Below are 288,358 nucleotides of genomic sequence, written 5' to 3'. Positions count from 1 at the left end.
AATAAACTGTGTAGGAGTTCATGATTGCAATAGAATAAAATCGACCAAGCCTGAAGTCAGCAGCCCCTTCAATGAATGCAGCAGTGTGACAGCCAACAATCAAAAGTTACAAAATATCGAGGTACGTTTCATGACGACCACGACTATTTTGGCAAAAACGTATCGCTATCGACTAAGGAAAATAAATTATATATTTTATTTACAGGAAATGCAGAAGGCAAAAAACTGCGTAGGAGATCATTAATACAAAAGTATTATATAAACCAAACCTGATGTTGCCAGCTCCTTCAATGAATGCAGCAGTGTGACAGCCAACAATCAAAAGTAACAAGATATCGAGGTACGTTACATGACGACCACAACTATTTTTGCAAAAACGTATTGCTATCGACTAAGAAAAATAAATTACATATAATATTTAATTATATGTTTTATTTACAGGAAATGCAGAAGGCAAAAAACTGCGTAGGAGATCATTAATACAATAGTATTATATAAACCAAGCCTGATGTTGGCCGCTCATTCAAAGAATGCAGCAGTGTGACAGCCAGCAATCAAAAGTAACAAGATGTCGAGGTACGTTACATGACGATCACGACTACTTTGGCATAAACGTATCGCTATAGACTAAGGATAAAAATGTAATATTTATATTTTATTCACAGGAAATGCAGAGTGTAATAAACTGTGTAGGAGATTATGATTGCAATAGAATAAAATCGACCAAGCCTGAAGTCCTTCAATGCACGCAGCAGTGTGACAGCCAGCAATCAAAAGTTACAAAATATCGAAGTACGTTACATGACGACCACGACCACTTTGGCAAAAACGTATCGCTATCGACTAAGAAAAGGATATTATACCTATACGTTATTATAAATAAATTAATATTATTTTATTTTTAACAGGAAATACAGAAGGCAAAGAAGCAGATGTCATCAAAGAAGATCTTTGTTCCTGCAATGTTTCCGCAGACGATACATCCAACAGAGCGAAGTGGAAGGAAAAGACTCGGAATAAAGACCCCACCACCATATGGGAACAATGCAAGGGAGAGAGAGAGAGAATATAATGTTATATTTTTATTTTTTGATAACATAAAATAAACCAACAATATCCTACACATTTTTTTTATTTCTTTTTGTGTCTGTCTTAATAGTTATTACAAATCTGTGATGCGAAACAAACTATACGAAAACGTCAATCCACGTACAACGCCCGCGAAGCTGCTTTAGCAGCGAGCGCACTTAGCACCATCTAGTTATATTATATATAGCTACAAACCCACTGACTGACTCACTCACTGACATAATTGTTCTCCCAGAAGGAGCGTCGGGGGGTCAAAATGATGTATGGGGGGTGTGATCAAGACCTCCCGGTGAGTATGGGAAAAATCTCAAATCTTGGAAAACTGCTCCGCATCAGGGAGACACCCTACGGCCTGGCAAAACTATCGCACCTGGAACGATTATTTTTTCACGAAACCTATTTATTTCTTGGTCAAATCCTATCGCCGGTGAAAAAAAAACAAAATGGCGGAAAAACAAGATGGCCGCCATACAAATTTTTGTTTTTCCAGAAAATGTCTCGGAGGCAAAAACAATGTATTGGGGTGCAATCGGAATGTCATGTTGAGTATGGAAGTATTTCTCGATTTTCGAAAACTGCTCCGCATCAGGGAGACACCCTACGGCCTGGCGCAACTATTATACCTGGATAAGATTTTTTTTCACGAACCCTATTTAAATCTTGGTCAAATTCAATCACCGGTGAAAAAAAACCAAAATGGCGGAAAAACAAGATGGCCGCCATACAAAATTTTCGTTTTTCCTGAAAATGCCTCGGGGGTAAAAATTTTGTATGGAGATGTAATCGGAAAGTCTTGTTGAGTATGGATATACTTTTCGATCTTCGAAAGCTGCTCCGCATCAGGGCGGCACCCTATGGCCTGGCATAGCTATCGTACCTAAACCAATTTTTCTTTCACAAAATCTATTTAAATCTTGGTCAAATTCTATTGTGGGTGAAAAAAAATCAAAATGGCGGAAAAACAAGATGGCCGCCATACAAAATTTTGTTTTTCCAGAAAATGTCTCGGAGGTAAAAACTGTGTATGGGGTTGTAATCGGAACGTCTTGTTGAGTATAAAAATACTTCTTAATCTTGAAAAACTGCTCCGCATCAGGGAGACACCCTACGGCCTGGCGAAACTATCGCACCTGGAACGGTTCTTTTTTCACAGAACCTATTTAAATCTTGGTCAAATTCTATTGTAGGTGAAAAAAAAAGAAAATTGCGGAAAAACAAGATGGCCGCCATACAAAATTTTGTTTTTCCGGAAAATGTCTCAGGGGTAAAAATTGTGTATGGGGATGTCATTGGAACGTCAATTTTATAATAGAATAACTTCTAGATCTTTGAAATCTGCTCCGCATCAGGGAGACACCCTACGGCCTGGCAAAACTATAAAACCAGGAGCAATTTTTCTTTCGCGAAACATATTCAAATCTTGGTCAAATCCAATCTCTGGTGAAAAAAAACCAAAATGGCGGAAAAACAAGATGGCCGACATACAAAATTTTCGTTTTTCCTGAAAATGACTCGAGGGTAAAAATGATGTATAGGGATGTGATCGGATCGTCATGTTGAGTATTTTAGTACTGCTCGATCTTGAAAAACTGCTCCGCATCAGGGAGACACCCTACGGTCTGGCAAAACTATAAAACCTAGAGCAATTTTTTTTTCACGAAACCTATTTAAATCTTGGTCAAATTCAATCCCCGGTGAAAAAAAACCAAAATGGCGGAAAAACAAGATGGCCGCCATACGAAATTTTCGTTTTTCCCGAAAATGCCTCGGGGGTAAAAATGATGTATGAGGAATATGATCGAAACATCATGTTGAGTATGGAAATACTTTTCGATCTTCGAAAGCTGCTCCGCATCAGGGAGACACCCTACAGCCTGGCGAAACTATCGCACCTGGAACTTTTTTGTTTTCACGAAGCCTATTAAAGTCTTGGTCAAATTTTATCGCCAGTGAAAAAAAACAAAATGGCCGAAAAACAAGATGGCCGCCATACAAATTTTTGTTTTTCCAGAAAATGTCTCACGAGGTAAAAATGATGTATTGGGGTGTGATCGGAACGTCATCAGATAATTTGGCAGATGACTTCGAATACTTACAAGTTTTTCTAAGCTCCCAAATGCTTATAGCTGGGACCTTCATTAAGTGAAAATAAAAATGTCATTGAGTATTGAACACACGTATCAGATCTTTATAAATACGTATGGGTTTTGACTTATCTCGCGTTTCCACTCCGCTTGGCTAAATCGAATCCATGCGCTGAATGAATTTGTTAAACGCTTCAGCCCATTTATTTTATTAGGTAGGCGATTCGATTTTTACTGGATTTCCATTTCATTTCCGTCTTATAACATAAAGGCGGGTAGACTTGTGGAATTATCGCAATAAAATGGAAACAATTCGTTTTTTATCGAAATACAACCAAGTGAACATTTCGAGTGTTTTGTTCTAAAGGGGCTATGTTAACAAGTGTTCGATATGTTCTGACTCCTACATCGACTAAAGTATCCCCTATAGACGGTAAAGGTACACAATAGTCGAGAAATCGAAGGCCTCGCGTCGCCGCCGCACGCAACAGTTGAGCCGCGTTGAGTCACGTATACCGAAGGCACCTTACTTACCCAAACCCTGGTAAAATCCCATCAAATCCTACCTTATTGACACTTTCCTTAGAAACCTATAAAAGACTTTACTGTAAGCCACATAGCGGTAACATTAAACGCCTACTTTATCTTACCGCAAAATGCTTAGTTCAAGTCTTGCTAATTACGATCGTTGATTGGTTTTGCAAATCGACTATTCATGTTTATGTAATTATACAATCTGTTTGCGTAAAATCATATTATAATATGTAGCTGTAATAATTTTGCTCACAGCATTTTAAAACGTAGATCAAGACAGGTAATAGAACGCGGCTTGCATTTTTAATTTTGATGTGGGATGTAAGTACTTGTGTTACTAAGAACTTAAGTATAGCTTAATACGTATACTTACTTGAATATTGTTGCGTTACCGACTACGGTAACGCAACAAAATTCAACGACACATAGGCAAATACAGGTGTGAGTTTTTGCACATTATGACAAAGAAGACCCAAAAAAATAAGTAAGTTCAGCGAAGCCAAAAGTCGTCACGTGGCTCCTGGCCGCACCCTTACACCGAGCCGGGATAGGGCCCGATACGCAATTCGGCATTACCGTTTCCTTTTGAAACGTCACCTAAGCTCCATTAGCATTTTTATAGGGTTCTGATGCCGTTATCTGAACAAGACGGTGCGTGCTGAAAGCCCCAGACCTTTATTTCTGACGGATATTGTTTGAGATCGCGACAATTGCATATTTACATAAAATTTAGATGTGATACACACGTACAATGTGTGTGTAGTTTCTTAGCCAAATGGTTCGTCTTTTGTTTCGTAGTGAGAATACGCAATAAGGCGACTTTATATACCTTGTTTTAAAATGAATTCCAATTTGGGATAAACGTTTTGAATGATAACTATTCAGTGTTGGGCTGACAGTTATTTTAATGCCAGACATGTCCCAGATGATATATTGGCTGATTATGAACGAGACCTGGGTGTCATGTCACTTTTTATATTTACTAATCATGATTGTCCATTTAACGAATGAAATCGACGGCAACGTAACCAGACAAATAGTCTTTTAACGAATCTAAGCTTTGCCTATTCCAAGAGAAATTACGGACATGAAATATAAGTAAATTGAAAAGACCTGAAGTGCCTGAAGGGAGTGTACAAAGCGTACGACAACTACTCGAGCCGAGCTCCAGTCCTCAGTCCCCGGATCTAAACAAACTGCCCTCTCTAGTTGTAGAGGATTCCTCTTCCTCGCGTATTTAATATTCCCACCCCAGGGATCAAAGTGCAAGCGCAAACGTTCGTTGCGATGGACGCGTTTGGATTAAAAAATACATTTTTAAATTGAGCGGTAAGAGGATTACGAATCTCTCGGGAAATCTGATATCTGCGTACTATCGCTAGGATGAATATAGTTTTGCATTTTATCAAATCTGAAGGCTAGTCCTCTCCAGCAGGATATCTATAGCTATATATGGGCATGATATAAGTTAGTATTACCTACATGGAACGTAAACATAGCTGGCGAAAGTACGATACACTTCTGCCTACCCCTTCGGGGATACAGACTGTGTTATGTTGTTATAAGTAAGAATACCTATGATTGATAGGCTGATAACCATTAAGAGAAAACATAAAGTCGATTTTTCACTCACCCCATTTGTTTGATTTATCGACTCATCTAAAACATAAAATGTGAAAGTTCGTAACAAATAAGAAATTAGATCTGTTTGGATACCAATCCACTGCTGGTGTATCACCCACCAGTTTGCTTCGTGAACTACATTGACACAATACCGTGTGTTTGATCAGGTTGTCAACAAGTGCAGCTGCACTTGTTTCTTCTAATCACTTCTCTCTCTCTCTCTTTCTCTCTCTGTCTATTTATTTGTCTGTGTATCCAATCTGTTAAGTCTGCGGTGCTATCGAAGTTTGCTAGCGGAACGACTTTACAAGACTTCATTACCTCCGGTCGTGACTTTCCGTAGTCCGGATTAACTTAATGCTCCAGGCAAATGTGCAGTTTGATAGTTTAACTTGAAGTTTTGGTTTCTACTTGTAGTTCTCTTAATTCAAATAAGCATAATAGCTTTACTATACTTTTCTATGTTATCGCTGTACGAGCTTGAATATACACCAAGCGATAGTCCTATAAGAATAACTCTTTATTTTTTAAAACAGTTTCCGTACTTTTCAAATCCATCAACTGTGGTGTCCTTGTGAATACAGTTGCTAAGACAAACCAACTCTCATACATAAATAATAGAATCCATCAAAACATGCAATACAAAACCACCGCTTCACTTCCGATCTCGAATATGAACGCATTTCGTCCATTTTTCCAAGTTCCATATTGACAGAGTTTCCTATTACAATAATGGTGATATTCGCACGAGATGTTATTTGCTAGTCGTGACTGTGACACTATCCTGCTCCCTAAGGCGAAGACTCAAGGTCCTATTAATAATATCAATTTGCTCTCCACATCTCTCCGAACGTTATTTTTAGATAAGGAAATGGTTTGGTGAAAGGCGTTTTTTTATATTTCATACTTAATACGAAGTTTTAGAGATATAAACTAAACATTCAGGATTATGAAACTTAGTGCATAAGGCTTTAACAAAAGCGTTCCAATTAGGGATTTTTGTAATATTCGTGTTTGCGTGCACCTGTTCACATGGAAAACTGCCGCGATGCATACAAACTCCCATTTCTGTGTGCATCAGGTTTTAAAACCACCGATTACATACAAACTGGATTTAAAAAAGAAAGAAAGGAAAACATGAAACAGTAGGACTAAGGCCCTGTGCTGGGAGGTTTTCTGGACACGTCTTTAGTTTTAGACCTAGTTACATTGCATGTAATTTAATTTTTGACGTTCAAAAAGCGCTGACTATGTATTGTAAGCCAATTTTGAAAAGTAAATATTTTTTGAATTTTTTTAAACCGATAACGTCGCCAAACAATTTATAATGAAATGGCTTCGATGCCAAATCGTCGCCAAATGAGCGAAATGCCATACATTTCAGTGTGAATTGTTTGGCGATGGTCGCCGGCGACGTGACCATGGCGTCTCGATGCGTTTTATGATTATCTAAATAAAGATGAACACAGGCTTTACAAAGATGGTGATAAGATTTCAACGATTTAAAGCCACCGTGTATGGTTTATATCGGTATTTGGTATATTCTAAATATAGTCATTAGAATATATTAAGGCACAAATGTCTAAAGTGCTTGCGGGTATGTATTACGATTTGTGGTTCTGACTGTCCCAAACATTTATGTAGATATACATATTTGTATTATGCATAAGATGCCATAACATTACGTAAAGGATTTATATTTTTACTAGTATACATTAAGTAATAGTCATATGATCAAAAATGTATATAAGGATTTTTTGTTTTTATAGCACAAGACATAAATAGAGCCACCAATAGCTAGTTTCCGTTTCCAACTAGTCACATCAATTACTTTTTACTAAACGTCAAAACACAAAATTACTATGGAATTTGAAAAAGCACGTTGTTACATCATAAATTAACGTGATAAAATGTCTGACTTATTAAGGTTTCCTTGATTATAAATCATAAATAAGTAGAATAGAAAAAAGAAAATATATTTCGTTAGTTTTAGAACTCTCTTTATTTATTTCATAATTTATTTTAAATCTAGTACACGACCCAATTGCCATGTGCCTAAATAAGTCTACGTGCATCCTTGTTTTGGTGCAATAAAGTATATATTTTAATAAAATAGAGTAAACAAATACAACCTGTAATACACAGCATCGTAAAATAGTATACCCCATCATCCCAAACCCTTTTCCTTTGTGTGCGTCAAGCTAGCGGCCTCAAAAAAAAAATGGGCACGAAAAAATAATTTGACCATACCAAAAAATAGTACTCTTATTGAAAAAAATAGTACCTGTTGTAAAAAAATTAGTACCATCACGGTTCTGGATTTATAGCCATGTTTTATTGCACTTGCTAGCTTGACGGTGAGCGAAATTTGGCGAGAGTTAACGACAAGGTCTTTCGCTTTGATTTAAACGCCAAAAAATAGTACCGAAATAGTACTTACCCCCTGCAAAATACCGAAATGAGTACTTCAACGGTTCCAAAGTTATAAAGACAGTTCTTTGATCCCGCTGGCTTGACGTTTTGAAAATACCTATTATCTAGGGAACGCTTGCATACTTCAGTATGTAACTAATTTCAATAAACTCGTATGAAATAGTACTTCCTACCATCATAATTTTGATCCGATTCTCTTTCTAGAAATATGTTAAAAAATCATCATAACCTATGCCATACATTTGTTGTTGATACAGTCACGTAGACAATTACATAACCTCACAATTTATTCGTAAGTATTGCCATCGCCAGTATTGCCATTTTGGAGGTCTACCCTACCATTTCTTTGCACTTCAGAGTGTTGCTATTACAAAAAATTGCTATTGCATACACCCATATGCAATAATTTTAATAGAAAATGGCTGCATGGGTCTAGTTCTTATTGAAAACAATCTGTGATTTTAATACATTTTTAATCTGCTGTTTTATTTTATAATTTATACCTTCATGTTCAATTTGTTACGGATCGAAGTGTTTGTTAATAAACAATTTGCAGTATTTGTAGAATAACTCAAAGAGTTTCAACAATGATATTACTTTCATCTGACAACCCTGGCACTTCACCAATTTTTACCCAAAAATGGGGAAAAAATACTAAAATCTGACAACATTCTTCTTGAGCATGTGTAATAATTTTGTTCGCGACTGTACCTGTCTTGATAAATGTATGACATAGGTTATAATGACTTTTTGACATATTTCTACAAAGAGAATCAGGTCCAAATTATGATGGTAGGGAGTACTATTTCATACGAGTTTATTGACATTAGTTACAAACTGAAGTATGCAAGCGTTCCCTAGATAATAGGTATTTTCAAAACGTCAAGCCAGCGGGATCAAAGAACTGCCTTTATAACTTTGGAACCGTTGAAGTACTCATTTCGGTATTTTGCAGGGGGTAAGTACTATTTCGGTACTATTTTTTGGCGTTTAAATCAAAGCGAAAGACCTTGTCGTTAACTCTCGCCAAATTTCGCTCACCGTCAAGCTAGCAAGTGCAATAAAACATGGCTATAAATCCAGAACCGTGAAGGTACTAATTTTTTTACAACAGGTACTATTTTTTTCAATAAGAGTACTATTTTTTGGTATGGTCAAATTATTTTTTCGTGCCCATTTTTTTTTTGAGGCCGCTAGCTTGACGCACACTTTCCTTTGATGATGGGAGGTTTTCCTTTGGTTCAATACCCCAAAGTGAGATATATAATACAGAAAGCTTTTGGTAAAACAGGCAAACTAATAAATGGATATAATGTTGAAGAACTTTATAATAGTACACTTTGTTATCTATATCTATTTTGTTAACTAAAATGAGCGTAGAATTTTGTCTATACATTTTAGTGGATCATTGATGTTGTTGAAATAGTATACTATGATTTCAACCTAAAGGCCTGGTAGCCTAAACAATTCTCCGCATTGTAGACGTCTACAAAAATCTAATAAGTTAACGAGCCAGTCCCACTAGGACAGAGACCAGGTATTTCGTTATCCAGTCGGTATTTTTTCCTATTTTGTCCGTGTCCATCCTTTTACCCGCATTATCCACGCTCCGTCTAGCTGGGATCCTAAAACAAGATTCCTTTTGCACGGACTAGCTATCTATACCTGATAGAAAAACTTCCATGTGTTCTTTTTTCTTGCGATGCATGTACCTCTGGTTAACTGAATATTGGGAAATGAACAAAATATGTTAAATACCTATTTTGTTATGTTATGTTTTGTATTTTGTTATGTTAAATACCTATTTTGTTCATTTCTAAGTCGATTTTTGTATTATTAATATGGATGTAACATGATTATTAACTGAATATTTTACAAAATGGTACAGTGCTTCTTTCTCTCCTAGTTTCCTAGGTCAAAGATAAATTATGCAATTCTGACAGATGAATAAAGACAGATCTAAAGGTGATAAAAAATGTTTTCTTTTTCCTATTTAACTTATTTATGAATTTTAATAAAGAAAAATGTAATAATAAGTGCGACATTTTGTCACGTTTTTCTATGACGTCACAGGTTGCTTTTCATACAAATTCCATAGTCATTTCATGCTTGCCGTTTCGTGAAACTACCCTGTTATAAGGCCGTATTAAGTTTTTCATGTGATTTGAGTTCGGCAATAGTTAATATCATCTGAGGCAATGATTTGACGGTTGATGCAACTAAGAAGAATAGACGATCCAGAGTAGATTCTAGTGCAAAGATAATTACGTCCATCTTCCGGACACCTGGGCAAGTTCCGAAGTAATAACAGGAGCCTTCCAACTGACTTCCGATACGACCCTGGAGAGTCGCAATAATAGCCAACCAATAAGTTGGCCAACTTGCGCTAAGCTCTCTTCCGTAATCGGTGATGTGCCGTTCCCGCTTTAGGAATATTCCCGGCAGAAAAAAGACGCTAAAGTTCTGTAAAAATAGCTTTATTGCTGTAGGCAGATAGGATCAGAGTACAAGAAGGAACAATGAGGAACTTTCCAATCGACTTTCCCCAAACACGCGATAGATGGCGTTGTTCACTTTTAACGTGATATTTACCTATTTTCTATTTAAATGTGATGTAGCAGAATCATATATAAAACAATTAGTTGCTTGATATTTGACTCGCATTATGTATAGAATGATATTGCTGCCTATATTGCTTCTCTTTATTTTGATCAGAATAATTTAATACTGGATGGATTTGTAATTGTACCTTGGTGTAATCAAAAGGTATTATAACTTTCTGGTTAATTTCACCTTTCCACGGTTTTTTTGGCTAACCTTATTAAGTATATTTACTTTTAAGCTAACAGGTTGAGATAAACCTAGCTCAGACGCTGGTCGGGAGCGGAGTGTTGCCGTTCTATATGTAGTATTATCTCTTATTCTATGCTTCATCATCATCATCAGCCCATTAACGTCCCCACTGCTGGGGCACGGGCCTTCCCTATGAATAGATAGGGAGATCGGGCCTTAAACCATCACGCGGGCCCAGTGCGGATGGTTATTAACGACTGCTAATGCAGTCGGGACCAACGGCTTAACGTGCCTTCCGAAGCACGGAGGAGCTCGAGATGAAAACTATTTTTTTTTTGTGGTCACCCATCCTATGACCGGCCTTTGCCGAAATCGCAGACCGAACGCATTAACCGCTGCGCCACCGAGCTCCTCAATTCTATGCTTATACTGATCTTAATATCCAAAAAAACATTGTTCTAGCCCATTAGTCTTTGTTGATCCCCACGCAGTTCCGAGATTGCGACAAAGATAAGTGGTCTCTTAAAACGGTCACCCATAACTCCCACCGTGCCCTCCACTGCTCTTTTGATAACGTAACGAAAATGTGCTTTAAGGTAAAAAACTCGCCAACGTTATCCCAAAGTGTGCCATAATTCAGCAACACAAGGGTTTCACGGCGCACCGACAGCGAAATAAGTAATGTGCGATACGCACTCTCGCGACGTTTTTTTAATAAAGGAAACGCGTAATTAATTATCCCCTAGCCCGCATAATTTTGCATCGCATCATGAGTTCATAATCATAATGTGTTTTCAGCATGGGGTCGCAAAAACATAAGCGCGTGACCTTTATGTGTTTAAACGTGTCAGCAAAATTTATGGCTTTCGGTATATTTCCTGACTCGAGGTGTTTACATAGCTGAAAAAAAAAACGATAGGATAAACAAGAAATTATCGGGGAAAATAAGGAAAGCGGAAAATGTGAGAAGCGTGCAGTCGTGCTTTGATGAAACGCTTGTGTTTGTACGAACAATAGCAAATAAAAAGGCACTAACGCAAACGGCCTATGTGATCCAGTGGTTGAGCGTTGGACTTACGATCCGGAGGCCCTGGGTTCGAATCCCGGTGGGGACATATCACAAAAATCACTTTGTGATCCTTAGTTTGCTTAGGACATTACAGGCTAATCACCAGATGGTCTGAAAGTAAGATGATCCGTGCTTCGGAAGGCACGTTAAGCCGTTGATCCCGGTTACTATTTACTGATGTAAGTGAGTAATCGTTACATGAGCCATGTCAGGGGCCTTTGGCGGCTCAACCATAACCTTGTCACCAGGGTTGATGAGGTTGGTATTCCACCTCACTACCCACACGATAAGAAGAGAAGAATAACGCAAACATATACGACACTATACGGTGCTCATAAACAACACGCAACCGTACACAGCGAATGATCGCATTAGCTTTATTTAAGCCGCGGTACCCCGCAGCACTCCTTTATGTTCCCTGTTACATTTTCGTAGAATTTCACAATTACACCCATTTGTTATATGACAAAAGCCGTCAGATTGCGGCAGATACCTCTAAGTCTCCTCCTGAAAAGCTACACAAATGTTGGTCATTTCAGGTTGGAGTTGCTTTTGTGGAAACATTTTTATTTTGTGCACACGAAGTAAGTGCACTTCAACTTGCGTTATATACTAGCGCTCATACAACTTTACAATGGCACAAGATACATTTTGTAATAGTTGAGATGCTGCCTAACCTTGAACAATAGAAACACGGACATGTCGTGTGCTTTTGCTATTCCGTCTCTAGACTTCAGTAATCAACTCGCAGCCTGTCGCACACAGATATTGATGTGCTCTGCCTGGTGTGTAGAAGATGGTAAAGAATACGGCGACTAAGTTGATATATTTTTAATAGAAGGACACAAAAAATACATGTTACTTGCAGCCAATCGTAGAAGAAGAAGAGAGAGAAACTATTGCCATTTTATACATTAAAAATAAAATTTGTTGGATGTTGACAACACAGCCGCTCTTGATATTGGGGGCCTAACTTCGAATTTCAGAACTGTAAGTGTGTCAAAAGTTACCAGGTCTACTTAGGTCTCATTAATCTATCAAATTAAAGAGGACGTAACCGTTTAATAGGCTTCCACATTCTCATTATCTCTGCGTAAATATTCTGTCTCTGTAGAATTCAAGTCTACATATATCCTCCTTATTTAATAAAACGTAGCAAGGGGAGCGTTAAATACGTAATTTAACAAATTCACGCTAATTTGACAGTGTTCGCGATAAGAGTTTATGTGAAAACACGCTGGGAATTTCAGGAGGTACCTTCATTGTCGTTTTCAAGGACTGACGTGATGCCTTTCACACATGCAGCCACTACTACATTCTCTCGATGATGGGAGAATTCGACAAGATTTCGTCTGCTGCTTTAAAAAGTCATACATAAAGTAGACAGCCCATATACGTCCTACTGTTGGGCACAGGCCTGCCCTCAATCAATCTCTAGGTACTTCAATCAATAGGTACTCCACCACGCTGCTCCACTGCGGGTTGATGGAGGTATTTGGGCTAGTAGCCGGGACCAACGGCTTAGCGAGCGTACTTAAAGTCATCAATTAGGATTATTACAAATACAAATAAATCCGCTTCGATTCTTGAAGACCTTGCAAGACGGTCTGAAAAACTTAAAATGCTAAATTCTTTTCTTGCCGCGCACAGAGCCGAAGGATTTCGTATGACACCACAAACAAAATTCCCTAAAAACCCTGTCTCACTAGGACACCAGGGAGACATCAACAAAATCAGACTACACAATGCACATTCATAGAATTCGAATTATAATATATAATTTGTATATATTACTACATTTACTTACTATTTATACCTCCATTAATAACTATTATTATTCTAACACTAAGTTTTTTGTATACATTTTTGTGTTTATATTTGTTAATTTAATTCTATTTAAGTAATTTGGTATTATTATCTGTGTACACTTTTAACGAATATATTTTACGGAACACGATGTTAGTGCCTCACCCAGAAGGATCCACAAAAATACCAGCGTCGTGGCTCACGCCGCGACTTGTCCTGAGTGAGGCCCTTTTATCCCAGGACGTCCACTACCACCTTATGATAATTTCGTCGAAAATCCAATTTGATTTTGTGAACATTTTAAATGACGCTATTGTCGTGTTTTTGTATTGGTGTCCTTTTATAAGAAACAATATATATTCTATTCTAAAATGATTGCAGTTAAGATGTGGTGTCTGGGTTTCTTGCGCAACCAAATAACAGTCATTATATGGGAGTGCTACGTAGGTATTACTAGGGGAAACAAAGGGTGTCCATTCGCCCCAGTTATCCGCATCGATAATTCATTTCAAACCTCACAAATGTCCATAGCATAGTGCGTTCGATATTGGAAATGTAATTTTACAATCAATCGATTTTAACCAATTTTTTCAAGTTTAGATCACCTACACTAAGCTTTTTGAAAAGCTCTGTAATTCAAAAGAGGAACAATTGTTACACAATATTAAAAACATTTCGTCCTCCTACAGTTAACGGCTGAACAACCCATAATTGAATTCATGTAGGCATAACAGTTCAGAGTGCACGACAAAATGTAATAAAATCTATTAAAAATCAGCGCTATTGAGCCTACTCCACCACGCTGCTCCATTGCAAGTAAAACTAGAATAATACTCAGTGAGTCATCTACAACATTTTTGAAGACATTCATACATACCTAATACGCAAAATACTAAAAAATATGAAAATAATTGCCAATTTCTCCTCTGCTCAGGAAAAACTAATAGGTACCTATCCACTAATTTTCAAAGATTGGTAAACATCATAAGTATAACTATGACAAGAAAATACATAAATATTATAGGTATCTATATTAGATCAAAATCTTATCACGGTTCGTCGTTTATTCAACCCCATCTTTCATCTGCTCAGCCCACTTCGCTTAGCCCGCTAAGTATTCCCGCAGTGGTTCATTACCTAAGTAGGTATGCTTATTTTGTCCCCAGGCGCTAAGGACCGTCCTAATGAGAGACCTATCCCCAGTCTTGTCATCTAATTAGGAAAGAAAAGCAATCTAATTTGCTCTTCAGCTTTTATTTAGCGTTCTTTCTATTCGTTAACAAACAATTTCGGCAATTTATTCCTTAGATTTCATGGTGGGCTTTTTAGAAAATACGTTTAATTTTTTTACACGCCTACTTAGTAGGTATTTAAGTTTTGTATCACATTAGTCAACGTAATAATAAAATTAAGAAAAAATCTAATAGCTGCAAATATAAATCAAGGAACGTTATCAAATAGTTAGTACTTAAAACACAATAAGATCAAAATTTAACATACTTACAGAGTTTTAATTATTATCAGCGCAGTTTACAGAGTGCAGTAAAATAACACAAACCCGCATCACTTGGGCACAAACAGAACACGTCGTTTCATGGTCACCTTTACGAGTGTACGCGGGAAATGGGTTTACGGAGACGTGGTTTACGGGAAAGTGTGGGGATGCGAGCGCGGCATGTCGCGAAGGCCGGCGAGTCGCGGGGTGTCTGGGGCCGCACTGCCCGTCCGTAGGCCCACGGTGCCCGAGCCCGGGAGCGGCGCCAGCCGCCCGCGCGGGCGCCGCGGTACCCGCCTAGCGCCACGCGGCCCCGCTACCCGCTACATTACGCGCTACACTAGCAACTTGAAACCTGGCGCTAACTTCAAAGTCTAACTACAATTATCAACAATTACTGGCAATCATACAAATTGCACATGTACCTCAGCATCCCAAAATAGGTTAAATTTCCCAAGTAATTCATCAACATCCTTTTTTTTGTATAGAATAAAATTGCTAACTTTCATTACTATGTGCAATGCCCCAACACTACACTGCATGTGCATGAACTGTATATTATAAACTATACACTAATTGAGTATAAATAACCAACAACGAAGAGAAATATTAATAATAATAACCAAATCTAACAACCTAGCTATAAAACTTTCGTCTGAATAAACTCTTTATTTATTCACACGAGTATTGAATTCGTCGATCACTAGGATCGAACTCACCTAACTTCCTATCATGTCAGAGTATTCAAGTGGAAAACTTTACTTAACACGAACTTCTACAGAGCTTTCTTGAACCAGACCCTTTCTGCCCCTTTTTCCCAAGACATTTACTAAGAATCCATCTCAATCCGTGAGACGTCCAGTCACCATTCTATGAACAAATTGCGAAGATTTTCTCTCTCGTAGTGTCAAAATACTCGCAAAGTTGTGTCCGGATTTGTCGGTTCGACGCGTACTGAAGGGAAATATGGTGCGGAAACCTGCATGCATGACCGAGGGGAAATCCTAAAAATGTCCACAGCGGTGAGGATTAATCGTTAGGCCTTTGCTTTTTGAGTGAAAATATGTGTTGGATAGTTCGTTTTCATGCGCCGGTTTATACGGAACCGGAAGCTGTGGTAAGCGTCCCGTAGTCGCTTTAATAAAGCTTTTGACGGTACACTTTGGTATGCCCCAATTCACGCAGACTTACAACGCTTTGGTTTCAATTTCCGGGTTCATGCTCCATAGTTTAGTGTGCCCTCTCACTCAATTGCTTGGGCTATAGGCAGTGATTTATAAATCATGTTACATTTCTCAAGAAATAACTAACGGGGTAGTCGTATTTCTTGAAATACATAATTCATATCTACGATAATAAATTGCTACGTGTATCCTGTTTGTGAGAAACAAGATACAAAATATATTTCCAGGAAAATTATCGAGGCTTCAAGCGCGGATTTTTCATACATACAGTTCCTTTGTTTCAATGATTTTCTGTTTATTGTTCACTTATCTTCGGAGAATAAGAGTAGACAATACAATAAGGTTATAATGTTATATATGTATACCAAACCATGTCTTACGAAAAATGATGTCGAGAGTCGAGGTTGTGGTTGGTATTGCAGCCATCATGAAATCGACGTTGAGTTAATTATAAATTCCTTTTGTATCCGACATTTCAATAAAAGCGGAGCTCCAACAATACCAATTATTTCTGTACCACTTTATGAAACAACTCCCGAACTTAAGGCAGCCTATACATAAAGTAAGCAAATAATGAAATTAAGAGAGACTTTTTATGTTGCTCCACACTTCAGAGGACAGGGATCTTGCGAACTTTAATGTAACAGTCATAAAACAAACATAATCAGAAACAAGAACAGTAATACCAAAAAAGTCATGACCTCACGGTGCGCTCCCAATGATACCTCGGAGCAAACCAACTGCGAGCCGAAACTTTTTTAATTATTTCGTCTTGGCCCTATATTTCCATCGGTTTAACTTTAACTCCTTCTTTGACAGGAATTAGAGATTTTTGGGAAGCGTCGGTATCGCAACAAGAATTGGTTTCCCAACTTTTGGCCCAGTAATTACGCAAAGATTAATAAGAGTATTAAGCTATGAGCATACCTACAAAATCAACTTCTGACATTTATACTGATGTAAGCTGATAAAGCTTTACTTACTCGGATTAACAACGTAGCTACGCATGAATATGTATAAGTAACTAAACAAAGACATAACATAGGTACTTCATCGCGGTGCAGTAACCTAATGTTCCCGAGGAAATAGAACTTAGGACACACTAAATAGCATTCTAATTGCAAAACTAGAATGCTCATATCAGATTAAGTGCAATAGGCTAAATGACTGAGTCAAAGATAAATGATACAATGCTAATCTAGAAATCCCTCCTGACTCGTGGTCACACCAGGTTGTCACACCAGTATGACAAACAGGAATTTTTTTTCTTGTTTGTCACACCGCTAACAATACAACACCTTTTATCCTGACTTGTCATTATAAGTAGTGCTGTGTTTATCGGCGTATAAATTAAAATTGATTTTATTTACGAAATTATGCGCTATTAAACATAAATAATCTCTTTGCACAAATATGTCTTATGGCAAATATCGATATATTTTTTATCATAGGGATATTCTCCGCACTAACAATGGTGTGATAAAAGGTGTTGTATATTGTTAGCGGTGTGACAAACAAGAATAAAATTCCTGTTTGTCATACTGGTGTGACAACCTGGTGTGACCACGAGTCCTGAGGGCTAGAAATAGAAGCCAGTCTAAGATAATTAAAAATCATTCTCAGTATTCTTGTTTACTGATTTATATATTCTAATAACCTATATTACAATATAGTACATGGGACGCGTTTAACCATGTTTGTTGATGACATCATAGACGTGATGTTTCGTATAATGTATCTCTTTTTAAACCCCGACGCAAAAACGACGTGTCTGTGTGTGTGTGTATGTAAATGTCTATATACACATTCATCACAGACATATGTCTGTGTGTGGCGTCGTAGCTCCCTGAGGATGATCAGATTTTATTTATTGCTTATTATAGGGTTTAGCATTTTTAACCTTTTGTCATAATAATTGAGTACATTTCTTTGGTCGGGGTTTTTTTAAATTTTAATTTAATTTTTAACTGGGTTGTCCTCTTGCCTATTACCGATGTAGGTAATTATTACACCTTAGCAAGTTTAAAAACCTTAAAGCGATATGTAGCGCACCTTCAATTGCAAATCGAAACTGCAATCAGAGGAATCATTACGCAGAAAACTATGAATATGCTAATTGATACTAACAGCTAATCACACGCAGCGTACAATGCGTCACACAAATGCGTTTCCAATTTCATGATAACTACAAAATTTTAATGGCTTACCTTTTAAGAGGACTGTATTCGTCTGGTGCGTGAGGAGCCAGTGTAATATATGCGTAAATATTATTAACGCATTTACATCTGGCCTATAGATATTAGCCCATTAGTCTTATAATCCAACGTTGATGTGCAAATTAAGAAGCAACAAGGCATGGCGACTGGAAGCTACAAACTAAGGTCGAATTATTCTCGCGCAAATCCCGTTTTATAGCACATATGTTACCCAGGTAACAGAGAGAATACGAATCTGCGCTGTGGAATAGCCACTTGGAAATAGTGTATCTTTAGAAGTATTTGTGTATTGTGTTGCTTTATATACTCCTACTTATCATGGTTTTTGGCGTTGACATCGATTCCCGCTACGGTGAGTCTCAATTGATAGTGAGTCCATATTAAGGTGAGCGGCTTGACGTCGCGTTTGCCAACGATGCGTTCGCAGTCCCAGGCAACGCGTAATAGGCAACTGAAAGCCTATGTTTTTAGTATACAGATATATGTATAATATGTTAATATAGACTAAGAGGATCACATCCTGCCCAATGTAACTCAATAGGTCGTAACTTGTCACTACAATTTAATGACTGTAGCAACCTGACTCAATTACAACCAGCTTACATAACCTAACGTAAATAGCCGATCCACTGCTGAGCACAAAATTCTTCTCGATCGACCGCGAATATGAAGCATACTCCACGCTGCTTCACCGCAAGTTGGAGGTGTTTGGGCCTATTATCTTCCGAAGCATAGAATCATCTTACTTTCCCTGAGAATCTGGTGATTCAAGAAATATCGTAGCCAAGCATAGGACTGTCTCACAAAGTGATTTCGACAATGTCCTATCAGGAATCGACTCCAGACTTTCAGGTCGTGAGCCCAACGCTCTAACCACTAGACTAGGCAAACTGTTTACAACCAGGTTACTATTCCTAAATAAGCAACAACACTTATTAGAAGATAGATCATTTCTACCACCACAATGAATAATAGATTGAGTTTCGTACGTTTTACAGATTAAGTTGGTGTTGAGAGCACAATAACTGTAGCTATAACATTTACCTTATGTATGTATTAGTCCGAGACTAGCTGGAACAGAGACCGTTTCTTAATTAACATCATACGAAACTGTTTTCCTTGTCGCTTAAGTAAATGATATTATTACGTGAGTGAGTGAAGTAGGTAACTACTACTTTACCTACATATTTACGGTCTTCAGCTGTACATACATACATACATAAACTCACGCCCGTAATCCCTAATGGGGTGGGCAACTGTAAGCTGTCTTCAGCTGTAAGTATATATGTATTTATATGATATGATAAGTATACGAGAAGATTAGATTCTTCCATTCACCTTTCATGGTATCTACCTTGAAGAAAAGTCGCTTTCCTTCCATAATAAGTCACTCAAGGGACTTAATATTATTTTCAGTATATTTTTCTTACGCATCAAAGAGATGGCAGTTAACTTCCAAACAGCCTTAGATTGCGTTAACGTTTCGTTGCTACATTTTACAATACTCTTAGATCCCAACTCGCTCGCTTGACAAAGCAATTATAGAGTGAATTACAATTCAGTGGCATTCTTTGTGAAAGACCGTTGGTTATAATGTATTAAGTTAGTGTGACCATGATGTGCGCATATTTTAGGATACTGTACCAAATTGGTAAAATGTTTTATTGGCGTTTTGTCTATCTGTCCCAGCTGGTCATATTAACTTTCTAAATAAAAAATCGAAAACTTATATTCCTGAATGAAAATGCAATAAATTATCTCTAGCTTTAGAAAGTGTTTCGTTGTAATGAAATAAAATTACAAAATCGCTTCTCCACTCGGAGATATAAGAAATAGGGCAATTGAATGGCATTTTATCTGTCGGCTCCATTAATCCTAATGCCCCCGATCGGTGCCGATAGCAATTGAGGTTTTTTTCTTTTCTTTAAAGACCTATTCGTATTTCTAAGCTGTATAGAAATTCAATGGAAATAACGTCCTTTTAGAAGAGCTGAGAATAAGTTCTGAAAATTTATTCAAACTACTTACGTGTTTATATTTCAGGTGCAATATCAATAATTTCTAATAGTATGTACCATAAATCTTCCAATATACCGTCAACGATACTTACCTATACGTGTTAAACTGTAGCAGTACCTATATGTGTATGTTTGTTACAAGAGTATGACAAATAATTCAGTAAGTACCTAATAGATATGATGATTTTCCAAAACAGACTGTGTCATTTATTGTTTATCATTTACGTCTACATAATAAACAAAACAAACGGCCTCCGTGGTCCAGTGGTTGAGCGTTGGGTTCACGATCCGGAGTTCCTGGCTTCGAATCCCGGTGGGGACATATCACAAAAATCACTTTGTGATCCCTAGTTTGGTTAGGACATTACAGGCTGATCACCTGATTGTCCGAAAGTAAGACGATCCGTGCTTCGAAAGGCACGTTAAGCCGTTGGTCCCGGTTACTACTTACTGATGTAAGTGAGTAGTTGTTACATTAGTCATGTCAGGGGCCTTTGGCAGGTCAATAGTAACCCTGACACCAGGGTTGATGAAGTTGGTAATCCACCTCACTACCCACACGATAGAAGAAGAATAAACAAATAACTCAAATCAAAATATTCAAATAAACTGCTTCCAATTCTCAAGTAGCCCTGTGTTGTGTAATTCAGACGTTCGCGCGACGTTGTCCACTTTAAGAAGCTCTTTGAAATGGATAGAAAATGTAAATTACTCTGTAATCATAATACTGTGTAGATCGTACGGACAGACCAAAGTATAGTCGTTATTCCGGCTACCAGCGATGCAAATCACATTAAATAAATAGAGTTCTGACGGGATCTGTAGCTCTATCAATTACATAGAGTGGCCGTTCGTCATTATGGTGCGTCGGGCTATTTGTAAAACACTCATGATGCACTCGTGACATATCCGGGTCGGTTGGGAAGTCTACACACTAGGGCAGTCTAATTAACCATGTAAGGCTGCGATCAGAGGTACTGCACTGCAGCAACCGCGTACAGTCGCTATCTTCAACTGGATGAAACGAAATGAAAAAAAAAAATGAAAAATATTTATTATAATTATACAAAATTGCAATAATTGGGATCTCCTAGTAGGCAAATAAATTTACTTGTGTCAGGAGTATCCGCCTCTTACATATGTCAATTATATTTCAACTGGTAATTTGGGTTCCAATACAGCAAAAAAGAACAGAAAAATAATAAGAAAATAAATTAATAAGAATCAGTCGTGACTTCAACCCAGTTAATATCGACTGCACACCAACCGACTGCGTGAAGTTGAAGTCAAGACGGATTCACCCGCGTAGTCAGCTAATTAATGAAGAAAAAGTTATCACCCGAAGTGTACCCCGAAATCCTTACTGAGATTATCTTGTTCCGACAGATGTCAATAATCACTACAGAATAGACGTGCTTAACAAAGTACTTACGAAATCCACTTAGAATAGTAGTCGATGGAGCTAACGGCTTAAATTTTATACTGGTTGAAAGAGCCCATAGCATTAAGTAACAGCTTTCTGATGGGTTCTGTAACTCTATTAATTACACAGAGTGGCCGTTTGTCATTATGGTCTATTTGTGAAACACTCGTGATGCATCCGCGGCGTGTCGGGTTGAGATGCATAGGTACTTACTAATTTAATTAGATAATAAAACTTGCCACCAAGTGGTTGTTACGACTGTACAAAATGAATATAAAACTATGCAACAAACTACCTATTTAAGTACTGTATCAGAAAAAAATGGTCAGTATTTAAACAGATGAATAGTCGTAATTAAAAGTAAACAGCGCTGTACTGCGTGGCTGTCCCATTAATTAGACAGAAAAGTGCGTCATTATGTCAGTGGGTAGGTACCCACTATTGAATTGAATGGAAGAGAAAATGTACATTTGGGTTACTGGACACGATGACACGTGACATAGGCAGATGTTCTACAAATTCTTCTTTTGCGTGAAACATACATAACTGCATATCTAAGTCACATAGGCAACCGCACATATAAATCAACCGGAACGACGTGCCTATACCTTGTATGTCTGTTGGCAAAGAACTTATAAATAATTTTTCGTTACTTCGTATCAACAGTGGCTGCAAGTTGTCTTTGATTACTTGTGGCTCTGCCCACCCCATTAGGGATTACGGGCGTGAGTTTATGTATGTGTATGTATGTATGTTTTCGTTACTTAACTTTATTTTTCAAGATCTAACTGGAATGTTGTTGAGCCTATAGGAATCCCAATGTTAAATTGGTTTGGACACATAGAGCGGATGAAGGATAATAGGATTACGAAAGCAATATATAAAGCGAAGGTTGATGGTAGGGCTGGTTAGAGGAAGGTCTAGAAGGATGTACATAGACCAAATTAGAGATGTTTTTAGAAAAGGTTCAGAAGTCTGAACCTGCGTGCGTATATGAAACGATTGATGAATGTGGAGGAAGCAAGATTAGTATATATCACGATCGAAGCAAATGGAACTCCATAGTATCTGCTTACCCCGGTGGGAAATAGGCGTGAGTTTATGTATGTATGTGTAAAGGAACTCAAAGGTAAGAGAACGAAATGAGAACAAAAGGAACAGAGGTAGCTGTTACCCGCTTTTCGTTGGCGTGAAATCACTTAGCAAATCAGAAAACTTCGCGGGCGTGCCAAAATTTCATCGCAATCGGATTAATAAGGAGGTTCCTATAGCCGATCAGACGATAACCATGAAGCAGCTTATTATGCTGTCTAATTCTTACAAGATGTTTCTGTATTGTTGTGATCGTCTCGTGTGCTATTCTGAAAAAAACGATTAGGTAATTTAGGAGCTACGGAACATGCATAGACTGCTAGCTAAAACTATAAACTTTCGGCTTTGCTGTAATATACCTTCAGGTTGATCTATGGAGATGGTGATATCTATGCACAGAAAATATCATAAGCATAAAAGTATTCAAACACAAAGGTACACTTTATAATGAAACAGCGTTGTACTGGGCTGTCCCATCAATGTAATAGAGTGGCCCGTAATTGTGCCCGTCTGTTTGTTGTACACTCGAGCGCGCTCGCGATGTATGCCAGCTGTTAATACGGGCAATAGCCGGTAATAAAATGACACACGTCACTTATGTTTGTACTCTACAAGGTACGACCCCTAGTAAAAGTACCCATGTACACTTATTTTACTTGGTACATTATCTGTACTATGATGCTTATTTTTCATCGGACCGGAAAGTCAGAAGTTGAGATTAGATATCAGTCTCGTGTATACTTCAATCCCCCCTTTCAATAAAAGAAGTGATGGCACGGAACCGCCTACCACTGATTCCTTCTGCAAAGAGTGCGTTAGACCTTGCTCTTAGGTTTATAGCTATAAGAAAAAGTGCTTGGAGTGGACACTGTATAAATCATTTAGAAGCCTAATAACCCTGACACCAGGGTTGATGAGGTTGATATTCCACCTCAAAACCCACATGTCAAGAAGAAGAATCTAGAAGAAAAGATGGATGATGTCTGTGATGACAGCCACACAATACATACGAAAAATAAAAACATAATAATACGAAAAATAATTTGCTTATTTTTAGCTTCGCTGTAAACATAAAAGTAATAGAAATTATTAACTGAGATAGAATTCTATGAAGTTTCCATTTCCATTTACTAAAACCTGCCAGTAGGCATACCTATTCCAATGGTCCCTTTTGTTTTGTTCAGTTTGTGGTATGCGCTGGGCCTAGTGAATCAACCGATGCTATCCGTCGGTTTATACCTAGCTCTGAATCTAGGGCGTTTAATATTTCAATATCTAAGGATCGGATGAATTTATGGGAGTTGGTTCCAAAGTTCGTGAATTATGGTACGTAAATATTCACACAATATCGCCTCATAATGAAAATCACGTAAGCGCCTTTTAGAACAATCGTATTCGGATGTGATTTTTGTTAAAATAATAATTATGCTGTAAGGTCAATTCTAAACGAGTAAAATATTTTAGAAAGTTGTCAACACGGGCCAGATAAAAAAAAAATAAGTTGAAAAAAGAAAAAGGATGTTCGGAGATTGCTTCGAAAATAGAAAGACAAACATTTTAGCGGTCTATGTTGCTTATTTGAATTATAATCTTCAATTCAATTCAATTCAATTCGTTTATTCAATTTAATAACCTGACAACACATGCGCCTTTTTTGACCTGACTTATTATAGATTTGCCGGAAATGGCATTGACTACTTGGCTGGACAAATGAAGAGCGCTGAGCGCTCTCACCTAGTAACAGCACATACACCAAATCGTTATAAAACAATTCAATATTATTATTATAAGTAATTCTCATATAATATAATAATAATAATAATTTGTATTGTTTGCAGTAAATATATTCTAGAACATACTTATACTTAGTTTGATTTTTACTGTTTCTGAGGAGAAAATATATGTAGTTGAGGTGAGTTTTATAATACTGCAATAGACAAGCTAGGTTCAATCCAGGTAAAAAATTGTGGTGTAAATTTTATTTGGAAATAGAAAGAAATGGGTGAATATCAAAATGTCAAGTTTGGTGGCGAACTTTCATATTATTATTATTTATTTATTATTATTATTTTTATTATTTGTGTTAATAAATAAATAAGTATTATTTTTTCGTGGAAAATTTCAGGATCCTTTTTCATGTCGGAACCCAATTTTTCACGAAAAAATAATATGAAAGTTCGCCACCAAACCTGGCACATTTTGATATTCACCCAAATAGAGGTGTATATAACCTCGACCTATATGAATATGAACCTTGTATGACCTTGTACTTTATAAAGTTTCACAATGAATTAATCTTATTCTTAATCTTATGGTTTTTCAAAAAGATGGTTGGTTTTAAGTAAATATAATAAGTAAATTCGACAGATCTAAAGTAGTTTACTCTGGCATAATAGATCATTTCACAAAGCCACTGAAGATCTTTTCAATATTCTCAGGTATGCTTCATAACAATGTTTTCCTCCGTGTTAAACCCTTTAGTAATTTTGATTTACAGCTTTGTGGTTATTACAGGGGCGCCAAAGGTTCCTTATAAATAATTCATGTAATCCACTTTTATTGCGCTAGCTGAACATTTTAAAGGTGATTTTTCTGAGCAAGAACGTATTGTAAATTTGATTTACAGTTTTACAAGCCTGTAGTTTCTCGAAGCGTCTGCTTAAATTAGTTAACCGCAAGATTTATGGTTCAAAATAAAAGAGAGTACAAACCGGTATGGTACGTTGCTGATGTTCTTTTAATTTGAAACACCAGTTTTTACATTTGAAAGTAGTTTCTAGACTTGAAGTTCATAATGATGTACCTCTGACTACCGCAATCGGGATATAGCTGTGAGCTCATGTTATGTTGTTGTTGAATAGTAAGAACATCACTAGCTGACACCGTTAGGCAGGTCTAATCCTGTTACAATATGTAGACATGCGAGAAAAGTAAGATAGAGGCAGTACCTATTGGATTCCCGTAATGGTTACGTAGTCGCAGCTATTGTTTCAGTGACAATGCGTGCATCCGCACTACAGGGTGGTAGGCAGGTGGCAGGGGACGGTGTAGTGGATTGCTAACTGCTGTCGGACCACCCTGAGCCGCTATGAGGATAATTCTACAAAGGCACTCAGAAGTGTAACACACTACCTCGCCAGCTAATAGGGAGCGAGCATATGCTCTGCGGAATGGCTATTGACTTCAAATTCATAAAATCGGATACAAAGGCTGAGCCGGAATTCGAACCCGTGACACAACGATGCAAATCACGCGTTCTCTGAACAGGGTTGTCACGGACAAAGAAAGGCACCTCCATATGTAGTATTCGTAGATACTAAGAATTTTACCATTAACTTTATTAAGAACCTATTTCTAACTTTGGGAGACCTTTTTTTCTAACTTTGGGAGACCTTTTTATATGCGAGCTACATACCTGTGTACAGTGAAAAAAAAAACACGATTTTCATTTCCTCGAAGGCAAATACCAACAAACTTTCCCACTTTATAATTATTATTACTTCCTCGGTGGCTCGTTATATCTTTAATCGGCTCTGAATTCATTACCGTGCATCAGGGTTGCGATTACCTTCTTGCTTAACATTAAATAAATGCTGATTACTAATTTATTTAATTTTCTTGTTAACCAGGGAATTAAATATAACTAAGTAAATATATAAGTACCCCAATAAAAATATATAATAAGCCACTATTTGTATTCCTAGTAACAGGCTGAATACAGTGATCGAATAATTTTATGTAACATCCTTTCGTACACCTGTATTCACAAATAAAGATTTTGATTTGATTTGATATATATTTGCTTTTAAGTCTTCTAAATACTTGTAGTTCCGTCTATCGCAACGATGATAACATCTTTAGAATATCTCCGTGTATATGAACGATTGTTTATAATTTTATATCAATACTTACTCTATATTATAGCTATAGTGATGTGGGAATTTCAGTGGACAGAGTGTGGCGAACTAACTGCCTCCCCACACACCTGATCCGACCATTGCGTGGGTAATACCGAGATACCGGCCGGCCATGCAGACATCTACCACATGTACCACATATGCATAAATCTATCGTGATATTGAGGTGGCTATCTACTAGTAACTGCTAACTACCATATTACCTAAAGGTAACGAATCCTACTTTGGGCTTTATTTAGACACAGTAGGATTTCCTATTGTGTGAATATTATAATTTATATTTTTTCGGTACTTAATAAGTTTACACTACACGATCCAATTAATAAGGGAATGCCAAATTCGGATAAATTCTGAAATTACGTAAGTAACTACGACTCGTAGACGTCTACGAGTGACTTAAAATTTTGATGATAGAAGTATCTAAGTTGAAAAAACACAAATCTTCAAGAACAGCTTTTATTTAACATAATACTTAATTATATAATAATATATTATAAAAAATAATTATAGAAATCTTATCTTTTAAAATCATTAAAATCAGCGTAGGTACGGTACATCGCGGGGTAACGAACGAATATAGGACCAAATTTCCATTTGCATTTCATAAATATGGAATACAGATGAACATTTATTTACATTTTTAAATGAAATACGGACACTTTTTACTACAGACGTCGTATTTCAGGGAGATAAGTTTCATCAAAGATAAACTTTTATATTTTTTGCACAATCTAACCAGCGTCGCGTCGTTTCAAAACATTTTCTTGTTCAAAGTCATTATCTCCTTCTTTAACTCAGTCTTCGTAAATTAATCTACTCACCCCTTTATTTTCTTCTGGGTGATTTAAGAATCCCTCGTATGATCTTGAGGGAAAATAAACTCTTATGTAAAATGCGAAAGAAAGTGATTCTGGTTCATATTTTTGCATCCACATAACACATATTCACGAAGGAATCCTGTAAGTCTTAACAATCGCGAGTCTGATAAGTTTTAGCGGCACTTTCCAGTAATAGAACTGATTAGGTACTACATATATCTTCTTGCGGTCGAGTTTTCCAGATACAATAGCTAAACAATGGAATTTGGATTTTAAAAGAACATTCGGTCTTACAGTGCACAACGCATATTTACCAAGTATTATGAGTGAGTACCTAAAGGACATTTGAGTGATTTATTTGTTGCCTTTGGTTTTGACAAGACCATTAACCCGACCCCAGAGAGGACAGAGTCATCTTCTCTGGAAGAATTCCTGTTCGGCGCGTGCTTGCAGCCTACGGGGTACAACGTAGAACCCTTGCTCAGGATATGGGTGAAGACCTCAATGGTCACAAAGGCGGAGATGGGAACTATCGGTACGGCAATGCAGGACGGAAGGGACAAATCACAGGACTGGAATCTGACAAAGCAGCAGTAACTGTCAGTACTATTCTGAGGCGAGGGACAGGAGTCCTAGTACGGCTTTGAAATATACTACTGGGCGCCATCCCACTCGCGTCAGACACAGTTCTGCGGGGCGGTAGGCAAGAGGGAAACCACCGCCCTATTTTTCCCCAAAAAGTAAAATGGAAAATGCTACATCGATAAAAGCTTAAATTAGTGATGGTGAAGATTTGTTAATGAAACCATGCATAAGCCAAACATAACATAAACAGTTTATATACGTCCCACTGCTGGGCACAGATATCCCCTCGATCAACCGTGGAGGTGACGCGACGTAAGGCAATGGTTCAAAAAAAACATTGCTTCATAATTATTTACTTCAAGAACTACAAAATGTCATACATATAAATGGATAGTCACAAGTTGTGTATTTCTGTCTGCTAAACCCACTTCAGCGAGGATTACAAGCGTAATGAATGTAATCTTTTCACTGAAAATATAAATGAAACTACATTTCCCAACATTCGCCGAGTAGGTACAGTATATAAAGTCATTATTTTCCGCTGTCATTTCATAGATAAACAAGCTCAAGGAATACAATGAAACTGAAAATGATTTTTCTTTCTAAAGCCTGGATTAATTCAGCATTATTTACTTACGGTCAACGTAAAATACGTACAGGGTGACATCGTAACCAATGGTGACATCGTAACCAATACTTAGAGGGGATGATTCAGCTCATTATTCTGAGTTAATATCAAGTGGAATTTCGTGTCGGAAAATTCATGAAAATTTCTGTTTTTTTTATTCTCAGTTTACTTTTGCGACGAAAAATTCCACTTGATAACTACTCTGAATCATGGTCTGAATCATCTCTCCAAGTTTTCTTTACGATGTCACTAACACCCTGTATACATACCAAGATAAAACAAAAGCAGCAAAAATAAAATGTACTTTTAGCAAATTTGTAAATGAGTTATTTTGTATAGTAGGTAGTAGAAACTATATACCCATGTAGTTACGTAGTTTGAACGTACCGTACGTGTATACGTCATAGAGCATAATATTAATCAGAACGGTACAATAAGGTAACACCTACAATAATATAACACGTACCGTACGTGTATATGTCATAGAGCATAATATTAATCAGAACGGTACAATAAGGTAACACAACACCTACAATAATATAACACGTACCGTACGTGTATACGTCATAGAGCATAATATTAATCAGAACGGTGCAATAAGGTAACACCTACAATAATATAACACGTACCGTACGTGTATACGTCATAGAGCATAATATTAATCAGGGCGGTGCAATAAGGTAACACCTACAATAATATAACACGTACCATACGTGTATACATCATAGAGCATAATATTAATCAGAACGGTGCAATAAGGTAACACCTACAATAATATAACACGTACCGTACGTGTATACGTCATAGAGCATAATATTAATCAGGGCGGTGCAATAAGGTAACACCTACAATAATATAACACGTACCGTACGTGTATATGTCATAGAGCATAATATTAATCAGAACGGTACAATAAGGTAACACAACACCTACAATAATATAACACGTACCGTACGTGTATACGTCATAGAGCATAATATTAATCAGAACGGTGCAATAAGGTAACACCTACAATAATATAACACGTACCGTACGTGTATATGTCATAGAGCATAATATTAATCAGAACGGTACAATAAGGTAACACAACACCTACAATAATATAACACGTACCGTACGTGTATACGTCATAGAGCATAATATTAATCAGAACGGTGCAATAAGGTAACACCTACAATAATATAACACGTACCGTACGTGTATACGTCATAGAGCATAATATTAATCAGGGCGGTGCAATAAGGTAACACCTACAATAATATAACACGTACCATACGTGTATACATCATAGAGCATAATATTAATCAGAACGGTGCAATAAGGTAACACCTACAATAATATAACACGTACCGTAGGTGTCATACGTCATAGAGCATAATATTAACCAGAACGGTGCAATAAGGTAACACCTACAATAACATAACACGTACCGTACGTGTATACGTCATAGAGCATAATATTAATCAGAACGGTGCAATAAGGTAACATCTACAATAAAATAACACATACCTACATAAGTACCTACTACAACATACTGTACACAAACAAACTACCTAGCTGTATGTTCAGTAATATGTAACCACGTACGTACACTCAGTACCCTGCAAGCACTTGCAGTAACAGGGCCCTAATTTGCCTATTGTATACGTATGTTAATGCACTGCCTGTACACATATAATTTACTTTTTCTACTCCTCTACTTTAATCTGGCATTTAAATAACCAAAAAGTCTAATATAAGTACATACATAATTAAACTCTTTGAAAAAGTGTACGCTCTATGGCCTATAAAAGCATTGTTTACAAAGTGTAACTGTACTATAATGTCGCCAAAAAAGCATTGTTGTTGTTTTTTTTTTTTTTTTGACCTGGAAACTGGCACCTTTACTTTGTTTGGTGCCATAGATATACTATAAATAAAAGTATACATTTGCCGCCATTGTCCCGCGCGTTGGAAAATAAATTGGAAAATTTTTGTTTCATTTAAAATTACGTCGTCGTAGAAAAAGTATTGTATGCAACGTTGTATAACTAGGTCAAAAAATGCTCGTGGCGTCTCTTATTGCGATGTTCGCCAAGGCTGACATCGCAACTCACGCCACTCGCATTTTTTGACCCTTCTTATACAACTGTTGCATAAAATACTATTACCTTATTAAAATCGAAGACCCTTATTTTACAGAAGCCAACTTATAGGTGCACTATATTGCAAACTATTTACTGATAGGTTAGCATCTCATCCCTTGGGACATAGTGGGGGTTAAAAGGGCCACATCGAAGCAATTCATCTAAAAAAGCAATATTGCAATTTGACATTTGCGTATATAAAAGTAAGGGAGATAGGGCCCTTATAATTAAACGTTTCGCTAGTATAAAAACCCCTTGACGCAGTGTGTAGTTATTCCACATGGGTCGTAATTTATCGTCTGAACAAAACATCTCTGTGGAATATTATTTTAGGTCGTAGTTTATGTAAGTACTTACGTATGTATGTACGCACGAGTAGATCTAATTTTGTTCGCAATGCAAATAGTACCTGAATCGTTAATTATACGATTAAACATTACTAAATCGGTCACAATAGCACTAGCGTAACTCACTGTGATTATACCACAAAACCACGAGCTGTAGTTCGAGGTATAATTACAAATGTTTACTGGCAATAAATCAACACCATCATGGTTTACGGCTAAATAGTTTCAGCAAATATATAACACATTTGATTGGCAATACTTACCAATTGAAGCTTACATACATAAGGATACTTTGGGATAAAACAGTGGCCCGGTTTACGTACATGGAACAAAAATACTGGAAATTTATACTTTTAGATAAATAATTCGACAATTCTGATAAATTATAATCATCCATTTCATGTAGGATTTACGTTCACGCCGAACAATCCAGACTATCCAATGTTTTTTTTTTATCCCAAATTTGTTTTCAAATAATAATTTGTTTTCATAATAATATTGTAATACAATATTGGTGCTTGCTTACATAATGTATACGTATTATGCCACTTTAATAAAGATAGTTCAATACACTGAAACAACGTATTAATTATTCTAATGGTCTTTTCACGACTTCACAGCTTAGCCAATTCTCAATAGCTATTTGAGCTATTGTAGCTATTCAAGCTGCTATTACAGCTATCCGGGCTATTGTCTCGAGTCGTGCGTGCCCTATCGGCACGTCTTTACTTCACATCATGTAAGAGGACGACCAATATGGATCGCTTCGACAAGAAAGATCTTTATGGCTGACTTAAATAATGGAACGTGTTACAGTTATCTTCTTTATGTCTATACAAGGTAGTCTGTTGTGCCTAAACGGATAAGCAGAGACGTATGTCCGAAGACATTATGTAGTCACTGTGTTTTCTTCTTTATTTGGTATGTTTTTCTACTTATCTATGTGTACTGGCCCTACCGTGTCTTTAGTGTAGTGTGTGTTCTTGTGTGTATGTTGTGTATGCGGGTGGAGCAAATCTCTCACCAGCCGGTATGTGTCTTGTGACATACAATTGGGTATACATTGTTTTAGGTTTACGCGGTTATTATCATAATTAAAACACATAATAACGGGTTCTTACCGCCTTTAAATCAGGGATATGAGACTCCGGGACTCCCCTAACGCAACGAACGCGGAATGCGGAACGGAGCGGAGCGGGGAACGCGGTAAAAACAAATAATAACGGGTTCTTATCGCGTTTAAATCATGGATATGAGACTCCGGGACTCCGGGGTGCGGTAAGAATACGTTATTATTTGTTTTAAAGACAATTGAGTATTCGACTGGTCTAAAGATAAATTATAAAATGCTAATACAGAAATAGAAGTCAGTCTAAGATTAACAAAAATCAATCTCATTTTACTTTTCGACTTATTTTCGATTTTATTTATGAATTAAGTAACAATGAGTACGTCGTATGACCTCTTTTATTGATGACGTCACAGGACAGTATTTCCATACAAACTCCAAAGAAAACTTTCGTTTTGACAGTTCGTAAAAAGTATCTCATTTGACTAGGTTGTCAAGTAGCCTATTTAACAAGACAGCCCGTCTTCTGCTCATCAGCATCAGTACACGCGTTAATCCCGTTAGCAACAAAGAAATTGTTGAGCAACGCCACCTGAACTTTCCACACACCACTTTTATAGTCAAACGTCGGCACACTCCCGAAAATGGACATCTTGTAAAAAGTAAGTAAAAGTAAAAAAGTAAAAATTCATTTATTTATAAAAGAGATTTGCACAAAACTAAACAATTACAAACTTCAATTTTATAGTAATTTATACTCTAGATTAGTATTTGCTAAAACTAATTTTTAGACTCCAATCTCCAAACTAGGCAAAGCCTGTATTTTGGAAATTGTACTCGCCCCATTTGCTTGTAGGTATTGATCTATTATCAAAATGAGTCCTCGTTGCTACTGTTATGTCCAAAAAACAGGGAGCACCCGTTCGGTAGTTGGCGATTTTAAAGAAAGAAAGAAACATTTATTACTCCCGGACGCCACAGACACAGACATACAGGTACATTATATTCAACACAGGACAGAAACCACACGGGAATCAATACACAAAAAAAGAACAGCAAGATCAAAAATCATAAAAAAACAAACCAAAATCTTAAAAAAATATAATAATAACAGTATCATCTGCGGTGGTTTTCACTCGGACAAAACTTACAACTACCTACATAACGCTGTAGGTAGATATAGGTACTACAGTTTAGTGGTAAATTTCAGTTATAGTAATAGTAACCGCCAGTTAATGGCAATTCTTGAAGAGTGAGTGAGAGATCTATAGATTGATGATTATAAGCTTTCGTTTCTCCTTCCCCGCTGATAATGGGCCATTCTGGCCGCCCCCCATTCCCAATAACGAATGCTTCGTCACTCCACTCGACACGAACACAACTCTAATATTCATTTTACGATTACATTTTACTTTGGCGTATACGACTCCATTACCGGAAAACTAATATTATTCGAATTTTACTTTTCGGAAACATTCAACTGATAATTTTTAGCAATTGTCAATCCTTGTATTCACGTCAGAGATAACTAAAAACATGATTTTATTTCGAAGTAATAGTCACCTAACACCTAACACATGGACAGAAAGACATACTATAACGTCATAGTACTTACCTATGCTATGGATAGTACATGTTTCTGTCCAAGTACTAGAGGAGATTAACAAATATAGTTCGCCAATATTCGCCTCATGAAATATCAAAAGCTTTCACAAACAACCCACACGCTACCTCGCTGTTTCCTCAAGGAATATCCCGGATGCGTATACCAATACATTATGGTAGTGAGAACTCATTCGCTAGCCCATTAACCAGGGTAGGGCTATCATTGTAGCCATTCTCTAGCTCGTTGCCCAATCAGACACTTGCCCCGCTAGTAGCGGGAAGCGAGGAGCGAATTTTTCTACACCATCTTATTTAGACCAAATACTCGCAAGTAACTTTGTTAAGACGGGAAGCCTCTACGAGTCATAGGAGCTAGGTAAAGATACCTAGGTACATGCTTATTTGTGCAAAAATCACATTACATTGTAAAGTACTGTTATAGATGTCAAGATTATTTTAAAAGTGAATCTTTAAATGAATGCCCTAAGGCACCGTGAGCCTAGCGTAATGTTGATTCTGTATATTTTATATGTATTTCTCATTGAACCATTCTGTTTATGTTTTAATAAGAAAGTAAATAATAAAGTCGATAAACTGCTTCCACCTGTTCGTTATTTGTACAGTACATCCCGCTACAATGGTGGACGCAGTTTATCGAGTCATATAAAGATTGTCTTTCAAAATAACGCGCCTGTCAGCTGGATGATGAACCCAGAAGAGGTCACATTATCACTGTACCTACGCATCAAGTTATATTTGACTTCACTACAAAGTTGAGACAAGTTCTTTATCGGAGAAATTGCCTTAATTACGCTGGATAAAAATGTTGCTATCCCAGAGCGTTCTAGCACCGATGACGCAGCTACCCATCAGCTGATAATATTACTTGCTTCTAGTAGTTTGTACAAGACCATATCGCTCTTACAATATCTAAGACAAAAGTTGATACCTTTCTTCGTAAATTAGCCCTCTTGTCAGTAGGTTTCACCATCGACTCTACTTCTGAACTTCTTGTATTTTAGTAGTAGAATTTCGCCACTATTGGAACAACCACTTTCGTAGGGTAACAAAATTTGAGCATATGCCCTCTTACATTTGCAATGAACACTAAGATAACAGTAAAGAATCCAGAAACCATTGTCACGTAATTTTATGTGCACTTATAGTCGCCATGTTGTTTGGTTGATGATCTACATCGGAACAATTTTGCGTACCGGTAATGATATTACATATTGACTTACCGGTTTTTAGTTAGACCTTTTACAGAATTTTCAACACATGCTCATTGTTTGACACACTGTCAACACTTTTCGCATTCTACGTCCTAACTTCAGTCTACCATCTTCCGGCCAAGTCGATAATGCCTTATGCATAGAGCAACACGGACCTTCGCATGTGTCAAATACGGTAAATATACAATAAGTCGCGTCAAAAAAGGTATTTATGTTAAATCAGGAAGTAAAGATGTCTTGTTTCATCGCGTCAAAAATAAAAAGTTTTCTTACACGACCTCTGTATAACCCAATCACTCAAGTATTAAAAAGCAGTTTATTAAGTTACTTTAAAACAGGCGAATATGAAAGCGACAACGAGAGTATTATACAGACTAAGTATCTTTTCACTGCTAATATTGAATGACACCATGAACTGTTCTGTCAGTTATATCTACTACCCGAGCACAAAGTACATTTATTTATAGTATGGTAGAAGTCAGATATCTCTCCATAGAACTACTATTTGCTATCACATTTAGTTTACTGAATTCCACTCATCCATAAGTTTATTGGTAGAACTTCCCGGTGCTGCGAGTAGAATCGCCAACTATTTTATTGTAGAAGCGAGATAGCTGTAACTAGATAATAAACTTTCCATTCTGCAACAAAAGCTAGCAAATTACATGGTACTTTTAGTCATGCATTACTTATCCAAATAATGTTCAACTGCGAACTAAATCTAGCAGAGAGTAGTGGAATGCGTCCGGCGCGGCGCTCGTGAGATATACGACATTGTATAAAATATTAATAATGAAAATTACACACATGTGCGCCCGTAGTTTATTCACGAGCCCAGCTCCACACGGGAGAAAATTAACACGTACGAATTCTATTTTACCAGCCATCCTTTTATTTTCATACTGCCTATTTAACGCTGTAATTTAACCCTTAAGCAGGCCGCGGACATATGTGTCCCACATTGATTTTTCGATGCTGTAGCCAGGTTTTGGCAATAAAGAGTCCACAATCTGTCAAAATTTAATCGTAAATATATATTCTATGGTTCCGAATTTTCAAACTTTGTGTATCCGAACGTAAGTGACACTGACAGCCATTCGAGTTTCGTCTGTCCGTTAGAGACGTGTTTTTGAGTGACTGTGGTGGTTTTATACAGATTATGGCGAAACAAAGAAAGGTAAGTCGTGCAATTTTTTGATATGTTAGAGATTTTGAATTTTCCTAACAGGATTTGCATTATTTCTAGTTGATTTCTTGCTAAATTGTCTAAAACAAGGCAAATAATAATGTGGGGAACATGTGACCAAAGCCTGTTGAGTCGAACTTATTTGTGGGAGATATATATCCTTTGCCTGTTCAAATCACCAATTTTTTTATACTAGCCTTTGCACCCGACGTTACTTGTGTTTTTTTTAAACATATTTGTTTTACTAAAAACTACGCATCATTTCGATTACACACAAATTTATTATGATTATGTTATAAATATAAAAAATTAATACAATTATTTTTAAATTAAATTATTTATAAATAAATAATTAAATAAGTAATAGCAATTACAATTTAAAATAATAATGATCTAGTAATCAAACACTAGAATTATGAACAGACAAACATTCGACATTTATATATAGCTATCACATAAAGGATAGTCTCTATCCAGGCAATGGGATTATGTTTTCCCACATTTTTTTTCAGGACTTTCAGTGTTTTTTTTCTGAATGTGTTGATAAGGAATCATACAGGCCGCTATTCAAAGCCTAAATCCATATATAACACTTTATTTCTTACAGCAGTTCTTCGGGGCCTGTTTAAGGGTTAAAATACGTAAGTACTGATTTATTTACCAGCCGCTCGTGTAAATCTTTCAATTAGTATTATTGCGTATGGCAGACACAAAAATAAAATGGTGGATCATATAAATCTTTTAATTAAATTACAGACAATAAACCTGCAATTGAAGCTGATAATTTTATTCGTCTCACGTTTCTGATTACGCAACACAACGACGTTAATTACGTTATTTAATTATGTAGATCTACATTATGTAAATATGGCGTAGATGTTTATATACACGTCTTCACGAAAGAGTAATAAATTCTTGGTAAAAGGCTCATTATCACACAATACTTAGAAAGGGCCGCAGCCTTCCCGTATGTAGGCAATATTATGCGGAAGTAAACATCAGTCGACCGCGTTCCTATTAATCCTGTAACGAAAGTCCTTCACGCACAAAAAAGTCAATTTAAACCCTAATTTATAACGCCAGTTACGGTTATACTCGCGCTAGCCGAAACGCTACGTAGCAGATATAAAAAATAAATGCGCCCCCCTGAGAAACCGTAAAAGGAAGGATTCTTCCATAAATATTTAACTTAAGGATATTACATTAGTTATATGATCGCGGTATAACCTTTGATCCCAGCAATATAAAATTTGAATTGAAGGGGCTGTTTGATAAATAACCTTTTAGTATCACAGGTCACATATTTATACTAAAATATAAGGAGAAACCGACCTCGGTGGTCGTAAATGAATGCATTTAAATGAAGAAAGTGAGTAGGTACCTGCACTTCACGAAGAGTTCGACAGCAAAATTTTAAAGACTTTCGGAAATAAAATAAACAAAATTAAAACTTTTAAGGAGAACAACTTCCTGCATGAGTATCCGCATTGGTCTAAACTGTGTTAAAGTTTCTCAACTCGTGTACCTGAGAGGCTGCCAATCACGCTATAAGTAATGAACCACTTGTGAACGTTTGTAGTCCCTGAAGTCTAGCCAACTGGATAAGAAACCGTGAACTTTTCACAGCAACGACGCGGCAAGCTGCGATAAACGAGTTGCTCAGTGTTTTAGTTTAGGCTAGACATCCAACCGCGGAATTTCGCGAGCTCATAATATCTTCCCAACAACTTAAATAACGGCAGCAGTTTACTTTTCTGCTTTAATTCAACTTTCGTTACCCGCACCTTAAGTGTTTTTTGCCCGGAAAAATGGAAAGCGAAAAATCAGGAGCACAATTCGCTAAGTTGGGTCGCTTGCGAAAGTTTTCCATCGCTAGGAGTGACTCGGAAAATAAGTCCGCACCTGCGGGGATGGCTTCCAACTTCCGCCTAAAATTAAAGCGCTCTGGGGCTTAATTTGTCTTGACTGAATGTGATTATTGGATAAGTTGCGACGTCAAATAACTTCCAGAAAGCAAGCAACAAATTTTAACAAGATAACATTAAAGTCACCACCGGCACACTTCCTCTAAAACACCGTTAGTCGCAACCAATACAACCGTATTATTTGTTGATATAATACATCTTCATATATTTCTCATCCATTTTATGGATTTGAAGTACGTTATAGGCGATCTGCGTTCAAGTTAGCGGCATTAGGATTAGGACTGGGTACAGTCCTAATCCATCACGTGACAAGTGAAGCCAGTGGACCTCAAGACGTCGGGAATCTAGTCGTAAACGGGTTACCCAACTACGCTTGGATGAAGTAGTTCTCAGTCGGGCGTGAATTTTAGATTACGTCGTGAGATGAAGTGTGGCGGTTCTCTATTACCGAGGCACGAACTTCTGAAGTGGTGGTTTCCGTGGGACCCTCTCTAAACGTCTATCGTCCAAGCTCGTAAATTCTTACATCGCCTCTCGCTTTACAACCCCCAACATTAGCGAAAGCTCTGATAACCGCTCGTAAAACACAATCCATCAATGAAGTACGAAACGTAGTCATAAATTGCACCGAAATTTCCGAGATTAAATTGATAATTCCAATTTAAATATGGATATCAGTTGTCTGATACTCCTCCGGACATAATGGAAGCGGTCGTATACATTTTATGGCACTTTAAATTTCACGTTTAAAGACATTATACGCAATTTGAGCGTGATTTTTATTACAGACGTAAATCATAATATGTGGAGGAGAAAGTAACACAGTGACTACATTACTTTCATAAATTGTATTTATATTATTTATATTATCCTGGAAGGAAGCAAACGTAATTCCAATCCACAAAAAAGGAGCTAAAAATATAGTTGATAACTACAGACCAGTTTCAATCCTAAGTCACTTTTCTAAGATCTTTGAATGCATCATATGCAATGAGTTAACAAATTACTGCCAAAATATTATAACAGATAAACAACATGGTTTTTGCAAGAATAAGTCTACAGTTACCAACTTAGTTGACTATACAACTGATCTTTGTAAAAGTGTTGATGCTGGCATTCAGGTGGACTGTATTTATACTGACTTCAGCAAGGCGTTTGATAAAGTTGACCATTTGATCTTACTTGCTAAATTAAAACTTTACGGCATTCACGGTACATTATTACTTTGGTTCGAATCATATCTTAAACAACGCAAACAGAACGTCATTGTAAAAGGTTTTCGATCTAATACTTATGTGGCGTACTCTGGAGTACCACAGGGTTCTCACCTGGGTCCTATTCTTTTCTTGCTATTTATTAACGACATAGTCAACCGCATTCAATATAGTAATTGTTCCATATTCGCTGATGATTTAAAATTATATCGGAAAATACATACTGCACACGATGTACGTCTTCTTCAATGCGATTTAGATAAAATTCAGTTATGGTGTAGGGAAAACAATATGCTTATAAATGCCAGTAAATGCGTACATATTAAATTTACAAGAAAAAAGAACACAATTAACTCTATATACAAGATAGATGATGTTATATTAAAAGAAGTAACAGAAATAAGAGACTTAGGTGTTACCGTCGATAGTAAGTTATCTTTTACAAATCATCTTGACAACACAATGAAAAGAGCCTGGCAAATGTTAGGATTTCTTAAACGCACTTGCAAATCTTTTAGAAACGTGAACGCAATAATAGCAGTTTTCAATTCATTAATCCGTAGTACTCTGGAATACGCTACCACCGTTTGGAATCCTATATACGAGATACACAGAACAAGACTGGAGCGTATTCAGCGCAGTTTCACAAAATTCCTCGCATACAAAGACAGGCATTGCCCATACCGCGCCGATTATGATGCTCGCTTGGCTCATTTCTATATTGAAAAACTACATTCACGACGAAAAAAACATGACCTGGTATTCCTTTTCAAAGTTTTGAATGGATTAGTTAACGCGCCTAATATTTTGTCTCGGATTGGCTTAGCGGTGCCTAGAAAGCCTCCACGGTTCCCTATTCGCAACAGTTTGCACATCCCCCGATATCGTACTAATGTTGGCAAATACTCTCCATTAAACCGTTGTATGCTAACGTATAACGAAGCATGTAAAAATAACGTCGACATCTTCCACGAAACCCTCACCAACTTTAAATATAAAATTACAAATATTGTTTAAATTCACTCAATTTCCTATAATTTTACTTTATATACTTTTTATCCAATTTTTTTTTCTCTATCTTCTAGCTTTAAGTTAACTCAAACACGTGTGCGTGTTGTTTTATTATTTGTTTAAAACTAACTTGAATGTTGTATACGCCTGTAATGGTATAACATACGGTCATTGTCCGTTGAATTTTATTCATGTAATTTTTATGTATATACCGATGGTGTATCTTAAATAAATAAATAAATAAATAAATAAATAAATCGTGTCACATACCTACTTCAAAAACAATAAAATAAGCTATCAAAGTTTAGAATCTACTTTGTGGGCTCTCAACAATGTCATTGGATATGTATGGATAGCCTCATTCTTTTGAAGTGTGGGGATTGCATCAATATAGCCGATATAAACGATTGGGACATCAAAGGGTGGAAAATAAAATAGATCGGGCCTGTGTGGCGGTGAGCGGTGATCCGGCAGCCTAATATTCGACACCCTTTGATGGGTACAGTTTTTTACGCCGTGTTTGCATAGCTGTGAGTGCTGTGACTAGGGAAGTGATCAGAAAAGTTAATTGGTCATGTTCTTTACCGTATTGTGAACTTTAAAGAAACTGATATGTTCAGAGCTTGACTACGTACTACTTATATAAATAGGTAGGTACGTATAAAGTAATGATATTGGACGAAAACATTAGTAAGTAAGTATGGGCCAAGTTTAGTCTCATAGTATAGGTAAAGCAAGTTCGCTCGAAGCTCGTATGGATGCGGGCGGAGAGTATTTCTGTACGTAATTGACAATCATATTACAAAATAGTAAGTACCTAGTTAACTACGCCCAACTGTGCAATAATTCATTAATTTGATACTTTACCTATTCCAATATTAGTTATAATCAACCGTGATTTTGTAACAAGATGATTAAACAAAACATAAAAAGTACATAGTTAGACTACTCGAGTGGCCCTTTGTGTGTCGTGTGTGAAAACCATTCATGTAATTAAAACATATAATAACGGGATAGGTTCAAATCAGAGATATGAGACTCATGTATGTCGTGATAATAACCGCATAAACCTCTAACATTGATATTATGTCAATGCTGAAGACACACAATAAGTACTTGTGATATAAACTTTCAAGAAATATACTTCAAAGAGAATGGATACGTTCATATGTTCGCTTTATTCCTCCATTTGTCTTGGTGACTAACTGTTTCTGGAAACCATACATAAAAGCATGACCTGACAAAAGGCAGTAGTGGGTGCAATACATTGTGACTATCACCACCTATGACTTATGAGTCCACAGCAGTATATTATTTCCAATAAGACGCAAATGGAAGTGTTATAAACCCCATACCTGGTAAATCCCTGTGGATGACGTCTGAGATAAATTTCCTTTAGAGATGTGAATAAGTATTTGAAACTGATAGGTTGGAAGAGTCGACACTTGTTTTAAAGGTTGGGGATTTACAAATCTTACAGTACTGTCAATTAGTTTGTATTACTACTACATACACGTAGCTAAAATATTTTTAAGTGCTTACTAAATTACAAAGTCAAAGTCATCGTAAAAACAAATGTAGAATACATAATATGTAATTTTGTCTTCATTTATCTGTAAAACTCCAATTAGAGTGGTAAAATATCGAGGAAGTAACTTAGTATGTTTAAATTGAGATATTTAAAGGAGTAATAAATTGCTGCTGAGAAAAGATCAAAAAAAGTTGTTTCGCGATTCCTAGAAAGATCGTCACGATATTTCTCTGCCTTCAATTTTAGTTTTTACATCGAACGAATCGAATCCGAATTTTCCAAGCGAATGTTTATTTTCCTCGTCGACGACTCTCTGAGAAATCAATTTCGGATATCGTGTCAAAGGGGAGTCGCCTATTGAAGGAACGTTTTCTTTATAATTAGAAATTTCCTCGAAACAAACTACGGGGGAAGAGGAAGTAATTCGATCACAGTGTGGGAGGGACTAGGCGAGTATAACACGCGCCTTACATTTCAAGATCATAGATTCGAATCTGGCGAAACTTGTCATTCGTTTTATTTTAGGTTTTTAATTTCATAAAGTCTTAGATTCATAAAGTCATCATCTCGTCATCTTCAACAGAGGGGCAAATCCAAGGCAGCCACACGTGATATAAATCCTATGATGAATATTACGGAGAACAGCCTCCGTGGTCTAGTGGTTTGAGCGTTAGGCTCACGATCTGGAAGTCTGGGTTCGATTCCCGATGGGGACATGTCGAAATCACTTTAAGAGACTGTCCTTTGTTTGGTAAGGACTTTTCAGGCTCGAATCACCTGATTGTTCGAAAAAGTAAGATGATTCCGTGCTTCGGAGGACACGTTAAGCCGTTGGTCCCGACTGTTAGCCGTAAAAACACCTCCCCCAACCCGCATTGGAGCAGCGTGGTGGAGTATACTCCATACCCCCTCCGGTTGATAGAGGGGAGGCCTGTGCCCAGGAGTGGGACGTATGTAGGCTTTATGTTATGTTATGTTATGATGAATATTATGGTGATAGGTCAATCCTTACTCTTGGTAAAGATTAAAATATAATGTGAGGTGTCTCATTAGCATGACGAAGAAAATTTGCACGATTTTCCTTACATTTTCTTCATTCTGACGTTCGACGTTTAAATTGTAATTTTATTTAAGAAACATACACAGCTGCAAACATAATATACAAAAATACCAAATGTACGTATATGTATTTCTAAAGTTCAATACTGATCAATATTCGTGAAGCATAGGTACGTTGCGAACTCACGAGACCGTAGCTAACGTAGGCAAACACAGGTAGTACCTACATTCAGTACCTACATTCCATTACTGTGACCTTCGTTTATATGCAAGAAATATTTACAAACGGCATAACCTCCAAAAATCTATACAATGTAACACACTGGACAAGGAATGCAAAATTTTCAAGTAATAGATAGAATGGACAGTTATTTAAACTTTTTTTGTCGTGATATGAAAATAAATAATTAACTGAACAAATGAAGAGCACTGAGGGGTCTCAATGATACAAGTATTTGACAAATGTTAAAATTTACTACTTACCTAAGTACTATACAATAAGGCCGCCTTCTGTATATTTTGTCGTTATCTTTTTATTTTGTGTCCATTGTGCTCAATAAACAATTTTATCTATCTATCTATACAAGTATTTTTAAATCATGAAGAGTTTATCATCATAAACCCTTGACGATTTAAAAATACTTTAATTACATACTTACATAAGATCACGCCTGTTTCGCGGTAGGGTAGGCAGAGGCCACGGCATTCCACTTACTACGATCCTGATCACTTTTGCTTCTTCCACTCTCATCAAAGACTTACACGCACACACACAATAACACACACTCACAACACTAACACACACCTACCACTAACACTTACTTTTTACTTTTAATACCTAACCCAGTTCACGCAATAGTGTCCTGAACGTGCCAATATCGGCCTCGGGTCGTATTCGCCACTAGGACTCATTGTGTTTTTAATTCCGCGGCGCTTGGTCCGGAAATATTGCAATTTGAAGTGTAAAACACCGTGAAATGGCTTTTCATCTGCTGAAACAGGCTCCAGAATGGACTTCTGTTAACGGAAAATTTTTTTTATTTATTTATTTATTTCAAAAATTAAGTACAAACAGTGATTAAACTAACTAGCATCGTTAAACCATGGTTTGTGTCGATGCTAGGTATCTACGATGTCCGTCTTACATTATACATAGATAAGTAGGTAACAAAAACTTGTGGGTAAGCAAAAGGTAAACAAACATTTTGTGCAGTTCGTGTCTCGGCTACGCATCGCAGAGCGCAAGCAAGTGATATGATAACTACAGTTATAATTTTACCTATAAAACTTATGCCTACTGGCCGATGTGCATAGCAACACGGCAGTGGTGATGGTTGCGCTCACTGCTAAGCCGGACCCTCCCGCCTTCACCTCAGCCGCCGCGTACTCAGAACCGATATACAGATACAGGGAGGCACAGATAATGTTAACTAGATATGTACCTACTTATTTTAAATTATGTGGATATTTTAATTTTATTATTAATTATTTATTATTATTTAACCTGAAAAAACTATATTTTTATTTATTCTAGTAATATTGTTTACATTTTGTAGCAATTATGTAATTTATTTATTTATCTTTTTGTATTTTGTTGGTATAATATGTATTATTTATATAAGTTATTATTTTGATACTCTAGTTGTTTTAACAGTTCATTTTTTAATGTATTAGATAAGTTGTTTTTGTTTATTTTTAATTTAGCATGATTAGGTAGTTTATTTATTAGGTCTGGTAAGATATATTCGGATGTTCTTCTGCCATAATAATTGTTATAACGGGGCTTAGTTAGTATTTTATTTGTGACTTGTCTTGTTATCTTAGTATGTGTTGTTGGATGCTGTATTTCTGTTCTAAAGTACTGTTCGGTAAGCATATTCAATTTAAATTTGTCATGAACTGGTAAATTTTTATTGTACATAAAGATCTCATTATAGCTTTTTAATTGATTTTTGATGTTATGTGGTGTAATTAATTTTAGGATTCTTACCTGTAGCCTATATATTTGGTCAAGGTAAGATTTAAAAGTCCGTCCGTAGCTGCTGAGGCCATATGATATGATGCTTTCAGCCAAAGCTTTGTACATAGTCAGCATTAGTGTGTAGGGTATTCTATTTTTGATTATGTAGAATTTTGCCAGTATTGCCCGTAACTTACTACATACATAAAACTAAATTCTATTTCCACTTGCTGCTAAACTGCCGAACTATTTGCCAGACATTCTGTACTGTTCCATCAAACACTTGTCAGAAAGTATATTTTACAGCTCTCACTTGTGCTTAGGGAAACTCACAAAGAGAAAATTAAAACGAAAAAGTCTCCTCAGATGGGATTTGAACCCGCACCTCTTGTTGTGCGCGTGAGAACCCTGTGTTGTCCCTAATGGTTAACATGTTCATCGGGGCTGATAATTTAAGAGCTTCAAGTCCCGTCCGAGTCAGACGTCTGCGATTGAATTTTCTCTTTATTACTTGTCAGAAAGTTGTGAAACCCTTGAGAGGCCTTGAAGAACGTTGAATATTGTTCTAAATCATTATTTTTTGTAAGTTGTTTTTTAATTGACCTCATATTTTTTATTGATGGCTGAAATTTTCGAATTAATCATCCGACTTACCAGGAACTGGAGAAGAGAACAGGTATTTCATTTTTTTTTTCCACGCTGTTCTGCAGGTTGTAAGTGAAATGGTCATAACGAACAGGTTCCACTGACTGTGAAACAGTAATTTAGATATTTCAACTAGTTTAATTACAACCTATAAATGTAATCTAAAATGTACCTATAGATTTATTTAGCAACCAAATGACTCTAGTATTAGACATTGCGTATACTTAGTTGAAACAATGAACGAAATAATGAAAGCATTTCCATCTTGATAAGAAAGACTGCTAATTTATTTTTCTGAAGTTTCTCTCCGACCGCAATGAACAGAAGATTTTCAGTTGGGAGACTGCGCTGGAATGAAGCATAATATTTTAAATTTATTCAGAACAGATTCAGAAGAAATTGCTTTAATTTGTTACTATAGAAACTAGGATTTTTATTGTCTTTGCCCCGGTAATCCCAATACGGACTTATTAGAAGGAGTGGATGGTGTAAAAATCGTTTATTTACCTTAATTTTTCGGATGGGAACATAATATTTCAAAAACAAAACTGTTATTTTTTTACATAACAAAACAAATTTTACAGCTAAAATAACAATTTTACAAATAATATAAAAAATAATAATATATAATATTTTATACATGGAGTGGATTGGAATATTGGTGTTTATAAGTTGTCGTGTTTTTCGGGTTGGCAAGTAAGAGTTTTTAAGAGTGTCTTTAAATGTAAAGTGATTAGAAAAAAAAACACAATTGAACTTAAGTACGTTAAGTTTATTTTATTCTTATTCTTATTCTTATTCTTAAGTCTAAAAAAAGAAAGTTGATTTTTATTGCTGGAAATTAAGCTAAGCTGATTAATACTAATTGTTTCTAAATACTTTCGCAATTATTTTAATTCCTAGTCACAATAATTACACCTTGGTGGATTATAATTGGTCTACGATTAATAATAATCTACCAAGGAGGCTCCGTAAGAAATTGATACAGGCATAATTTAAACTTGTTACGGTTGGCACATTTTAGTCGATGGTTTTATAAAAACAGGAGTAGATTCTCTGTTGTTATTTTTTCTGGCGGCAATTGTGAAAAGGTGTTAAACTAGTAATAGCGCAATGATATACCATAAAAACTATTCCGTATTTAAGTCCGCGTCCCCTTTTACAATGATTAATAGAAAAAGATTCAGGTGAACAGATGATGCAAAGAAGTAAAGAATAGGTATCTGCATTCCATATATAAGCAAATAGCCCTATGGCTTAAATAGGCTACTTGACAACCGAGTATAATAAGATATTTTTTACGAAACTTCAAAACCAAAGTTACTGTCCTGTGACATCATCAATAAATGCGGTCAAAAGTCATACTCATTGTTACTTAATTCGTAAATAACATTCGAAAATAAGTCGAAAAGTAATTTGATCATCTTAGCCTGGCTTCTATTTCTAGATTAGTATTTTGTAATTTATCCTTAAACTTGTCAAATTTCCTATTCAGAGCCGAAAGGTGGGAGTAAGTACAAGATGAACAAATTAATAAATGATGAATGTAAATAAACAGATAAAAACAATGAATAGTGATTGATCAAACAATGAATGTATTACTAAATGAATGTATTACTAAACACATTTGGTATTGATTTTACGATTACTGCTTGTACGAATCCATTTTGTAAGTTTCCGTCTGCTTCAACTTACCGTTTGTTATTTTTTATGGAAGTAGATAAAAAGCGAAGCAATATTTACAATAAGTACATCTCTTTCGATTGAGCTTGTACTAGCTGCACTTAGTTAATGGGAAGCGATCGTAGCAGTTATGTGGATGGATTCCAAGCTATTTCCTTTTAATAGCTTTAGTGTCGTACTCGTCCTAGCTCCGAAATACTGGTAAAACTGTATGTGTTCGCTCTTGACGTGGCTATTCTAGTAATCGACTTTATTTGTTCTGTGATTCTAGTGAACTTCTCCTTGAGGACATTAAATAGGAATACACAGCAGCTTTAGGTAAAAAAAAAACAATAAAATCAAAAGACAATCAAATAACATTATAGGTTGTGTGTATGTGTGTACGCGTGTGTGTGTTTGTTCTACATAAGCATGAATAGCATCACATTTAAAAAGCAATACGATTGGATAAAATGCTTTTCCATGAGTCAGGAACGGAGCACTTGAGATGGTAAGACGCGACCCGCCCGACGGCAGACGGAAGCCTTTTAGATTGATGCGATAAAAAGGTTTCTCATTGTTCCACTGATGAGGTTTTCCAATTTCCATTGTAAGGACCAACCACGTTACCCACTATTCGCTGAGAGGTTCCTTTTATATTGTTCTATTTAAGTACGTGATAAACTTAAATTACGACATTAAGGAAATAATAAAAGAACGGTTGATTATTTTCTTTACTAAAGTAACGTCTTGTTTTTACATGTGAATTGACATGTATACCTTGATCATGTGAATACATCGTATATACAACGTAAGTGAAGTCGATCTTACTATTTGGACAATCAGATGATCAGCCTGTAATGTCCTAACCAAACATGGGAACACAAAGTGATTTTTGTGATTTTGTCTCCACCGGGATTCGAACCCGGGACCTCCAGATCCCTGCTTCGGAAGGCACGTTAAGCCGTTGGTCCCGGTTACTACTTATTGATTTAAGTACGTAGTCGTCAGGGGCCTATGGCGGCTCATTAATAACGCTGACACCAGGGTTGATGGGTTTGGTAATCCACCTCACAACCCACACGATAGAAGAAGTGAAGTCGATGGTAAAGAAACTGATTTGACTAGTTGGAAACTACCTTATTTTAACAACTAGAACTATTAGTTATACATACCTGCATTAACATGACTGCATTGACTTTGAAAATAAACAGAAAGTTGCTTACAGATTATAAAAGCCACTCAATATTATGTAATTGATTTAAAACACAAATTCTCAATGCATTGGCATTGATGCGAGGCAACAAAACCATGAATATATTTGTTAAATTGCTACCAGCTATCTAACAGTCTTTATACAGAGACATATATCACTCAAAAATCGTCATCCAATTAAATATAGATCAACTTTGATACACTTTATGGGTACAAGAGTCACAACTAGTCCTATTTAGGAACTCGTTAAACTTTAAAAAACAAATTATAATTTTATTGAGCTAATCAGGCCTTTGATACATATTTTTTTAATAAAAATAGGACATCCTAGATCAAATTATTATAATGTCCTTGAGTTTAAAGTCGTAACTTTTTAATATTTTTTATTAAAATCGGAACAATTTAATATTATTATTTAATACGTATTCCTTATTTTTCAATTCATATTTTTCATCTTAGAAGAAAAAATATTCAGGAGTGACTTGGCTGCACAAAAACTTAAGTATAGAACATATACAAACGAATAAAGTGAGCACGATAGGCGGCTTTATTGCTAAACACCAATTTCTGCCGGGCAACCGGGTTTAACTTCATGTATTGGATGGTGCAATACAAAAAAAAACAAATATATAATCCTACTTACGTAAATAAAATATACCATAAGTAAATATTATTTAATATAAAATTGCAAGAAAGAGAAGAAGGGGTAGACCTAGGAGAACATTTATGTAACGTATAAAAGAGAAGTCGTGTCGTATCAGGAGGTGAAGGATTTGGCGGGAAGAAGAGAGGAATGGTGATTACTCCACCGGCAAGAGCGCAGCTCTGAAATAAAGAGAAAGAGAGATATATAATGTATGTATGAATACAAACACACATACATACATTATTATTTTTTTTTATTATTTGAAAGTTGTGAGGGCCGGACCGAATGCAGCCCGCGAGGTCACTGCGACCTTGACAGATCTATTGTGACCTTAAATCCCTACATTTAAATATCCTCCTCTAGACCGATCCGTTCGAATAGATCCAACGTCTTTTTGGGAGAAAGCTCCATGACTTCCTGGGGGTCCATTATGTGGCCCCCAAGTGTACGGCTTCTACTATGTATGAGAGCCTCACAGCTGCATAGCAGATGTAGTGGCGTCTCATCTTCCCCTAAGCAGAATCTGCATAGAGGAGACTCGGTCAGCTCCATTTTGTGTAGGTGCTTATTGAGTCTACAATGCCCTGTGAGGGCCCGTATCAACAACCTAACCTGCCCCCTAGTGAGAGTAAGGATTTTTGATGATAATTTCTTAGAAAAAGGTCTAATCAGCTGCTTTGAATGTTTTAGGCCAACTGAGTTGTACCAAAATTTCTTGGATTCATTTCCTAGTCGCACCCCCAGATGAAATCTAGAAGTGCTTTTCGAGATCCCGCAGAAGGGTTCGGGTCCGGTTAAACTTGTGCCCGATCCCTCCCTTGCGAGTTCGTCAGCAATTTCATTGCCCTTAATGTTAGAGTGCCCTGGGACCCAGCCTAGTGTTACCGAGTTTGAGGCCCCCAACTTATTTAGACTATCAATACACTCTAGAGTGAGTAATGAGTCTACTTCAGACGCCGCCACCGCCTTAAGGGCAGCCTGGCTGTCTGACAGTATGAGAATGTTACTGTTTGTGTTCCCCAAATTTTGGTGCACACAATCAATGATGGCATACATCTCGGCTTGAAAAACTGTGGCGTGCGCCCCCATGCTAGTCACCCTCCTTCGCTTGGGGCACCCTCCGTATACACCCGCCCCTGAGAGCCCGTCTCGCTTAGAGCCGTCGGTAAACCACACCCGATCAGCACTGGGAAAGGGCGAGGGTACAGTTCCAGACCACTCCTCTCTCTCTGGTATTACCACCTTGAAGTACCTCACAAAGTTATGAGTCCCGACCATGACGTCTGAGGGCATCGCCATGACCGGGTCAGTCATAAGGTCCTCTTTGAGCTTTCTCATGACAGTTGATCCCCATGTCGTCCTACCCCTTTCCTTAGCTCGGAGCATAGCTATTCTAGCTTCCCCTATTATGTAGAGATGGAGTGGAGGCAGGTTCAGTGCCGCCTCCATTGCTAAGGTTGGTGTGGACGACATAGCTCCCGTTATTATCATACAAGCCATTCTTTGGACGCTGGTTAGGTCCGAAATGTAGGTCCCAATAGATGCCTTTTTGAACCATGCTGCACAGCCGTACGCGAGCATAGGCCTCACCACAGCAGTGTAGAGCCAAAGCATGGCCTTAGGTTTAAGGCCCCATCTTGAACCAGCTAGGCGCCTGCAGGTGCCTATCGCAGATTTGGCTTTTCTTGTGATGTGACCTATGTGTTGTGACCATGTAAGCCTTTGATCGAAGGTCAATCCCAAATATTTAACCTCGCTAGAGAAGCCTACTTGTTTTCCGAAAAGGTAAGGAGGTCTGAGTTTGTCGAGCTTTCTCATGTTTGTGAAAGGAACGACTACGGTTTTGCTCGCGTTAACTGATAGTTTGAACTCTAAGCACCACCGTTCAATTCTTTTGAATGCTGATTGCATGAGACTTGAGATTGTGTAGGGGCACTTACCTACTACAGTAACCACCAAGTCATCTGCGTACCCTTGGGTATGATATTTCGCGGAACTTAGCTCGCTAAGTAGACTATCAACTACCAAGGACCAAAGTAAGGGTGACAGGACTCCGCCCTGGGGGCAGCCCTGAGCAACCTTCAGGTCGAGGGTTGTGTCCATGAGCTTCGTTCTTACTATCCTTGTTGTCAACATTGACTCTACCCAGTTTACAGTTGTACTGTCAATGTTGCGGGCTTCCATGCTCCGGATCATGACCTCTGTAGAGGTGTTATCAAAAGCGCCCTCAATATCCAGAAAGGCACATAGGGCAATTTCCTTGTCCTCGATTGCCTTTTCCAGACGATCAGTCAGTTCCATAAGTGCCGACTCGGTTGATTTACCTTTTTGGTAAGCATGTTGCTTTACATGTAGGGGATTTAGTTTTATATATGTGTCCCTAATATGTATGTTAATTACCTTCTCCATTGTCTTCAGTAAGAATGAGGTAAGACTTATTGGTCTATATGACTTTGGTTGTGATGGGTCCTTATCCCCTCCTTTGGGAATGTAGATCACCTTTACCTGTCGCCAAAGGCTGGGCAGATATCCCCAGGCAAGACTAGCCCTGAAGATTTTGACCACAACTCCTAAGATGATGCTCTTCCCTTGCTGTATTAGAGCAGGGAAGATATCATCAACCCCGCTGGATTTGTAGGGCTTGAAGCTGTCAATCGCCCACTCCACCTGTTGGGGCCTGATTACCAACGATGCTCTCCTCCAGTCCTCAGTGCGCGGTCTCCTGGTTTTGGGGGGCCTAATCCCTGGGATGCATCCTAAATGGTTTGTCGGGAAAGACCCGGGGAAGTGTACCTGCGCTAGTAGTTTGAGTGTTTCTTCCGCGGATCCAGTAAAAATCCCATCGGGCTTTCTCAAGAAACCTAGATGGGATGGAGGGGCTTTAGATACGATTTTGTGGAGTCTTGCTATGTGAGGGGTACCCTTTATTTCCTCACAAAATTTTTTCCAAGATCTCCTTTTTGCCCTCCTCAGTTCCTTGTTGAAGCCAGTTAGGGCCTTTGCGTACGAGTCCCAGTCCTTGTTACTCTTGGCCCTATTGAAAAGAACCCTGGCTTTTGATCGTAGGCCACTTAGTTTGTTGTTCCACCATGGTACTTTCCTGTTTGTGGACGTTGTTTTTAGAGGGCAGTTGTCCTGGTAGGCCCTAAGGAGTCCTTCCCTTACCGTCCCCACCGCTGACTCGATCTGCTCCGGAGATCTGATCGGTCCAATTGGCCTGATCAGCTCCTGCCGTAAGGAGGCTCTGTAGCCTTCCCAGTCTGTTGTCTTCGGGTCGCGGTACGCTTCTGCTGTTTTCTCTAAGGTTAAAGTGATATCAAACCTTACATACCTGTGGTCAGAAAGTGATGCGTCATCCGATACATGCCATCCTTTTATGTGGTTGGCGAACCTTTCTGAACAAAGAGTGATGTCCAGTACCTCTTGACGGGCCCTTGTTACAAAAGTAGGGACACAGCCCGAATTAATTATTTCAAGATTATTGGACATAATAAATGAGAATAGTTCCTCACCTCGTTGATTGGTATTGGTACTCCCCCACCCAGTATGGTGCGCATTACTGTCACACCCAATGAGGAGTGGTACTTTCTGGTCTTCACAATACTCAACGAGGGCAGCCAGCTGCATCGATGGGTTTGGCGCCTCTCCTGGTAGGTAAGCCGAGCAGACAACCAGCCTGGCCCCATTCAGTCTTGGGAGGGCGACATAGGCAGCTACTAAATCATCTGTGCACAGATAAGGTATAGGTAAGAAATTAGCATTTTTCTTGAAGACTATGCAAGCTCTAGGCCTTACGCCTCCAACATTATATAGTAACTTACCTGAGGTATTGAGCCCCATGACCGCGTTCTTGTTGATCCACGGTTCTTGGATCAAAGCCATGTCCATACCCACCTGATGTAGGTGCTGGTTTAGGGCGGCGGTAGCCGCCTTTGAGTGGTGAAGGTTTACTTGAATGACTTTGAACATATTATATTTGGGAATATTAATAAATATATATGTATATATATATGTATATATGTATAATAGGACTAGGAGGGGTGAAGGGTCCGAAAGGGAGGGATGGGTCAGGAAGATGAAAAAGAGGGTTCTTAAGGTTTAGGGGGTGGGAGGTTGGGGAAGGAATTGAAAGGATTACGAGCAGCCTTTCTACTGCTGTGCTCGCTTGCCAGGGAGGGCAGTTGTGCAGGCCTTCCTCTGGTAGCGGCACCAGCTCCTCGACCTCGAATGCCACGAGCCCTAGGGGCACCACCTCTTCCACCCCTGGATCTGGCACTCGAGGCGCCGCGTTGTGGGTGTCGCTGTGCGACCCCACCTCTGCTGCCTCCACGGGTTATGGCCTGCACCGTCTGTGCGGGGCGCAGCCAGGGTACTGAACCCGTCGAGGTTGATGGAGCCGAAGGGATTGGCTCCTTAATAATAATGGGGGCTACTTGGCCTGAACTCCCTACGGATCCGTCTGACTCGGACGGCTCAGGAAGAGTGGCTACCCGCGCAGTGGACGTAGAGGACAGTGCTCCGCCCTCTTTGTCTCCCGCGCTTTCCGGCATTGCCAACCCTTCATCCTGCACCATCCCAGTCTTCGGGATCTTAGCGCGGAAGGTGACCGTTGTCAAATTCAGGTTTAGCTTGTAACCGCGTAGCTGAAGCTTTCTCAATGCGCTGGCATCGATGGCAAAGCACAGAGTGCGCCCGCCATTTTCCGCCTTGCAATTGAGGAGCCTCCAACGGTCACAGCCCATCCCCTTATTCTGAACGGCCAACCTTCCGCACAGGACCTTCGAATCGGTCCTGGCGTCATTGACCCAACCGGTTATAATGATCGGCTTGGGAAGGGCATCCTCTCCCACCACACTCAGTGATGCTCCTTCCCAAGGCGCGATTGAGCCAATGACAGACTCCAGCCAATCCTTCGTCGCCCTATCCTGACAGGTCAGGCATAGCCATCCCTGCCTGGCAGAGCAGCCAGCAAACACCGGCCGGACCACATCATCGCTCTCCACATGTGGTATCCTATCAGCGATGGCCACCTGAACCTGATCCAACTGAGCCTCAGTCATGGGCCCTGCATTGTTGATTACACCAACTTTGTAGGACCCAGTGACCTCAGCATACGCCGGAGCAGGCTTGGTGACCTCTTCCTGACCTCTCGCTGCCTTCCGTTGCGGTTGGTCCAGCGGGGAGGTCTCGCTTGATCGGGGCCTCTTGTCCGTCCGCTGCTGAGACCCTGGGGTTTCCACCCCAGTTGAGGCTTTCTGCCTGAACTCCGGGAATTCAGCGAGCGGACGCACACATCTTTTGGCGGCCTCTGCCTTTGGTAGCCCAATTTTGAGCCACAAGGCATACCTCCGCTTCTCGGCCCCCGATCGGTGTTTTTTAGGGGGCAGTTTGGGCCCCATTGAGCCCTGGTCTGTCCGTGTATCGGTTTTGGATAAATCCTCCACCGATTCCATGGGCAGGTCCACCATGATGCTTTCCGGGTTCCCAGAGGGTTCCCGGGTAGCTGTGTGATCCTTGGCCTCAGATGGCCCGGGGATCACATCCGAAGAAGGGTCCATGGACACTTCTCCGGTTAAAATCTGGGTAAAACTACTCAGCAAATTATCGAACTCCATATAGTTCCCACGAGAAGCTAGGGAAGGGAAGGTCCACCCCTGCAGAGCCCCGCTTGCAGAGGTAAGGCGACTGACGACGACTCCGAGATCGCCTGGTATCGGAGCCCCTCCGTTTGAGACTGAGCACCCCCTCAGCCACGCACCCCTCGGCACGGTGCGGATGACACCTTGGGTTGGGGATTTTTGGGGTCGAGGTTTACTCCTCCAGGAATATTGGAAAGGGAAGTAAGAGGATAGGAGGTGGGAGGGGTAGTGGGATATGGGTGGGGTCACATTGTCATTGTCTCAGGGATAATGGCAATGCGCTCCCGTGCCCTCCTCCTTTACCCGGGCTTGGGACCGGCACTTTAGCCCGCCTTAACCCGTTTTACCGGGTTAAAACTGACCACCGTGGCGGAGTTTAATATAATTACATACATACATACACGTAACCGACATAAGTCCGACTCAGGCCGGATTGAACTCACAGCTGTCGTCAAGCCGGGACCGGGTAGTTTTCTCTTTACTTGTTGTTGACTTGTGGCTGCACTCCCATAAGGAAGAATACAGTTGTAATTTATGTGTGTAAGTGTGGTATGTGTATGACTTTTTACAAATATCGATTTAGACTTAACGTATCACCTAATAGAGTTCCATTCTATGCGTCACTAACGCATTCATTACTACAATTGTAGAGCTAAGAGGACAGACAGGGATACTATACGACCTTTTTCACAATATAGCAGATTTTGGGGGCATAATGCCAGACGTTAAATAGTATAAATGGCACTTGAGCATGCGTAACACATCATTCAGCCACAGACCACCTGAAAGACAGACCTCAAAAATGTACAAACAGGTAAGCGAACAATTAACATTTAAAATAGTTTTTTTGTGTCGAAGAAAATTTGAATTTGAATGCCCAACATGAGTTGCATCATAGTAACATTGTGTAGTTCAGTTTCAATAAAATTGTAATATTTCGACCTCGACCTATATTTTACTTAAATAGTCATAATTCTTCTTTTATCGTATGTGTTAAGAGGATTACCAACCTCAGCAACCCTGGTGTCAGGGTTATTATTGAGCCGCCAAAGGCCCCTGACATGGCTCATGTAACGACCACATACTTACATCAGTAAGTAGTAACGGATGGTCCCGACCATCCGCGTCACGTGCCTTCCGAAGCACGATCATCTTACTTTCGGACAATCAGGTGATCAGTCTGTAATATCCAAACCGAACTAGGGATCACTAGATCTTGATTAAATTCACGCCCGTAATCCCAAATGGAGTGGGCAGAGTCCCAAGTAATCAAAAGATAACTTGCAACCATACTGTTATACGATTTCGTAAAATAGATAGGTAGGTATGATGATCATTATGATGACAAAACATCAGCCTAACACCCATAACAATTGTCCATAATGTTAGAAAAGACACAATACGTAAATACCTCTGTTGGTAAACAAAAATTAAACATAATCCTTTTTTTTAGTTCACCGTATCCAATTTGGGGGTTGATTATGAAGGGTGACTGCGACTTGTCTTATTGAAACGTGGCTCTAGTCTGACCACGTACGAATATTACTTATGTTGTATTTTTATTTTGATGACTCAAGCTAATGAACTCTATGACGATTAAAGTTATAATTTACCCATACACGTAAATCACTTTCCTAATATAGTGTTTATTTTCAGCTCATCACACTCGCACTCATCGGATTCGCCTCGGCCAAGCCTCAATGGCCAGTGGCGTACTCAGCGGCCCTGAGTTCTCCCGTTGGCTACCCCGCATATGCTGCCTCCCTGGCGTACCCATCTTACTCTGCTCCAATCGGCTACAGCTCTTACACGACGAACACATATGCTGCCCTGCCGCAGGTTGCTGAGGTCGCCGCCCCCGTCGCTCCCATCGCCCCCGCTCAATTCGCCCGGTACATCTCCGTCCCCCAAGTAGCGCGTGTCGCCCCCGTGACGCCTGTGGCCCCCGTGGCCCCTGTCGCCCCCGTCGCCTACCAAGCCTACACCACATACCCGGCCGCCGCCCCCGTCGCCTACACCTACGACTATGACTATAATAACTATGGTCTCTGGAAGCGCAAGTGAAAATAAAAACATACATTTTTACATAATATATTTGTTATACGTTATTTCTAGTGTGACTGAATAAATAAATTGTCATTTTGAAATAAACACTTTTTATCATTACCTACTCCAGATTTCCAAGCAAGGGTGTTGTATAAAATGTTATTTATATTCACTCCAGGTATCATACAGGATGATTAATGAGTTTTTTATTAGGGAAGCCTTACCTCCCACTCAATCTACATTAACGATTTAAAGGGGATCAGACCCATCAAACCCAACCTTTTATTGATTTAAAAGTTTCCACTGAATGAGTCCTTTTCAAATCACAACCTTTCACAGCAATATAATAGAAACCGTTCCACAAATGTACTTATCAGTTATAGAAAACGGTTCTTTTGATACCAACTGCATACCTATTGTAGGTAGTAAAACTAAGAAGAGTTTATCAAACAACCAACTAAACAACTTGGACCAAAAATTGACTTCACAACTTATGAGAGTAAGCAACGTACACACAATATATGTACTTGGCCGTCAAAAGGCGACTGGTAACATACATACTTATATTAAAATAACTATATATATACTAATATAGTGACTATCGGCCCATCATAATCTAGTGACCAGGCAGCACTATAGCCTGCCAATACTTCAATATGCGGTTCACACTATCCATCTTGGAACAAATATCAGGAGTTGCTTCAAATAAAGAGAACATATCAAAGACGTGAGTTATTGTAGGTTTACCTTACATAGCATTAACTACTTGACCAGCCAAGTGTGCTGAGGGCTGTCACCCGGTACAAAGAGTCAGTAGGCGGACCCTCCCACTGCGATAACGATAAAAATAAAGGTATAAATATGATTTTATATATTTTATTATAATATTTTAAGTTTTTCTTTTCGTTCCTGATCGATCATGAGTGGAATGTATCATAAGCATCAGTATAGGTAGCTAAGTATAAGTACTGGATATAAGTGTCCTTAATCTCATCAATTATGCCTATTTGACAGGATACAAGAACGGGATGCCTACTCAGGTAACACAATCGAGGTTTCAAAATACCCGTTTCTTCGTATAAAATGACTATAAACTGCCTACAGTTTGTAATTTTGTGTTACAGAATGTTATGTAAAATACTATAATTTTCATTTTCTTTAACATCAATTATTCTTTCTTCTTTAATTATATTACTAAAAGGAAATAAAGGAAAAAATACGTCTTATGGTTTTATTGCTTATGATTTGTAAATGTTACTACAAGTATAAAAATAAAATCCCACTAACTTAGTTATTAAATATTACTCACTAAAATAAAACGTGTTAAGGGAATAAAACAAAAAAAAATATTAGTGTCAAAATGGCGAGATAAATTGCTTATTGTTGAAATTACATATTGTTAGATATATAGCATCATCCAGTACTATTTGGTAAGTACCTCAACTAAAAATCTAGTACCTTTCTCACTCAAAAGATATACACGTTAAACTTTGGTCCCGCCATCTTGACGTCAAGATGGACTAGACAAAACTGCGAACCGGAGCATGAAAATTGCATATACATAGGTACAAGTTTTCAGGGTTCAGTGGCAAAAATAGAAAACACAATCAACTGTTTTTTTTTTATTTCACACATGTCGTTTTCCATTAATGACAGTACCTAAGTATTTTTAGAAAAGATACTTAGTTCTTATTTTGTCCGTAAAATGACGATGCTCCTTTAACTTTTGATTTAAACATTATTTCTCATATGGAATACTAAGGCCAAACCAACAATAATAAACCGCAGGACCACTTCCTTATCAATAAATGATTAATCGCAACTAAAACTCATAAAAATAGGTTAAATGATCTAGTTTCAGAACATTATCCTTGAATTAATGGTGACATTTCTACTTTGAAAATAGGTATCGCACGACATCTTATTAATATGTGATTAATTCCGTTTTAGACGGGTCTGGTTTTCGAAACTAGTATAAATTGGGACTTGAAGATGAGGAGATCATCATTCAGTCCTCAGCCGCAGTCTGAAAGCCACCCATCAAAATGTTCAAGTTGGTACGTAGTATAAATATGATTATACAAAAGTCTTAATGTTAATAATAAGTAAATAATTTTTAATCTTCAAACGTGCAGAATAATGAACTCACATCCTATTCCCTATTCATCCCGGCAGACAACGGTGCTAATTCCTGCAGACGCCATCTAATTTTATTTTAAGTTATACTTGTCATTTTCTTATCCGTTGAAAAGGAAAGGGACGGGTAATCGACAGGCATAAAATTTATGGAATACCCGTAAATTTTAAGCAGAAATCTAAAACAACCGTCTAAAAATTTTACATCGGCCAATAACCCGACAGAGTTAAGTAGACAGCACGTCAAACGGATAACATACCACCGAGTTGCCTGTTTTATTCGCCCGGGTTATTCATTCGTTTCAAAATGAATTTGTTGACAATCACCCGTCCCTTTCCTTTTCGGCGGATAAGAAAATGACGGGTATAACTTAAAATTAGGAGGTGTCTGCAGCAATCGGGGCTAATATGCAATTTATGTTGTACCTATTATCAGTGTAATAATAATATAATATCAACAAGTACTTTCCAAACTTATCGAGGACATTTTATAATAATAAATAACGACGTGATACAGGATAAGAATGTACACAGTCCCATTAGATAGATAGTTTTTTTATGAGACCTTACTTTTTCACTTCCAGTTGTTGACCCTCGCCCTGATCGGCTTCGCCACCGCTAAGCCTAGCCCTAAACCATTCTCCGGCTACGCCTATCTACCTCCTGTGTCTCAACAACTCGCTCCAGTGGCCCAAGTCGCTCCAGTGGCCCAAGTCGCTCCAGTGGCCCAAGTCGCTCCAGTGGCCCAAGTCGCTCAAGTAGCCCCGGTCGCCCAAGTATCGCAAGTGGCTGTGACCCCCGTAGCTCGCGTCGCCCAAACTGTGCCAGTACAACAAGTTGCCCACTATGCTCCTGTAGCTCAGGTAGCTCAAGCTGCCCAGGTCGCTCAGGTAGCGCCAGTAGTAAAAACTTGGTCTACCCCTGTCGCGTCTGTACAGCATGTCGCCCCTGTAGCATCCGTGCAGCAAGTTGCCCCCGTTGCTTCTGTGGCACGCGTAGCTCCCGTAGCCTCTGTGGGCTACCCTGCGTATTCGACCTACAGTGTCGCTGCCCCTGCGTACTCGACCTACACTGCTGCCGCTCCTGCCTATTCGGCCTACACCGCCGCAGCACCTGCCTATGCCACCTACACAGCTGCTGCCGCCCCCGTCGCCTACACTTACGGAAACGGCCTCGACTTCGGTTTCTGGAAGAAGAAGTAAACAGCCAATATCGACTAAACACGACGTCGTATGACTTAGGCGCTTACTTACCTTTTCTTAAAATAAATATAGCAAAAGTTACTTAAAGTCCTAAGTATACAAATGCAATAAATTGTCAAAAGTACTGTTATTTTCATTATAACATCGAAAACCGCTTATCTACAATTTCCTTTGTCAGCTACAAATAATTCCCTTTGTATATCAATTAAAACTTTATTCAATGACGTTCAAATTAATCACATTGATGTCAAAAAGAGAATCAAATAACAAAACTGGAAAATATCAGCAAAGTTGTTAATTAATCCATTATTGATAAGTATCCCGGATGTCGAGGATAGCTGATACTTTGAAGACGTTAAACATCTTCATTTTCTAATAATGCTGCACAACTTTCTGAGAATACCCGTCTCGAGACAAACAAAAGTAAAAACAAATTCTTAAACGGTACCTTTTATAGTCGATTCTTAGCTAACTATATATTAATATATACTTCATATTTATTTTAACTTAAAAAGTGTTGTGATGAAGTAATCCACTAGTATTCATATTAAGTATATTATCGTTCCTTAAACCAACATAATGATTACAAAACCATTCTTAATCAGAAGTCTATTGCAGTATTTATTACTCTGTACGTACACTGTAATCTCAAGAGACGTAACGATTTTTTTTAAAACAATAATCTGAATTCGTAAACTTCGCCAAAGTAAGACGGATCGTCTTCAGCTGAACAAATAATTTATTCAACTTCAACGAAACAAAACTGTTTCGTAATTGTTGCGTCTCCGTGGACTGTTTTGTTTATTAGGAATCATAACTTGTAAGTAAAAATGTTAACAAAGTTAGCAGTAGCTTTGTGATACAAAGCCTCCTATTACCAGGCAGTTTCATAGTTATAAAATCAATTATTGGACGGCGCCTTTCGAGTGTGCGAGATGATTAATGAACTTTTTATAGGAGGGTCTGGGTTTGGCCACCCGCCAAATCTACATTGACATTAGCTATTTGAAGAGGCTCAATAACCCTCCAGTGTATTGGCTTGATCTAAATTTCCATTGAATGCGATCCAAATTAGGTCATTCACGCGTACCTTATTGACTGTATTTTATAAAGCCCATCTAAACAGTAACTGTATTGTATTTGCTCGTCGTTGTAATAAAACATAAAGTAACTCACAGAAAAAAATAAATTCACTGATGTGGCATTTCACTATAGTTCTTGTTAAAAAAATATCTGTTTCGTTTTGTGTAATATTATATGTGTTTGTTTCAGTCGAATTGGTTTTTACTGTAATGGCTGAATGTAAAAGTGTAAAAATAAATAATAACTTTCAGTCACGGCTAAACCCCTATAGATGTGGGCAGAACATCAAAGCAATCATCAATAAGACAACCCGCAGCCTCTCCTAACATTCATCGGACGACCAAGGTATCACGAAGTTAGAGAGATAGCATACATACATAAACAGCCTTATACGACCCACCGCTGGGCACAGGACCCAATACCGACCCCACCGACGTGGTCGACGATTTCCCTCATTCAGCGCTTATCGCTATCAACCCACTAGGGTCGATTAATTCTTTCAAATATTTTTCCTCCCAGACGCCGCCCTGAGCCGAGGTTCGCGCCCAACTGGGCACCCTCAGGCCTGTTGTCTTAAACGTTGTACCGGGTGAGAGCCTTCAGCGCTCCCCATTTGTCCAGCCAAGTAGTTAATGCCATCTGCGGCAAATCAATAAGTCACGTCAAAAAAAAGGGCACAGGACCCCTCTATCAACCGGAAGGAGCATGGAGCATACTCCACCACACTGCTCCACTGCTGGTTAGTGAGCGAAAAATAACTAATAATACTACGTGTGATACTCCAACTACCATGTATAAAAGAAATGCACCAAATATATGCATTGAATGAACAATTTCCCAAATGAAATAAAAGTACTGACTGGAAACAAGTACAAAATTAATATGAATATGCTTATGAATAAATATATAATTGGAATGAATATTTTAAATACAAATATAAGTAGTTAAATATAGTAATAAGTATGATAATTTTCCATAACAATTTAACAATAAGTATCTTCTTTTCAATCTACCAATTATTTTTTTATATATTTGTACGCCTGTTAATTTTTATGTGTTCTCGCAAATAATTTGATTTGGTTTGTGATAGTTTTACAATTCGAGCACAATCTCGTTAAATGGCAAGTGAAGATGTGGCCTAAGGTGATGTACGCTTACCTACTAAATGCCTATTCACTCAAGTTTTGAAGACGAGTGAATAGACAGGGAGAAATTAGTGGAACGAGGTTATGGTTAGGCTATGCAGTTGCAATTGGTTGGGACATGTTGAGTGAATGATTGAAAGTAGACTTACGAAAAAGATTTTTGATTCGGGTATAAGTGGTAGGATTAAAAGAGGAAGGCCTAGACGTACATACCGCGATGTTTTGAAGAAAGGTGAGGTCAAGAGTAATCTAAACCGGCGTGCGTGCATGAAGTCTCGAAGAATCGAATGAACTCTCCTCTTCTTTATAACGTTTTTCTTTTCTATTCCATTCTTCTTACATCTTCTTCTTTATAAAGTAGGTATTGTAGTACTGTCATGGTTTCCTTTCTTCCATAGTAATGTATGTATATATATACGTATTTATATATTATTATAATCATTATTTATTGTCTTCTATGTATTGTTTTTAATATAGTTTATCTAGTTATAAGTACTTATATTTTTCAACATTTTATTTTTTTATTTATTTTTTGCACTGTCTACCCCGCTACATTTTTCATTAAATTCATATCCTATACCTAAAGGTTGCCTGGAAGAGATTGCTACCTTAGCAATAAGGCCGCCTGTTGTACTACCAATTTAATTATAATACTATGGGGGTGGGTTATGTTATGGGCGATAGGCTGATCCCTTATCACCATAAGGTTCATCATATCCATCTTTGGACTTCGTATCAACAGTGGCTGCAAGTTGTCTTTGATTACTTGTGGCTATGCTCACCCCATTAGGGATTACGGGCGTGAATTTATGTATGTATGTAATTATAATACTAATGTATTTTTAATGTGATTCAAGTGCAATAAAGAGTTTTTGTATTGTATTGTATTTGTACTGTCAGGATCAGGATACTAGCTCCTTGGTATCTGCCTACCCCAACGACAAAGAAGCGCGATCTTATGTATGTATGCCCATCAATGTACACTGTGGGTGGACCTCTCCTCTCCCACCAGCTCCTCCAAACATCATGCCGGAACATGAGTTTCGTCGCTTGGCGGCCAGGCTTTGTCTTGAGAAAAAATGAATTAGTAACTTGCCACCATATCAGATCCTAAGTATTATGCCAAAAATATCTGCAAACTATCTTAATAATCTTCTGACAAATAGTAGTTCTCACTCTGACCGGAAACTGCAGGAGTGTGTCTATGTAACTGTTTACATACTTAGGTATGGTAGTGTGTCTGATGTTACCACGCACTTGTGATTGATTAATGGATAATGTATGATATATGAAGTACGCCCCAAAACCTTTCAGCTATTTTTCGGTATTTACCTAACGGATTAGCACAACTAGTAGTTGCGAAATAATAAATCGAGCAATAAAAACATTGTTGTACGAAGTCTGTCGGGAAAGACAAAAACCAAAGTCGGCTCTAGACGGAAAGAATTTCAATTAGTAGTAATGAAACTCCGACGGAGGTACGAGATTATGGAAACCACTTGTACGTTTTTTCTCCGGTAGAAAATTATGTTGAAGATTAGTATTCGGCGAGTGTTTCTCGAAGTAAGGCATGCAGCCGTGACTTTCCGATTGTGTTATCGAGCATCTCAGAGGACAAAAACTAAACGCACGAATGAATATAATTACTTGCCTACGTACCTACGCAAACATTAAGCACCATCTGATTGTAAAATTGGAAGAAAATATTCGTCACAACGGTGTTTCTGTCACTTCCCTCTCACGCACGCACGCACGCCCGCACGCACACACACACACACACACACACACGCACGCACGAACGCACGTAAGCACGCACACACACACACCATACACTATTACGTACTTATAAATAACATATTTAAAAAGAAAATTTTTGGTTATTAAGTTTTTGTTAAGTAATTGTATTTAAGTTATTTTTGTTATAGGTATCTTATTTGGCTTATTTGTGTACAACTTGCTTTTATGGAAGAGCGGACTCTCCTGACACAGGCACTACGCTTAAAAGGAGACTCCAATCACATTTATTACTGTAAATAGTTTCTAACCAATAAAGTATTTTGTGTTGTATTTGTACTTCAAAGAAAAGCAGACCAGAGCGATGATGTTTTATGGTTATCCACTCAGATTTATGCACAACTCTGAAACATCACCTAAAGTTTATTAATATTCAAAACAAAGGAAATGAAACATTTAAGCCTGTTTATCGCTTTAAACATGGCTTAAGACAGGCAGGTTTGCAGACAGGTAAGCTTTCAGACAGAGTATTGAGGCACGGCGCACATTAAAAGACAACCTTACTAAGTTTTCGGTTTGTAGCCTCTAAGATGTTGAAGTACCTAATGATGAACGGATTTAACAAAAATAATTCATTAAATCTTCTTTTTATTGACAGGGGTCTATGATGGCTAGCACGTAAATACGTAATATAAATAAATACTAAAATGTACGATAAGTGTACAGTCATGAGCAATAAATATCATGTACCCACTTTAGAACCCTGTCGCACTATCATATTTGACATATAATCTGACTTTGGGTTTAATTTGTCAAAAAATGTGACATGGTTTCGAAGTGTATACATTATAAGTATCTAGCACCGATCTTTGACGTGGCATACTCAACATTTATTGTCATAACTGAGTTTGCTTTATGTTAATGCAAAGTAAGCACAGTATAAATATGGAGTGTGCCAACAACTACTCGATGGCTGATCTCGTCCGCATGACGTGGGGCACCATACAAATGGAGTAAGTATTCTCTCGTGTGGGTTGAGAGGAGAATTACTTACATTAGTAGGTAGTAACCGGGACCAACGGTTTAACGTGCCTTCCGAAGCACGGATCATCTAACTTTTGGACAATCCGGTGATTATTAGCCCGTACTCATACTCATTTATTCTTTTTTTTTTAAATTTCACATGTTAAATGTTTATTACTTATAAATATCAAAGACTCATAGTTAATATAATACATACTCATATTAGTGATGTCAACATATTATAATAATATGTAACATAATGTCCTAACCAAACTAAGGATCTCAAAGTAATTTTTGTGATATTTCTCCACCGGGATTCGAACCCGGGACCTCCGGATCGTGAGCCTAACGCTCAACCACTGGACCACGGAGGCTGTTAATGGAGTAACATAATGTCACGTCCCCATTTGCCGCGCCCAGATTTATCTCCCTAATGCCATGGAAATTGATGACAACAGCATTCATCATAATCTCGACTCCTAACTCCAATTGTACATTTACCTACTAATCTCGCTCAAAACAAACACGAATATAATTCCATTCAGTGTAATTAATTCCTATCCTTACCACTTTGAAATTTATCTTCCCTCGCATTTCAAATTAACATAATTTCGCAATTAAAATCTTCACAATATCACAACTTCTTTCTTGAAGTTTGTCTTTCTTTACCCTCATTAGCATTATGAGCAATATAAATATTTTCCAGTCTTTATTGAAAACCTCGTCGAGATTATGTTGGAAGTACAAAAACTTGGCCAACTTTTGGGTCTTTAATGAAACGATGTTTTAATCTCGCGCCCCTGGCTTGTTAAAGAAAAGGTGATGGGCCTCAACAAAATTAGTCTTTTATGGACACTTGTAAGAATTTATTACCAAACTGTACTGTGATAATGGTTCTTTTGGTATTTTTATTATGTACACGGCGATAAAGCTACATAAGTCTTAATTACTTCCGTTTTGAGGATGAGATAAACCAACATAAAAATGTACACTTAACACGAAGAAGGAAAGTATTTTATAAATATAAAAGTTTTCTATACTTATAATAAATCTGTAGAGAGGTCAATTCTGTACATTAAATATTTTTTCAAAATAACTATCAGGGGGTGATAAGTGGTCGATACTGAAGCCAAAAATGCAATCAGTAAAATTTTTGTCTGTCTGTCTGTCTGTCTGTCTGTCTGTCTGTCTGTATGTTCCTTATAGAAACAAAAACTACTGGACGGATTTTAATGAAACTTGGTACAATTATTCTTCACACTCCTGGACAGGTTATAGTATACTTTTCATCACGCTACAATCAATAGGAGCAGAGTAGTGAAGGGAAATTCTTTTGTATGAAAAATCTAAACCACTCAAGTTAGAGAGAAGAATTTGGCATGCAGGTACCTTAGATATCGTAGAGGTGCACTAAGAAAGGAATTCCCGAAATTCCTACGGGAACGGGAATTAGCGGGAAAATCCTTTTGTATGAAAAATCTAAACCACTCAAGTTAGACGTTTGAAATTTGGCATGCAGGTACCTTAGATACCGTAGAGGTGCACTAAGAAAGGAATTCCCGAAATTCCCACGGGAATGGGAATTAGCGGGAAAATTCTTTTGTATGAAAAATCTAAACCACTCAAGTTAGACGTTTGAAATTTGGCATGCAGGTACCTTAGGTACCGTAGAGATGCATTAAGAAAGAAATTCCCGAAATTCCCACGAGAACGGGAATTAGCGGGAAAATCCTTTTGTATGAAAAATCTAAACCATTCAAGTTAGATGTTTGAAATTTGTCATGCAGGTACCTTAGATACCGTAGAGGTGCACTAAGAAAGGAATTCTCGAAATTCCCACGGGAACGGGAATTAGCGGGAAAATCCTTTTGTATGAAAAATCTAAACCACTCAAGTTAGACGTTTGAAATTTGGCATGCAGGTACTTTAGTAAACTTAAAGCTTAGTTGCAACAGGATATTACAAAATTCCCACGGGAACGGTAGTTAGCGGGAAAAAACATTTGTATGAAAAAATCAAATCTAAATAAAACGAGAAACTGACTGACTCAGTGACTGACATATTAACGCATAGCCTGAACGGCTAAACGTAGGCATTTGAAATTTGGAAGGGACATAGCTTAGGTACCGTAGAGGTGCACTAAGAAAGGAATTTGTTATAGATTTACAGAAATAAAACCCTTTTTATTTTTATTTTTTATTTTAATTCCCGGAATTCCCACGGGAACGGAAATTAGCGGGAAAATCTTTTTGTATGAAAAATCTAAACCGCTTAAGTTAGACGCTTGAAATTTGGCATGCAGGTACCTTAGTTAACTTAAAGCTTAGTTGCAACAGGATATTGCAAAATTCCCACGGAAACGGGAGTTAGTGGGAAAAAAACATTTGTATGAAAAAATCGAAACCGCGTAAGATAGATGTTTTCAATTCAATTCAATTAAATTATTTATTGCATTCCATGTAGTGGGGTGTTACATAGGCATAGGAACTAAAACATGGACCCTGTAGGGCACAGCAACGTTGAAGGGAAGAGAGGAAGTGTGTATTAAAATTAAAACTCAATGAACAATCAATTAAAAAAAAATCAATTCAATCAATTGATTCAATCTTGCATGCATGCATACCTTAGTAAATATAAAGTTTATTTTTGGCTGTATTTTGGAAAATGGGAGTTATTGGGAAAAAAATTGTACTTATGAAAAAATCTAAACTGCATAAGTATGCACTCCCACACACACAAAGATCTCTCTCTTATATAACACGCCACGCGGACGGAGTCGCGGGCAAAAGCTAGTATTTAATAAAAGTTTTGGCGATACGGCTCGCCATCTATCTCGTTGGTGTAACAGAAAGCTCGATAAAGCATGAGTAATTTCATCCATGAACCTGATGATGATGATGTTGTAATCAATAGATGTGGGTGTTGGCAACCCAACAAATTTACTTTTTTATAATATTTTAATATGGTAATTCTGTCTCTCTCTCTGCTACGAACCATTGGAACAACGACATTGTGCTCCTCAATTTAATTATAATAAATTATTCATTAACAGTAACAATCAGTGCGTGTTATTAAAGTAGTGCATTAGTGGACCCACAACAGTGCGACAATCTAATAATATACAAGTTCGGTGCACCTAGTACCGTACAGTGGGTATAATAGTAATTCATCGTGAATGTGCTACACCGATTAGGAATATAATCGTGAAGAAGTTTTGTTGAAGTACCATTAACCTGCTTATAATAAAGGAAAATTGGGTCGTGTACTAAATTATGAAATTTTGATTACTAAATAAAGACAGATAGATCTAACTAACGAAAAACATTTTCTTTTTTCTATTTAACTTATTTATGAATTTTAATCAAGAAAAACGTAATCCGCCATTTTTTCACGTTTTTTTATCACGTATTTCATACAAATTCCATAATAATTTCGTGTTTTGACGTTTAGTAAAAAGTAACTGATTTGACTAGTTGGTAACTAGCCTATTATATAATATCCATTGTTCAATATACTGATCATTCAAGTATAGTGTAGGTACCTACTCATCGTACGATTCTAATTTCTGAATGTAGGTGAGTATTATTACATTGACATTTTCTTTACACTAATCTTATTGCTTGGTAAAATATTGTTATTAGCAGAGGATTTTATCTTTTAATATTGCCCTTTTGTGAATTAATTTGTAGTCTGATTGGCAGAGTGGGTGCTCAGACTATTATTATAATAATAATATTAATATAATAAGTCTGAGCACCCACTCTGCTTATTATTATTTAGTCACAAACACATGCTAAAGAAAATTCTTCAATAACTACGTCATTAAAACCGACAGAGGAACGATGAATAATTATTTTCGTCGATGAACTGGTGATCTATTTACCAACCCGTTCATATCATCATATATCCATCCAGCCGTATTCGGCCATGGCGACAAGTCTCCAATCTAGGAACGCCTAAGATGCGCTCTTATATGGCTGACGTAACCGATCTTAGCAGCGAATGTACGGCCACATTCACTGCACGTCAGCACACCTCCGATATAGTTGTAAGTTATGGCCGCAGATGGTCGGGCCTTCAGCTCGTCGCGTTTCAAATCAAGCTCTTCCCGACGTTTCTGTTCAAAGCCATACACCTTGGTGTTCACAGTATGCCTCCATTGCGGCCGATCCTGGGCCAGTATCTCCCACCGCGATGGGGCCACGCCGCATCCTTTCATGTGGCGTTTGAGCACATCTTTGTACCGCAAGAGTTGGCCGCCCTGTTTCCGCTTGCCCTCTTGTAATTCCGAGTAGAAGATGCGCTTTGCTACTCTGTCATTAGACATACGGGAGACATGCCCACACCACCGCAACTGCCGCCTCATCAAATAGGCCTCAACGCCTCCAACATTCGCACGTCGCAGGACTTCAGTGTTTCGAACACGATCGTACCAATGAATGTTTAAGATGTTACGGAGGCAGTTGAGATGAAACCTATCTAACATGCGGATGTGCTTGCGGTACGGGCACCAGGTTTCGGAGGCATACAGGAGATTTGGCAGGACGATCGCCGTATACACAGACACCTTGGTATGCAGCTTAATCTCGTGCGAACGGAACACCTTGGCGCGAAGTTTACCAAATGCAGCAGCAGCGGCTCCAATTCTACTGTTTACTTCATCGTCAAGGCGGCACTTAGACGTTATCGTGCTCCCCAGATATTTGAACTTGTCTACCCGCTTAAGCAAGTCCCCGCCGAGCACCACGTCGATAGGGACACTCAGTGTATCCAGAGCCATGACTTCGGTCTTCTTGATACTGATTTTCAGGCCAAATCGACGACATGACTCGTAGAGACCCGACATAAGCCGTTGCAGACCATCCGGGGATTCCGCCACGAAACACAAGTCGTCTGCGTACATTATCTCCGTGATGGTGGTGTAAGACACTTTGGTGTAGGCTTTTAGTCTGGCCAGATTGAAAACACCGCCATCGGTACGAAAGCGAAGACGGACGCCTTCGGACAGAGTTTGCAAGGTGTCCCGAACTACAACCGCAAAATAAAGGGCGAAAAGAGTCGGCGCTAGAACACATCCCTGCTTGACGCCACAAGTAACACCGAAGTATTTCGATTGATCGCGCCCCATACTGACACAGCATTGCATGCCATCGTGCAGGAGTCGAATTAGCCTCACAAACTTGTCCGTGCATCCCAGTTTCGCTAGTACCATCCACAGAGCTTCACGAGGCACACTGTCAAAGGCCTTTTCTAGGTCAACAAAACAAAGATACAGAGGTTGACCTTGCTCTCTGCTCTTCTCCTGAAGTTGCCGTATAGAGAAAATGGCCTCACATGTGCCTCGGTCAGGTCGGAAGCCAAACTGTGTCTCCGGCAAGATGTTTTCGCTTAGCTTCACTAGGCGATTTAATAGAACGCGAGCAAAGACCTTCCCCGGTGAAGACAGAAGAGATATGCCCCTGTAGGAATTGCAGTCTGAGCGGTCTCCCTTGTTCTTATACAAGGAGCAAATGCGAGAGACACTAAAGTCTGCAGGCACGCTCCCCTCATCCCACATACGCAAGAACAGTCTAAAGATAGTGACATGCAGTTCCTCACCTCCGTATTTCAGCAGTTCACCGGGTACATTGTCAATACCGCATCCTTCCCGTTCTTTTGCTGCTTAATAGCAGCAACAACTTCGTTCAGCGCCAATGGAGCGTCCAGCTCACTTGTGGTGGGGAGCGATGGCATGGAATTGATGAACTGCAAGTCTGCAGCCCTATCAATATTAAGCAGGTTGTTGAAGTGCTCCCTCCACCGATTGAGTACATCCTGCTTGTTGGTAAGCAGCATCGAGCCGTCCTGAGATCTAAGTGGGATGTTGCATCTAGGTGTCGTCCCAATAAGCTTACGCACCTCACCGTAAAATGCACCCAGCTGGTTCGTATCGGAAAGCCACTGGATGCGCTTAGCCCTGTCAAGCCACCACCTGTCCTTCACCTCCCGCACCAACCTTCGTAGTTGAGTACTGCTACTCTTGACCTGCTCCGTCTGCCGGCCAGGACTCTGATGAAAGAGTGCTCGGTGTTTCCTAATTGCCTCGGTCAGCACCTCGTCGTTATCGTCGTACCAGTCGTTATAGCGGCTGCGTGTTACACCTACCGTGTCTGACGCAATATCGACTAATTTCGATGAGAGCTTTTGCCATTCAGTTAGAGGATCACCACTTTCTGTATTTAGTGTCCGAACCGTGGCACTGATTGCCTGAGCATATTTCTCCTGAGTGTCTGGATCCTGGAGCCTATCTACGTTCAGACGCACAGGTTTCACTCCTCGAGATCTGCGAGGAGGATGCAAACGGAGCTTAAGCTTCGTCAATACGAGCCGATGGTCGCTCCAGCAGTGAGCACCTCTCATAACACGAGTGACGTGAACTTGGGAGAAGTCTGTCTGTTTTATGATGGCATAGTCAATCAGGTGCCAGTGCTTGGACCTGGGGTGCATCCATGTGGTCTTGTATTTGGCAGGAAGCCTAAACATAGTGTTAGTAATAGCCAGTTCGAATTGGGCACATAGCGATAGTAACAATTGGCCGTTACTGTTCATTTTACCAACACCATGTCTTCCCAAGACCTTAGGCCAAGCCTCGAAATCACGACCGACTCTCGCGTTAAAGTCACCCAGCATTAATACCTGCTCACTAGGACGAATCCTAGAGAGGAGCTGCGCGATCTCTTCGTAAAACTTGGCCTTCATATCATCACCCCCGTCCATAGTTGGTGCGTATACACTGATCACCGTCATGAAGTTGTCATTGTCCAGGTGTAGGCGCAAAGAAGTAACGCGGTCTGAGATGTGCACAGGCCACTGCTCCAAATTAATTGCAATGCAATTTTTGATTGCGAAACCAACACCAGATCGCCTGGGCTCGGTAGCAGAGGTACCCTTCCAATAAAAGGTGTATCCGCCCCCGCGCTCCACCAGCTCCCCCTCATCAGCCAAGTGCGTCTCACTGAGAGCAGCAATATCCACATCGTAGCGTCCGAGTTCACGGGCTACTATGGCAGTTTTCCGTTCTGGGCAGATGTTGCAGTCGCGATCAAGGAGGGTTCGCACATTCCATGCGCCGAATGTCATAGTCCTGGTTTTAATATTCTTTAAACTAATATTTTTATTTTGCATCGGTCGACCACGAAATAAAAGATGCAGAGGCAGCCGTGGCTACTACCTCCAAAGGGGGTTGGGCTAAGCATTTGTTTGGGACACCTTTTCTAGTCCCCTCCCCGGCTGAGCGGGGGAAGCAGTGCCCCCCTAAATAGAGCTGCTTCGACACTCAGGGTGCTGCCGAGCCCGCATTGTTAGCCCTGTGCAATGCAGAAGCGACCACTCTCCCTGAGCCGCCTGTGTGCAGTCATTAGCCAAAGCCCAGTTGGCATCACAACCAGACCTCTCTGCCTCTGCCTATCGCCACAGGACGAAATTTGTCGATCGGAGTCCAGACGTCGGAGAAAAGTCATTTGCGCAGGATATATTATAGTGCTCAGGTGTGCGCGCCTACACAGGAGCACTCTCTCGTCCTGATCTCACTATTCCCAGTGGAACGGAAAGCCGTTACAACCAGAGAGAGGTTCGGATGCAGTGTCTGGCCGATAGTAACTGAGCCTTCTACCATCGCCCTCGGCCTTTCACCATGCCTTGCTGTCTCGCCAGATCCGCCAAAACCGGTTGCATATCTGCGTTGGTTTACCTTCACCACCGAAACAGTCTTCATGCACTATACGGGAAGGATCCGTTGTCAGACCTATCGCCTAAGCGACAAGCCCCCCCTCTGCCAGGTTCAGCCCGCGAGCCAACGCGGTTTGCCGGGGTGTGGCCGCTGCGTGCACCGCAGCTACTTGGAGCCACTGGCGAGAGATTATGGAACGTTTGTGGCCAAAGGATCATTACCGTCCTCAATGGACTGGCTGGTAAAGTCCCAAAGTTTAGTCTCAAACGCCCCACTACACCCCATCATAGGACTTCGTGTCAAAAGTGGCTGTACGTTGTCTTATACTTTATTACCTACATGTGGCTCTGCCCACTCCATAAGGCATTACGGGTGTGAGTTAATATTTGTGTAAGATACGTGCTAAAGTCTGGAGCTCGTTAGATGATTTATGAACTCGGACTGAGATATTAGCACGGAACAGGGGGATAAAATGGTCACATCAATGCAATTCACCTAAAAAACTACATTACTACATATTTGACATATTTCAATATTGCTTTTTTATATTAATCCCTCGCCTTCAAGTCACATTCGAAAATATATACCCATTTCACGTAGCTCATGGGAACTTGTCATTTGCAAGATGAGAGAGTTACATTTTTCTGCTCGCGAGTTGAAGGCGAGCGATTTAAAAATAAGGCAGGAGGGTCGTTCTTCTTTTTTATCGACAATGATCTGTCCTTCGTTCTGCTTCTGATAAGTTATGTTTTAGAATTTTGTTTCATGTTTCCATTGTCCAAAAATATAGTTATCTTATTATACTCAAAATACAAGCAAAATACTAATCGGTTCCTCAATTAGTCCTTAAAGAAGCTTGATTGTTTTTCACAAAATTCTGTGACAGAGTGGTAAATTAAAATGCTGTCTCCGATGAAAAGGACCACTCTGTCACAATATTTTTTTGGAATGTGTCTACAAAGAAAAGTATGTTACCAAGATAAAGAGAACCTCTAAATGGTCCTCTACAGACACATCTTTATATGATGTTTTAAAATATTTAATGCCGTTATAATTTTAAAGATGTTAATTCCGATAAATTGAGAAAATGTCTTTTTATTGTCGATAAAAAAGAAGAACGACCCAGGAATGTTTTCAGCTCGTTTTGATCGTTAAGGTCACTACAGCCAGGGTACCGTAGTCAACGTCGTCGTAAACCTCCCACCAGCTAACACGCAGCTAAAGTAAACATCATTACTTTTTTGCCTTCCAAGTCAAATGGCCGGTAAACACCTTTGCTACAAACAAGACTTTGTATAGAGATATAATTGTCTTACCTACTCTGCGAAACTGATCAAATTGAAATTCCAACTGTCCTGTCTAAATTATTTATAGCATCCTAAACACGGAATATAAATATTAATTTCGAATTTCTCTTTATTGGAAGTTTTGGACCTCTCCAGACCTTGTTATGACGTAACTTTAAGATGTCCAATGAATTTAAATTCTCTTCAACTGTTTTAAGTATCCTTTACTGGAAACATAATTTTGAGAAACACTTTATTCAAGCATCAAAATTACTCGTATTAAGTATTAACAATACTCATTATCCCCCTTGCCTAAATTATACCTGTTCTGTTTTAAAGGAAAACATCGCAATGAAATCAGTATAACTATAAATAGTATAGAATAGTCGATCAGTAGGTACCTAATATAGATTGTAGGAAATATAGGCCGCTTATTTATTTATTTTCTCTTCATAAAAAAAATAAAAATGGCTCAAAATCGCTTGGGATTGCATGTCGCGGTTAATTACCTATTAGTACTGTTACGATATCATGATGAAACTGCGATAATGCTCTATTGACTATAATAACAGAGCTTTCATAATTTATAATAGCACTTTAATGACAATAAATATGTTCTGCTTTAATAATTAAGTAAATTAAACTACATTTAGTTCAATTATAATATTATTTGGGTGCATAAACTATCACAAACAGATATTATCAAACAGCAACTATCAAATATCGCATTACTTATTGGATAAATTCCATTGTCCCACTGTTGGGTCCAATTCAACGCCTTACTCAATTTGCTGCCGCCATTTTTTTTTCAGACGTTTCCGGGGTACCGAACAGAGCATAGTACCCCGCTAGCCACAAGTTGGTAGTGTGACTAGGGATAGACGATCCAACGGTTGTATATAAGCGTCGCGCTGTGTAAAGTTTGCTTGCGCGTTTCAGGACTGCTTTACTGAATGGTGGCGCCATCTGTTGCATATGGGCGGAACTAGCTGGCCAACTAGTTGAGTCCGCCAACTCAATCAACACCAGTAGCAGCGTGGTGGTAGTAGCAGTAACCCTGACACCAGGGTTGATGAGGTTCGTAATTCACCTTATAATTGATACGATAGAAGAAGAAACGTTGTAAAGTATCCCATCTCATATCATTGTTAGCTTGTTTTATTCCTTTTCCAGTGTTTAATTATTCGATATATTACAGTATATTGAAAAGGTAGGTAGGTATTCTAGTTTTTTTTTTTACATCGTTACAGTAGCATACAACTTATTGACTGTTTTTTCAATTAGTTATTTGACTGGGTCAAAGATGATTTATAAAATGCTTACCTATAAATAAAAGTTAGTGTAAAATGATCAAAAGTCAATCTCATATTACTTTTCGACTTATTTTCAAATTTTATTTATGAATTAAGTAACAATGAGCACTACGTCGCTTTCATTGATGACGTCACAGAACAGTATTTCCATACAAACTCCAAAAAAAACTTTCGTTTTGACATTTCATAAAAAAGTATCTCATTTGAGTAAGTTGTCAAGTAACATATTCAGGGGCGTTAAAAATGCCACACGGCAGCAATGCATTTGCATTTGCAAGTTGGCATTTGCGCATATAAGAGTAAGTGCGCAATATCAACAAATGTCTGAATTGCTTGATGAATTCATGAATTGCTTCGATGTGGCCATTTTAACCCCCCTGGTCACGCTTATTTATACACAACTAGCTTATTCTCGCGGCTCGGCTCGCATTAAATTCAGGGTAACATGGTTCAATTTTTAACTTCCTACCTTGAAAACTGCGAAAAGTCCCAAATAAAATTTTTAGTTCGCAACCCAATTTTATCTTTCTACCTTGAAAATTGCGGAATGCTCCATACAATCAACCGGCCATTTTAGGGAGGTGGGAGGTTCGAAATAGACAAAACGTAGCCTTTGTCACTCTCCATCCCTCCTCTTATCTCCACTCAAAAATCAAGTCAATACGTCGCTCCGTTTTGCCGTGAAAGACGGACAAACAAACTGATACGCACACTTTCCCATTTATAATATTACTATGTATACAAGTAACCCTAGTCTGTCCGCCCATACTAATGCAATTAACGGACGTTGTATCAATCAGACCTTACGTGTACATTTGGCAAATTGTATAGACGTGTTTAGGTTTCACTATACATGCCTAGGTTGAGATTCAACACTAGACAGGCATCCCCTGAGGTCGATAGTACTTCAAATTCCTACCAGGTCCGGCCAATTAGTAAATGCAAACAGAGGCAAAAAAAAAATGCAAGTTGCAAGTACTTTTGAAATTTAAGCTCTGCGATACAAACAGATAGAACAGATACGATACGAATGCTACCAAAAACCTCTCTCATCAGAAGTGTTAGCGAATATTATTATATCATGATTGCATACTTTGCACACCATAGAGCCCTTTTGCACCTTTGTTGCGAACATAGGGCAACGAGGACCTCTTTGATTGCGAACCATAAAAGTAAAGTTACTAGAGTTTTTGATTATGACGAAAGAGTTTTGAACTCCTGGTACCCGTGACAACGTTTACCAACGTTTACGTAACGTTATTATTAAGTATATGTAATTTTTTCGGAATTTCTAAACTCAAAAACCCAATTATTGCGAATTTCATAACCTTCAACTCTACGTTTGTCAGATTTTAATTAATCCATGGATGTGGGAGCATGGTTGGGACAAGTTGTTATTGCAATCATGGAAGCGCTTTTTACAACGCTCACAACCCGAAAATTGTTTTGTGTTGCTATACCAACCAAACTCGTCGGGAACATTCCTAGATTCTCAATGAAACAGAAAATTCTACATTGGCTATAGTGTTTGAAGACACGTACCTACTTACGATGCACCGTACGTATATTTTGCCATAGTTACGTCATGTCACACCCCGGACGATTTGGTCGGTAAAATAGTTAATGCCCTTTGTGTCAAATCTACAATAAGTCACGTCAAAAAAAAACCTATTGACATTAACGTACACGCGCATCTGTGTGTGTAAGACTAAAGTAAACCTTAAACCTAGCTCAGCGGCTGGTGAGGAGCGGAGAGTTGCCCTTCTATACGTAGTATTATTCCTTATTCTATGGTTATGTCACACACAGTGAGCAGAACAGGTAAGTAAGTATTTCACTGTGACTGATGAATGTTGTTTTTCACCAGTATGGGGTCAAGGTAACCGATCCATCTTCGTTGACCGCGCGCACCGCTGTCCGCACTCGTCACAAACTTCTCGTAACTGCTCTAACTTTCATCTGAACATAAGCACTCTCACAAACCTCATTCATAAAATATGGTATGTCTAATGTAGGTCAATTATTGAGGACAGAAGAGGAGAGATGATTGGACACTTAATAAGACACGACGAATTTATTGAAAACATTATAGAAGGGAAGATAGAAGGAAATAGAGGAAAGGGAAGACCAAGAAGAGCTTACATGGAACAAATTAAAGAGTGTACTTTGTGTGTAAGGTGTAAATATAAAGGAAGTAAAATAATTGGCCTTTGATAGACAAGAGTGGAGAATGCTACACCCACAAGAGCGTGGCTCTTAAATTAATGATAATGATAAAATAAAAAAAATAAAAATAATAAAATATTTTATTTACATTAACAATAGTGTACATTTAGAACTAGTAGCTGGAGTTTCCTATTAAGCATAGTAATGCCTGTGCCAGGAAACTCCGCTCCTTCATAGCAGAGGTTATACAAATAAAATGATGAATATTAGGTCAATATTGAACATACATAATATATATACTATTTCCCATTGGGGTAAGAAGAAACCGTAGAATTCCACGATTCTCCCACTCTGATCAAAGACTTCATGCGTGCACGCCAGTTTAAAGTACTCTTAACCTGGCCTTTTTTTAAAAGATCGTGGATCTGATTGCGGTATGTATCATAAATCTTTTCTATATTGAAATAGGAAAAATGTTACATGGTTATATCAACCGATGCAGTTTTCTTTATCCTGTCCACATTCTTCACTTAATGCTGTTAATTCCTGGAAGGGTGTATTTATATCAGACGAGCGGATGCTCATTATCTTTCGTAAAAGAACATGTTCTGTTTCTATGATCGTTTGTTCGAAACCAACCTTTTCTTTCAACTGAACAATGTCGCATTCATATTGTTCGATAAGTAAACTCCAAATTCAGCGTATACCTTCCCTTAATAAACAAATATAAAATATATACAATTTTGGTTTTGTCTGTCGATTTTAATCCGCTCGCATCGATGCGGCATCCATCACAAATTGTGACAGCAGCATGAATGCCTCCCATGAACCAACAGAATGGAATCCCAACACTAATATTTATTTTTTGCATTAAGTACTCAACTAGACTCTAACACAAATGTCTCAATTCCATGTTAACGATAAATTATTATAAATGGAATTGTCATAAATCGGAGGATAAGAATAGGAATAAAACGTTGTTTTCAGCAGATATTCCATTCACATCCCCCTAGCATTATCCCGTTTTTCACAGGGTCCGCTTACCTAACCTGAAGATTTGACAGGTTCGGTTTTTTACAGAAGCGACTGTCTGTCTGACCTTTCGACCCGCAAAGCGAAACCCAACCCAATCCAGGTTAAGTCACATACCTCCGAAAATGCATTTCTCAGGAATATGGGTTTCCGCACGATGTTGTCCTTCACCGCTGAGCACGTGATAATCATTTATTATGATCCAAACATGAATACGTAAACAAATTCGACAATCATTGGTTTAGGCCTGTGTTAGATTCGAACCTGTGACCTCAAAGTGAGAGGCAAGCGTTTTACCAACTGGGCTACCATGGCGCTTCTGCAGATATTCCATTCCGTTGGTTAAACCATCCATCTTCGTTTACAACACGCATAACCGCTGTCCGCATTCGTCACAAACTGCGCATGAAATAAATCTCTCGCTTTGCATTAAATACATATCAAATTGCTTGGCTAGGTTCATCAGAATATAAACAACAGTACTTCCTGGCAATAACTGTTCAATAACAATACAATAAACATATTAAAATATGGACATCCCGTTGTGCTTGTCAATCCATCTTCATTGCAGTATCGTCCGAACATGACACTACCACATTGCATGAAACAATTTTGTTCAATAAATAAAATTAAGTTATTTTTTTTTATTATTATTATTTTTAGCAGATTCTTTTTCTTCTATCGTGTGGATTGTGAGGTGAATTTAAACCTCATCAACCTTGGTGTTAGGATTAATATTGAGCCGCCAAAGGCACCTGACACTTACATCAGTAACCGGGACCAACGGCTTAACGTGCCTTCCGAAGCACGTATCATACTTTTTGGACAATCGGGTGATCAGCCTGCAATGTCCTATCCAAACTAGGGATCACAAAGTGATTTTTGTGATATGTCCCCACCGCGATTCAAACCCGGAACCTCCGAATCGTGAACCCATCACTTAACCACTGGATTATGGAGGCCGCAGATTTATGATCTGTTTTCGGTACTTTATATGGAATATAAGTAACAAAAGCAGAAAACTTATAACGAGGACTGAGAAGAGGTTTACCTCAGTCAGCAGCCAGCCAATCTACCTAAAATGTTAAGGAGGCAGAATTTCGAAATTCAGTCACGTTAACGGGCTATAATAAATATTCCCTAAACTAAAGAAACAGGTCCCATAATGACCTTTTCCTTTTTTTAAGATGTACATTCGTCACTAAAACAGTTTCTGACAGGGTTTGAGTAAGGATCAGCATTAGCCTGTGCGTGATGTGGCCCAAAAATGAGGGGGTCATGTTCCAACCCAAATACCAAAATAGTCATCATGGATTAGTTAAGTAAGTAAATAATAGAAAACCTGACTAAGGATAAAACTGAATTAACCTGATCAAAAAACAAAATAAGTACTTTACAAGTTTACAAATACGTTGAGTGAGTATAATTCACACAATCTCTTTATGGGAAAATCTGAGTAACCTAACTCAATGCGTTGACACAACGAATAAGTAAGTTTTTTTACTGCACAAATAGTTTTAACTACAAGTATGATATATAATCATACTTGCACTCTACTATAGTAGAGCTCACGTGATTGATATTAAAACTGTAAATATCTGTTCTATTCATATACTTGCTTACCACTAATAAAAATACACTTTAAAATTAATTCAGCACTTACCTTTAATTTATGTATATATTTTTACATACCTAATATTATACTGGGAACAGAATAATGCTTTGAGATTACTCATCATTTTTAAATAAATTATGGATACACGTGCCTACCGAAATAAATAAAAGAAATATTAATAATTTATAAACCATATTCAAAAAACACCACAATCAAAAAACAGTTAGGTACAAATTGGAGCAATAAAATGATTGAATTACAGTACATACCACTCAATTCACATATATAATTAATTGCACAATCCAATAACGCGTTTATGCGAATTGATTGGTATTTGAATTGAGGCATATCAGCATTCGTAAGACAAATCACTAACAGACTTGTGACTTGAAGGTTGTGGCAATCAGTTTGGTTACTAGTCCATCGCATCAACCGTTGATGAAGTGTGCTTCGAAGAATTATAAAGAAAAGCCCTACAGTGTACTACATGTGATGTAAAGTTGTTCTTCTTCTATCGTGTGGGTTGTGAGGTGGAGTACCAACCTCATCAACCCTGGTGTCAGGATTACTATTGAGCCGCCAAAGGCCCCTGACATGGTTCATGTAACGACTACTTAATTACATCAGTAAGTAGTAACCGGGACCAACGGCTTAACGTGCCTTCCGAAGCACGGATCATCTTACTTTCGGACAATCAGGTGATCAGCCTGTAATGTCCTAACCAAACTAGGGACCACAAAGTCATCTTCGTGATGTGTCCCCACCGGGAATCGAACCCAGGACCTCCGGATCGTGAGCCCAACGCTCAACAACCGGACCATGGGGGTCGTAAAGTTGTTTATTATCTCTATATACACTTATATATAACATAGTGCGGGCAGCGCACGACATCATCACGAATCCTAATAAGCCTTTTGTGTTCACTTAAAAACGGGCACCCCATATATCAGTGTGAGCGCTATCACAAACGTTCGCCATGTACCTATAATGGCCGTAGTTGTCCACTCGTAGAATTCGCGATACATAACATAACTTAAGCTCGCGACTATATCCCAATTGGAGTAGTCAGACGTACATCCATCGCAAGATGAACTAAGTACCCACGCCTCACCGAGCTTTCTGTTAGACCAACTTGATAGGTGGTGAACCGTGTCGCCCCAACAATGACCTTAAGATAAATTAATAACTCATTGGTGCAAATTTGTGTGCGTCAAGCTAGCAGCCTCAAAAAAAAAATGGGCACGAAAAAATAATTTGACCATACCAAAAATTAGTACTCTTATTGAAAAAAATAGTACCTGTTGTAAAAAAATTAGTACCATCACGGTTCTGGTTTCACCGTCAAGCTAGCAAGTGCAATAAAACATGGCTATAAAACCAGAACCGTGATGGTACTAATTTTTTTACAACAGGTACTATTTAGGTCAAATTATTTTTTCGTGCCCATTTTTTTTTTGAGGCCGCTAGCTTGACGCACACGCAAATTTGGTACCGGGGTTCAAACCGGCACTCCCCCTTTGAAAAGCAATCTGGTGAACCAAAGGACCACGCAGTGACTAATAGGTAAACATAACGGGTCACTTTACATATGACGATCCTGGAAAGCCGGACAAGCGGTTAAGTATATGTAAGTAAGTAATTACTGTATGTAAGTAATAATGTATGTAAGTAATAAGTGTATGTAAGTAATTACTGCAAACAAAATCCTGGAATCCAGGTCGAAGCTTTATGTACATTCTTATTCGTGATTATTAATCAGAAGGAAGTAAAAGTAAATAGACTGACAAGCAATCTAATAAAGTGGTCAGTAGATTAAATTCATCATTTTTTGATTGAGTGATTTTCATTTTGCCTAATGGCATTTCGTTACCGTGTTTGGATAGGACTGATTGGAGTCAGCTAAAACCGTTCAAATGGAATAGAAATAGTGAAAACTACACAAAGACAGCGAAACTAAAGTTACTTAGCTACTTATATATATAGTTTCATTAAATATAACAAAGCTTAGTGGATGAGAAAAGTTGCGGTTTCGACTTCTTATGTACTCGGCGACTTTGTTTTAGAGAGTCAGGTTCCAGTTATAGATGTCCTTTGCGAATTCCATGTTTTAGACCTTCTAACTTTCAGTAACATGGGACCACAAAAAATAGAAAAAATAGAAAGAAAAACAAAACTTTTTGATGTTGACAGCGTGAAATAAAATGTTTAGTAATTTGCTCCAGTCTAGCTAATGGAATACAAGAGATACGACTGGACGGTGAAAAACTTCATAATACTATAAAGTATTAACTTTATCAACTCGAAACCCTGCTGACCCTATGAACCCAAAAACAATTGACGGTCGACAGCAGAAACAAAATATAGCGGTGAAACAGAGTAAACTTATCGGGGGCTGATAATTTTCAGGCCAGGTCTACATCTACCTACGTATACACTCAATCGACAAACAAACGTGGGTTGCGAAAAATCTAATTATTTTTATAAAATACTAGAACGTGATTCGAATTATATTTTGAATTAGTTAACAGAATCATCTCAGGCCTTCACATCTTTATCAGATGATTCAAACAGCGTTTCTATTTCTTCAACAGAATAAAACTCAAATAATCCCTACTTTACTTCTGCTTTTGCAGATGTACTTAATTACTTAATAAAGAAAGAAAAGAAAAATATTTATATATTTTCTTCATAAAAGGAGGCAACACACACAGTAACAATACAAAAACATCAAGACATAAAATTTACACAAAATGTCAATTAAAGAAAATATTAATAATAATAACTAACTAACTAACTATTAACTATTGAAAATATATTAACAATATATCAAATGTAACAACATTATTGGTTCTCGGAGCTCAACGCTCGATTCCAGTTCTATAATAAATTCTAGGTAAGTCCTCGCACTTAAATTTTAGTCTACCGAATTTTCCCTGAAAATCGTAACTAAATACGACGCGCGATGCTAGAAAATTCTCAGAAAATATCTGGCGATCATAGGTTAATTTAGAATATCAATAGGACACCTAATAACAAATAATATAGTAATCAATATGAAACTTTCAATGAAACACAAGTCAATCGACAATAATGGTGACAAAATTACCATGTGCATAAAATAATGTAGTTTTGGCGGTGCTCTCTCAGGGTAACTCAATACCGGGGAAGCCAACATAATTGGATTACGTAGAGCTTAAAACGGTCTGCTGTATAGCTTTCATAGTTCATATGTTACTATTTACAGTTATACGTATAAGTACCTTGTTTTCTAGGCTGGTAATTTCTTTCAAATATTTTTCCTCTCAGATGACGCCCTGAGCCGAGGTTCGCGCCCAACTGGGCACCCTCAGGCCTGTTGTCTTAAACGTTGTACCGGGTGAGAGCCTTCAGCTCTCCCCATTTGTCCGGCCAAGTAGTTAATGCCATCTGTGGCAAATCTACAATAAGTCACGTCAAAAATAAAGAAAAAAAATAGACTGGTAATACGGGTGGATGATGAATGTGGTGCAGGGGCGAGGCACCTTGATCACCTACGGGTTGAAAATAATTATTCAATTTATAAATTATCCCAGGTAATGAAGATACAGGAGGCATGTTTCTAAATAAGTCTAAGTAAGGTTCTAAGTAAGTCTGTGTTTACGCCGGTTGATGAAAGTAAGTCTATGACCAACAGTGGGATCGAAATAACAGTCTTTGTAAGCTATAGTGGAAGTTAAGAAGTTATTAAAAAAATAATTAAAATTAAAATTTAACCTTGTTGTCCCCAGGAAATCCGTAACGAAATCTAATTGTATTTTCATTATTTTTGTACAAGAAGACAATTCGTAGAGGCTAAATAAACATACAATATTGTTCCCTCCTCCCGGGGCCAGAACGCTCAAGTGGCAATCCTGCAAATGTTTATGATTTATTCTCTCAGAGATTTCGCTATTCATTGTCGTCAAAAGTGCACGAACCGCGGCGGCAGGCAGAAATTCCTGAAAACGTTTTTAGGAGTGAATATAAAGGACGACGCCTAAGCATTTTTCTCTTTTACAAAAGGTTTTCCCTGGCCGTTTTATTTAAAAGGAGTCTGTCGTTAAGAATCTGTGTTCAAGCCCAAAATAATATTGAGAAAATAGCCCTTACGCTAGGAGCAACCATCTCATCTCAGACCCTTTTTAAATCAAAATGTTTATTGGTGGAAATATTTGGGATCTTCCTTAGTAAATACTTTACAACTTTTGAGAGGCGATATTGGCAAAGTTTCGCCGCACGTGTTTTTGTAACGAAGGAATTATAGTCCGGAATTGCACAGGCATCTATACTTACAAATATCGAGCCATCGATCATACGCACATCGGTCTATTCACGATATATATACAAGCCTATGATGATTTATTGTTTGCCGGATTGGTTTGGGATTCAAATTAACTTTATAGTGAGAGAACAGGATTCGAGGAAAGTTTAATCCCACATTATTGAGATCCTCGTTACATCGCATATTGTGACCCGACAACCTTTGTATGGTAACCTTTATTCTGGCCATTCTTGACATTCTAATGCCCGTTACTTCTAATGATAAATATTTAAATTTTGCTAGATACAAACTTACCTATCCAACTTACTGTATAAAGCTGGTTGTTATGGTTACTGCATCGAAATATTTTCAAAATATATTTAGTAATATACAGTTTTGTAACCAATGGGTTAACTAAGCTAGATTTATTTCAAAGTCATTAAGAAATAAAACTCATCATCTCCCTAGCATTATCCCGTTTTTCACGCTTACCTAACCTGAAGATTTGACAGGTCTGGTTTTTTACAGAAACGACTGCCTGTCTGACCTTTCAATCGGCGAAGGGAAAACCAGCCCAATATAGGTTAGGTCACATACCTCCGAAAATGCATTTCTCGGGAATGTGGGTTTCCTCACGATGTTTTCCTACACTGCTAAGCACGTGATAATTATTTATGCTCCAAACATGAATTCGAAAACAAATTCGAAAACCATTGGTTTAGGCCTGTGCTGGATTCGAACCTGCGACCTCAAAGTGAGAGGCAAGCGTCTTACCAACTGGGCAACCACGGCACTTCTTTCATTATGAAATAAAACTAAATGATAAAAATACTAGACATCTCAAATTATTGAAAAGACCCGCAAGTATATAGCTCCTTAAATAGCGTGTTCAGAACATAAAAGCGCTTTGAGGTCGCTATTTACAACACAAGATATCGTTTGCTGTAAATGAGCATGGATTTTCTGAAAAGCCAAGACATTCTGCAGCCATTATATTAAAGTCGCTTAGCAGAATGTGGAAAGTGCTAACTCTTACGTTAACGCCTTTAAAATCTTTTCCGGCGTTCAAGTTTCATGGCCCTCAATTTGAGACAAGCCGCGTACTTGCGAGGCGGTTTTAAATTTTCAAAGTCCGTAGGTAAGTACTTGTAATTTTTTATACTTGACGTCATAAAAGACGTAAGTACTTAGAGAGTTATTTATCTCATAAAAAATGTGAACAATTTCTTTGCATGCTGATCTTTCGCTGCTGGTAAGTGGAGTTTCAAACTGCTAATTATTCGTTTTTCACGTAGTAATATTACAACTTTCCTAAATTAAACTCAATACAAACTCAAAAAATAATCCTCAAGTATCTATGTTACCCTTTTTTTTCAAGAATGTACCTGTCTGACGAAACAGTGAGTTGGTTTTTTGTTTTTAAACTTACCCGTGCTACACCATGTGCGCGTGAGCGCGTGTGTGTACGTGCATGCTTGAGCGCGTGCGTACTTACTTGCGTGCGTGCGTGCGTGCGTACGTGCGTGCGTGCCTATTACGTGAGTTTTTGTACTATTATAATATATTTTCTGTATATGTACTGAAACGTTACATAGGTATACAAGAAAATCTTTTCTACGTATCATCATTAATTTAAGAGCCACGCTCTTGACGGTGTAACATTCTCCATGCTTTCTTTTTCTACGTATACGGCTAACATAATAACAAGAATATAATTTACGAAGTGGGCGTTGAAACTACGAAAATAGAAATACTCGTGTAAATAAGGGACTTAGCTACGACTTACTGAATTATGCAAAATTCTAATATCGTTAAGTCTTGTCTATGCTTGTTTCTTGTTAGAATCTGGTATAATGTCATTTAAAAAGGTTACTGTCCCTGTCCGGTCTCTTACCAAATATTTATATTGTAACTACCGTGATTGAACTTAATAACTTTTTGGTTCAAGGGAGGATCTTTGAACAGCATTATTACGCTAGATATCATGGTCATAATAACAATGTTAATGAAATTATTTCCATATTTGTATCAAGACAAAATGATGGTGGAGTGTCAAGATCGTAGTAAGTGAAATTCCGTCGTGTCTGCCTGCCCCCAACGGGAAATAGGCGTGATCTTATATATGTATGTACTATTACAAAAAAGTCTAAATACTCTCCTAATAATTTTAACATTTGGAATCCTAATGAGGATATTCTTAGTGTATTATTATTGTGTATAATGTATTTTATTTATTTAAATACTTATTTTGTCTGTGTGTATAGTCTATTATATTATATTATTAGTTTATTCGAATTATGGTCAGGTATTCTTTGCTAAATATGTATTATATTATTACTAAATATGTATTATATCATTGAGTACTTATTTATTAATATATGTATAGAGAATTTATTATATTATAGCTTCAGTATACTTTTATTTATTTATTGTTGCACCATCCCGCGTCCTAGTTTAGTAAATGTTTGTTTCCTGGTAGTGGTCGCCTGGTAGAAATTGCTCTATCAATAAGGCCGCCCAAGTTGTACTGTATGCATGTGTTATGTCTGTTTGTTAAAATTAATTAAGTTCTGTGCAATAAGGAGTATGTGATTTGTTTAATAATGAAAGCGCTAAGAACCTCTTAAATTGACTACACCCACACTTATACACCCGAAGCAGAGTCACATAGTGAAATCTTCGTAAAAGCCATTGCTTTCATTGAATTGCTCCATTGAGGGGTTGCCTGCAGATGTTACATAAATATTTAAGTGAATGTCCAGTCCGTGCTCCAAGTTTACTGAAACTGTATTCGAAGGACGTAACCATTCGCCTGTCTTTTTACGAAAAAGAGATGACATTATTGCAGCCAAAGTCCGGACATAACACTGACCTATTAATTCTGGATATGTTGACGGATAATATTTTTGTGTGTTCTTGGTCCTTGCCTTCTTGGCATTGTGTTCTTCTATCGTGTAGGTTATAAGGTGGAATAACAACCGCATCAACCCTGGTGTCAGGGTCAGGATTATTATTGAGCCGCCAAAGGCCCCTGACATGGCCCACGTAACGACTACGTACTTACATCAGTAAGTAGTAACCGGTACCAACGGCTTAACTTGCCCACCAAAGCACGGGTCATCTTACTTTCGGACAATCGGGTGATCAGCCTGCGATGTCCTTACCAAACCAGAGGTCAAAGTGTTTTTTATGTTATATCCTCGACGGGATTCGAACCCGGGATCTCCAGACCGTGAACCCAACGCTCAACCACTGAACCACAGAGGCCGTTATCTTGGCTTAGTTATTACGTCGACGATAATCCATAATAGAAGGTTTTAGGACTATAATGATAACCCGTTCAAATCAACGAGGTATGCACATGTACCTCCTAGACACCTTCTTGGTATGCAACTTTTTTAACAAATCGGCACAGTTATTTTAATATCAGGTGGCTGGGTTATCTTTAACGTGGTTTATTATAAATTTAAATCACTCTCTCGGATGGCATTCAAATCAAATCAAATCAAATACTCTTTATTGCACAGAACTAAATTTCAACAATCAGACATAACACATGAATACAGCATTCACTACTAGGCCGGCCAAATAAGAAGCGCTGTGCGCTCGCTCTCATAAAATTTAAGACGCGCTTGTTTGAGGGTGCGCTGGTGGTTCCAAGTCCAGTGAATCGTATAAAGGTCAGTGGAACAGAAACTGTTTTCTTTTTGCACGTCGCTTGTCAGCCGCCAGTCCGTTCAGAAAGCTATGTAAAAGATGCACAACCAGCTTTTTTAAATTAGAAAAATATAAAAGGATAGGGAAAATTTTATTTTTCTTTGCAGAGTATAATACATACGTCTCTTACACTTCTGTACGGAATTTAATTCGAAATAAAAGTCTCAGGAAAAGAGGTAATTTACACTCTCTATCCCATTATGGGGGTAATTATCAGGGTAAAACCTAAAGTGGCCATTCGAAATAAAAAGCTTTCTTCATAATGGTGGTTATTCCAATACATCGATCTAATTTTATTTTGTTATACCTGACATTTTCTTACCCGCCGAAAAGGAAAGAGACGGGCAATCCATCCATCTCCCTAGCATTATCCCGTTTTACACAAGGTCCGCAAAATTTATGGAACCCACGTCAATTTTAGGCAGAAATTTAAAAACCCCTCCCATTTTATATTGGCCAATACCCCGACAGAATTAAGTTATTAAGCACACGTCAAACAGGTTGAATATCAATCGGGATGCCTATTTTATTCGCCCGGGTTATAAATTAACAGTCAAAAGTGCATCCTTTCCTTTTCGGCGGATAAGAAAATGACGGGCACGTATAACTTAAAATAAAATTAGGAGGTGTCTGCGGGAATCGGACCCATTATCCCACTAACAGAATACTTATGCCTCACACGCACCTATACAGAATTTCAATAATGAAACAAACACTGTTAGTTTCTTTTTAGTATTTTTTTGGCAGTTCAAAGAAAGAAACAGACAACTTTTTTTCTCTTCATAACTCTTTTATTAATATACCATTACTTTTTAAGGAGGACTCGCAGATGTCAATGTACGTGAGTTTGGATTAATCACTTTTTCGAATTGAAGCAAGATGATGAGGTAAGTGGCAAGTAGACCGATAAACGAGAAAGGGAGGGAAATGGATATATCAACCATGCGCAAGAGTGAAAAAGACAAGTTGCGAGCTTTTGTCAACGCCAGTAAAGCTCGAGCGACGTTCCTGTCCAATTTATCTGAAAAAATAAAGGACATTGAAATTTAAAACTTCATGATTATATTAAAAGTATATAGTTACGAACTTTGTTTGTACTTATACCTACATAACTGTACGGTCACGAGCATTAATATGTATAGTATACACTTTGATACCATGTCACATTAACTTTTTTGACAAATTGAACTGTAAGTCTCACTAAATGTCAAATATGTTAGTGCGACAGAGTCCTAAAGTGGGTACAATATATTGCTCATGACTGTACCTATAAGAGCATAATTAGAAAATTTTGGAGAAAAGCTCTCCGGTAAGCTTTTTCCAGTAATGAAGGCAAGTTATAAAAAATGACTTTGACCTCAGAGTATTTTAGAAATTACTCCCGTGTAGTTTGGAGGTGAGCAATTCCCGCACCTCGTGGCGCATCAGGTCACAGCACAACACATCCAGGGCTCCATCAATGGCAGCGCCTCTGACGCCACCAGAATCATGTACTCTATCCAGCTCGAGTTCACCAGTTGGTAGAGGCGTTCGAACTAGTAGCAGTAAGACGCGAAGTTTCGAGCAAGTAAAGACAACTCTTCGATGAAACTTGATTTATTTATATTTAATCCCAAATAATAAACCCATAGGGGTTACCTAATGATTAAATATTCAGAGGTACGGTTAACGGAGAAACACTGCAGGATATGGTCTATGCATTTGATTAAAAGTTATATGCACGTGTGTAGGATGACGATATTTTTTTGCCATGACAACAAATAATCCAAACAACGGGGGGGTTGTCAGGGAAGTGACGAAGAATACTAAATTCGAAGGACATGAAGTTAATGGCTAAGAGCGATGCCAACCAGACAGGTTAACATCATTACTGCAGGGTCTACTTACCTTGCTCTTGAACAGTTTGGAGGCAGATAGCTCCCGCAGCCGGCGCACATCGTGCAACGCTTCCAACGCCACCAGACCCAAGTCCTTTATCCAGCTCAAGAACACCAGTTGGTAAAAGTGTTTGAGCTAGTGGCAGCCTAGCAGGGTTTACTAACCAAGTTTGCTCTCAAACAGTTTGGAGGCAAGCAGCTCCCGCAGCCGGCGCACCTCGTGGCGCACCAAGTCACAGCACATGCAGGGCGCTGTCAGCGGCAGCGCCTCTGATGCCACCAGGATCACGTCCTTTATCCAGCTCGCGAACACCACCTGGAACAAGACCTGTCCTTTGAATTTGGTTACGTCTTTTGATTTAACCCTTATAACGGCGTTTATTTCAAAAATTCGTTTTCGTGTGCATAACGCGGTGAGACTAAAATGGGTTAAATTTTTACATGCAGCAAACTACACTCAATACATGACGAGAGCACTTTATTGAAAGGGTGATTTTTGAAAATTCCTATTGACGTTATTTCTGTGCCGCAATTATTATTTATTATTCGACTTGATTGAACAATTGCTGACGCTGGTTGATAGCTGGATCTTAACGAGCTTGAAATTAATGCTACAAAGAAATAATCCGCTCTGTTTCTCAACCTAATAATTCATCAACATAAAATGCATACTCTAATATAAACTTCCGGAACGCGAGATACCTACATACTTTCTTTGTTAAGAAATTTCCGGCCAAGTAGTTAATGTGCGGCAAATCTACAATAAGTCACGTCATAAACAAAAATGTTAAAAAATAAATCATTCATTATTAAAAAGAATAAACTCACATGACCATCCCCAGTTATCATTCCGAGTGCGATATGATATGAAATGCTCAACGTATACACGAACGACGTAGTTATTATAAACAGCAGCTGTAAATAAATCACGGGATTAAATTAATATGTAAATACGGCGAAAATTACTTCGATACGGTCGACAGATCGAATTAAAACAGGGTGTATGGGAGCGATGCGTAGAACACTTTAATCATTGATACGTTATTAAACCAACAGAATGAACAAACAATATAACATAACATAAGCTCACGACTATTATCGCAATTGGAATAATCAGAGAGAGGTACATCCATCGCAAGATGAACTAAGTTTTAAGTTTGAGCTTTCTGTTAGACCACCGTATCGCCGCCGTCTATCGTAATGGTCAAGTCAACTCATCATCATCAGCCGTACGACGCCCACTGCTGGGCATAGGCCTTCCCCAAAGATCTCCACGACCATCGGTCCTGCGCTGCCCTCATCGAGCGGCTTCCCGGCTTACCTTCACCAGATCGTCGATCCACCTTGTAGCGGGCCTACAAACTGAGCGTCGTCCGACACGTGGTCGCCATTCGAGAACCTTTACGCCACAGCGGCCATCGGTTCTCCTCGCTATGTGTCCTGCCCACTGCCACTTCAGCTTGGCAATCTCCGAGCTATGTCGGTGACTTTAGTTCTCCTGCGGATATCCTCATTTCTGATTCGATCGAGCAGGGAAATACCGAGCATAGCTCTCTCCATTGCCCGCTGAGCGACACCGAGCCTCCTCACGAGACCCATAGTAAGTTAATTATGTTAATAATGAAAACTGTACTTACGGTAAATAACCAACAGAGTGTTCAAACCGAAGACTTGTAACAACACTACAAGGTTATCAATACGAATCAATATCTAATTTAATCTAGCCTACAAGATGCCACTGCTAGAGAAAGGCCTCCCCTTCCTCTCTATATTTCTCGCGGTCCTGTGCGCACTCCGGCCAGTCCCTTCGGCAAGGGTCCAAAAATCAATATATCAATTACAAATCAATCAATATTTCTCAAAATAAGTAATTGGTACTCCGTTGATTACTTACTGGAGAATATGGAAAGTACCTAATTCTTACCTGCCATTTGAGTGCACCTGTCAGCAAATCATAAGCGTTGATAATGATGTAATAAAAATCCATCAGCTTATTCATAGAGGTTTGGAGCATCTTGTTGTTATTACTATAAAGAACAAATGCCTTCGTCTGCTTGTCGGTGGCAATAGGATTGGTATACAGGGAAGATTCGACGCAATGATTGATCAAACGTAGTCGCTGGTTTAAAAGGCTGAAGAGGAGAGCGTAGTAGTGGTTCTCTATGGTATGAATGACATGCAGAGGTATGAACTGAACTAAATCTGATCTGCAAAACAGGAACCCTGTAGCACAACAACCCACAAACATACTGAGAAGAATTACTACAGGTTCACGAGTCAGTTTTGGCCTGCATCCTACCTCAGAATCAAACTTATTCAACTCGTTGTAGTAAAGCTGAACCCTCTTCCTCGAGAAAAACCCTAAAATACCACAAATTATGTACTGAAATAATTTTACGTATTCAATTATTTCGATTTCTCTATGATTACTGTGGCAGGATACAGCGTAAATTATGGTCGATATAAAGAATAACCCGTAGAGAAATGCGAGGGCGTTTAGAACTTTGTTAGCGGTGAGCACTCGTACTCTATTGATGCCTAGTAGCCATTGAACTATGATGAAGAACTTAGACAAAGGGTCGATGTTCAGTTTTTCACTGCGTTTTACGAAATTATTGACACGTACTGAATGAGACATGATGTCTATTCAAAGTTGTAACGTTAGTCTTAATATCTGGAGGTCTGCTACCAAACTTCGGTCCAGTTTCATTTCGTAATGGCGACAATTTAATAAATTGAATGTGTACAGTAGTTAATTTGATTAATGAATTAATCGATCGATAAGTTAACACTCAATTTGAGTACTGTCAAACTTATTAAAATATCGCTGGGTTCTCCATAAACTAAGAGAAGTTCCTTTTAATTTAAACTCACTCAGTTATGTATAAAAACAATACTTGTCTGTTAAGTATTTCATTTATTTTATTAGATACTTCGTTCCGTCACTGTTGAATTGAAATCCGCAGATACATTTTTAGGGTTAATAACTTTCTGAAACTGCAGTAAGATGATGAGGTATGTGAACATGAGACCCACGAACGAGAAAGGAAGTGAGATGGAGACATCTATCATGCGCAGGAGTGAAAAGGACAGGTTGTTGGCTTCTGTCAAAGACAGGAGAGCACGGGCGGTGCTGCGGCTGCCTTTATCTGAAAAATATTTATTTACTTATTTGCATATGTATACAAAAAAATACAGAATTCGCTTACTTATAGAAGATATAAGTCAGGTCAAAAAAAGAGCTCAATGATTTCGCTTATTCGTATATTATTTGATGGTGGCTCTTGAGGCGTATATATTAAGTCGAAGAACCAGGTATGCCCTGCCCAGGTCCCTATTAGGCAAAGAGATTAAAGACGAATAGCTCTCTGACTACTCTCACATTGGTTCTCTGGTCGCAGCATAAGCAGAGCGGGAACAGCGAGGCTATGTCGGCCACCACCATCGTCACTTCATCACCTTGAAGTTAACTAATGAACCATCACCATATGTAAGAAATCAAATAAGTATCAAAATACGGTTAATAAGGGACCTCGCGGGGCTTTGCAGATTTAACGAACACATACACAGAATGGAGCTGACCAATGACCAAACATGCAGATTCTGTTTAAAGGAGACACTATTACACCTGCTGTGCAGCTGTGAGGCTCTCATACACAGTTGAATCCGAACATTGGCGGGCCACATAATGGATCTCCAGGAAGTCATGGAGGTTCCTCCCAAAAAGACGCTAGATCTAGTCGACCGCATCTGGAGGAGGATATTTAAATGTAAGGATTTGGTCACAATAGATCTTGCTAGGTCGCAGTGCCCATTCGGGCTGCGTCAATTCGTGCCCTTCTACACTCAAATAATAATAATCATCATACGTACCCAGTTCCCTATTATAGAGCGTAGAAGCGAGTAGTTCTCTGAACCGGCGCACCTCGTAACGCAGCTGGTCGCAGCACCAGCAGAGCGGGAACAACGAGGCTACGTCGCAGACCATCAAAGTCCCATTCATCACCATGATGCGCCCTGTCGTCTGCAATGACTACAAAAAGAAAAGGTTTAGGTAATAGCCGTAATCGTATGTCGTGGTAAGTAAACTCTTACGACATATTGGTAATCACCTCACATCATTAGTCGGAAGAATTTCAGACATATTTCTCTGAAAAGTAAGCTCATTGTGCTCTAAAAAGTAAGAAACAAGAAAATATTTATATTAATAAAAATAAATAAGAAAAAATATATATTTTTTATTATATTTTTTTTAGAGCACAACGTTTTCGTAGTCGGGTTTTAGTTCTAATGCCTCATAGTCTAAGGCGCAATTACTGTCGCTTTATCGATCAATTTTAACACGGAAAATATGTTACAAAGGCATTGCGATGAGATGACGATGATACTGTGTTTTGAAAGCGCGAGTTTGTGTAAAACCGCGGCCGGATTTCTGTGTGAAAATTCGGGTCCAAATCCAAACATAACAATGTAGAATCCGAAAACTTATCTGTGAGGTCAGAACCCAAAACTGTTATCCAAACAAATCTATAAAATAGAAATCACTAGATTTACTGGTCTTGTTGAGTTAAGAACTGAAATCCAAGTGAAACCACCGACGAAATCTAGTAACTTTATAGAACTTTATTATTTTTAAGTTTTCACTGAAGTCTTCAGGTACCATGTTTGAAAAGTTACAGCGCATGAAATATTCTACGAATAACTCAGGTTAGTGCATCGTATAAGTTTTGATTGCACATCCCTACAAGTTTTACTTGATGAAAATAGATGGTCTTGAGTTTTATGTCTGTATAAAATGTTAAAATACAAAATACGTAGTAGCTCTTATATTGATGAAACACAGACAGAAAGAAAACCTTTACGATGAACCTTGTCATAGTGACACTTAGCAATTAATTATTCAATGCACTTACGTCATAATATATAAAATATAGCGCAATATGATAGCCAGCGACGAGAATGAAGACAAACGCGGATATCAGCAAAACAACCACCTATATACATAAAAAAAACATTATTATCGCCTGCCTCTAAATAAACGCATAAATGAGCAGTAATACCACCACCTTATGATCATTTCGACCAACGTCCGTTTTGCTTTTTTGTAACTGTTTTGTGACAATTTTAAATGATATTATTGTCTTGTTTTTGTGTGTGGCATCCTTTTATAATAAACTATTTCTATTATATTTATTATATTCTAATAATGTCCATTATTATCGTTACAATCTACCTATACATCACACTCGCCTGCCATTTTATAGCGTCGACCAGATGTTCTTGACTTTTCATAAGAATTTGGTAAAAATCTAACAAGCTTTCCATCCTCCAATTTAAACGCGATGTCTTCTTGAAAAATATAAACTCATTTCCTTTAGGACTTGACGGCATTTTAAAGGTTGAAAGCAACAATTCCAAGTAAAAGTTGATCAGACGAATTCTCGGACGCAATAAGTTGAGAAGATGTGCAAAATAATACAATTCGAAATAATACACGCAATGGAGAGGAATATACGGCGTCAGCCCCATGTACACGAGGACGCCGGAGAAAATGACCACTTTAATTAACATAAGAGCTATAATAACTATAGAACATGTAGTCATCTTTGGTCTGCAACCAACTTCTCCGTCAAACTTATTAAGTCCCTCAAAGAAACGTTTCATCCTCTTCCAGAGAACCCAAGCTGCATTAGTACAAAATACATATTGTGACAATTTAATATTAGACATAATCATGCCGAGAATGTTAGTGTGTTCTATTATTACTGACACGGCATAAATGGCGCACCCTGTAAAGAATAAAGAATACGCAAACGACAAAAGCACGTATGGTGGTTTTACATTGAGAATCATACACCGATTGATACCGATCACCCACTCAACAAACAAACACATTTTTGATATCGTATCGATATAAATACTATCTTTTCGTTTGAGGAAGTTATTAATATGGACCTTCAGCCGCGACATGTTTGTATTTCTAGAAGGACTGTAATTCAGTGACGTTTATTTGCTTTGGATTGTCATTTAATTATCTATTTTCCCTTAAAATAATGCAATTTACTTTATGAAGTCCATCAGGCAAATTGTTCTAGTTCTTTCTGTTTCACAAGAAATAGTTAATCATGATATTATTCAATGTGTGTAAGTGGTTCTACACGTGTTTCCCTCAGATTATTTTACTCATCACTCCGACAATTTAGGTAATGTATTTACAGACTTGCCCAGGAAGAAATACCTACTACAATGGATTGTCCATAAAGTCAACACAATATTGAAAAATTATCATAATAATGCTTAAAAAACACATTAAATGGGCATAGTCCAACCATAGCAACGTATTGATAGGGTGACCTTTCCGATGACAGACTTGACAAATTTTAATTAGATTAAGTACTTTATTTGGGCGAGTTTCATTAATTTATTAGAAGGAGATTAAATAATTTAATCTATAGTCAATAAGCAATAAGTCAAAAAGGGTGATGAAGGACTCTTTCCCTTCATCCCCAGACATGTTAAGGAGAATATCTCAAAACCGAACCGAATAACAGAATTTCTCAAGACGAAATGAACCATGGAAACTAATACGAACATTCTTTCTGACATAAGTAGGCTTCATACGACATCATCATCTTACTAGAAAACAAATACGACAATCATTTTTAGGAGAAAGTTGAGCCGTTCGGAAGAAAACTAGTTGATCATTTAGTTTCCTAACCGACCAACTAAATAGTAGAACCGTACGGAAGAAAATAGTTGTACAGTTTCTAGTTGATCCGTTTAGTTGGTGCGAGTGGAATTACTGAATGTACATACATACATACATACATAAACTCACGCCTATTTCCCACCGGGGTAAGCAGAGACTATAGAATTCCATTTGCTTCGATCCTGACACACTTCTCTTGCTTCCTCCACATTCATCAATCGCTTCATACACGCACGCCGGTTCAGAGTAGATCGTATTGAACCTTTTCTAAGGACATCTCCAATTTGGTCATCATAAGTCCTTCTCGGTCTTCCTCTGCCAGCCCTACCATCAACTTTCGCTTTATATACCGCTTTTGCAATCCTATTATCCTTCATCCGCTCTACGTGTCCAAACCAACCTAACATTCCCTTCTCAATCCTAGTCACTATATCGTCTTTTACACCACATCTCTGTCTTATCACACTGTTTCTCACTCTATCACTCAACTTCACACCGCAGATGCTACGCAAAGACCTCATTTCTACGGCATTGATCCTACTTTCATGCTTCTTCTGCCATACCCAACATTCACTACCGTACTGAATGTAATGTTATTTAAATAAACAATGGTACAGAAAATGGCATACGACCAACGGCAAATTGACGACATACGTACGGTCACAAGCATTAATATGTATACACTTTGGTACCATGTCACATTAACTTTTTTGACAAATTAAACTGTAAGTCTCACTAAATGTCAAATATGTTAGAGCGACAGAGTCCTAAAGTGGGTACATTTATTGCTCATGAGCTCATGACTGTACAGACAATTTAGATTAATTTAATTTAGAAAATGAAAGGCGGAGTAGTAACATTACCTAGCATGTGGCACAAGAAAATTGTGTAACAAGGGACTCTAGCAAACACAAACATCAAATTGAGACTATATTTTTGAATGTTAATATATTATAATAGTTCCACCTGAATTGATGCGTCTTTTCGCCAAAAGGCGGTGAAATACGAAAGGACAAGAATTATCTATCTTCAGTACGAGAAAACGATTGAGGTCAATACAGTTTTAGCAAATAAGTAATTAGTTAGAGCGGTTAGGTACGTAGTGTCGCCGGTACACAACACTATCCTGCAATCGATTGCGAAAATTACTTCCACACCAAGTTCTAGGAATACCTTAGACCAGGGGAGTAAAAAGGCCACATCGAAGTAATTCACCTAAAAAGCAATACTGAAATTTGACATTTGCGCATATAAAAGTAAATGCGCAATGCAAACAAATGTGAAATAGCAATATTGCTTTTCTAGATTATTTGTTTTGATGTGGTCTTTTTAACCCCCAGGTAGTTTATAACCACTAATGGCCTTAAACACTTATATACAAAATGAACACCTTTACTCTTACAATTATAATACTCCCAGAGTTCTATGGACATAAAAAGAATTTAAGGTTACAAAGACAACTACATTATGCGGTTAGTTAGCTTAGGCTTGAGTTTTCACTCACAATGAAAATAAAGGAGCGTCCAGCTTCGCTGTCCCTAAAAAAATACCCGCAAAAAGTTATAAAAAGCCTTTGTTTGTGGACTCGGTCCGAGTTGTTGTCGCTTTTATATCATAATGGGGGAAAATTGCTTTTTGCATAACAAATTGCCTACCATTTATCAGGGTGCGTAGTATGTGACATGACCATTGCAAAAAATTTAAATTAAAAATCTCTTATTTATTTTCCTGCGTTATTTGCCTCATAAACCTTGCGGAGTAAATGAATTAATCCTTGCTGCACACAGAGCCAGGAAAGCGAAGCTCTGTATAGTATAAAACCACATACAAATGCCTGCGTCTATGCCTGCTTGTCCCATTTTCCCGGTAATGCGGGCATCAGCTTAAGAAAGATTGACGTGTGACATTAGTGACAACTTGCACAGGAGATGATAGACCGATCATTGTCACTTACCATCTAAAAAAAGTGACAAATGTTAGACTAAAACCATATCGCATATATGCAACTCTACAGTAACGTTGATAAACTTTTCAAAGGACAAGCTCATAACTCGTCACTTACCCCACTCGTTATTTATAAAGGCGATCTAACTAAAAGCCAACGTAGTTGTAAGTTGTAAATTAAACATGATATGAGAGGATGCACGGCAGTAAGATTGGACTTTGCATGCGGTGAGTAAACACGGTACAACTTCACTCTAAGTGGTACTTGCTTGCAAATGATACGCTGACTTCACTTGAAGTTGGACCTTCTTGTAACGGTGTTTTCTTGCCTCATCACCAACATGGCTACTCATTAATTAATTTATTATCATATATCAGGTTACAGTAACCAAAATACATGTTTAACGTTAGGAACAAAAATAACAATAATAATAACCCCACATTTAGATTAAATGGTCTTAAAGGACCTCTACGTGTTGACTCCAGCCCCACTCACGCCTTCAAAAAGTCCGGGATTCCATAGGCCCGAGGTATGGAAACGACATACAAATAATAATAATAACCATGATACCACAGTCGGACCTCACAACTTACACAATAGAAAAAGAAGATGCATAATCAATTACGAACAGAATATCATCACTTGTTCGTTATTGCTCATCATCCGGGTCATGTCGTCGAAGAGATCACAACTACGACTAACATGAAGGACTACACGAAATAACAAGCGAACAATCGAGGGGCTTCTAGTGACATCTTATTTTTTAAAATTCTGACAAGTGGTTTAAAAATTAGGCGGGAACAGACGTACCTGAATAGTCTAGATACATACACAGTCAAACACATAACCCTCCTTTTTGCTTCGCCGCAGTCGGGTAAATAGGTACGACGGTCCGCGGAGGTCCATGTTGCTCTATGGGTACGACAGTGGAGACACTGACAGATCATAAACTCTCGTTTAAGTATATAAAGGTGCCAATGCAAAGAGTTGATGCATGATGTTTTCTTTTTTAGTAAAATAAAAGCACTTTATTGCACACAAATTCACAAAACATTTACAGGAAAAACTTATTCTAAGATGAGCAAAGGCGGCAAATTAAAATTTACGCAAAACTTCGTAGTTGGTTGCCTACAATCATTCAAATCTGATATCATTTCAATGTGGTATGACTCAATATACTTACTTAGATTAAATTCCTCGCGTTCGAAATACAGGACGGTTTTGACGCATTTTGCACAAAATGTATTCAGAAGGACTCGAGCGAAAAACGGAGCAAGTCCCTAAAAAATAAGGGACGTTCCACTTCACATATTATTATTAAAATAGCTACTATTTCATTTTTATACGGAGGGGAAATAACACAAAAGGTTACTTTTTGGATAAATGGGATCATAGCGAGTTTCGCACTTCCTCGCGCCTTGAGTGTTATATTATATTATGCAGCGGAAAAATTTCGGCGCATTTTCCGCTTTCTCTTCATCACGCTATTACTGTAGACGTGAAATATTGTTATGGCGTGTTATTACCTCCAGTTTAATGTGCCATTATCTGGCAATGTCCCTTGTTAAATTAAACAGAGTAGCGTAACATTTTCCTGTTATGTTCAAGTGGACGAGAGACCACAATCAATCCACCCCTCAACCAATCTATGTCGAATGAAAACCCATAGACGCAGTCGCGCAGAAACATATTTAAGACAAGACAAAAGCATGAAAGGGATTATTGTCAACATTGCGTACTGTTCAAGGAAAGAACAATTTCCTTTCTTCCGAGAAAATATAACGTGTGTAGATTCTACACACTACGGTTGCTACTTATTAATGTAACTGGTGGATGTGCGGTGCATAAGCCACGTCAGGGGTCTTTGACGGATCAATAATAACAATAACCCTGACACCAGGATTGATGAGGTTGATGAGGTGAGGAGAAGAAGAAGGTACTACACAATATATTATGTGAGGGATGGTGAAAGTGAAGGAAGCGAAGGTTGCGCCTTAGTCTCTGCCTACGCCAACGGGAAATAGGCGTAATCTTATGTATGTATGTAGGTACTACATCTGTATTTTGGCAATGAGTTAGGTACGTACTATGGTGAGTTCTCGGTAGATAATTCTTACTGTCTAAATCTAGCTAGCCGTAGGCTCCGGTAAACCGCACGAATGTGGGTCTGCACAGTTTCAAGCTTAAAGCATACAGCGGTATAAAGGGAGTTAGTGACATCGTAACGAAAACTTTGAGGGACGATTCATTTATGCGTCGCAAAGGTATGGAACTGAAAATAAATTAAAAAAAACATAAACATTTTCATGAATTTTCCGACAGCAAATTGCACTTATATCAACTCAGTATTTGTTATGGCGTCACTAACACCCAAATATACTATCTGCTTTTCAGTTACTTACAAGAACAAAATGGGTGTCTCGCGATCTGTTGTGATGAAATGAAATTGATCATCATAATTCAAAGATGTGTTAATTGTGTATACGCCTAGAACTCGACTATTTTTCTCTAAAGAAAAAGTAAATATTTTATACCACACCCAGAAATATTATATTTTTAATAATAACCGACCCGAAAATAGTATAAAAATAAATGTATAGCCAACAATACAAAGCTATCACAGATTTCCCTTAACCTTTTAACGCGACCCTGCGCCCAAAAGGATTGCGACTTTATTGAAAAGACATCGTCTTAATACATATGGAGGCAGGCCTAGATTTATAAAGGCCCTTGCGGAAATCCGAAACCTTTTCGCTCTTTTTGCCTTCCTCAAAAAATACAATATAGTGTATCTTAGTAAACAGAGCCGTGCGATGTGTCACGCTGTTCGCTACAACTCGTGTTTGCAACCACTCGCGTCTTTAAGTTAAGTAACACGGCAAATATCTGAAACATTTATCAGAATGACGTCACAACTATGGAACGCGTGCAACTGTGGGAATAATAATATTGTGTTGGAACTTCGCGTGTACCGTGCACTTAGTTGTTAAAGAAAAATATTTGTAGGTGTCGATTTATTCGTTACTTTAAGTTATGCAATAATATGTGCGGAATTACCTCAAAAACAGAACACGTTCCCTTCTTTATAATATTATTTAACCCAGAATAAATTACCATTTTAAACATTTTTTAAAAATAAAACTAAAATAAAGGTACTTTCACTTTTACGTTACACAACACCTATTCGCAAAATGCGCGTAGCACCAGCTACGCCGTAGTCAAAGTACGGTCACGACTCACGAGCACTTTGGTACCATGTCACACTAACTTTTTTGACAAATTGAACTGTAAGTCTCACTAAATGTCAAATATATTAGTGCGACAGAGTCCTAAAATGACTGTACTCACATAGCTAGTGATGTGCCGTTCCCAGGAAGATTCAAACTTTGGAAACGTTCCCGGCAGTAAAAGGGCGCAAACCTTATCTAAAAAGACCCTATTACCTAACCTTTAGGCAGATAACATCAGAGTAGAAGAAAGAACAATTTGAAAAAGAAAAGTAGCCAGAATCCTTACTATTAAGAGTTTTTACAACATGAACATTCCTACTTTGGGAACATTCCCAGGAACGGCACACAGCCCTAAAAAAGGTCAGTATAATAATATTAATTATCACTAGTGATGTGCCGGATCGTTAAAAATGTATATCCGCGGATACGGATACGGATATTTAGTGTAAAGATCCGCGGATACGGATACGGATCTTTATTTTCTTAAAAAAAAAGATTAAAGTTTTAGTTATTTCATTGTTATAAAAGTGATATTTTATCTTGCTTTCATTATAAAGATCTATCTATCTAAATTTTTGCAATATAACATACATACATACATACATAAACTCACGCCCGTAATCCCAAATGGGGTGGGCAGAGCCACAAGTAATCAAAGACAACTTGCAGCCACTGTTGATACGAAGTCCTAAGATGGATATGATGAACCTTATGGTGATAAGGGATCAGCCTATCGCCCATAACATTAGTCCATCATGTTAGAGGACGCAATCCCTCTGTCGGTTTTTACGACATGCCCGGGAAGACAAGCAGCTGAACGTGTTCTATGTTTTTTATTTGCTCCCAGAACAGCATAGAAGCAATATAAAGGTGCCAAATATTTGATTTTAAGAAATAAAAACAATCTGACTGGAATTTTATAGTTTTTTATTTAATAATTCTACTTAATCACCTGAAAAAGATCCGTAAAAGATCCGCGTGAAAAGTAACGGACACGGATACGGATACGGATTTTTCTTTTATCTCGGATATCTGCGGATATGGATACGAATACGGATATTCGGAACATCACTTATTATCACCTCTAACTACAGCTTAGTAAATTATAATAAAATCTCTCAAATGATAATATAATATTCTGATTATATAAACTATGAATATCTAAACGCAGGAGCAATTACCTACGTAAGTACCCCAAGCCCTTGCATACCTACCGGCTCATGTTCCTTCCACTGGTAATAATGAAATCTGAGATACATAGGCTGCCAATAATCTTGTTGAGAAACAATTAATAGTTTAATAGTTATTATCGGAGGTGAGTTAACAAAACAGTCCATTTTCCCCAATTTATTCTTCCAGAAAAAACCTTTTCCACGGCCTATATGAGAAAAAGTATTTGTACCCTTTTATATGCGAACAACTTTAAGATAGGGATTCCAGATTACGGAAAAGGCATTGGATTGAATGAGCTATTGAATAATAAGTTAATCTGGCAAAGATAAGATCCTAGGGCACACACAAACCTACAGTCAAACCGAGCGTTTGGTTTTGTGGAATTTCGATTGAAACTTTGTATTTTTTGAGAAAATAAAATCAGTTCTAAATGTGAAATCGGAAACTAAACTTATATCAGTAAGTATATAAAAGAGTTCTAGAGTAGTAGAGAAATGCAATTTATAAATTATAAAATAAGTCAGGGCTTTTCATAAACTATATACGTATAATACCTATGAACGAAAATGCGGCGTCGCAATTTACAGGTGTTTCGGACGGATCGTAAATCATCTTTCGTTAGCGGAAATAATAACCTGAGGTCGTACCCCGGGACTAAAGACCCGAACAATGCCCTGCAAACGATCAATGGACACTTTATATCCAATAAGTACACAATAAAGGTTGTTCTAAATATCATCACTTGCAATTTAGTACTGATTCACATGCAAATTAAAAACGCAAACAATTCAAAAAATAATTATATTATACCGTTATTATTTTTTGAATAATAACTACTAACACCAGGGTTGATGAGGTTGGTAATCCACCTCACAACCCACACGATAGAAGAAGAATAATAACTAACCAAACAAGGAGTTTTTAATTTATCTTACGTGCAACTTTCACTAACATTCCTACGGCGATACGGCTCACAATCAAGTTGGTCTAACAGAATGCTCGGTGAGGCGTGAATACTTAAGTTCATCTTGCGATTAATGTACCTCTGACAAAGCCAATTGGGACCATAGTCATGAGCTTACGTGTCATAATAAACTAGTATACTTAACGGCTTTCGTCATACAAATCCGATAAAGTGGAGAATGTCAAGGTAAATCTAAAATAAGCCACAAAGAAGAGATCAAAAAAGGAAAGGTAGACAAACAATCTTTTTACGAACGCCAAAGTCAATACCTAACAAGCGACGGCGAAGTGTGAATAAAAATTAAAGAGGTAGGTAGGTAAATTGTTCGTCTTCAATAACCTAGACAAGTCGTAAAATATGTAACGGTTTTGTAAGTTACATACACATCACATAACCTAAGCTCACGACTAGGTATATCCCAAGTGAAGTAGTCAGAGGTACGTTCATCGCAAGATAAACTGCCAAACAGCAATAAGGCCGCCTATTGAGAAGCTGCAGTAGTTTTATTGAATAAAGATATTTTTGAATTTGAATTTGAATTTATTGTGCTTATGTTTTTATTCGTATGTTTATGTCCTTTGTATATGTCGTTGTGCAATAAAGTATTATTGATTGATGAACTAAGTACCCACATGATTCTGTTACAAACACGCGATGATGAATTACGAATGGTCCATCTTCGCTGGCCAGTACCAACTAAACTGAATGAATATGAAGACATTTAGAACTCGCCGCTTACTCACTCTCATAGAGAGGTGCTAAACGGTATAATTGATTGTATATAATTGTATATAACTGTGGGATATTTCAACTTTCAGTAAGCTTTCTCCGAGAGATGTCTGAACTGAACCCAATCCCTAGAGCCGGGGTTTTAAATCTTAAACTTTAAAGGATCAGTCAACTTGATTAAAAAGGATACCATTTTTATTTTGGTTGTTAATTGAATAATAAGTACTTAATAAAAACTTTTTGCTAAAGTGAAAAACAATTTGGCTCTGCCCATTCGTAATTATATCACATCTATTTACAAATATTTTGTAAAATAGTTTCCTAAAGTATTTTGACTTGCCCCTATGGTGAAAAGCCAGCCGTAACAGAGGTGTGATCCGAACCGATCTATAAAAACAACATAATATAACATAAACAGCCTATACACGTCCCACTGCTAGGCACAATCAACCGGAGGGGGGATAGAGTATACTCCACTACGCTGCTCCACTACGGGTTGGTGGAGGTGTTTGGGCTAGTAGCCCGGGATCAACGGCTTAGCGTGCCTTCCAAAGCACGGAGTCATCTTACATTTTCGGACAATCAGGTGATTCAAGCCTGCAATGTCCTTACCAAAAAAATGTCAGTCTCACAAAGTGATTTCGACAATGTCCCCATCGGGAATCGAACCTGGACCTCCAGATCGTGAGCCCAACGCTCTAACCACTAGACCACGGAGGCGGGTGGCTATACGTACAAATATATTTATATTTTTATTTATGTTATTTTGGAGTCTTAATGTATTAAGATGACGTGCTTCCATTATGTGTTTTATGCGAGTGAAACCCTGAAGGATATGTACTCGTATGTACGATAGGTATTTCATTGTTACGAACATATATGAGGCTAGTACTCTCGACCTAAACTTATTGGATTTGTATGTTCTAATGTTGAAAAGATATTTTCAATTTAAGAAAAGAACATGATCACAGAAAGCTTTTAGAATGTTCTAGAATATTGTGGAAAATATTTTCAAACCGAAGTGCCGAGCGAATGCTTTCCTTTGCAAAATGTTTCCTGTTTTATTTAGATTTGAATTCTGCGGAGTTCAAATATGCTTGCTTGGTAACCACTGGACTACTTACTTATTATACATTTTGTTTATTAATTAGAGATTACCCAGACTAAGGATTTGCCCAACTGGGCACCCTCAGACCTGTTGTCTTAGGGTGGTATTAATAAACTAATCTCAGCTGAGACTGTCCTCAAGATCATGCTCAAGTCACTGTTTTTATATGAGAACTGTCACAATGACATGATCTTGAGGGCAGTCTCGAAGCTGAGATTAGTTTATTAATACCACCCTTAAACGTTGTACCGGGCGAGAGCCCTCAGCGCTCCCCATTTGTCCGGCCAAGTAGTTAATGCCATCTGCGGCAAATCTACAATAAGTCACGTCAAAAAAAAATAGAACCCCAGACTAAGGAACTAAGAAAAACGACTAGGATTATGGGGCATTATAATGGGCGATGGGCAGAGCACCTGTCGCCGCCGTACCGTTCGTCAAATCAAATCAAATCAAATACACTTCATTGCACAGAACTTAATTTTAACAAACAGACAAAACACATAAATACAACAGTACAACTTTGGCGGCCTTATTGCTTCATAAGGTGGCGTATCGAAAGTGGTTGAGAGTTGGCTTGTGATAACATGACATTCATTCATCACCAGCCCATTAATGTCCCCACTGCTAGGGCACGGGCCTTCGCTATGGATGGATAGGGAGATCGGGCCTTAAACCATCACGCGTGCCCAGTGTGGATTGGTGGTTATTAACGACTACTAATGCAGCCGGGACCAACGGCTTATCGTGCCTTCCGAAGCACGGAGGAGCCCGAGATGAAAACTTTTTTTTTGTGGTCACCCATCCTTTGACCGGCCTTTGCGAAAGTTGCTTAACTTCAACAATCGCAGACCGAGCGCGTTTACCGCTGCGCCACCGAGCTCCTCTACATGACATTACTAATCAGATATCGCTGGCGTATGTTTTTGTATGGAAAGTATGTAATAGAAGGATATACCTACCTAAATCGGGTTGAGATACATAATAGATAGCTACGTCATAACTGCTACGAACAATCAAAGCTGAAACTGGCACAAATTGTTGATATCTATTGGCCTATTAATCAACAGACTATGCCTTGCTTGTATTGACTTGTCAATATTACTCAAGAGTAAGCAATTGACTGATTAATCACGGATACGAGCGGTAGTTTGCTATATCTTTGCATAAATCTGTAATATTGAAATTTGAATCTTCTATCGTGTGGATTGTGAGGTAGATTACCAACCCCACCAACCCTGTTGCCAGGGTTACTATTCACCGCCAAAGGCTAACATGGCTCACGTAACGACTACTAACTTACATCAGTAACTAGTAACCGGGCCACCAAACGTGCCTTCCAAGCACGGATCATGTTACTTTCGGTCAATCAGGTGATCAGGCTGTAATGTCCTAATCAAACTAGGGATTACAAAGGGATTTTTGTGATATGTCCCCACCAGGATTTGAACCCGGGACTTCCGGATCGTGAGCCCAACGCTCAAACCACTGGACCACGGAGGCCGTTAATTTAAGTAATCAAATATTACGCCTGGATTAACGTGCTGGATTAGTTATGGACATGTAACATCCCATCATAACTACGTCGTTGGAAAAAAAATATTTTTGATTGTGTACTGATCAACCCCCATACGCCATGAGCGCGAGTTGGAGTTGGAGACTAGTTTAGACCAATGATTCATATATTGATCTCTGAAGAGACCGTGATTAAAAAATAACATCAATATCCTAACCTTAACAATATTTATTAGTACCAGACACAACATAGCTGTTGTTAATACTAGACTGTAATTCAGCTAGTGTCAGAAGTTTGCTCTACCTAGCACTAGGTGAAACTCACCCCCAATAGTTATATACAAGTGCCCGGGAAACCATGTGTGTCCTAATGTGGACGAAGGATAAGGGAGCATCGAACACCCTGCAAAGAAAGTCTAAAGTCATTTGCCAAGCAGATTTTCAAGTACAGTTCCAAATTGGAATTTTATCCGAAGAATTCAAAACGATCGTTATAAACACCGAAACAAATCCACCTCCCTATTTTATGTACCAGCAACATCTGCAAAGAATGGCCGTCAGTATGGCACGTTACGAGTATATTATGCGGTTCTCCAATAATATTCGATACCTAAAGGACGTTTTTATTTCGAATATCCGTAACGCGAAATCGCCCCCGGTGACGCGAGGTTCGCACGTTCTGTCGTGTTTCGAGTTTTCGATGTCACTTTCAGATGTGGAAATTATTTTACTATATTTTTGTTCAACGTGGAAAACTAAGGAATGTTCACAAATATATTTATAACAAGACCAAATTTCATTACATTATAACATATCAACACTTACATTAATTCAACTAAACTTTACCCAAAACTGATTAAAGTTTACTCTTGGATGGCTGAAGAGCAAATAGGCCGCTGCCGGCCGTATCTCCCACTAACAAAACCTTGTATTCGCGCCAAAACGAGTCACTTGTCACTTACAGCAGATGGAACCACTGTTTCCGTTTTTTTTTAAAAGAAAGTAATGATTATATACGTTCAGTGTTGCCATTTACCGTGGGCGACAACATATGTAACTACTTGCTATTCCGAGCAAGTCGTAAAAGTCACAAAGAGATCACGTTCTCACTCATCACGTCCCATCACGTCTAGTAGTATAAATTCCCCTTAACCTCGTAAGACCCGGTTTTCCAGACACAAATAGTTAAACAATGGTCTTTTTATTGTAAAAGGACATTGGGCTTTACGACCTTATGATGTAAGAAGGTAACAAGATTCAATAAAGTGTACCTCGCCGGTTCCAACGTCCGCGAACTTACAAATCAATGAACAGTTGGAAATTTTAGACCCTCTAATCAGCAATTCAAATCATGTTCGTATGCCTAATTGGCACTTAGAACCAACTTGTTGACTTAGCTCGCTCTAGTCCAAACCAGCGGAACTCCGCAAACTTACTACTAAACTTACAAAGTCAGCGGCAACAGTTCACTGGACCAGAACATAACACCAGGAACTGTGGAATTAGTCGAATGTTGTTTAGTGTTTACCGGTAGAGAACTCCAAGGAAAACACGATAGTGAAGCAAAATGGTAAAACAGAACTCTTTCAATGAAATTACACCAAGCACACTGACTTATACGACAAAACTTATATAACTCTTAAAATCTGAAGCGTCATCTTCCAAAGAAACCAGATTATATAAAAAATCAACGTCTTAAAAGTTTTATACCGATTACTATAAATTCCGCACGCGCATTCTAATAATTCTTTGTGGACTTGCTGGCCAGGGAAAACTGCCGTAAAGGTTTAAGGCACATCTTATGAGCTATAAAATTGGGGTCGGGACCCCTTGGCCCCACACACCTGACCGGAACAGAACGCACATCAACCACTTGAGATTTAACTGCACTCGACCTCTAATTAAAGTGACCTTTTAACACACATTTAGACACTAAAAGGTACTTTAAACCCACAGGGATTGGTTGTGTCTAATTGAGACCTCTGGGCACTAAATAAGTGGCAGTCTAAGTCGCCTTAATGTATGGAAAATGGTAACGGTACATTAGAGAAGTTACTGTTTACAAGCTTATACTTAATTTATAAAAAGGTCTTATAAGTACATGAAACTGTAGAACAATATCTGCATACAAACGATTCTTCCCGTGTTCTTTAAGATTTCCTTTTCCATTTATTAAAATATTCTGCTACTGTTATTTCTCCCACAAACGCAAATGCGGACGCCATTCAAGTAGCGTGCACGGCTCTGCTTAGAATATGGAAATATACTGACGCAAGGTAAAATCTGATAAACTCTAATACTGGTTTCAGGATGTTTAGCGAAAGCTTTAGCGTTTAGATGCACATTTCAAACTTTCACACTTACGTAACAGAAAATGTGTCCCGAACCCGAAGCACCTTTATATTCTCCAAGCAACCAGTAAACAAAACTTTACGAATCTCCAAGTTGTTACGTTTAGTAGTTTCCCCCTGTTTCATTTCTTATACAAAAGGCGAAAATAAGCACAAGTCGACTAAATTGAAAATTTTTCTTTGGTCGAGAGCGAGCGAGGAAGTGACACCCTTCACCGCAAACGAGCCGCCGGCCACGACACCTTCTCGGGCATCCACATCGGCCGCTATCTTTTTGAATTATGACAGTTTGTTGTTGTTTGACAGTGTCTCCAAAAAACACTATAAAGACAAAAGTTTCACAATTCAATCTTTGTGTTCTTACGCCACCTCCGTTTAATCTTCAGAAATTTATTTTCAGCAAGAATTCCCCTGCCCACCTGAAGGTAATAAATTTAAGGGCTGACAGTTTACGGCACTCTGCAATGATGTAGATACTCACATTACAGTTTTATGACCGTATTTTTATGACAACGAACACTTCTAAATTTATAACTCCTTTGTGCTCGAAAACGATAGTAATCGGATACGGATAACATATTGATATGCAAGTGTGCCAATTTTAGAGATTGCTACGAATTATTTCAGTTAATATCCTGTGATCAAAAAATAACTCAATATCCAGTCTACGCTTTTAGTTTTTCAATAACTATAAATTGAATTTTAACGGACATGTCGTCGCATAAAATGACTAACAAGCAATTTGTATTATAAATCTGGTTGCAATTCAGATGAATATAATCTTTGTGCTAACAAAAGCTATCAAGACGTGAAACAAGCTGTACCGGACGAGTGCTTGTTGTACAAGACAAATTCGCCTCGGGGAGTTCGGGAAGTTTCAAATAGCTTCGATCCAGGTAGCCGGATTCACTGGAAGTCTTTGCCAGGTTGTTCTCAGGTGTTTCCTTTGGGGAGTTGCATTATGTGCGAGCTGAGTCCGCGCCCGCGCTGCCTGCCGCCTGCCTGCCTCTAGTCGTATTAACAACAGCTTCGAGAGTTACGACGCAAAGCTCCGGCAATCGAAGTGGATTTCACTGAATGAAATATTCCGCACCTACATACCGTACTCTCACGAATCGCGATCTCGATTTATTAACTTTGCTTGCAACGTTTTAAAGCTTGTTACATTGTTATTTGTTGGGTTGTGTCAATGTAACACATGTTTTAAACTTGAATAAAAATCAGTTATAAGTCCAGTCGTTTTAATATTTTCTGCTAAAAATTCGGAGTAGGTCGCCAGCTGGAGTGGTCTTAAAAACTGGGCAAAATGTTCCGGCGCGGACAGGCGCAATCGCTCGTCCGTGGCACGAATGTGTTTCATGTTTGCGGAGTCAAAAGGGATCGCAAAACAAAAGCCCGGATCGTTATCTTACGCCTTAGCGGTCGGAGAGACCGCACCGTCTTGAGAGATTAACAAGACGAGAGCAAGAGTTATATGCGAGTTCACTGTTCGGGGTCCGAATTTGGATGGACGGGACAACTGAGTGACACTACACACGTACAAAATAATTATATCCAAGTTGAGAACACAATTTTCGCAAGATATGCAATTGTGTGTTTAGGTTCACCAATTTGTAGCGAACCCGAGGGTATCTCGAAAAGTCCGAAACAAGAGGATTAGACTGAAGTGGAGTTAAATGTTCCTCCGCAGTCGTTAAGAACCTCTTCAACTAGCGCAGGTCAACAGTCCGCTCCTAATAATGCGCCGTCTAAGCCTAACGATGCGAAACGACTCTAGTGCTTGTGATACTTGACGTTTGTTAGTTCTAAAGAGTGAAATTAGTAGATAGACAAATGACGGCAATAAACAGCCTAATTACACCATGTTTTTGTTTTTGACGTGACTTATTGTAGATTTGCCGCAGATGGCATTTACTACTTGGCCGGATAATTACACCATAAGTGAATGGTAAAAAAACGCAGATAAGTATTTTTTAAGTCGATGATGTTCTGTTTTGTATTCAATTTTATGTTCTGTTACAACGATGATTATAGACGTAAGAGCTATATATTGATTATTGTAAAGTTAAGCGACCTAATATCTGAATAAATCAATCTGTATCTAGCATTCAACGTGTTTGTTTGTGCTTCCATCATAGTGATAACACTTCAGATTACAACCGTACTAAAGTGTAAATTAGAGAGAAGGAGACAACAGCCACCGTGGTTAGAGCGTTAGGCATCTGGAGTTCCAGGTTCGATTCTCGATGCGGACATTGACAAAATCACTTCGTGAGACTGTCCTTTGTTTGGTAAGGACTTGCAGTGTGGTGGAGTACGCTCCATTCGTCCTTCGGTTGATTGAGAGGAGGCCTGTGCCCAGCAGTGAGATATATATAGGCTGTTTATGACATTATATTATTATTACAGATTTTAAGTAACATGTGGTCCCCTGACTCCTCACCTGTATTCGCTTCACTCGCGCAAAGAATTACTTCCAAGTGCTGCTCACTACAGATAAGACGTCCGGGGCTCGGTCAAGTGTCGTGATAACGTCTGCAAATCCCCCACTTACTACTTCCTCCCACGTCAGATACAGTTTGCTGTAAATAAAACTCGGATATAAACACAGTGGATACAAATAAATCAAATAAAGGTAAAGCTTAGACATGCTTTTTGTCATAGATTAAGCATTAGTTATTACCTATACTACTCATACTCAATATTCAATAGGCTAGTTTCCAACTAGTAAAATCAGTTACTTACTTTTTACTAAACGTCAAAACATGAAATTATTAAAGGCTTATTGTGTTACCGGGTAGCACATCGCACTCTATTTGTCCGACCAAATGAACCGAAATGAAATACACGTAAAAAAGAATTAACCGTTAGTACTTCAAACTAATTCGCCTCAATATTCACCAAACACCGCCTAAACATGTTTTAAAAGAAAACACATATTTACATTTTAAAAACAAATGTATACTTATTCTTTTTAAATATATCTTAGTACTTTATTTTCAAGAGCTGCAACTAGTCTGCGGAGATTGGTGGAACATTCCTTACGGACAATTAAGCAGGGAAACTTTTGTTGTTCGTGGATCGTTCTCTTCAAGCTCCGTTCTGTTTGTTCTTATTTTTGTTTGTACACCCACCTCGTTTCATACAGCTATATTATATACCTTTAGTAACGTAAAGTAAAATAATTTATATCTTTTACATTTTTTTGAAATGTAGTCACTAAAATCTTCTCACCGCAGCAGACCTGATAAGGCCGATTTTTCTTTAGATTTTTCTCCTCTAACTGCCCTTTTGACCCCGATACCGACCCCGCCGGCGTGGTCGACGATTTCCCTCATTCAGCGCTTATCGCTATCAACCCACTAGGGTCGATTAATTCTTTCAAATATTTTTCCTCTCAGACGACGCCCTGACCCGAGGTTCGCGCCCAACTGGGCACCCTCAGGCCTGTTGTCTTAAAAGTTGTACCAGGTGAGAGCCTTCAGCGCTCCCCATTTGTCCGGCCAAGTAGTTAATGCCATCTGCGGCAAATCTAAAATAAGTCACGTCAAAAAAAACTGCCCTTTTTATCTATATTTTTTTTTGCAAAATACAGTGCTAAAATAAATACAAAGCAGGGGGTTTAAAAAATACATCAACTTCAACTTTATGGTTGTGCGCAACTGGTAGTCATAGAAAAAAGACCACATCTAAGCAATTCATCTAGAAAACAATATTGCAATTTGACATTTGCGCATATAAAAGTAAGAGCGCAGCGCAAACAAAATGTCAAATAGCAATATTGCTTTTTAGATGAATTGTTTATATGTGGCCTTTTTAACCCCCCACTTATAATCGAAATATCAATTCGAGAAAATGAATTGTCACAAACAAGTCAATAACTGACGTTGGGTACCCGTTGATTTCTGTCAATTCAAAAAAGTTGAATTTATTTCAATAATACATAGTGCTAGCTAGCTATAATATTTATTTTACGATAAACTCCAATAATTTCACTTGTTGATTTATTTAAAATACTTAATTAATTCTAATTTGTGCCAATAACAAAATGGCAGTACAACAGGACAAGTCTTCGAGCACTGTGAGCAGGACGCGACGCGCGCTCTCACAGTCTGACCCCGCCTTGCTGATGCACGTGAAGAACCAACAGGCACAGTTTGGCAAGAGCAACGTCCCGAATATGCTCAGCGCGTTACAATTCGACAACTTCGTGAGGAAGTCTATAAACATCTCCAAGATCAACTACCTGTCCATGGCGCCTGTAGATGACACTACCTCTCTCGGTAATTTTGAATTTTATAGTAAGCACATGACATACCCCGAGCCGCCGAGGAGAGCCGTGGTAGTCCAATTGGTAGAACGCTTGTCTCTCACTTTGAGGTCGCAGGTTCGAATCCAGCACAGGCCTAAACCAATTGTCGAAAAGGTAAGCGGGCCCTGTAAAAAACGGGATAATGCTAGGGAGATGATGACATACGTTCACAAAGTTATTTTAAAAACAGACCAGTTCTAGCTTTCCACAACAATCAGCAGCTCAGCAGTTAAAGACAGCTCAGATGAAAGAAAGTATTTATTATTAGTGGACGTCATAGTAAAAATGCAAAAATATCAGGAAAAGATTACACAAAATGACATAACAGAAACATAAATAGTACAAAAAATAAGTAACATGTTGATCGTAACAGTCATGTGGCGGTGGTGGACGTCCTATAGTCCTCTCTCAGCATTTATTAGCCGCCAGTTAGTAAGTTGTCAGGTCGCTACTGTCTCTTTACGCATATATCTACTTAATTATACTTTGTCAGTTTGATAAAATGAACGTGCACTGAACGTGCTATATCAAAACCGATTGTTCATTCGCCAACAAATTTTATGGTGTAGACCGAAAGACCAATATCTAATCTGCAAGCATCGGAATAAAAATCGCTCGTTTGACCAATACACCATTAATCAGATCACGGCAATATTTCTACCACTAATGTAATTGTGTTAACAGTTGTCACACCTGGATCACAACATACTCAGGAGCCGAGCCGCACATCATCAGTAGTACGAGGAAAAACCGTAGAAGACTCGGCAGACGAACAAGTTAGTATCTTCACGTTTGTTCAGGTCTAACATTATCGCGGATATTATATCAAACTGTGGTGTTTAGTGGCCCTAGGTACGAAGAACTGTAGCGAATGCAAGGCCGCGACCAGCGAAAGAAACAAATAAGCAAAAATGTCTATGAACTGAACATTCTGAACATTCTCTTCGAACACTGGGCACCCTCAGGCTGTTGTCTTAAACGTTGGGTGAGAGCCTTCAGCGCTCCCCATTTGTCCGGCCAAGTACAAAAAATGCCGCAAATCTACAATAAGTCACGTCAAAAAAAAATTAAATAAAATAAAAAACTCTGAACAATCCATAAAAGACTCAGCGATAAGGTTTAATAAAAATAGCTTTCCTTATCCAATCAACGTTACTTTTGAATGTAGAAAATAATTCATTTTTATATTTTTATGTTAGTTCACACAATGCAAAGGAATTGTATATTTAACAAGCTGAAAATGTAAGATCAAAAAGGAAAGCTTAAAACAGCAATCACGGCGACATTTTAGTGGTTGTGTAGTGAACCGTAATTCCACGGCTTGGCATTTCTCATATGAATCCCACGACAGAATTCATATAAATATCAAGTTATCTCCACAAAAAGTTGGAATAACTTAGTCGTTATGTATGCAGGTGGGTAGGTGTAATTAACTTCACCGGGTAAACTTTCCACACGAGACAACAATAAATGATATTAAATTCTTCACAACTTTGCCCGAATAAGCTAAAAGTTGTTCAAACTTTGTATGAAATATTCATGAATGCGAACTTCAATATGAAATATTTTCGTCAACATGCCCCGCGGCGTGTTATATTGGATCGCTCTCGTACTTGCTCCAAAATGCTTCTATCTTATCTATCTTATATATGTCTATAATATATAGTATCTCTTTCCATAAATATCTACATTATAATCAGAGAATAATCAACTGAATATAGTTAGTAGGTCTCCATCTTTATTTCCCACATAAGTATAGTTCCCGTTCGTACATGGTCGATATTTGAGAACTTGTCCTTATAACCTCGACGACAATGAACAGAAATAAATAGTATTGTCTCATTCGGTACTCTACCGTAATTATGATTAGGTTTAATAATGGAATAGATGTCCTGTGTGTATATGTGCGGTTGACTTGAACAAAGGTTTAGTATGATCTACTCTGAACCGGCTTGCTTGTATGAAACGATTAATGAATGTGCAGGAAACAAAAGAAATATGTCAGACTCGAAGCAAATTAAAACCCATAGTCTGTACTTACGCGCCCAGTGGGAAATAGGCGTAATCTTATGTAATGGAATAGAATCGACAAAGGTAGTAAGTATATATATCTTGAGTAGGGTCACATTTCTCGTAGGTAGAGAGAACACTTCATCGTATGTATAACGTTCACGTTTGCGGCGTGATTTCTTCGCCCGTAAAGAGATTCGTGCTAACTGCAGAACTCACATTGGCTAATGAAATACAAAATAGCGTCCACCTAAAATCGTCTAAGTACCTCGTTCAAATGTTACGAAACATGTATTGTCAACAGGAAAGAATTTAGGAAAAATATCGGAAAAAAATTCATGACATAAAATACATGTGATAAACTTCTAAATTGTATCACAAACAGTAGGTATTTACAATTTTTTACATTCCTAATGATACAGAATAAGTCATTAAGTACATTCATTATTCATCCTTATATTTATAGCTATTGTGACAAAGTTCTACATTTTAGTAGGCGGCGCTTTCACAGCTAATGGATCTCATGACCCGTTAGCACTTTGTCAAACTAACTTGTTTTCCCTTTTGTCCTTCGCAGTTCCCAATCAACGTGACGTCGTTGATGAACGAGGATAACTATTGGGGGTGTTTTTACCCCTTCCCAGAGTTATATAACGATGTATACTCTCCTGTGGTACGCGTGAGAGATATCAAGGACGTGGCGGAGATAGTGGGGGGCGTCCTGACTCGAGACATGGTCAACGCCTGTCTCACATACCTCAAGAGAACCCCCATTCTCGGGGACTTCGTGTTCATCAAACTGGACCTGTCAAACAAGGTTACTTTAGTCACATTTTTGCTTACAAGGTGGTTATACTTCTAGTCGTTTTCCAAGACTACTGGAAGCATAGACCACGCCTGCAATGGTTCAGTCGTTGTCTCTACTACACAAGAATGTTTTTGGTTATGACAAATGCCTGGCCTCTGCGGCTAGTATTTTTGGGTCTTGATCCGCTAAGTATGCGACCACCCTAACAGTAAAAAAGTTTCCCCCAGCTACGTAATTACTTAATGTTATTTGCCTTGTCCTTTGTTTATCTTTGTTCGATACACAAAACTTCTTATTCATATTTTGTCACCAAAAAATGTGATTCCAGCACCTCGTCAACATAGAAGTGCTTCAGCATTATAAATACTTGGTGTATTTGGATCTCTCCGCTAACTACCTGACGGATCTGACGGTGCTCTCACATCTTCTTTATCTGCAAAATCTTTCTGTTTCTTTCAACAGACTTAATACTGTTTTGGAATACGACGTTCGTGAGTACTTCAATAAACTATTCGAGACGTTACTAACGAGACACTGACTGCATTGTATTTGAACTTCACTTACAGTTCTTTTGTAACTTTCAGCGCAATGGTTCCTAACGGAAGTGCACTACAAATACAACTCAGTTAAAAGAATAAGAGACTTGACGATGTTTTGGTCCATCACGATACTCGATTTGTCCCACAACAATATAAAAGGAATCACCGGGTTGGAAAACTTGCAGTGTGTATTATGTGTTATTCTTTGTATTATAAAACCCCGTAACTCGCCTAAAGCTACGGCGGTGGAGCGAGAAGCCTATTTTATTCAGGCCGTGGAAATGCCCCGTAACCCCGTATTACGCTGATGAGATGCTTGTCATTTCCGCTGAGGAAGTTCCCGATTTGGCACTACTTCAGTGCTACCATAAGACTTCTATTTGCAGTAACAATATGAATGTTCCAGCTATCTCCGACGGCTCGACCTCTCCTTTAATCACATCCAGCGACTTGAAAACCTGAATAACTTGCGCTTGGTGTGGCTTGACGTTTCGTACAACAACATTTCAAGCTTTGAATTCGGCTCTCAAGCCGGCCTTTGGACGCTGTATCATCTTGAGTATCTGAACCTGAACGAGAATAATCTCACTTCCATGAAGATATTTTCAGGTTGTACAAGGTAAGACGTAGGTAACAAACAAAATTACGACATTTTGGGAACGTAACTAGCACAATTTGATTACACATTTTTGCTCCGTTTATGTCTCGCGAATTTCAGGAATAACTGATGCGCACTGAAGTAAATTAAATTGTTATAACAAGATAGGTATACATATTCCAGACACACGCCTTTATTTAGATTATTTTGTAAATCTACTTCTTAAATAAGTACATAAAGCCTAGTACAGAATAATAAAACCTTTATTTAGAGTGAGATATTGAATAGACGTCTTACCATATTAAATCTGATTATGATAGGCAGTCAAGATGTCAGAAGACAAGCTTGCAGTCGTGTTAGACATAAGGTTCTGTTTGTCGACATTACGAGATGGATTTAATTCCCAATTTGCTTGTCTCTCCCGTCCAATTAAAATGTTTGCCTTCAGAGCTTAATATTTAAGTACATGCACCAAATTACGCTACGTAGACTTCCATAACTACCTATAATATAAAATCATGTTCGTAATCCTTAAGAGGGCAGGCAGAGCTGCTGAGCATTTTGTACTCAACAATTGAACGAAATTTAATAACGGTTAAATAAATACGAATAAAGAAATGATAGAGCATAAAGCTTCGTCTCCACTAGACGACGTATGTCGAACGACATGTGTCCCCGGAGACATCGGGCGATATCAGAAGTGTCACCGTCTTAGTTGTAGCGTCGGTCGAAATTTTGCGACGTCATCTGACATCGCCCGATGTGTCGCTCGGCTTAAACCCGCAACATGTGATGCTCGACAGGTTCGACAGCGTCGCACAACAGCGCGCGTTGTTGCGCGACTGTGGTAATAACTGAAATTGAATTGACAAAGATGTTGCTCGTCGTTACGCGTCATTGTTGGACTTCATGATGAGCTTTATTTTTCGCGTCAATGTCGCGTAGTGGATACGAGGCTTAACACGTTCACGTAATACCTGCCTTTTATTATTCATAAATACTTAATCCCTATTTAGGTACGAAAGCGCGCCGAAGTAAAATTGTCTGTACATAGTTGAAGATTATAAAATCGATGCCACCCACGAGCTTTCTGTTCTTCTCCCAGAGCTTATTCAATCTATTTACAGGCTCTTTATAAGCACTTCTTAGAGGTATTTTGTATTATTTTTTTTACACTTCATCAGAATATTTTACTCGTTAGGTATCAACGTACTTAAGAGTACATAAAGGGATAAACGCTTTCTGTCAAAGTGTAAGGAGTCTATATTTGTCTTGATATAAATAGATGTTTTTTAACACAACTATACAAATATTGTTAGAATGAAAACCCCACAAAACCAATTGCTCGTTATGGCTGGGGAATGGTATTCGTTTTGTAATTTATTAGGTACTAAATACATATAGGTAGGTATATAACGTTGCTAAAACAGATATCTTTCGAATAAGTTGTTTAAGTACTTTTTTCTTTGTTTACTATCTATTGTTTTTATTTCTATTTCTATTAATAAGTACTATTTATTATTAGTAAGTATTTGTTATACTTACCTGCTGTAAGAAGTCTTCTTTTAAAGGATACCTTTGTTAAGAATATGGATAAATTGTAACAGGTTCCCCAAGGTATAGGTTTAGCCTAGTTTAATTTGAAGTAGGTATGTGTCCAAATTTTGTAATTCCTTTTGTAAGGTTGTGTATGACTGCCTCCATGGGCTAATGGTTAGAGCACGGAATAGAAGAAAAAGGTTGGAAGGGCCAAGTGAGCGCGAAACGCGCGTCATACAGGTAGGAGCAAATAGTTCATACTTCAACTTTGCACTCCATTCGTCCACAAGCTTTATGATAAACGGAACTCCGCCAAAAAATATATATTCAAAATCGTCTTGCGTATTATAACCGGCAGGTATCGACTATCATGCAAGGAGATTCCTCCTTATCACAGAAAAACTAAAAAAACCTTAGTATGATCGGCTATAAAAAAATACTTTTGCATGCAGTATCTTACTTATGAATAGTAATGACAAAATTGCAGTCTATCACATAGGTAATATATACGTTGCCGGTAAAGTGGCTGTGGAGTTTGAGAAGTAGTAGAGCTATTAAGTTACCAATCTGTTTGCTGCAGTAGTTAAGTAGTAAAAGAGTGACGTTGAACCGTCGACAGCGGTTGTCATACTATAAAGGAGTATGCTCCATACCCCCTCCGGTTGACTGGGGAAAGGCAGTGAAGATTAATTATTATTGTTTATTCGTGGCAGGGTTAAAGAACTGCACGCGCGGAACAACGGTCTGAGCATGCTCCTGGAGCTGGCGGTGTACATGCGCCAGATGCGCCGGCTGGCGATCTTGGACCTGAGGGCCAACCCCATCTGCTGCACGCCAGGGTACAGGGACGTCGTCATCAATACCTTCCCCCTGCTGCTTAGCCTCGATGCTGAGGAACTCGACCCTGTCATCCAGGTAGATCATAGAATAAAGTGTAATAGTACGCATAGAACGGCGTATAAAACTAAGAACGAAATCATAGAATAAGGAATAAAACTACGTACGAAATGTAGTTTTCTTTTTTTGAAGTGACTTATTGTAGATTTACCGCAGATGGCATTAATTACTTGGCCAGACAAATGGGGAGAACTGAAGGCTCTCACCCGGTACAACGTTTAAGACAACAGGCCTGAGGGTGCCCAGTTGGGCGCGAACCTCGGCTCAGGGCGTCGTCTGAGAGGAAGAATATTTGAAAGGATTAATCGACCCTAGTGGGTCGATAGCAATAAGCGCTGAAAGAGGGAAATCGTCGACCACGCCCGGCGGGGTCGGTATCGGGGTTCTGAAGTGTTTGGTGTCGCGAGCTGATTGGCCGCCTCTATGGCTAGAGTAACTTTTAGTATGTATCACCAAATTCTACTGTACGCCAATCTTATTGATATTTATTTTTTACAATAAATCATTTGAATTCAACTAGCCGTTCCCCACCAGCAGCTGAGCTAGGTTTATCTCACCTAAGTCTTCAATCGTATGGGCGTCAGACGTCACACACACAGATGCGCGTGTACGATAACGTCAATGTATAGTGTTAATGTCTGTGTAAAACGAGGTTTTTTGTGTGAATTTTCCGGGTTGTGCCTAGATACTCCCTAGGTCATTATCTCCCTGGCGTTAGCCCGTGTTCACAAGGTCCGCTTACCTAACCGGAAGATTCGACAGATCCGGTTTTTTACAGAAGCGACTGCCTGTCTGACCTTCCAATTCGAGGTGTGAACCAGCCCAATATAAGTTAGGTCACATACCTTCGAAACGTATTTCTCGGGATTTCCTTAACCGCTGAGCACGTGATAATCATTTATGATCCTAAAACGAACTCGAAAACAAATTCCAAAATCACGCTTAAGCTAGATGCTACCTATATCTAGTACCTAGATACTCTAGGGTAAATACATGAAATATCCAAGATATCTAGAAAGGAGCGATTACAAGCAGCGCACTCAAGATAACTGGTTCCGTCTTGTGCACTCTTGGCAATCTGCTAAAGTAATTCACCTATTGGTGTACATTTCAGCCGGTCAAAATCCAAAAGAACGTTATAATTAATATGCCATTGAACATAAGGTATTTTGTACAAGTCATTAAAAGACCATCCTAGCTGCAGATTCATTCATGAATATTCATATTCTTATCTACTTAACTGTACTCTGTAATTGTAGTTTGTAAGCATAACAGCAACCAGCATCTTTAATTGCTTCCCGGGACCACTTCAAAAAGTAAAAAAGATTAAGCTTAATAATAAAATATAAGTATTTCTTTTTTATCACTTCGTGAGACTGTCATTTGTTTGCCTAGGACATTGCAGGCTTGAAACATCTGATTATCGGAAAGTGAAGATGGTTCCGTGCTGCGGAAGGCACGTTAAGCCGTGTTGGTTCCGACTAGGTACTAGCCTAAACACTCACATTGTGGTAACGAGAAGCAACGAGATGGAGTATACTCCATACCTACCCTTTTTTGAACGAAAGGAAGCGTGTGCCCAGCTGTGTAACGTTTATAGACTGTTGTGTTTTATTTTAATCGATTTAAAAACAGCCCTCTGCCCTTAGAGACGCTTCAAAATGGACACAACTCCAGACGTAAAGGCGTTCGCTTGTCGACGCCTCCTGCGGCTGTTGTACATAGAGCAGCTGTCTAGGGCTCGCGTGTCACCATACGTGCCCCCAGCCGACACCAGAGAGGTGCCCCTGGTTATCATTGTGGGGTACGAAGCCGTTGGAAAAGGTACCTTTGAAATACAAGCTGATTTAATGTTTTGTTCAGGATAAAATTGATTTTATTTAAGCAAAAAGTTTCAAGTACCTACCTACATACGTCAAGTAGAGAAGTGTGTTAGGATCGCAGCCAATCCCATAGTATCTGCTTACCCCGCCCCGGTGGGAAATAGGCGTGAGTTTTTATAGGTATGTAAGTAAGTATAATACCGGATACTTAATTCAAATACTTTCAGATGATTTTGAAGTCTTATAATGAAATGAAAGCTCTTCGTATTGTTGACTCTGACTAGAATATTACCTAATTCTGAGATATCGAAGGCATAGGACGCCTTGCGCCAATATAAACATCAGTCGCTAGAAGTCTTTCTAAATATTATACATAATAAATACATTTTATTTGTGTGGTAAACGCCCATTTAATACCATCAGTAAGCAATCTTAAGTTACACCTTTAACCTAGTCTCTGAATCTATCGTGGAATTACCACCTACTTGTTTGAATTATCTCCAAATATAGGCCAATAAAATGTAGATACCTAAGTAGAGGTACTTTCTATCCAAAAATAAGATTTTTTATTAAGTACATTAGTATTCATGTCGCGGCAAAATCATAACTTTGATCATAAAGTGTTATGAGTGAACATTATGAAGGCGTTTATTCATTTAGAAAAAGGCGTTGTGATGTAAACTGCACAATCATCATAAAAACAGCTTTTATTCTCTTAGAGCAATAATAATAATGATGATCTAATAAGAATAATAAAACCCCATCGCCCCATGAATTCATCAGCGAACCTGGTGAATCCAATAGTGCAGACTTCAGTCTCCGCAGGCTAGCTTGTGGCAAGCTGTTGGCGAGTAACCGCTTGCTTATGTTATCCATGTTTACCAACATTCTAGTTCTTGTCTAGGGCCCTATGCCGAGGTTTATCTTGCAGCTACTTTTCCTCGACTATACATGTTGTAACAAGGTGCAGTAGTTTGAGGCGGATGAGACGTTCAAGAAAAAAACATATACGCGCACACACTCGCCACTCCTCCGTGCAGTGCACATGCTTTAATGCACTCCTTGCATCAGCACCAGAGTGTGATCTGTTTGTGAGTGAGTGGACGTATGTATGTCGCCAGTGTCTGAGGTTCTGCGATGACGAAGGATGTGTGAAAATTAAATATGTTTAAGTATATATTGTTTACACTTAAGTTTCATATGTCTAATTATATTATTGTTTAGGTACTTATATTGAAAGATTCACAGCGCATTGGCCCTTCTGCACTGTAAAGTCGTGAAATGTAAATAATAAATAACATACATACATAAACTCACGCCTATTTCCCACCGGGGTAAGTAGAAACTATAGAATTATATTTGCTTCGATCCGGACACACTTCTCTTGCTTCCTCCCTACGCTTCCTCCACATTCATCAATCGCTTGATACACGCACGCCGGTTCAGAGTAGATCGTATTAAACCTTTTCTAAGGACATCTCCAATTTGGTCAATGTAAGTCCTTATCGGAATAATAAAGAATGTAAAAATTGACGATTCGAATTGTAACTAAGTATTTTACCCTACGAATAAATAGATTTTACCTAATGAATAAACAATTTTTCGAGTTTGAAATCCTGACTGTGCTCTGCAGGAACTCTAGTCCGCCGGCTAGCTAACGACTGTAGCGCGAACATAGAAGAAGCCGTGCAGCACACGACAGCAATGTTCCACTTCCCTGGACACTACAGGGAGGTGACCAGGAAATTGTTCGACAAGATGCTGCTCTCCGGAGAATTGCTCACCTACTCGGAGCTAGATGGAGAATCGTATGGTCTTAGTAAGTTGCTTGCTAGAAACTCGCGCGCCTTACCTATCATCATAATCGAGTAGTGTCCTAGGTCAAAGATAAATTACGTTACTAAAAACACAGATCTAACACTGACGAAAATCATTTTCATTTTCTATTTAAGTAAATAAAAACGGAATATTAAGTCCGACAAAAGCACGTTTATCTATGACGTCACAGTGTGCTTTTTCATACTCATTCCATACTATGTTAACGTTTAATGAAAAGTAACTTATTTGACTAGTTAGAAAATAGCCTATTGTGACGACTAAAAACATGATCCACCGAAGCCATCACTTAGGCTAAAAGCCCAGAAACCCTACGTCTATCTGTTCAAAGGCCGTGAAGAAGCGTACGTTAAAGACGGGAAAGTGAAGGTGGCAGCGATGGATCTGACGTCAGCTCTGATGATGCAGTTGCGCGGGCGCCGGCCGTACCTCATCCTCGCCACGTGCTCCGATAAGAATGCTTTGATTAAACGACAGCGGGACCGTAAAGAGTAAGCAATTTAATGAATGTATATAAAACAATTGAGACCAAAGTTTTTGAGGGTGATTTGAGAGGTGCCGTCCGCGTGTTAATGTCCGAGGACACAATGGCAACTCCTGGTCCTGACACCCTCGCATCGTTGCAGACAAAGCACCCATCGCCATCCCGCTCGCTCGCCCTTCCTCCTGCACCGGGGGCATCCACAGCCGCTTTAACTGTTAATGTGGAAGATGTGGTGCATGCTCTCAGTACATTCTATACTGGTTCAGCGGCAGGACTGGATGGTTTACGTCCAGCTCACTTAAAAGAGCTGACGTCAAAGTCTGCGGGTGATAATGGACGGCGGTTGCTGGAGAGCCTTACTAAAATGTCCAATTTCTTGTTAGGCGGAAACCTCCTGCCGGAGGTGTGCCCCTACTTGTACGGTGCATCGCTGTGTGCGTTGTCAAAGAAGGACGGTGGCGTGAGACCCATTGCTGTTGGGAGCGCGTTGCGTCGTTTGGTAGCAAAGTTAGGATGCCGTGCGGTGAAAAAGGATATGGCATTGTATCTCCAACCACATCAGCTCGGTTTTGGCACTCAGTTGGGATGTGAGGCGGCTATTCACGCGACACGCACATTCGCAATGGACCCAGCCAATGAAAGTTGCGTTATTGTTAAGCTGGATGTGCGAAACGCATTCAATACCATGGAAAGAGACGTACTTTTGGGCGAAGTGCGCGAGCAGATTCCTTCCCTATATCCTTTTCTTTTTCAAGTTTACCAATCTCCTTCTAATCTGTTTTATGATGGATCTCTTATTCTTTCCCAGGTGGGAGCCCAGCAGGGGGACCCGCTTGGGCCGCTCGCTTTCAGTCTAGCAATCCACAAAGTTATTTCGGAGTTAGAGTCACCGCTAAATATATGGTACTTGGATGACGGCACTGTAGGAGGAAATCCCGAAGTAGTGGAGCGGGACCTTAGTAAACTCTTGCCGCGGTTTGCGGAGGTGGGGCTGGAAGTGAGCGCGTCCAAATGTGAGTTTTTCCCCTGTGGTCCAAATTCCCGTTCTTCTTTCTCCCTTTTATCTACTTTACTTCCTGGGCTCAAAGAGATGTCTCCCAACGATTTTTGCTTGTTGGGTTCGCCCATCTTTCCAAATGCTATACCTGATGCCATCGAGAACAGAAGGCAGCTGCTCTTACTCGCTCGCGATCGTCTTAGGAATGTCTCGGCCCATGTTGCTTTGGTTCTGTTGCGGGTGTGTTTTGCAGTTCCTAAGATAGTTTATTTGCTGCGAACGACGCCGACGTGGCTGTGTAGTCAAGAAGTCTCCACGTTTGATGCCTCTTTGAAGGACACTGTAGAGACAGTTCTAAATGTATCATTGAATGCAAAGCAGTGGAGCCAGGCGGCTTTGCCGATCCGGCATGGAGGGATAGGCGTGCGCTGCGCGCGAGATGTGGGTATACCAGCCTACCTGGCGTCGACGCATGGGGTTGCGGACCTTGTTACTGATATTTTATCATTTTATGGTGGCAGGGTGAACATCCCCTTTGCGGAAGACGCTTTGTCGGTTTGGACGACTTCCAATCCGTCTGTGCCTGTTCCGGCTCATCCATGCAGGCAGAGAGCTTGGGATGATGTCGGAGCTCGGCATGTTTTGCAGGAGCTGGTAAGTGACTGTGTGGGGGAGGATGCAGCCAGGTTAAAGGCAGTTTCACAGCCGGAGGCCGGTGCATGGCTTCATGCACTACCATCTCCGCACATGGGAACTTTTCTCGATAGCGACTCGGTTCGTGTGGCGGTTGCTCTTCGCCTGGGCTGCAATGTGTGCGAAAAACATCAATGCATTTGCAGTTCCCTGGTGGAGGCCAACGGCCATCATGCTCTGAGTTGCTGTCGATGTGCTGGAAGATTTCCACGGCATCATGCGTTAAACGAAATCGTCCGCCGGGCCCTTGTCTCAGCAAATATTCCGTGTGCGCTGGAACCTCCGGGTCTTAGCCGTTCAGACGGAAAAAGACCAGACGGTATGACCCTGGTGCCGTGGGAGAAGGGCAGATGTCTCCTGTGGGATGCGACGTGTGTTAACACTGTTGCCGCGTCGCATCTTGGTCGCACGGTCGCTTCGGCTGGCGCCGCGGCTGAGTTCGCTGCTCGTAGGAAGCGGGAAAAATATAGGGAGTTAGAAGGTCGCTACATTTTTATCCCGCTTGCTGTTGAGACGACGGGTTGTTGGGGTAGCGATGCTAAAAAATTTATAGCGGAAATCGGACGTCGTTTAAGAGAGAGTGGAGATGACCCCCGTGCAGGATTGTTCTTGGCGCAAAGGTTGTCCATTGCTATACAGCGAGGAAATGCGGCTAGTGTAATGGGCACCTTCGCGCCCGGATTAGTCAGGGGCGGGCTTTTTGACGAGTGCAGTAAATAGCATTATTTTTGTTAATTAAGTATTTATGTAATTTCGTGACTTGATAAACTATTTAATTACTATTATTAAGATAAATTGTTTTAAAATATTATTAAATACTTTTTGACTATTTAATGAATTGTTTCTTTGATGGAATGTTACCAGAAAACCTAGCCAAGTGGCGAATGTTCCTATTTGTACAATCGCTAAGGGCTAAGTGTTGTGCATGGATCGCACAATCTATATAGAATTCCATAGTCTCTGGCAACTAATGTGAATCAGACGTGATCTTATGTACCTACCTATGTCCCTGTATACATAGATACCAGACAGTTTACCAGCGACCTCCGTGTTGAGCGTTTGTTAGGCTCATGATCCGGAGGTCCCGGATTTGAATCCCAGTGGGGACATATCGCAAAAAAAAAAACATTTTTTGATCCCTAGATTGGTAAGGACATTACAGGCCTGATCACCCAATTGTCTAAAAGTATGATCCGAGCTTCAGAAGGCACGTTAAGACGTAAGCAGGTACGCGTAGTCGTTACATGAGGCATGTCAAGGGTCTTTTGGAGTTGAACCCGCGACAGCGATTCTCATACAAAATACGCGTTAGGGCCTTTCCAACCTCTTTCTTCTATTCCTTGGGAAAAAAAAACCCTCGCTTTTTTCCAATACCCTCGTGTTGTGTGTGCCGAGGTCGTAGTAAGTAGAATTCCATAGTCTATTTATGAGAATTAGGTGTGATCTGTACGAATGACATATGATCGCCCATCTCTTCTCTTCTATCGTGTGGGTTGTGAGGTGGATTACCAACCTCATCAACCCATAAATATCTGACAGTTTATCAGCAAGTCGTAAAACAGGTGTAAAGTATCATAACATTTTTGCAGATACCGTAACAGAATGCTGGAGGCTCGAACATCTGTTGAAGTGCCTTTAGAAAAGTCCACGCTACAAGTGTTGGTCTCCGGGCGGATACTTGTTACCGGGATACTTAACGAAATACTTCTGGTAATGTCCTTCCAACATAACATACACAGCCTACCTACGTAACAGAAATGACAGTCTTTACCTATAAGTAGCTAAAGACCTAGTCTTGGAATCTTCAACGTTAGAATGAATAGGTATTCAGAAACTCACACAAAACAAGATCCCACAGCTGAGTACACGTTTAATCTATACTGATTGATTGAAGAGAAAACATCTATAGGTACATCACAACCACCACCACCGCTTCACTGCGGGTTGGTGGAAAATACAGGACAGCCAGGGCTAAGTTTACTTAGAAAAAAATGTTTCCTAAATGGACTCGACCGGACGCCGATCCCGGGACGGCTGGTTTGATATTCAAACCTACATCTCACATTTAATAAGTACTACACGTAGGCACGCAAGTATCTACCGACCGTTTTTTAGTAAGTATCTAAAGAGTTAAAGTGTGTATATTTTGTCATAGTGTCTTCCCGAAGAGAAAGAGGAGAGTGAGTTCGTGATAGAGTCGCAGTGTTCCCTGCTGATGGATAGCGACGCTCGCGAGGCTGTGCAGGAGTATTCCAAGGGAATCACTATGCTCACGCTCATGTCATCGGTGCGTTTCCACTTTATATCGGTGAAAGAATATTCAAAATCGGTTCAGTAGTTCCAAATATTACTAACTTTACCTCTAAGTATAATATATTAGTGTAGATTGAATTGGACTCCGAAATTGACATTCATGGAAATGTATAATTATTCTGGAATTTCTGGGAAGTAGATATTCTGAGAAAGATAAATTCTGGGATGAGGTCGTTTCAACATTAAAAGTAGCTATTTCTGCGTCAGATTTATGGCATATAAAATACATTGGAGTACGATCTCCGCGATAGGATTCGCCAGTTTTAGACAAGGAATGTTTTCAATGACTGTCATGCAGCTGATCGTAACAGAGGTTTTCTAACTATTATTTACTCGAGATGCTCTTTCCTTACACTTTTGCCAATATTGATATTTCAAGTCATTCACAGCGTAGGTATTTCAAGACAAAGACATGGCATTGTCACTATAACGATAAAAAATATTACAACAATTGATTAAGTAAGTACATCTAAAAATCTACAAGCAAGACTTTCCATCCCAGGGCACCAGCTCACTCGAAGAGGTCTGCAAACGGGCATATAAACAAACCATTCAGAACGAAGCAAGTCTTTGTTCGCTGTACAAGGAGTCTCAGAACACTGATGAGTACGCGAGCGATATTAATGGCCAGAACTCCTATCAAGACTCCAAAAAGTAAATTTCGTTAAATATACCTAACTTTTTTTAGACTTTACGGATGGACTGGAGTAAGGTAAGTTCAGCTGATTAAAGTAAAACTGTTCTTGGAGAAGACTCCAACTTACCTATCTTACCCTTCCAGGTACTCACACAGATACGAGTCTTCTTCTTATCGTGTGGATTGTGAGGTTGAAATACCAGCCTCATCAACCCTGGTATCAGGGTTATTATTGAGCCGCCAAAGGCCCCTGACATGACTCATGTAACGTGTCTTCCGAAGCACGGATCATCTTACTTTCGGACGATCTGGTAATCAGCCTGTAATGTCCTAACCAAACTAGGGATCACAAAGTGATTTTTGTGATATGTCCCCACCGGATCGTGAGCCCAACGCTCAACCACTTCGGAGGCCGTTAGATAGATACGAGTGTATCTATGGTTGACTTCTGGTGACTAACCCGTCACTATTGAAGTGAGCGATTGCTCCGATTCTCTGTTTGTACTAGGACTCACAAAATTTATTCAATTTCAGATCGGGTGATACTCGACAGTCGAAGAATACCGACAAAATATCAGACTCTTCTCACCCAAAAGGCGTTGACGCCGCTAAATATGTATCTGCAGGATACTTACGTACTTACTTATTTAACTTTTGCTTACCATTTTAGTGTTATAAGTAGAATTGCGAATAGATAGATTGAACTTTTAAGTATCATGTTGTAAGTAGTTAGAACCGATGACCAGACTATTAGTAGGTGCTTATGATTACAGGAATTTCTGGTGCGAACAGCGCCAAGTCATCAAAATCTGTAACATTCACATCGCAAGATGCGGAAGCAACTGCTGGCCTGATAATCAAAGAGGGAGAAATCCCTAGAAACCTGACAGGATTACTGATCGAACCTGCGAATATTGAGAAGACCCAGGAGGGCGCACATTTTGGTGATTCATACATTGTTTTTATTATATTTTAGTAATAACTGGAAACGATGTAGGTACCTACACGACAGAGGAACGCTGTCACACAAAATCTCCTGTAACTTTTGGACGGCGTGTCGAAGTTGGCGACAAATTATAGCCATTTTGTTGGTGAAATCAGATCTTCGCTAGGTGCTATAACAAAAAAAGTGATGCTGAGGAAAGCCTTATCCTAGCCCTGCCACCAAAAAATGCTTATAACTTTTGACCGACAAGTTCTGGTATTTTTTCTGTGTAGTCAGAATCCCGATCCCTGATGGTGGCAGTGCCAGGATAAGGGACTCCGAAGAGGAGGAAAGAGGACAGAGGACATTCCAGCTGAGCGAAAATGCACCGCAATGGAGACCGGTGGAGTTTCGCTCCCGAAAAGCATCTATCTTAGGTTTCTGCTGTCAAACAGATAGATCCCTCACGGGCATGTCGTAAAAACCGATTGTATCTTTTTGTCGTGATGGACCAGATAACACGGACGATGAGCTGATCACTTGACACCATACGGTTTGTTGCGCCCATCTAAGAAATTTGTATCAAAGGTTGTGTCTTCAGGTTACTTATGACTCTGTCACCATTGGGGATCACGCACGGGAGTGAGCTTATGTTTCATTTATGTAGCTCTATTTTTTAATAGTAATTTCCTTTCAGACCAAGAACGAATAAAGCACATGACTCAGCGCTCACTAAGCAAGAAGTTCCCGTGGCCGATAGCCGGACACGGTCCGCCGCCGGGCCGCACCGGCTCCGGGTGCTCCATGGACCCCGACGGCGACCTCTGGCTCAGCTTCCTCATAGACACTGGCTTGCTGCAAGCCAGCGACCCTAACATTGAAATGTGTATGTTTTGACTTCCATATTTTTGCTAAACCTTCAGTCACTTCAGCCTTCAAACTTATGGACAGTAAAATTCATCAAACATACTGTAATACAAACCTTTGCTAAGTTACCCGGGATCCAACTGAAGCACCCGCCCTTAGTGCGTGACTGGTCGTTTCTTAGTGACCCGTGTATGGGTCACGGACGTATGGAACTAGTCCGTCATGAACCGTATATGGATCACTCGACTGGCAACGTGTTAACAACTCTGTCGACAACTATAATGTCCGGTGTCCAACCATATGGCTGTGCCCAACCCATTTCTAATCTAAGCGTGAGTTTATGTATGTATCCACCCAATAGAGTAGCTCTCCGCTCAATTCATAGACACCAGTCGCTAACGAAACAACTCGTTATTTATCCTTATTACATTCATGCTCCTTTTACGTCTCTAAAAAAATATAATGCGAAAATAAATTTATAATTAAATTGACGTACAGCTGAAACATTCCAACAACGGCGTGATACGAAGGTGGATGATCCGGAGTATATACTAAAGCAATTGGCGTATTATAGAATGGTAAGCATACCTATACAATTTCCCTGATGAAGTCCTTAAGATATGACCCAAATAAAAATAGAAAAGGAAGGAAAGAGAGAAAATCAGTTATTGTCTGCTAATCAAGCAAAGAGCCAAAGACCTAAAATATTATAAAATTAATATAAATTTTCAGATTCCAAGTCAGTCTTTCTCTACGAATATCAGAGACGACTATGAGCACATACACCGCAAATGTCCCGGTCTTTTCTGGGATACTGTGAGTTATATTTATATTATTATTAGCTACAACTACATTAGAGTTCTCTTGTAGCAGGACAATCTAAAAAGCATAAACAAAATAATACAATCTGTTTTCTTACAGATTACTATGGATGACCCAGAACAAGCATTCAAAAAAGCCAAGAGAATAATCAAAGATATTGTTAATTCACAACCGGACTTCAAACCAATGTTCGACATTAATTTTACAATGTTGACCAAAGACTATCCAACAATCAAGAAGAAGATTGCCACTATCGCCAATAACATCGCACCACGAAGGTTTTTCTTCTAAAATTACAATACATAGAATGTTGGTAAAAGAAAGAATTGTTTTATTTCGCAATACATACATACAATTAAGTAAATTAATGTATAATAAGTATCATACAATTAGTGGACACAACAGAGGGGTATGGAACAGAATTGCAAGACTTTGTTAATTGCCACTTACTATAGCCTTATTATTTAGTTATAAAATGTCCCGCACAGTAATTATTTGAACACCATGGTATCCAGCATGGCTCCTAGATTCTGCACTATGTTGTTTGACATCAGGACATCCACTTTCTCCTCTAAGTGCCTCTTGGGGTCCTGTTTGCCGACATTCTTAATAGCTAGCTGTTCAGGGGTCATCTTCTCTTCATCTTCTAAGGCCTTGTTGTAATTTTTCGCTAGCTCCAGCATATCTGTGACTGTAGTTTCATTGATTGAACAGTGTTCTTTGTAGTCTGATAATGTAAGGCCATCCATCCAGGACTTTTTGTGTAGATTAAGCAGCATTTTCTGTTCCAGCTCGTTCTTTCTGTAGTTTATGCTGATGGAGTAGTAATGACGGTTGAGTCCATGAATGAGAGCTTGTACAGAGGGCTTCTGTAGATGGCCCAAGTTGGAAGTGGTCTGCCTAGGCTCCTGGCCAAGGACCATCATATTAGGGTTGATGAGTCGGAATGCATCTATGACCACCTTGCCCTTGACAGACTGTATGGGGTCCACAACTACAGCTACTGCCCGCTCTGACAGGGCCTCAAATGATTGCTGGGTGTTGATATCCACTCCTGACAACCAACAACCAAATCCAGGATGTGAATGGTACCTGAAAATAGTCACCATTGAATTAATAATACATTCCTCCTTTTTAAGTTTTTCAGCAAAAATGCAGCAACCTATATCGAGTAATATATTTAATTACATTTATGACGTATATTTAAGTACAAATTATTTATTTTGTTATTATTAAAAGCAGGTACAGGTTAACATCAGAAATGTGTCTTGTTACTTGAATAAGTAAATAATTATTCATATTTAACCTGCTACTTTATTGCCCAGTTCACTTATCCCACCATCCATTGGCATTCCTAACTACCTCACCTAGGGCATAAAATAAAGAATAATACTATGTATAGAACGGCAATTCTCCGCTCCCCACGAGTGGCTGAGCTCCCTCGGACATAGTTTAGTATTCAATCATATGGGTGTCAGACATCACACATACATGTGTATGATAACATCAATGTGTAGTATCTGTAAAATGAGGTGTTTTGTATGAAGTGTCCGGGATGTGCCTAAGGATAAGTCTGGAGCATATTATTTATTAGTAAAATATCTCTCAAAATCAAGTTATCTTACCATCCCACCACCATTTCGGGTCGACCAGTCTGCTTCAACATGTCCAACATCTTCGCCTGGAAGACCGGGTCAACGGCCTCTACAGACACTCCAGTACCAGTTTGTGGCATAGCAAACACATCAATCACACGTACTGTGTAATCATCCACAAATTCACCTGAAATAGAGAAAAATAAGTAAGTATTACAATGTATCTAAAAAAAATAATCAACACAGTGACTGTATTTTTATTGGTTTCAAAACATTTCATTCAATATGTAGACTATGAAGATACAATTCTATATTTCATTTATGTTTCCGCACCAATTTGTCCCAATTTGGGAAAGCCAAACCACAATACCACCAATGCAGTCTTTGTGAATGTCACACAAAAATGATGAGTAATGGTTTTAGAACTTGCCGAAAACGATTATATTTTTATAATACAGAAGTGCATGTGTTATAAACTCACCTAACATGAGACCCATCACCTCCATCGGCACGCCGGCGCGGCCGTGCTTCAACATCTTCAAGAGTGCCAGTGACGAGATGTACACCTGCTCGGCAGTGTCCACGACGGGCGCATCTGTCGGCGGCGGCGCCTGTGACAACCCCGCCATACCACCCCCCAGGCGTAGAAGACGATCCATTATCGAATTTCAAACCTAAAACGAAGCAAAGGCTGACAAAACAAGAACAACGTTTCAATCCAATAGCCTACATCACTGATACACTTTTAACCTAATATTGCTTTAACTAAACTTTACATAAACGTAACTAGAACTATACTCACTGTATTCTAACAAAATAACAATAAAATCATTGAACAACGATAATACACGGGATAAACTTCGGCTAAATCCAAAATGATTGAAAAGTGACAGGCTACGTCGAAAATGCAAGCTCACGAAGTATTGCTGGCGACTTGTTCGTTCATTCCAGTTCATTCAAATTCACTCACTTCCTCGAAAATAAGCTCTACGTTGACATCTTGTCGATAACTCTATCTCTTTCATCTGTACTTACTTCAAAAGAAATAGCAACAAAAGTCGATTGCCATGTTTTTCTATACAGGCCACACATTAAATATTTAGCTAGCTTTGGGCTGTTGATTTTTGGCCAATAAAAAATAAACAACTCTATGGTTTTATAAGGTAGATAGACATGAGGTAGGCAGGGGACACAGAAGGATAGACAGAAAGATAAGTCCATAATCCTTGTTGATTTAACAACCGTTTTAGCATTTTATGTCACGCACGATAAATCTGATATTAAATAAAATAATGTAAGTAAACGGGGCGGCTGTAAACTGTAGGTCAAGTACCTACTGTATTTCTACAGGAAAAAAACATTATTCGCTTGACAGATGTCATCTTGACAGTGGTTGTGGTTGGGTTGTAGACTTTTAGGTAATTTTATTACTTTATCATATCAAATAATGATAATGAACTACGAAAAGATCCATGTTCATTGAATTATTAAGTACGATAAATTGTTGATTATACTGAATTAGAACCATGTCGAATGAAAAAACAGTACTATCCAAAAAGCTATCTGAAGGCCCTCACGGGTTAGGTACGTATTCTTAAACAATTTCTTCTATGGATATCTTCCTGGTAGGGACAGCAACAATGCTTAAGCATAAGTCTTTATTATTTAAGTAAAGCTTATAGTTAAGACATATAATTATATTTGTAACATTTTAGGTGATCCTGATGACAGAACCCTGAGAAAAGTGGAAGTAGAGGTACTGATACCTAAACTCATGAGAGATAAGGCTAAAAAAGAAAAATGTACTAAAGAAGTAGCTGAATTTGAAAATTGCTGCAAAAGTTCTTCATTAATGATGGTCATATCATGTAGAGAACAAAACTCTGTTCTAAAGGACTGTCTTTCCAACTGGTATAAAAATGATGCATTCAGGAATTTATGTACAGAAGAATATTTAAAAGAAAGAAGTGAATTCAGGAGAACTGGTGTCAAGAAACCAATCAAAAGAGCATGACGTAATGTTAGACTTTGTAGATACTGTTATATTTTTTTGTTTTAGTGTAAATATAAAAGATTGCATCTATTCAACATCATTATTTATTGACACTGGTATTTTCCTATTTAGCAATATTTCTCTTACACTATACAATTTCAAGTCTTCTGGAAGTTTATGAGGTTTGTCTGGTCTAGAAACTTCTGCTATTAATATTTCCTGGAAACAAAGAAAAGTATTTTGTAGATAAAAGCTACAGAATATAAAATTTATAATATAAATAAAATTTATACCTTTACAGTAGTATTAGCCATTCTAACATGGCCAAGGATTGAAAGCCAATCATCGTTTTGGTATGCCAATTTGATGACAACAATGTAATCAGCATGTGAGACTCCAGGGCCTTCTTTGTACAACACTGAAATTAAATTAAATCATTAAAAGGTTGCTTTAAAAATGTAAACCAAATGCAATAAATCAAATATTAGATGTAACTCTTACAATAGTCACCACCAAACTTGATTCCTGGCTTCACAACATAACCCTTCGACCTGAAGTAGTGGTATACAACATATCTTGGGATAAAATCCTTATCGGAATGCACAAAAGTATCCCAGCTCTCTTGAATGTTCAACAATTTATTATCAGAGGTAATTATTTGTAAACAACCAAGACCATATAATAAGAAAAAAGCTTCCTGCAAAGTAAGCATTAGTTTTTCTTGCAACTTTATTCTGTTAAGGCAGCATTTAGGTTTCAATTTAGCAAAATAATTATCATCTTCTGAATCGCTATTTGGCACTATGACCATAATATTGTCTTTCTCATTTGGTTGAAAACCTCCCATTTCATTAGAGAGTTCCTCATTGCCGGTACTCACATCTTCATCACTGGAAACTAAATCAATCACACCTTTCCTATTTAATGCCTTGCTATCATGCATTATTTTATTACTTAGTTCCTTAACCTCTTTAAGAAACATGCCACCTTCTGTTGTTTGGCGAGGATCAGCAAACTTCTTATACCAATAATTTCTTTTAAGGAACTGTCTCTTGCGAATTATAGAAGGGCTACCATCACTTTGTGCAGCTCTAGGCTTAGATCTTGATGCTGTACCTTTGCCAAAGCATCCCATATGATACAGAAGAGCCATTTCATCAACTGACCTCACTTCTACACTAAACCCATTGTAATAACCAGTAAATATAATGCGCATAGAATTATCTAATGGGAATCGTAATGATTCAATCGGAAATAAGTTATTTGGGTCGTTAGTGTGACAATCATCTCCTGTTTGCGATGTAGTCATGATGACAAAAGAACTGGCCAGTTCCCAAATTTATTTTAAGACGAATCTGTCACGGGTGTAGGCGCAAATTATGAATCTGTAACACAAAAAGTCACTTTTTTAATACAAAATTAATTGGTTATGAATCCCTAAACAAAATTTTAGCGTAGTAGCCTGTGTTAAATACCTATAAATCATGGGGGACCAGGAAAAATTTGACGGTATGTAAACAACTCATTAATTACCTACCTTGTCACCGATCATTTGCGCCTCCATAAACTTTTTTGATTCTCCAATTCCTTTTAAGCCACGAAAATACATTCGTTCAACTCAATACAATCAGCCCACCTACACAAAACAGCAACAAACAGCAACTGGGTGATAAGTTGATCATGAGTTGATCTTCTAGAGTTGCATTTTTCTTTGATTAATGATTGATTTGAAACGATTTGGCAACTAATGACAGTGTGCAGTGACATATGTAAATCCAAGAAAATCATATAAAAAAATAATATCAATTTCTGAATTGATTTCTGAACGACATGACAGCTTTCAATTCTTATGTTGTATTTCTGTGCCTATTGCAGTATAGACAACATTACAATTTATCTTTTTGTCTCTTTCTTTTTCAGCAAGAATTGTATACGTAAAAGAAGGTAAGAAAACAATTATCATCCTATAAATGACTAACTTCACTCATCATAGTCACAAGACCTCTCAGCTGAGGTTGTCTTTATTTTCTGGATTTGCGAATTATAAAATCCTCTGGATTTTATCCTAATTTGAGGTGTAATAAATTCCTGATTACTTAGCCAAAATGGCTAACATCAACGAGGAAAATGTCACCAAACTCATGGGTGACGAAAAAATCGGTGAGTACATACGCAGAAATCTTGAAACCTAAAATAACTAATGGGATAGTTAGTATTTTTCGATATTCCATGATAATTCTATAATTTCCAGACATGATTGCGGCCACCAGTGTGCTGCAAATCAGAGCAAGCGATATCCGTTCGTCCCAGATCAACTGGCAGTCTTACTTGCAGTAAGTATTGATTTATGCAATATGAATATGACACTGGTTATATTTCTGATATCTCTAAGGATGTGCACTTTTCGTGCTTTGATAAAGGCGTTGTCATATACGATATAACTGAATATGCTAATTGCTTGGTTTATCTTGAAATTAAAATGTACTGGACCTTTTCTTGGTGGGTTCAAAATCTAATAGGAGTTGACATGTTGTGCATAGAGGCCAGATGATCACACAGCGCGACCACGACTTCATCGTGAACCTGGACCAGCGCGGGGACAAGACCCTGCCAGACAAGCAACCTGAAGTGTGTGCCGAGGTGTTCCTCAACCTGCTCACCCACATCAGCAAGGACCATACCATCCAGTACATCCTTGTTCTGATTGATGACATTCTTTCTGTAAGTCACCATCTTTTTTATATTTATATTTTTTAATCATTTTCTATGGTTTTATACTAGCTTGGGATGCTTTGACATGATCATGATAATTTAGACATGTTTAATTATTAGTTATTATATTTACCAACAAAATGTCTTTTTCTATTTGAGTTGTGTATTATCAGTAAACTATTATGTTTAGTTTCAATTTTCAAATGGATAGGCAACTCTTGACTGGAATCTCATCATTATAAAATGGCTGCAGCTGTAATATTACTGTGACATACCCTTTCCTCTTTTATAGTTGTTCATCATTATTTAGGTATGTTATGTGTACAATTAAGAGTAATAAATGTGCTTGAGAGTGAACACATACTTGGTTATTTCAGGAGGATAAGTCTAGAGTGAAAATCTTCCGCGAGAACAAGAAGGGTAACGCATGGCAGCCTTTCCTCAACCTGTTGAACCGTCAGGACGAGTTCATCCAGCACATGACGGCCCGTGTCATTGCCAAGCTCGCCTGCTGGCACCCGCAACTCATGGAGAAGAGTGACCTCCACTTCTACCTGTCCTGGCTCAAGGACCAACTCAAGATGAATGTAAGTCTCTCTACTTGTCAACCTCACTGAAGCAACATTTTTTCATGATTGATTTTGAAAATTTGATTTTCATAGAATAGTGCATGTATGATGTGGAGAATGCATGATTTTTTTGAGATTTTATATTTGTTGATTTATTATTATGTTTGTATTGTGTAAATATGTAATTTATCATGCTTTGCTGGTGGGGCATTATATTATTATCAGAATGTGTGTGGCAACATTTTGGGTAAAATATTTCTTTATCTTTTTTTAAAGGTTTCTAATATTTTATTCAAAATCTGATTTTATTTTTGTAATATTTGGTAGCTATACACATCACAATTTATTAAATTACATTAATGGTAGACTTCACATTCATAATTAGAACTTACATAATAATATCACAATTTTCACCAACATTACATTTTTTGTATGTATTATATGTTATCCATACAAATATCATATATAAATATTAGGAATCATATTTTTCCCACAAACCAATTTAAAATTTATATATCACTATTTAATTAATTATCTAACCATTGACATAAAGTAGTTTTCCTTAAATTCATAGCTTCGTTTCTTATTTCACCTCATTTCTCTTTATTAAGTCTCAATAGTTAGCACATTCTGCAATGAGGCCTGGTAAACCTCTGTCACAGAGAACATAGCATGGCATGCTTGGCAGCACGAGCTTACAGCGTCCGCAGTACATCAGAAGTAACACCCATCTGTGTCTAAACCACTGAACAGTAACTGTGTGTTGTGAGCTGCGCCACGCATCATGGGAGATGGTGCGATGCATGTTTACTGAGAGGTTTGTTTTCTGGCAAGGCGGAGGAAATGAGTGCCGAGTTAGCGCATGCCGAGCAGGTTATGTTGGCCCACGAGAAACACAATTTCTCCGACAAACTGTCGGAGAAACACAAGCACAAGGACAAGACCGCCAGTGACGGCGTCAACGACAAGTACTCGAGCCTTTACAGCTCTTTCGATAAGCTGAAACCGCATGACGATTTGCCGCCCGGTTTACATAAGGTACCCTAGATGTCTCCACTTACTGTGTGACACTGACTGTTTGTAACTATCTCAGTAACACTTTGTACTTAATATGAATGTCGTCGGTAAGTTTTATTCTCGTGATAACCATTCTAATCATGTCAACTAATATTGATTGCATGCTTTCTTTATTAACGTCTACCTAACACACCAAGTTTATAAATATGTACCTATCAACTATTGAAAATTGTTTTACCTATAGGTAAGTAAATAAAAGCATAAAGATGTTCCACTGATAAATGTGCCTAAACGTTCTGCTCTTTTACTGAATAATGTGTAAATAACCACTACTCTCTTTTCTTTAAAACTGTTCACGCGAGAGTTCAGTTGCCAAGCAATGTACTGTAAACCGTCTGACAAAATTTGAGAAGATAAGATTATCTTGTATTCATACGTAACAGTAATTTTGTCACATGGTATTAGTACCAAAATAACTGGGTAGCTCAATGTTCCCTAATATGGTTTTAAGAATACTATGCAATACTATGATGGGATGCGAAGACTTTGTAATCCATGATACTTAAGATGATGGCAAATGACAATTGCGCTTAATAAATAGGGTGTTTTCAAACTTGTCGACCAGCTTTAAACTTCTCTTGAACTTAGAAGCTGAAGGCTAATTATTCGTAACCGGTGCTATTTCAATTCACTTTAGATTTCTAGAATAAATGTGTGGTGAGCGGTTCTATATCAAAAGAACGGGGTTTAATGTTGCTTATTTGAAGTAAACGCTTGGAGTTATTTAAAGTGCTGGTGTTTTGCACAGAACAATGACTACATCCAGTCGGTGGCGCGCTGCCTCCAGATGATGCTGCGTGTCGACGAGTATCGCTTCGCGTTCCTTTCAGTCGATGGCATCTCCACGCTGCTGTCTATCCTCGCCTCGCGTGTCAACTTCCAGGTAAGAATTCTCTCTTCATTTATTACAGTTTGCAACCACGATGTTTCGCTACTTATTACTGCTATCTGACACTTTTACCCTTAAACCAAAAAAACGTTAGTCGCGTCGCGTCTGTTACGTGGAAGAGATGAAGGCTGTGTGTGTAACGCACACCAAACGTGACTAACGCTAATTGTATATCCGAAATATTTACACTATGTATACTGTAATCTTCCAAAAAAATGTTACTAGTGTAATACTTCAAGTTCGAAATCAGTTATTTAACGCATTTTTTTTTCTTTCTGGCTTCCGCAATTAGCGGTGTACTAACGACAAATCTTGTGAGTGATTTAAGTCTTGAAAAACCTTTTCAAGTATAAACTTGTAATCATCATAAACAGTCATCATTACAACAGTCTTAATGACCAACTTTCTCAACATAGGTGCAATACCAGCTGGTGTTCTGCCTGTGGGTTCTGACCTTCAACCCGCTGTTGGCTGAGAAGATGAACAAGTTCAACGCGATCCCGATCCTCGCCGACATCCTCAGCGACTCCGTCAAGGAGAAGGTCACGCGCATCGTGCTCGCCGTCTTCAGGAACCTCATTGAGAAGCCTGAGGATTCCCAGGTGAGCATTACTTTCTGATTCCAAAGGTCAGCTCCGCTAACACCGCTCCCACCTAACACCGACTGCTGGCGGTCAACTACCGAGCAGTCAGGCGGGAACAAAGCTATCTGCTAATTTATGGTGCTAATTCCTGCAGACACCATCTAATTTTATTTTAAGGTATACCTGTCATTTTCTTATCCGCCGAAAAGGAAAAGGACGGATGATTGACAACTGTTAATTTTAAACTGAATGAATAACCCGGGTGCATAAAATAGGCATCACCCTCATATGCAACCCGTTCGACGTGAGCTGTCAACTTAATTCTGTCAGGTTATTGGCCAATATAAAATCTCTCTGACTAAAATTTATGCGTGTTCCATAAATTTTATGCCTGTCGATTACCCGTCCCTTTCCTTTTCGGCGGATAAGAAAATGACAGGTATAACTTAAACGGTGTGTACTGGAATCAACACCATTATATAATTTAATTTCCATCCCCAGGTGTCACGTGAGCATTGCATCGCCATGGTGCAATGCAAGGTGCTGAAGCAGCTGTCGATCTTGGAGCAGAAGAGGTCTGACGATGAAGACATCATGAATGATGTGGATTTCCTCAACGAGCGTCTCCAAGCCTCCGTCCAAGACCTGTCCTCGTTCGACCAGTACGCTACCGAGATTAAGAGTGGACGGTTAGTATTTGGCCATGTAGGATAATCCATCCGGGTTCAAACCAGGTACTTGGGTAAAAATGTGATAAAACACCAGTAAGAACTCATTTACTGAGTGTCTACTTGGTTGGTTATTTAGTTACCCAAACACTTCATTTAGTTTGAAGTCAAAATTATTATGGATCATATTTCATCATAATTAAAACACATAAGAACGGGTTCTTACCGCGTTGAAAGTAGGGATATGAGACTACCGATATTTCGACACTGTTGCAAGTGCCATTATCACGGGATGATAATAACCGCGTAAACTTAAAACAATGTATATTTCATCATGTCGTAAACTTTCGGAAGAAACTCTTTTTTAATATATTGCAAATAGATTTTTTTTTAACTACATGTGAAAGTTACTAGATAATCTACTTTTTGTGAGTCTATACAGCAAATAAAATCCACAAAATGAATTAAAAAATATAAATCAAACTAACATTATAATTTACCACCATCAAGCCTGGAATGGTCGCCGGTGCACAAATCCGCCAAATTCTGGCGCGAGAACGCGGCCCGTCTAAACGAGCGCGGGCAGGAACTCCTGCGCACCCTCGTGCACCTGCTGGAGAAGAGCAGCGACCCCGTGGTGCTCGCCGTCGCCTGCTACGACGTGGGCGAGTACGTGCGCCACTACCCGCGCGGCAAGCAGTACGTACACTATACTACTATATTATATCAACAACTAACCGACTCCGTGGTCCAGTTGTTGAGCGTTGGGCTCACGAACCGGAAGTCCCGGGTTCGAATCCCGGTCTTCTTCTTCTATCGTGTGGGTTGTGAGGTGGAGTACCAACCTCATCAACCCTGGTGTCAGGGTTACTATTGAGCCGCCAAAGGCCCCTGACATGGCTCATGTAACAACTACTTACATCAGTAAATAGTAACCGGGACCAACGGCAGGCACGTTATGCCTTCCGAAGCACGGATCATCTTACTTTCGTCCATATCATTGCTGGCTGATCACCCGATTGTCAGAAACTAAGATGATCCGAACATTTATACGAACCAGTACAGTGCATTTGGCGGCCTTTTTGCTCTTCAGCGGGCTTAGCACCGTAAGCGCGCGACTCTTTCTCGCCTCGACATACGTCACCCGTCTCTCTCACACAGTACTGCACAGAAAGAGACAGACGATCTCTGTCGCGGCGAGAAAGAGTCGCGCGCTTACGGTGCTAAGCCCGCAGCAGTTATTAACATTAATTACGTGACGATTAAAATCCATGATAGCTCTGTTCAGAGAACGCGTGACTTGCATCGTACTGTCACGGTTTCGAATTTGACTTTTATTAGTTTGAATTTGAACTGATGTTGGGATCGTTGATAAATTGATGTCACGTGGTTTCCAGGATTTATGCCCAGTTTATAGCAATAGGCTCGGCTGTTACATGGGAGGCGACTGTAGTAGATTCTGTTATCGTATTAGGACTGGTTAATATTAATTAAACACTGATGTGAAACAAGCACTGGGTTTATATTAATATAAAAAATATTTGTCACAACATGTACCATGCCTCTCTCCCGCTATATCCAAAGAGAAGTCTTACAGTCTTTTTAGAGGCGTCTGTAGTCTTTTCCCGCGCATTGTAGGTTAACCTTTTTATATCCTTGTTACTCAATGACATCTGTCAACATGACAGTCTGTACCATTTGCGTTTCGGTTTCCCTATAAGTTGCGTTTGGTTACACTACATTACAGTCCTCAGGACCCCGGCCCCGATTCCGACCCCGCCGGCGTGGTCGACGATTTCCCTCATTCAGCGCTTATCGCTATCGACCCACTAGGGTCGATTAATTCTTTCAAATATTTTTCCTCTCAGACGACTACCTGAGCCGAGGTTCGCGCCCAACTGGGCACCCTAAAGCCTGTTGTCTTAAACGTTGTACCGGGTGAGAGCCTTCAGCGCTCCCCATTTGTCCGGCCAAGTAGTTAATGCCATCTGCGGCAAATCTACAATTGGGTGTACTTATTTATGCAGCGTCATGTGTCGATTTCTTCCAGCATCATCGAGCAGCTGGGTGGTAAGCAGCGTGTGATGTACCTGCTGAGCCACGACGACCCCAACGTGCGGTACGAGGCGCTGCTCGCCGTACAGAAACTCATGGTCCATAACTGGTGCGTATACCTCACAACTCTTATCTATCACACAGTCATACACATAACAATTGGGTTGTGTACCCCAGTATAAGGTTCAAAATAAATTATGAAATTCTAATTACTAAATAAAGACAGATATAAAACTAACGAAAAACATTTTATTTTTTCTATTTAACTTATTTATGAATTTTAATCGAGAAAAACGTAGTCCGACATTTCATCACATAAGTTTGACAAAAAATATGTCAAATCAGGTACTTTTTACTAAACGTCAAAACGCGAAATTACTATAGAAGTTGTATGTAAAAGCACACAGTGACGTCATAGAAAACTAAGGAAACTAGCCAATTGGGGAAGTCAGAGGTACATCAGTCGTAACATCAACCAAGTACCCACACCTCACAGAGCTGTTAGACCAACGTGATAGGTGGTGAGCCGTATCGCCGTTTACAACACAGACATAAACGACTAAGGAATATATACAGCTCGCGGCGTATAAGTTGACCAATGACCACACAACTCGCACTCAGGCCTGATCAGCTCACTAGATATTCTCTAGATTAACAGTCAGACTCATGCCCATAATCCCTATCGGGGTGGGCAGAGCCACAACCAAAAAGACAACTTATAGCACACCAGTAGTGTGGTGTCGTCGTAATGGTCCAATAGAACTGGGCGTCGCGTGTGCCATATACCTTATAGAGGATGTTATGCTACGTACGTGACGCGACAAGTAAACCTAGACGTACGTCGTCTACGATTTTACGATTGTGCGGAAGTACTTCTCTACATATCCATTACGATTCCTTATAATGTTCTGTAATCCAATACAATATTATTTATTTATTTATTTTTCAGGGAATACCTCGGCAAGCAATTGGAGAAAGAACAAATCGACAAGCAAGCGGGCACCACAGTCGGCGCTAAGGCTTAAACTATTAACGACATGTATTTAAATAAAATTCGTTGTTATTATTGTTGTTAGGATACAAGGGCTTTGTAGTCACTACCGCTGGACACCGACCACTGGGCTCGTGGGTGACAAATGAATAATTCCTCTGAACACTATAGTATGTGATAGAGTGAATGAAATATATAAATCTACGGGTTTCACCGCCCTATTTCTGTAAATAACACAAATCATTATATTGTGCACATTGTCCTCTCATATTCTGGCCTATTTAAAAGGGTCAAACTTGACCTTTCAACTCTCCTGTTGTCTCAGTATCTGTCCTAAAAGCCCTGTGTTATATTTGAGTATTTAACTTTCTGTAAATAAATAGAACAGTAACTCCAGTTAAATAAATAATGTTCTTAATGTTAAAAGGTGTTCAACAAAAATTGTAAGCTTCCCAAAACCCAGATAATTTTAATTCTAAGAACAATTGTGAAATATTTATATTATCCACATTCCTATTATGGTCTATCTATATACTATGATTGTTATGAAATTAACAAATTTTAATTATAGAAAATTTACGTATACATCGCATTAATGAAATCTAGAAAAAGTAGCTGATTGGTATTTATATCCAGGCAAGCAGGCTACAACAGTATTGTGAATTGTGAATAAACTGCGTAATCTAGTGTAGTTTTCTTTTTATTTCAAAATTTCCTTTTTATGACCAAAGATGAAATTAATGTTCTTCTGCCGACTTCGTCTTCTACTCTGGGTGCTAAGACGGCGAGCAAGTCATATTATTACTATAGCACAAATAATTGGTTATAGAGACTACTCTATAACCAATTATTAACAATAACATACTAATGTTCCTTGAAATTATTGGTTTGGATAGGTCTCCGTGGGCCGCACTATTAGCTAGTGACTTAGCACACACATTCCTTGGCGACATAGCTTTGCCCAAACAAAATAATAATATAAGACACTGCCTTGCCTAGCTAGATAATTGTTATTGTAACCAGGCTAATTATATCATTACCATCATTCGATCCGTTGTGATCGGTCAGCAAAGAAGATCGCATTTGAAGAAGAATTAAATATTTTCAAATGAAAATACGTGTATCCGAACATACAAAAAAAAAACATACTGACAGTTCAGCTTCCGTTTCCGTTCATGTGCGTTTTTAGTTCACGCTTTTGGAATTATTATAAATTAAGCAAGAGATAACATGTAGGCGAAATTTCAAATCTTTAACAGTATCTATCACTAAAATTGTAACAAAAAAACTGATTGTTGTTGTTTCGGCGAGATTGTGCAGATTTTAATTTCGATTTCGATTTATATTATCAAAAACACATAATGGAACTGGATAACGTGTTAGTACTGAAAGATTATAAGACTGTGCCTGATATAGTGCACGAGTACGAGCCTACAGTCAAACATGGGCATATACCTTTAGTGATAGATAATGGTTAGTATATTTACTATTTGGTTTGATATATATTACATAAATTTTTAATGATATTACACAGACAACAATGTTAATATATTCTTCAGGGTCATATCAGTGCAGAGTGGGGTGGTCCATATACGATGAGCCTCATTTGATATTCAAGAATTTGATTGCAAGGCCTAGAAAAGACAGATGTAAGAAGGATGCTGAACCTCCGGTTACACCTCCTATCCAAATAGGAAATGATATTATTAACATTGAAGCTGTAAGGTAACTCTTTAATAAGTTTCTTCTTGGGAATAAATAATAAACCAGACACAAGTAGATGTATAGAAATAATGGCAAAACTCATGGTGAGTATTGTTCTAAAGAAACTTTTACGATTGAAGCTGTGGCTAACATAATCAAGTATAATATAAACATCTTGAGATGAGATGTTGATGAGATGTGCTTAAAATGTTAAGAATCGGATGGGCTGTAGAGTGTGGACTATACTCCACTATTGCTTCATGGTAAATTGTATATGAAATAGTAAGTACGCAATAGCTGAGAAAACCAACACCGTTCACAGGTTTCTGAAATAATGATAATAATAATTATCATTGCCACGAACTTATTTTTAATCAAAACTTCGTAGTAAATGTGGAAAATACTTAAATGATATAAAAAAATTATGTAAAAAATTAAATGTATGTGGGATGTTGAGTTTGCTCAATTAAACAGTCAAGTACGGTTCAAACACTTATTTTTATTTTAACCTCCGCCTAATTACACCATCGTTTTCTCGTCCGCCATCCGCTATCTCCCCTCTCCTTCCCTTCTCACTCCTTCTATCACTCTCACTCATTCACACTCCTTCACTCAATCTATCATTTCTCTATGCATCCCTTGTATACTCTATACCTTCTGTACTACTCATGTTACTCGTCTACTTCTCACACAATCATCTCAACTCACCTGACACTCACTCAGCCACACGCCTACATGTATTAAATTATGTATATTTTATCTTGTTTGTTTTTTATGTGTATTTATATAATTTTCAGATTCCAACTGAAGACTCAGTTTGACAAGAATGTAGTGACTCACTTTGAGGCCCAAGAACAAGTACTGGACTACATATTCACCCACCTGGGTGTGGACAGTGAGGGATGTGTCCCACACCCTATTGTGATGACTGAGGCGTTTGTCACACCAAATTATAGCAGGCAATGTATGTTGATCAACAGTTGAAGTTCTGTTCATGGTCATTTAGAAAATGAGCTTCCTTTATATATCATCGTTATACTTTGGTTTTTTCCATTGGCCTTTGATAAGCAATTATGGAGAATGCTACACCAAAAAGAGTGTGGTGCTTAAATGAATGATGATGATGATACTTACGTTGTTTGAAATACTAATGTTAAACACCTATGCAGAAAGAGCCTCCAAGTATTTATTTTACTACAACAATGATGGATTTATGTTCCCCAAAAAAATATAGATGGCACTGTACAGATTTGCCTTCGTTTAACCTTCTATTTTCCTGGATAACAGACAAGCAATTTTTATCTTTGTTTTTGGGTATAAATCGTGACCCTTGTTATTACACCCAGGCACAAGACATCTTCCGACCATTATTATTCAGATCAAAATAAAGAGAAGCAATATATGTATGTAGCAACATAATTCTATATTTATCTGAACCAAATATCAAGCAACAATTATTTTTGTATATGCCTCTGCCATTAGATTACTTTTTTGAATAATTATGTATCCAGTAATAAGAAGATAGGTAATTACCGCATTAAACCTGAACAGCGCCATCTATATTGTTCTGGGGAATGTAGCCTGGAAAGTCCCTTATTAGTGGAACACGTACTTTGCAAATATACTTTCTAATTTCGACAGATCTTTAAAGTATACAGTAGTAGTAGTGTTTACCTGCAGGGTATGTACGGCGTACGCGCCGCGCGGAGCGCGAATCACATCATGGGTTTCGGCCAATAGACGCAGCCAATGCTATCTACGTGGATAGATGTCGTATGCCTATTGGTCGAAGCCCTCGATATACCTCGCGCATATATCGAGATATACCTCGCGCTGCACGAGGCGCGGTCACTGTGTTGCGTTGCGAGGGCAGGGAGGGAACGCGAAACTTGGAACATTTTACGGTAGTTGTATAGCTAGGACATCACATAATCTATGACATTTATAATGAAAATTGCAAGTCCTCTTCTGATATTCCCAAAACCAGTATGGAGGGCACACGACAAGCTTATGTACATATAATAAAATAATTGTTCTATTTTTGCAGTGATGTCCGAACTTCTATTTGAAGGGTACAGCATTCCAGCAGTGAGCTACGGTATCGACTCTCTGTTCGGCATGTACAAAAATGACATTGGTGATACTGCTCTGATAGTCAACTGTGGCTACCACAGCATACACATCATACCTGTCATCAGAGGGCAGGTCATCAATGACCGGGCCAGGAGAATTAATTTAGGTGACTTAGGTTTAAATTCATTCCTTTAATTGTTAGATCCTGGAAACATTGTATTACTCATGTAAAGGATTGCATTATTAAAACTCAACCAAGGAAAATTAACACGAACATTCTGTCTTATCATGGAACACCTGACCAACTTTTAAACAAGATTTAAGCTTACTTCTGTGTTACTTAGGTCTCTGTTTTTTTAGACTATGGTGTGTCTACTATTCTTAAATTGTAATTACAGTTTATAAGTAGGTACTTAACATATAATTTTTATCCAAAATAATACCATACCATTCCAGGCGGCAGTGAAATGATAGCATACCTACACAAGCTCCTGCAACTGAAGTATCCGGTGCATGTGAATGCCATCACCATGTCCCGAGTCGAGGAGATCCTCCACGAACACTGCTCCGTGGCGCTAGACTATCAGGAGGAGATCCGCAAGTGGGCCAATGCTGACTACTATGAAGCCAATGTCAAGAGGATCCAACTGCCTTTTGTGCAGCCATCCAGCTCTTCGGGACTTACTGGTAGGAATGGTTTTTAAAATTAAAAAAAAACTTCTCACCCCTTAATATTGATCTAACAGAAAGCTTGGTGAGATGTGGGTACTTAGTTCAACTTGCCCCAAACTTTAGGCACTCTGAAATTCGTCTGTCGTAAGATTTTTGGTCTATATCTATACTATAAGTTAGTCTTCCCCTTCTCCAATAAAACGTCGTTTACTTTATGAACAGACTCTTATACCAACAGATGGAGATACCCCGCAATTGAAATTCCTGTGAACAGCTATCTGCAATAAATAATATACTGTATTTTCCAGCTGAACAACAAAAAGAGAGGAAGAAGGAGATGGCTCGCAGACTGCTGGAGATCAACGCGAGGAAGCGAGAGGAGAGATTGGCGGAGGATGAGGATCAGCTGGGGCAGCTGCTGGCAATCCAGGTCAGATTATTATACTGGTTTTCGAATTAACTTAGACGCGTCGGGCTGATGGATGACGTCATAGGCATATGCAGTGTGGGAGTGTGTATAAAGGTCACAACTCGAACGCGTGGCTCTGCGTATGCGGCGAAAAGGGGGTAGTAACTCTTTGTCACTCTTGACAGTAACTCTTGTCTAGATGTGTGTGACTATAAATTGCATATTAAAATACAGAAGTATTTACGATTTTTACAGGACATGATAGAGGATGGTGATACTGATGAGTTCAACGAAGCAATTAAAGGCTTTGACATTAAAAGCTATGAGGACCTGCAGGTATGATTATTAAACTTCCCGAAATAACATGTTATCATATAGACATATAGACATTACGTTTTTTCGTAGACTAATGTAAAATTAAGTTTTAAAACTGCGATAAGCCCTCGGAGTTCTGATCTTAACCTGCTTTTTTCTTATCTAGTTGTTACAGAGTGACATAGTAGTGACTAAGCTAAAGATTAAAAATAAATTAAATCCAAGTAAGATTAAAAAATAAGTTTTTTTTTCTCATCACAGAGGCAAATCCACAATCTGCAACAGCGCATAGAGAAGAGTCGCCAGCGTATCGCAGCAGCCGCTGCGGCCGAGGAGAACCCCGAGAGCAGGCCCACTGGCCGCATGCAGCCGCCCGCAGACCCTGAGGCGTTCCAAGTGTGGCTCACTGACACCAGGACCAAAGTAAGACTCGGTAGTTTAATGTTATACAATACTAGGCAGCCAAATTACTGAAATATTCTTCTTCTTTTTTTTTATTGTTTATTTTTTGAGAATGTTTAGGACCCTTTGCCGTAGTTTTTCTTGAAGCTACTCTTCCCCGGCTATATAGGTTATGAGAAGCAGTAGTAGTTTTAAGCAGATGAAATGTTCGATAAAAAAAAACCTACATTTATGTAAAAATTGGCTGCTCAAAGTGCTACTGTTAAATGAATTAAAATATTTTTAAGTTTCTGATTGTGGCTGTTACTACTGCGTAAGGGCGTAAGGTTTTGCAGTAGCCCTGCAGGGTCTGTGTGTGTGGTAAGAGTTTGTGTTAAGGTACAGATATTATAAAAAGTGTGTTGTCGCCGCAGTACCGCGAGCTGGTGTCCCGGCGCGAGGCGCGGCGCGCGCGGCGCGCGGCCATGGTGCGGCGGCGCACGGCGGCGGCCGCGGAGCGCATGCGCGTCATCTCGCGGCTGGCCGCCGCCGGGGACGAGTTCGGCGCGCACGACTCCGACTGGGACGCTTACAAGAGGTGACGCACGTTCATCGGGACGACCCGTGACGGTGCTTTTGTAAATATTCAGCTCATATTAGAATAATTAAAGTGTTGAACATCGTCTTGCCGCACAAGTGTGAAAAAGACATCATCTCGTTTACTCCGTCTTAATTCCGGAATCTGTACACCGAAATTAAACATAGTGTGCATACAAATCCTGTTTTTAATAGTTTTTATATCATAATTAATTCTTGCTTTCTTGCGCATCGCACGTTATTTTAATTTCCATCTTCAGCGATCAACATTGTATGCTTATATTATATCGTGACAATGTTTCCAGCATAAGCCGCGAAGCGGACTCTGACTCGGAGGCAGACGGCGAGCGGCTGGTGGAACTAGAAGAGGCTTTGAGGGAGCACGAGCCGCCACCACCCACCAGCCAGCACCACCAGCTGCACCTCGCGCTCGAACCCATGCGGTTAGTACTGGTCACATCTAAAAATATGTACATTAGAACCACGTCGTATTAACATATTTGTCTAATGTAAACAAAGTATCAATGAATGTTAAATAATAGAAGTGTGATAGGGTTCCAAAGTATTTGTCACTAAATGGTTCGTTTTATAGCTGCTAATGACCTCCACCAGCTCGTACGATGCGTTTTGCTTCCTAATACGAAAGGTCTGAATTACAACCTCATGAAGGCAAGAGTGAACAGGCACTTTCTAGATAAGCATTACCCATCCTTGACCACACCGGCACCGTCACTTACCATCAGTTAAGATTGTGATCAAGTGATTACTTCTCATAAAAACAATCTTAGAATGAATGTCAGGAGTGGCTGCGGGTTGTCACACTAATGGCTTATGATATTTATAGACTTAATCACACAATATAAATAATAATAATATTAATGGAATTCTATAGTCTATGCTTACCCCGGTGGGAAATAGGTGTGAGTTTATGTATGTATGTATTTATGTGTAATCACACAATAATGTTGATTATCCCCAGAGCCCCGGAGCTGATGTTCCAGCCGTCGATGCTGGGCAACCTAGAAGCAGGGCTGGCGGAGACCATGGAGTACGTGTTCAAGCAGTTCACAGCCGAGGAGCAGCTCGCGCTGGCCAACAACGTCTTCCTCACCGGCGGCTGCTCGCAGTTCCCAGGTAGAAAATACGGTTGTTTATACTTTCCACAGTGTGTGCTGTATGATGCTATTTTATAAAAGATTTTCTAGTTGTGTTCACTAACAGCCACTCAAGCGTAAACCAAACCAAGCGCCTAACCAAATTGCATTCGTTTGAACGTGTATAATCAATGCGTCTCGATACGTGCGCGTTGTTTTAGCAAGTGACGAAATCAGAGCGTCTGCTTGTCACATCTTAGAGATATCTCTATTTTTTATTTTCTTTGACCATAGACAACAACACAACAATAGGCGGCTTTATTGCTAAGTAAAGATCTCTTCCAGGCAACCTTAGACCGACAAAAGCTCGCAGCGACATCTTTGTTCAACACCTCGAATATAAATTATGCCCGTAATTTTATAGCATCCATCCGTAGAGGAACAAACTAAATCCAAATCAGAGTCCAGGGGGCAAAATTTTCTACATACCCCTGTTTTACGCGATCCCGAGTTCGAATCCCGGTGGGTCACATCACTAAAATTACTTTGTGATCCGTAGTTTGGTTAGGACATTGCAGGCTGATCATTTTATCCGGGGTCATTAGTCCCGGATACTACTTACTGTAATCGTTGGTGCGTAGTAGTCAGGCCTTTGGCAGCTTAATAATAACCCTGACACCAGGATTGATGAGGGTGGTAATCCACCTCACAACCCGCACGATAGAAGAAGACGCGTGCCAAACAAACTTTTGATATATACTTCCTTTTACAGGTCTGAAAGAGCGCCTAGAGCGAGAACTGTTAGAAATGCGACCGTTCCAGTCGACGCACAGAGTGGTTGTGGCTAATAACCCGAACTTAGACGCATGGTACGGCGCGCGAGATTTCGCGGGTAGCAATGAATTCGAAAACTGGTGCATCACCAAAGAGGAGTACTATGAGATGGGTGGAGAGTACTTAAAAGAACATCACTGTAGTAACAAGTATTATAAGAGCCCTGCGCCTGTCGTTGATAATACCTTAGCACCTGCTGGGGACGCCAATGTTGTCAAAGAAGAGATCGTGGTCGATTGTTAATTTGAAAATTTTAATATAACTAGTGAAAAATATTACGTTTCATTAATTTCAGACACCAAACAATATTAACCTCATAGAAGTACTAATTTTTGATGAAATAATGTCATGGTCAAAACAAGTTTGTTTTGGAATTTTAAATCACCGGGATCTTTGCGACGCGATTATTAGCATAGTGGTGTTTCACTTATTCTACAAAGTATATTTTCCCCTGTATTTTTTCCTCAAATGAAGTAAAAGCGTACCTTTCTGCTCTCTGGGTCCAGTGGGGGTCTGAGGGGGGGGGGGGGGGGGAGATGTAATCCTAAGGGATAGGTAAGATAAAAGAAACAAGACCTCTAGCCACAAATATCATGGCACGTTTATTTTTCTCCACTACATGGCTTCTAAAAGAATCGTGACTTGTTATTTTGCATTCATATAGTTTCTTCTTTATTAGAGCTCTGCAAAATGAGCACTAAAGAATAATTTTACAATGTATACTTTTCCATAAAATTAAATAAACTCTGTATTTATTTTGATCTCAATATAAATCACTATGAACTCAAAAAAATTTAAAATGCTTTGTTAGTTCGCTAATTATATTGATTGATGAGACTATAATAAAGAGTACATTTAAAAAATCACATTAAAGCATATACATAATGCTGACTACATAAACGCTCTCACAGCTTTCCTACGCCCGCCTCTGCATTGGTATACTCAAACTAACAACAATAAACAATGTTAAGAATACATTCTTAAGACTTTTCAGGTCGATAAATAAACCATAATAATTAATCAATTTTATCACAATCGCATCAGACTATCAAAACAACTAAGCTACCTCCCGCGGAAGGCTGTAAGAGCTATATTATATTCACGTGCAATTGAATACACCACAGTTAACAAATCTAACTTATTAAAATATAAACTAGCCTAAAAATTTTAACAATAAAAGAAAAGAAAACAGTTGTAGCTAAAATATTGGTCGTTAAAACTCTGAAGAGCTATGACTAAATGACCGCGCCAACCATCATGCCATGATGCTTGTTATAGAATTTTAATAGAAACTTTGGAATTAAATATGTAAATTACTCGAAAACTTGTTAAGGTGGCTTACAGCCGAGAATATAATTTGTTTAGCGTAAATACAAATAGTCAAAAACAGTGACTTAGAAATAGCTCTCAGTATATAAAAAAAGTTAAAATCCTTAGGCTGTACTCTCATAATGATTATAATGTAAGCAACGCAATATGTTGGCAAAGCGGAAGTTCGCGTAAATCTAACGATACCATAAAACTAAATATATGTACCTTAGACATTATGATTACACAAGGCTCACTGTTATTTGCTCATAAAACTACCACGATCAAGTGTAAGTGGTCGGCGGCCGCGGCCCCCTAGACTAGCCCGCCTCCCGCCTCTGCTCGGGAAGGAAGTATACATTACATTCATGGATAAGGATATGTACGATTTCTCTAACCAAATAAACACTGTCCGATAACTGGTTGGTCCTTCGCCACAACCGCTACGATGGTAAACAACAAACTCAACAAACACAAACTAACGTTGCCAATATTTCCTGTGAGTATTCTTTATAACGTTGTGGACTCCTTCCGTTTAAAGTAATTCAGTCTTACTACGGTTCAAAAATAAGTAGAGAAAGAGATACAAACGTATAACACTTTTACGATTACGTAAATTCAAATGGCTCAGTATTACTTTCTAAATATAGTAACTAACATCGGTATGTAAAATAGTTTGCATGACGAAGATCTGCACGGTGCATATCCTCTGAACACTGAACAAGAAAATTGCAATAAACCAGTCCAGAGGTCCTCATGCAATGTGCATTTCTTTGCCATTGTATCTACTGTCCTATTTAATCACGAAATATATACCTCGGGAACTGTATATTAATTCCCGAACGTATCTCAATGACAATATACAACGAGAACATCGGAATATACTTCGTGAGTAAAGAGGACGATTTTTAACTTCAATGTTGACTCGGCCAGGGCGAGGCAACGATAGGTCAATGTAAGGAAAACAATCATAAAGAAAGTGAAAATATAATAACAAAAATATATTACTAATTCTAGAATTTGTGAAGACACAGTCGCCCTCGCCGAGTCACGAAGTAGATTAGATAAAATATACATTTTATATATGTATCTTCATATGTACCTAGGTCACTATGTTGGTGTTCTATTTCCATTTAATATAATATTCTATTGATAACATATGGTACACACCGGGCACGCCTCACGCCACACGCCCAGTGCGGCTACAACTATTGATAAACTGGTTTACACTTCAATGGTGATCCATAATGGTAGCTGCAAGAGTTACTCTACTCATTAAACCAAAGTTCTAGTTTCTCTAAATAATACTGTTATCAATGGCTTGGTAAGAAACTTACTAAAATGTAGGAGAATTTCAAAAACACGGAAGTAAGACGATACCCCCTAACTTTTCTGGGAGACTAAATGCATACTTTATATAATATATGTAATGTATCTTATTAGTATCGTGTACATTTTCATTTATTTAAAATGATAATTGAGATATTGGCCTATTTTTTCTCGTGTTTTCTTCAAATACAGAACTATCAAAATATAAAAAAATATTGAGGACTATCAAACAACATTCATATGTATATATTATTTTTATGTATGTATATGTACATCTACGAGGAAATTTTGATTTATAGTACCCAAAGTATTAGTTCTGCTCTAATGCTCTAACATTACCTCCAATTATGTAGATCTCAGTTCGACAATATTCATTATACAATCGTAGAGCGAGACTCTTTTCTTTCAACTAATCACACGCTTCTAACTGAATAAGGATCCTTTCTTCCCGATATAGGTATTGAATAAATAAATCCTACCGATATTTACAAATTTCGACCCAGCACATGGACACACACAACAATGTGGAAATAAAATAATGTATATGAAAACAACAACTTGGAGAATAATAAAAATATACTCAGTATAAAATAAAATAAAGTATAAAGTCGGTACATAACACTTTACGAGAAGGCTACAATATTTTATTTCCAATGGTACCCTGACCTGCAGACCTAACTAAACTTACTCTACCACATCATTTACATAGAAATGGCACCAATCTATCTTTGATATCAATAATGGCAAACCATAAGGAACCCCCGCAGCGGACACTCTAGCCGCACTCCTGTGCACGACTGTCTCAAGGTATTGGAAGACTACTGCGCTAACACTATTCGTAAACACTATTATTCGAAACAGTACGGAAATACACAGATTGGCATCGCACCAAAATCTTTGTAAAATGAAAAGGCAATATTTATTACAATCTACATGGTGAACACTGAACGCTAACATCGTGTATACTATGCCGCGAGACCACCCCGCCCCGCTCGCGAATACTCGCGCCGCGTCGGAGATTAGATATACAATATGAAGTATCAATGGTGTTATGATTGATATTGCCTAATGTCGCTATCCGCTAGAAGGCACACAAAGTTTAGTAAGAAGCTTCACAAATGATACCGGCGAGCGCGCCCGGCCCGCGCGCGGCGCTCGCTCTACATTGAACACTGAACATAACATTACTCTCAACGTAATACGATTACAAAATATTGCCAATTTTATGTTGCAACAGGCACTTCTCTGGATTTCTCCAATAAACATCATATTAAAGTTATCAATTTTGTGAAGCTTTCATATTGCCTCTGAGGACTCTGCAAGTTTGTGGGTTTATTTGTACTTCTTATTATTATATGAACCTGAGTTTACTTAAAGCATCTTATGGTTTATTTACGAGGAGTATTATCTAAGAGTCCTTTAAAATTTTCACTGATCAAAATACTTTACCTCTCCGGTAACAGCTCTATAAAATTACTGAACTTCATATACACTGACACGATCTAAGTTAAAGCATCGCAATAAGATATTGTTACATTTCACTACTACTAATGAAGTATGTGTATGACAAGCGAATGACGAACATCAAAATTTAGAATTTCAAATTGGAGATTTACCATTCACGATTCCAAAAGTTATCCCTAAGCAAATTAGAATATGAGATCAAAAATTTAGGCCTACAATCTATGATGAGACTTTTAAGTATTGATTTATGAATGCCACCACTGAATTAATATAATCGTGATGGTATGGATAAATCACAGTTGTGGGTATAAATCACAATGCATTATCATAGGCGGTACCGCTACGTGACTACTCTACTCCGACTGTGATGTCCTCCGGTGCTGCCCGAGGGATCCCAAGCGTAACCAACCCCGTCTGCGTCTCGCACGCTCACTCACTGCCTCACTGGCGCTCACCACCCCACTATGTTCCACTGCCCGCCTCTCGCATCGCGGCCGACGAACTCAACACTGGATAAATAAATACTCAACGAAACTAAACTATAACATGTGCATACGTCCATGTCGACGATCTGGTCTGCAGCTGCCTTCTCTCGGTCTCTTGTCGGTCTTGTTTCAATATAGCTGCTCCCTTTGTTGGCTGCCGATTATTTTCATTGTACTCCGGCTGCCCTTAATCAACCGAGAGCTGGAAACAAGGTTTTATTGTTTTCACATCTTTATAATTTAGCAGAAGGATATAGAGTTCGTTTTAACATAATGAGTTTAAGATTAGTTTAATTACAATTCAATAACAACATATTTATATGTATTTAGCCTATATACGTCCCACTGCTGGGCACAGGCACAGATCTCCCCTCAATCAACCGGAGGGGGTATTGAGCATACTCTAGTACGCTGCTCCATTTCGGGTTGGTGGAGTTTGGGTAAGTCAGTTCAATCAATCGACCACAAATCATCAAATTGTGTCAATTGGCAATATTACTTTCATCTGCAATTTATCCCATATCTATTTTATATCTATTGGTTACTATGCACAACTGCCTACCCCTTCAGGGATACAGCTGTGATGATATGTTATCTTATCTACTGGATACTTCAACATGAGCCATTCAATAAACTCACGTATTCCGGCGATCAGTCAGCGAGGTGCATCTGCCCTGACATCTGGGGCTGGGGCGTTGGCGTATGCGGAGGAGGGGGCGAAGCTATGAAATAAAAATTGGCTTTGTATAACTAATAATGTTACCACCATTAAGTTTTAAACTCACGCACGTGGATGCTGTGGTCTAAAAACTCAACGGGTAAATCGATTTAAAATTAGCATAATTAAATCCCAGATTTATCAAAAACACCTTAAAAAAACATATACGGCTAGACAAATTTTAGATGCGTTTTCGTAACGAATATGTCTCGTAGGAACAATCTCATTTTTTCAGGTACTATGGAAACGCGCACACTGGCTGCAAATTGATTATCGTAGCGTATTCGTTTGTTTATGTACGATACAAATTTGTTTGAAAACGCGTGCAAAGTGCGATCAGTCTAAACAATGAGTAAAATGATAATGATCTTACAAATAGAGGCGATGGATTGCGGCGACATGGCCGACATCTTGGAAGGCGTGTCCTGCATCGACACCTGCGTGCCCTGTGACGTCATGTAGCGATTCACCATCGGCACGAAGCTGTCAACGTTTAATGTTAGCCGTTAATATTACACGTTACAAATGTTACAAAGATTGTATGTTTATCTGCCTATTTCTATCATAGTCAGGATTGCTTCGAACAGAAACAACTTCTAGTTCTACTATTTATTTCATGCGGTGGAGAGGCGCAACAATCAAGTCCCGAGTCGAAATAATCATAGAACTGGGGCTGGCACCTTTGCATTTTTTCGCTAGTGTACAAGAAAATAATAGCAAAAAAAGTTAATCTTCGGCGTAGGTACTAAATATTGTAAACAATTCAAATCTTTGCTCTGCCGCCATCTTTCTTGGTTCGCCTTTTGTCTACCCAATCAGGTACACCTAAAGCTCATAATGAGGGAAATCTCACCTCAAGTCGCAGGCGGAGGAGTCGAAGCTGGTGTTAGTGGAGTTGTTGGCGGCGGCCAGCCCTGCGATGCTGTTGGCAGACACGTTGCTGTGGTTGTCGCGGTGCACGCGGTTGTGGTGGCTGCGAGTGGAATTGATTCCTGTCATTGTCAGTACCATACCCCGGACACTTCATACGAAAACCTTGCTTTATGTAGACACTACACATTGACTTAGAGTAAAATGTTCAGCCCTCCGGATATACTGATCCTATGTTGATACGATGATGCTATGTTGTGTTATGTATGTAACTTTTCATACTAAAATAAACAGAATAGAATAGAATAACTTTATTTCCAAAACAATGCAGTACAATAGCAGAGAAGATAAAGATAAGTATACAAATCAAAAATACACTGCTGTTGTTGCGAAGGATAGTAGAAATACCACTTTTAGCAACACTGATATTCTGCCAGTACCTAAGTTACGCTTATAAATACTTTGAACTATCGTGCCAACAAAAAGTGTCGCCTAGTATACATCTCACTGCTGAGCACAGGCCTGCCCTCTATCAACCGCATACTCCACCATGCAGCTCCACTGCGGCACTGGGTAAGTAAGTAATATTGTGCTGGTTTAGTATGTTGTAGTCTGAGAATTGGCCTTGATAGACAAGAATGGAGAATGCTACACCGAAAAGACCTTAAATTAATGATGATGGTGAGTACGTTTTATTGTAAGAGCGTTAATTTATAATATATATATATATAAGTACCGTATGAGATAGCTGTCGCGCACGAAGGTGCGGCCGCACACGCTGCACTCGTAGCAGGAGCCAGCCGAGTGCGTGCGGATGTGCAGCGCGAACTGCGACTTGGATGTGAACGTCATCGAGCAGCGGTCACAATTCAGGGGCTTGTCTGCCACGTGAGACCACCTGCGTAACCACAAGTTTGCTTTGTTATATCTTCTGCCACATTAGTATACAACTTCCTTGTCGCGAGCTTAAATAAAGTTGTACGGAATAGGGAACAGTGATGAATTCTGGAGAGGTAAATACGCGTTTTGAGTTGAGAAGCCGAGTCTTACGACTTTTGAAATAGGATGAGATATTTTCTTAGGCCAACGATGACGTTGTAAAAAACCCAAAATCGTGTGACTATTAACAATGTTATTAGTACTTAATATACTTAAAGGAAATTCAAAGTGACATCCGGGTTGATCCAGTATCTCGTTAACCAATTGATAATAAATAAATATGAAAGTAGTTACAGTTGATCAAACTCACCTGTGAGCTGTTACATAGCTCTTCACAGCAAATCGTTTTTGACAAATATCACAAGCGTACGGCCGTTCTCCTAAACAAACAAGTACACGTGTAAACACAATGATTCATACAAATTAGAAGTTACAGCAAACGGTGGATAATGAAACCAAAGCAACGAATAGATTCTAAACTAATGAATGAAGGAAGCAGGAGTGAAGGCAAAATGATGTTAGAAAGACGGCAAGATGCAATTAGACAGTATGATGCCAGAAATTAATGGATGTAAGCGAGAAATAATAAATAAATACTGAAACTTAAATGATGATGTAGCGGATGATGAAATTAAATCGTGGGAAGTTGTCGGTGCCACATCATTAAGTCCAGAATGACAGAAATTTGCAAAAGTACCTGTTGCCATCGCAATTTGCCGTCTTCTTAACAATGTCAATCTTCGATTCGCAGTGAACACTACACTGTGTGAACCACTCACGACGGAATATTGAGACGAAGAGCATTTGTGGGATCGCGACTTGGAAGTTCCAATTGTAACAACGTCAAGGCAAAACAATAGAAGCTACCGCGTTTTGGATTGCCACGCTGCTTGTTCCACATCGAACAGTGGAAATTGGATCTTCATAAAATTCCACCTATCACGTTGGTCTAACAGAAAGCTCTATGGGGTGTGGAAGCTTAATTCATCTTGCTACTGATATACCTCAATTGGGATATAGCCAGTGAGATTATGTATGTTATGTATACAATTCTAGACACATTTTCTTCATTACGGTAAAAAAAAACTTGTGAAAAGGAACTCCATGCGACGACTAGACAGGAAGCAGAGACAAATGCTGTTCGTCGCTTAACCGTGGCAGAGACTTTATCGCGTACCGGTGTGGATTCGCTTGTGAATGTTGAGCGTGGACTTCTGGGTGAACCGTTTGAAACAGACGTCGCACTCGAAGGGGCGTTCGCCAGTGTGCGTGCGCATGTGGATCTCCAGGTACGGCTTGCAAGTGAACGCGGCCGGACACTCCATGCACTGGTACGGCCGACCTTGCACTGACACGCCCGACACGTTAGTCTCCCGTTTGGAACCCTCCGACGGATGTTACCAATTTGTTAATTATTTTGGCAATCTCAAAGAATTGATTTTGTCTTCACACAGTGACTTCGTTATGGCAAAGAAAACAGTTTTTAAAAAGAAGATAAATTAAACAACTTTTATTTTAAAAAATAAATACTTTGTTAAAGAGATACTTTGGTATTTTAGTTCATATATAATGTAAAAGCTAACAATCTGTACTAACTAGTCAAAAGGTTTTCGTTGCCTTAGTCTTGAAATTTGAATGTAGGTAAACAGGTATATTTCTTCCGTCGGAGGTCGCATGTTAACATGTACATCAACAGACACAGTACTCACGACAAGATAAATATTGATATGTGGCACCGACAACTTTCAGTTGAACATATTATGCAGTGATACCAACGTTAACAATGTAAAATGAGAAAAAAAATGTTAACAATAAAAGATATATTAGGACCCAAACTGCGGAAGATATACACACGAACATAGCCGTAGGCGCACACTTTGTTCGAATCAAGACAAGTCTCACTAAAACGTACATCGTCTTGAAAAAATTAAATACTTAGATCATCAATGTCAAAAAATTGTCAAATAATCTTCTGCAGTTTAACAAGTTCATTAATAATGAAAATGTGTTAATTTTCACCAGATCACAGAATTAGGGTAGCTTCCAACTGGTCAAATCAGGTACTTTTTAACTAAACGTCAAAACACGAATTACTATGGAATTTGTATGAAAAAGCAAACTGTGACGTGGTAGAAAAAGTAAAAAAATGACGCTCTTAGTCATAATTAAAAAGTTTTTTGTCTTTGACCTAGGAAACTCCCCACCAAATTCTGCTCAAATTAATTTCTGGTAAAAATAAACACTACGAAAACTTAATAACTAGTTAAAATCGTGACAAAATGTGGCTCGAATTTAGTTAATACTCGTAATGTGATGTGACACTACTGACCTGTGTGCGTTCTTTTGTGTATATTCAGTGTGGATTTTTGCGCGAACCGTTTGAGGCAAACGTCGCACTGGTAGGGTCTCTCGCCGGTGTGCGTGCGGTTGTGGATCTCCAAGTACTGCTTGCATGTAAACGCAGCCGGACACGACAGGCACTGGAACGGCCGCCCTTGAACTGCGGACGAATGTTATAAACACCTTTACTTATAAAATTGTATCTAAACATAAAGTTTCCCGTAGTTCAGACTTTACTTGAATGATAATCTCTAAAGCGGTTTGTAAGCGAATGATCAAGAATAGTTGAAATGGAAATGGTGTTCAAGTGAAGTCCGTGATACGGCGTCGCTGGGCCGGCGGGGCAGCGGGGCGCCTACCTCCCCGCACATATACACTAGTAGCCCACATATCATACATCTCGCAGGGAACGCCCGGCACACGACATACCTGAATGCGTTCGCTTGTGAATGTTGAGACTGGATTTCTGCGTGAACCGCTTGAGGCAGATGTCGCACTGATAGGGTCGCTCGCCGGTGTGGGTGCGCGTGTGTATCTCCAGGTACTGCTTGCACGTGAAGGCCGCGGGACACGACAGGCACTGGAACGGTCTGCCCTGGACTGGCGCCCAACACATAGATTATAGCAGCGGCCACGGCGGCGGAGGACGCTACACGCCCTCGCACTACGGAGATCGCGGCGCGGACTGGTCGCCGCTCGCCGCTAACTCCGCTCCAAATCATTAAACGGTTAACGCGGATTTGGAGGAGAGCGTCAGTGGAGAGAAGAGGCTGCGGGCAGGCGGATGGCCAGTCCGGCCCGCGGCTGAGACCCACCTGTGTGCGTCCGCTTATGAATATTGAGGCTGGACTTCTGCGTGAAGCGCTTGAGGCACGCGTCGCACTGATAGGGCCGCTCGCCTGTGTGCGTGCGCATGTGAGTGTCCAGGTAGGGCCGGCGAGCGAACGCGGCCGGGCATTGCCCGCACGTGTAAGGGCGCCCGTGCACTGCGCCCAGTGCACACAAAAGCGAGTAACGCACGTCGCCGACGCATCCACCCGCCCACTGCCAATCCCGCCACATCCACTCCCATCCCTCCCCAATTTCAAGCCCCCGAATTTTGAAACGAACTAGCCTCAATTGCAGGCATCAATAAATGCGTCTTTGCGGCGATTGCATTACCGCTTTTGTGAAAGAATTAATATTTATGAAGAAAATGATGACATAATAAATAATGGTACACGTAAATCACCGAACGTAAAATGATAGGATAGATGACCGCAGTTAATTGATTAAATGGTAGCTTCATGGTAGGCGGGCATGGATGATCAGTGCAGAAGTACGTGAAGCGCGCATTTGTATGAGTTAAAGATATTGAGTTGTTAGTCAGAAGCAACGAGATGTAAGCTGCTGAAAAGAGGGAGTATCAAAACAACGGGTTAGGCTGGCAACGGAAAAATAGGAATGAAGCATGACGCTAAAATGAGATGTGTGAGTGATCGACAAGTCGCTGTCTACTCGTACCGAGAGTATACTGATATAAATATATGTGGGCTACTAACCCGTATGTATTTTTTCGTGCAAATTGAGCGCGCACTTCTGCGTGAAGGACTTGAGGCAGACGGTGCACTGGAACGGGCGCTCGCCTGCGGCCGCGCGCGCACGGACACGGGGGGACAGAGAAACAAAACAAAACCACGATGGACAAATAATTCAAACTGCGCCGCACATACACCAATCGCTAGTGTGCACTACCATGAGGGAATTACAACAGTTATTTGTCCATCAGACATTCGCTCTCCTAATTTAACGGAATCCTTACACCGCACACATGCTTACTTTTATGTTTGTGAATAGTTTTTGAGCGTGTGCAACCTATTTATTTATTTAAACAACGTTAATATTATTTAAGTATATATAATTAAAATAAAAAAAAATACGTATAATATCGAATCGCTAACCGTGTACAACAATTTGGCGGTATCAGGGAGCCCTTAAAACTATTCACAAAACATAGGTTTCAAAGCCACAAAAGCAATAACGTGAGCTGTATAAGCGACAGTAATGGTTGTGGCTTCGAGACCAAAGAAAATAAAAAATATAATGTCAAGGGACCCACCGGTGTGTATACGTTTATGAGTGCCCAGGCTGGACTTCTGAGTGAACCGCTTGTCACAGATGTCACACTGATAGGGGCGCACTTTGTTGATCAGCGATTGGATGTGCTCCTCTAGAAATACCAAAAATTCAGCTACAACAAGTGTTCCGCTCGCACCCACATTCACAGTGCCTAATATCAACTCTAAAATTACAAATGAATTATCTACATAAGGATTTTAGGGCAAAATGCCTACCAGTGTGTATCTTGCCGTGTCGGCCCAGGCTGGACTTCTGAGTGAAGCGCATAAAACAGATGTGGCACTGGTACGGCCGCACTTTCTCTAACAGGGCTCGTCTGTGCTCCTCTATAAGGTATACGAGTTTCGATATAGCACCTCCGCTCCCTCTCAAACAATATGCATTAACCTAACATGTTAACAGCTAACTCATTCGCACACATTCAGGGGGAGGTAGACAATGCAATCGTTAGTACCGTTCTGCCTCAAGGGAGTGTCACGCACAATTGGCAGTATATAGAGAGACCCACCGGTATGTATTTTTCCGTGCCGGCCCAAACTCGATTTCTGGGTGAATCTCACAAAGCAGATGCCGCATTCGTACGGGCGTTCCATAGCCAGCAGCGCGCGCCTGTGTTCCTCTAAACGAAATCATGGCACATGTCAAAATAAGGCTTTTAAGTGCTACTAATGAGGAAGATTCGGGAAGGCTTTAGGAGCCGCTCAAAGAGATATAACGAGGGAGAGAAAGAGATAGAGGAGAGAGAGATAGCGGCGGGCGGTGTGAAGTGTATAAACCCACCCGTATGTATTTTCTTGTGGCGGTTGAGGCTGGAGCTCTGCGTGAACCGCATCTGACAGAGCTCACACTTGTAGGGGCGGTCCTTCACCATCAACGCGCGCATGTGCTCATCTAGAACCCAGGCCATATAACACACGCTCTAGTCGCTGCTTGTCATCTGAGCCTCGCGAGAACACACAATGGATGGCATTCGTTTACTTGACTACATGCGACGTCTCAAGGTGTATCCATTGTAAGTCCCCTACCTCCCCCTGTTTACCTCACATCAACAAAGCCTTCCTCACGCCCTGATTTTTCTGTATCGAATTTGGCTACTCGACACAACTCAAAAACTATTCACAATTTTATGTTAAGCATTGTATTGTCACTAACTCGTGAGCGAACTCGTTCGCACCAGTGTCATAAATTGATAAATATTTTTTACGCTTTCATAAAATAATATTATTGCATCTGATGTTAACAATGCAAATATATAAATGTGTAGGTATATTATTATAAGCTCCGTCCAGAGGCCGTGTTGTGGTAATGCAATTTGAAGATTAAGCATAATAAGCAATTGGTTTGGGGGTCTATTGGAAATGTCTATAAAGTTAGCTAACACATCCAAGATGTAACAAAAACCATTCATCAAGGAATTAGTAACTAAAAACGTTGACTAACTTTTTCCTAAACGAACAAAATCAAAAGCAATCTCATTTATAAATTAGTGTAATAGTACTATGTATAAATATAAATAAATAAACGTAGATACTTTAAATAGACAATACATAATAATAAGATACGCTCAAACATCAGGGCGTTAAAATAGGATATGCAAAACATGTCAATACAATAAGAAAACAATAAAACCAAAATAAAATCGTCATTATACTTTGGTATCGCGGAAAACAGGAGGAGGTTGACTTGATTGAAAATATAAAATTCAGTGATTACTTGTTAAATAGAATCCCCTCATGGTACTAAAGGGAATCTAGTAATATCTGAAATATCTACTATAATAATGTAACTTCCATATAACTCGCCTAGAACCTCCATCCTATACAAAAAGGCCAATTATTTTTTTGGGATTACTCAGTATCCCGTGTCCATTATAGTCGTAAACTGAAACCGATAGAAAACTGCAAAATATTTTTTAATCTTACTACTTTTCAACAGATTACTCGTAAAACATAGCATTGAAACATAATTAACATTAATAATATGGAAATTACATTAACTGTACACTAAGGCACTAAGTGTAATCGTACGTTACTAAATATATCTAATAAGTAAGTTTCTGGGGGAGACTCAATTTTATAAAATAGTTTTTAAACAAAATTTTGAAAACTTCTAGGACAATTTACTTGAATCTTTATAATATAACAAATAAATTACGGAGCATTTCCAAGTTATTTGGTCAAGTCGGTCGATAAAGTAAAAGATAATGTGTTGGAGTTCTACGGAAGTAAGAAAAACGTTTTGTAAAATCAATATACCCATGTAATAAAGAAACCTCATCCAAAAATATGCATTTCCGGACACATGTGTGGAGCCACCCTGTGTTGTAATGTTTAAGGTCTACTTATAAAATATTGTTGATTTGAAGCTGCCAAATTCAAAATTATTTTTAATATCCTGTTGTTCCAAATTACTAAAAATAGTTTTGTGTAACTTGTCTTTGTATGTCTTTTCCTAGAGTAACGCGGAGGCCCGTATTGCTCTATGTAAAGTAACACTTACAATGGATATTCGAAGAAAACAAATGCTTATCTAAAAAAATAATTTACGCAGTAACTTGTATTGCCTCCACAGATGTTTACAACGGCTATCGTGCGATTGGGCATGAAATTAATCAACGTCACTATCACGTGTTGTGGAATATTCTCCCATTCTTCTTCGACGGCGGGTCTCAGTTCCTGCAAGGTTTATGGGGCAGGTTGGTGTGCCCGAACACGCCTCTTTAGTTCGTCCCATAAATGCTATTGGGTTGATGTCTGGGCTTCTTGCTGGCCAGTCCATAACTGTGACATCGACGTCATGAACGACGTCATGTATTCGCTGACGATTTCTGCGGTATGCGCTGTTGCATTATCGTGCATAAAAAATAAATTTTGGCCTACAAACCTAGCATAATTGGCATTACATGAGTCTTTAGAGACTCATGCAATGCTTAGGTATTGCTGAATGTATCGGCCAGCAAAATCTGCGTAAAAACTTTTTGTTTAACCAAACAATATTTTTATGATCTAGTCCTTTAAACACCACAATACAGGGTTGTCTCGAAACATGTGTCTGGAAGTGTATATTTTTCACTCAACTTTTACAACTTCAATAATGGCGGAGATTTTTACATATATTATTTTTCTCTCCGGCAACAAACAACTGTCAACAAATAAACTCTAGTAAATAAACCATAGGGTACTGAAAAACAAGAAAAAATTCTGAAAAAAATTTAATAGCCCCGAGTCGCAATAGTGCAAAACCTCAAAGATCTTGCAGTACTGGAACATGAATACACGAAAGTTCGCGCTTATAACATGGGACATACTGATTTTCACCACATCTCTTTCCTGGACCTTTACACGAAACTTGAAGATGGCGCGAAAAATGTTAAATCTAAAAATATTATCTGTAAAGGCCGCTCTCCAACACAGAAACTGATATGTGTATTTCGTGTATGATAAAACAGGTTGGTACTCACCGGTGTGGACGCGCTTGTGCGTGTTAAGGCTGGACTTCTGCGTGAAGCGTTTGAGGCACAGATCGCACTGGAAGGGCCGTTCGCCTGTGTGCGTGCGCATGTGCACCTCCAGGTAGGGCTTGCGACAAAACGCCGCGTCGCAAACCTGGTCAACGTCAAACCGTTTACCTTCAATATTGGGTTTGGCTAGGCGACATTGACATTATTATAAGCATAAAACGTCGGCGATACCACCTATGACTTTGGTCTAACAGAAAGCTCGGTGAGCAGTGAATATTTCTCTGACAACCTCTGTCGTGAGCTTATGTACCTATGTATGTAAATAAATATCTCTACAGAATACAAGCCTTCCCCTGCTCAAATAAAGGGGAATAGAGCAGTGTTTCATTCTAATACCTATATCATATTACAGATGCTATCGTCATTTAATAGTCTTTGCCGATACATTAAGACTAGATATAACAAAATAAGTCTAAAGTGTAACTGAAATGAACTGAGTGAAAGTCGTTAGAAGTCGTCGTGTTGTTCTTGAAGATGCAAATTAACACGGAATGTTACTAACTCAACATCCTGTTGGAATAATTTTGCAAATAATGGTTATAAAAACGAAAAAAAAAAATGTGGGTAGTCATGACTTACCGTACACTGGAAGGGTTTGTTTCCAGAGTGCAGTTTCATGTGGACGTAGTAGGACGACGCAGACGACAGGACTTTGCCGCAAACCTGTAAACATATTCAGTTTATTTTGTATCTTTAGAACGCCAATAAGGGATATGAGTTTAGAATACGAGATCCTGATATTCATAGTTGCATCGATGGCGTTTTTAATTCTTTGGAATAGGGACAATTTTATAGCTGAATGGAAACCGATTTCTTGGGAAAAATTCTGGCAGACTTCAGATCAATAAAGGTCATTTTTGTTAGGACAACCTATTTGTGCACATTTGGTGTATCAGCGTTTTTCAACGGCCTTTGTTCTAAGTTGATACTCATTGATAGTGATGAGTGGGTCGTTTCGCCTGTGGAAAGGAATGGAGGTACTTTATTAAGGGACGCAATGCTTACCTTACAGGCTTGCGGTTTGGATCGCGGTGCCGACTGACCCCCATTCGATACCTCCATTTTAGTCTGAACTGACCCCAAATCCACACCCATACCCTGATGAAAATAATATTACTTATATTGGTTTGGTTAGATATGAAATATTGATTTTAAAGAAACCTGATTAGGTATATATTTTAATTAAAACTTATTTTTAAAATATAGGTAAGTATGTATGGTAGAATTTAGTAAATAAAACGATATTAGACAGGTAATAAGTTATGAGATATGAACCCCTGAATGTCTTTATCTGTTCACCAATACACAAAAAACCCAATTAAATAGTTTTGTTCTTCGTAATTAATTAATGTGAGATGTACCTGAGAACACTGGCGACCATCCATTTCCATTTCTACTCCATCATCATCCATGCCTTTGAAGCTCAACTGTAAAATACATGACTATATTACAAAGAGTACTCAACAACTTAACAAAGAATGTTTTTTGTTAGTAATTGACAAAAGTTTGGAAATACACTTGTTAAAAGTTTAGAGAATTATTGAAAGTTTAAGAGAGAATCAGTACGATCTAGTGAAAAAAGGATGAATATTTTTTATTAAAATTTTAGTCAAAAAAGAAAATCTAATTTCAGTGTTGCCAATTAATAGAAAACACTTGAAATGTTAATAATTCAAAGACTGAAGTCTTATTTATGGAAAAAATAGATAATAATTATGTTCACCTGATCATCATGTTGCTGGTCTATCAAATCCTGCTGGTGACGATGATGCTGCACTCTCAGATCATCCAAGCCCTGGTGGTGACACAAGTTAATACTCACTATAAGCACTCCAACCCTGGGCTTCGTCACAAGTAGCCTCAAAAAGATTTTAAACATTATAAATACATAAACTCACGCCTGTGATCCCTAAGTAGGGAGGGCCACAAGTCGTTAGCAAGATAACCCACAACCGCTTCCGATATTCATTCTGAGATGAATATAAGCTGGTGACAGGTAATCAGCCCATAAATATAGGCAGTCCATCATTTTGGAAAGGACATAACGACACTTGGGTTGCACATACCTCATCATCCTGTTGCATATCCTGTTGTTGATGCTCCATCATTTCTTGTTGGTGTACTTGTTGTTGGACTATGAGGCTGTCTTTCGAGTCTTCCTGGTGATGGTGCATATTGATGATACTAGGATGGTTGGAGTCTGAGCGGACGATTGTAGGGGGACCGGTATGGACGTGTGAGTGGGGCGTGTAGAAGCTGAAACAATTTCATTGAGTTTCAATTATGCTGCTTTAACAACCAGTGCATAAAGATTGCTGAGACTGAAAAAAGTAAGGTAGCTGTTGGGAGATCTGTTTCCTGACATTTGTTGTAGTTCCAATGGCTGATACCGTGGTATGACTAGGGTCCCTTCGCAATTTCAAGCTACATGTAAGTATACATTAGTATCGGAAACGTGTTTCGTTGAGTTCAAGGATCCTTAGAATTACTGCTGCAAAACAAACGCTCATGTAGTGGATTAATAGATGTGTATCCTCACCTCATGGGTTCGGCCTTGATCTGCTGCTCGAACATGGAGATGGTGGCGAGTAGGTCGCCGGGGGGCGGCACGGGGACGCCCACGCCCCGCGCCACACCCCCGACGCCCCAGTGAGCGGGGAAACTAATGGCGACTACGGTGATGCCCGCCCATTCTTAATTCTGCCACCTGCGCAAACAAAATTCTCATTCAGTCTGGTAAAAAATATATTTAAAATAACGTCAGTCAGTGCGTTTTTCTTATTGGCAACACTGCTAGAAACCATTGGATGACACACTACGGAGGATGCCTAGCTGGTTGGCAAAGTCCATGCATGAATAAGATGGTTGGATGCCACCAGTCTTGCTGATGGAAAATAAATGTGTCTGGCATGCAGGATTGTGAATGCCAATTGTCAACCATTAAAAGACAATGATGTATGCCACAGTCTGTGTTATCATGTAGTCCTAACAGTCTTAGCACCCAGGCTAAAAAAAACTCAAAAACAGCTTCTCTTCTCCCCAAAACCTTGTCAATTCTTGTTGTCTTTGTAAAATAATAATACTTTTTAAGTGTTGTTAATTTTTTTTATACTTACCTATCAGGAATCTTTACTTCTTTACCTACTGCCAAGTTATGACAGACACTTTCTAGTATAGGTATTATACTTGTGTGATAGTTAACTTATTGTCGAAAAGGTAAATAAAGAGTAATCAATAGGCTAAATATTTATTTCGTAATCTTAATTAAAAAAACCTTTTAAACTTTTAGTTTACGTTTAGGAACATTGCTGTATAAAAAAAACCAGGCTTATCAAATAACCTCATCAAAATGGAATAACATTAGGAAGATGATGTTTAGTGCTGTAGCTGTATAATCCGACTAAATTAAGTTGACAATACATGTCAACCGGGTTGCAGGACAGTGAGATGCTTTTGGGCTGTGTCATTTATTCATTCATTTTAAAATTAACAGCTGTTAGTCATACATCGCTTTCCTTTTCGGTATGAAAGGTATAACTTAAAATAAAATTAGGAGGTCTGCAGGAATCAGCACCATTACTAAACTACAAATAAAAACGATTATGAACCAACAGCAAGTGCTTAAGTATACCTATATTATTTATTACAAATAAAAAGTACAGTACATACTATACTTTGGTAAAGAGCAGAGAAACAATAAAAAAATAAAATTAATTATTTAAAATTGCTTTAGGTACTCTGTAAACTCTGTTCCATTTACCACTGTATTTCAGGTGTAAAAACAAAACACTATACCTAAATTGTTAGCAATCCAACAATTTTTAAATCATGGTTCTGGTCATGGATGTTCACTAGTTTATTACGTTACTTTGATTCTAATAAGGTCAGAGTAAGGTCTGGTTTGTTAAAATAAACAATAATAGAATAACTTTATCAGAGTTAAATTGCGTGAGTGTATTAATTGCATAAATGTGGGTTTAATTACTTTCGAAAAGATTCTCACTTTTATAGTAATTACATAATCTATTCATTTGGTTATAAATGAAATACTTAATTAATTAAAGTAAAACAATATATGTACGATATAATTATCGAAGTGTTTATATTTTTTTTTTTTTTGTTTGGTTTTCCCCGAAGGGTAAGGCAAAGGGAACTATGCCCATACAGCCATGTCTGACGTATTTTTTTTTCTTGATGATTAATGAAATGGTGAAAGGTGATGAATGATGATGATGAAACCTAAGCCCCCACCCTCGGAGTAGACTCCTACTCCGAACCCCAAACGAATTAACTCAAAAGTCCGCATAAACTTTTGAGCTATGAAGCGGCTTCCTAGCACGAAGCGAAAATAGGCAGATACACTTTGTTTATTGAATACTCCAATGTAATAACACTCGCGAATGTCTTCCGACTAACTTAATGCGATCATTAACCACAAAACACCACTTCGTATTAATTATTTAGATTATTCAATGAAGAAAGCAACTGTCCCGTTCCCGTTTCCCGCTAAAAAGCCCGAAGTGTTTATAAATCCTCGGTTTTCAGACCAATATTTTTTTCAGACCAATAAAAAAGTAAAAAACGGAATATTTTAATTTTTTTTTTTTAACTTTTTTATCCCTTTGGAAAGGAATATTTTAAATGTTGAACGGTTTTTTTTGTTTTCGTTGAAAAGTGTTCGTGGTTCGTTTGGTGGTTGGCTTCGCCCTTTTTTATGCTAACAACCCTACCGTACCAAAAATCATAAACAATAGAGATAATGGTGAGGCGATAACTTTGACCCATCATCGATTATTGTCGATTAAACAACATCGAAGTTTTTTATTAAAAAAAAATTGCGTTGCAATATATACGTCACTCCAAACATTGTTATATGTCAAAAATATAAGTTTTCGGTTTCTATGTAAGAATAAAATAACAAGAATAAATATGCTTATGAGGCCTAGATTTCCAGAAGAAGAGTTAAAAAAAATTATAATGAAAAAAAGCAAGTTGAGTTATATTGAGGTTTATTGGTGAAGTTACTAAATATTAAACTATGTTATTTTCTTCATATAAAATAGTATAAAAAATACGTTAAATACCTAAGACCGAGTTTGAATACATACATACATAAAGTCACGCCCGTAATCCCAAATGGGGTGGGCAGAGCCACAAGTAATCAAAGACAACTTGCAGCCACTGTTGATACGAAGAGTTTGAATAATTATCTTTTATTTATATATTAATTACAAGAGACTTCATATTCATAATGGGTAATTTTAAAAATAAAGAAGTGCACAACTACCAATTTTTTTTCATTATTTGTATTGACAAAAGAAATCAGATAGTGTAGGTTAGCTAATTTCTGGTAAATTTTCTAGCAGGCGGAATGTGAATATAATTTATTAAACTAGGTATAACAAACAGTCTCAATTCATGATCGTATTGTATTCCTTATTGAGGTGGATAGGACCACCAGAAGACAACTTAACCGCACTTTGTATTAAAGTCCTAAGATGGATAATACTATACTTCATAGTGTTAATAAATACGACCCTGACAATCAACATTGTCAATACTAAGTTATGCTGGAGAAGACATGATCCATTTAAAAGTTTCCATTAAAATGTAAAAGTGAAAACATTAACCAAATTACAATAATTATTATAAAAAGCCGGCCCAGTGCGAGTCGGACTCGTGCACCTAGGGTTCCGTAGAAACTGCTGTAAATGTACAAAATAGTATTCATCTCTATGAGACGCTTTGATTTTGTTATTGAAAAACTATTGTATACAATACATCGACATAGCTTGCGAGTAACTAACCAACTGCAAACAAGTTTGTAATCCCAATAAAATATTATATTTTAGTGATAAAACAAAAAAAATACGATTTGATAAGACCTTCCTCTTTACCAAATTTCATGATTCTAGATCTATAGAAAGTACGCTATAGGTTTTGATTTACCTGCGTAACGTTAGACAAAAAGGCTCAAATAGCTGTATCTTTGGATTGCGTTTATCTAAAAGCTTGATTTAAGTTTACAACTTTAATAGACCGCAGACATGTATTACATGTTAATTTCAAAATGATATCTCTACGCGTTCTCGGGAAAAAGGGTCTTGCTTGACAGACAGACGGATGGAGAAACAATTGATCCCATGACGGAACCCTAAAAATGTTCAGAAATTCCAAGCAACATGATCGTTAAATGAATACGTTAAATGAAACACTAAACTACGGTACACTAAGATCTCATATATAATAATGGGAATGGGACCCACTGTGGTATTTAATAATAGTATTTTATGCAACAGTTGTATAAGAAGGGTCAAAAAATGCGAGTGGCGTGAGTTGCGATGTGAGCCTTGGCGAACATCGCAATAAGAGACGCCACGAGCATTTTTTGACCTAGTTATACAACGTTGCATACAATACTTTTTCTACGACGACGTAATTTTAAACGAAACACAAAAATTTTCCAATTTATTTTCCAACGCGCGGGAAAATGGCGGCAAATGTATACTTTTTTTTATAGTATATCTATGGCACCAAACAAAGTAAAGGTGCCAGTATCCAGGTCAAAAAAAAAAAAAACAACAACGATGCTTTTTTGGCGACATTATAGTACAGTTACACTTTGTAAACAATGCTTTTATAGGCCATAGAGCGTACACTTTTTCAAAGAGTTTAATTATGTATGTACTTATATTAGACTTTTTGGTTATTTAAATGCCAGATTAAAGTAGAGGAGTAGAAAAAAGGAATAATGGTAATGGAAAATAAAAAGCATTGAACGTGCAGTTAAATTAGTTTAATTTATGATCAAAAACAATAACATAAAAGAAAAAAATAACAAGAATTAACACCAACGCAACATTAATACAACAACAAGCGAAAAGCCCCACATAAAGTGTTAAGTACTACATTTAGCATTAATTTTATAACTTCTACGTCTACTTACTACATTGATTAGGTAGGCCATTGACTGAGGTAGTACAATGAGAAAGATAGATAATTATTATGAAATGTCCATTATGTGCTAAAAGCTACCTATATTATGGGTATACAAAGATATCTTACTCTATACACAACACAACACACAATACTAACTATAGGCACTGTTATCTTTACTGTATTTTATGCGCATGTAGATATTGTATATGTTATCGTACATGTATTAACAACTGATACGTCCGTGAAAATGTAAACAAGAATAAAACATGAGGGCAACAAATTCTTAACAAAATATTAAATGGCGGAAGCTCACCGACCGACTGTCTCCACCCAGCCTCCCCCCCCCCCCCCCCCCAGTCATCAATAAAATGGCCAATTCGTTATTGAATTTTGTCCCCAACTTTCAGGCCGAGGCTGCGCGACGCCGGTTGTTACGCGACAAGTAATTTAATGACCACTATTTGCTCTAATGTAAACAATACAAGTTTGCAATGCATTATTTGCTGTTAAATAGTGAAAGTTATGTCATATCGTATTCCCAAATAGTATACAAAATGAACTTGAATTTATTTGCAGATAAAAGATTCTAGTTACAAAAGATAAACATGAACATTGTTAACAAATAAAAGACCCGTTCCTTTTGGAAATACAGCGACCTTTCATAATGTATGGAGGGAATGAGATATAAATTTATTATTATTCCTTTTTTATGCAAGTTTCATTGCGCTTATGCTAATTTATCGTTACTTATATATAGTAAAACATGGTTTCTACTCACATAAGTAAAGAAACACCTATTTATAGTAGCGTGTACAGAAACACATAAATTATAGCACTAATTACACAATTTCGTTAAGATTGGCCATTCGAATTATGTTTTTCTTAGACACCGACATAAAATGGCTGCTACCTCATTGTTCTGCGCGTTCGTTCGTGCGCATAGAAGCCGTGAACGCTTGGGAACGACTTCTCCGCCAATTAAAATTATGGCGCGAAATTTAAGGCGTCGTTAAATTAATCGTAATGGCTATCAACATTATTATTATTCACCATAGTGAATGTTACATAAACAACCTAATTATAGCATAGAAGAAAATATAACTTGTTATAAAAATTACTGCAATTACTGGAACGTAAATGCGAGAGTTATAACCTGCTTCACAATTGCAGCATACTAAGCTCATTGATTTTTTCTTATGATTTTGATAATGTCGAAATCCCTCCAAATGTTCATTTAATTGATTATCAGAATTTGTGAATACGTTACATACTGTGCAATGTAACCCTTGAAGTTTTTTAACCATATTTGGCAGAATCTTCACGGAACAATTAAAATAAACTTATTTGTTTCTTGAATTAAAAAACTACCTGCAATAAAATAAATAATAACTCAATAAATATGTTGTATATACATTTCGTATGATAGGTACGTGATAATAATTTGACAATATATTCAATAGCCTTTTTTAAACTTGAAATAAAATGTTGAATAATCCAATATGTAGTTGAGGTGTAAAGTGTTGTAACTATACTATACCGAGAGTTCATTTTGTCTTTTTAGGAATTGAACATAGGTCTATTTTATTTTAAATTATTATATAATAGATAATGCTACAAAATACATCGATGCCATGTTAAATTATTCTGTTTGGGGTAGTGTAATGCTTAAAGCAAAACTGTAATAAAATTTAATTTATTTTTATTTAATTTAATTATTTTTATTATTTTATGTCACTAGAATAATACTTATTATTAATGAAATCTTAATATTAACATATTTACCTGTTACGATATTATATAAAAATAATATGTGTGTTTGCTGTTCTGTTAAATACACACGTGGTCGTGGTAATTTTTTACGATTGTGACAGATGGCTCAGATGGCTAGAATAATATTTTTTTAATAACATAAGTATCCGTTATTTAAAAAAGACCATCTTACAGTTCTAGAGTGGTTAACTTAAAATTATTGATTAAGATCGATTATTATATCGATAAAAATAGGGTTGTCTGTAAGAAGGATGTTTATATAAAATATGAAATAAAAGATTTTAGAAATAAATGTTATTATTTCTGAAAAATAATCAATATAATAAAAATTTTCTTTGCGTAAGCTTACGTCCATCGTTACTATATAACTAGTTACTGTTAGGGCTACAATTTTTATAAAACGGTCACACTAAATGTAAGTTGTCATTTTTGACACTTTGCGAACTTTTGTCTATGGTTTTGTAATTTCTTTTGGGAATTCGTAGCCATGGCGGTAGGTGTTTTTGTGTTTATAATATAACTTTATCCTTTTTAATCAGTGAAATGAGTGAGGATTCTGAGTAATTATTACGTGGAAGTGACATGCTATTGTGTAGTGATGATGTTAAAGCCTGTATTTTTACGATATTGCCATATTTGCATGGCCACAAATACGGCTAACCTATACGAAGGAGAAACTTGAAATATTAACAAGAATTATGGGAAGTTGTTATATTACAGTGCTTGATACGTTTTTCAGCGTGTACCACCGCCCGCAATCAAGAAGGACAAGAAGGAGAAGAAGGAGAAAAAGCCGCCGAAAGACAACTCCAAAAATGTTATGAGAAACCTTCACATCAGGAAACTCTGCCTGAACATCTGTGTTGGAGAGTCTGGTGACAGGCTGACACGTGCTGCTAAGGTTAGTATTGTCTCCTGGATATTTGTTATACGTGTTCAGATTTATTGTTAGAAACATAGGGTAATAAAGTTAGGTTATGTTTTTGCATAGTCGTCTAGTACTAATAAACTCCACATGCGAGGAGTTAAGTACAGGAATACATGCATTTTAATTTGTTTTTTTTAATAGGTTAGATGAGGTTTTAAAATTGTAAACAAAGAGTAATTTAATGAATGTTTACAAGACAACATTATTTTTGAGTATATAGTGTGGTCAACAAATTATGAATTAGGTATGTATTATCTGAAATATAAAAGCTTTTTAGTGTTTGTCTAATTACTATACTGTGTTAAATGTAACATTATAGAGGTATAGGTATGTCAACTTTTGCATGAACTTGTTCAAGACTCATCCAACATTGGTGTTTCTTTGTAAATTCATGCAACATTAACATTTCTGATTTGCAACTTCTGAGTACTAATTACTTACTGCTCAGAATACTCGAAGAAATGACAATTATATTTTAAAATATGAAAATCTTAATATAGTTACTTATTCTATCTATAATAAAAAAAATATATTTTTTTAGGTGTTGGAACAGCTGACTGGACAACAGCCCGTGTTCTCGAAGGCCCGCTATACTGTGCGATCATTCGGCATCCGCCGTAATGAAAAGATCGCTGTACACTGCACTGTCCGTGGTGCCAAAGCTGAAGAAATCCTCGAGAGGGGACTTAAGGTACTCTTATAATTTTGAGAATCATTAAAAAAATAAATAAAAATATTTTATTATCGAACAACTAAATCCATTTGGTTAGTAACAAACTTAAGAACTATGTTAGTAAATTATCTTATATATCAATAAGGTTTAATTAATAAATAATTCAGAAATACTATTTAATTTAAAGTATAATTTAATTAGTCCATTTACTGTGTCTCATCAGTGTTTGAAATTATGTAGAAAATAAATCCTCAATAATCTGTACTTCCTCCCAAATACACTTTAATATTTTAATAAGTAAATAATATTCTCCATTGTGTTGTAGGTGCGAGAATACGAGTTGAGGCGTGACAACTTCTCTGCCACTGGCAACTTCGGTTTCGGTATCCAGGAACACATTGACTTGGGTATCAAGTATGACCCTGCTATTGGTATCTACGGTCTTGACTTCTACGTTGTCCTTGGGCGGCCAGGTATGATTTATACATTTTTTCCATTGTGTTTAGTTTTAAGCAAGCAACTGATGATGTTGATCTTTTGGCTGTTCCTTGTCTTCAGCCATAATACCTTTTGGATGTGTTAGTGTAATTGAAATTGTCCTGTGATAAGTGTATCATTGATAATGGTGTCCAATATCTAATTTTAAATTTATTCTTTAGTGAACTGTGCATCAATTTGAACATGCACATTTGTTCAAGAGTGAAGGTTTGCATAACTTCCCTCTGTAAAGCATGTGCTATATAAAATTAACCTTTTCCCTTAAAAGATAATTTATTTATGATGATGTTATCTTTATTGGGTTTGGAAACAAGTTTGATATCTAGTAAGGGTTTTTGCTTCTCATTTCTATGACACTTGACATGACTTAAATAGTAAATTTCTACTTTATCGAATTGAACTTATTTAAGGGCTCTTAATTACTCTTAAATGCCTACCTAAAGTGAGCGCCCTTAACACTGGGGTCTGACTTATTATTATTCTATGTTTGTTACTAATAAGCTTTATTAATCAAGTAAAATTCCATTTGTACCTTCTATGGACTTTTCCTCTGATAAGAAAATGTTTTTTAAGTCATCAGTCATATACATTGCATAGTTCAAAACAGTGCACAGTTTTATGGGCAAAAGTAAGTCTCTTATGGTTTATAAGTAGCAAACTGGATGTCAGCAGGCAGTGGAGAGGCACCAACGGCGACTGGCCCAAACCCCCCCCCCCCCCCCCACTAAATACTGCCCGCCAACATTCACGGCTACTACAATATCACACTGTTTCCCATTTATCGTATGGTTTCCCTAACTGAAACATATTTTTGTCTTCAGGTTTCAATGTGGCGCACAGGAGACGCAAGACTGGCAAGGTTGGTTTCCCTCATCGTCTGACGAAGGAGGACGCCATGAAGTGGTTCCAACAGAAATACGATGGTATCATCCTTAACAGCAAAAAGTAAATTTAAGTAAACAAAATTTATAAAGTTGCTCTTTTGTTTTATTTATTTAGTATAACTATTTATATCTTTAGATGAAAGCAACCTTATCTGTCCTGTGGGTAATCAACACTTGCTATGACTATTTAAGAAAGGTGAAGCAGCAACCACTTCCCCCTCATGGCTGCAACAGGAAAAGTTAAAAGATATGGTTGATTTTTCTTATGGATGCTTCTGCTCTAAAAAAACATAGTATCTCCTACACAATATTTTTACACCTACACTGAACACTACAGCAACAAAATGGGACAAGTATTTTAGTAAGTATAGCAAACATTTCAAACGAGGGACAGTCCTTGTCAGTGACTAAGACCAGGACTCCACTTAGCGAGATGTTTACGAGCTCTGGTGTATCCACCACGGGAGGGTGACATTGCTACATCGCTCACTGCACGCCGCACACATCTCATCCGCGCAAAGCTCACATCTCCGCTTCCATCGCGCCATACAAATATTACACATCTCCTACCTTATTACCAGTCGTGACCAGTTGCAGTATGCTATGTAGTGCATATTAAATTTTATCGCGTCGCGCGCGATATGACGATAGCATACTATGGAAGCAGATTCCAAGGCGATATGTGTTGGTTACCATAGCAACATTTTCCGCGTATTTATTTTGTCACACTGACACGTATTTTTGGAAGAGATATTATTTTGTAATAAGTAAAATGTTCGATGAAGATGAGGAAGATGTTTTGGCTCCAAAGGAACCTCAGGTTACTTCCGAGGACCCCGAGGAGAGGAAGGCGGCGAGGGCACTCCGCATTAAGCGAAGACAGGAGGCGATCAAAAGGTAAGACATGGGTTATTGTATAGCTCTTTTTCCCTAGATATGGTGTGATGTGGCGCGCTGATGATAATGTCAAAACAGGCTGGTAACTAATATAATAACTTATGAAGTATTTGAGTAGTTTGTGAAAGATGCCTACGCCTGGCGGGTTATTGCCATATGCTAACTCTAGAAAACCCGTAAACACCCGCAATGGAGCAGCGTATCTATGTATCTATATCCATACTCCGGTTGATTGAGGGAAGGCTTGTGCCCAGCAGTGGAACGCATATAGGCTTTTTATATTATGTTATGCTACCTAGATAGTTTCAGAAATCTCCTCTGCTTGATTGTGTTCATCTATCATATGACTTCGAATCAAAAGTGGGTACCTGATTACTTGTGGTGTGGCGAGAGTGTGACTCACCCCATTGGGAACTACGAGCGTGAATTTACGCATTACCCTTATACAATTTTATATTTTGCTAGAGCGGAAGCGCCTTCTGAAGAAGCGTTGGCAGAGGAAGAGGCAGGATTGGTGGAACAGACCACCGCCGCCGCAGCCGAGGAGCTCCAGAGGTTAGCGCTCGATGGCGCTGCCAAGGTCACCAATGTCAAAGTCACGGTTGATGAGCGAGAAGTGGTTCGCCGAGCCACCTGTGCCGAGAAAATGAAAGGTACAAGTGTTTCAAATATTTGGGTCTTGGTTAGATAAAACCTCAATTCTTAGGCTGGTGAATTATCTTTATTCCCGTGTGTTTGCGTAAAGTAATATGGGAATATGAACAGCGCCCCCACGGGCGCAATTGGAACTAATGGAATCCCATACAGTCTTGTTCAAACTTGCTACGATGGCGCCATTGATGATGTTACTAATCTCATTAGATGGTGCTATACTGAAAGGTGGGTCACTTGCCCCGCTTTCCAGGTTGTGTGCAGCAACAATTAGTAAAGTAAGTTAGTTGGTAGTGTCATCACTAATTTAAGAGCCACACTCTTGTCTATCAAAGGCCCATTTTTTCACTTCCACATAAGACACGACGTTCGCCTTCTCTTTAATCTGTTCCATGTAAGTTCTTCTTGGTCTTCCCCTTGCTCTCTTTCCGTGTAGCTTCCCTTCTATGATGTTTTTAATAAATTCGTCGTGTCTTAAGTATTAAGTGTCCAATCTTCTTGCCTCTTCTGTCCTCAATAAATCTTAATAATTGCCTCTTTTCTCATACCCTTACTAGCACTTCCTCATTAGAAACCAGTAGGTAATGTAAGTTAAGTATATTTGATTTGATAAATATAGATTATATCTGTATCACTTAGTACTTATTGTAATGATTAATTGAGATTCTCTTCCGTAGCCATGTTCGATCGAATCGAAGAAGAGGCGGTCGACACACAGTTGGCATACGAAGCAGTAGCCACCAACTGGGAAACCATGCTGAGTATAAAAGACCCTCTGGACATCGACGTGGCAATGAAAGAACAAAAAGTAAAGTGCGACGAGCTACTGGCGATGAAAGATAGCCTCATCGATCAGCTGAAAAACGATTTGAAATCGATGGACATAGCCTATTATGAAGATCTTGAAAAACAAGTGAGATTCAGTACTTCTTACTTTCACTAAGGGTTCCATTCCATCCACATTGCCGAAAGGCCACCGGCAACCCACATAATGACCCAAATGACTGGTAGATCCTTATCATTGTGAATATTATGTTTGCAATTTTATAACTATTACACAAGAAGAATTAGACACTCCTTCGCACGCAAATTCTTACGGCGACGGATGGAAATATTTTATTTTTATCGTGATTGTTTCAGGATAAAGATATAAAAGAACTGTCGGAAAGAGTCGAAAGACAAGTTACAATAATGCAGAGAGCATACGACAAGCAGTTGAGCCTTATAGAAGCGGCTTTGAATGTGGAACGTGAAGAGATGGTAGATCATAACAACAAGCGATGGGAGGCGTTGTATAAACAGAGGGATAAGGAGGAGGTCGTTCACATTGCTGTAAAGGCAGCTCAGGTAAACTTACCTGTCTACCTCTAATAGAGTTACCCACGCATTTACCTACGTGGCGTGTTTGGGGTATCTATCGTCGAACTCTTTATGATAGATTCTGATACCTAACAATAAGATTGAATTCTAGAAAAAAACCTCTGCTTGTTTACATACTGGATGCTAGTATGGTATTTTATTTAGAATGTTTACAGTTGGAAGCGCACAAGGACGAAATAGAAAGGATCATGTGGGACCATCACGACAAATATCGCGAAGCGAAAACGGAACTGGAGACATTGATTCAAGAACTGCAGAAGGAACTGGAGAAATTGAAAGCGACATGTCTTATTAACACTGAAAAGATTGGCTACAACTACCAGGTATGTTAGGTACCATTAAGTATGTGTTATGGGTGTGCGTAGATACCATTAGGTTGCGTGTTATGGGTGTGCGTAGGCACCATTAGGTGTGTGTTTTGGGTAAAGTGAACGAATGAAGCGAGCCTATTGTTAGTAGTGTTTTCGTTATGCATCGCTTATTGCATTCTTCACTAAAAACGTGTTCTAAACATCCACGTTTATAAATCAGGTCCTTAAAAAACGGGAGGAAGAGAACCTGTTTGTTCGTTCGCAACAAAAACGTAAACTGAATAAAATGTCAGACGTAGCCAACGCTCTGCGAGCTAAGATCCGAAAGGCGGCTGAGGACGGGGCCATTGAAGAAATGCGGGCAGACGAGGAAATAGTGACACTCATGCAGGCGATGGACAACCTCGAGAAGAAAGCTCATCACTTTGCTCAAGTCAATGATTACAAGTTTATGCAGGTAAGGAACTATCTCACTTTGAAAACTTGTCTCGTAAATTATGTGAAGTGTGGTCATACGAGAGTTGGCAATACATCCAGGTATGGCGCATGTCTCGGGAACGTTGCAGCGAACTATTAAAGGAACTGCGGCACGCTGAGGTGGCTCTGCATGCGCACGTGTTAGCCGAGCCACCCCCGCCGCCGCCACCGAAACCACCTAAGAGTCCGCTTAATAAGAAAGGTAAATAACACTTCGGGTAGGACATCAAAGTCTAATGCACATTCAGGGGGTGGTAACTGGTAATGGTAGCGTTGTGGAGAGCGAAGCGGGAGCTAGCATGCAATCGCGTTGCGGCAGAGATCTTCTGTGAATACGTGCGTAGAAACTAGAACTTTACAGAAGTTTTCGCGTCCGGTACCGCCTCTTGAGCATTATACTTTAATGCTGCTGAGAAGAGTTATGATGCTATAACTTTGTAACTTTATTTCAGAAGGTGAAGTAGGTGCAGACAGCACTGTAAACCTGAGTCAGACGTCACCTGAACTTAAGAAAGATAGAAATTATAAGGACGCTAGAGAAAAATTGGTACAATACACATCTGTTACCTTCTATTTATGAACTTCTTTCTGTTGTTTAGCGATATTATAATTATAATGAGGTGTTTTTGTTTATAGGTGCGACATATCCTGCAACTGGTAGCAGATAACACTGGTTTCTTGGTTGAAGATCGACTGCTAAAGCTTATCGAGAAATTTCAACAAAAATCGAAAAACCTTTGCACGCTGGATGCTATTTTTATGGTATTTTTTATATTAAGTACTTTTTTAGAATCTAAAGGCGTTACATCTTGAGGATGTTAACTACAATCACTATTCGGAAAAAAACGAAATATTTCATTCTTTTTAGCGTGATTTTTCCGTAGTTGGGTTTTAGTTTTTAAACGTATATTTTCCTTTGTACATATAGAAAAGACTTAACATCATCTATTACTTAGGTACAGTTGGTAACTACATTCAGCAGTTAAGTGCAGATATAATAGATATATATAAGATTCAGATATCGTTGATCAAGCGGGTTGAGTAGCGATATTTTTATTAACCGCATACAAAAAACCCGTTTGTCGCGGCTTTTTGTGCGTCAGGTCTAAGTTATAAATCCTAGGCGCTGGAGATTCAAGCAGACGAGGATATTGAGCTGTTATGCGAGACATTCCTCAACTACGCCTTCTGTCCGATCTGCGTGGGCTTGGAAGACGCCATGACCGATGTGGTCGGAGACGCCACCTCGGACGACGGCGGCGCAGCGGCCAGGAGTAGAGGTATTTACATACATTCACACACAGACTGGCGCCCGTTTTCCCTAACGGGGCGTAACCGGAGCACAATCGCTGCTGCTTTTCATATGAAGTCCTAACATGAAAAACCATAATAATTTCAGTTTGATGAATTTATAAGTTGAATTAGTATCAAAATAACACGTAAAGTTAGAGAACGCGGCTCGAGCGGAAGAAACGGTAGACATTTTTGCTTTTTTCATTTTGATTCAGATCAAAAAAATAATCTTCAGGCCACATCGCCAGGTCAAATGCGAACCTATTTTGAGCCATCGTTTGTCCATACTTTTAGCGGCGTCGGCGGTACGAGCACGAGCCAGTATTGCGATAGCCAGGAGTCAGTCCACCAGCACTTCACGCTCCATCCACGTTGGCTTCAGGTAGTATATGTAAAAAGAAACGTGTATAAAATACTAGCTTTATAACTCTCCTTTATACTTCGACACAGTAGGGTAAAAAATGCCGTTAATTAGGCACAATGGAAGATGATAAGGGCACGCGACGTTGAGTTAGATAGGTAAAGAACTCTACTTGAAACTTTGCAGTAGTAGTTGGTATAATGATAGTTTTATTTGCAGAGGCAGCGAGTTATCTCCAGACGATCAGCTTCTAGTGGCGGAAGCTGATGAAATAATACAAAAGTGTGGCGATCCTTCAGGTACTTCTTCGCGTAATTGCCTACATAAATGGGTAAAACTATGCTAGTTGGCGGAGACTGGGCTAGCAGTGCTGTCAGAAACTGAATGCACAACCCCACATAAAATCACGCCAGTTACACCTCACAGGACGGGCCACTGCCTTTGCCTCTTGATGCGACTCTCGCCTTCCTGATATCTAAACTTTGCCATCTTCACTTCCAATATTAAGTACCTACTTACGATGACGCAAATCCTTGATTTCTTTGATTACTTATGTCGAAATTCAAAGTCAAAAATATCTTTATTCAGTACGTAACATATTTAGTTAGAGTTTGAATCGTCAATATTTACATAACGAACGTCTCATCCACCTACAAATACTTACTGCAGCTTCTCACAACCTGTAGGTATAGCCGAGGAAAAGAAGCTGCAAGAAAACCCTCGGTACAGGGCCCTAGACGTTCTTAAAATTTGGGTACCTAATATCGGTTCCCAGTCAGTTAATCCCATGCATTCATATGTTCTAAATTGTCTTGTAATTATTTTTTTGTTTGACGTGACTTATTGTACTTAGCCGGACAAATGGGGAGCACTGAGGGCTCTCGCTCGGTGCAAAATTTAAGACATCAGGCCTGAGGGTCTCAGTTGAGCGCGAACCTCGACCAAGGGCGTTTGATTATAATATATGTATTTGTAAGATTTAATCGACCCTAGTGGTTCGATAGCGCTGAATGAGGCACTTGTGTTGTAACTTCCATATAAGAAGCTTGCGATTACTGAGCATGTTGACAGCTCCCCTGATGGTTACGGGCGCGGCGTCTGACGCGGGAGGGTCGGCGGCCACGCGGCGCGCCGCCACGCGCGGTGTTGTCGTCACCACGCAGGCAGACGTGTCGGGCGCCGGGGGACCTACGAACCCCTTCTTATGTCCTGGTCAGTAGTAGAAAGAAAAGGCGAAAGAAATATTATTTATCATTTTAGGACGCCACATGCATTCATTGAAATTAAAAGAACCACAAGACTTCCCATCATCAGTAGGTCAACAATGTATCTGTGTCTATGAATTTGAACAGTAGCGCTCCGACTATTCCGCTCCAACTTCGCAGTATTATTCCTTATTCTATTACTCTAAGACCGTGCGGGGCACATTGGGTCGAAAGTGCTATTGCAGGGACTTACGATTCAACTTTCGTTTATCACATATTTGATTATGCCAATAGATAGAGCTAATCAAACACAATAAATGTTATGTTAGGTCATTTTTTCCTAAAGTGTATACTTTGGTCAGAAAAAAACATTTTCTGTTTTTTTTGTATGAAACGTATCAAAGACAGTTAAATTTCTGCCAAGTCCATACCGATCCAGCCGCGAGACCTTATTTTCTGTAATCTTTGTCTAGTTGACTACTCAAATGCAAAATCAGCATCTGCCTGAAGTTGCAATTCTTTGAAAGAAATGGGTCAGAAAAGGACAAAAAATTCAACATTTCAAAATTCAGTTTTATGTTTTATTAATTTATTATAAGCTTAGTTCTATGTTAAATACTACACAGAAATACATTACAACACAAGTGACAAAGTTAAAATGAACAAAAAATTATTTTGAAGGTACCTACCCAGAACATTATAATTAATGAATAACCTTTACTTATGTTTTTTCGTTATAAAATTTCTCAAAATTAATTAACTTCTATAATACTATTGCTCGCCATAAATTGTGACAATACATTCTTACAACTCTTATTAATTGGTTACCTATATAAGTTTTAACAAAATAATAATATAATCTTAAGAGATAAACAAAAATATACTACTTGTAAAAGACAAAAGATATTAAATACAAAAAAGTTAGCCATTATTTTAAAATGCTATTCACTTCACTATCACTAGAACTATCTTCTAAATTACTTATGTCTATAAATTCTATATCAGATTCAAGCGGATAATGCAGCAAAAGCTCTCTGGCTTCGGAAGAAAGAATCATTCCCTTTTGCTTTGTCATTCGAGGTCTAAGACTCGTTATCACTGGATCAGAAGACAATAGAAGATTATGCAAAATGTCTTCATTTGTCGCTGTCCAACTTATTTTTCTGGAATGGTTCTCTCTGTATTTCCGGAAGTCTTTGTTACGAGCTTCTGCTGCTTCTTCAGATAGTTTTCCTATACCTAGCACCAAAAATGGATAAAATTCAAAATTTTCTCAGTACTGTATAAACACTGCAAAGATGTTTGATCATTAAATGATATTGATCCATGGAGCAGATATAATTAAACATTTTGGTGCTATGCCCATAGGAAAACTATCTGAAGAAGCAGCAGAAGCTCGTAACAAAGACTTCCGGAAATACAGAGAGAACCATTCCAGAAAAATAAGTTGGACAGCGACAAATGAAGACATTTTGAACATAATCTTCTATTGTCTTCTGATCCAGTGATAACGAGTCTTAGACCTCGAATGACAAAGCAAAAGGGAATGATTCTTTCTTCCGAAGCCAGAGAGCTTTTGCTGCATTATCCGCTTGAATCTGATATAGAATTTATAGACATAAGTAATTTAGAAGATAGTTCTAGTGATAGTGAAGTGAATAGCATTTTAAAATAATGGCTAACTTTTTTGTATTTAATATCTTTTGTCTTTTACAAGTAGTATATTTTTGTTTATCTCTTAAGATTATATTATTATTTTGTTAAAACTTATATAGGTAACCAATTAATAAGAGTTGTAAGAATGTATTGTCACAATTTATGGCGAGCAATAGTATTATAGAAGTTAATTAATTTTGAGAAATTTTATAACGAAAAAACATAAGTAAAGGTTATTCATTAATTATAATGTTCTGGGTAGGTACCTTCAAAATAATTTTTTGTTCATTTTAACTTTGTCACTTGTGTTGTAATGTATTTCTGTGTAGTACTTAACATAGAACTAAGCTTATAATAAATTAATAAAACATAAAACTGAATTTTGAAATGTTGAATTTTTTTGTCCTTTTCTGACCCATTTCTTTAAAAGAATTGCAACTTTAGGCAGATGCTGATTTTGCATTTGAGTAGTCAACTAGACAAAGATTACAGAAAATAAGGTCTCGCGGCTGGATCGGTATGGACTTGGCAGAAATTTAACTGTCTTTGATACGTTTCATACAAAAAAAACAGAAAATGTTTTTTTCTGACCAAAGTATACACTTTAGGAAGAAATGACCTAACATAACATTTATTGTGTTTGATTAGCTGTATCTATTGGCATAATCAAATATGTGATAAACGAAAGTTGAATCGTAAGTCCCTGCAATAGCACTTTCGACCCAATGTGCGGGGGTGAGGTAAACTTAGCTCAGTCGCTGGCGTTATATACCTACGTATTTACGTAGTATTTATTCCTTATACAGCGACGACAGGCGTTAATGCAACTAGTGAGATTCCTTCCATTCATTTTTACTCGACTCTACGATGAAATTGCGTCGATACGCAAGTTTTTCAAAAAACGAAGAAGAATGAAATATTTTTAAACTAATGTATGTCTTTGTCTATGTGATTCCAGAGGGGCATAATTTGGAAATCGAACCAATGCAAGTCCTTACAGCTCTAGGGGAATTTATATCGAAGTTTGTGCCACCTGAAAAGAAAAGACTTTATGATATACTGTAAGTACTCCACGTGTGCAAGGTTATTTTTGTTTGATAACTAACTTAAGTGTGTAATATTTTTTTAAATCGAACGAACTCGTGAGATATTCGCTTTCAAATTTATACTGCACAGTTATATATTTATTTATTTAAAAAATAAGACAACAAAAATATTGTTATTGAAAGATTTTCAAAACATTGTCTCTCCAGTTATTGTAAGTACTTGTATTATTTTTGTCTTGCAGTGACAGTGTCAAGCCTCCAGATTTCTCGACCAAGTCGCGACGGTTAACCACCGAGGATATAGAACAATATTGGGCGCAGTGGAAAAACTTCTATCCACCAGAGAAGGATAAATTTTGGGAGGGCATGCTCACTGGCCTGCAGGGCTACCTCCATACTTTGCAGGGTAAGCGTCAAGCACGATAATATACCTATCGTCTATACTTTCGTGGTATTCAGTCATTGTTATAATCATAATAAATGGAAGCTTGTAAGCAAAATCAAACCTTATGACTATATAATTAAGAAAACGTGTGGACTTCTCTCATGATTCTTACTCGAGACGGACCGAAATCGATCGATTAGCAATAACACTAATCTTAGCTACTCTAATGCTGCATCACTATCTATCTACTGCTTTGAGTTCAAATATTGTTTGCAAAGATCAAGTCCTTGATTGTTTGAGTTCTACTTATATACATATTTCGACACGATGTAAGTTCGTGGCTAGGTGGTTAATTTGTTAAGAATATTATAGTTATATATCATTACATAACCATACTATTATTATTATCCATACAGAACGAGAAAAAGTGCACAGCGATGTAGTGGTTTTGAGGAAACGCAACGCAGCCCTGCGAAAGTTAGTTCGTGGTGCGTTGCCTGATCTGGTGCCTAATACAGGACCTCCTCCACAGTATCTGCGCTCCGCACCAGCTGCATTCACCGCCGCCATCGAAGACCTTGCTCCGAAACGTACCCTCAGACTTCCTCCTATATAAATGTTGAAACCCACTAACGATATTTATCAACGTTATGTTAAATGAGACTCTTGATTTATCAAGTATGATGTCCTTGTACCATTTAATTTATTATTACTTTACAAATGTAATAAAATATGTTTATTGTTCAATTAAATTATCATGTATTTAATACTTATATAACGTAATTTTATTTGATAAGTACCCAAATTTTAAGATTAATAAGATCAAAGTAGTGTCGTTTCTGATTACTTGTGGCTCAGCTCACCCCATTAGGGATAACTTATTTTTTTTGTTTTGGTTTTCCCCGAAGGGTAAGGCAAAGGGAACTATGCCCATACAGCCATGTCTTACGTATTATTTTTCTTGATGATTAATGAAATGATGAAAGGTGATGATGATGAAACCTAAGCCCCCACCCTCGGAGTAGACACCTACTCCGAACCCCAAACGAATTAACTCAAAAGTCCGCATAAACTTTCGAGTTATGAAGCGGCTTCCTGGCACGAAGCGAAAATAGGCAGATACACTTTGTTCATTGAATACTCATTAGTTTGCTCATTAGGGATAACTAAAAGTACTCTGTGGGGATAACTTGTGTTCAGATATCAGTAGTACAACTTGAGTACAACACTAGACATTTCAACGACGAATTTTTTTTTGAGAGGGTTGCCTGTTTGGGGATTTTATTTCCGCAATTTTGGGGAAAATATGACTTGTTGGGGAAGTTTTGGGGAAAGCATCTCATTATTGTTTTAATGACTTCAGCCAATCCAGGTCCTACCTCACCCACCTATTAGACGGACATTGAAATTGAAGTGACATTTAACGACTTCGGCCGTTTAGTCGGGCATGTGGTGTTGTAAATGTACGGTGGTGTATAGTGTAATATTTAACGTGAGTGAGAATTGTAATTGAGAAGTAAATATGAAAGATTCTCACTTACACATATTTTTATAATGGTATCGTTTTCGTTTCTGTTTTTTTTTTTAGGAAATGTTTATGGGGAATTTGGGAATTCTAAAATACGTGTCTGGCAACCCTAAACTCAGTGACAAACTGACTGATGAATGGCTTGGCAAAATTTTGCAAATTTTTGTACAGACGATCTACCGATTTGTAGTCTTTAATTATCCGGTCTCTAAGAGCAGTGCGTAAGAGGTAACGAAAGGAACTTGATAAATTAAAAACTGATTTGATATGTGGAAATATAAGCATTTTTAAGTGACAATTTGACCAAGTAATCAATTTTCTTTCAATTTCTTTTTCAGACTATATAACTTGGAATACCAGTTGAAAACTACCTACAAACACTCAATATGTTGCTGAGAACTTTGTTTCACCTAATAGGAGCTATTCAGTTCGGTTACGGATGTTATTATGATTACACTTATGTCAACATTCCCAGTACTTCAACTAAAGTGACCCATTTTGGAGGAAAGTTTAAATATTTGACGTATTTAAATGCGGTACGTATAAATTAAGGCTATATTATATTTCGAAATCCGACGGCAAGATATAATACTTTTACCTAATTTTTTTTCTTTCTTTTATTACAAACAACAATAAATTAAATTAGGTACTATAACAAGACTTAGTAATTAATTAATAACTTTCATAATGTTTAATTCACGTTTCATGTTTCAGATGCTGCAAACATTGTACTTCACAGTGGCCTTGTTGAATGATCTAATTGGCACTAATGAACCATCGCCTCCTGAGAAGCCTCTGATTCGTCGTTTAAAAGATGGCCTGTTTAGCTGTCTGGCCTTCCCTCTGTCCATGTTTGTAGGTTTAACATTCTGGGGTATTTATAGCGTGGACAGAGAACTGATCTTACCTAGGAGCTTGGACCCATATTTCCCAGTTTGGTTGAACCATGTCATGCACACTAATATTGTATTATTTGTGCTGGTAGATCTGGTGTCATCATTCAGAATGTATCCAAGCAGGAAGCAAGGTCTGTCAGTGCTGTCTACCTTCATGGTCATGTATATGGTGTGGGTACATATCATCTATTTCCGCACAGGCAGCTGGGTGTACCCAATCTTGAATGTCCTAAACTGGCCTCTCCGTGTCGTGTTTTATGTGTTCTGTCTTGGGCTAGTTTGTGGCATGTACTCTTTGGGCGACTCCCTCAATAAGTCTATTTGGTCTAAAGAGATGGAAAGAACAATCAGAGCTGGCAAGAAAAAGGCTAAATAATTTATTGTTATGTGTATGTTAGGACTCTACATTTGTAGATTTCATACTTGAAGTGTTAGAATTTTGGTGAATGGTTAATTTTGTAATATAGGCTAATAGATATTTCTATAAATAAGTTTGAATGGGTCTCGGAATTCTTGCATTAGTAACGACTTTGAATGTGAAACGAGTATATTTATAATATACTAAAGTGGCAGTGATTTCGCATATCTGTGATCTGAATGTACACAAAACGTTTTTTCAATCTCTCCTTTTTCACTTTGCTTTTAGAATTCTACTTGATAAAAATAGAGCCAGTAACATTCCATGATGCTTTTGTAAACAGTAATGTATGTATTTGTAAGTGAAACATTCCTATTGTTGTATAAATCACATGTATGATTGATTAGCAACACCTAATGATTATTGTGATAGGTACCTTGATATGATATGAAATCTGGTTGTTGATATGTGGTCATTATTGGATTAATTATATGATAAAAACTAATTGTGCCCAGTGTTAATTTTAAATGAATTTCGTAACAATTTATCTCTAAGAGGGTATTAATTAGTGCCTAGTGTAATTTGAAACAAATTATCTGAAATATGGTCTCTAATTTCCAAGTGAGTTATGTTTTCAGGAACGTAAATAGTAATTATAGAAAGTATAGCAATATGATTTCTCTATATCATAGTAAAATAATTTACTAACAGGTAAATGATCCAGTGTTCAACGTAAATTGTTAGCTAGTTATTTATTGTCGGTTGTTTCGCTTTGTCGTTTTTTATTTTGTATATTATTTATAAAGTAAATTAGCAATAAATTTTGTAATAAAACTGAAAAATTGATTTCATTTCATTAATTAACATGCCATATACCAACAGGGATAACACGATTAGAAGAAGAGAATGAATGTATGGGTAATGGATACATATTTATTCAAAGCATACGACTTTATTAAACAATAACTGACCAAAATGTAAATAACCTTTAAGCACATAATTTGTTACACTTCAAAATCACAGTACTAAATTATGATAAAATAAAATATGTTACATTTTAAATATGCATAAATTATTTTAAAATAATGCGACTAGATTAACAATTGCTAATACCTCAACATTTAAAATAAGTATAATTTGTATACAATTCACTGATAATAATAAAAATGTATAATTATATTTAACGATGGCTTCTTTGTCACAAGCTCAACACAATATATTAAAATAAGTAAGTACATCAATTTCAAATACACTTAATTATAAACATACAAATAGTCATAGCCAATTTCATTATATAACAACTATATATAATTTTGTTGTTTCGTCTTCCATTTACTAACACGCTATTTAATAAGTACATTCAGGTGGATACATTAAGAAGTTTGTCATGAAAATTAAAGATATGGAATAATATACACAGACAACAATGTTTTTTTAAATTGCCGTGTGATTCTCCAACTACCAAAAGCTGGTATGCCCATTACTAATTTGATTTAACTTAAATTAATTTTACTATTTTGTTTTAATGTTTTTAGAATTTAAATTTTTAATTTTATAATTGCTAATGTAAATAAGGGTTACATGCCTGAAATAAAATGATTTTATTTTATTTATTTATTACGTGCGTCCGAATATATTTGTTCTACTGAAACTTTTTTATTTGAAAGGGGTTTCAAGATTTTACCCTCGTTTCTGACTGCAATCTTGAAGATACGAACGATATTAGCAAAGCCAGGGCTATAGAAAAATCTTCCAATCCCTTACAAACTAATGGCAGTTGTGGTCAGGTAAGTTAAAAATTACGTAAGTATTTATTGGGTATCGTGGGTATATCCTGATAATCTTGTTTATTAAGCAAAATTCTACTCCTTAAACACTAATTTACCTAGAGTCATTCGAATTATCGTTTTTGGTTATTATTATATTGTACAAAAATTTCATTACATCTAATAAGTGTATTGTTTTGCCTTAGATGACTTAATTTTATTTTACATTTATATATCGATTGTAAATTCTATGAACTTATTTTTATGGAATGTTGCCTTATTTTTTATCAGTTTCTAAAAATATTCTTTTTCTACGGTGGACTAGTTGGAACAATTACGTGAGCAATTTGTGTCAAGATTAGAGAAATTGTTACATTTAGCTTTTAAACTGTGCAATAAAACTTCAGGTACCTACTTTTTTTCACTACATATTTTTGTACACAAAATATCTTTCGTAACCGTAACGTGTTGTATCGTTGGGGTCCAGATTATAATATCGAAGTTCATAACATGTTATCTGTAGTATTATTGGTGCTTCATGTTATCTCCGAATTAGACTCCGAATAGGGTAGTCGATAAAAAAAAAATTTTTCATTGTTTAAAAAAATATCAGTTAGAAAGAAATGGCAACAGGGACATGTTACGTCACCTGTTATTAGCACTATACAAGCTAAATACCGTTTTGCTAGAACGGGACAGAGCATTCCCCCACCATTGACTTTTACTATTAATATCTCCGGCGTCACCGCGTTAGATATGATGTTGATAAACGGCCTTCAGATTTATATTTAGCATTTTCAACTGATCAGATTGATGAAAAAATAAACAGTCAATTACCCTATCGTGTGGCGTGTGGATGTTGTGGCTCTGCCAACCCCGACAGGGATGACGGGCGTGACTTTGCCTGACTATTATACACTAGTGATGTGCCGGATCGTTAAAAATGTATATCCGCGGATACGGATCTGAATACGGATATTAAGTGTAAAGATCCGCGGATACGGATCTTTATTTTCTTATTCGATATTATTCCGCCCGCGACCTTGAAACGATAGTTGACGTCTTCGCTCGCCGCAACGTCAGGCAGGACACGTTTTAACTTGCATTGCGCGGGTAGTACTTTTTTTTTGGTTATGGTTTAGTGTGACACTGTGGAATTTTATAGCTTTTTAAATTAATAATTCTACTTAATCACCTGAAAAAGATCCGTAAAAGATCCGCGTGAAAAGAAACGGATACGGATTTTTCTTTTATCTCGGATATCCGCGGATACGGATATTCGGAACATCACTATTATACACAAGTATTTTTGTAGGAACACATTACTATAAATGTAGGTGCACGTTGTATACAAAGGGACTAACAAATTAAGTACAAAGCCTATGAAATACATAGTCAAAAGCAAAGTATAAAAAGACCAGGTATGCTCAATCCTATGACAAGCCGCCACCCTTTGATGACGTAAGTTTTACCACTGTGTTACCATTAAATTGGTATCCCCAACTTTTCAAGGACGTAAATTTTATTATTGAAAATTAAGTGAATTACTGGTGCTAATTCCTGTAAACACCATCTAATTTTATTTTAAGTTATATCTGTCACTTTCTTATCCGCCGAAAAGGAAAGGGACGGGTAATCGACAAGCATAAAATTTATGGAACACACGTCAATTTTAAGCACAAATCTAAAACAACCGTCTAAAAATTCGCCCGGGTTATTCATTTATTTACTCATTCTTCCTAAAATTAAGAGCTGTCAATCATCCGTCCCTTTCCTTTTCGGCGGATAAGAAAATGACAGGTATAACATACATACATACATAAACTCACGCCCGTAATCCCTAATGGGGTGGGCAGAGCCACAAGTAATCAAAGACAACTTGCAGCCACTGTTGATACGAAGTCCAAAGATGGATATGATGAACCTTATGGTGATAAGGGACAGGGGATGATGACAGGTATAACTTAAAGTAAAATTAAGAGATGTCTGCAGGAATCGGGGCCAATGACTAATGTATTTAATTAAAACTGTCTGAAAAAAACATTAACACTGTAAGTAAATCTTTTACTAAAAGTTCAAAATTTCCTTGCAAAGTAAATATAAAAACATTGGCCGTGAGTAATTTATTTTTTACAAAATGGCAACGCAGGGTGGGATGACGTCAGCTGGGTTAACCTTGAAATGTTAGCTGTCACTTTTGAGCATACCTGGATTTCTTATACCATGGTCAAAAGCTTAAAAATACAAATGTCTATTTTAATATTAATGAAGTTTGCGCGTATTATAGTATGAATCAAACACAGATGTTCAACTCAACTTGATGGCCTTACATCATTTCAAAAAGCTCATATCATAGGCCAGTATAAATTGTACCATGTTTTTGTAAATTAATTTTAACTGTCACTCATATGAAAAAGTATATAAATGATTTTGGACTGCCGTGATATAGGGTCGTATAGGACAGCAGCAGTGTTTTAGTGTCCTAAATGACCATATTCAAAACAATTTTATTATAATGCCTCTATCTTCTTAATAATTATACAGGAATGTGTTATTTTTCTAAAAAGAACTATGGCATAAACTCTATTAAAGAGAAACTATGGTATTTGTCTATGGATACTGGGAAAGAGATCCGTATAGAATTATGTATTGCATTTTATCTACTATTTCGTATTTAGGCAATTTCAAAGTCTGATTCAATATCTACTTATTTGGCGTTAAGACTACAACAAGTCTAGGATATCCACATTATGTTGGTAACACATTCATTCGTTTTCTCCTTGCATAGGCGGGAATTATAAACAAACAGCCTTACCAACATAAAAATATCCAGCGGTAAACATGTGTTTAAGAATTTGACAGTCGAGCAAAATTGCATCGAATTATCAAATAATTCGAATGAACTTTGCTTGGCTGTCAAATACTTATACGTTCACCGCTTGTTCTTTTTTATGGGTAAGGCAGTAAGAGTATAATATCATTTCGGGCATGTCATAGATGTTGATCAGAGAATAACGTTATCCTATAATATAGAAAAGACAATAACCTTTCACTCCTTCAACACGCCTCTGATGTAACATTTTATAATCATAGCTACATTTGCTATCTTGAGCCATTTGTAGAAATTCCTTAGGAACCAGGCATCCTTCGGCCCTCGAGTCCTACTTGCAAAATACACGCTGCACTAAACCGTACGTGTAGTACTACGTCTTCACTTTCCTTGAACCCTTGTAGAGGCCGTTCTTCTTCCATCCGTTGCCTTGTGGCGCTTCTCCGTTCATAGCGCGTGTCGAAAACGATGTCGTCTTGCTTTTAGACTCGAATAACACGTCCGAGTCGGTTTCCGTCTCTGATATCTCCTTGGTTGCGACTGTAATGGAGAGTTTTCTGGTGATTATTGTGTATTATAACTTTTAAATTCGACGGTTGTCGCGATAAGTACACCAAATCCGTCATTGGAAAATGTCGTGGCAAGTTATATTGACGGACAGACATTCGTATTCATAATATCACGAGATGTTGAAATACCGTTGATGTGGTGTGTGCATATAAATATCAGTGATAAAGTAGGTAAAATGTATCGTTTTATTTCGATGCCACCATAGACCAACCAAACAACCATCATCAACCCGTCTTACGTTTACCCCAGGCGAATCAACAAGACACCACGCTAGTTATTATGTAACTACCCCGATGCGCAGCGGGTGCGGGCCGGCGGTACCTCTATACTAACAAGCGGGTGGTATACTGACAGGGCCGGTCCTCGTGGTCGGCGGCGGGCAGCAGGCGGTACTTGGTCCGCGGGCGCGGCGGGCGCGGGCCGCAGCCGCCGGCGGCCCGGCGCATGGCCCGCAGCGCGGCGCAGCACAGCGCCACCAGCGAGCACAGCGCCGCCACGCCGCCCAGGGACGCGTACACCACCGACCAGTCTGCGGGTCACGTTACACATTGTTTTAGTCAATAATAAAAACAAATGCACTGTGTTGCATGTTGGCAGTAACAACCCCTCGTTGAGTTACACTATTGACTCAAAACCTCTCGAGTGTGTTAAAAAACAGAAGGACCTTGGCATAACGATAACAAATAATCTAAAGTGGGACGAACACATTATTGGAATCACTAAGAAGGCTAACTCCCTCCTATACATGATTAGAAAAGCTTTTTATCATATAGACAAGGAATTGTTTCTTAGGCTTTACAAAACTTACGTCAGACCGCTGTTAGAACATGGGTTTCAAATATGGAGTCCTTACTTTCGGAAGGACATTGCATTACTAGAGAGAGTCCAGAGAAGAGCAACAAAAATGGTGACAGTCCTGCATAATGTTGAATATGAGCTTCGACTATCTATACTTGGTTTAACCACCTTGGAGTATCGTAGGCAACGTGGAGATCTCATTGAAACGTTTAAAATTCTTACTGAATACTATAATGTTAATGCCTTGAAAGACATCTATGTACTGAACCAAAACATCAATCTGAGAGGACACTCGCTAAAACTCTCACGCTCCAAAGGTACTAGCAACCCTCGATATCACTTTTTGCCCAACCGTGTAGTGGACGCGTGGAATGAACTGCCAGAATCTGTGATCAGTGCTCCCTCAGTGAACTCTTTTAAAAATAGACTTGACAAATATATGAACAATCATGAACACAAGTGAAGTGATAAGCACGCATCAGCACAAAGTGCTGCCTGTGCTTCCAATAATAATAATAATAATAATAAGGTATAAGGTCTAAGTGGCTAGGTCACTCTAAAGCACTCAAGAAAACCATCCCGCCCGGAGTATGAGATAAATAGTCTGTTCGCTCCCTAGGTGCCTAGAATACATTCAAATTCGCCTCGTTTCACTCCTTTAGCCGGCTAGTAAGCGCACTTTATTGTATGTGTATGTTTACCACAGTCGGGCATAGCTTCAGGGTCGAGCTGCGAGGTGAGGCTCTGCATCCAGAAGGCGTCGCAGCGGCAGGCGCGCGTGGCGCGGTCGCACACGCCGCGGCCCGAGCACGTGCTCAGGCAGCGCACCGAGCGCACGCGCACCGCGCCCGCCGCCGTGCCCGCCGCGCGGCCCAGCGCCAGCCCGCGGGTACCTTCCATCGGTTTACCCTAAAGCCAGAGACCAACATGAAATATACATAGAAACACTGGATTGGCAGAGCCACAAGTCGACTAAAAAATACTTGCAGCTACTCTTAGTTCGTCTTAAGATAGATATAATAAACTGTATATAGAAACAGAATACAGAACTTAACACTATGCGTAGATTAAGAACCCCCCAGAACTCCCCACCAGCGGCTGAGCTAGATGTACCGTCCCGTCCCCCCCTCGGTCTTTAGTATTGAATCGTATGGGCATCACACGTCACACACACAGATGCTCGTGTACGATAACGTCAATGTGTAGTGTCTGTGCAAAACGAGGTATTTTGTATGAAGTGTCTGAAGTATACCCATGCAAATAAAGAATATTGAATATTAAGTCAACTTCTACGGCATTCCCGCCATGATAAGTAACGTGGAAGGTTTTTGTTAGCTGTAATTAAAAAAACTTAAAACTCCGCTATATACATATATGGTCACGATCGTTAATGTGTACACTTTGGTACCATGTCACATTAACTTTTTTGTCAAAATCAACTGTAAGTCTCGCTAATTGTCAAATATTAATGCGATAGGGTTCTAATACTTCCAATCTACTTTGCGAAATAACAAAAACGACTTAATAGATTCATTTATTCAACTCACCTCTTCAGACAAGAAGAATATAATCTGAGTGTTGCCACTGTCGATTTCTCCTCTAACCTCGGTCACGTTGACCTTAACATTCTCCTTCAACAACAAGGTCATTTTCTGCACTAGTGAGTCGAGCTGGCTCTGCGTGAACGTCCATATGGGGATGTTGAGGGTCAACTCTAGCAGGTTCATCTCTAGTGGGTCTGGCTTTACTTGGACGCTGACAGTGTCGCGGTCTGACTCGCCTTGGTCGTCTGTCACTGTTAACTCGAAGACGTAGCGCCCTTGTTCTATGTTTGTTAGCTGTCAACAGATTTTTTTACAAATTAATTGTAGGGAGTCGGAACATTTCGGAGCGAGGATTGTTCGGTTGATTGAGAGGTCTGTGCCCAGCAGGACGGGACAGGACAGGGGGACAGGATAGGCTAAACATAATAAGGAAAAAAAAACCCAAAGGTGGGCTTATCTCTAAAAGATATCTCTTCCAGCAAAGCCTGCATTGTGGGAAATACTGAGGTTCCAATTAAAGTCCTTTCAAAAAAGTTCAAGAGTTACGGTTTATGCGTTCAAAGTGCGACCGGCTTACTCATAATTATTAGTATTCTGTTAAAATCTTTATTGTACAGATTAATATATAAAAAGGACAAAAAAGGGGAAATTATTTCTAAAAGAGATCTCTTCCAGCCAACCCCGCATGGTGTAAGAGGTCAATAAAAGTGGGAAGGCACAAAGTGTACACGTAAATAAACACTGACATTTCGTGAATTTTCCGACAGGAAGTTCCACTTGATATCAACTCAGAATCATGGTCTGAATCATCCCCGTTAGTAATCCTGTACTATACGTTAAATAAACACAAGTGTAAATATAGTTATGTCTCACCATCAACACGGGTTGCGTGTCAGAATGCAGTATAACAGTACCGGCGGCGAGCCCCGACCCGGCGCGAGTCCACTTCCACGACACGATGCGGAAGTCGTCAGAGGACTTGGATCCGTTCAGTACGAGCACTGATATGGGCAGCGTTAACACTTGGTCGCCACCAGCGTCTGCTTTCGGCGGGCTGTTCTTATCTGGAATTCACTCATTATTTAAATGCAGCTCAATATAGGCCTTCGGCGGCTCAATAGTAACCCTGACACCAGGGTTGATGAAGTTGATACTCCACCTCACAACCTACACGATAGAAGAAGAAGAATGCAATCGGCCTCTGTGGTGCAGTGGTTGAGCGTTGGGCTCACGATCCGGAGGTCCCGGGTTCGAATCCCGGTGGGTACGCATCACTTTGGTTAGGACATTAGAATCTGATCACCCGAATGTAAGACGATCCGTGCTTCGGAAGGCATGTTAAGCCGTTGGTCCCGGTTACTACTTACTGATGTACGTACGTAGTTGTTACATGAGTCATGTCAGGGGCCTTTGGCTCAATAATAACTCTGACACAAGCCGAACGATAGAAGAGGAACGGAATAAGGTAGATCGTATTGGGTCAAACTGGGTTCAGAGTTCTGCATGTAAAATTAAATTATATGATTCAATAAAACGTAAAAAATAAAAAAATAAAACGTAATACCTATTGCAAGAATGTGAAAATATTGCGGTTAGTTATCACGTGTAACATCCTTTTAGTATTATTTTTATCTCATTGTTTTTGTATTTACAGAAAGCATGCAGTTAGCATCAGAATGATATATGTATTATTCAAAATTAATTAAACCTTTCCCATATAAAAAATAACCTTCCTTTTGTTTTCCACATGCTAATTTGACAAATGATTATATCTATGGATGTAATATACTTTGGATTCTGTTAACAAAAGATGGCTTCACCTAATTTTCTCGAGCTTGCGATAGTATCTCAATGCTGGTACTATATTTACATTCTGTGTTGTTGTTCATATGCCTAAACAGCACTTGCTTTTGTGTAATGCGTCTGTCATTGTAGTTAATACCATCTTCGTGTCATTTACTCATTTTAATGTTATATCCCTCAGGGATGCAGGCCGATGCTGACAAAGTTTGAAAACCCCGCGAATATTTTACACCATTTTCAAGTCTATCACAATTTTGTAAAGGAATGGCCTACTTAAGAAAGTATGTTTAGCTTCTGAAAATAGACAGTTTTGCTTGTAAAGAACAGCTAAAAGCTCTTTAGGAGTGCGGTTATATCAACGAAGAGGGGAGATAGATTCCCTCCGCCTCACGTATAAATTGTACAGAAATAAAACTTACTTTGAGTGACAGTGACGGTAACGTTATCAGAAGCAGAATTCCCGTTATCATCCAGCACAGTTAACGAGAATATGTACTGTCCTTTGGTGAGGTTGGTAGCATTGGCGACTGATTCGTTGTACCCGAGGATGGTGGCATTGGTGGGGCCCTCGACACAGCGCCAGGTGTAAGCCACGATGCGGTGGTCGTCGTGAGACGCAGATCCGTTTAGACTCATCCAAGTTTGAGGCAGAGATATGAACTGAAATGGTGTTAGAGTGTCGACCAACTGACCACGTATTCGGACTGCATTGTATCTCAGCGTATTGACAACAATGTCGTTACATGACCCATGTCAGAGGCCTTTAGTGGCTTAACAGTAACCCTGACACTAGCACTGATGAGGTCGGTCTTTCTTTCTGAGACAGCCTTTTGTGCTATGTATGCTATAAAATGAAGTCGCGATTACAAAGACTCAATTTAGAGTGTCTATGTAATGAAAAAAAGTACGTAAATGTGTTTATGAATCTTTATAATACAGTGGTTAGTTGGTCAGTAAGTTAGATGAACCCCATAACAGCACACACAAAGAAAATGAAATGAATTTGAATATTTACAATTATTTAGTTACCCATACTCCACACACTCGCATGCAAAGTGATCGTGTGACGCATCCTTACAGTGAACAGATGAATATTGATTTATATTCTACAATACATCAAATGATGAGCGGTTGTTGTGTGAAGGAAAACTTCGCGAAGAAAACTTACTTTTTAAGAATGTTTATGAGAACCTTCAACCCTCTGTGTTACATTGTAACTAGTATCATAATATCATGCATACCTCACATTATACACACACCTTATCATTTTTTCAATTGATTTATCGTGCACTTTGCAACAAAACCTTTATTGTCCCTATCCTTCGTTTTCAACAAGATATTACCTTATCTAAAGAAAAAAAAGACTTTGACTTTACAGTGACTTAATGTATAATAGTATTTTATGCAACAGTTGTATAAGAAGGGTCAAAAAATGCGAGTGGCGTGAGTAAGAGACGCCACGAGCATTTTTTGACCTAGTTATACAACGTTGCATACAATACTTTTTCTACGACGACGTAATTTTAAACGAAACACAAAAATTTTCCAATTTATTTTCCAACGCGCGGGAAAATGGCGGCAAATGTATACTTTTTTTTTATAGTATATCTATGGCACCAAACAAAGTAAAGGTGCCAGTTTCCAGGACAAAAAAAAAAACGACAACAATGCTTTTTTGGCGACATTATAGTACAGTTACACTTTGTAAACAATGCTTTTATAGGCCATAGAGCGTACACTTTTTCAAAGAGTTTAATTATGTATGTACTTATATTAGACTTTTTGGTTATTTAAATGCCAGATTAAAGTAGAGGAGTAGAAAAATGATATTATTAACGATAGACCTTAGACCAGTGGACTGTGTACAACAGACATGGAGCCTGTTTATAGCGTTCGTTCATATGTCGCGTCGCGCGTGATGTTGGCTCCATGAAGACAAAACAAGGCTCTTTATACTGTATTACCCATTTGATAAGTGATCGACCATTATATACGGCGATACGGCTACCTATCATGTTGGTCTATTAGAAAGGTCGGTGAGGTGTGGATACTTAGTTCATCTTACGATGGACGTGCTGATTACTCCAATTGGGATATACTCGTGAGCTTGTTATGATAATTATGTGACTATAGCTATGACTTACTACGTCCTGTCCGGCGTCAGCGATCGGTGGCGTGTTCGTCGGTGGCTTGACGAAGACGTGGACGTCAGCCGTCGACGACTGCCCCGACGAGTCTGTGACTTTTAGCACGAACGTGTACACACCTTCCGACAGGTTCGACAGCTGGGGCGAGGGGAGAACAGTTTCAATAAATATGTATCATCATCATCCCATTAACGTCCCCGCTGCTGGGGCACGAGCCTTCCCTATGGATGGATAGGGAGATCGGGCCTTAAACCATCACGCGGGCCCAGTGCGGATTGATGGTTATTAACGACTGCTAATGCAGCCGGGACCAACGGCTTAACGTGCCTTCCGAAGCACGGAGGAGCTCGAGATGAAAACTTTCTTTTTTGTGGTCACCCATCCTATGACTGGCCTTTGCGAAAGTTGCTTTACTTCAACAATCGCAGACCGAGCGCGTTAACCGCTGCGCCACCGAGCTCCTCTACAATAAATATGTATAACTTGGACGAATTAAATAGTCAGATAGAGGGTTGAATGCGTAGCTATGATTCCCAGGAGTTATTGTGGCATAGTGGCTCCTTTCTAGTGCCTTTTCTTTTCATAATTATAGTGTAGATTGTGAATAGTTTTAACAATTCAAAGTGTGACACCAAAGTTAGTGTAGTCGGTCATCGACCTTGCCACCCACACGGGTTACAACTCCGGTGCATGTCATGTGATAAGATGTGTTAAGACCTTGGAGAAGTGATTGGCGAACAAATATTATACTTTTTTCTACTTGTTCACTGTTAATGGCTATGCTGTTGGATATCCTTAATAAATAATAATCTTACTTGCAGGAAAGGTGAGTGTGTGTTCTGCATATCGACAGCCTTGTTCTCATCCTCCGCGGACTTCGTCCACTCCCAGGAGGTGATCTCGTGGTCGTCGGTGGACAGACTTCCATTCAAAGTGAGGGTATTGTCCGGCAGGTATATTATTACATCTTGGCCTGTTGGCAGGGGTAGTTTTGAGATTGAATATTATATTATTACATAATATTTTTGTTGCGATAAATAATATTGCAATTAATATTATGAAGTATTTTTTGCTGTCGAGATTTGGGTGTAGAGTACGCACCATGAAAGACCAGCGGATTTTAACAGAACTAATTGACAAGTCAGTTAATTCTGTACAGATACTGCGAAATCAGCGCCGCACACGCGGAACTTCTTTTTCGCCGCGGACTTTTTTCGTGCGACCAAAAAATACCTTCATCAGATAGTTGAAGAAGTTTCAAATACTGTTTTCTCTGGTTTTATTAAAAAAAAACTTTAAAAATCTCTAAGCTTGTGTGTTATGGTAAATTCTGCACGTCTCCGCGCCGCTCGACCAATAGAAACACCTCGTTTTTATCTTCACGAAAAATCTAAAAAATCTTATTGTATGCGCTTTATCTTACCAGCGTTAGCTTCAGGCGGATAGTCTGTATGGTTCAACACAGTAATGTTAGCAGTAGTTGAATTCTTCACGTGATCAGAGTCTTCCACAGTCAGTTTGAATGTATAGTTTCCGGGTTGTTTGAGGTCGTTTAGGACTAGTGTCGGCCCGTCTAGTAGGGGTGGCTGGTAACCTATAGGCCCGGACGTGAGCTCCCAGTGCCAGGAGATTATTGCATCATCATCCTGTATGAAAAGAACACATACATAAACTCATGCCTGTAATCCAGTAGGCGGGTAGACCGTCAAGCGACTTGAAGACAATAGGGTAGTTTGTCCTCAAAACATGAAATTACTATGGAATTTGTGTGAAAAAGCACACTGTAACGTCATAGAAAAATGAGATGAAATGTCGGACTTATTATTACGTTTTTCTTGATTAAAATTCATAAATAAGTTAAGTAGAAAAACGAAAATGTTTTTCTTTAGTTTTAGATCTGTCTTAATTTAGTAATCAGAATTTCATAATTTATCTTGAATCTAGTACACAACTCAATTTGCAGTTACTTTTGTATTTATAATAGGTACTAGGTTCTGACTTGTTTATTTACTTACCTATTTCTTTTCTGTATCATCTATAACTGCTGAGTTATAATTATAACTTTTCTACGAATCATAAAGTCAATATAAAGTACATTATTTATTTTCTGATAGAGAAATGCAATTGGTTTGTGTTTTATCATAAGTCACTCATTTTGCAAACATATAATTAAACAATTACTCATAATCATGTCCTGTGTACCATGAACTCTAATGATAACGAAATAAAAACTCATACTCAAAATTATATTTTTTTTATCTAATTTTTAACGAGGCCTTGAACACCCTGTGTGATCATGCTAGCCTCATAGGTGCTGTACCTATCCCTTAGGCAAACGATTGGTCAACCAGATAATATAATCTAAAAGTGAATTATAAAATGAAAGATACCTTGCTAGCGCTCCCATCGAGCACAGCTCCGGAGTTAGGCAGCTTAACGGTTTGGCTCTGTGGTGTGATTACAACCTGTGGTGGCGTGTTGATGCGTTGCCGTGGCAACACGGTCACATTGGCATACCCCACTCCATAATAGTTGGTGCTATTGACCGTCACCTTGAATCTGTATTGCCCTTCTGTAAGATCTGTGAGTGATACCGTTGCTCCGTTTTGGTTCATATTACCTGTGAGTTGTGAGAATTATTTTAACATCACATTCAATGCAAATGATTCTTGTCTTGGATCCGCAGTAACATAAAAAGATCATTAAAAACATGGTCATAGACAATATATTTGTAGTGATCGAGTTTCCAACCGACGTTATCCAAACACACGATAGATGGCGTTGTTCACTTTTAACGTGATAATTACCTATTTTCTCATTGCTGGGGTACATAATTATTCAAAAATGTAATGTAATGGCAGAAGCATGTATAAAACTAATTGTTGCTTGATATTTGGATCATATTATGTATAGGATGATGTTGCTACCTATATTGCTTCTCTTTATTTTGATCAGAATAATAATGTGTTGAAGTTGTAATTGTATATTGGTGTAATAATAAGTCATCATTTATACCCAAAAACAAATACAAAAGAAATTACAAGTTTAAATGAAGAAAAAACTTAACAATGTGTTTTTGGGGAACACTGATTGGAAAATCTTTCATTGTCATGTAATAATTAATAATGTATGGCAAATTATGATGATGATTCGTTTGTGAAAATCTATTTTGTTATCTTACCTGTAAAACCACCCTTGGGTTGATCAACAAGTGTCCAAATATAATTGTAATGACTGTTGGTGGCCTTTTCATCAGGAATGGTATAAGCAGCCAAGGTTACCTCATTATCTGGTAATTGGACCTGAAAGAGAAATAGATTTTTTAAATACAACTTCTTATAATCAATCAATAACTTTAATTAGCATCCTATAGTTTAAAATTTAAGTATATACCTGCTTGGATATAATGGAAACTGTTAAATTTTGAACACTCTTAGGTGATGCTATTTCAGGTTTAATATCATCAGCTTTGGCGTCCATTAAGTCATCCTTCTTCATGGCATCCATGGGTATAGTGGGCCCTTTGGAAAACGGTCTCATGGTTTGTATACAAGCTCCTTGGGCATTTTCCTCAGTGCCTGGCAAACACTTGCATATGCCGTTACGTAGCTTCAACCCTAGAGGCACACACTCCGAATTGAACGGGCAGTCATCAGCTGCACCAACTTCACAAGGCACCTTCTCAAGGAAACTTGACGCATCCATGATCAGATCGTTGTCGGCACTGTCTCTGTCAAAGTTTCTAGTTTCATCAACTTCAATATTAGGCAAGTTGTTGATGAAATGTGAGAGAAACTTGGAGTCCTCATCATCAGCTACTATGTCATTGCGATGGTTCGCATATGGGGAGTAGAGTGAGTCTTCTTCTGGGGAGAAGTTGTTGTTTACTTCTCTGTAGTTAGATTGGTCCAGTATGTCTGACCAGTTTTCTGTAAGATAAATTGTGTCATGTACTATTATTATACTGCTTCATATCTTTTATTTTCTTAAGACTAATTAATGGGAGGTGGTCCCAGATATATTTGGGGCAGTTTACATTACTTATATTTTCTAATGTATATGTGCACATTATATTTAGAAACTAGTGTTAATAAAATCTTATTAGGCTAAAATTTATCTGTTCTCATATTTCTACTTCAGCCAACACCATGGTAATATTACAAATTAAAAAGAAATACTTGCCATTTGGAAGCACAGGTTTCACAAGGATCATAGAAACATGGGAGTCCCACTTCTGGCTGTTGGTCCTCGGGAGAGGCAGGCACAATTCATCACTGACACACTCCACATGGTAACATCTATCTTCCACTATAAATGCCACATTGCACACCTCCTCAAGGCAACATCCCATCACACAATGTCGTAAACCTTTCAAATTACTCTTCTCTGAATAGTTGCCTGCTGTTAAGTTACCTTAAAGTATGGAAATAATATGTGTAAGTATTCTTAGTTCGCATGGAGATAATTTAAACTAAATTCATTAGTAAATTTTGGGCATTTAACAAAGAAATATAAGTTAGATTTTAAATGCATAATCGTACATACATTCTAAACTAATGCCCATAATTCTAATAATTCTTATTAGAGTGGACAGAGAATCAGCTATACAAATCTTTAGACAACCCTGCAGCCTTTTGTAATAGGTAAAAGATAGAATGCAGAGGATACTTACCAACTGGCGCATAATTAACAAAATTTTTTGGATACAACTTAGGACACTTATTATTCTCATATTTGTCACTCCAAGCTTTATTGAACTGCGACAATGTTATTTTAATATTGATTAAAAATACTAAAATAAATAAATTCATTACTGAATAGGTAAAATTCATTCTTTAAAATGTGCAAAATAATATTGTTGCGAAGTATTTCGCAGATGGCACAAAATATAGTGAATAATTATCTGAATCAGAACAGTAACGACGGTTTAGATATGCAGTCTTTGCGTGGGTTTGCTGATAAACTTGTTTATCATCACATTCAGTACTATTTATTCTGAAAATTCAATACAGCTGAAACATTATTTTCAGTGACATCACATCACTCATCGACGTGCAAGTGCTAGAGAGTGACAGATTGTTTTTTTTTAGTCTGTTTTTATGTTTTGATTGTTTAATTACTATTATTTTACACAGACTCTATAATCCACATTCCAAATATATTAGAGATAGTGGAGGGTGTTGGTGTATGCTATTGTAAGAAGGTACATGTAGCGTCATCAGTGTAAATTAAACGACCATTAGAAAAAAACAATAATAGTGTTGTTCGTGTATAATTTAATCGATTAAACTTTCTTTGCTTCAATAATCGATTCGTTATAACACGTTAAAATAAACGTTATTTATAACACTATAGTTAATTTCATGTTAATGGATGTGATATTGATAAAATAATGAAACGGATAGCAATGACGGATAGAAAAGATTAATTAGCATGCAGTTTTTATTTGTTTTACTTATAGTCTAAGAGCCAGCGGCCGCCAGACATTCGTTACTTTAAAAGAGTTGAAAGATATGCGCATCATAGAAGTAATAACTTATTAGGTATATTATAAACACTCTGGTTATATTTGTTATGTTTTTCCATCACGATTCACAGGTAGCAAGTCGACACTACCGACAAGCATTCATTCTGTCGAGGAGCTGCTACTTTACTTTTATGACACGCAAGTACCTCTAAGTACACAAATAGCTTATTGTACTAAGATTTTTATTGGGTAATAACTACTAGCAATTTTATTGTGTTACATACAGTCTATTGAATTGCTGGACATGCCGGCACAACCGAAGAACTGAAGAGTAGGTATATAGGCATCTAAATACACGCTTATATCCTGCTGGAGTAAACAGAGACTATGAAATTCCATTTGCTTTGATCCTGACTTACCTTCTTCTCTTGCTTCCTCCACTTTGATCAATAGCTTCAACAATCCGCGCCGGTTAACATCTCCCACTTGGTCAATGTACGTATTTCTAGGTCTTCCTTTGCCAGCCTTGCCGACAACCTTCGCCTTATACCGCTTTCGTAATCCTATTATCCTGCATCCACTTCACATGTTCAAACCATCTTAACAGTCCCACATACAGCAATCTCATTCTTTAGGTGTAATATATTGGCATCAAACGTAGACATTTCTTCTTGCAGAAAATTGTAATACTTATGAAAAATTATACGTTTCTTTCACCGCAATAAATGAAAACATTAAAGTTTAACTATGTTTTATTTATTAGTTCAAAATATCACAAACATAATAGTATGACTATAAAAAACCAACTGAGAGGTTGATAAGGAATAATGTAAAAAATATTCTACGGACAACAGTCTAAGTCTACCTAAATATTATTTTGTGTAGGTATGTAGGTTTTTATAGGTACATAATTAAATAAATGAGTACGGCTAAAAGCGCTGCATTTTCACATTTTATCTAGCTTGTATTCTGATCTGGTGCCCCTTGATAGGGAAGAGGAGCATTTCAATCTTGAGAGGTCCAACCTCGTCCGCTTCCAACTTGTACGACCTCACCACGCTCGAGATCAGGCTCTTCATAATCAACATTCCGAAATTACGACCTGTAAACATAAGAAATTACGATTTGAATATTTCCTTTACACATACTTAATAAATCCACGCCCGCGATCCCTTTTGGTGTGAACAGAATTAGACGACACAAGTAACCAAACGATAAGTTGCAGTCACTCTTGGAGCCTGTGCCTACTTACCTATATGGCTGTTTATTTTGGATCTGTAGGTTTAAGTGGGTAATTGTAGTTATTGATTAAATCTACTTAATTAAAAAAAAAAAAGTTTCATAGTCGTTCTCTTGCAAGGAGGCGTTTAGGATTGATGTCCTCCCCACCTCGCTTTGTAATGATAATGTGGCAAATAGTTGATACCTATACAGTTTCTGGCTCCATAGCTGAAGGGCAGGAAGGCGGCGGGGTGTCTGTTAACAGATCTCTCGGGCAGGAAGCGATCCGGGTCAAACTCCTCCGCATCAGGGCCCCACACCGCCTTGGAGCGGTGCACCGCGAAGGCTCCCACCACAGCACCCGTGCCAGCTGGGATCGTTGTTTGACAACCCGCTGAGTGAGTGAAACGGTATAATATTAGTAGGCACACATCATAGAATATAATTATAGTATAGGTAGTGTAGGCTTAGTTCATACTGAATATACAGGTGTCAGTGACATCGTAACGAAAACTTTGAGGGATGATTCAGACCATGATTCTGAGTTGATATCAAGTGAAATTTTTCGTCGATTCGTTTAGATGTAGGTGAGTCATCATAATTTCTCTAGCATTATCCCGTTTTCCACAGGGTCCGCTTACCTAACCTGAAGATTTGACAGGTCCGGTTTTTAACAGAAGCGACTGCCTGTCTGATTTTAATAGGTAAGTACCTAAGCACTTTAATAAGTATTATTATATTACTTACGTATCTATGTAAACATGAGTTCAAATCACAGTTAAATACTTAGTAACGCTTACGTTGATGTTAATAGTTGTTATCTGACTGTGTGGTAGGTCTAGGACGTAGCGTAGGCGGCCTTAGATTGTGCGCACAAATATGGCCACTAACACATACGTATTGGCATTAAATAAGCGTGCTAAGTCAATACCTACTGACTATCGTCGACAAAACGTAACGGCGTGGGTAGAGCCATAAGACATCATTGAGACAGCCCTCAGCCACCAGCACTTGCTGTGCGATTTATATCGAGGGCTTTAACCAATAGCCGTACGACGTCTATCCACGTAGATAGCCTGCGCTGCGTCTATTGAGCGCGGTTGCCGTAGACGTGATGAACCCGTCTCCGGTAGATGGCATATTATCTTCCACAATTCGGTTGAAGTGCTCCTCGGGCTGATGTTGTACCTATACTTACGTAGATGAGTGTCCTTGTCGATATTCCTCGCGATGATCGGCACCACGGTATAGAGTCGCATGCTTTCCTTGATCACCCTCTCCAAATAATGCATCTTCTGTACCTCCTCCCTCACCGCGCCTCTTTTTGAATCGCCAAATATTTCTCTTTGTCTGAAAGAAGTAGTAGGTAGGAAGGTAGTCTTTTAATTGTTAAGTCTGGTGTCGTTATCTAATATAAGGTAATCTACCATTACCTCTCCTAAGGCATTTTCGCTTGAACTGGAAGATATTCCGGCCAGATATTACTTACTAGATAAAAATCCATACTTATATTTTATTTTCCACAATAATTTTAGGCGTACTTAAGTATGTCGATTCGAATGGCATGGGAAGCGTTGAAGGCCACCTTTCGTTGTCAATTGCGACTTGATTAAGGATGCGTGGGCGTGGTCGACGATTTCCCTCATTCAGCGCTTATCGCTATCGACCCACTAGGGTCGATTAATTCTTTGAAATATTCTTCCTCTCAGACGACGCCGTGAGTCGAGGTTAGCGCCCAATTGGGCACCCTCAGGCCTGTTATCTTAAATTTTGTACCGGGTGAGACCCCTCAGCGCTTCTCATTTGTTAAAGCCACCTGCGGTAAATCTACAATAAGTCACGTCAAAAAAAAGAAGAGGGTTGCGTCTGGGACTGGGGAGGGGAGCCTCAGGGACTTATAGGATGTTTATATTTTTTGATGTTACAGCAGTAGCTACTTACTCAAGCAGCACCTTCTCCTGGACGTGTCGGTGTATACCGAGCAGCACAAGCGTGTAGGCGATGACGAGCGCCGTGGTGTCGTTGCCGGCGATGGTGATGGAGTCGATGTGCTCCCTCAGCTGCTCGTCTGTGAACTCTATCTCCCGGCCGAAGAGGAGGTCGAGGACTGCGCGTAGCTTGCCGGCTGATGAGTAAAGAGTTTCTGGTGTGACACAGAGCCGGGAAATATTGTACAAAACCTTAAACTAAATCCCGCGACCTGATTCTCTTGTCCAGGACTTCCGTGTGCATCACTGCTCTTTAGTCCTGTGGCTCACCGGCTTACTTCTCAAACTGGGAGCGCCGGTTCGAACCCACGGTACCGAAATTGTACCAATTGGTTCGACCGTTATAGATGGCGATACGGCTCACCACCTATCACGTTAGTCTAACAGAAAGATCGGTGAGGTGTGGGTACTTAGATTCTTGTGATGGATTACCTATGACTACCCCAATTGTCATATAGTGAGCTTATGTTATTTATGTTATGGGTGCATCAAGCTTAGCTCACCATACATAGAGGCGGTGATAGCGAGGGTTGAAGGGCGGGGAGCTACAGTGTGTAAGGAAAGGAAGTGGTGAAATTCTGACCCAGAACGCCCGCCTTCGGTGCTGTCTCTGTATGCCTCAGATTTTTAGGGTTTCGTTGTAATTTATTGTCCTCCTACCTCCGATAATTTACCAGATAAACCAACTTGGTACTGGTGAGCAGGAGAATGAAACGCCATCAAACTGACAACAATCCACCAGTCGGAGACTTCTGCAGAGTGTGCGGTAGAGTTTGCCGCTCTAGGATTGGCTTGAAACAGCCATGAAAGAAATTGCATTTCTTCGAGGCAATATCGTCATAAATCGTCTGAAACAGACGTATAAGGCCAATGATGATGGCCAGATAAAGACGAATAAAGTTCATTGATCTTATTTGTTTTGTCATAACTATTAATTTTTTTGGACCCGTTACGATGTGTCAATCTAACCAAAGACAGCATTATTGGTTAGAAGATTTTTTGCTACTAGATATCTACAGTAAGTACATTGACGTGTTTTAGTATTTATTTTGAAGCATTGACTGTTGATTTACCGTTGGTTCCGGTTACTAGTTACTCAAGTAATTAGTCTTTGGCGCTTTGGCGGCTCACTAATAACCGTGTCACCAAGGTTAATGAGGTTGGTAATCCTCCTCACAACCCACACGATAGAAGAAGATCAAATGTTTGGACATCACATCAGAAAAAATTATAATAAAAAAGTTTATTTAGGTAAAACCTTCGGCACACATATACATTTACAACATTAAAATATACACAAATTAATATTTAGTGAGATCTTTTGATAATCTACGGTGATTTATACAGGGGTTCGGGGGAAACTATAGATTTTCATAGTTATTTTTTGATTATTTTTTTAATGTTAAGTACTTATTATTATTATTTTGTATTTCTGGCTTAATTTAGTTTCTTGTTATTTTTTCTTGTTTTTTCTATACCCTCCCGGGTCCTTATGTGGTACTATAATATGTATAACAACTGTTTACCATATGGTGTGCAATAAATATTTTGACTTTTGACTTTGACCATTGTGCGAGTCTTGGCGGATATGATTTCCGGCTGATGATGATGATATACAGAAGGTAGAGAAAGTAGATAAACGCCTGGTTCTCGTTTACCTATATCTAGGTCCACAGCGAGATACAACGGACAATGTATTTTATAATAATAAATAAGTATTATTATAAAAATAATAAACTTTTAAAGATGTCAATCAGTATTAGGATCTCATTTGATCGTATGTATTAGTACTTATTATTTCTATGCTTACATGATTATCATCAGTTACTTGCTTCCTTCCGGTCATACCTATTTAATTTGCTAAATATTGGCAAATTTTTTTTTACATACTTAATTATAAATGATGATCTAATTTGCAACTCGTGTATCTAAATACTAAAAAGTATATCCGGATTTTGGACCAAATGTCATGTGTGCCTATACTATACCTGACTGTACGTCATGAGTAATATAATGTCCCGCTTAAGGAGTCTGTCGCACTAACATATTTGACATTTAGTGAGACTTACAGTTCAATTTGTCAAAAAAGTTAATGTGACATGGTACCAAAGTGTATACATATTAATGCTCGTGACCGTACGTAGACGTATTTGCGCTTCGTACAAGTTGACAAGGTCCTGCTAAATCTACATCTATTATTGTATTTTGTGAAACGCAAAACAAGTCTTGATGCTTTGAGTTAAGAGTGTTGCGTGCGTGACGGCTGTTACTCAAGTGTCAAATATTGATTCGATTGATTGTTGACGTTAAGTGTTGATTGATGACGTGGGTGGGATGTCAACTCAATATGCGCGTGAGTGGCCAACGGTCACGTTCAACAGCGGAGCATCGGGCGACTTGAAATAAATAAACCTAATAAGTTGGTAAATATAGGCCTTCTTAGTATAGAGATCAATAACTAGGTAGTAGATCTTTATTTAGCAGTTTTATTCGTTGATTTTTTGTACATCTTGAGCAATGATACTTTTGACTACTCATATGAATAGTACGATGTAGGACTTTTCAAGCTTGAATCACCTGATTGTCTGAAACAGTAAGATGATTCTGTACTTCGGAGGCCACGTTAAGATCTTGGTCCCGGCTATTAGCCATAAAAACACCTCCACCAACCCGCAGTGGAGCAGCGTGGTGGAGTATACTCCATACCTCCTCCGGTTGATTTAGGGGAGGCTTGTGCCTAGCTGTGGGACGTATATAAGCTGTTTACGTTGTCGTGTCAAAAGTGGCAAATAGTTTCTTGATTATTTGTAGTTCTGCCCACCCCTTCGGGGAATACGGGCGTGAGTTTATGTATGTATGTACGTTGTGTATGAATACCGTTGGTTGTTATATCGTTAGTAAAAGAAGATTTCAACATGTATGTATGATCTGTGATGACACGTAATAGAATATGCGCTTCATGACCTCTCCAGGGGATTACGGGTAAGCCAGTGCCCAGTTGTGGGGCATAATAAATTAACGTAAGTAAGGAGGTATATACGTCAGGCGGTATATTTTCGTCACACAAACTTAAACGTGTTATTAAGCGGAACGTAAGTTTATTTATTACAGTCCAATGACGTTTTATACAGTGGTAGGCCAGTGTCGCGTGTTGTGGGACATAATAAATTAACGTAAGTAGGTAGGCATATTCGTCAGCCGGTATATTCTCGTCACACAAGCTTAAAAGTGTTATTAAGCGGAACATAAGTTTATTTATTACAGTCCAATGACGTTTTATAGAGTGGTAGGCCAGTGTCCAGTTGTGGGACATAATAATAGTGGGCTAGCAGACAGAAACACGCACACACACACATATGCGCACACAGACGCGCGCTCACATTCACACACACACGCACTCAAACGCACACAGAATGTTTACATTTACTTTACATACTTCTTTTGTGTACCACTCAATTTTTATATTTTATGTTTTGTTTTGGCTTCACTTTTCTGTAGTTCTAAGGTTATAAATTAGGAGTTCCGTAAGAGGTTGGGAGCTTGGTGATCTGTCACACAGGGTCACACCTAGTATCGACACCAGTCTCCCACAAAGGCACTATAGTGTGTATCATTACCTTAGTTAAGTTTACATAATTTGTGTTACCTTTGTGAAGGGAAAATAAAGATTACTTATTATTTTTTTTTTAAATAAATTAACGTAAGTAGGTAGGCATATTCGTCAGCCGGTATATTCTCGTCAAACAAGCTTAAAAGTGTTATTAAGCGGAACATAAGTTTATTTATTACAGTCCAATGACGCGCACATTGGGTCGAAAGTGCTATTGCAGGGACTTACGATTCAACTTTCGTTTATCACATATTTGATTATGCCAATAGATAGAGCTAATCAAACACAATAAATGTTATGTTAGGTCATTTTTTCCTAAAGTTTATACTTTGGTCAGAAAAAAACATTTTCTGTTTTTTTTGTATGAAACGTATCAAAGACAGTTAAATTTCTGCCAAGTCCATACCGATCCAGCTGTGAGACCTTATTTTCTGTAATCTTTGTCTAGTTGACTACTCAAATGCAAAATCAGCATCTGCCTAAAGTTGCAATTCTTTGAAAAAAATGGGTCAGAAAAGGACAAAAAATTCAACATTTCAAAATTCAGTTTTATGTTTTATTAATTTATTATAAGCTTAGTTCTATGTTAAATACTATACAGAAATACATTACAACACAAGTGACAAAGTTAAAATGAACAAAAAAATATTTTGAAGCTACCTACCCAGAACATATAATTAATGAATAACCTTTACTTATGTTTTTTCGTTATAAAATTTCTCAAAATTAATTAACTTCTATCTATCACTATTGCTCGCCATAAATTGTGACAATACATTCTTACAACTCTTATTAATTGGTTACCTACATAAGTTTTAACAAAATAATAATATAATCTTAAGAGATACTTAAACAAAAATATACTACTTAACTTGTAAAAGACAAAAGATATTAAATACAAAAAGTTAGCCATTATTTTAAAATGCTATTCACTTCACTATCACTAGAACTATCTTCTAAATTACTTATGTCTATAAATTCTATATCAGATTCAAGCGGATAATGCAGCAAAAGCTCTCTAGCTTCGGAAGAAAGAATCATTCCCTTTTGCTTTGTCATTCGAGGTCTAAGACTCGTTATCACTGGATCAGAAGACAATAGAAGATTATGCAAAATGTCTTCATTTGTCGCTGTCCTACTTATTTTTCTGGAATGGTTCTCTCTGTATTTCCGGAAGTCTTTGTTACGAGCTTCTGCTGTTTCTTCAGATAGTTTTGAATTTTATCCAAAAATTGATAAAATTCAAAATTTTCTAAGTACTGTAAAAACACTGCAAATATGTATGTGGAATTTTATCCATGGTATTACATGCCATCGAGCTATTGATCCATGGAGCTGATATAATTAAACATTTTGGTGCTATGCCCATAGGAAAACTATCTGAAGAAGCAGCAGAAGCTCGTAACAAAGACTTCCGGAAATACAGAGAGAACCATTCCAGAAAAATAAGTAGGACAGCGACAAATGAAGACATTTTGCATAATCTTCTATTGTCTTCTGATCCAGTGATAACGAGTCTTAGACCTCGAATGACAAAGCAAAAGGGAATGATTCTTTCTTCCGAAGCTAGAGAGCTTTTGCTGCATTATCCGCTTGAATCTGATATAGAATTTATAGACATAAGTAATTTAGAAGATAGTTCTAGTGATAGTGAAGTGAATAGCATTTTAAAATAATGGCTAACTTTTTGTATTTAATATCTTTTGTCTTTTACAAGTTAAGTAGTATATTTTTGTTTAAGTATCTCTTAAGATTATATTATTATTTTGTTAAAACTTATGTAGGTAACCAATTAATAAGAGTTGTAAGAATGTATTGTCACAATTTATGGCGAGCAATAGTGATAGATAGAAGTTAATTAATTTTGAGAAATTTTATAACGAAAAAACATAAGTAAAGGTTATTCATTAATTATATGTTCTGGGTAGGTAGCTTCAAAATATTTTTTTGTTCATTTTAACTTTGTCACTTGTGTTGTAATGTATTTCTGTATAGTATTTAACATAGAACTAAGCTTATAATAAATTAATAAAACATAAAACTGAATTTTGAAATGTTGAATTTTTTGTCCTTTTCTGACCCATTTTTTTCAAAGAATTGCAACTTTAGGCAGATGCTGATTTTGCATTTGAGTAGTCAACTAGACAAAGATTACAGAAAATAAGGTCTCGCAGCTGGATCGGTATGGACTTGGCAGAAATTTAACTGTCTTTGATACGTTTCATACAAAAAAAACAGAAAATGTTTTTTTCTGACCAAAGTATAAACTTTAGGAAAAAATGACCTAACATAACATTTATTGTGTTTGATTAGCTCTATCTAATGGCATAATCAAATATGTGATAAACGAAAGTTGAATCGTAAGTCCCTGCAATAGCACTTTCGACCCAATGTGTGACGTTTTATACAGCGGTGTGTGAGTTTCAAGTAGTTGCTATTTGCTATTATGTTCAGATATCATCTGTAAGTGATTGTGATTTCCTACACATTTTTCCATTCATAGCTATGTTAAGAAAATGACAACTGTGTGTTGAGTATTATTACTATTTCATTGTTACTTGTCCGCAACATTTTACATTATTATTATTACAGAGCCTTGGTAGCCTAGTTGGAGAAACGCTCGACTATCATTGAGAGATCACAGGTACAAATTGTTAATAACGTGAAATTGTTATATTTACACTAAGTATATTGTGATATACTTACATATTACTATTAGGTATAAGTACTTTTTACTACTAGAGACTTATTCCTGCAGACAAACTGTTTTTTTAAACAGTTTTGCAGGGCATTGCTAAACTGTATATTTTTAAAGATGTAATAAAATCTTAAATACTTAAATAAATCCAGCACGTGTTTAAACCAATGTTCAAATTTGTTTTCGAATTAATGTTTGGATCTTAAATGATTAGCACGTGCACATCGGTAACGGAAAACATTGTGAGGTTAACACACATAGGTACCTCAGAAATATGACCAGTTGATCGAGGAACTTAGGTAAGTATGTAATCTAATTCCATACACGTGTACGTGCGTACTTATTTACTACACTTTGCTCTTGCTAAAATGATTTCCACAAATATTGGTTACAATAACACAATTCGTATCACGTTTATTGTTAATGAGGTACCTATCTAACTAATTAGTGGTTAGCGATGAAGTAATCAAGGAAACTTTTTTCGTGACTTATTGTAGAACTACTTGGCCAGACAAACGGGGAGCGCTGAAGGCTCTCACCCGGAATCTAGGAAACCATATGGCTTCTTCTTCTTTGCGAGTCGATGGCGATCGATACAAAAGTATTGCTGACCAATAATTGGCCACGCTTACGGCATTGTCAGTGGCTTCGTAAAGGCCTTTAATAGTGCAGGTGTTAGGGCACTTAGGACAGCACAAAAGGTGAGCCATAGTTTGTGGTGATACTCCACACTCGCAATCATCGCAACCATCAGCCAGGTAAATCCAGCACGTGTCTAAACCAATGATGTTCAGTTTTTGAATTAATGTTTGGATATTAAATAATTATTACTTGCACATCGGTAACGGAATCGTTCAAATTCCTTATATGGCTGAAAATACAGTGTACTTACTTGGTTGACCATCTGTACTCTTGTCGTTATTTTTCCTGATTTCATACTCCTGTCGTCTCTTTTTTACCACCTGCAACAAATTCATTCGTTTAAAAGCCAAAATTCCTAAGTAAAAGGACCGGTTGGTCGTCCATCTTACAATCTACAGGATAGAATAAGAAGTAAAAGGACATGGTACTTAATAACAATAACATTACCATTTTGTACCTACGAAGGATCGCTCTCAATATGTTTGTTTACAAAGGAATTTAACATCATCGTTCAAATTCCTTATTCGCACTTTTAAAAGGTGCGATATACAGTTTACTTATTTGTTTTTTAATTATTCCCTGGTTCGATTTTTGGTTTGCGTTTCTAAATTGTGTGTTTCTCAATTAGCCCGCAGCTGAGTAGCTTTATATACTATGCTCGAGTAGAAGCCTGTGTCCAGTAGTGGTTAGTACGTATATGTATTATGTAGTTTAGATTAGTTAATATACCTAGTAGTAGATGGTAATAGTAGTGGTAGTAGATAGTTTGTTTGTTAGAAGTTTGTTTGTCTTGGAGTTTGTTGCTTGTTTGAGTTTGAGTGTGTGGTAGTTTGCCGCTCTTAGGGCCCGTATTAATAAACCAATCTCAATTCCGAGTGTCAACTCAAGATTGATCTCAAATATCTGTTCTTATTAATAAAGGGCTTGGCTTGCACAGCCATGAAAGAAAAAGCATTTCTTCGAGGCAATGACGTCATATCTCGTCTGAAACAGACGTATAAGGCCAATGCTTTTTTTGAAAACTACAGAATACGGAAAAATCACGCTCTAAAAAGTATAAAACAAGACAATATTTCTCTGAAATTCTTTCGTATACTGATGTTAAGGAGATAGCCGTGATCATATGCCAGTCTGTTCTAATAGTTCACTTACCACGGTATATACTATCCACATATAACGGTTAAACACATAACTCTCCTTCTTAGCTGTAGTCGGGTAAAATACGCACCTCATCAGTGAATTTATGCGTGAGATCGATGTTGTCCTTCTGCTGTTTGGCGTAGGGGGTCAGGTTGAAGAGGCAGTCAGGCTGCAGCCACACCTTGAAGAGGCGCAGGTTGAGGATCTCCATGACGGTGTGGCGCGCGCGCAGGTACGGCGTGTCGGGTGAGTGCTGCACGTCCATGCGCTCGCCCATCGCCGTCTCTGATCCAGTAAGGATTTAATTAAAAATAATAAAAAAAACTAAATAAGTACTACACTGTTAAAATTATACTTTGTAAGTACACGAAAAGAGGACTAGAAATGTTACTAATGTAAAGTTTTATAGTAAGTAATAATTAAAAAGCTGATAAAACTTATAGAAAATAAATTCAAAATATTAAGGATTTTTTGCTTCATTGAAAATCAACTACGATATTGAACAAAACCAGTTAAGTACAAATATTTTATACGCCTTGAGTTTTAACACTGACAACATTAAAACCAGATTTCTGAAAGTCACTAAGGACACTTTTTTGGAAATCATTCTCGATTATTTTTTTAGCACCAGATTACTTTTAAGATCAAGGTTATGTTTATTTACTGACCTTACACGCAGTTGAGGTCAAATGGCTTTTAACTTGATTTGAGATTAACGGGTAAATATTTTAAGTGTGTTTGGCTTGATTTCATGATATGCGACTTCGGTATACAACTTAGGCGTATACTCCTTTTCAATATCCTACGCATAACCCCAATACTCCCCTTTACCCCAAAGAGCGTTTTAGTTTGAGGACGGAAGTTCACGAACGGCTGCCTCGATCGTGCATTACGATGCTATGAGCTACCAAGCTCTCACCCATCGAACTGACTACTATGGCCAGTCTTTTACCTGCTTCCATCAGAGTCGCTGACTCTCTCAAAAACCAGTTAAACGCTTATTTTGAATCCTTATGCGGATATTCTTAGGATTCTTAGGATGTTACTATTATGTATGATGTATTTTATTTGTTTTGTATGTGTGTGTATAGTCTATTATTGATTTGATTTCACTATAGTAAATTACCCAATTATGTTCAACTTACCAAATACAATATCAAGCGTACAAGCAGTGATGTACGGGAGGACGTCGAACTCCGGCTTGCCGGCTCGCTCGTGCAGTCTGTCGAGCAGTACGCCAGCTTGCTCAGCGATCACACCCATGTACTCTTCAACCACTTTATTCGCGAACACCGGCAGTAGAACCTTCCGGTGTGTCTTCCATAGGGCCACTGTTAGGGTTGGCATAATAAATAAATATAAAAATAAAAAAAGAAGCCTGTGGTGAATTTAATGATGTATTTCATTTATAATTGACCCAGTCAAATACCCAATATTGCTTTTTATATGAATTGCTTTGATGTGGCCCTTTAAACAAATTACTAAATAATTCCTAAAAATAAAAAATAATAATAATAAGTAATTGAAACATATAATAACGGGTTCTTACCGCGTTTAAAATAGGGATATGAGACTCCCAATATTTCGATCTACCTACTCCACTCCAATCTCATCAGTCATCCCGTCATCATGGCACTTGCAACAGTTTCGAAATATCGGGAGTCCCATATCCCTATTTTAAACGCGGTAAGAACCCGTTATTATGTGTTTTAATTATGATAATAACCGCGTAAACTTAAAACAATGTATATCAATAAGTAGTTGAAAATAAAAAAAAAAACAGGTTAGATAAGCGGACCCTGTGAAAGAAGGGATAGTGCTAGGGGGATGATGAAGTACTTAGTTGAAAATATAAAGTTAGGATTCACGTTCATATCAATCATTATAGAAATAGACTGAGATTTCTTTTAGAATATAACGAAGAATATTATCCAGTATCTATTTATTTTATTTGGGTAACTTACTACCTTTTTTTTACAAAATGGATACTTTCTCCGGATGGCTGGTTTATAAAAAGTACCTTGTGCGCGTTTTGAAGAGAAAAACTTGCTCGCGTTGATGTCTTTTGTACTGCGTTATCAATTACTTACGTCAAATTATTAGTTATCAGTATTCGTTTTAAATGAATATTCGGACCAAATAAGTAATTCTTTTCTTTGTATGTCCTACCTATTGATAAATAAATAAAAAATAACGTCATATATCAATGCAAACAGAGATATTACGGTTAAAAAACAGGGATTTACGCTTAACAATTGCTTTTTGCTCAATTGTACTTCCAGTAGATTTAAATTAGTTTACATTTTCAATTTGGAAGATGTGAAGTCGATTTATTGATTTTACCACGCTGGCCACATCTTGATAGATTAAATATTATTATACATGAATATAGATAAGTACATGATTTAAGTATTACACACGTATTTTTTTAAAGTACTTACATTTAGCTTGTTTATATAGGTAATTAAATTAATTAATGTTAATTCTACCAGTTGGAGATATTTATTTCTATTACTTTTTTTTACAGTATCAGAAACTAAGGACTAGATATAATCACGGTATGATTCCATTATGATTTAACATTCCTTATGGCATTTTTTTATGTCGTTACTTTATTTTAACGGAAATGGTTATTAGATACATTCTTTAGATGATTATTTGATGCATTAACAATTAATGAATGAATGTGGATGGAATTACGGGTAGGGGACGACCCAAGAAAGTGTGGATGGATTGTGTGAAGAAGGATAATTATGTGTGTGAAAGGTGTGAGTCATAAGGTGACAGCTGTCAGAAAAGAATGAAAGAGGAATAAGTATGTGCCAATCCCACTTAGAGTGCGATATGGGCAGGAGGACTTGATAACTAAACTTATATTCATGATTATGATGATAACATTGGAAGTACCTATTAGCACTAGTTAATCTGTAGATGTCATTCCAATATAAGCTATGTTCACGTCACATTTATGGTGTGTGTGTTTTTGAGGTGATGAGGTCTCTTCGCAATTTAACTTCAGTACGCAGCGCAGTGGAGTTTTTGTATATTATCGTTTGTATATATACCATCAAGTGCGAATGAAAACAAGCTTACAACAAGTGTGTTTGTTTAAGGATTACAAACGTTAGTAAGTATGTCTAAGTAAAGTAAACTTAGTAATTTACGTACCTAATTCTTAGCTTATTGCTTAATCATCTAACAAAATGAAGGAATGTTTAGTTTCATAACTATGTATTTTGGGTTGTTGATAATCCTACCATCATCATCTCCCTAGTGTAGTAACCCGTTTTTCGCTGGTTCCCTGTTTACCTATCCTGAAGATTTGACAGGACCAGGACCTTCCAATCCGCGAAGGGAAAACCAAACTAATGCAGGTTATATAGGTATGTAACCTCCGGGAGTGTGGGTTTCCTCACGATGTTTTCCTACACCGCTGAGCACGTGATAAACATTTATGATTCAAACATAAATTCGAAAATAAATTGGAAAGTCATTGCTTTAGGCTTGTGCTGGGATTTGAACCCGTGTCCTCATAGTGAGAGTGAAGCGTTCTTCTAACTAGACTATCAATATATTCCCAACAGGTTTTGAAATATAAGTAATGTGTTTTCGGCATTGAACTTGAACCCGAGTAAGTTATGTATCTTCCGCTCGACCTCTTCGTCACTTCCCGTGTGCCAAGGTTGAGGCCAGGGGTCAATATTTATAATTGCAATAATTAAAACAATGATTTTTTTTGACGTGACTTATTGTAGATTGCATTAACTACTTGGCAGGATAAAACGGGAGCGCTGTGAGCTCTCACCAAGACAACAGGCCTGAGGGTGCCCAGTTGGGCGCGAGCCTCGGCTCAGGGCGTCGTCTGAGAGGAAGAATATTTGAAAGAATTAATCGACCCTATCGATAACAATAAGCGCTGAATGAGGGAAATCGGTATCGGGGTTCTGAACAAGTTGCAGAAAATACATGAAATCCTGGTTAAATAACTCATTATAAAAAAGTATACGTAAAGGTACTTACAAGGAGCTACGAACAGCCCGTGTCCGAGCCAAGGTCGCAGGAACCTGTACACGATATCCTTGTCCAAGAAGTTGTCCAGAACGTACTGGGCGTCCACCGGGTTACCGATGGCTGGAACAAATGTAATGTGGTTAAGAGACGACACGGAACGTAGGTGCAGCCAGAATAACATAAGGGCACTGTTGAAGCAAGTGGCCGGCCAAGTAGTTAATGCCATCTGCGGCAAATCTACAATAAGTTACGTCAAAAAAAAAAAACAAAAAAAAAGCAAGTGGTTGATTATGTCACGGCATTGACTGCACTTTACCTCCGTAGTCTAGAACGTTTTCAACGTTCAAAATATTATTAAAAAACCTAAGAAGATCTAAATCAGAAAACGAGGCATTTCTTTTCCTATTGTTCTTTTTTCCTGTAAGTATGTAATGATCAAGTTTACTGTTTTGGGTTTAATTGCAACGTTAAAGTCCTGATAACATTGATATAAGTAAGTATATTGATTGATCGTGTGCAATAAATACTTAGAATTTTTAACTTTGATAAAGATTTGGTTTTGCCCGTTAGATACTCCTTTCATGTTATGTCATAAGCAGCAACTCTGATGTTTGGCTAGTACGAATTATCGCACTTATTCTAATATTTTGAAGATAATAATAGAGGAGCTCGGTGGCGCAGCGGTAAATGCGCTCGGTCTGCGATTGTTGAAGTTAAGCAACTTTCGCAAAGTCCGGTCATAGGATGGGTGACCACAAAAAAAAAGTTTTATCTCGAACTTCTCCGTGCTTCGGAAGGCGCGTTAAGCCGTTGGTCCCGGCTGCATTAGCAGTCGTTAAAAACCATCAATCCCGAAAATAACTGGGCCCGCGTTATGGTTTAAGGCCTGATCTCCCTATCCATCCATAAGGAAGGCCCGTGCCCCAGCAGTGGGGACGTTAATGGGCTGATAATGATGATGATGAATAGAAAAAACAAGACATTTCTTACCAACATATAATTTGGGGCCAAGCCACAGTTTCGCCGCCCCTTTATGTTTAAATGCTAAATCTGCTATGTCTTCCACATTCCGAAGGATTTCTGAAAAGAAAAAAATATTTTTTTAAAACCAATACTTACCATTTTCGTCTAGAAGTAGAACTCCGGCCAAGTCTCTATATGGGGCAAAAAATAAACTGCTGAATAGACTAAGCCATTGCTGGACTAAGCCTCTACTTTCCAACCCATTTCTTTCCGTTGCTGTGTGCTCTCATTATGTTGTCATCTGGCTTAGTAGTCAGAATGATCTGGTGGTGACTCCAATTATGGCTCTACAATCTTGTCTTTGTAGACTGTAGTCAAGTGCCATCATTGGATTCACCAGAAGAAGCAGTTACAATTCGATTTAAAACTTACATCGACATTACAATTATTTAATTTCGACCTGATGTCCAAAAATAATTATGTTAATTTGTACTCGTATGCTGTGCTAGATTTATAGTTCATCTCGTAATATACTTAATAAGTAAGTAAGTACATCACGATTAGTATTATTTTTATTCTTATCGTATGGGTTATGAGGTGGAATACCAGCCTCATCAACCCTGGTGTCAGGGTTATGATTGAGCCGCCAAAGGAATTGACATGGCTCATGTAACTGCCCTGATACCGACCCCGCCGGCGTGGTCGACGATTTCCCTCATTCAGCGCTTATCGCTATCGACCCACTAGGGTCGATTAATTCTTTCAAATATTTTTCCTCTCAGACGATGCCCTGAGCCGAGGTTCGCGCCCAACTGGGCACCCTCAGGCCTGTTGTCTTAAACGTTGTACCGGGTGAGAGCCTTCAGCGCTCCCCATTTGTCCGGCCAAGTAGTTAATGCCATCTGCGAAAGCTCATATAACGATTACTCACTTACTTAATACATCAGTAAATAGTAACCGGGACCAACGGCTTAACGGCTTTTTATTACAGTAAGTAAGTTATGTTATATATAAGTTCATCTACTCGTGGCTTTTTCATTACAACTCTACGTGCTCACTTTATCTATGTATGAAATGAATGTTTATCCATGTATAATATCACTTAGCGCAAAGCTTGCGTGTATTTTAGTGCAAAGGAGGTCCGTGTTGCTCTACTCGTATGACTTTAGTGTTATTACTAAGTACTAGTTGTCGGTTTCTTTGTAGTTCAGTTGTTCTCTGTTCAGTTCAGTTCTCTATAGATTGACTAATATTACGTAAGTATGTAAGTATATACTTTTTTGTTTTTTCCTTTCTTATTTAAAATTAAGTAAGTAACCCCTTATTGTGTATTTACGACTCCTAGTTTTTTTGACTTATTGTTTTGCTGGGTATACTGGGATGAGGACTTTCGCCATATTATAACATAACATAACAAATACTTTATTGCACAAACAATAGGCGGCCTTATTGCTAAGTAGCAATCTCTTCCAGGCAACCTTTAAGTATAGGAAATATTTAATATTTTCTGTAATAATAGCGGGATAGTGCAGCATGGGAATACTTGTACGTATAAAAATAAAGTTTAGGACAACAGCTTTGGATGGAACGGACAAAGGGTCTGAGCTTTAAGTATGTATATTTACTAACATCGTAAGTAGTTTATATCGACCCACTAGGGTCGATTAATTCTTTCAAATATTTTTCCTCTCAGACGCCCTGAGCCGAGGTTCGCGCCCAACTGGGCACCCTCAGGCCTGTTGTCTTAAACGTTGTACCGGGTGAGAGCCTTCAGCGCTCCCCATTTGTCCGGCCAAGTAGTTAATGCCATCTGCGGCAGATCTACAATAAGTCACGTAAAAAAAAAATATTTTAATTATCTTAACCTGTATCAAGGACGTGTATTACCTTCGTTGAGTATAAAGTATGTCAAATGTGTACGCCCTTCTATTCAATGTATGTTTGCTCGTGTATGTTTTATGGGTTTCGAGTAAATAGTGACAATGGCATGTGGTGAGAAAACAAACGGACAATATATAGGAAATATTAATGAAGAATTACTACATACGGTACATCATATTATGTAATCAGTTTTGAGTGGAGTTGAGAGAGCCGCAAGTACTTAGAGAGTCTAGTCTAGTTTTTGTTTTTTTTACTTAAGTATTATAGATTTGCCTCGTATAGCATTAACTACTTGAGCTCTGAGAGCTCGGTGGCGTAGAGGAGCTCGGTGGCGCAGCGTTTAACGCTCTCGGTCTGCGATTGTTGAAGTTAAGCAACTTTCGCAAAGGCCGGTCATAGGATGGGTGACCACAAAAAAAAGTTTTCATCTCGAGCTCCTCCGTGCTTCGGAAGGCACGTTAAGCCGTTGGTCCCGGCTGCATTAGCAGTCGTTAATAACCATCAATCCGCACTGGGCCCGCGTGATGGTTTAAGGCCCGATCTCCCTATCCATCCATAGGGAAGGCCCGTGCCCCAGCAGTGGGGACGTTAATGGGCTGATGATGAATGAAGAATTAATACATACGGTACATCATTGTAATCAGTTTTGAGTGGAGTTGAGAGAGCCCCAAGTACTTAAAGAGTCTGGTCTAGTCTAGTTTCTGTTTTTTTACTTATTATAGATTTGCCGCATATAGCATTCATTAACTATATGACCTAACAAATGCGGAGCTCTGAGAGCTTTGGCCTGGTAAAAAAAAAATAAAAAAAAGTCCTGAAGGAGATCCAGTTGGGTGAAAACCTCGGCTCAGGGCGTCGTCTGGATTGGAGCTACTTTTGCGCGGGATGATAGGCTCAATTATACTCTATCCATCCCATCTAGGTCCTGCTGAGAGCGCTCTATTGCAAATATTAAAATAGGTAATGTAATTAAATTATTAAAACTTGTAAATAATTAGCGAAAAATTTAAATTTTAATCTCTGACGACGATGGATCTAACTTCGACAGATTTAGCATAGTATTATCATATTATTTAACACCTTCGGCTACGTTATTCTGGCCTAATATAACTACCAATAATGATGGGCGCGTGGGTCGTGACGTTTCAAGGTCGCTTCCGCCGGGGCTGCCTGTTACCCTGTTTGCGGCCTTTAGTGATATGTAAAAATTGACTAAAAAATATTAAAAATAGAAAGGTACATACTCTGCGTGGATCCAAGGAAGAGCGCGCCGTGGCCGATGAGAGGCAGGGCGGGCAGCGCGGGCAGCGCGGCCGTCATGCGCTCCGCACGCTGCGCACGCGCCGCGCACCACGCCCAGTATACGCACGCCGCCGCCATCAGCAGCGCCACGATTATCATCTTGTTACTAGCTGAGAACAACCATAAACATTTAATAAATTAAGAGGTAGTTGAGGCAGGATGTTGATGAGAAGCTTTTTTTTCTCGAGACGTGAGTTATTGTAGGTTTGCCGCCATGGCATAAAACTACTTGTCCGGACAAATAGGCCGAAGCGTTGACGGCTCTTACTCGGTAGTTTGATGAGAAGCATCTTGCGCATAATGGTGTATCTGAATGTGGACGGGTAACGCTACCGGGTAAGATCGGCTCGCGTTTGCCACTTAACAACCGCCTATGATAAGATGTAATATATGATTAACATCGAACATTTCAACTTTATACTTATTCAGAAAATATCGAGAAATTGTCTTTGTGTCCTTAGGCACCATGGCTTGGCACTTCCAGTCGAGTCATGGGAGATTTTTCTTTCCCGTGACACTAATTCTCATTGGCTAATTACACTTATGGAGTGAAATGGTGGCTGAGTTCGAATAGGCACCCAGACCAGGGTATAACGAAGAACCCTTACCCAGGGATTCGGGTGAAGACTTCAACGGTTGCAGAGGCGAAGATGGGAGCCATCGGTACGGCAATGCAGGACGAAAAGGGTAAGTCACAGAGACTGTAACCTGGAACCTGACAGAGGGCCGCAGTAACTGTCAGTACTATTCAGAGGCGAAGGACAGGAGTCCTAGTATGGCTTTGTAATAGACTACTCTGGGCGCCATCCCACTTGCGTCAGACAGAGTACTGCGCGGCGGAAGGCAAAAGGGAAACCACTGCCACTGCATTTTTCCCTAAAAAAGTAGCATGGAAAATGCTGCACCGACAAGACAAGAGCGTGGCTCTTAAATTGATGATGAATTACACTCAAACACATTATTTACCCGTGAACTGACTCATTACCGTTCACACTACTAGTTGGTATAAATGAAACGAGATAGAGTTGCATCAAAAAGGTGGAAAGGGTATTTCAAGAGCAATACGGTTACGCGGGCTTCAGGTGGAAGCGGAAGCCTGTGTCGTTCTAAGGAAATCTCTGATTGACTTTATATACCTATTGCTATTATTCTGAATAATAAAATCAATTATATAGTAGAATATGTAGAAAAGAATAATGTTAATATCTTGAAAAGTAAATCAGTAGGTATGTAAGTATTTCTATAGGTAAATAGGTACTTACGGCCAGCAAAAACTATTGACTCTTGACAAAAAAGTTAATTCCGTCTTTTAAAAAAGTACTTATTTTTTAGGATGTACCGAAACGCGTGCTTCTTATGCCGATCAGAGTCCAACTCGGGCCTCCACACACCGCGCGAAATGCATGCCCATACTGGCCATCAAACTAGAACAAATATTAGTCGACTAACACAGCCGACTTGTTTGTATTCCTCGCACAAGATTATTAAAATTTTACAAAGAAAAGTCTCACTTAAATAGTTTCCAACGCTTCGTAATAACTGCTCGTTAAATTGCAGTCAACATTGTGTTATAAAAAACGTATTTTTATGTCTTTTTGCGAGCATTAGGGCTTCACTAGGAAGTGAGGTGTGGATACTTGTCTGATGATGTCTAACAGAATGCTCGGTAAGGGGGTACTTTGTTACTACCCCAATTAGGATATAGTCATGAGTCATATATTATGGTTGGGTCCTTATTTACGAATCAGTAGGTACTTAGTTACAAACGGCGAACGAGCGTGTTGCGTTGAATGACCACTCGTGGGTTTATTTTCGCAGGCATAGAACAATATGCATTTATCGGAAATCATAGATACTTGGGTACGAATATTAAAACTCGAAAGAATGTCGTAGAAGTAGACCGAGGTATCGCATCCTGTACGAATATTAACATCATGCTATATTCATCAGCTTAATGCACACAAAGGCTTTAATGTACCAAATCGTACTCATAAGGAGTAACCATATCGGTTAATCCAAGTTACGGACTTTTGAAACTACTTTTTAGGGTTCCATAGCCTAATGGCAAAAAACGGAACCCTTATAGATTCGTCATGTCTGTCCGTCCGTCCGTCCGTATGTCCGTATGTCACAGCCACTTTTCTCCGAAACTATAATAGCTATACTGTTGAAACTTGATAAATATGTGTATTCTGTGAACCGCATTAAGATTTTTACGCAATGATAGAAAAAAAAACAATAAATTTTGGGGGTCCCCATACATAGAACTAAAACTCAAAAAAAAAGTTTTCATCAAACCCATACGTGTGGGATATCTATGGATAGGTCTTCCAAAATGGTATTGAGGTTTTTAATATCATTTTTTTCTAAACTGAATAGTTTGCGCGCGAGACACTTCCAAAGTGGTAAAATGTGTTCCCCCCCCTGTAACTTCTAAAATAAGAGGAGGATAAAACTAAAAAAAATATATGATGTAGATTAGCATGCAAACTACCAACGAAAATTGGTTTGAACCCTAGATCTGGTTCAAACCAATTTTCGTAAGTAGTTTTTTTTAATACATCGTAAATCGTAAACCGTAATTTACTTTTCATTCAATCAACTCAAGTATAGGAACGAAAAACTTTTATATTATGTTACTTGCTGTTACGGAACCCTTCATGGGCGAGTCCGACTCGCACTTGGCCGCTTTTTTTAACGTTCCGTTGTCCTAAACTAAAATGGCTAAATGGCTACTTGACCGGACAAAAGGGGAGCGCTTAGGGCTCTCACCCGGGTTCAAAGTATAGACTTTGGGATCCGTCGCCTCGAGGGTAACCAGTCATCTGTCTGCTGGTCTAAGTCGACAGACGTTCCGATGTGCCGTTCTAGATTATCGATAGCAGTCATGTATGTACCTGTTATAAAACTTATAGGTAAGTAAGTGTTGTCACAAATCGTCTTCCGGGCTCCGGGTCGTTTGGGCTCAGTATTCCGTAAGGGACGGGCTTTCCACATAAAATAGGTTCAGCTTATTTTTTTCCTCAAGTCATAAGTACTTATTTACCTATAGTTACGCTTATTTGCATTGCCTAATTGCATATGTATTGTACTCGTATTGTATACCCTTGCGCCATTCTCTTTTGGTTTGACCTAATAATAAAGATTTTTGAATTTTTAAAGCGATGTTATATTCTCGAGTCAATATTGACATTGTGTGTATAAGGTTTATTTATCTTGTCGCGTCTACGGTAATATGTTATTGTATCAACTACTGGTAGGTACTGCCCTTGCGAGTATGTCCACAAAGTAATAAAACCACCTAGCTCGCGCAGTTCCTGCCGCAGTGTTATTACGAATTTCGCGGGGAAGCGTTCCATTTGCGCCCAATTTCTATCTGCACTGATATTTTATATATTAACAAATATATTTCAAATAAATTAATCAAAATGCTTGTGTTCACTTTAGTGTTTTTCACAGCTTTCCTTTATTACATTTATTTTCGGCGTATCCGCAAGCCGCTGTATGAATTAAGTGACACGTTATCGAATATTGGAAGTTTGCCGCTGATTGGACACACGCATTGGTTCATTGGGGGACCAGAAAGTGAGGATTTGTCTTAAAATATACTTATACAAGTAGGTAATTTACATCAAATTGTATAAATATAATACAAAATGAATATATAAATTGCAGAAATATTGAAAAATGTCGAAACGTTTTTGGAACGAGTGGACGACTCTGGAGGAATTACGAAGCTTTGGATTGGGCCCGCTCTCTACGTCGGTATGTACCTGTTGATAATTTAAAATTATCTGTGAGGATTTAGCTTACTCGCAAGATTTTTTGCCTATTTGCGTTTTTGCTGATTGAGTTAGGCGCCCCGGGCGATAGTGATCCAGAGGCAGTTCGCGCCCATCTGGGCACCCTCAGGCCTGTTGTCTTATTTTTTTATGTGAAGTATTTAATACTGAGGCAAACCTAAAACCACGTAAAATACAAATGATGGCAGATTTATATTACCTAATACTTAAATACTTACTTACATCAGTCGATCAGCAAACGTTCGAGTAAATTCTTAAAATTTATCGATTATGACTTCTAGTTTTATTTTATTAAGTAGAATATTGTGAAAGAAAATTGAGTTAGGTGTATCGTCGACAGTTACGCTGATCCCGGAGGACGTCCAGAAGATTCTAGAGACGTGCCTACAGAAGGACAACACCTATAAGTACCTGCAGACCTGGCTGGGCAACGGACTCTTTGTAGCACCGGGTGAGTTGACTCTTTTTATGAAGTGAGATGGCCGAGTTCTGTAGACCTCCACAACCTTGTCGTTGGACTTCGGTTACATCACACCGTGCTAAGTAGAGCTGGATACTTTTGCATGAACGAACTTAAGTTTATATAAAAGTACCGAACTATCTTATGCCTGTACCTAAGGTTCCATGTAGGTATGATTACGGCGTGCGTACCTATGCCAATTTTTATTCAAATCAGTTCAATAGTTTAAAAAGGACACAGTACGAAGTCCTTATACGATATGTTACTGTACCTACTTTAATTTTTGATTCTTTTCGGCGTAATTTCAATAAAAGGACGTTTCCAAAAATATTCAAAGGACGGCGCGATACAGGTTGTCCTTTAGTTATTCATTTTGACACAATCGCAAAACACAATCTGTATGTGTATAACCTTCCTTAAATCATACGTAATTGAAATAAATTATTTTTACCACATACTTGAATGGTATTAATTGGTAATGGTATGTAGCGTGAAGAGAAGTTGTTGTTGTAAAATAATATAGTAACATATTATACATCAATGTAGTAGCATAGTAAGTAAGTAGTAGGTAAAAAAGCTGCTTGAATGGTGTAGCTATTGTTTCTAAGTCTTCCTTGCGTTACACGTAAATCTATCTTTCCTGTCTTTTGACTCGTAACAGTAGCGGCTATGGAAAATCGGCCCTATTATACATCAACGTAGTTACATAATAAGTAAGTGGTAGGTAAAAGAACTGCTTGTGATGTAGCTTTGGTTTCTAACTGTTTCTCACTCTTCCATGCATTAGAGGACACGTAAATCTATCTTTCCTGTCTTTTGACATGTGACAGAGCTATGGCAAATCGATTCTAAGATCGATTTGATGCGCCCAATTGAAAAGTCACAAAATCGTAATGTTTTTGCACGTAGCAGGTGGAAATAGCAGCTGAATAATTTGTGATCGCAAACACCAACATTTTAATTTCAGACGACGCTCTGAGCCGTTGTTCGCTCCCAACTGGGCACCCTCAGGCCTGTTGTCTTAAATTTTGTACCGGGTAATAGCTCTCACCGCAAGTAGTTAATGAAATTTGCGGGAAACCTAGGCAGTCACGTCAAAAAAAAAAAGAAATTAATTGATTCAAAATGATAGTCAACATAGTAGTCACATTACTTATACCTACGTTTTTCTTTTCATCTTGCATTCATGGCATTTATAGAAATAGGATGTTTGTACCAAGATGTTGATGCAGGTAGTCAAAGTAACGTCAACAATACACTACTTAGGTTTTATTATACAAAGACAATACTGTGTGTGATCACTTAGTGCTGGTAGAATGTGTCCGCTAAGTGCAAATGATTATTAACCATATCCAGTTATGGCAGTACTTCAAAGATTGAAGTTCATTCATGTAAATATGTACTGCAATGTGACAACTAGCATATAAACTTGCATAATGTTACGTAACAGCCTCCGTGGTCTAGTGGTTAGAGCGTTAGGCTCACGATCTGGAGGACCGGGTTCGATTCCCGATGGGGCCATTGTCGAAATCACTTTGTGAGACTGTCCTTTTTTTGGTAAGGACTTTTCAGGTTTGAATCACCTGATTGTCCGAAAAAAGTAAGATGATTCCGTGCTTCGGAGGGCACGTTAAGCCACCTCCACCAACCCGCATTGGAGCAGCGTGGTGGAGTATGCTCCATACCCCTCCGGTTGATTGAGGGGAGGCCTGTGCCCAGCAGTGGGACGTATATAGGCTGTTTATGTTAATGTTATGTATATATGCTCCAGAGACGAATAGAAAAACGTAATATGTTCCGAGGTTATCAATCTAACTGAATTTAATCATGAGACAAGTTCGTAGCTGCTCTACCTCCTCTATCCCGGATGGTTTACTGATAACTCGATTCACACTTATCTAAAAGGACGTAACATAACATAAAATAAGCTCACAACTATATCTCAATTAGCTCAGTGAGGCAAGTCCGGTAGGAGTTCAAACCATCGCTCCCCGATTGAGAAATACATACAAATTGTGATCCAGAATCCAACTCGCAACTTGTGGATGATGTTCTGACAATACCTTATTGTATACAGGGTGTTAGTGACATCGTAACGAAAACTTTGAGGGGTGGTTCAGGCCATGATTCTGAGTTGATATCAAGTAGAAATTTCCGTCGCAAAAGTATGGATTGGAAAATAATTAAAAAGAAAAGAAAAAATTTCATGAATTTATTGACACGAAATTCCACTTGATATCAACTCAGAATCATGGTATGAACCATTCCCCTCAGTATTCGTTACGGTGTCACTAACACCCATACCTACTTATATGGCTACCATATGTACTTGTACGGGGTGTAAGTGTCATCGTAACGAATACTGAGAGGGATGATTTATCTGATTATTCTGAGTTAATATCAAGTGGAATTTTCCATCGCAAAAGTATAGAATTGAAAATAATTTAAAAATACTAAAAAAAAATCATGAATTTTGCGACGGAAAATTCCACTTGATTTTAACTCAGAATCATGGTCTAAAACAACCCCCTCAGTATTCGTTACGATGTCACTAACACCGTGTATTTGTTATGTAAAAATTGACAATTCAAAGTGTAACTATGTAACCTACTGAATAAAGGTATTTAATTTGACCTGAGGAGCTCGGTGGCGCAGCGGTTAACGCGCTCGGTCTGCGATTGTTGAAGTAAAGCAACTTTCGCAAAGGCCGGTCATAGGATGGGTGACCACAAAAAAAAGTTTTCATCTCGAGCTCCTCCGTGCTTCGGAAGGCACGTTAAGCCGTTGGTCCCGGCTGCATTAGCAGTCGTTAATAACCATCAATCCGAACTGGGCCCGCGTGATGGTTTAAGGCCCGATCTCCCTATCCATCCATAGGGAAGGCCCGTGCCCCCAGCAGTGGAGACGTTAATGGGCTGGTGATGATGATGATGAATTTGACCTAAAGATAATCATCTGCAAGTTAAAGGTTTTATTTTGAGTTGCGTTCAATCATTCGACATGTGACCTAATTACATAAGTAGTACACCTAAGTGCAATCAACCGGTATCAACAGGGAAGTTATCAATCAGTCGATAAAACGTTTAACAATAAAATAAAATCGATCTACTTAATCGAGAATTTTGTAAGTATATCGATCAGAGGTGGCTGACCATATTAAAATTGTATAATTAAGTCTTTACAGAATAGGTATGCAACGTACACATATGCAGGCATAAATGAATTTTGATTTTTGACTTTCAGTGGTCAAACGCATTCCGATTATGAAGGTTGCAGGTCTGCATTGGACTATACGTATTTGGAATATATATTATATAAGTACCTTACCAGAAAGTATTTAATACATACATACATTAACTCACGCCTATTTTACATTAGGTTAGGCAGATACTGTGGAATTCCATTTGCTTCGATTCTGACGTACTCAATTATTGAAAAGATCGCGTGCAAGCGAATTGAGGAATAAAATCGATGGAAGTTTTAACGGTATCTGTGGTCCAGTGGTTGAGCGTTGAACTCACGATCCGGAGGCCCCGGATTCAAATCCCAGTGGGGACATGTCACAAAAATCACTTTGTGATCCCTAGTTCACCTGATTTTACGAAAGTAAGATGATCCGTGCACGGAAGGCACATTAAGCCGTTGGTCCCGGTTATGAGCCATGTCAGGGGCCTTTGGCGGCTCAATCATAACCCTGACACCACGGTTGATGAGGTTGGTATTCCACCTCACAACCCACACGATAAGAAGAAGAAGGTGGAAGTTTTAGATTATTGAAGGGGTTGTAAATATCAATTCAAATTATTTATTTCAGATTAATATCCATAATTATAAGTAAATTAGATTAGATTTCATTATAAAAATTAAAATTAAATTATATAAAATCAAATAAAATTAATATTAAAAAAACTGTCACGTGTATTCCATTTAATTAAAGTCTATATTTACTTCTTTCAGTGGATCTGTGGAAAGTGCACCGCCGTCTTCTACTACCAATCTTCCACAACCGCATTATTGAGGAGTATGTGGATGTGTTTGCCGAACAAGCGGACGTGCTCGTCCAGCGGCTCGACGAACAGTGCGGCCAGAAGGACTTCGATATCTACCCCTACATCACGTCTTGCATGCTCGATATTGTGTTCGGTAAGTTTTGATACTTTATTAGTTCCTTTTGGGGACTCCACGTCGAGCATGGCGTACTATACAGAGTGTTAGTGACATCGTAACCAATATTGAGGGGGATGATTCAGGCCATGATTCTGAGTTAATATCAAGTGGAATTTCCTGTCGGAAAATTCATGAAATCTTAGCGTTTTTTTTAATTAATTTAAATTCCATACTTATGCGACGGAAAATTCCACATGATATCAACTCAGAATCATGGTCTGAATCATCTGTCAAAGTTTTCGTTACGATGTTACTAACACCCTGTATATTAAGTAGTGATGTGCCGTTCCCGGGAATGTACCCAAAATGGAAATGTTCCTGTTGTAAAAAGCCTTAAAGACACTGGCTGCTTATCTTTTTCAAATTGTTCTTTCTTTTACTCTGGTTGTATCAGGGGCTTTTGGCGGCTCAATAGTAACCCTGACACCAGGGTTGATGAGGTTGGTACTTCACCTCACAACCCACACGATAGAAGAAGAAGTAAGTCGAAGCGGAATTGCAATTTCTTGTAATTGGATCAACTTTTATTTGTAGGTCGGATAAATCTGGTTAATCGGACCAATATGAAAAAAAAATCTGTCGTCCGATTGGTAGGGCAAAGCAATCCGACCACACAGCCAGGTACGGCCCGAGGGCATCTCACGCATGCAATAAGTGGGTTTCGGTAAATAATAAGGTACCGGAGACAAAGGTTCGCGTTTGTAAACACTTGATAAAATAATCAAAGTACATACTTCCGATCATGCGGATCGAACTAAGTTCTTGTGTACCTTAACATAACAAATACTTTATTGCACGCGCAAGAAATAAAATAATACAAACAATAGATAAGTAGGAGACTACAATAAGCGGCCTTATTGCTAAGTAGCAATCTCTTACACACTTCTTGACCCGTGGATTGTACGTAATCCATATTGACTTTATGGTTACTAAGTACTTATGTAAACTTACGTAAATCATTAAAAAAGTGGCGAATATACGTCTATTTGTTGACATGTAGGTTAAAATTTTGCGAAGAGTCTTTTGTTGATGTACTTACGTCTGTTTGTACGAACGGTGAAGCCTTCCATGATACATGATCTGGTGATCTCATCTACTAGGACGTGCTACATCATTTTGTTTACTTTCAAACAGAATTCTTCCTAATGGTAGTGTAAATAAAAAAAAAAAACTTAATACGGTAAACTCATGACGACAACTATTCGTAAAAAATTATAACTACTGAAGAGGTTTTGCTATATTCGCTCACAAAATCTAGTAAATGTTCGGTGGTTCTTGGAATATAGACGTTTGACAAATTAACAATGAGACAAATCCTAAACCTCGTTAGAGGCGGTATTAATAAACTAACCTTAGCTTCGTGACTGCCCTCAAGATCATGTCAATATGACAGTTCTAATATAAAAACAGGGGCTTGAGCATGGTCTTGAGGGCAGTCTCAGCTGAGATTAGTTTATTAATACCACCCTAGGTACTATGAATTGCTGCGCCGAAAACATCAATGTTATGAATTTATGACGCAACGTGTATTTTTATCTCTGTAGCGTAATCCTATTTTTACGGGGTCCGCTTACCTAACCAGAAGAGTTGACAGGTTCGGTTTTTTTACAGAAGCGTATACATATACTATGACCAAATCTAAAACCGAATTCCGTCAAAACACAACTTCGACAGAACATAGCACCGTCAGGACACAGCTCCGACAGGACACGATTCCGACAGGACGAGGTTCCGATAGGACAGCAACCTTGTCCTGTCGGAACCTTGTCCTGTCGGAATTGTGGGAACTCGGTTTTAGATTCAATTAAGCAACTATTTCAAATAAAATTCTGAGGATACGACATCAGCCGAGCTATAGCCTATAGCATATTTAGTTTCAAGTGTAACATTTCAAATATGGTCAAAATTTTATATCTTAGTACGTCTTAGACTTAAAATAAAGATTTTGTCTATCAATATTGATTGTTGATGTTTGTAGAGACGGCGATGGGCGAGCGCATGGACGTGCAGCACCACCCGGACACGCCGTACCTGCGCGCGCGCCACACCGTCATGTCCATCATCAACCTGCGCCTCTTTAAGGCCTGGCTGCAACCCGACGCACTCTTCAACCTCACCAGCTACGCCAAGCTGCAGAAGGAGAGCATCGATATGACGCACAAGTTCACTGACGAGGTGTGTCTCTGTTTACCTAGTACGGCCACATGCATACACTTTGGTACCATGTCACATGATGTTTTTTGACAAATTGCACTGTAAGTCTCACTAAATGTTAAATATGTTAGTGCGACAGAGTCCTAAAGTGGGTACATTATATTGCTCATGACTGTACAAAGATATTACCTAAAATAATGCTATTGGGCATTCTCATCTAAATTGTTTTAGTTGTTTTATAAAAAAGGCCATATTGAAGCAAGTCATCTAAAAAAGCAATAAGTAGGTACTTATGTTTGATATTTGTTGAAATTGCACACTTAATTGTATAAGCGCAAATGCCAAATTGCAATATTGCTATTTTAGATGAATGAGGAACTATCTAGACTACGTTCCCTAAATACGTTACAAATATAATACTACGTTATAAATATAGATGGCGCTGTTCGGATTTAACGTGATAATTACCTATTTTCTCATCGCTTAGGGTACATAATTTTATTTGTCCTAGGTCGTAAACAAGAAGAGAGAATTATTCGAGAAAAATGGCCACATAGCAAGTAAAGGTGTGTACTTACTTTATAATTATTTGGTGGGAAATAGGCGTGAGGAGAAGCACAAGCTCTGTGACGTCAGACCATATACAGGGTATTAGTGACGTCGTAACGAAAACTTTGAGGGATGATCTAGACCATGATTCTGAATTGATATCAAGTGAAGTTTAAATAAACTTTATTACAGCAAACTAAAGTTTATATAAACTCAACTTGATATCAACTCAGAATCATGAATTTTGTAACGGAAAATTCCACTTGATATTCTCAGAACATCCCCCTTAATATTCGTTACGACGTCACTAACACCCTTTTATACATATAGATTGCTCAATTCTGTATGAATATGTTTAACGAACATAAAAGCTTGAATCGTATACTTACCCACTACATAACATAAACAGCCTATATATGTCCCTCTGCTGGGCACAGGCTTCCCCTCAATCAACCGGAGGGGGTATGGAGCATACTCCACCACGCTGCTCCACTGCGGTTTGATGGAGGTGTTTTTTCACCTAAGTACTTACTACTAACAAAATATTCATTTTTTATTATATGTCACACCTATAATAAGATTTTACCACAAAATACAGCAGCTAACAATCAAACCTTACTTAAATAATTAAGTAAGTGCTTTTCTAAAACTCAAGCTCATTTCAGTATTACCTTTTTTTTTGGTAACGAAGGGGAAATCCTCATGGATACCTCGCCACCCGGGGGAGCGACGAGGTTATGTCGGACTTCTACCGACTAAAACCCCTCCGATGGCGCTCTGCTGTGCATGTCGGGGAGCTCCGGGATCTCTGCCGAACGCACCGGTGCTCCCCTCGCACTTGCTTTCACTAAAGCGCGTCCCGGGGTAGATCCCCACCCCTACGCCATCCCAGTTTTACGGCGATGGGAGGCCATATCGCATTGCCGTCCATCCCGGAGATCGTGTGTTGAGTGGTTCGGGCCCCCGCCCTTACCACCCACGATCTCCAGTGTCCCCTTTCAGTCGCCTCTTACGACAGGCAGGGGGTACCGTAGCCCTATTCTTGCACCCGGTACTACAGGGCGGTAAGTACCGTACCTAGTCTAACCTAGCCACCACCCTACTTAACCTACATCTTCACTTCCAAGGAGGTCGTAAGGACTTGCTAGAGCTGCTGCTGGAAAGAAACAACAAGTTTACCAACACGGAGCTGAGAGAACACATCGACTCCATCACCATCGCGGGCAACGACACCACGGCGCTCGTCATCGCCTACGCTCTGATGCTGCTAGGTTGCCATCCTGAACATCAGGAGATGGTTTATAAAGAGTAAGTATATAAGTACCATATTTCTTTTTAAAACATAAACACAACACGTTCAACTGCTTGTCGTAATTCGACAGAGGGATTGTGTCCTTTCTTACATGATGGACTTATGGGTGATGAACCCTTGTCACCATAAAGTTCGTCATAATATGTAATATTCATCTTAGAACATCGTATCCACAGTGGCTGGAAAATGTCTTTCATTACTTGTGGCTCTGCCCACCTCATGAGGGTTTGCGGGCGTGAGTTTATGTTCTTTTTAAAAGTATATTCGTAGGACAATCGAGGCATGGTGGGCCAAAGTGGAGATAACGCGATGAGGTTGATACCTGCTTGCACTGCTAGGAAGAAGCACAAGAGTGGAGTGGAACAATTAGAGGGAGGTGTTTGCTCAGCAGCGCAAAGAAGAGCCATTAGGGCCATATCTGACTAAGACACTCTAAAAAACCAAATGGTATGCAGTTGATACCAGTAGGGTCTGCACGACCAATAGCCGTTTGACGTCCATCTACTTAGATAGCATCCATATTGTTTATTGGTCGAAGCGCTCGATATAGTTCGCGTCACCCGGCAGCAAGGTTTGCATGACAACCGCGCCGCGGCACGAATTATATCTAAGGCTTTAACCAATAAAAGCATCGAATGTTATCTACGTAGATGAACGTCGAACGGCTATTGGTCGAAGCCCTCGATACAATTTCCCGCGCCGCGAGGCCGTCCCACCAGGGCTGGGGTGTTAAAAATGAATAATGCTATGATATTGCGCACTTACTTTTATGTCAAATTCCAAAATCGCTTTCCAGATGACTTGCTTTGATGTGGCGTTTTAGACCTCCTGATGTGTTGTTGGTTGCGTAACCGTATAATTCCTTCAGACAGGAGACAATATTCGGAGATTCTTCACGCTCCGCGACCAAAGAGGACATGAACAAGATGGAGTACCTGGAGCGGGTGATCAAAGAAACCATGCGGCTGTATATGGTGGTGCCCATCATCGGTAGGAAGACTGACAAGGAACTGAAGCTTTGTAAGTAGTTTAGGCAGTAGCCCCAACATAAAAACATATATAATATTCCATAGGTACTTAGGTATTATATCAAAATTGTTTAGGTAATAACTCCAACATAAGCTTGCCCCAACACTGCCTTAAAATGTCTGTATAATGTTATACAGACATTTTAAGGCAGTGCCACAGGGGTACAGGCCTGATGTTATGTTAGGTACATACTTAACATAACATCAGGCCTGTACCCCTGAAGGCGTCCGCAGAGTCTGTATACCTACCATGATAGTGACCTTCTTTTCGGGCGGTTGGCAAATTTTGGAACTAAAATGTATCGGCATAATATTTTGCTTCGAATATCGCATCGTAGGTAGATTTTAGCGTCCAGTTGTTTGGGCACGACATGATCCATCGTCTGCGAGATGGTTTTTCACGTCACTTATTGTAGATTTGCCGCATATGGCGTTAGCTAAATACTGTGCCGGATAAAAACTGGAACCATCCGAGAAATATTGATAAAAATGAATTCAAATTATGAATGAACGATGGGCTGCTAGGGTTCATCATTCCAGCTAAAAACTTCGTAGCAAAAATGTCGGTTGCCTTCTGATTTGATGATTTCTACTACGGACGCGAGATTATGTATATATGTAAGTAATTATAGCATTATATAAATAAGTACGTCTGTGATTGCAGCAACCTGCACAATCCCGCCCGGCGTGGGTCTGGCGGTGGTGCCATTCGCTATGCACCGATCGCGGCACCTGTGGGGGCCCGATGTGCACCAGTTCAACCCCGACCGCTTCCTGCCCGAGAATAGTGCCAAGCGACACCCCTGCACCTTCATACCATTTAGCCACGGTACCAGGAATTGTATAGGTAACATATTTTGTATGTTTTTGCTTCTATGCTGTGACTAACATAACGGCTATCAGTCGGCAGTGAAAAAAATATTATTATTATCATGTTTTTTTTTTAATGGAAAATAGATAAGTTCTTGGCCACATTCTCGCTTATGGTAAGTGACGTGGCCGAAGACGTCATGCTTACCTAGAAAATGTCTAGATTCGCTCTTGCTTTGAAGAGGTCCAGACTGTACTGTTCGGGAAACAGATTCAGCTAGCTGGTATCTTCTCGGGCGTGACGTGGAAACTGACAGAGGGATTGGGTATTTCTAACATGATGGAAATGCAATACAATTGCAATAACCATAAATATATATTTTTTATTTCGTTACTTTTATAATATTTTTTTTATATATTTTTTTTCAATATTGTATTGCCATTGTAGCATTTGTATTGTTGTTGAACTTTTATTGCCATGTTCACCCCGTCTCGGGCTACACGCACGGTTCATCATATCCATTATAAGAGTTCGTGACAAAATAGGCCGTTAGTTTTAGCTTCTAATTACTTGTGGCTCTGTTAAATCAATTAGGGATTACAGGCGTGTAGTTCTAGGGCACTGTTTGACCTTCTAGACCAGGGTCTCCAGGGTCTTTTTCATTTAAGCCAGTCCTTGGTATTTGCAAATTGAACCATGTCATAATGCATATATGGTGGTGTGTAAACATGATAATTTAGTATATCTACTAGTAATATGTACTTACCCAACAAATGTCGATCCGTAGCCATACAGACATACCGAAACAATTGCGATCTTTCTTAGGTAGTAGACTTTCTGTATAGATTACCTATGCACCATCATTCGTATTCAAAGTGGTTGCAGTTGTCTTTCAGTTGACTACTTGTGGCTCTGCCCACTCCATTATTAGTTTATGTATGTATCAATTACCTGCATCGCGTCGAATACCGGATGATGTGTGAAGATGATGAACTAGAGTCGCCATATCGGCAGATCGATTTCGTTAACGACCCGTTTTGTGCCTGAAGTTTTACAATACTGCAAAATAGTAAATGTGGCATTGCTAATTGTGATAATACAGGCGTAGGGTTTGTTTTATTATTTTATGGTACAATTTAATCACTGTTGACGTATGTTTTTTGCAGGTCGACACTTCGGCATGTTGGCGATGAAAATGATTTTATCAACGGTCCTTAGAAAATACAAGGTTTCCTCTGATATACACACTTGCGATCGGCTGAAGATAGAAATACTCCTATTTCCAGTTGGAGGACATATGATATCGATACAAAAACGGGAATAGATTTCAGACCGTCAAAGCCTTGTCTTAAACAATTTTATCGTATGAAATTAAAACGTTTATTTCTTTCTGTTTTACCACTTTTTTACACTGAAATGGCAACTTATTTTCTCTTTATTCACCAGGTCAGCTTCAGATAAATTATAGACGGGAATTATCTTTGGGCTAGCTTTACACTACTTACATTTTTTCTGTCAATTTTTAGGGGAGGTGTGGTATTGTACGTGTACACTTACCACACATCTATCGACTTACTGACGGACGCCCACTCATAAGGATAAATCAACGTCTGTAAAAACGCAAACAAAAACTAAAGCATCACCATAGAATAAGGAATAATCGTCACATAACAAAACACGAACCGATACCTAGTTCATGTAGGTGCCTACCTACCTACCTTCCTACTTTGGCAGTGGGGATCGCGTGCGCTTAGCGACTTCTGTCAAGCAAGCCCCGTTTAATTTTTCTGAGGTTAAATTGGGTTGAAGCCATTATAGCACATAGGTACATACAGCACTAAATACGGTTGATTGTTAAGCAGGTTTGTTAAAAATAAAGTAGGTATTATTATAAGGTTTTGTTGGATAACTTATGAACTGAATACTTATAGGGTGTAATGATGATTAATTTATTAGTGAACTAATTTATATAATTAAATATTGTTCAATATGTTCTTGTATTTTGTTTTATTGCCCCATCTATAATAGATGGTACTATTAGTTCAACTACCTAGTCTATTTTTACGACATCATTATTATCTAGTTAAGAAGAATAATAAAAAGCAGCTGAACGAATTTTGTTTTTATTTATTTTTATTTCCAGCCTATTTCATTTCTTTCCGCCATGATCAGAGCCTAGAGTAACTCACTGAATAAATAACTTAGTAATAGCATGGTACAAGAAGTTTTCTTATACCATGCGTAATAAGTAGTATGTCAAATACATAATATATCAAATAACTGTTATCGATATTCAAAGTTAGATTCTTTAAAAATCGATTTTTTTATAACTCGTTATGTGTCACTGACACATTATAACGAAGTTATTTTTGGTCCATCTCTACAAGAAAACATGGCGTCGGCTAGCTTGGTTCGTTGGCCAGTGATTTAGAAATAGGTTATCGTTTTATTTTATAATTTTCTGCAACATAAATGTTTTTATTTAGTGGAATTAGTACATTAATTTATGTGTAGTGTTTGTGAGAAGAAGCCGTGTATAATGTTATAGCGTTTTCTCTAATTACAAGGTAAGAATTGTGATGAATCGTAAAGTTAAAATGCAAAACCGCTCGAGAGTTTCTTTGACTTGTAAGTGGTAAATTGTAATGCAAACATTTCTCTAAATAGGTATCGAAGTTATTTGAAATGGATTTCGGTCAGCCTCCACCGAATATGGGGATGCCTCCACCCGGCATGGGTGGTCCTATGGGGCCGCCTTTAGGCCCGCCCGGCCGTAACAACATGCGCCATAATTTTAGGCCTTTCAACTACCAGATGCGCTTCCCACCTCAGGGTCCTCTGAATATGACACAGGATGATTTCGACGGTAAACGCTTACGTAAATCAGTTATGCGTAAAACTGTAGACTATAATGCTGCGATTATAAAAGCTTTAGAGTGTCGCGTGTGGCAGAGGGACTGGCGCGACAGGCACGCGTTGCAGCCCGATGCTATGTACACCCCAGACCTGATGCCTCCGCCGTCGTACCCCGATAATCCGATAAACGCGGTCACTACTCGTTTTGTTAAGACAGCTACTAATAAGATGAGATGTCCCATATTCGCTGTAGCGTGGACGCCGGAAGGTCGAAGGTTAATCACTGGAGCGTCATCTGGAGAATTTACGTTATGGAATGGTCTGACATTTAACTTCGAAACTATTCTACAAGCTCATGACTCACCGGTCAGATCAATGGTTTGGTCACATGGGGAAGGATGGATGGTCACTGGTGACCACTCTGGATTTATCAAATATTGGCAAAGTAATATGAACAATGTAAAAATGTACCAAGCTCACAAGGAAGCTGTCAGAGGAATAAGTTTTAGTCCGAGTGATGCGAAAATTGTTACTTGTTCTGATGATGGAACCTTGCGCATTTTCGACTTCTATAGATGTCAAGAAGAAAGAATTCTAAGAGGCCATGGTGCAGATGTTAAATGTGTTCAATGGCACCCGACTAAAGCTCTCATTGTATCAGGAAGCAAAGACAACCAACAGCCGATCAAGTTATGGGATCCAAAATCAGGAACTGCTCTTTCTACTCTTCACGCACATAAATCAACTGTTATGGATTTGAAATGGAATGACAATGGTAACTGGCTTATAACTGCTTCCCGAGACCATTTGCTCAAATTATTTGATATTCGTAAACTTGGCACAGAATTACAAATATTTAGAGGCCATAAGAAAGAAGCATCAAGTGTAGTTTGGCACCCCACTCATGAAGGATTGTTCTGTTCTGGTGGATCTGATGGAGCAATATTGTTTTGGAATGTTGGTACTGACAAAGAAGTGGGATGCATAGAGGGTGCCCATGAATCTATAGTTTGGACTATGGCTTGGCATCCTCTTGGTCATATTTTATGCTCAGGCTCTAATGATCACACATCCAAGTTCTGGACTCGTAACCGACCTGGTGACTTGATGAGAGACAAATATAATTTGAATACCTTGCCTCCTGGTGTTCAAGATGATCATGACTTGGAAGAACCAGCGGTTATTCCAGGAATGGGTCCAGAAGATAAAGTGGAATTGTTTCCTTCAGACACTGATAAAGTTATTCCTGGTCTTGATTTGGACACTACACTCATTCCTATGGAATTTGAAAAGAAAGTTAAAAAGGTACCATATAGTAAGCCCATTCCAAGAAACTTCCAGGCTCAGTGGAATCATGGTCCCAGTGCTGATGATGCCACCACCGAGGCCCTGACTCAAGCTCTAGTAGAATCTGTCCCAGGTGCGGTTCCGCTTCAACAAATCACTCCATCAGCTATATTTATTTATGGAAAATTAATACCTGTAGATCCAGGTTCTAAATTAGAGAAAGCTATTATTGATGGACCTTTGGCATTAAAGAAGTACATTGCTACAGGTGAGCTAGAAGAATTACATGAAGTAATGCCACATTTGGAGGAAGACGCTGATGATGATAACTTTCCACCATTTGAATATCCAGACCCTGAAGATAATAATGATTCTAATGAGAATGAAGGCAATGATAAAGACAATTACAATCAAGATGAAGAGTATTATGATCAAGAGATGGAAGCTAATAACCAAAATGATGAAGATGATTATAATAATTACAATAATGGACCAGATGTGAACAATATGGGGCCTATGCCTCCTAACATGCCTCCTCCTATGGGTAACATGATGAGACCACCAATGCCAATGGGTCCTCCAATGGGGCCTGGTATGGGACCTCCCATGGGCCCTGGAATGGGTCCTATGGGACCAATGCATATGGGTCCACCTCCACCGATGGGCGGAATGCCTCCTATGGGCAGCCTGCCACCAATGGGTAATATGCCACCAATGGGCAACATGCCGCCCAGGCCGCCTTTCTCTGACAATGGCTACAACAAAGGAGGCTATGATAATCAGTACCAACAGAATAATGAGGAATACAACGAAGAAGAATCTTACGATCAAAACTATGATGATGAGAACTATAATGAAGATGGTGAAGGAGAGGAAGGAGGATACGATGGGCGTCAGAATCAAAGGTGGGGCGGAGGTTATAGAGGCCGGGGTAGAGGGCGAGGCCGCGGCATGAACGGGCACGGTGGACGCGGCAACTGGCGCGGCAACAGCGGAGGACGCGGCGCGCCGTGGAACCGGCGGGGCGGCGGCGCCAACCGCGGCTTCAGGCGCGGCGGCAAACCTATTCCTAACTAGTATAAGTGCATTCTTATAATGGACATTATGCACATTGGACTCTATTTGTTAAGTTGTTATGATTTCCTTAAGGACTTCCCACGAAAGTTAAGTGTAAAGACAATACAGTGCTATTTGCAAAGGTTGTATATAATTTTGAGTTACAGCATGTATTTTAAGTTACTAAGCTGGATACATAATAAAATTTATATTATGTCACAAAAAGGTGAAATTTTTGTACAGGTTCTTTTATAAATCGGCAGTTACAGGTGAGTTTATCTGTCTTATGAGTTAATTCTTTTTTTTGTTGAACACTGTCATATTTGTATATTTACTGCGATGCCAGGTAATCTGCAATATGTGTGAGGATCTCGCGTCTCGCCGGCTGTCGGAGTGTTATGAAGTCCAGCAGGCGCTGCCCTCGACCCGTGGAAGGCCCATCGCCGGCTCGCAGTCATCGAATGCAGACGTACGCTTCGCTGACCCAGAAACCCACCGTTTTAGAGTAAGAGCCCGGTATTTATTGAATTTTGTTAATAATAAAGATACACAAAATAAAGTTTTACCCAAATTCTCCAATTGTAAAGTTAAGTTTGTTTTGTGTGGGGTTTAATGAATAAAGATAATAAAGAGATGAAAATATAAATATAAAAATAAAAATGAATATAAAAATATATCAAGGTGTATCCTATCCATGTATGAAAAGTAGCCAGTACATTTGAGTGTAGTATTAGGTTTTTAGTAAGTATTATTTTTCATTAATTTTTTATTTCTTACATTATACCGTGCCTTATCAAGATTTATGATTTGTAAATAAATGCAATTCTTTCATGGTTGTATTATTCAAACGACAGCAAATTGCAAACTACGTGATTATTTTCTTGAAATCAAATGAAAAATAATTGATGGCGTTAGTAATAACAGGCATAGTTTTTTCAAAATGTAAACCGGATTTGGTTATCGGCGTGATAGGATTCTTTTTACTAGAAGAGACATTTTCACTTTGTCTTTCTTCAGGCACATCCCGGAGACCGCATGCAAACATTTATTTGTTACCGTGTGCCGCCTAACGCGTTAGTGCGAACGAGATAGATAGTCCTCGTACGTTACTGCCTCCTTAACGGCTTACGGACATTATGCAATTATAGTGAGACCCAGGTACGATACGAATTAGTGCGGGGCGGAGTGTGTACGTTCTATATCTATAATTATGCTTCGGGTAGAACAGTACAGTGTCTGACGACAGAGATATATATACATTAAAAAGCAGAGTATAACACCGGTTTCTGGTTCCCAGTATTTGTTTTATTTGACTATAGCACTGCACATTAGAAATAGTTCAAACTGCAACTAGGTAGTTGAATATTTAGTGTTACTTTCGCCTAATTGAATATTTTTATTCACTGCACTATTTATTTCAAGAAAACGTTATTATCCAACTTTTAGTGGCAACTATCTTTTACAATTTCTTTTTTTTACTAGAATTTTAAACCTTAGGGACACATTGGTTAGCCTTCGATTTGGAATCAAATGCGACATTTGAAGTTGTGCTGCGTATACAGGAATTATGATTTTTTACAAATGTACTGGTTTACGTTCCCTACCTGCCACGTTACCTTACACCTTGGAGCGGGGGATTTTTCGAAGTTGCTGCGTAACTTGTACCATCAATTTTTATGACTAAGAAAAATTTTTGCTACAGTTTGTTGAGAAAATAAATTATGAAATTTTAAAGGGTTTCATTTGACCTACCTGCAATAAAGAATGAATTGAAAAGTAAAAGTGTAGTTTTCATTTTTTTTAGCTTTTATTTTGGCCCCGTTCGGTTGATGCGACAACGATTGTCAACGAGGTTTTCTTTTGTTGCAGATGACCTTCGCGCGATGGCTGTGTTGGGTGCTCATCGTACCCACATGCCTCGCGAACCTGCACGACGGCGGCGCGGACAAAAACGCTATAACAGATTTGAATGACAACGCTACCGAGCGCCTTGAAGCCATCAACGGCACCTCTATATTCAGACTGATCAAGCCGGATAAGGGCACGCAATGGTTCCCGGAGCGGGAGCTCAAGCTGGACAGCTGCGTGTGGAGGGCCCCCTGCGAGCCCCTCAATAGAAGCACCTGTCTAGGAGCCAAGCTGCCGTACGATAGAACCAGTGTCCATCTCACTTTCTACGATAACCAAATGAAAATCCAAACCCAGCTAGAATTCTACAGGGAACTGATAAATGTGCCAAAATGCTGGGCCGTTATACAGCCCTTGCTTTGTGCTATATTTATGCCGAAGTGCGAGAGGATTCTCGGACAAGACATGGTGTATCTGCCTTCGTACGAGATGTGCAAGATTACGTTGGAACCATGCGCAATATTGTACAATACTACTTACTTCCCCAACTTTCTCAAATGCAACTCGACTATGTTCCTGCCGAGGTGCGAGAATGCTGCCAGAGAGATGAAGTTCAACACCTCGGGGAAATGTTTGGCGCCTCTTATTCATACAGACAAGCCTTTGCACTTTTATGAAGGTCAGTTATCTATTGCATATGGCAGAAATGGTCAAATAATTATGCAGAAGGGAATTCATTAATTTAAAAATGTTTTCCATTTTGATTCACCTAGAAGGCGGACCATTATATCAATTCATATCAATTGTCTTTCCAATGCTACTGTTTCTTTTTATACTTTTTACATCTATAACGCTAGTTTTAGAATTACCATGTTTGCTATAAAATGGTTTCTAAAATCTGTGTTTATCTATCAAATAATTATAGAAATGTCCTTTTTAAAATAATGGAATATCTATTTAGCAGATGGGTTGATAACAGTCGCCATGTAGTTTATTGTACCTAGTGTTGGGTTCTTACCCGGAAAATTCCCGCGTTTTGGGAATTTTCCCAATTCTGAGGGAAAAAACCCGAAAAATTCCCATTTCAAGGGAAAATATTTTTTATCGCATATATTTGTATTAAAAGTAAGGATTTCCAACAAAGACCATTTAAATATAATGTATGCCTACTTATGCCCAATTTATCTTCTGTCGTAGTGTCGTATGAACTCTTAAAAAACTTAAAGGAGATCATCGGATTTCGGCCCAGAAGTTAAAGTGCCGGCCAAAAAATAATTTTGCTATATTCCGTTAGATCTTATCCATATGAGCATTTATTACTATGGCACCAAAGCTGTAGGGTCAATATCTTCGGTTTTATTCGATTTTAAAAAACTGTATTTTTCATACATTTTTGGTGAAAATGTAAAGTGCCGGCCAAGTAACAATAATGATATTATACTTAGAACTTATCCGTCTGAGCATTTATTACTATGGCACCAAAGCTGTAGGGTCAATAATTAATAAAAAAAACTGAATTTTCATACATTTTTGGTGAAAATGTGAAGTGCCGGCCATGAAACAATATTTGTATATCCCGTTAGAACTTATCCATTTGACCATTTATTATTAGGGCACCAAACGTCATTGACCATTATTTTGACTTTTGTTGGACTTTACGTTATAGTTTCTGTGTGAAAAGTGCCGGTCAGCAAAAAACACATGTCAAAGCTATCGAGAAGATACCTGTAAACATTATTCACTATGACAAAAACATGTATTTTGACCATTAATTGTTTGGCTTTTGTTGGATTTAAAAAAAACTTGATTTTTGATTCATTTTGTATAAAAATAAAATATAACAGGCGCGTTATTTAAAGGATCGTCAGAATGTTTATTACTATGGCATTAAACGACTATGACCAATATTATGAACTTAATTCGATTTTCCAAAAATCAAAAAAAAGTTTTATCTAGTGATAATGGAACTATCTTGCTAAAGGCGTAATATGGTGGTCGTCTTTTGAAAAATAGGTTTGCGTTTGACCACTACCTTACCTGATGGTGATACACGCTTAAGAAACTACTTTTTTAAAAGAAAAGTGTATACAAGGAATAAACAGTGGGGTGATAGAGGTACCTACTATGTTATCGGCCGAGTAGCACCAGGACATTGTGATAGGCATACTTGCAAAGTACAACTACCCGACTCCTGTTTTCCCTAACAGATACTTCAGACGTCATGCCAAAATACGAGTTTCGTCACTAGATGGCAAGCTTATCTTTGGAGGGTGGTAATCATTTACGGTCAAGGTGAATCAATACCATAATTCAACCTAAACTTAGGCCGTAACGTTGAGTCGAATGCAAAAACTACAGCCAACGTCATATCTAAAATCAGATAGTATTAATATAGAAGTTCACCTAACAACACACAAAACAAAAACACAAAGTATTTATCTGACTAATAACTAGTCATTGGGAAAGCTCTGCTTGTTGTCATTGTTAAAATGTATAAAAAAAAGTTTTTTTAAAAAGTCCAATAAAAGCCAAAGTCGACATTTGGTAATATAGTAAAAATACGTCGTTCAAGTCGTTTACCAAAAGATTTGACTTATTTTGTTTTGCTGGCTGACATTTTCCCATTTGAACCAAAACGGAAAGAGAGACAAATAAAAAGTCAAGATAACGGTCAAAAATGTTTTGCGCCAGAATATTAAATGTTCTAAAGGTCCTTTGTAATCCGCCGTATCGCATTTTTTACCCAAAGCACTTTATTTTCATACAAAATAAATAAGAAATCAAGATTTTTAAAATACACTAAAAGCCAAACTAATGGTCATACAAGTTTGGCGCTATAGAAAAAAATGTTAACAGACATCTACTCGATACTCTCAACATGATATTTTTGCTGGTCGGCATTTTTCATATTTAAACTAAAACGTAAATTCCAATAAAAGTCAAAATAATGGTCATAGATGTTTGGTGTTATTAAAAAATATTGAGAAGCAACTATTAGACAGATTCGACGTATTTTTTTCGATGGCCGGCATTTTAACATATTAACCAAAACTGAAAGTCCAAATAATGGTCATAGAAGTTTGGCGCCATACTAATAAATGTTCTAACGGTCCTTTGTAATACGCCTGTATACCTCTTTTTCCCAACGGACATAATATTATTTTTTACAAAATGTATGAAAAGTCGAGATTTTTAAAATCCAATTAAAGCCAAACTAATGGTCATACACGTCTGGTGTCATAGTAAAAAATGTTCAGAACAATCTACTCGAAAGGTTTGACACATTTTTTTTCTCTGACCGGCACTTTCAAATTTGGGCCGGCCAAAGTATGGAAAGCAGATGATCTCCTTTGTAATATATTTTGAATGGAATTTTCGATTTTAATAATTCCATGCAAAGATATCTACATATTATAGGATATATAGGATGCTTTTGGCACGAGAGAATGTCATCATCGAGGAGCAACATGGTTTTGTGCAAGAAATTGGGAGGCACGAATACCTACAGATATTATTTACTTGGACTATGAAAAAGCCTTTGATCGAGTTCCTGTCACACCATTGATTGCTAAATTAGAGCCCTTTGGAATCAGAGGCAATGTCGTGAAGTGTATTGAAGACTTCCTGTCAAATCGCACATTCTCTGTGCGCATCGGAGAATTTTTTATTTTATCTCTGTTCCCAGAAAAGTCCTCAGCGGTGTGCCGCAGGGATCGGTGTTAGGACCTATTTTATTCAGTATCTACCTTACAGATCTTAAACATGGTATCATGTCTGATATATCACTCTTTGCAGATGACACGAAAATAACGGGGAATCCACTTATTAGCCATAATATAATCCAAGATGATCTTGATAGAGTAATTGCTTGGACCCGAGATTGGCTAATCACATTAAACGTAGACAAATGCACTGTGTTGCATGTTGGCAGTAACCACCCCACGTTGAGTTACACCATTGACTCAAAACCTCTCGAGTGTGTTAAAAAACAAAAGGACCTTGGCATAACGATAACACATAATCTAAAGTGGGACGAACACATTATTGGAATCACTAAGAAGGATAACTCCCTCTTATACATAAATAGAAAAGCTTTTTATCATATAGATACGGAATTGTTTCTTAGGCTTTACAAAACTTACTTACGTCAGACCGCTGTTAGAACATGGGTTTCAAATATGGAGACTTTACTATCGGAAGGACATTGCACTACTAGAGAGAGTCCAAAGAAGAACAACAAAGATGGTGACAGTACTGGCTGGCCGGAATGGACCTTAGCGGGGGCCGCAGGACTCTCACCTCTGGCTTGCCTTCATTGGCCAGCCAGAGTGGGGCGTTAGAGCTATACGCTCGCAGGGTGGAAGTGAAAGATGCATAAGTCGCGAGTTGGTAAGGCGGGTGAACCGCCTCGCAGAAAGCGGTGTACACCTCTTGACACGCTGAGATGCTCACAACCATGTTGCTGCCTTGCCGTCCAGTCGCGTCGGCGTCGGCTAGATAGGTGGCCCAACCAGTGAGTGACGAGTCACCGCCTGCCCAATGTATCTCTGTTATTAACATTGGTCGAGCAGGCGCCATAGTCCCCCATAGCCCCAGTATATAGGTTCACTAACCCCCAACCCAATAGCCCAGTTCCTTTTGTTCCCATAATCTGCAATAGTCCTACACGAACCAGGGATTGTCTTTGGGTGCACTCCCATAGTGCATACAGGGATAATCGCCGGTTGGTGTCACAACACATTTACAGTAAATTGTCTTAAGGGGCCTCTACGTGTTGGCTTCGGCCCCACGCACGCCTTCCAAAAGTCCGGGACTCCATGACAGACCCGACCCGAGACATGGAAACGACATACAAATAATAATAAGATTAAAAATAATTAAATAAAAAATATTTTCCCATGATTCGGGAATTTTTCGGGTGTTTATTTTATTTTCCCATATTTTCCCGATATTTTTTCTTTCCCACCCAATTTTTTCTTTCCCTGCCCATCACTAATTGTACCTGTCCATCTTAGGTCGAATATTATAAGGAGAGGAGAGGTGCAGAATCGACCAATCACAACGCGTAAGATGACAAGAGGGAAGACGCTGTCTCCCTCGCGGTGATTTATGGATTCCTGTACAGTTCCGCTCGTCTCCTCTCCTTTCCACTTGTGGCATCATCATCAATTTAAGAGCCACGCTCTTGTCGGTGTAGCATTTTCCATTCCAGTCTATCAAAGGCCAATTCCTTGACTTCCCTATAAGACACGACGTTAACCTTTTCTTTAATCTGTTCCATGTAAGCTCTTCTTGGTCTTCCCCTTCCTCTCTTTCCTTCTAGCTTTCCTTCTATGATGTTTTTAATGAATTCGTCGTGTCTTATTAGGTGTCCAATCATGCCTCTTCTGTCCTCAATAATTCTCAGTATTTGTCTCTTTTCCCTTACTCTTACTAGCACTTCCTCATTTGTAACCCTTTCTGTCCAACTTATTCTTTCCATCCTCCTCCAACACCACATTTCAAAGGCCTCGAGTCTCTCTCTGTCCTTCTGTGTCAGTGTCCAAGTTTCACATCCATAGAGGGCTATACTCCATACGAAGGTTTTGACACATCTTTTTCTGATAGATTTGGCAATCCTAGCCTTGAATATGCACCCTTTGTTATGGAAAGCTTGTTTTGCCATTGCTATTCTGGTTTTAACGTCTAAAGTACATCTTGAGTCATTCGTTATTATGCTGCCTAGATACTTAAAGTTCTTTACATTTTCAATCGGGATATTATTTAACTTAATTATTTGGCTGTCTATTTTTGGAGTTTTGGAAATTGTTAGAATTTTGGTTTTACTTATATTAATTTTAAGGTCGTATTTTTCAAAAACTGTGTTCATTGTGTTAAGTAGGGTTTCTAGGTCTTCTTTATTACTGGCCAGTGCCGCAATATCGTCTGCAAATCTGATACTAATTATATTCTGTCCATTTATTGTTATTCCGTTACTGATTTTAGCTATTTCCTTCATGGCACCCTCTATGAAAATGTTAAATATTAGTGGAGATAAGGAACAGCCCTGTCTTACACCTTGCCGTACTCTAGCTTTTCTCTTCACTTCTCCTATTTCTACGACAGTTTCCTGGTGTTTATATAGTTCGTATATTATCCTTCGGTCTCTATAATCCATTCCTACTTCCTTCAACCCCCTCATCATTTTCCTCCAGTTTACCTTGTCAAAAGCCTTTTCAAGGTCTATAAAAGCCACGCTGGTATCCATGCTTAAATCCAATCTCCTGTCAATTATCAGTCTTAAAGCTAATATTGCTTCTCTTGTACCTTTCTTTTCCCTGAACCCATACTGGTCATCTCCCAGACATCCCTCAGCTTTAGGTCTCAGTCGGTTTTGAATGATTTTAAGTAAAATTTTTGAAGCCTGTGATATTATGCTCAGTGTCCGGTGTTCTTCGCATTTCAAAGTATTTGGTTTTTTTGGTAATGCCAAAGTTTTACTAACTTGAAAGTCTGTTGGTATTTTGCCAGTTGTATACATTAGATTGATTAATTCGTAAATTTCGTTCAAAACTAAGGGGTTTGCAGATTTTAGCAATTCTATAAACAATTTGTCGTCTCCGGCCGCTTTTTTATTTTTTAAACTGTTTAAAGCTTTATCAAATTCCTCTCTCAAGATGTCCGGGCCACGATCATTCTCTTCCACCTCTTGTTCATCCTCTATATCGTCCTCGGTTAGTCCATCTCCCTGATATAATCCTTCTATGTATCTCTTCCATCTGTTAGCTATATCCTCATTATCAATCAAAATCTTTCCATCTTCATCTAGTATTGCTGTACTTCTTGTCTTTTTCTTCCTATTTAAACTTTTTATTATGTTATATGCTAGATCCATTTTACCTGCTTTCATATAATGCTCAACGAGATCACAATCCTTTTCTAAGTCTTTTTCTTTACGGTTCCTACATTGTGTTGTTATTCTGTTAGTAAGTTTTCTATATTCAACAATACTGGCGTCATCCGACTTATTTCTTAACGTTCTCCTTTTTATCATAATATCAATAATATCTTGGCTTAGCCATTTCTTCCTTGGGACTAACTTTTCGCTTTCTAAGCATTCTTCTGCGGTACTTTTAATTATATCTCTAACCTTATTATACTTCTCTTCTATACTATTTACCTCTAAATCACAATTTTTCTTATATTCTAAATATTTATCTTTCAATTTATTACTATATTGCACTTGATATTTGGTATACTTTAATTTATTGAGATCAATATTCTTGTATTTGTGTGTCCTTTTGGTCCTTTTTAATCCTAAATTAAACTTGCTCAGGAGAAGATTGTGATCCGTATTTAGATCAGCTCCTGGGTAGGCTTTGCATGAAGTGACTAGGTTCCTATTTTCCATTCTAACTATTATGTAGTCTAATTGGTATCGTCCAATGTCTCCCGGCATTTTCCAGGTATAGAGCCTTCTTTTTGGCAGCTGAAATTGCGTATTGCAAATAGTCATGTTATTTTCTTTGCAGAACTGTACCAATCTATCTCCTCTGTCATTTCTTTTTCCTAGGCCAAACCTACCCACAATATTTTCATCCTTCCCTTCCCCCACTACAGCATTAAAATCGCCTATTATAATTAAATTATCATTTTTCTTTACAGCATCTATTATTGAGTCGAGCTGTTCATACATAATTTCAACTTCTTCGTCATATTTACGATCTCCTGTTGGCATGTACACTTGAATTATAACAAGATCTTTAGGTTCTGCTTTGATTTTAATCGCTGTAATTCTATCACTGTGATGAATAGTATTTTCCACTTTATTTCCCCATTTTTTGTTCAAGATTATTGCTGTTCCATTACTTCCCTGTTTTATATCACCTGTGTAAATTATTCTAAAGTTATCACTCCAGTAGTCACCGTTGCCTTCCCACCTCATTTCACTAAGTCCCAAAATATCAATTCTCATTCTTTCCATTTCCAACTTCACTTCCTCCATCTTTCCATCTTCTAACATTGTTCGCACATTCCATGTGCCAATAGAGCAAGGGTTTCGCATGCTGACGACCGAGGTAGCCTTGCTATTACTACCCCTGCCGGACTCAGACCGCCACGGGATGTGACATCGTGGAAGCCCGTTGTCAAGAACGTTTCTTTTCAGTAAAATACTCTCCATGCTACATTTTTAGGGAAAAATAGGGCAGTGGTTTCCCTCTTGCCTTCCACCCCGCAGTACTCTGTATGACGCGAGTGGGATGGCGCCCAGAGTAGTCTATTACAAAGCCATACTAGGACTCCTGTCCTCTGCCTCTGAATAGTACTGACAGTTACTGCTGCCCTCTGTCAGGTTCCAGGTTACAGTCCCTGTGACATGCCCCTTCCGTCCTGCATTGCCGTACCGATGGCTCCCATCTCCGCCTCTGCAGCCGTTGAGGTCTTCACCCGTATCCCTGGGCAAGGGTTCTACGTTATACCCCGTAGGTCTGGGTCCCTATTCGAACTCAGCCACCATCTCACTCCGGCCTACTAAAGTAAGAGGCGCCCACCCCCGCGGCAAGGACGCGCCGAACAGGAATTGCCCCAGTGGAGGGCAGAGAAGATGACTCTGTCCCCCCTGGGGCCGGGTTAATGGTCTTGTATGGAACCAAGACCAAGGGCCACTTGTGGCAGCCATCGTTAATGGTGAGTTGTGTTACAGGTATATCGGGGTGTGGCCTGCCGTGCCGCGACCCGCTGTACACAGAGGACGAGCACCAGCAGATCCACCGGCTGGTGGCGTGGGGCGCCGGCGTGTGCCTCGCTCTCAACCTGCTGACTGTCGCCACGTTCCTCATAGACTGGCGGAGCGCCAACAAGTATCCCGCGCTCGTCATATTCTACATCAACGTGTGTTTCGCTGTTGCTTCTATGGGGTGAGTTCTTTTTCTACATACCGGATCCACACCGTATTCTTACCATGTGACGCCTAACGCGTAAGTGCGAGCGAAACAGACATACGTGTGCCCTCCCCCTTACTCCTTAGCGGCTTATGAACATTTAAGATTAAAGTAAGACTCAGAAGGTTGAGGTAAATCTAGCTACGGAGATATTTTTCGAAGTTACCGTTCTATATGTAGTATTATTTTATATTCTATGCCTAAACACCTCCCCCAACCCGCACTGGTGCGTGCGAATGCAGAGCGTAGTGGAGCATGCGCCATTCCCCCTCTGGTTGATTGACGGGATACCTGCGCCTAGCAGTTGGACGTGTATAGGCTGCTTATGTGCGATGTCTTAACATGGAATGAATCTGGTGACCAGTCTGCCTCACGGTGTACGCTGCTGCCAACGTATATGCGACATATGTCGCGGGTTTCGATCAACAACCTAAACACAGCGTACACTGTTTTCGTAGATAAACTCGGCGACTATTATTAGATTCCTTTAAAAGTTATTCTGTACAAATGATCATGGGCTGGTTAACTTAAAAATCTAAATTAGTTATCGTCGTAAGGCCCGGATTTCCAGACACAATAGTTAAACAATGGGATTAGTACTACTAGTAGGGCCGTGGGCCTTAGGAGGATATAATGAGATTTTTAATTATGTATGTCGACCTTTACGAGAATAGACAATATATTTGACAGTCTACTTATATAGGAACTACGGTTCTAAAACTCAAATAATGTAACCTAGTTTAGCTAAATAATCAAATTACGAACAGTAACTGCCTCGACCCCGACATACAGCCGATGATAATATTCATAGTGTTTTATTGTCATAATTTATGGTCGCATTCTATTATGCAGCGCGCAGCGTTGCGTATAGATCGCCACTAATGATATGTATGCTATACTAATGCTGTACTTTCTACGCATACCTGTCAAATTAGTCCTATATGAAAATAAATTTTGTGCCTTTTAGATTTTTTGATAGATGCTGTGGATAAACCGTGTGTGCCTTATAGTTGGTTGTGTTATCCTAAAGTGCAGAACACCACATACTCTTGGAAAAAGGTTTAGTAAACACATTCAATAAAATAATTCATTTGGAACTTAGACATCAAAAGTTTTACTAGAGATAAAACATAATGTTGTTAACTGGCTACGAATTTGAATGTTATTTCATTTATATTTTCTCATGATTCTAGGCAGATATTAGGACCAATTACTTAATTGTAAACAATTTGTTTTAAAGAACGTCTAAGGCTCTGTGCTGAGGTTTTTTTGCAGGTTCTTTTCTTTACAGGTTGTGTGAAGCTGCAGTAGATTAAGGTGGATGAGACGTTCGTTATGTAAAAAAAATACGATTCATAGTATTACCTACTGAATAAAGATATTTTTGAATTCGAATTTCTACATCTATGTTTAAATGTTGTTAACATTTATATGTCCCCGCAGGTGGTTGGTGCAGTTTGGCGTGGGATCAAGAGACGACATAGTGTGTTCAAAGGACGGGACCAGGCGGCAGGGCGAGCCCTCGGCTGAAGAGAACTTGTCTTGTGTAGTAGTGTTTGTACTGGTAGGTTTATTTTTTATTTAACACACCACCTCTACCACAGAATAAGGAATAATTCTACGTATAGAATGGCAACTCTCCACTTCCCACCAGCGTCTGAGCTAGGTTTACCTCACCCTCCTCGAACATAATAAACGTACACGTACGCAACGTATTTTAATGTTGTAAATGTATATGTGTGTCGTAGGTTTTACCTAAATAAACTTTTTTTATTATTTTTATTATTAACATAGTTTAGACTTGAATTGTATGGCGTGAGACATCACACACACAGATGCGTGTGTATGATAATGTCAATGTGTAGTGTCTGTAAGACGAGGTTGTTTCTATGAAGTGTCCGGGGTGTGCCTCTACATATCTCACACACACCACCGGCGGTGTTCTTCCAGACATAGTCCGGGATGAAGGGAAAACCTTAGAGTGGTACAAAAGATCTTAAATATATATTGTAACAAAAAAGTCCATCACTCAACCATACAGCGTGCGAATATTAATATTAAATAATTTATGATTAAAGGAACATTTAATCTTTAATAAATCTGTCTTAAAAAAAAAAATAATAATAGATATTTTAAATACACCAAAAAAACAATTAACCTTAATTTAAATAAACGGTTGTGACTTAAAATTTAAATATTCATTCACTTATTTTTCCTAACATGTCGTTGAAAACCACTAAGGGTTCGTCTTATCTTACAAGGATACAAAATTCATTATTGCGCATAACTTATAGGACAATAGAGTAGATGTCTGGGTCAAAGATTAATTACAAAATGCTTCTCTCGCGTGGGTCATCATGCGACATGGCTCATGTAACGACTACATACTTTTTTCTGACTGCTTAACGTGCCCTCCGTAGCCCGGATCATCGTACTTTCGGACAATCGGCTGATCATCCTGTAATTTCCTAACCAAACTAAGGACCACAAAATAGTATTTGTAATAAAATGCTTATATTATACAAATAAAAGATAATCAAAAGTTTATTTATTCATTGTGTGTGAGCTATTTACGAATTTTAATTATGAATTACTCAAGAATGAGAACGAGTTAATAAAAGTATAATTATTTCGATATTTTCCTCGATAATGCTTTATTACATTTTTTTTTCTTACACGCCTTATCTTGATTAGAATGTTTAATAGCATGAGTGTGTAATCTTTTACAGGTGTACTATTTTATGATGGCAGCTTGTGTATGGTTCGTTATATTCACCTACGCGTGGCATATGAGCTTCAGGGCATTAGGTAAGTTTAATTGTTGCAATGTGATCATAATGAGGGTGTTTTAGATTTTGTCTCACATCAGCTAGCATGTTGCACGCATATCGCGTACGTTGCGGTATATAAACCAACGTTATTGGCTATTCGATAAATAAAGCAATTCTATTGGCTCAACTATCGCGTCGCGTGCCATGTTACTACGTTATAATAATAAGGTAACAATATTAAAAAAAAAAACAAGAAGACACCACCACAGAGTCCACTACAAAGTTCGTTTTTAAGACTTGACTGTTTAACCATTGATGTTACACATAATATCTATACTTTTTTGCGTTGAGACCAAATTACTAAAGGAATCACCAACGCGTAGTAGAATAGCGTGGTGGAGTCTTCTCCATACCCCTTCCGGGTGATTGGCCTCCCGGCCTGTGCCTAGCAGTGGGTCGTATAGGCTGTTTATGTATGTATGACTAAAGGAATACACCAATTTTCTGTAGGTAAAATCCAAGACCGCATAGACAAGAAGGCAGCGTACTTCCACCTAGCGGCGTGGTCGCTCCCGCTGGTACTGACGATTGCGACGATGGCTTTCGGCGAAGTAGACGGCAGCAGCGTCACAGGCATCTGCTTCGTGGGCTACGTCAACCATCCCATCAGGGCGGCGCTGCTGCTCGCGCCACTCTCGCTCGTGCTGCTGCTCGGCGGGTACTTCCTATTGCGAGGTATGAGCTTATGTAGTTGTATATATATTATACAGGGTGTTAGCGACATCGTAACGAAAACTGAGGCAATGATTCAGCTTATTATTCTCAGTAAAGCGCTTTCAGTGGCGTGCTGCCAATCCCCTGCGTCCTCTGCCTTCTGCCGATCGTGCCGGCCATCCGGTCCATCGGCATCAACAGGTTGAGGAGGAGACAGTGGACTTGCACCTGCGCAACTGCTTGTTCACTATAATATCTTCACGCGCAGATGACTCCTGCGTGTTAGGATTATTATCCTTTATTGTATGCTGACGTCGTAAACAAAGCACCTTGACATTTGCAGGTGTATTCTCCCTAATCGCGGTGCGAGTGTCTAGCAAGGACGTGATATCGCCGCGGGCGGCCAACAAGATACGGCAGACCATCACGCGGTGCTCGCTCACCGCCGCGCTGGTGGCCGTCTTCATATGCGTCACCTTCGCCTGCCACGTCTACGAGTTCCGGAACGCCGACGCCTGGAAGGAGGCCTTCAAGAACAATATTATGTAAGCGGTTTTTTTTCTCTTAATAATGCATAAAGGAACTTTTCCTAAGGTGATACGATAATAATGCATAAGCTTTTCCCTTCTGATTTTACAATTAAATCATAATCTTATGTTTCGTCAACCTAGTTTCGTATCTAGAGCGAATTTGCGATGGTTTTATAGCATACTTTTTAATAACACACTTATCTATTCTATTGTCCGATAGTTGCTCCTCATGTAATCTCTGTCACTTATTTACGGGTTGAATTTTCAAAATACCACAAAAGAAAACACTTTCATCGATTTGGACAGTATGCTGTCTATAATCAATTTCGTCTTGTATGCGTCATCATCAACAGCCTACATACGACATAGGGCTCTACTATGACACACCACTGAGCTCGTTGCTCGGAGTTTCTTCTCGAGCCGCTTATACAGGGTGTTAGTTACACTGTACCGAATACTGAGGGGGATGATTCAGTTCACGATTCTGAGTTAATATCAAGTGGAATTTTCCGTCGTGTGATGTCATTAACACCCTGAATTTGGTTATATAATGGTGCTGATTCCTGTAGACATCATCTCCGCCCTCTCAAAATGGTATATTGGTCGATAATCCGACAGAATTAAGTTGACAGCACACGTTAAACGGGTTGCATAACAGCGAGATGCCTATTTTATTCGCCAGGATTATTCATTCATTTTAAAATTAACAGTTGTCCAACATCCCTTATTTTATTTTTCGGCGGATAGGAAAATGTCTGCAGGAGGAGGTACCTGTATTGGTTATATATTTTTCCAGTTGCCGGCTAGAAGCGCTGAAAGACTCGGGCAAGGAGTGCGCAGTGGGCGCGCGGCCGTCCGTGTCAGTGCTGCAGCTGCGGCTGCTGTGCTGCTTCGCGGCCGGCGCGCTCATGGCCTCGTGGACCTGGACGCCCGCCGCCGCCGCCGCCTGGAGGCGCTACCTCGCCAGGTGACGCTGTGCGCTCTCACTATCCAGTTGTAGCTAGGGGGGCAAACGAAGAAACACTTAACGCAAATTAGCGTTTCAAAGCAGGCGCGTTCTCTCCTAGTTTGTCGGCATTATCAGACATCGCAAATAATCGCAATTTTTGAACAGATCAGTCAACAGGATAAAATAGAGATTCTATACAGTCTAGAGGTCGTCGACCGAATAAATTCAAAACTCAATCTCAAAAATATCAGGTGTTTAGATATACTTTGAATCGTATTTTTTACATAACTGTATTTGAGTTTGAAGGAGTATTGTTTGTAACACTCGTCAATATTTTTTGGGAATGAGAATGTAACCGCTGCGAGCAGGAAGTGCGGCTGCTCGGTGGAGGCGGAGGTGCCGCGGCGCGCGCGCAAGCACGAGCTGATCGCGCGCGCCTACCGCCGGCGCGGGGAGTTCGCGCGCCACGGCCGCCTGTCCATCTCGCTGGGGGGGTCGCGGCAGGACCCCGTGGGGCTGTGCATCGACCACACCTCGCCCATCGACTATCCCGACGACGCCAAGCCGGAGAGGTAGTGTTATCAGGTGTTATATTCAACTCTTTCCTGCTAACTGGACATTTTTCATTCAATCATCTGACAGATTTTGAACAAATATCTAGCCAAAAAATATCGCGCTGTTTTGTAAGATTTCGCTGGTTGCTCATGAAGCGTTAAAGAACATGATTTCTAAACATGTTGTCGCTTGCAGCGGTGAACTGTCCTCGTCGTGGGCAGCGACGTTGCCTCGCTTCGTGCGGCGGCGGGACGCGCTGGTGCTCCCTGCGCACACGCACCACTCGCTGAGCTCGACGCCCGACCGCCGCAACTCGCAGGACTCGCAGATCAGCATCAGTCTGCGGCACGTGTCCGTCGAGTCCCGCCGCAACTCGCTCGACAGCCAGCTCTCCGTCAAGATCGCAGAGATGAAAACGAAGGTCGGCCGCCGCCGCCCCAAGCACGGCAAGAGCAAGCGCAAGGCGCGAGCCGCCTCCACGCGCAAAGAGAGCACCCCCTCCATAGAGAGCCAAATAAGCCGCTACTGGCTGCAAGCCGTGGCCGCGAACAACGACCCATCTCGAGAAGAAGTCAAGTTTAGCTTCGATTGATCCGAACCATATCGATTTTTATACCGCGAGAGATTAACTTGCATATCGAATGTTACGTGGTACTCCACCGCAATGTAGACCCAGATCGATTAATTTTTATATCATTAGAATGTAAGAATGAAAGTTCAAACTAGAATCGCACGAAGCCCAAAGGTGATCTCTGACTGTGAAATGTAACGTTAAGCTTGTTCGAGTGTTGCTGTTAGATAAGTTTAATTTGATTTATCATTGATATTACGAAAATGAAGACTGATCGGAATCTCTTCTAGTACCTAGTGTTTGTCTGGAATTATTTACATATTCCCGCCTGATTGAATTATCCATGACATCCAATGCATTTGTGATATTATAACCTCAACATAATTGACTTGTGCCATAGTTATTGAGTTATGAGAGAAATAAAGAATCAGATTATGACTGATATTTTTAGTATTTAAGCTAAGCAGTAGTTTTATATTGCAATAAGACAATTATGATTGTAGTTTGTATGTAATTAAGTGTCAACATTATGAAATCCAATGTTTTTTAACCTCTGGAACTTTTATATTATATCTGAATGTACAAATTGTACAAGGTTGTGAAGGCATTTTAATCTTGTTGTGTAATGTTGTGAGGCTATATTATCGTGACGAGATATTTTTAATATTAAAATGTTTGCCACCACTGTTGTGCTACATTTGGCGATTACGCTGTTGTTGAAATTATGAAAATACTTAAATTGCAGTTACGAGTGTATCCGTTGCTCTATATAATGTATTTTACATTTTGAAAGTCTGCTAGCTTTAAATTTTGATATGTTGTCATAAATACTTGGGTATTTCTTTACCTGTAAAATGAATCCGTATTTTAACTATTTTATAGTGTGATAAAATAAATAATTTTAAAATTGAAATGTTTTTTATTTTTTACTTATCCATAGCACAGAAATAAGAGTGCTGGTTGGAGAGGTTAGTAATTCGAAAATGAAACAAGTGACTGCTGATTTACATTTTAATAAGACAAAGGCAAGCAAAATGTCACAATTTTATGAATGTCATGTGTTGCTGTAACTTATTTTTTTTTTTTTAATTTATAATCACATTTTACCGCAAAACTAAAGTAAATCATAATATACTCCATTGCTCATGGAAAGGCAAGACATAGCATAAATACTGTATAGTAAATGTCTAGTTTTCCACCCTCCAGGTCTTTTATAGAAATAATTTATTATCATAATTTCTTACAATTTGTTACGTGTAAAAACAAAGATAAATAGCTAGCTGCTAACATGCTGTCTGTACAATATGAACATGTTTTTACAAATCTCAAATTAAAGATAATTGTATTTTTAGGATGGAATACAAATGCATAATAGGGATATTATGCATTTCCCTAATAAAAGGTACTATGAATCACAGTGCGATTACAGGTGGCAAGACTCGTTACCGACGGAATTACACAAACTATACTTAGAACTTAGTAACTATAAAGACTAATTTTAGTGCTTCTGATAATAGATAGCAGACGTTAGTACTAAACATGTAGGTATATACACCAATACCTGCATTTTAGTAACTAATGTCATTACTTATTTATTGAGGGAGACTAAATGAATCTTTATAGTTACAGTTAACATAAAGATGGTTTTAATTTCATAAAACTAAAATCTTGTCCTAATCATGATTTCCTAAATAGCACACACAATAAAATATTTCGAAAATGCTGACCAGCATGCAATATAACAATAGCCAATAAAGAATAGGAAAACAATACCCAAAGAAAATAAAATTATAAAATAAGTAACAATATCTAAAAGTAGGAATGAATGTTTGGTACACTAGGTATACACTTAAAATTAAGTCAAATTGCACAATCTCTAAGGAAACTGATTTCTTTGGCGCTTACAACTACTATGAGAATCACAAAATCACTTAAGAAAAATAAATCGATTGTAGACCCTGAAATGTTTTATAGAGAGAACAATCACCACAACTAAAAATTATTATGCTATCATATTATGCTGGGTATGAGCGACTTATAAAACTTAACTAAAAATGTGCACACATTAAAATTAACTTACTTTAGGTACCTATATCGTCTTTAACGACATGCAACAATAGAATCTATGTAAATAGCAACAAAATTTATCTAAATAGACATATCACACATTCACAGCAGTCTTTCTACGTTGCCCTAGCTTTGCGTATATTTTTCTTTTCTGTTTCAGTGAAACCGAGAATATTTTCTATCGCGTTTAGATGGCCTTGGTGGTTCTCTGGGTCAGTGAGGAAGTAGTAGATTGCAGACTTGAGGAACTGCAGGGTCACCTCAGGGTCCACATAGGTTTTGCTGCCCTTCTGCGACTCGACAATACGACGGTACATGGCCTGTAACAGACATCACGCGATGTGAAAGTATGCTCTCGTAATTACACTCAACATGCTATCTAGAACTAAACAAACGCTTCGTACATAATTATAGAAAATAAAAATAAAATTATATAATCTAATACGTAGTTTCTATCATTTATTACAATTATGGTAAAAACAAAAATGAAAAACGGGTTTGGTGAATTTATAATTATCATACATGCAGTTCTGTACAAGGGTTGAACCACATCTGGCAGCACCACATTAAGCTATCCTAAACTTATATCCTTTTCTGTTACTTAGATCCTGGATTTACTAGAGCGAGAGAGAGCAACCGCACGCGGTTGAATCTACGTAAGCATGCTATGTGGTTCAACCCTAAATCCACAATGATATTGATAAGTCTTAACTTTCAGGTTTTCTACAGTCTACATAAGTATACAAAAAAAAAGTATATAAATGAAAAATTACCAATTAACACCATTGTTACGTACCCCAAAAACCAAAAGAGGCTGTTTCAACTGAATTGCATGCAAAGCTTCATTGTTAGGCAGGGAAAAAAATAAGTAATAATATTAACTACAAAGGAAAGTTGGTTAAAATATTAGTTAAGAGTAAATTTTGCTAAGTATAAACATGGTTTAGTTCAAGCAGGCTGCAGTATCATCTATAAAGAATATAAATTATTTACAAAACATAAATTGATTTGATAATCTAATTCATTATAATTATGCATTATTAAAATACATTTATATCAATGTCGAAAGGTAATGTACAACTAAATTATGACCAGACCCAGATAACAATTTTAACTAAACACTGGTTTAATAAAACCAACATTCTATACAAAAATATATGTATAGCAAGCCTTAAACCTTTACTGTACAAAATTATACCTATTAGCAAGACTTGCTCGTAACCAGTGCTAAAGCAGAGTGTAAAAACAAAAATAAGGTGTTCAACAGTGGCACTTGTTCCTCCTTTATAAAATTCCAACCTTTCGAGCTCCTAGGACCCATAAAGAAACAGCCTCCTTTGCGCTTAGAAGTACTTGCAACTTTGTCGTACGCTCCTCTGTGAATGCCGTGTCCTGCAACGCACTACATATTAAAGCTGGTTCCTGTTAATAGCCACTACATGCACACACTACGATCCTGTGTATGCTGTGGGTTAATACAATCAATTTTCTTTCATTCAACTGTTCACTACATGTCAATGAACATCAACATCAAATGAAAATGTTAGGCTTTATTAGAATTGAAGAGAAAGGAGACAAAGTGATAATGAATGATAGTGGATATGGAAAATTATGCTTGGAGTATAATATTCAAATATGCGAAAAGTTTATTATAGGTCTAACCACCTCATTAATAATAAGAAGCAATATTATGAATGTATGCTTTAAAAAATGAATACTCTCCAAGGATATTTTTCATTGAGAAGTGCAGTTCAAACTTAGTGTACACAGTATATAACTTACTCGGACATTCTCAAGCTCCGTCTGTGTGATCTGCAGCTGCTCCAGAAGTTCCTCAACCGACACCCGGCTCACCGGACTCACTGACGGACCAGCATCAGCCTCCTGAAGTACAATATAAGAGACAATTATAAAACTCAACTGTTTTCTGAGTAAATATAATAACAATGGGGCACAGGTGTGCGTTCAAGAGCAAAAAATTGAATTTATTATCATTATGAGACTTAGTCAACATGTTTATCAAAAATAGTGTGACATTATCAGGGAAAATTATTTTATTGTTGTTGTACCTTATTGTAATAGACCTTCAAAATGCAAGTATTACTAAGATCTGTTTGTTTAATTTTGAAAACAATTGAAAAAGTAAAATGGATATCTCACCTTTTCTATCTCAAATTTAGCAGCTTCAACCCCTTTATTATACATCTGCAGGTACATGGAGTGGTGTCTATTCTCTTCATCTTGCAGCTGTTTGCTGGCCTCTTCCAGCTGCTTCTCCAGAATGTGGATCCTTTCTTTAGCTTGTTCATAATTAGGCAACAACTCACAGTATCTTGTGTTCACGTCTGCTAACTTCTGCAACAATGCTTCCACCTTATCATTATGTGCCTTTTTCAGTTCCTGAGTTTCCCCAACATGTGTCCGCATCACATCTTCTATTTTCTTCTCATAAAATGATATCAAACTTCGCCGCTCTTCCTCGTTATCTCCTATCTCAGTCATACATGATGCCTCATGTGTCAGCATGTGGACAGACTCCTTAGAATGTAAAGATGAGTTAGTGAGATCATCAAAGTGGCCGGAGTCAGTAAAGGAACCTTGCATTTCATTGCGACACCTGGTCGGGGTCTGATCTTTGAACATTGGACTGTCTGTAACATCAAAATGGAGTGGCTCATTACGCTGTGGAGTGTCCTGCTCAATGGAAGCCTCATCTGCATTTTCTCTTATGGTCACAATTTCACTAGAATTAGATTTTTCATCTGGGGAACATACTGATGCTTTAAACAAGCGGAGTTCAACTACTTCTTTGGTCAGGTGGAAGATTTCACTGTCTTTCTTTTCTAGGTCTTTTTTGGCCTGGTTGAGGAGATTTTTAAGACGGCGAATCTGTCTCTGTGCCCTCTGGGTGGGTGTGAGATAATCATCTCCAGCCAGTCCTGCATGAGATGAACAATGCAGGACATATCGCATGGACCTGCCACTAAAAGTGGTCCCATTAAATGGAGCATAGCCTGCGTCAACAGAGGCTGCTGTGGCTGCACTACCGTAGCTGTGTAGAGACTCATCATCAGGAAGCTCTTCGGGAGACCCAGGTGGTGTGTTTGCAGAGTCAGTCATGCTCAGTTTTCTATCCAGGCAAGGTTCCTGTAGTTTGAGACAGGATTTTTTTGGCTTAATTTGACCATTAGATGTGAATGACTGTAAACAAACACATTATTAACAATATTCAAAAATATTTCCCTAATATCACAGTCACTATTGAAAAGGAACTGTATTAAATAAACAGTTCGAGTAATTTAAAAATATTAAAATCTTATTGGCACAGTGCCAACTAAAATAGGTCAACTCATGTAAGATATTTTTAGAACAAAAACAACAACTTTTACCTGTATATACACAAATTAGATAACAAAATCTATTTATGGGTGCGCCGTTTATTGGATACTGACCGCTAAAACCTTTCCTAGCTTGGCTGTAGTAGCCATGGCAATGATTTAATTATTCAGCGATGTTTGTGATGGCGAGTGGTACTTACATGGCTCCGCTGGCGGTGGCCCGTGTCCGAGACTCGAGCCACATCGCTTCGGTGTTTTTGGTGCGAGTTTTCCGTGATTACGGGAATTAATCTCCTGGTGGACAGCGGCGACCGCTGCACCATCTTTTCACCGCGCACGCGTAGTGACGAGGTACGCCGGAAATTCCCGACGCTTCCCGCGCAGCAGTGCTCATCGTGGAACTCGGGTATTCTTCTACCGTTTCTGCTCATTTTCTTCAATTATTCTCATCAGTGTAGCGTACTGAAATTAAAAACAGCTGCTCAGTTTTGAACACGTGAGAAAAACAAACTTATTTGACGTTTCTTATCGGCTTATCGCACAGTGGCATAGGTTTTTAAACGTAATGCCAATCGCGCGAATATCAACCGATATTTAAAAGTGAGACATATTTAAATGTAGAAATGTTACTATTTAATTTTACGTTATTTCTTTACGTTACGTTATTTTATTACCTATGTAGCCACCAAGTGATTGTTGGAGAGCATGAGTAGGTATGTAGGTAGGTTATAGGTAGGTTTAGGGGCCTCGTATTCGCACAACAGGTTTTAGGATACAGGTTCGAATCCCGCCCCGGATTCATAGGGACTTCTAAAATTATACTTACTTAAATAAAACTTTCAAATCGAAAAATGGTAGGTAGTTACCCACCTACATGTTGGTAGACTTGGTAGGTATATTAGAAATAATGTTTTTTCTTCCTTTCTTTAAGTAACATCGAGTAAATAAAGCTACCGTAAGCCAGAAAGCAACAACGAATCATAAAATTAAAATCGAGAACAATATCCGCGGTTGGACTGAATTCGTTCGGTAGGTTCACCACGCTTGCTTAGACGATTTATTACGACAGCCGTACGGTTGCACAACAGTACAAGAAATTGCTGCTTACAGAACATTGCGAGACCGCATATATCTGCAGCCTGGCCTAACGTAGCCGACTTTGTGAATTTGCTTACAAATTGGCCTAATAAGGATCGCTAATGTTCGATCATTATGCGCATACGAGTTACTTACACGCTTATAACTGCTCGTAATCTATTTAAGCTAATTTAGTGGACGCTTCAGCCAGAATAACTTTGTGAAAGTAATCTTGCATGTCGGTTGCATATAAACACTCTATTAGGTATTTTCATGTTCCCACGTAAAGTAAATTTTAGAAACCGAAATTATTCGATGGCACGATACACGCATGGATGGTAAATAACTCTGTTTTTCTTCAACGTCTAATAAAGTCATTATCTAGAAAGTCCGTGCTTCGGAAGACACGTAAACGTTGGTCCTGGGTACTAATCGTAAAACACTTTCATCAACCCGCAGTGGAGCAGCTGTAAGTATGCTCCATATCCCGGTTGATTGAGGGGAAGTCAGTGCCCAGTAGTGGTACGTATTGTGTTCATGTATTAGGATTTAGTATCCGACACATCATCCGTTTTTCACAGAATCCGCTTACCTAACCTGAAGATTTGACAGGTCCGGTTATTTACAGAAGCGACTGCCTGTCTGACCTTCCAGTCAGTCAAAGTCAAGTCAGATTCCTCCAAAAATACATTTCTCGGGAAAGTGGGTTTCCTCACGATGTTTTCCTTCACCGCTGAGCACGTCATAATCATTAATGATCCAAACATGAATTCGAAAACAAATACGACAATCATTGGTTTACGCCTGTGCTGGATTCGAACCTGCGACCTTAAAGTGAGAGCCTGCTTAAAGTGATAAGGCCGCCATTTGCCATGTATTTAGTTAAGAGTCTATTTGTAATTATTTCTTTTTATTTTGGTGCAATAAAGTGTATTTGTATTGTATTGAATTGTTCGGCAAGCATTCTACCAACTGGACTAGCACGGCTTAATTTAGTATCCGACTAAATACTGTAAATCCTCGTTTCTAATCCATTTTCTACGTAACATGTCTGTCAATATAGAGTGACAGATAAGACAATACCGCCAGCGTGGGAAACGCAACGATGTCGCAAGCTCTTCTGCGTGCCTCACTCTCTGGGAAAACATTTTATCGTGCTTTTTTATTTTATTCGATTTCCTACCAATACATCATAACATCGCGCTCGAAATTCCCAATGCAGTGGGCAGAGTCACAAGGAATCAAAGACAACTTGCAGCCACTATTACACATATGAAGTCCTAAGATGGATTTGATAAGCCTTATGGTGACAAGGGATCAGCCTTTCGCCCATAAAAATTGACCATCATGTTAGAAAGAACACCTCTGTCGGATTTTATGACATGCCCGAGAAAACAAGAAGCTGAATGTTGTTTATTCGCACTCAATCCATTAGAATTAATAAATAAGTTACCAATACAGAATGTATCGTATCGCATCGAGCAACTTTCGATCTTATTTTAACGTAAAATGGTTCTAAACCACAATACCTACTTAAGTAATTCAAATGAAAACTATTTGTTGTAAATACTTTTGTATACTTATTTTCTTGCTTTTTTAATAAAATGAGGCTATTGAAGCCTTATCTAACGTAATACGTATCGTACCTACGAGTACTCTTACTTTCGGTACAAAAAATAAAACAGATAAATATAGAAGGTACACATGTATTTCCCTTCGCATGTTGGAAGGTTAGACAGGCAGTCACATCTGTAACAACCTGACCCGTCAAATACTTTAGATTAGGTGAGCAGACTCTGTCTGTAAGAAGAGTAACCTTGAAATTCCACTTATTATGACTCTCACAGCACTTTTGCTACATACACGTCCAGTCGGTTGCATCAAAATCATAATAAGTACTATCATAAGTCATAATAAACCCTTTTTTTTTTTTTTTTACGTTGGGAAATGCATTTACGCATACCCGCCGCCATGGGGATGACAGCGGGTTATGTGGGACTCCAGGATCTCAAGTATCCCGCCTACCCACTAAAACCCAACGGTGTTCATCTTGCCGCCTGAGTGGGAGCCACGGGGACGCGTCCGCATACTTCCGCGACAAGTCATAATAAACCCTTCCCTTACGATAAGTGACGCTAAAAAGCTATGTGAACCTTGCTAGTGGTACGAATTACAGGAATTTTTTGACGTGATTTATTGTAGATTTACTACTACTTGGCTGGTCTAATGGGGAGCACTGAGAGCGCTCAAACCATCCAGAATACGACAACAAGCTTGAGGGTGCCCAGTCGGGCGCGAAACTCGGCTCAGGGCGTCTCGTCTGAGAGTATTATAGCCACTTGAAAGAGTTAATCGTCCCTAGTTAGTAGGCCGATAGCGATAAGCGCTGAATGAGGAAAATCGTTGACTATGCCAGCGGGGTCGGTATCGGGAACGAAGTATGTAGATATGCATGCACTTTTTCATGGTTAGGTACCTATAATAATTTACTGAAAACGCAAGCGTATTGGGTAATTTTCGCATGCAAGCATTCGTAGCAGCCTTCAAGTGGGAGGTTATTCGAAACATCTTGATCAGGAACCGGACATGCACAAGGAAAGTCTAATTAGCTCCGTGTTTCTATATTATTACAGCGAGCCTACAGAGCGAAACCACGGTGAGGAAATTTTATAGTTACCCACCGTAAAGTAGGTACGAAGGTATACCTACTTCATCCGAACAACGTCTTCAGTGGTCTTAGGCGAAATGAAAACTGCACGATTTGGGTACCTACCTATAAAATCCGGTACAAGATATTATACCTACCAGATTGCCTAACCAAGTGGCTAATATTTCTACATCTACAATCGCTAAGGAATACCTAAACCGACCAAATTAAATAAACACCTAGCATTGAGGAAATTCGTAACTGCGAAGCGTCTCAATTCGCGTGGGTTATACGAATGTTAGCGAGTATAGAGATAGGAACGTTTGTCACAAAACAAAATAGATTTAAGTCTTAGAATTCGAGTAAGGAGATTAGGTAAGTACCTAGGTATATAGTGTCTAATACTAATATAACTCCCGGCAAACTTCTTGAGCATCGAGTGTCGTAGTGGGGGAAAGTTCGCGCACGTACACTTCCGTGCAAAAAAAATGAACTTTTGATTATTTTCTTAACTTCATTAAAAAAAAATATTAAGTATATTATTTAATTATGTAAATAAAATTAAACTTATCTATATCTTATAGTTTATTAAAACTTATATTATATTATTATACTTATAAAACTAATCGTCAGGTAAGTATGATATTCCTTCCATGAGATTGAAACCAGCAATACCAGAGCTAGTGCTAGGTTTTGGATCTATTGACATAGACCTCGTGCTAGTAACTAATTTTTAAACTTAAAAAAATGAGCAATAACAAAAAAAATCAAATAAAAGAGCAGTAACAAAAACGTGACAGTTTCACTGCACGCAAGTGTATTCGGGAGTCAAAGGGACGAAGCCAGATTGCGCGGGGGAAGTATCGACTGATCTACCAATAGCCGGTCAATGCGGTATTCACCCGCCCCCGCGCCCCGTACCGCACCACCAAAGAGATCTAAAATTCGGTTGTGCGCAGTCAAGGTAGATACTCAAGAAGTTTGCCGGGAGCGATGGATTAGACTTGAGAAATAACGTCACTAAATACGTGGTAATGAGGGACTTTCCAGGCGACGTTCACCAAAACAATACAGATGGCGTTGTTCAGTTTAAACGTAATAATTACCTATTATCTCATTACTCTGGTACATAATTATTCCAAAATACAATGTAATGGCAGAAGCTTATATAAAAATAATTGTGGCTTAATATTTGGATCAAATTATGTACTTCTAGAATTATGTTGCTACCTATATTGCTTCTCTTTATTTTGATCAGAATAATAATGGGTGGAAGATGTAATTGTGCCTGGGTGTAATAAAAACGGTTATTTATACCCAAAAACAAAGATGAAAGATGCGTATGTCTGTTATCCATGAAATTAGATTGTTAAACGAAGAAAAAATTGTACAGGGCCATCTATATTTATTTTGAGGCGTACCCTGGAAAGACCCTTATTACGGAGGTAGTGGTGCTAATTCCTGTAAATACCATCTAATTTTATTTTAAGTTATATCTGTCATTTTCTTATCCGCCGAAAAGGAAAGGGACGGGTAATCGACAAGCATAAAATTTATGGAACACACGTCAATTTTAAGCACAAATCTAAACCAACCGTCTAAAAATTTTACGTCCATCAATAACCCGACACAGTTAAGTAGACAGCACGTCAAATGGATTGCATACCAGCGACGTACCTTTTGATTCGCCCGGGTTATTCATTCATTTACTCATTCTTCCTAAAATTAAGAGCTGTGAATCATCCGTCCCTTTTCTACGGATATGAAAATGACGGATATAACTTAAAATAAAATTAGGCGGTGTCTGCAGGAATCGGGGCCATTAGGTAGGTACATACCTAAGTAATTTGTCACTCTCACTCTTCATGTTGCTCTATCTTACATACATACATAGGTACATAAACTCACGCCTATTTCTATTTTAATTGGAGATGTCCTTAGAGAAGGTTTAATACGATCTACTCTGAACCGGCGGCGTGCGTGTATGAAGCGATCGATGAATGTGGAGGAAGCAAGAGAAGTGTGTCAGGAGGATTGAAGCAAATGGAATATAGTCTCTGCTTACCCCGGTGGGAAATAGGCGTGAGTTGTTCTATCTTACATATCAACAAAAAGCGCCTGCAGTTTCGCCAGCTATGAAAGTTCAACACATCTACAAAATAATATAATAACTTAATAAGTGAGAATTTTCTTTCGTTCGACAATTCGACTTATTTAATTTACGTGTGGCGTTTGCGTAACGGTTGCTTTCATGACTATTGTTGGGTGTTTCTAATAGAAGTCTTTGAATCGTTACGAGTTAGCATTGTTAGCTATATTCCGAATATTTCATGTTGAGAAACAATAAGGTACCTACTAGGTACTTCGAATAACATATACAGAGTTTTAGTGACATCGTAATGAATACTGAAGGGGATGATTCTGAGTTAATATCAAGTGGCATTTTTCGTCGCAAAATTCATTATTTTTTAGTTTTATTTTTAATTATTTTTATTAACTCAGAATAATGAGCTGAATCATCCTTCTCAGTATTCGTTACACCCCGTACAAGTACATACAGGTAGCCATACAAGTAGGTATGGGTGTTAGTGACAACGCAACTAATACTGAAAGGGATGGTTCAGACCATGATTCCGAGTTGATATCAAGTGGAATTTCCTGACGGAAAATGCATTAAATCTTTTGTGTTTTTTTTTAATTATTTTCAGTTCCATACTTTTGTGACGGAAAATTTCACTTGAATCATCCCTCAAAGTTTTCGTTACGATGTCACTAACACCCTGTATAGTAAGCAGGTAGGTAGTATAGTAGGTAGGTAGGTACGTTCAAATAGCATTGTTTTAGTTATCAAGATTTGTAGAGGTAAAAAGAATAGAAACACACTCAGATATATAAATAATTACTAAGGAGGGACAGATCGCTAATGGGATAGCAACTAAACAGTAACACTTGCATAATCTTGTCAGACACCTTCACTAACGATCTGATTTATTATAAATTAATTCACAATAGATAGACATAGATAGGTCCTAATTGTTTATTTAGCTACCTCGTCAGATTGCCGTCATTGTTTGATATATGGATCGTTTAACTATAACAATACGTAATTTATTTATAGGTTTAGAGTTAGAGTCTCCTGAAGGCCGATAGGTATGAAAATTTAAAACCAATTACAAATGCTTATTGTAAGGTTTTTTGCGAAGTAAATACGTAGGTACCAAGCAACAAAGTCATTACGAATTAAATTCAAGGACGTGTTGAAATCTCAGTAATCAGCTATTGCCGACTACGTGGTCAACAGTCGACACGGGTATTAAATATTTCTCATGAAGTTTGAACTTTGTTCGCAGTTTTTATCGCATTTTGTAATTATTATTATATTCCAGAGGAAATATGATTGGAACCAGCGTTCGTTATTGACTCTATAGTGTAGAGATGTAGACACGCTCTAGTAAATATTTTACCTACGCAATTTAGGATAAATAAAAATTAAAAAAGTTGGTTACTCACTACTAGTATATTGCTCGAACTCTGCAACCTCCATCGCGAGTGAACGTATCACCGGCACGTCGGCAACACACATTGTATCACACTCGTAGTTCGAAACACATTTCGTTCGCACTAGCAAGTTCGAAGGAAACCTTAGGTTTTCAACTCGACATCGCAAATTACATAGAGTAAACCATCCACGGTAACTTTTACGCTAAGAATGTTGCGGCAAGTTGTCGGAGCGCGGTGCGTGCTTGGCGCTTGGTCAATGCTCGTTCACGGGTTGGTGGTGCCGCCGCCAGCGCCGCGCCGCGGGCCTCGCAAGCAACTGATTGGAAAACTTCATTGTTAAAAATCAAGTCCCCCAATATTGCCGACATAAATGGACTTACATAACACCGACATAATTTCCTATCTAGAAAGCATTGAGGTACTGCAATGCGGGCGTACCGGCCTATGTATACTATGTAACAATAATGTTGGTATAGGTAGGTATATTCCGCGCCATCTGGTGTAGTGGTACGATAGCCAGTCTTCGTGCAAGCATTGCAGAAATCTAGATTGCTGAAGTTTTGTTGTTAGCGTCAGAATGCTATGGCCACTAGGTAGGTACATAATTGATGCCAGTGACAAATTGAATTGAATGATTGGTACACGTCTACTTAAATCTGCCGATTTGAAATGAAACGTTGTCGATATCATAAAACACGTTTGACATTTTGTGCTCGAAATGAGTTTTCGTTCGTGACTTGATAATGCTGTTACGTACTTACATCTAGTTTTTAGATCGCATGTCTCATCCATTAGTTTTTATAGTCATCCAGTAAATTGAGTCTGTTCATGTTTTTACTGACAAAACGTTGCATTGTTCGACAAATAGAAAATGTTTCAGCTAGCGACGCGGATGGAAGTGGGCCGTAGTTTTTGTGACGTCGACAATAATTATTATGACATAGTCTGATAACGCCGGCAACTTATTTACTTGGCATATTGAGTACGCATGGAGGTTTCCAATATGTTTTCTTTACATTTCATTAGCGGGAAACTGGATTTATCGCGAATTGGGTGCTTGTGAACTGTTCAGTCGTGTAAAATTGTTTAATTTAAAAGCCGGCGAGGTGCGAATAGCATGCGATGTTTTTGTCGTAAAAACTTAATTTTCAGCTTTCGATAGGTAGTTTTTGTTGAGCATTATTTTCTTACGGTAACTGGCTTCTTAAAGATAGACAAACAGACATCAAGGAGTTTAATACGCCATATTACATACATCATCCGCAAATACCTCATTGCATACTTACTTAAAAAATATTGCAGGAATTCCGTTTCCAGTTTGATATTTTATCTAGGATACTAAATGAGTTATATTTTGATCCTAGCCTTACCTTGAGGCGTTCACTGCAATTAATTTTAATACTGAAGTAGGTACATTATTACGTGCTTCTAATTAACCCGCTTCCTGTATTGCGTACAATCGTTTTATGACCTCTACATGTTGCTGAAAGTGGATCTTTTTCTGCAATATTGGTCTGGTAACGTTCTTGAATGTTGTTTTTACACATCTACTTTTACTCGTAATACTGTTTATTTACTACACTTTCCAATTTCTTACATAATTTCAAGATTATGAAATAAATTGTAAACTTACACAAAGGTTACCATGAGTTGATAACCCGTCACAACATTGGTTCGTAATGACCATCTAGTAGGACTTGCGATGTGTGTGTGGCGGTAAGTGTTGTGCTGACTTGAGCTCTACCAACCCCCATAAGGATTATGACCTTGAAATATTATGTTAGTATGTCAGTCGAGAGAACTAACAGAAAGGAACACGAGCACTAATTAACACCAAAGCTATGTTTTTATCACGTGACTTCCTTCTTCTTCCTTCTGTGCCTCAGATGGCTTTTACTTCTTATGTAGAGCCACACCCTGGACACTTCATACAAAACTCCTCGTTTTACATAGCTGGCGAGGAGTGGGTGTATTGCTACGTACCACTGCCTACCCCAATGGGGATACAGGCGTGATGCTGTGTTGTGAAGCATCATACAAATTGCAATTAGAAAAAAATACTTAGACTACTTAATATTTTTACCGACTCTACCTATAGGTGTATTTCCAAGTACTTGAGAAAGATAAAATACCTATGTCTACTTTGCTATTGATAGACTTTTATGCTCAATTATCTTGTTTCTTTCTCCCATCATTATCTGGCTAGACATTGGCTTTTAATTGGGTTGTCTTCAAGATCCAGGTATTTTTAGTTTTTTTCTCTATCTAGGGACGTGGCTCATCCACTCGGCGCTATAACGAACCTGCATTCCTGAACCGTGTTTTGCTGTTTACGTGCTAAATTGATGTACTTATATGTATATTTGTTTAATATTGTACTGCTTATTGCTGCCTAAGAATTGAAGTCGTAATACCGAATGTCCTTTTAAAATCCAAACCCCATTGTTTAACTTTTGTGTCTGGAAATCTCGGCCTTAGGAGTTATGTGTCGAAAATTATCCTAAACGTGATGAAATTTATGTTTTTTAAGAACATCTAGGGCCCTGTTCCGTGGTTTTTCTGACAGCTTCTGTTCGTCAGCTGTAAGGGTTGCGAGAAGATGCGATGTTTGTTAATGTAAAAATTGGCAATTCAAACTATAACTTTGTTGCCTACTGAATTAAGATATTTTTGAATTAGGATTTGTAAATTTAAATCTGAAGAGTGAGAAGTGAACGATATGCAATGATAATGAGGTATTTTAGAAACAATTTAAATTGTCTTTGTTGTAAATACGATGATTCACATATACATGCAAGCATCGTAAGATAATGATGCGTTTTATCTTTAAGTAGAAAGATAGAATGAAGGAAAAATAAATATCCCCAAAGTGTCGCTTGATAAAGATAAGATAAAGTTGTCAACTTTGTTTTATCAGGTGACTTAATTTGGGATAGCCGCAATCAATCATTCTCGGATATCTTTCAATATTATTCCCGTTATGAGTTTATTGAAACTTTTTGTAAGCCAGGTTGAAAGTATGCGGGGTTGAAACCGGATCTACAGCCTTCAAGCTCCGGAGGCCGCTTTTTGTGCGCGCGAGTCGATTTAAACGATCGATATTGGATAACGACCTTATTGTACACGTATTCGTGCTGTTTGTGTGTGGGAATCGCATACTTTGATTTTGAGTTATAAAAAGATAAACTTTATTGGTAACGAACATGAAATCAGATCGATTTTGTGTTTTAGTGAGTCATCGATATTAAAGTTTTCTTTTGAATATGACTCAACTGGTTGAGGAACCTGTTTCACATATGTAGAACACTTTAGTATTAGTTACTATAGCACGTACCCATTATTTTACCTTTATACTGTTGTGGCGTTGTCTAATAATAAATACATACTTTCTTTCTGTCTTCAATAACGGATAAAACCATTTTAAGATAGTGATTCACATGACAAAAGCAATCACGTGAACTAATGTAAGAGCATTAACGTGTAAAAAGCTTGTTTTGACGTCCACTTACCCATTTGCCCGGCCAAGTAGTTAATGACATCTGACGTATACCTATCATAAGCCAAAGCAAGAAGTCTTTTTACCCTTTTTAAATCACTGTCTAAAAACGGTTTTACTGTCTTATTTGGCTTCTTTAAAGTGCGGAAAAAGGGGTCTATAAGTAAAAAAGTAACTTTGGTTATGTACTAAATGTTAGGACGTAAAATAACTAAATATATTTTCTTTGATTTTGGTGCAATAAATTATATTTGTAATGTATTGTATTGTGTAAGTACTTAACAGGTATGACCGACTCTCCAAAATGATGGCCGCAACGGACAGACATACCAAAATGGGTTCAACACACGACAGGCAGGCGCCAGCATATTGAAATACAGCTGTCGTTACACCTGCTTATTAACTACATTTCTCCAATTAAATGAATTTATGAAGCTTCTTTCATTTAAGACATATTTAAAAGTACTTTGATTTTACGTGGTAAATGTTCTCCGTCGTAGTTGTGTCGTGGCCAGATCAATGAACACAAAACGTTTAACGATATGACCAACGAAATGCATGATTACTTCATGATATGGCCAAACGTTGGCAAACATATCGTAAAATTAGTAACATTATCCACCGATAGTGGCGCTGGCGTCGATTATATTTAAAACTTGATTGATATTATAATCGATGAATCAATGTTATTGTTCAATTTTCCATATCGAATAGGTACATAATTTTGAACCTAAGAAATTAATCGACTATTCGCATTTTTATTACACCACATAGCATGGACACCGCCTACATTAACGATATGGCCAAACGTTGATTGCTATATCATTAAACGTTGACGTTTCAACGATATGGTCAACTTAAGTTGGCAATTTCATGAAATATGACCATTTCATGAAATGGTCGACCACATCATGAAATGATCAATTTTACGATCTGGCCACGACAGTTGCATATTTTATACTTTATTGAGTAACTTCCCGGCAGGTGCGGGTGTGGTCAAACGCGAATCAATATTAGGTTGGTAAATCTTTACCTCTACGCAGTAAATACTGCAGCTGTGCAATTTGACTAGCTAACCAGTGATTCTTCACTGGTTAACAAAGAAGCCTCTACTTTATATTGTTACTGTATAGTATTTTTTTCTATATCTCGGGCATATGGAGTTCCGGACTGGGACCGAAGCCAACACGTGTTACAATTATTATTTTATTATGATATTGGTTTGTTTTTCTTTTTTTAATAATTTTGATGTGTTCTTTTTAATTAATATTTTCCGTGTGGTTTCTGTGTCTGTGGTGTTCGAAAATAATAAATGTTTCTTTCTTTCTTTCTATATTGTAACACATACGTAATATAAGCTCATGACCACATTCCATTTCGGGTAATCAGAGTCATCCATCCACGCCTCACCGAGCTTTCTGTTAGACCAACGTGATGGGTGGTGAGCCGTATCGCCGTCTTTAATGGCCGAGCCAACTGTGTTAGTGAAAACTGCAATTAAGATAAATTAATCTTGTAGATATGTTTGTGTTAGTTTTCATTATATATAAGCATTTCCTGACTTATATCTCTAGAGTAGTAGCACAGGCGCAGGCGCAGGCGTGAAACAGGCTGCCGCAGCACGTGGTCTCCGCTTCAAGCGGTAATTGTCCAACACCTTCAAAAACAAATTGGACAATTACCATAAAACAGAGAAAGGAAAATATAACTACTGAATAGTCGAATATCAGTGAAAAAAAAAAACTAAGTAAGTACCTGCGTTTGTATGCAGAAAAAAAAAACTACCTGCGATGTATTTATATTGCACTGTCCCCGACTCCAATATTTAGCCAGTTCTTTCACCCTAAGGTTGCCTGGACGAAGTTGCTTTTTAGCAATAAGGACACCGATTGTGATAAATAGCCTATATACGTCCCACTGCTGGGCACAGGCCTCCCCTCAATCAACCGGAAGGGGTATAGAGTATACTCCACCACGCTGCTCCAATGCGGGTTTGTGGGGGTGTTTTTACGGTTAATAGCCGGGACCAACGGCTTAACGTGCCCTCCGAACCACGGAATCATCTTACTTTTTCGAACAATCAGGTGATTCAAGCCTGAAAAGTCCTTACCAAACAAAGGACAGTCTCACAAAGTGATTTCAACACATCGGGAATCGAACCCGGACCTCCAGATCGTGAGCCTAACGCTCTTTAATTGTAATTGTTTTTTTTTTTTATGTTGCGTTTACGTGTATAATAAAGTGTTTTGTATTGTACTGTAGAATCTCGTCCATTTGTCAATCGCAATTACAACACGAGCTCCTTGACTTTTTTTTACCTCTGATGGGTTTGCTCTTGGCCCCAGACTTGCCCGAAGGCATTGACGATGCCCAAGATGGAGCGAGCTCGCCCAGAAGGTGCCTGTTCACTCTGACCTTGAAAACACCTAGGTTATATACATTCGGTAATACAGAAGACAATACAGAAGAAGGACGATGCGAAGCGCTTTGTGCGAATAGTTGGGATATCCACCAAATAGGGATGGAACCCGGCCGTACGTCTGGAAGTCTAAAGATAAAAGGGGGATGGTGGAATGAGCTCGTGTAGATCGCGGGCACACTCCTCGAAGTGTAGTCTGCAGAATATCGACATACTGGCGTCTTCTACCCCTCAATATGATGAATGCCGATTATAAATTAGTTTTTGTTGTTGTTGACGGACGGATAACATCAGAGCCACGTTTCTTGCTCGAATGCACGGCTCTCTCTGATTTCACTGGAGGTATGAACACATTTGCATGCAAGTAAGCGCATTCGAAAGTAATTCATAATTAAATACATCAGATAAAGGCAAAGAATTGTAACCTACGTAGTATTTACTAGAATAATCAGATTATATTGCGGTTTGTCTACATGGGTATAGAATGTTAATACTTATACTATGCCCGTTTGCGACTAGACCGGTTAAACCCTCACTTAGCTATATCTAGATCACTGAGCAAATATGCAAAACAGGTTTCAAATTAATCTAATTACATACATCAGAGAAAAATGCTTGGTGCATACCTAGCTAGATGTTAAGTGTTAGCAGGGTGTGGGTGTGTTGTATGTACCAATCAGACAAAAGACTATCTGTGTATTTTACCACAATAAACGTAAGTAGATACATTAACTCTACTCAAAACTAATTTAAAGTCATTTTAAGACTGAATTATGAACTGGGTGTTAATAAGTCCACATCGAAACAATTCATTTAAAAAAGCAATATTGCAATATGACATTTGTACATATAAAAGTAAGTGCGCAATGCAATCAAATGTCAAATAGCAATATTGCTTTCATATTCATATTCAATATTCTTTATTTGCATACTATGATGGTGTACAATTTTGTAAGTTACATATGAGTTTCACATCATAGACCCTTTCGGGCACAACAAAATAGAAGTTTAAGAGAGAGAAGGAAGCTTTTCAAATAGTAACATCAATATCATTAAGATGTTCACTAGTGCTGTAGTAACATTATTTCTTAAATGAATTGCTTCGATGTGGCCATTTCGGACAGTGACTAACTTGTGTAACTATTGACTTATGTTAATAATTAGTAACATAACATCACGCCTGTATCTTCGTAGGGGTTGGCAGAGGTGTATAGTATTGTAGCAGAGTACAAACTCTGCACATACTGGCCTTTTGTTCGGACCATCATCATTTTAAATTACGAAATTCTCATTCCATTCCATTCCCATTTCCTTTCATTCTACTCACTTTTGACTGACTGCATCCCCGACTTTCATTAAAACAACAAGTGTATTATACTGTTTAGGGCCGTGCCCTCTAATTCCTAAGTCTTGGTTCTTTTGTGAAATGTGTACTTATATTGTGAACTATTATGTTTGTGACTATGTTACTAAGTTTGTGAAGTGTTTTTAATAAACTACATATATTCCCGCTTGCTGTTGCTTCTACTTTATCATCGTCATCACCAATCATTCCCCTACTCTGCCGGCACGTCGGGATACCATATCCTCACCTCTCAGCGTGCCGCAGTATATCGCTACCTTTGTTTAAGTCTCATGTAATAGGCCGCGAGCATATTGCCATTATCAATTATCTATGAGCCAAAAATGTATGCACACTCATAAAGTTGAATTCAGTGGGTTAGTGCTCGAGTCGGGATTCAAACCCGTGACTATATGATGTAGGTCACGCACGCATTCTCCGAACAGGGCTCTTACGATTTTATTAACAAATCGTCCGTAATGTATCCATTGGATTATGATACTTGACCCGTGGACTTGTAAGCTAAGTCTTAAGCAGAAGGAACATAACATTATTGCTTATCATGAAATGGACCATATCATTGAAACGTCATATTATTATTTCAATCCACGTTTGGCCATATCATTAAAATGTATATGTGGTGTAATAAAAATACGAATAATATTGCCCGATAATTTCTTAGATTTAAAATGATTTGCCTAATCTTCTATCAATATAGAAAAATGTACAATTACATCGATAAATCGATTATAAAAAACAAAAGAAAGCGACACCAGCGCCACTACAGGTGGATAATGTTAATAATTAATTTTACGATATATGATTTCCAACGTTTGGCCATATCATGAAGTAATCATGCATTTAGTTGCTCATGTCGTTTAACGTTTTGTGTTCATTGATCTGGCCAAACCACATCATGCTCTGGCCAATGAGTGATATTCTCATCATCAACATCATCAGCCCATTAACGTCCCCACTGCTGGGGCACGGGCCTTCCCTATGGATGGATAGAGAGATCGAGCCATAAACCATCACGCGGGCCCAGTGCAGATTGGTGGTTATTAACGACTGCTAATGCAAGCGGGACCAACGGTTTAACGTGCCTTCCGAAGCACGGAAGAAACACGGGAGAAATATGTCAATTTCATGAAATAATGGAGCACATCATGAAATGATCAATTTAAGATCTGGCCACGACATCGGCATAAAATGTATTGGGAAATGGTGGCTCCGCCCACCGATGTGTTATATCTTCTTCTATCGTGTGGGTTGTGAGGTGAATTACCAACCTCATCCCATATTATTGAGCCGCCAAAGCCTCCTGACATGACTCATGTAACAGCTACTTACTTACATCAGTATGTAGTAACCGGGACCAACGGGTTAGCGTGCCTTCCGAAGCACGGATCATCTTACTTTTGGACAATCAGATGATCAGCCTGTAATGTCCTAACCAAACTAGGGATCACAAAGTGATTTTTGTGATATGTCCCCACCGGGAATCGAACCCGGGACCTCCGGATCGTGAGCCCAATGCTTAACCACTGGACCACAGAGGCCGTTAATGTTATGTATCGCTCCATAGATCGGTTAGTGTAATAAGCCCTGTAGGAAACTTTTCCGCGGAAACTTTCCATAATAAAACAGCATATTTTTTTTGTACAATGTATCTCTGCCTGTGTCTATCTATATATGATGCGCTTATTTTTTTTTACAATAACGAACAAAGGAGCGGTAACTTTCCCTTGTTTCTTCACCCACGCGGAAACTACTTATAACAAAACAGGATACGACACTTGAATAGAGACCGCATTACTACTAGTGTTGTATTATTTAATGGGATTAAGACAACTTTACATTACGTATATTCTACTGAAAACTACTGTTCGCATAAAATTAATTATTATTTTCTCGAAGTCGTATGAACGACAACATATTAATGTAATTAAGTTCTCCTTCTCATGTAAGTGATTCATTATCTTTAATGAGAATAAAGTTTCTTTAAACCTAACCTAAGTCGTCCATTCGAGGCAAATGTGTGAAGAAATAAACTATAAGAAAATTTATAATAATAACAACGATTGTGATGTATGAATAAACGTTTCTATTTCGTAATAAAAGTACTTATCGATGTTTTTGTTTGTTGCACATATTTCTACATAAACAGCCTAATTTCACTGCTGGAGCACAGGCCTCCGCTCAATCAACAAAGGTGGGGGTATGGAGCATAATTGTAATGTGATATTTTATTTTTTAAATCACTTCATTTCGGTATACGTTCCGGATCGTTTTAATATATAACATAACATTTAACATAACCAGCCTATATACGTCCCACTGCTGGACACAGGCCTCCCCTCAATCAACCGGAAGGTGTATGGAGCATACTCCACCATGCTGCTCCAATGCGGGTTGGTGGCGGTGTTTTTACGACTAATAGCCGGAGCCAACGGCTTAACGTGCCCTCTGAAGCACGGAATCATATTACTTTTTCGGACAATCAGGTGATTCAAGCCTGAAAAGTCCTTACCAAACAAAGGATAGTTTCACAAAGTGATTTCGACATTGTCCCCATCAGGAATCGAACTCGGACCTCCAGATCGTGAGCCTAACGCTCTAACCACTAGACCACGGAGGCCGATCGTTTTAGACTAGTTTTATCTTTGATAAAATAAACATAAAGGACTATCTTTCATAAGATAAAGACAGAAAAAAGGTACTTACCCTGTCTTTTCTAACCATATGTACACAGCGTCCGACATAACAAAGCTGTCTTTTTTCTTTTAAAGAAACATTTACCTTCGTAATCTTTATTTACGTGTTTCTTTTTTAATTTGCATTAGTATTAGTATCTCGTAAGTGTATAAGCAACATTCACACACTCGTGTGAAACCTGTCCGGTGAGTCAGTCAGATCTGCCGTTCACCTATCTGACACTGACCTTTTAGTAAGTCCTTTGTCTTTTTCTCATTGTTAAGTTCTTTTACCCCCCATTTACTTTACTTACAATGACTTGCTCTACATTTTTATTATTTTTCTGACTGCTAGCTTAATAATAACAATAAAACACTTTATTGCACACAAATTCACAAGACATTTAAAGGATAAACTTATTCTAAGGTGGGCAAAGGCGGCCTAACATACATTACAATGATATATATATAAGTAAAAATAAAATAGCTACCTACTAAATAACGTCTACTGTGCCTTCCTCATTCAAATGTGTTGGATGGAAAAAGTAACTAAT

At 38.5% G+C, this 288,358-nt stretch overlaps 19 protein-coding genes and 1 long non-coding RNA gene across 52 annotated transcripts in view; 13 read left to right on the top strand and 7 right to left on the bottom strand.

The window, feature by feature from the left end:
• LOC126373662 (uncharacterized) overlaps positions 1-1,121 on the top strand; it is a 23,672-nt gene extending 22,551 nt beyond the window's left edge. For 3 of the 4 annotated variants that reach the window (XR_007567349.1, XR_007567353.1, XR_007567352.1), the window contains 5 exons: positions 1-121; positions 206-340; positions 442-576; positions 666-792; positions 909-1,121. The exon at positions 1-121 is cut by the window's left edge and continues 14 nt beyond it. This is a non-coding gene — a long non-coding RNA (uncharacterized LOC126373662). The remainder of the gene's footprint in view (positions 122-205; positions 341-441; positions 577-665; positions 793-908) is intronic. The other variant, XR_007567350.1, reaches the window with a different exon arrangement.
• The window catches only part of LOC126373657 (monocarboxylate transporter 4-like), a 107,126-nt gene extending 91,959 nt beyond the window's left edge, over positions 1-15,167 (bottom strand). For both annotated transcript variants that reach the window (XM_050019878.1, XM_050019879.1), the window contains exon 1: positions 14,936-15,167. The gene's annotated coding sequence lies outside the window, so the exon portion shown is untranslated. The remainder of the gene's footprint in view (positions 1-14,935) is intronic.
• A 40,347-nt stretch (positions 15,168-55,514) lies between these two features.
• LOC126373935 (calphotin-like) lies at positions 55,515-56,970 on the top strand. The gene is made up of 2 exons (XM_050020293.1): positions 55,515-55,693; positions 56,536-56,970. The coding sequence occupies exons 1-2, from the start codon at positions 55,631-55,633 to the stop codon at positions 56,941-56,943; spliced, it is 471 nt and encodes a 156-aa protein (XP_049876250.1). The 5' UTR covers positions 55,515-55,630; the 3' UTR covers positions 56,944-56,970.
• A 2,000-nt stretch (positions 56,971-58,970) lies between these two features.
• On the top strand, positions 58,971-60,263 carry LOC126373722 (pupal cuticle protein G1A-like). Its single transcript, XM_050019958.1, has 2 exons — positions 58,971-58,982; positions 59,646-60,263. The coding sequence occupies exons 1-2, from the start codon at positions 58,971-58,973 to the stop codon at positions 60,261-60,263; spliced, it is 630 nt and encodes a 209-aa protein (XP_049875915.1).
• Positions 60,264-114,004: 53,741 nt separating this feature from the next.
• Positions 114,005-132,353, top strand: LOC126373721 (uncharacterized). The gene is made up of 19 exons (XM_050019957.1): positions 114,005-114,245; positions 114,959-115,050; positions 116,862-117,101; positions 117,421-117,583; positions 117,677-117,815; positions 118,038-118,250; positions 120,482-120,683; positions 122,315-122,493; positions 124,126-124,307; positions 124,656-124,815; positions 128,088-128,208; positions 128,654-128,785; positions 129,314-129,465; positions 129,983-129,987; positions 130,222-130,392; positions 131,071-131,259; positions 131,739-131,818; positions 131,973-132,056; positions 132,162-132,353. Exons 1-19 carry the CDS (start codon positions 114,011-114,013, stop codon positions 132,351-132,353), a joined length of 2,931 nt encoding a protein of 976 aa, XP_049875914.1. The 5' UTR covers positions 114,005-114,010.
• A 17-nt stretch (positions 132,354-132,370) lies between these two features.
• On the bottom strand, positions 132,371-134,609 carry LOC126373941 (26S proteasome non-ATPase regulatory subunit 14). The gene is made up of 4 exons (XM_050020301.1): positions 134,460-134,609; positions 134,139-134,331; positions 133,688-133,844; positions 132,371-133,154 (listed from the first exon to the last, which is right to left on the bottom strand). Exons 2-4 carry the CDS (start codon positions 134,314-134,316, stop codon positions 132,554-132,556), a joined length of 936 nt encoding a protein of 311 aa, XP_049876258.1. The 5' UTR covers positions 134,317-134,331; positions 134,460-134,609; the 3' UTR covers positions 132,371-132,553.
• Positions 134,610-135,043: 434 nt separating this feature from the next.
• LOC126373598 (COX assembly mitochondrial protein homolog) lies at positions 135,044-135,745 on the top strand. The gene is made up of 2 exons (XM_050019784.1): positions 135,044-135,241; positions 135,373-135,745. The coding sequence occupies exons 1-2, from the start codon at positions 135,184-135,186 to the stop codon at positions 135,669-135,671; spliced, it is 357 nt and encodes a 118-aa protein (XP_049875741.1). The 5' UTR covers positions 135,044-135,183; the 3' UTR covers positions 135,672-135,745.
• On the bottom strand, positions 135,737-137,405 carry LOC126373579 (tRNA-splicing endonuclease subunit Sen2-like). The gene is made up of 4 exons (XM_050019753.1): positions 137,188-137,405; positions 136,152-137,035; positions 135,944-136,068; positions 135,737-135,869 (listed from the first exon to the last, which is right to left on the bottom strand). Exons 2-4 carry the CDS (start codon positions 136,957-136,959, stop codon positions 135,738-135,740), a joined length of 1,065 nt encoding a protein of 354 aa, XP_049875710.1. The 5' UTR covers positions 136,960-137,035; positions 137,188-137,405; the 3' UTR covers position 135,737.
• A 221-nt stretch (positions 137,406-137,626) lies between these two features.
• On the top strand, positions 137,627-145,886 carry LOC126373566 (V-type proton ATPase subunit H). 2 transcript variants are annotated; one of them, XM_050019731.1, is made up of 11 exons: positions 137,627-137,810; positions 137,902-137,983; positions 138,191-138,371; positions 138,740-138,949; positions 139,766-139,969; positions 140,757-140,891; positions 141,314-141,499; positions 141,983-142,170; positions 142,660-142,848; positions 144,200-144,313; positions 145,154-145,886. In XM_050019731.1, the coding sequence occupies exons 1-11, from the start codon at positions 137,756-137,758 to the stop codon at positions 145,227-145,229; spliced, it is 1,620 nt and encodes a 539-aa protein (XP_049875688.1). In that variant the 5' UTR covers positions 137,627-137,755; the 3' UTR covers positions 145,230-145,886. The 2 variants fall into 2 exon arrangements, with proteins under 2 accessions (XP_049875688.1, XP_049875689.1); XM_050019732.1 differs by lacking the exon at positions 139,766-139,969.
• A 621-nt stretch (positions 145,887-146,507) lies between these two features.
• On the top strand, positions 146,508-153,549 carry LOC126373559 (actin-related protein 5-like). Its single transcript, XM_050019720.1, has 12 exons — positions 146,508-146,668; positions 146,755-146,920; positions 147,697-147,863; positions 148,947-149,138; positions 149,429-149,659; positions 149,953-150,074; positions 150,309-150,389; positions 150,630-150,791; positions 151,184-151,347; positions 151,652-151,789; positions 152,326-152,480; positions 153,213-153,549. The coding sequence occupies exons 1-12, from the start codon at positions 146,557-146,559 to the stop codon at positions 153,515-153,517; spliced, it is 1,995 nt and encodes a 664-aa protein (XP_049875677.1). The 5' UTR covers positions 146,508-146,556; the 3' UTR covers positions 153,518-153,549.
• A 304-nt stretch (positions 153,550-153,853) lies between these two features.
• LOC126373555 (zinc finger protein 271-like) lies at positions 153,854-218,144 on the bottom strand. 22 transcript variants are annotated; one of them, XM_050019694.1, is made up of 24 exons: positions 177,087-177,225; positions 176,083-176,672; positions 170,905-171,072; positions 170,432-170,621; positions 170,089-170,160; positions 169,727-169,792; positions 169,371-169,463; positions 168,945-169,028; positions 168,306-168,450; positions 165,626-165,736; positions 165,354-165,464; positions 165,061-165,171; positions 164,826-164,936; positions 164,269-164,352; positions 163,543-163,626; positions 163,157-163,327; positions 162,717-162,887; positions 161,565-161,735; positions 160,698-160,767; positions 160,185-160,346; positions 159,432-159,551; positions 158,952-159,061; positions 158,500-158,582; positions 153,854-158,062 (listed from the first exon to the last, which is right to left on the bottom strand). In XM_050019694.1, exons 3-23 carry the CDS (start codon positions 170,937-170,939, stop codon positions 158,512-158,514), a joined length of 2,343 nt encoding a protein of 780 aa, XP_049875651.1. In that variant the 5' UTR covers positions 170,940-171,072; positions 176,083-176,672; positions 177,087-177,225; the 3' UTR covers positions 153,854-158,062; positions 158,500-158,511. The 22 variants fall into 22 exon arrangements, with proteins under 22 accessions (XP_049875651.1, XP_049875652.1, XP_049875653.1 ...); XM_050019695.1 differs by lacking the exons at positions 176,083-176,672; positions 177,087-177,225 and adding an exon at positions 218,135-218,144; XM_050019696.1 differs by lacking the exons at positions 176,083-176,672; positions 177,087-177,225 and adding an exon at positions 188,511-188,520.
• LOC126373591 (60S ribosomal protein L11) lies at positions 177,484-180,150 on the top strand. The gene is made up of 5 exons (XM_050019775.1): positions 177,484-177,567; positions 177,814-177,975; positions 178,544-178,693; positions 179,001-179,148; positions 179,995-180,150. Exons 1-5 carry the CDS (start codon positions 177,562-177,564, stop codon positions 180,120-180,122), a joined length of 594 nt encoding a protein of 197 aa, XP_049875732.1. The 5' UTR covers positions 177,484-177,561; the 3' UTR covers positions 180,123-180,150.
• On the top strand, positions 180,830-190,403 carry LOC126373563 (dynein regulatory complex protein 1-like). Its single transcript, XM_050019725.1, has 16 exons — positions 180,830-180,954; positions 181,420-181,607; positions 182,283-182,518; positions 182,746-182,952; positions 183,141-183,308; positions 183,517-183,753; positions 183,834-183,975; positions 184,226-184,320; positions 184,410-184,535; positions 184,897-185,053; positions 185,361-185,448; positions 185,647-185,726; positions 186,499-186,639; positions 189,247-189,349; positions 189,577-189,740; positions 190,136-190,403. The coding sequence occupies exons 1-16, from the start codon at positions 180,830-180,832 to the stop codon at positions 190,333-190,335; spliced, it is 2,457 nt and encodes an 818-aa protein (XP_049875682.1). The 3' UTR covers positions 190,336-190,403.
• Positions 191,350-193,343, top strand: LOC126373588 (androgen-induced gene 1 protein-like). Its single transcript, XM_050019771.1, has 3 exons — positions 191,350-191,475; positions 191,586-191,783; positions 191,962-193,343. The coding sequence occupies exons 2-3, from the start codon at positions 191,634-191,636 to the stop codon at positions 192,517-192,519; spliced, it is 708 nt and encodes a 235-aa protein (XP_049875728.1). The 5' UTR covers positions 191,350-191,475; positions 191,586-191,633; the 3' UTR covers positions 192,520-193,343.
• Positions 196,324-209,228, bottom strand: LOC126373548 (dyslexia-associated protein KIAA0319-like). The gene is made up of 14 exons (XM_050019681.1): positions 208,632-209,228; positions 208,142-208,372; positions 207,353-207,888; positions 207,141-207,261; positions 206,350-206,579; positions 205,383-205,605; positions 204,775-204,932; positions 203,957-204,097; positions 202,232-202,472; positions 200,883-201,073; positions 200,013-200,303; positions 199,167-199,374; positions 198,020-198,196; positions 196,324-197,637 (listed from the first exon to the last, which is right to left on the bottom strand). The coding sequence occupies exons 1-14, from the start codon at positions 208,789-208,791 to the stop codon at positions 197,471-197,473; spliced, it is 3,075 nt and encodes a 1,024-aa protein (XP_049875638.1). The 5' UTR covers positions 208,792-209,228; the 3' UTR covers positions 196,324-197,470.
• On the bottom strand, positions 210,167-230,372 carry LOC126373567 (cytochrome P450 4c3-like). 3 transcript variants are annotated; one of them, XM_050019733.1, is made up of 11 exons: positions 230,145-230,372; positions 228,825-228,992; positions 225,727-225,816; positions 224,746-224,856; positions 221,871-222,056; positions 220,814-221,010; positions 219,836-219,905; positions 212,589-212,772; positions 211,846-211,997; positions 210,853-211,041; positions 210,167-210,528 (listed from the first exon to the last, which is right to left on the bottom strand). In XM_050019733.1, the coding sequence occupies exons 2-11, from the start codon at positions 228,979-228,981 to the stop codon at positions 210,380-210,382; spliced, it is 1,485 nt and encodes a 494-aa protein (XP_049875690.1). In that variant the 5' UTR covers positions 228,982-228,992; positions 230,145-230,372; the 3' UTR covers positions 210,167-210,379. The 3 variants fall into 3 exon arrangements, with proteins under 3 accessions (XP_049875690.1, XP_049875691.1, XP_049875692.1); XM_050019734.1 differs by having other exon boundaries at positions 228,825-228,988; XM_050019735.1 differs by lacking the exon at positions 225,727-225,816.
• Positions 230,373-232,196: 1,824 nt separating this feature from the next.
• Positions 232,197-245,160, top strand: LOC126373569 (cytochrome P450 4C1-like). The gene is made up of 10 exons (XM_050019740.1): positions 232,197-232,467; positions 232,558-232,647; positions 233,026-233,136; positions 237,103-237,288; positions 239,291-239,487; positions 239,978-240,032; positions 241,143-241,323; positions 242,196-242,347; positions 243,020-243,202; positions 244,333-245,160. Exons 1-10 carry the CDS (start codon positions 232,311-232,313, stop codon positions 244,488-244,490), a joined length of 1,470 nt encoding a protein of 489 aa, XP_049875697.1. The 5' UTR covers positions 232,197-232,310; the 3' UTR covers positions 244,491-245,160.
• Positions 245,161-245,592: 432 nt separating this feature from the next.
• LOC126373554 (protein smoothened-like) lies at positions 245,593-266,137 on the top strand. Of its 3 annotated transcripts, none has more exons than XM_050019692.1 (10): positions 245,593-245,733; positions 250,235-250,892; positions 258,897-259,110; positions 260,578-260,698; positions 261,864-261,942; positions 262,416-262,640; positions 262,963-263,164; positions 263,946-264,116; positions 264,467-264,670; positions 264,849-266,137. In XM_050019692.1, the coding sequence occupies exons 2-10, from the start codon at positions 250,235-250,237 to the stop codon at positions 265,243-265,245; spliced, it is 2,271 nt and encodes a 756-aa protein (XP_049875649.1). In that variant the 5' UTR covers positions 245,593-245,733; the 3' UTR covers positions 265,246-266,137. The 3 variants fall into 3 exon arrangements, with proteins under 3 accessions (XP_049875649.1, XP_049875648.1, XP_049875650.1); XM_050019691.1 differs by lacking the exon at positions 245,593-245,733 and adding an exon at positions 248,589-248,870; XM_050019693.1 differs by lacking the exon at positions 245,593-245,733 and adding an exon at positions 248,589-248,870 and having other exon boundaries at positions 264,467-264,683; positions 264,849-264,978.
• On the top strand, positions 245,597-248,569 carry LOC126373551 (pre-mRNA 3' end processing protein WDR33-like). The gene is made up of 2 exons (XM_050019688.1): positions 245,597-245,733; positions 245,834-248,569. Exon 2 carries the CDS (start codon positions 245,852-245,854, stop codon positions 248,384-248,386), a length of 2,535 nt encoding a protein of 844 aa, XP_049875645.1. The 5' UTR covers positions 245,597-245,733; positions 245,834-245,851; the 3' UTR covers positions 248,387-248,569.
• Positions 266,138-266,221: 84 nt separating the features above from the next.
• LOC126373565 (protein quick-to-court-like) lies at positions 266,222-278,222 on the bottom strand. Of its 3 annotated transcripts, none has more exons than XM_050019728.1 (6): positions 277,864-278,222; positions 270,830-271,091; positions 269,452-270,438; positions 269,074-269,175; positions 268,591-268,683; positions 266,222-267,611 (listed from the first exon to the last, which is right to left on the bottom strand). In XM_050019728.1, the coding sequence occupies exons 2-6, from the start codon at positions 271,058-271,060 to the stop codon at positions 267,408-267,410; spliced, it is 1,617 nt and encodes a 538-aa protein (XP_049875685.1). In that variant the 5' UTR covers positions 271,061-271,091; positions 277,864-278,222; the 3' UTR covers positions 266,222-267,407. The 3 variants fall into 3 exon arrangements, with proteins under 3 accessions (XP_049875685.1, XP_049875684.1, XP_049875686.1); XM_050019727.1 differs by having other exon boundaries at positions 269,452-270,492; positions 277,864-278,211; XM_050019729.1 differs by lacking the exon at positions 268,591-268,683 and having other exon boundaries at positions 269,452-270,492; positions 277,864-278,207.
• Positions 278,223-288,358: the final 10,136 nt, after the last annotated feature.

Source organism: Pectinophora gossypiella, chromosome 16 (genome assembly GCF_024362695.1).
Source record: "Pectinophora gossypiella chromosome 16, ilPecGoss1.1, whole genome shotgun sequence".
Classification (NCBI taxonomy): domain Eukaryota; kingdom Metazoa; phylum Arthropoda; class Insecta; order Lepidoptera; family Gelechiidae; genus Pectinophora; species Pectinophora gossypiella.
Note: the sequence above shows the minus strand (reverse complement) of the source record. Positions and strands in the feature narration are given on the sequence as shown.

Coding starts and splice junctions, on each gene's coding strand:
- LOC126373935 (XM_050020293.1), top strand. CDS start 55,631: ATGCGTAACACATCATTCAGCCACAGACCACCTGAAAGACAGACCTCA. Junction 55,694..56,535: donor CCTCAAAAATGTACAAACAG/GTAAGCGAACAA, acceptor GTTTATTTTCAG/CTCATCACACTCGCACTCAT.
- LOC126373721 (XM_050019957.1), top strand. CDS start 114,011: ATGGCAGTACAACAGGACAAGTCTTCGAGCACTGTGAGCAGGACGCGA. Junction 117,816..118,037: donor ACCGGGTTGGAAAACTTGCA/GTGTGTATTATG, acceptor TGAATGTTCCAG/CTATCTCCGACGGCTCGACC. Junction 131,260..131,738: donor CGACCCTAACATTGAAATGT/GTATGTTTTGAC, acceptor ATTGACGTACAG/CTGAAACATTCCAACAACGG.
- LOC126373941 (XM_050020301.1), bottom strand. CDS start 134,316: ATGGATCGTCTTCTACGCCTGGGGGGTGGTATGGCGGGGTTGTCACAG. Junction 133,845..134,138: donor GGTGATGGGTCTCATGTTAG/GTGAGTTTATAA, acceptor TCTCTATTTCAG/GTGAATTTGTGGATGATTAC. Junction 133,155..133,687: donor CCCGAAATGGTGGTGGGATG/GTAAGATAACTT, acceptor GACTATTTTCAG/GTACCATTCACATCCTGGAT.
- LOC126373598 (XM_050019784.1), top strand. CDS start 135,184: ATGTCGAATGAAAAAACAGTACTATCCAAAAAGCTATCTGAAGGCCCT. Junction 135,242..135,372: donor TGAAGGCCCTCACGGGTTAG/GTACGTATTCTT, acceptor GTAACATTTTAG/GTGATCCTGATGACAGAACC.
- LOC126373579 (XM_050019753.1), bottom strand. CDS start 136,959: ATGACTACATCGCAAACAGGAGATGATTGTCACACTAACGACCCAAAT. Junction 136,069..136,151: donor CAAGTTTGGTGGTGACTATT/GTAAGAGTTACA, acceptor ATTTAATTTCAG/TGTTGTACAAAGAAGGCCCT. Junction 135,870..135,943: donor TGGCTAATACTACTGTAAAG/GTATAAATTTTA, acceptor CTTTGTTTCCAG/GAAATATTAATAGCAGAAGT.
- LOC126373566 (XM_050019731.1), top strand. CDS start 137,756: ATGGCTAACATCAACGAGGAAAATGTCACCAAACTCATGGGTGACGAA. Junction 139,970..140,756: donor TGCCGCCCGGTTTACATAAG/GTACCCTAGATG, acceptor TGTTTTGCACAG/AACAATGACTACATCCAGTC. Junction 140,892..141,313: donor CCTCGCGTGTCAACTTCCAG/GTAAGAATTCTC, acceptor TTCTCAACATAG/GTGCAATACCAGCTGGTGTT.
- LOC126373559 (XM_050019720.1), top strand. CDS start 146,557: ATGGAACTGGATAACGTGTTAGTACTGAAAGATTATAAGACTGTGCCT. Junction 146,669..146,754: donor ACCTTTAGTGATAGATAATG/GTTAGTATATTT, acceptor TATATTCTTCAG/GGTCATATCAGTGCAGAGTG. Junction 152,481..153,212: donor CGGCTGCTCGCAGTTCCCAG/GTAGAAAATACG, acceptor TTCCTTTTACAG/GTCTGAAAGAGCGCCTAGAG.
- LOC126373555 (XM_050019695.1), bottom strand. CDS start 170,939: ATGTTCGAGCAGCAGATCAAGGCCGAACCCATGAG. Junction 169,793..170,088: donor ACCAGCAACATGATGATCAG/GTGAACATAATT, acceptor TGTATTTTACAG/TTGAGCTTCAAAGGCATGGA. Junction 164,353..164,825: donor TCATAAACGTATACACACCG/GTGGGTCCCTTG, acceptor GCGCGGCCGCAG/GCGAGCGCCCGTTCCAGTGC.
- LOC126373591 (XM_050019775.1), top strand. Junction 178,694..179,000: donor TCCTCGAGAGGGGACTTAAG/GTACTCTTATAA, acceptor ATTGTGTTGTAG/GTGCGAGAATACGAGTTGAG. Junction 179,149..179,994: donor CGTTGTCCTTGGGCGGCCAG/GTATGATTTATA, acceptor TTTTGTCTTCAG/GTTTCAATGTGGCGCACAGG.
- LOC126373563 (XM_050019725.1), top strand. CDS start 180,830: ATGTTCGATGAAGATGAGGAAGATGTTTTGGCTCCAAAGGAACCTCAG. Junction 184,536..184,896: donor CGCTGGATGCTATTTTTATG/GTATTTTTTATA, acceptor TATAAATCCTAG/GCGCTGGAGATTCAAGCAGA. Junction 185,054..185,360: donor CGCAGCGGCCAGGAGTAGAG/GTATTTACATAC, acceptor CCATACTTTTAG/CGGCGTCGGCGGTACGAGCA.
- LOC126373588 (XM_050019771.1), top strand. CDS start 191,634: ATGTTGCTGAGAACTTTGTTTCACCTAATAGGAGCTATTCAGTTCGGT. Junction 191,784..191,961: donor ATTTGACGTATTTAAATGCG/GTACGTATAAAT, acceptor TTCATGTTTCAG/ATGCTGCAAACATTGTACTT.
- LOC126373548 (XM_050019681.1), bottom strand. CDS start 208,791: ATGAATTTTACCTATTCAGTAATGAATTTATTTATTTTAGTATTTTTA. Junction 206,580..207,140: donor ACCCAAGGGTGGTTTTACAG/GTAAGATAACAA, acceptor CACAACTCACAG/GTAATATGAACCAAAACGGA. Junction 198,197..199,166: donor TGAAGCTATGCCCGACTGTG/GTAAACATACAC, acceptor CGTGACCCGCAG/ACTGGTCGGTGGTGTACGCG.
- LOC126373567 (XM_050019733.1), bottom strand. CDS start 228,981: ATGATAATCGTGGCGCTGCTGATGGCGGCGGCGTGCGTATACTGGGCG. Junction 225,817..228,824: donor CTTCCTTGGATCCACGCAGA/GTATGTACCTTT, acceptor TTTTCTTTTCAG/AAATCCTTCGGAATGTGGAA. Junction 211,042..211,845: donor CGACAAGGACACTCATCTAC/GTAAGTATAGGT, acceptor TCACTCACTCAG/CGGGTTGTCAAACAACGATC.
- LOC126373569 (XM_050019740.1), top strand. CDS start 232,311: ATGCTTGTGTTCACTTTAGTGTTTTTCACAGCTTTCCTTTATTACATT. Junction 232,468..232,557: donor GTTCATTGGGGGACCAGAAA/GTGAGGATTTGT, acceptor TATAAATTGCAG/AAATATTGAAAAATGTCGAA. Junction 240,033..241,142: donor TGGCCACATAGCAAGTAAAG/GTGTGTACTTAC, acceptor TTCACTTCCAAG/GAGGTCGTAAGGACTTGCTA.
- LOC126373551 (XM_050019688.1), top strand. CDS start 245,852: ATGGATTTCGGTCAGCCTCCACCGAATATGGGGATGCCTCCACCCGGC.
- LOC126373554 (XM_050019691.1), top strand. CDS start 248,724: ATGTGTGAGGATCTCGCGTCTCGCCGGCTGTCGGAGTGTTATGAAGTC. Junction 260,699..261,863: donor GTGTAGTAGTGTTTGTACTG/GTAGGTTTATTT, acceptor AATCTTTTACAG/GTGTACTATTTTATGATGGC. Junction 263,165..263,945: donor GCCTTCAAGAACAATATTAT/GTAAGCGGTTTT, acceptor ATATTTTTCCAG/TTGCCGGCTAGAAGCGCTGA.
- LOC126373565 (XM_050019727.1), bottom strand. CDS start 271,060: ATGAGCAGAAACGGTAGAAGAATACCCGAGTTCCACGATGAGCACTGC. Junction 270,493..270,829: donor GCCACCGCCAGCGGAGCCAT/GTAAGTACCACT, acceptor GTTTGTTTACAG/TCATTCACATCTAATGGTCA. Junction 268,684..269,073: donor CGGAGCTTGAGAATGTCCGA/GTAAGTTATATA, acceptor AGTGCGTTGCAG/GACACGGCATTCACAGAGGA.